Below are 288358 nucleotides of genomic sequence, written 5' to 3'. Positions count from 1 at the left end.
ATCAAAAACCTCCAAACTCCCCCCCCCCAAAAAAAAGCTCAGGACCAGATGGGTTTAGTGGAGAATTCTATCAGACTTTTATAGAAGATCTAATACCTATACTCTCCAAACTATTCCACAAAATAGAAACAGAAGAAACACTACCCAACTTGTTCTTTGAGGACACAATTATGCTCATACCTAAACTACACAAAGACCCTACAAAGAAAGAAAAATTCAGACAAATTTCTCTCATAAACATCAATTCAAAAATACTCAATAAAATTCTTGCAAACCGAATCCAAAAACATATCAAAACAATCATGCACCATGACCAAGTAGGCTTTATCTCAGGGATGCAGGAATGGTTCAACATACAGAAATCCATCAATGTAGTACACTATATAAACAAGCTTGAAGAAAAAAAAAAAAGAACACATGTTCCTCTCACTAGATGTTGATAAAGTATTCGACAAACTCCATCACCCTTTCATAATAAAAGTCTTTAAAAGATCAGGAATCCTAGGCCCATAGTAAAACATATTTAAAAGCAATATACAACAACCCAGTAGCCAGCATCAAACTAAATGAAGAGAAACATGAAGCAATCCCATTAAAATCAGGGACTAGACAAGGCTGCCCACTGTCTCCCTACCTACTCAGTATAGTACTGGAAGTCCTGGCCATAGCAATTAGACAACAACAACAAAAAATATCAAAGGGATTCACATTGGAAAGGAAGAAGTCAAAATATCACAATTTGCAGATGATATGATAATATACTAAAGTGACGCCAAAATTCCACCTGACAATTTTACAACTAATAAACAGCTTCAGCAATGTGGCAGGTTGTAAAATTAACTCAAATAAATCAAATACCTTCCTCTATGCTATGAATGAACAAGCTGAAAAACAAATTAGGAATTCCACACCTTTCACAATAGTCACAAATTCTATAAATTATATTGAAGTGACCCTAACCAAGTAAGTGAAGGACCTCTACAACAAGAACTTCACATCTCTGAAAAGGGAAATTGAAGAAGACCTCAGAAGATGGAAAGATCTCCTATGCTCATGGATTGGAAGGATCAACATTGTAAAAATTGCCATCTTGCCAAAAGCAATCTACAGATTCAATGCAATCAATCCCCATCAAAATTCCAACTTAATTCTTCATCGAGTTGGAAAAAGCAATTTGAAAATTTGTCTGGAATAACAAAAAAAAAAAAACCTAGAATAGCTAAATCTGTTCTCGATAATAAAAACATTTCTGGGGGAATCGCCATCCATGATCTTAATCTATATTACAAAGAAATGTTGATAAACACTGCATGGGATTGGTACAGAGATAGGCAGGTAGATCAATGGAGCAGAATTGAGGACCTAGAAATGAACACACACACTTATGGTCATTTGATCTTTGACAAAGGAGCTAAAAACTTTCAATGGAAAAGGACAGCCTCTTCAACAAATGGTGCTGGTCCAACTGGCACTCAACATGCAGAAGAATGCAAATAGATTCTTTCTTATCTCCTTTTACAAAGCTCAAATGCAAGTGGATCATAGATCTTCACACATAACCAGGTACAGTGAAACTATTAAAAGAGAAAGTGGGGGAAGAGCTTTGAACACAGGCACAAGGCAAATTTTTCTGAACAAAACACCAATGGCTTATGCTCTAAGATCAAGAATTGGCAAATGGTACCTGATGAAATTGCAAAGCTTCTGTAAGGATAAGGACACTGTTAAGAAGACAAAATGGCAGCCTACAGATTGCGAAAGGATCCTTACCAATTCTACATAGATAGAAGGTTAGTATCAAGTATATACAAAAAACTCAGAAAGCTAGACTATAGAGAATTAAATAATTCTATTAAAAAGGGGGCAAAGAGCTAAACAAAGAATTCTCAGCTGAGAAACATCGAATGGCTGAGAAGCACCTAAAGAAATGCTCAACATTTCTAATCATCAGGGAAATGAAAATCAAACAACCCTGAGATTCCACCTCACATCAGTTAGAATGGCTTAGATAAAAATAATTAGGTGACAGCAGATGCTGGTCAGGATGTGGAGAAAGAGGAACACTTCTCCACTGTTGGTGGGGTTGTAAACTGGTACAACCACTCTGGAAATCAATCTGGTGGTTCCTCAGAAAAATGGACAAAGTATTACCTGAAAAACAAGCTATTCCACTCCTGGGTATATACACCAAAGATGCTCCAACAAGGACACATGCTCCACCATGTTTATAGCAGCCTTATTTATAATAGCCAGAAGCTAGAAAGAACCCAGATGTCCATCAACAAATGAATGAATACAGAAAGTGTGGTACATTTACACAATGGAGTACTACTCAGCTATTAGAAACAATGACTCCATGAAATTCGTAGGCAAATGGATGGAACTAGAGACTATCATCCTGAGTGAAGTAGCCCAATCACAAAATAACACACATGGTATTCAATCACTGATAAGAGAATTCTAACCCCCAGAAAGCTGGGAATACCCAATACCCAAGAAACAATTCCCAGACATTATGAAGCTCAAAGAAAAAAAAAAAAGAAAGAAAGAAAAAAGAAAAAAAAAGGAAGGCCAAAATTGGGATGCCTCAGTCCTCCTTAGAAAAGAGAACAAAACTCTCATGGGAGGAATTGCAAGGTCAAATAGAGGAATAGGGACTGAAAAGATCACTCAGAAGATGCCTCACCTGGGGATCCATCACATACACAGTCACCAAATCCAAGCACTGTAGCTGATCCCAAAAATACTTACTTGCAGGAACCAGACAGAGATGCCTCCTCAAGGACTATGCTAGAGTCATGTAGATATAGCTGAGCATGCTTGCAGCTAACCATGGGTCTGACCTCAGGGATCCCAATGAGGTTGCAAAAGAAAGGACCTAAAAACTGAAAGGGGTTGCAACCTCATGGGAAGATAACAACATTATCAACCAACCAAACCCTCCAAAACTCTCATGGAGTAAAACACCAACCTCTGTGCACACTTTGAGAGACTTATTGATCCAGTTGAGTATGTAGCTGAAGATAGGAGTGTCTGGCATCAATGTGAGGAGAAGCTTTCGTTCCAAAGAGGGCACGTTTTCCCAATGTAAGGGAATGACTAGGCAATTAGGTAGAGGGGGAATCAGAAGGGAGTGCACCTTTGTGAAGACAACTGGAGGGGGAAGGGGAATAGGAGCATGGGGCAGGGTAAAGGGATAACATCTCAAATGTAAATACAGAGTATCTAGTTTAAAAAGAGAGAAAAAAGAAATGTATAGGTTCTCAAAATATAAGATGAACTTTTTCCATTGTGAAAAGATATCAACTCCAAATTAAATAAAACAAATAATAACTACCATGACTACCTATACCTCATCTCTACTATTTCAGGCACTATCCTTATGTAAGATTTCCAGTCCAGATTTTCCTTCTCAGGAGTCTATGGCTGTGTCTCCTGGTGTCCCAATAGTACCCAAATTTGACCTTCTATTTGGGCCTCTGATACTTAAGAGTGAAGAGCACTCTTGTACTTCTAGCAATGTTTCTCATCAACATATATTACCAATGATGAAAATATTCAAGATAGCCAGAGCGGCAGAGGCCTCAGGTCAAGTCAAGGATTGGTCTACATATGTCTTTATTTTATTCTAACTCTTGTTAATAAGACTTTTGTTGAGTAAATAATTCCAGAACTATATTTAGAAGACATTTGGAATTCTGGGAAGATTGGCATAAAAAGTAAGCGAAGGGTGGATAATATTCATTTTCTTTTTTAATACGTGAAGAGATTTCCTATGGAATAACAAAACTCTCTGTATTACCTTGTGGCATACAGCTAGTGCTACTATACCTTCCCCAGGGAATGGCTTCATGTTCACATAGAGAAGAACTGTCCGGCATTCAGAGCTGCTAAGAATGGTGTAGTCATTCTCAAAAGCATACTGAGTTCCACATATGTGGAAAGGTTTTTCAAATATAGAGAGAAAAATTAAAGGAAGCAAACACTTGGCAAAAACAGTATAGGGGAGAATGAAGCATCTAACGATTGTAGAACTTACTGGATTTCTGGGTTACAAACCTGAGAGTCATGTGAGTCTTCTGTCTCATATAGAGATTACTTCAAAAAAAAAGTCTGTGCATAAACAGTTCTGCAGTGTTTATTGGTTGAATGATAAAGGATCCAGACCCAAAAAGTCTCAATACCTTCTAACAGCAGGCATTGGCTTCTTCTGGCACACAGTCCATAAGAATTGCCAGTTGGCTGAGGCCTTGCCAAGATGTCCTGAAAACAGCCACATTTAGGAAGCTCCACCTATCTTTTCATTGTGCCATCCAGTGTATATGCTAATCTAAAAATAGAGGGAAGAAAGCAGAGAGGGTACAGAATGCAGAGCCAAATCATGGAAACACATAAGCCAATGCTTGGAAGCAGCCTGTGCCATTTATTCATATTCCAAAAAGCAATACAACCTACACAGGCAGTCTTGAAGTCAATGAAACAGGAAATCCTGTTCCCTCTATAGACAAAGCTTGATGTGGGCATCATGGGATACTAGAACCAGCTCATAAGGGCTTTCAATAGACAATTATTGTAAGTTCATGGAATGATCAGGCAGTCATTAAGCCAATAATATTATGAATTGGAAATCTACCATGGAAGTTGGCAAAGGACCATTCAAACCTCCCTGGCTTCTCCTCCCTCCCCAGAGTAGTTTTAACATTTACCAGCACACCACTAGAGGGAACCAGTAGCTGTAAACAAATATAACTAGATACCATCGTTTCCTTGGCAACCAGTACCTCAAGGAGCCCAACAATAATAATGGATCAATAGCACTTAAATAAGTAAATACATATACATATATACACATGTACAAGTATACACATATGCAAACATACATATATACACATATACATATGCATAAACACACACACACACACACACACACACACACATTCACATATATACTTCAAGATAAGTCTTTTCTCTGTACCCTAAAAGACTCTGCTTAGTTTCTTAGCTCAGAGGAAAGGATCAGCATCAGTAATACCTTCTTGACTCATTTCTGGCACAGCAAGAAGAAGTGAAACGAAGGAGGTAATGCTGTCATCCTCCCCTCTTACAAGAGCTCCGTATAGGGTCTCGTTTCCTTGGCAACACACCTGACACTAAAACTGCTTCCAGTTTTCACTCCTCCCAGCTACTTTGAGTGTATCAAGTAAAACATTCCCTCTTGGCACTCCACATGAGCCCATGGGATGGTTTCCAGACTAGGCCCCTACTTTAGCACCAAGTCCCTTTCTTAAACTGAGCTCTAATTGAGTCCAACATTTTCTTTCCTGCAGTGTGGGCTGGATAGTGCTAAGTGCTGTCATTTAAGGAACCCCAGGTGCAAAAGCTGGGCTCCCCCCAGCCCCATGCTGTCATCTGCCCACCTCCCACATTCGCCAATTGACCTCGACTGTCAAGATGTCCTCCTAAGCCAGCGCCTGAAGTCGGGGGTATTTGCAGATTCCTCCTGGACACCATCCCATTTGAAAGGATGATGAAAGGATTAAGAAGAAACCAACTTGAAAGGATACCAGTAGGTTTCTGTAGAATTGCTCTGGAAAGCACCAGAACTGTGTTGCTACAAAAAACCCATGGCCATTCCCACCCTTTGTCTTTCCCTTATTGCTACCAATTTCCCCCTCTCAATCTCCACTCCCAACCCCCACCCTCAACTCCCCATCCTGGCCCATGCTCAGATCCACCACTTTAGAGGGCTGGTTCCAATTGCAAGGCTATTCCTGCACCAATCTCTGGCAACCAGAGTGAAAGGTGCCGACAAAGAGGCCCTCTCCACAGCTCCCTTTTCACAAGAAGCATGTATCCAATTAAAGGATTTTAATTAAAATGCTTTCTGTAGCATCCTGTTTCTACTCACTATTATAAATTAAACTTGACATTCTCTGATTTAACAGGTGGGTGAGATTATTCTGAAAGCTGCCAGATGAGAGGAAATAGAAGCTAGGCTAAAGGAAGCTGTGTGTGTGTGTGTGTGTGTGTGTGTGTGTGTATGTGTGTGTGTGTGTGTGTGTGCGTGTGTGTGTGTGTGTGTGTGTGTGTGCATGCACGCACATATGCACTCACATGCTGATGTAAGTTCACTGTTATGTATGAATGCACATGTTTGTCTTTAAATTAGTTTTAAATCATTTGGCTTTAAACACAGAAGTCATGACATAGCCAAGAGACCGTAAGAAGAAACTGGAACTCTATTCTTTAAAAACTAGAATCTCATGTAAACTTTTAAAATAACTAAGCCCATAGCCTCTTTTCTTAAATTGTGCATACATGTGTATACCTCCTATTATAAATGTTCCTAAAGATATAAATACAACCTGATCACTCTGTGTAGTGTACGGAACTCGTAGGAGGCATAATGTAGAATTTCCCTGTGAATAACGTATGATGAATTTGTACCGAAAACATGAGCCTCAAAGCACAAGAAACTTGTACATTTATTAGTCCAGTTTTGTTTCTAAATATCAGCTGAAAAATATCTGAAACCCTCACTTTTCTATAAGGATATTTCACTTGTTATTTACACCGGGAATAAAGAAGAAAGAGGCTCAGTGTTGCTGATTCCAATCATCTGTGTCTTCAGTTCTGCAGAACTCAGACCATTTAACGTCCTGAGAGGTTTCATGGACTGTACCTTGGTGTATTTTTTATGTACCAAACATAATGCTGGAAATATGGTAGAAAGAGAAAGCAAATTGAGGTTGGCAGAGTCATTTGCATTTTATCTACTTCGATCATAATCTGAAATTGTATTGTTTATGCTTCTTTCCCTCATTTGGGCTGCTAGTCCCTGAGGGCAAGGGTTATGTCCAATACCTTAAGATAGTAATCAGATTTTAAAAGTGAATGCAGCAGAAGTACCGGTTAGGGAAAGCAGAACTCGTCGACCCTCACATTCCCGACTGGATATTACCTCTGCAAAACCACTATACCCTCCAGATTTCAAGGCTGCCCACTGTATTTTGATCTAGATGCTGATTTTACAAGACATTTTTCTCATAGTATACAAGAGTTACTCTAGTGGCCTGAGACCGTGAATTTCTTTCAGTTACCAAGTCTACTCTAACTTTAAAGAGTGCAAATGTATTCAGTTGCAAACCCGACATTTTCAGAGGCTGAGGCAGAAGAATCCACAGTTCAAAGTCATTCTCACCTAAAAGAGAGTTAAGGACCAATCTTGGTTATTTGCAATCTGTCTGGTTGAAGAGTATTGGGGAGGGAAAAAAGGGATGGGGAGGAGAAAATGGGTGAAGAGAAGAGAGAGTAGAAAGAGAGGAGAGAAGGGGAACAGAAAGAGAATGTGTGTGTGTGTGTGTGAGAGAGAGAGAGAGAGAGAGAGAGAGAGAGAGAGAGAGAGAGAGAGAGAGAGAGAGAGAATATCATTGAATATCATTAGGGTATTTTCATTTAAGACAGACAGACACCATGAAACATTAGGGTGAATGTTCTTCTCACTCCTAGCAACCCATCAGCTCTCTTATCCATATAGGAAAGACTACTGGACAAGCAAGCACTTTAGAAACTTATCTCTACTGGAAAGTCCTAGAGTTTAGCATAATTGTTTTATATTTTGAAGGAAAAGATAAAGAAAGTAAAAAACAAATTCATGATGGCAACCTACTCCTGATCTGCGCTCTCTGAACAACTGTTGTTTAGTCATGGTTAGCTGTTGGTATCTCTAATGTCCAATCCCACATGAGCACAGCATTCATCGTGTACAGACAGACATGCCTCACCTGCTTCGAAGCACCTTTTGTGGCATAAGTCATGCTACAAAGGCTTAGAGATCCACTTTTCTTTTTTTAATTGTGATGCTAAAAAAGGAATTTTCTGCTCATGTCTGCTAGGTTTTTTCCCCTTTTTCAATTTTATTGGACATTCTCTATATTCACATTTCAAATGTTATACCCTCACCCCCCCACTCTCCTCCCTCCTCCCCCACAACTTGCTTCCATAAAGGTGCTACTTCTCCCAGTTACATTCTCCACCTCAGTTCCTTGGCTATTGATGATGTTGTTCTTCCCATGAGGGTCCAAACCTTTCAGCTCATTCAGTGCTTTCTCTAGCTCTTTCATTGGAGTCCCTGTGTTCAGTCTGATGTTTCACTGCAAGCACCCTCATCTGTATCCGTATGACTCTGGGAGAGCCTCTGAGGAGACATCCATGTCTGGTTCCTGCCAGTAAACACTTCTTGGCATTATCAATAGTTGTTGGGTTTGGTGGCTGCATATTGGGTGATTCTCCAAGTGAGGCAGTCTTTATAGTTCTTTTCTTCAATCCTTGCTCCTCTATTTGACTTTGTACTTCCTTTCTTATTTTGTTCTCCCTTCTAAGAAGGACTTGAGCATCCGTATTCTGGTCTTCCTTCTTATTAAACTTCATAAGTTCTGTGGATGGTTTCTTGAGTATTACTAGCTTTGCAGGGGAGAGGCTAGTATCCACTTATAAGTGAGTGCATACCAAAAGTGCTCTTTTGTGACTGGGTTACATCACTCAGGATGATAGTTTCAAGTTTCATCCATTGACCTAGGAATTTCATGAGCTCATTTTTAATAGATGAGAAGTACTCCATTGTATATGTACCATAATTTCTGTATCCATTCCTCTGTTGAAGGACATCTGGGTTCCTTCCTCTTTCCAGCTTCTGGCTATTATAAATAAGGCTGCTATAAGCATAGTTGAGCATGTGTCCTTGTTAGACACTGGAGCAACTTTTGGGTATATGCCCAAGAGTGGTATAGCTGGGTCCTCAGGTAGCACTATGTACAATTTTCTGAGGAACCACCAGATTGATTTCCAGACTGGTTGTACTATTACAATCCCATCAACAGTGGAGGAATGTTCCTCTTTCTCCACATCCTAGTCAACATCTGCTGTCACCTGAGTTTTTTGATCTTAGCCGTTCTGACTGGTGTGAGGTGGAATCTCAGGATTGTTATGATTTGCATTTCCCTGATGACTATGGATATTGAGCATTTCTTTAGGTGCTTCTCAGCCATTTCTCCATTGAGATGTCTCTGTGTAGCTCTGTGCCACATTTTTAGTAGGAATATTTGATTCTCTAAGAGTCTAACTTCTTTAGTTCTTTGTATATATTAGATACTAGCCCTCTATTTATGTAGAATTGGTAAAGATCTTTTCCCAATCTGTCAGTTGCTGTTTTGTCATTTTAATAGTGTCCTTGGCCTTACAGAAGCTTTGAAATTTCATGAGGTCCCATTTGTCAATTCTTGATCTTAGAGCATAAGCCATTGGTGTTCTGTTCAGGAATTTTCCCCCATGCCTATTTGTTCTAAGTTCTTCCTCACTTTCTATTCTATTAGTTTCAGTGTATGTGGTTTTATGTAGAGGTCTTTGATCCACTTGGACTTGAGCTTTGTACAAGGAGATAAGAAGGGATCGATTTGCATTATTTTATGTGCTGACTGCCAGTTGAACCAACACCATTTGTTGAAGAGGCTGTCCTATTTCCATTGAATGTTTTTAGCTCCTTTGTCAAAGATCAAGTGAACAAAGGTGTGTGGGTTCACTTCTGGGTCTTCAATTCTATTCTATTGATCTACCTTCCAGTCTCTGTACCAATACCATGTAGTTGTACCACAATTGCTTTGTAATATTGCTTGACATCAGGGATGGTGATTCCCCCAATTTCTTTTATTATTGAGAATAGATTTTGTTATTCTAGGATTTTGTTATTCCAGATGAATTTGCAAATTGTTCTTTCCGACTCTATGAAGAATTGAGTTGGAATTTTGATGCAGATTGCATTGAATCTGGAGATTGTTTTTGGCAAGCAGGCCATTTTTACAATGTTGATCCTTCCAATCCATGAGCATGGGAGATCTTTCCATCTTCTGAGGTCTTCTTCAATTTCTTTTCTCAGAGACTTTAAATTCTTGTCATACAGACCCTTCACTTGCTTGGTTAGGGTCACACCAAGGTATTACGTATTCTTTGTGTCTATTGTGAAGGGTGTCAATTCTCTAATTTCTTTATTACCCTGTTTGTCCTTTGAGTAGAGGAAGGCTGCTGGTTTGTTTGAGTTAATTTTATAGCAGCCACTTTGCTGAATGTGTTTATCAGCTATAAAAGTTCTCTGGTCGAATTTTTGGGGTCACTTAAGTATACTATCATGTCATCTGCAAATAGTGATATTTTCACTTCTTCCTTTCCAATGTGTACCCCTTTGACCTCTTTTTGTTGTCTTATTGCTAAGGCTAGTACTTCAAGTACTATATTAAATAGATAGGGAGAGAGTGGTCAGCCTTGTCTAATCCCTGATTTTAATGGGATTGCTTCAAGTTTCTCACCGTTTTCTTTGATGCTGTCTACTAATTTGCTGTATATTGCTTTTACTATGTTTAAGTATGTGCCTTGAATACCTGACCTCTCCAAGACTTTTAACATGAAAGGGTGCTGAACTTTGTCAAATGCTTTCTCATCATAGATATCCACTTTTACATTCAACTCACCCTTCAGTGTTCGGGAAGGAGAAGGAGATACACCTCAAGTGCCAAAAGCATCTTCACGAACCTATCAGCCTCTTCAGGACATGAGTGTAAACTGCCCTCTCTTCTGAGTCTTTCCTTACTTTATTTCTCAGGCTCCACTCATCAATAGCACAATGTGAACTAGAAAACAAGAGAGAAGCCATCTACATGATTCAAATAACTAGCATATTGTGGGAGCTGGATAGTGGCTAATTCTCTAGGCAGACAGCAAGAAGCATGCTAGAAGCCTAGTGACCATCTAGCCCATCTGGGGACACATTCTTTCACTCAAAGACAGCTGCCTCAAGCTAAAAGAAACAAGCCTAGAATGAAGAAATAAGCATGCCATTTTTTTCAATATGAATTTCACAATGGTGGAATCAAGTGGAGTAATGCAGCCTGAAACTCTAAATGGTTGCAAGTCTGAGTAAGAACACATCAGAGAGCTCTTTAGATGATGGAAGAACATGTGAGGTGGAGTGTGAAAAATCAACATTCACTGAAATAACCATGGGTCAGGGCATGGGTTAGGTACAGATGGAAAGATGGAAAGGGAAGGATCTTAGTCCCAGACCTGCAGGATTTTACACAGCAGGAGGATGCAGATCACTCATAAGTGATGGGATAGAGAGTTAGAAGCTGATCATAGACAGCAGTAACATAAGCTGGAAAATGAAAGCCCTATACCATCTGTCTTCCTCGGCATCTGTCCTAAATGGTCTGTCTTCCTTGGCACTTTCAAGCTTCAAAAACTTGGGTAATGGGACCTAGAATCAAAACCATTGATAGGAGATATAGCCCCTGAGTGAAGAAGCTTGGGTTGAATATGGGTTTCTGGGCTCCATGTTTCCATCTCACCTACCGTACTATATAGGAACAGGGGAGGAGAAATAGTAGAAGAGTTAAATGAAGACACAAAATGTAAATGACATAAAGGTCATCTGTCTGTCAAAAAATTCAGGAAGGAAGTTACATGGTCGGACACCTAAAGTCTCTGCCGGCCCCAGAAATACCTTAATTTATACCTCACTCTGATCTGAATGGAGTCAGTGCCTGGTACAATTGCATGGCTGAGAGGTTTATGAGCCCACAAGTGGAATTAGCACAATGGGTAAGGGTTTCCCACACTGTTACACACACAGGAATAGACAGGATCCATGGGGAAAGTGAAGTCTGAAAATCAGGCAGATAAATCTCTGGTGGTCCAGGTGTGGGCGGGATGTTTCCAGGTTTATGTTTCCACATTCTTGGACTCTTGATCAAGCAATTTAAACTAAGTCTCCCACAACCTGCAGGAGTAATAAGGACACTCCTTAGAGCCAAGCAGTTGTTCTGGTGAGAAAGAAAACATACTGCCAAGATTGACAGCAGGCACAGGGATAAGGTTCCCCAAGGGCCTCATTTCCAGAGGAGGTCTTCCTTTCCAGAACTCAAGCAAAGGAGGAGTTTGGTTGTTAAGGAATGTAATACAAGTGGTTCTTGAATTTTGTACACAATTCTCCCTGTAAGACAACTCATGATATGGTTTGTCCTGTTATATATGCGCGCACACACACACACACACACACACACACACACACACACACACACACACACGTGCGCACACACACAAAACAACCCAAATTTCAGAGCAGATCACCCCCATTTCCCTTAGTTTTACAAACTAATCTAGAACATATTTGAGTAGAAATGGAATATTGTCAAGGGATTGCTAAGGGGAGTAACTTGTTCTCATTGATTAAATCAGATACACATGCAGCCTTATGCAGGATGATCTCAGATTGTTAGGTGCATGATTAGGGACATGTTTCAATAGCAATGGGGTACTGTCAGGATAACTTATTCTCATTGTTAGGCATACAGTCCCATGCAGGGAGATGCCAACAGGTTGCTAGGTGGGTTGTTGGAGAATGGATGCCTCCATAGCCCAAAACAAGAAGAGTCCTAAGTTGCTTGGCTATCCCCTATGCTTTTCTACCCCAGCCAAGTGTCTATGTCCAATTCAATTCTCAGGAAGAAATCATAGTACAATGAATGATAAAGGATAGTGGATGACATGAGTAACAGTTTCTCTCTGTTCCCAGACGAGCTCTAATTTTACCTTGAACATTGCAGTTGGTTTCTCAAATGATTTTCCAACTCTCAGCACTTCACTGTTAAAAAAATGCTGTGTGTGTGTGCGTACAATTTTTAAAAATATAAAAGAGGTAGGGAATATGTAGAAATGCAGCTTGGAAAACTATTGTAAAGCTGAAAACCAAATTTAAAAGCACAAATGGTCACTTGCTGTCTAAGCAGTTGCCCTTTATGTCCCTAGGGTAAAACCCATACATGGGTCAAATCATTTTCCTTCAAAACACCCAATGAAATAAACTTTCCCAAGAACTCTCCCCAGATTTAATGTGTTTTTTTTTTAAACAGCCTACTTATGAGAGTCTGTGTCTGCCCTGTTCGTAAGTGATGAATTTGCCAAGCCTTTTGGCATCGAATAAGAAGGCCATAAAATATGCCCATATTTCCTCTAGTGATTGAGTTATTACACATAGAATTCTTGCTATGAAAACATTGGCAGGCAAGGAACCTAGTTCCTGAGTATCAGCACCTAGCAGAAGAGTTAAAACCTCATCTGAAGCTTTTGCCCTGTTGCTCTGCCATTAAAATGCATACAGCATTGTGGGAAAGTCCTGAAATCAAAACAGAAAATGGGTAGTCATGACTTTCATACAGAGATACACTGAAAGTCTCTACCTTAGTCCTCGGTGAGAGAGAGGAGGTTCCATTCAGGGTTCTTATTTCCGAGTCTTGAGTTTCTCTGCCCAGAATCATAATGGAAAGCTCTCCTATGCTAGGGTACCTGGGAGAGGATCTGGGAAATGAAGGGGAGAATAGTATTTCTGGTGGTCTTCTTGGTTACTCTCGGGTACAGTGGCCGCCAGCCTCAGTTCTGACACAGACTTAGCACTAGAAACACCATACCTATGTGTGGGGCGCTGCCTGCACATTCTCCATTACAAGATGGCGCTGACATCCGGCTGGAGTTAGCAGTAAACAAGTCATGTGGGCACGTGCTGGGTAACTTTCCACTCCTTGATCTCTGCCTCTCCCGTGGCGTCATAGGGCCTGATGAGTTTCAACCAATCAGGGGGCTTCACGTCCAAGGCGAGGACTGATCCCTTTATAAGGGGATGGGCTAGATAGTTCGGGGTCTTCGTCTTCAATTGTTGCAAGCTTATGCTCTGCCTCTCGAGAGCATTAAAGCTTTACCGCAGAAAAATCCTATTTTGTGTGCCGAGTCGTTCTTGCTGGCGAGACGGTTGCTCGGGACACCTATGCAGACCCTTTATCCCAGATAGAACACAAACTTGGGTCCTAAGCAAGAAGTAGCCACATTAAACATCAAGTTACTGGGCAGACATCATGGACTGAGAGTGGCAATGAAGTGTATAGTAGAATAATCACTGGGCCAACATCAAAAATTATACAATGAAAACAATATCCAAATGTTTTCCAAATTTTCCACATAAATTAAAATGCTCTTAACAAGAAACTCTAAAACTAAGGACCCATGACATTTAGTTTGTTTGTTCCCAATAGTAAATGGCTGACTCAGGTGGTATCATATGCTTTTAGTTTAAAAATAAAACTTAGCAATTCACACATGGAAGTGGCGAAGGATGAGGCTTCCCAACCTCAGTCCCGCCACGTACTGGTCTGAGTGAACATGGAAATGATAATTTAGTACACTAGCTAGGGGATTATGATGTACAGTTAGAATTTTTAAAATGCTCATTTAGGTAATTAAAACTCAGCCTAAGCAAGCTTTCATGGTTTGTTCATCAGACTTCTCCAAAAGGCAGTAAGACTGAACAGTCAAGAGATAGTGTTATTCTGGGAGGGGAGGAAGGTTGGCATGTGTGTGTGTGTGTGTGTGTGTGTGTGTGTGTGTGTGTGTGTGTGTGAACATACACAATATGTACATGGTTGGTGGGCATGTTCATGTGTGCATGCCCATACACATATATGTATATGGAGGTCAAATGTTGTCATCCACCTTACTTTTTAAAACACCCTCTTGCTGAACCTGGAGCTCACAGATCTAGCTAGTATGGCTGGCTAGCAAGCTGCAAGTAAGTGTCTACCAGGTGCCATCACAGCCACATCTCTGAGACTGCAGGTGGGCTAGTGCGCACAGATGTCAAGCTGATTGGAACTCAGGCTCTCCTGCTTTCGTGGGAAGCACGTTTCTGGGCCTTCTCCTCACCCCAAGCAGATATCTACAATCAGGAAATAATACAGATTCTGTCTCTGTTCTGAAGAAAATGAACACTTGCTCTCTGTTTTTCCACGTGAAATGGAGCTCATCAAAGTAAGCTCCGAGAGTTGCTGTGAGGATTAAATAAATTCATATTGTGCTCTTAAAAAAATAGGCATGATGCATAGGTGCTCAGTACAGGGGCGTTGTCCTCACTAATGTTAAAGAACGAGCTGGAGAAAGGTCAGAATGTGACTTGATAATGATTCCATGTGCTTAAGAATGTGAGAAGGAGGCAGAAAGCCAAACCACTGCACTAACTCACAAAAAGCACAAAGTGGCCTCTTTAAGAAACTTCATTTTTACCACTATATAACTGAACATATTTTATTTAAATATTAATAACATTATATATAACTGCTACTCTATTTGTATACTTAATACAATTCTTAATAAATCTTTGCTATTGCCTGTGTATTTTAGATTTCTCTCTATGTAATGATTCTCCAACGTTACATGAGTTTATAGAAGCTCTCGGAGGAGAGAACTTTAAAATAAAAACAATAGTTCCTTTACCAAAACAAAAATTATTGAATTTGCATTCAGTAGTCTCATTCATTTGAAAATGCCACAAATGATTTTTATCTTGAAAATTATCTATTTATTTGTGTGTGTGCCATATAGATACATAGTATGTTACTCATATGGGGGTCAGAGGGCAACTTTTTGGAATGGGTTGTCTCTCTCTCTCTCTCTCTCTCTCTCTCTCTCACACACACACACACACACACACACACACACACACACACACACACACACATTACATAAATCTAAGAAGTGGAACTTAGGTTGGCAGGATGGGGCCCCAAGTGCCTTTACCTGCTAAGCTTCATTTCTTCTTTTTGGCTTAATTTTATTGAGCAAGTAAAATAATATCATCAAAACTATTGAATTTGTTTTGTAGATTTTTTTTGTTGTTGTTGCTGCTTTTGGAAATTTTTTCTTTAACTTACAAATTTTTCCTGCCAAAGAGTTGTGGATTATTGAGTTAATAATAAACAGGATCAAAAGAGAAACTTCATTTTTAAGAAATGGTGAGACTAAGACATTGTTGTGAGTACTCACTGGAAACAGTCGCTGTAATTTAGTGCATAATGCATGAGAATGTAAACAAGGTGGTTGTCACTGTTCCTTTTATGTCAGGGGAGGCTGCTCCCAACAGGCTTGAGGCTGTGATGAGGAGGAGCTCATGACCACAGTATATCAAGATGAACATGCTCAAAATAGGACACGTAGTTCTCTCCCATCCTACTTAACTTTATTTTACCCAATTCTCTCCATCTCAGAAGCAGAGGGACCATCCCTGTAGACACCTGGAGATCATAATAATTAGTCTCAGACAGACAGGCTTGCAGCAGACCAGACAAGTCTCATAAAAGTTGCCTCTAAAGAATACCTTAAATCTGTCCACCTGTCTTCAATAACCTTCTCCATCTAGAATCTCACTTTAACCTCTCCTAAATCCCTGTGGAGTGTTACCAACATGACAGTCATTGCAGTACTTTAGCTCAGTTCCATGCTACTCTCCAACAGTAAATAAACTACCATGATAGCGATTTTGTGAGTTAACATGATTGATCTTCTAGAAATCCAGATATTGCATTGCACACTATATTTTTTGGTACATCTCTCAGCGTCTCTGGATAAAACTGATATTTGAATGTGTATAACCATGTGTCTGCCTTATATGTTTTTAGCTGCTGTATGTAGTATAATAACATATACTACATACAAATGAGAGCTGGTTAAAAATAGAAAGTTAGAGGATAAGCTTAAATATTCAAGATAGAGGTAGCAGTATATTTAAATGGAACTCATTCTTCATAGATGTCCATTGGGTTTACTTTCTTTGTTGTTTGTTTGTTTAGTTGGTGGGGTTGTTGAGTTTTTCCCTATATTCTAAGTAGCTATAAAGACTCACAGTCTCCCTAGGTTCATTGTTAAAGGTGCTATGTTAATTGTTCTTCCTTTGTTGTTGTATGAACTTAAGATAACCTACTTAAGGAGAGAAGTTTTGTATTTCCTCGAATAGTTTCGTGGGTTCTAGTCCAACCTTGATGGTCTCCATTACTTTGGAGAAGTCACGAAACAACACACCATGTTTGGAACACATGACAAAACCAAATCAGTCACTGCATAAGGATGGAGGAAGAGAGAGTTCAAGGAAACTGGATTCTCACAAACTGCCTCATGGGAACACTCCAGTGTACTAAACACTCATCCCTGGGGTTGATGTTTGAAAGATTTCACCACCTTCTCATGTGGACCAACCCTTTTCGAAGTGAACTTTTGAGGAACAAAGTAATAACCCCAGCATGGTAGCATAAACCTGTGAGCCCAGATACTCGGGTAACTGAAGCTGAATTATTTAAGTACCTTAGTTGGAGTCTAGCCTAAGTAACATGACAAGAGCCTATATCAAAAAAGTAAAAAGATAAAATGTCTAACTCAAAAAACAAACTAGGAGGACCAATCCAAGATGGCAGCTGCTGCTGGAGCCTCTTGGACTCCAGAGCAGCTCAAGAAGCCTGAGAGCCCCAAGGAGAATTTCAGGGGAGCAGTGGCCGCAGAGAGTCTACAGAACCAACAGTGTTCCCAGAACAACTGAAATGATAGATCTTATGGTCTTATGGGAAGATGCTTTCAAAAAGTGAACTCATGAAATTGGAAAGGATAGTTATGGAGCAGATCCTCTTGAACATGCACAATGGAGCACAGTTCACAACAGTAGCAAAGTTAACAGTTATGCAGTAGCAACAAAGGTAATTTTATGGCTGGGGAGTCACCACAACATAAGAAAGCATATTAAAGGGAGCAGTAGAACAGTTTAGAATCTCTGTCATAGGGTGTGTTGGGAAGGAATGAGGGAGACCCACAGCAAGAAACAGGGCCGAATACAGTTCTGTATGGTCATCTGTATTGACTCCCATGGTCTTCCCCCTCCGGGTCTCTAGACTTTTTAGAGGATCACCCCATCCCCATCTCCAGCAGCTGCATACTTCTGATCATTCTCCTGGCCCTCTGGGACTCTCTCTTGTCTCTCCTCATACCTGATCCTGTCACTCTGTTCCCTTCTCTGCCATCCCCTCTCTCATCCAGATCACTCCCACTACCGTCCATGACTATTTTGTTTCCCCTTCTATGTGAGATTCAAGCATTCTCAACTGGACCTTCCTTCTCATATAACTTCTTTGGGTCTGTGGGGTATATCATGGGTATTCGGAACTTTTTTGGCTAATATCCACTTATCAGTGAGTACATGCCATGCATGCCTTTGGATCTGGGTTACCTCCCTCAAGATGATATTTTCTAGTTCTATCCATTTGCCTGCAAAATTCATCTGTCTTTGTTTTTAATGCTGAATAGTATTCCATTGTGTATATGTACAACATTTTCTGTATCTATTCTTTGGTTGAAGGATATCTGGGTTGTTTCCATTTTCTGGCTATTATGAATAAAAATGCTAGGAACAAAGTGGAGCAAGTATCCTTGTGATACGGTGGAGCATCTTTTGTGTATATGCCCAGGAGCAGTATAGCTGGGTTTTCAGATAGAACTATTTCCAGTTATCTGAAAAACTGCCAGATTGATTTCAAAAGTGGTTTTACAAGTATGCAATCCCACCAGCAAAGGAGGAGTGTTTCCCTTTCTCTAGATCCTCTCCAGCATGTGCTCTTGCTTGCTTGCTTTTGTGATCTTAGCCATTCTGATTGGTATAAGGTAGAATCTCAGACTTATTTTGATTTGCATTACCTAATGACTAAGAATGGAGATATGTGTTGTGGATTTGATTTAACATTTGTATTATGTTAATTGGGTACCCAAACAATTACCTGAGAATTTCGAATGTAAGACACTGTAGGTCCCTGCCCCTAGTTGATTTTGGTTAGTAAAGTTGCCAGTGGCCAATGACTAGGCAGTGAGTCAGAGGCAGGACGTTAGGTTTCCTGGACAAGGAAACCAAGGGAAGAGGGGGATTTAAAACCTCCATGATGGGGAAGCAGAAAGATCAAGCCTGAGAAGTTCAAGACAGAGAGACAACCAACATGAAAGAATAGGGGATTGTGGCCCATGAGGGCCACAGGCCAGGGTAGCCAGGATAAAATATAGGTTTTAGTAAGTAATAATACAGGAGTATCAGAAGGGAGAGTGTGCTAGCCACGTGGAAGTTTGGGAGTGAACTGCATAGGGCATATTAAATATAACACTGCATGTGTGTGTCTTTCATTTGAGAATCCACAATATTGGGACAGTAGTGAGGAACTTACACTGCTGCCAGGCAAGTAAAGAATTAATCACCAGCAACAGATATAGAACGCAAAGAGGTTACCTCCAGTAGCCAGAAGGGATCCCCTGTAGAGGGATGAGGACACTCACTCACCTACAGAACTTTTGGCTCCAAGTTGGTCCTGAGAGAAATGCAGGAACAGAGATGGAGCAGAGACTAAAGAAATGGCCAGCCAGTGACTATCCCATTTTGAGACCCATCCCACGGGCAGGCACCAATACCTCAGAGTTTTAATGATGCTATGTTGTGCTTGCAGACCGGAGCCTTGTAAAGCAAGTTTCTAAAAGGCTCTACTGTACTCAGCATACCTGCAGACAAACATTGGAAGGAGGTTGAGGACCACTATGGAAAAGTGAGGAGAAGGATTGAAGGCCCTCAAGGAGATGGCTACAACACAGGAAGAATAGCAATGTCAGCTAACCTGAACCCCTGGAAGCTCCCAAAGACCAGGCAACCAACCAAAATAACATACACAGCAGAGGGTTGGCATGTCTTTCCTCAGTAGGAGAGGATGCCCCTAATCCTGCAGAGACTTCATACTCCAGAGTTGAAGGATACTGGACTGGGGAATGGCTTCTCAGAGAAAAAGGACAGGAGAGATGGGGTAGGAGTTTTATGAGAGGGAACCAGGAAGAGGCATCATTTGGGATGTAAACAAACTAATAAACAACAAGTAAATAAATATTTTAAAGCCTCATATGCCAGAGATATATTTGCCTCGACTCTAGGTTTCTCCTTCCAACAAAACCTGTCCCAGAGTTTTTGGCCAGAAGCCAGAGGAGTAGATGAAACATTTACACCCAGTCATTTCTTCCTGTTAGGTCCCTAGGCAAAATGCTAATGCACATTCAAGAAGTCTGAAGATAATTAGGAGGTGGAGAAAAGGGGTATGGATTGTCCATAACCTGTATAGTCAGCCCCTAAAGATTTGGATTCACAGATTCACAAAATTCCCTTTCCACACAAGAGTGTGAAGGAAATTTGGAGGAGATGCTAAGATACCAGAAAATGAAACATGGCTCTTTTAGGAATCTGCAAGCATTGTTACAGCCTCTATTAAAAGTGCCTTTTGGAGGAACTGAGTACTTGTCAGTGTCTTTCTACCTGTGGGGTTTGTATATAGTTCATTTGATAATTAAACTAGGTTTCAGAGAAGTTTCTGAAAATCATTTCTGTTCATCCCTCTCATGGCTTTAGTTTGTGCAATTCCCCCACAGAGAAGTACTTGATCAATGTCAGATACAGGAAGAGTCAAAGTTGAATTCCCAAAAGTTACACACATTCCAATGTGTACAATCTGTGTATTTCTAAGCAACAAAATGACTTTGTTGAAGGTTAAATTGGGAAGAGGTGTGCAAATTCATAGTTATGTATTGGCCTCAGGGTATGAGAGAGTCATGCATGGATTTTGGAAACCAAATACATGAGGTTAAATCTAGGTATGCATCTTACCAGCTATGTTACCTTGGAAAAGTTAATATCTCTAAGCTTCATACCCTTCAGTTTTTAAATAGGAAGAGTTTGGATAAGATACTTGATACAGAAAAGACACATGACAGATGCCCATCAAATAATAGAAGATAGTGATGGGGTATTGCTGATAATGATTGACTTCTACTGAAATAGCCATGACTACATAAGAGAGTAATGGGTATCCAAAGGTTCCCATATTAAAGACCTCACCTAAATCCCAAAGGACTTAACTGTTGGGCCACTTTCATGGAAAGTAATTGAAAGCAAACTATACAGGACAATTTCTTCTTAGAAATATAAGGTGAATTGGTACAGCAAACGTTAAGTTTGTGTCTTAAATATATAATTGTTTTTAAGTTTAATAAAAACTTAAAGAGATCAGAGTGGTGGCATAATTTAGTTTCAGTACTCAGGCAGCAAAGATGGATTTCTAAGAGTTTAAGACCAGCCTGATCTACATAACAAATGTCAGACGACCCAGGTGGACATAGTAAGAGCCTGTCTCAAAAATAAGGCTATAGAAAAGGAGGGGTATACCTAAAGTTGAACTTTAAGATTGACCTGATAATAAATTTTAAATTATCTATACCTTCAGTGGCTTGAATAGGAATGGCCCTTATAGACTTGTGTTTGAATGTTCAGCCCATAGGTAGTGGCACTATTAGGAGGTGTAGCCTTGTTGGGGTCAGTGTGGATAGAAAAAGTGTGTCACTGAGGAGGCAGAGTTTAAAGTCTTATATGCTCAAGCTATGCACAGTGTGGCACACAGTCTCCTTCTGCTGCCTATGGCTCAAGATGTAGAATTGGCTCCTACAGCTCCATGTCTGCCTGTACACTGCCAGGCTTCATAGCTTGATAATAATGGATTAAACCTCTGAACTATAAATCATCCCGAATTAAATGTTTTCCTTTCTAAGAGTTGCCATCATCATGGTGTCTCTTAAGAGCTATAAAAGGCAATATCTCATCTATTAGAGAATCCTATATAAACCCAGAGACAATTTTAAAGAAAAGCTTACTGGACATGTAGAGTCAGAGAACAGAGTATGGCACAGATGCCCTCACTAAGAATTGGTATTACATAAAAATAATTCAAAAAGTTTATGTAGTCTTCGGAAAGCAAAAACTTGAGATGGTGAACTTCAATGACAGCCATGTCCTTGGTAACTGTTTTATTTCACAACCTAAACACCTTAAAAATCTATGACAGGTACTTCATGTCAGATCATGTGTTTATTTGTATGTCAAGTACTGCTGGGTGGCCTGGGAACCATTCAGCACTGAGAGTGAGGTGATGTTCTATGCAGGCTCTGGAATGTTCCAGGATGTGTGCATGCTACCATCACCCAGCTCCTCATAAAGCCTTTAATTGGAGGAGGTTTTTTAAGATCAGACTTAGAGGCAAAATCACCATCACTGGGTATCAGACACTATTATGTCCACTTGCTTCCTGAGAACAATGTTTATAGTCAAAACTGCAGGGGTCAGTTTCTCATACCTTGCCCAAAGCCTAGCTAAGAGTCTACATCAGACTCCCTTGGGAAATGGTAGCTCAATGCTTCAAAGCAAGGATAGATTGACCAGGAAGCTACAAGGAAAAATAGCAACCTGATCTGAGTGGCCAGATATGCCTACATACATGCACTGGGGATGGGAAGGGTTAAGAAAAATGAATGTTAAAAATGTAATCTAAATCTATGTAAAAGATAAATTAGATAAACTATTATTGTCAAAACAGATTTTTTACTATACAGAGCACAATCATTTTACGTGCACTAATCTCTGCTGTTAAGCCTAATTCACAAAATTTTTCACAAATTCACAAAACTAGTCACCGTTCATTGACAGTACATTTCACATGCATGTAGTCACTAAATTTAATAAATGAAGCATGAGTTTAATTCAAGTTCTGTTTGGGTAACACCAGTACAGTGCCTCAAGAAATCTCATATATGAATTCTAATTCAGACTGACTAGTTAGTAGTGTTTTCTTTTCTTTGATATGCTTTATATATGCTTTACTGGTTTCTTGTTATTGTTGTAAAAGAGACTTTACTGAAAATTACAAAAAAAATTATAATAATTTCTGTTTTAAGTTCTGCAACTTAGCCAGAGAGTCCTGATTTAAACACTAGCCTCCTGTATTTGTGTGTGTTGCAAATATGAATGTTTCCATATCAACCGTATGTGTGTATGCAAATATCAAATCTTGAAATTCCCCCATTCTTGTACCCTGTCATTAAGCTCTTAGTCTTTGGCTTTGGGACAGGAACTTGAATGACAGAAATGTTAGCTCTATAGGAGGAAGCATGGTTTTTTAGACCTGAATTGAGATGGAGAAAGGACTAGAATAATGTCTCAGACAGCTGTTTATATAATATGTATTGTTACTTTAAGAATTTTACACATATATACAATATATCTGATCATACTCACTCCCATCTGCAACCCATAGTACCTCTTAGATCAAGCCCCAAATCACCACACCCTCACAGTTTTATGTTCATATATATTTTTAATTTCCTACTGAAGTCATATACTTAAGGCATGTGACCACCCACTGAACCATACATTCTAGAATATACTACAATACCTTCCTTTGGTACAGGAAGATACTCTGCATGCTACCAAAAGGGAAACATCCTTGCCAACAAACTCTTTGATCTACAGTGATGCCCTTGCCTATATAAGATGCCAGGCCAATGGTGCCACAAAGCCACAAATATCTGATATGACTTAAAGTCAACTCTATGAGATAGAACCAACACTCAGCACTGCTTGGGTGACCCAAACCAGAGATTAGATAACCCAAAGACCTATAGTAAAACCAAATACTACTACTCTTTGAAAGAAAAAAGACTTCTAGTGGCAATCAATTAATTAGTAATGTTAACTGACTTGATTTTGTGCAGATCTTGTGCAGACAACCATAGCCCTTGTGAGTTCATGACTGCAGTTGTGAAGTTGTGACTTGCCTAGAAGACGCTCATTCATGATTTATAGATGTTTCTACCATGTCTTCTACGATGAATCCTAGGCCTTGGAGGAAGGGGTATGTGTGTTCTGTTTGTGACTGAGCACGCCACAGCCACTCCTTTCCTACACTTTGACCAGTTGTGAGTGTGTGCATTAGCTACCATCCTTTGTACGAGAACATTCTCTGATGAGGACTGGAAACTATACTAATCTATCAGTATAAAGATAAATCAGGGAATTCAGCTTCATTCTTTCTTGTCCAGTTACCTCTGGGACCAGGAGCACCACAACCATGAGTTCTTGGCCAGATTTAGAAGTGTTAGACATAAGTTTCCTCCTGTGAAAGAGATCTTAATCCAGTCAGAAAGTGGTTGGTTAGCCCTTTAACATTCTTACCACTAGTACATCTATGGGCACATGCAAGTAGTTAATAGAACTCACAAAGTTCACAGCCGTATAAGACTACTAATGACATAGGTTCCTATATCAACTTTGACAAGAGAATTTGTGGCAATGGCCCAATGGCCTGCATCAAATCAATTTGTTCGGCATTAGCAGTAACTTCCATCTTATTATCCAGGAACACTGAATAAGACCAATGTGTCTAGTCTCATAGAGTTGAGGTCCTTCACTTAAATATATACCTTTTAACCAATAATGATTTCTAGCAATAGGACAAGGTGAATAGTATATCTATTCAAATGTTTTAGTAAAGTTTGCTGTTATTATAGTTTTAAAAACTAGCCCTTCTGCACACATTTAACAATTGTTCAGCTGGGGCTTCATGTAGGACGCCTGAAAACAGAATCAGGGGCTGTCTCTGACTATATTGCCTGCCTTTGGATCCCTTTCCCTTTCTTGTAGCCCAAGACATACCTCAGGAAGAATCTTATAAAACAGGGTAGCATCAAGCCATTAGTCTGGGGACTTTTTAAATGACACATGGCAGAAACTGGGTGATGGATGAGGTCAGTCCTGTTGGCCTCGTCATGTTTCCAGAAACCTCCTCTCAATTGTTTCCCTATAGAGCTTCTGGGCAGAGATAGTCATTTAGTAGATATCAAAACAGGAACCAAAGATAGATTCTAGCAAATCTGGCCTCCAGCAAACGCGCTCTCGGGAGTTCCTACCTTAGCCAGCCAGGTTATTTGTGCAGATAAGATTATATTGCTTGTAATTCTTGCCTTCAAGAGTTAGTGTGTGATAAAGTATAGAGACAACATGAGCTGGTAAAAACTGTCCCCCTAACCTGCTAATCTGAGTTTGGATCCTGGATCTTCACAATGTGAAGAGGGTAGAGGATGAGGAAGAGAAGGAAGAGAAGAAAAAGAAAGGGAAAGAGAAATTAAATAACTCCCTCAAGTTCTTCCCTGACCTCCACATGCATGCTATTATGTGTGTGTGTGTGTGTGTGTGTGTGTGTGTGTGTGTGTACCCACACACACAAATAAAATAAATATAATAAAAACGTAATGACCCAGGGAGAGGAGTGACTTTAGCCTTGTAAATCACTCTGCAGGATTCACCCTATCAGAAGATACTCCCTAAGCCAAAACTCTGATGGGGGCATTTTTATTTTAGATTTAATACAAATGTTTCTATACTCCTTGTCTGAATAGTTCTAGTAATTAACATGTAGCTTAGATAAAGGAATTATTAATATTATCATTCCCACAAGCATCCTAAGTTCCTAATGCTAAGGGTCCAAAATACCTGTCTCCACTTTGCATGGCTGGAGTGTAGTGGATACCAGACAGGGGTTAAGGACACAGTGGCTAGAATTATATACTTTGGTTCAAGCTCACTCTCCACTGTGTGACTGTAGGCTTGGCTGTGCTCACTGGCAATGGAGAAAAATAATCTTTCTTACCTCATGTGATTGTTGCTGAGATTAAGCAAACCAATGCAGACACTGAGAACAGTGTCTGGCAGCCAGTGAGTGTTTAATAAGCCTTCACCATTCTTATCGACCTTGTCTTCTGGGGCACAAGTTTCTACTGCTACTTTTGTACATAACTTCTGATTATATTTAGCTCGGGACTTTTTCTCTCTCCCATCAGAAGCATTTATATCTCCAAAATCTCAAATTCTGACTATCCTCATCAAAACTACAATGATAAAGCCTTAAGACTGGTGGCTGTGAACCAAAACAAACAGGTTGGCACTTTGCACAGGAAAAGCAGTTATGTTTTCCAAGTCCATCCACCACCCCCTCGTCAAAACCAAACCACCTGAGACTCTGGTAAGTAGCCTTGAAGCCTTAAGTTTTTCTCTGGGTGTAATAGAAGTAAACTTGTTTTAAGGAACCGAGACATGCTTTATTATATATGCAGACAGGGATCTCTTGAGAATCAGGAAAAAACAGTTTCATTCATTCTAGTTAAAGAAAAAAATTGTGGCTCTTTTTTTCCATCCCGGCCCCTTAGCCAGCAGGGAGTGAATACCCATTTGCTGAACACTTACCTTATACAGTAAACTCTAGAGATTCCAAGGTAAGCAAGAGAGAATTCCTTACACCATAACCACAGGAAAATTCAAAAAGCATCTGCCCTCCAAATGGGTATGCGTTTGCTCCTGGAAGTTTGCTTGTTTGGGGTAAACTGACTTGGAAGAAATGTTTAAAAACAGTGGCCTGAACTCACATCCTATGGTGATTTCAGAAAGTGGTGGTGCCAAGAAGCCAACCAACCTGTGATGAAAAGTCCACTGCCAGTCAGTACCAGAGATGCAAGGACGACACCACAGGAAAGACAGAAAACATTCTGTATCAATTCTATCTCTAAAGTCATAGAACTGTGGAGAATTCTGGCAACTTTGTGTCCAGAATGCAAAGACTTTGCTAAGCGTGAAGCCGGTGAAACTGGCAGGATACCCTTGCAAGAGACGTCACAGCACAGCTCAGAAGCCTTGTTGGCAAAGTAGTTACTTCCTGCTTCAGGGTAAACAGGCTTAAAACTCTTATATAAATGCTCCTAAAGGTTGGTTGACTACCCTAAAAGGTGTTGATAGTTGTGGAAGACTCAGAAACATATGGATTAAGTTGCCCAGGAAAAAAAAACTGAATTTAGAAGTTAAGTACACACACACACACACACACACACACACACACACAGAGTGAGAGAGAGACAAAGAGAGAATGAGAGCGAGAGAGAGAGAGAGAGAGACAGACAGAGACAGACAGACAGACACACACACAGACACACACACACACACACAGAGAGAGAGAGAGAGAGAGAGAGACAGACAGACAGACACACACACAGAGAGAGACAGACAGAGAGAGAGACAGACAGACAGACAGACACACAGACACACACACACACACACAGAGACAGAGACAGAGAGAGAGAGAGACAGAGAGAGAGGGGGGGGGAATTATAAAGTACCAAGAAGGGAAAACAAATTTGGCAAGTGTCCAGCGTAGAACTCAGAAGAGTTCATGCTGCTCTGCCAGGACTTTGGCTTTCTACAGCTATGTATCCTTGAGTGGAATTAAGCTTGTATGCTCCCATATGCACCATGAACACCCCGAGTCCCCTTATCATGCAGGCTGCTCTCCTGTGTGTTCCCTAAGCACCACTGCCATGAGATGCAAGGCACACTGTTGCTTCTGAAGATGCTCGTGCCCATGAGCTTGGCCTCATTATCCTTTCTGCTGACAATGCTTCTTGCTACTGAAACAAACCATTCGAATCTACCCAAGGCCCACTTTCAGTGTTAATGTGTTTCTTGACCTTTTTTTAATCCAACCCCATCATGCCTGACAACTGCACTTCCAGTTCCATGGCTCCATGGCTGCTACAAAAGAAAAATCATAGTTGTCCACAAACCAAAGAACAGGCAATGTGGAATGAGAGCTGCTACTAAGTCTAAACTGAATTGTCTTTGTTACACAGCCATGGAGACATCATTAACATTGTGGTTTGTGAGAATGGCACCCTTGCCAACAGCTCACAAGGCACATAATGATTCCTGAGATCCTGTTTCACTGGTTCATGGTCCCACCTCCATATACTTTGCTGGGCAAGAACACCAAAGGTACAAAAACTGAGACTACAGTCTGAAACAGGAAAAAATCAGGACCTGGTGATTACCAGGGAGGAAACCAAGATGTACAATGCTTTGTCCTAGATTTGATGTAGGCCAATATGTACATTCTGTGGAAGGTTTGAGCTATTACCAAGAAACATGGTTGTCTGGCTAATTTGATTCAGGATTTCTTTATAATTTATTAGCATATGCAACGTTCTTGTCTGTGTTATGAACGTCTAAAGTGCAGGCGAGGAGAAAATAATCAGTGACCATGGATCCTAGACTCATTTCACCAAAGGACCTGTCTTCATGAAACATCAGCAGGACTTTCTGAGAGACACACAAAAGAAGAGGACGTTTTCCTGTCAATCTTCCTGCCTCAATTCTAACCCATAATGGTTTCTCTCCACTAACTGGTTATATAAGGCCTTCTGTGGGTACAAGGAGATTTGTGAGTATCTTTATATTGATGCAAAGTCCAAGTCTATTTACTTTCAGAAGAGGGGCTTTTACATATGAGGAGAAACTGAGGTATTCAAGGAAAGGCAAATTCTCAATCAAGCTTGTCCTCAAAACCTGGGTGCAGTTTCGAGGAAGGAGGAAAGGCTGACTTATTTGTCAGGTAAATGAGAATACAGAACCAAACTCAGGAACACACCATTTACCTTCATAGTACCTTCCACTTGCCCGTATCAAGGTGAGTGAGGGTAATTTAGACTCCAGCCTTTTCTAGGCAGGATGTTGGATTCTCATTTTGAAAGGTCTGGTTTGGCATTGAGCCTCATGATGAGAATTCTGGTTCCCAAGGCCTTTGCCTTCCTCCATCCCACTGGCAGGCTGGCTGGCAGGGGCATAGGTAGCAAATCCAATGGAGGGGCCCAGATGCCTTCAGGCACCACAGACATGGGTCCCATGGCACAGGAAAAGGATCCAAGATAAAACGAGAGAGTTCAAAAGATCAGGATGCCTTTTCATTGATCTTGGACTTGTAAGAGCTGCACCATCAATCATAGTCGCTCAGAAATTCCTATTAATGGCCTCGGGTGCCGGGGTTCCCATATGGTTTGTCTTTGTAACATTTGGTCTTGGGCATCTCTTTGGAAGCAACTTGAGAATCTGTCAGTGTCAGATCCAGACCCATATTGGCCACTTCACGCCCTGCCTCAGGGAAAGAGGAATATGTATCTATCATAAGCTGCAGTAGATGTGCATTGAGATCAGCTAAGGAGCCTGGAAACCGACAATCCCTTCCTTGTCCCTGCAAGAAAAGTAAACAAAGTGTTGGTCAAGCCAAGGTGCAAATCTGAAAGGCAATTCTATCCTATTCTTATCTTCCTCGGCTGCATGGGGGTGAGATTTGGATCTTTGGAAGAAAAATAATGAATATGGGAAGGGTATTTTGTTTACCACAAATAAATATACATTTAGAGAGGACAAGGGAAAGGGGGAAGGCCTTCCTTTTTGCTCTTTCTTTGACTTTCCTGAAGCCTTGAAAGTATGCCAACAAGACAAAGCAATAAAGAGCACCAGTTGATATTATCCAGTATTGAAGTTGCTTGTCATACATGACAGACAAGAACCCAAAATTTCTAAGAGATTCAAGAGGTACTCCACATGCAAAATACATACTGGATTCAAAGAATCAAGACAAAAAATGTATTATAAAACACAGTATTATTATCTTTACATGGATTACATATTAAAATGATGACATCTCATACTGGATAAAGTTAAGTATGTTCCTGAAATTGATATCATTTATAGTATAGCTACTAAAACATTCAAAATCACATCATATTTCTGTCGGAGAACACTGTTGCAAAGTATGGCTCCATCGCCTGGAGTGGTGCTGTTGTACTAAATCCTAAATGGCTTTAAAAAATATGGGTTGACTTGATTTCTTGAATTTCGGAAACACAAAGTCCATATTTAGGTGTCAGGGAGGTTGGATGCTTCCAAACCCTCTGGGGAATAATGTGCTCCATGCAATGTTCCCAGATGTTGGTGTTTGTCGGCAGAGCATGGAGCGTCATGACTTGTAAATACATCACGTCCGTCTCTGCCCCCATGCGCACAGCATCCTCCATGTGTCTGTGTATCTTTGGAAAGAGATGGGTCTGCTTTCTTTTTAATTATATGTTTGAGGGGGAGGGTGCATGCACGTTCCCGGGGGAGACAGAGGTACTGAATTCTGGATCTGAAGTTACAGGTGGTTATCCTCTATCAGATGTGAGTTCTGGAGACCAGCAGCAAAGCTCTTACCTGCCTTACCATCACTCTAGCACCACCTCATCTCTTTCCACAAAGGAGTGGTAATATTGGTTTAGAGCCTGGTCTTCTAATGCATCACCTTAACTAACTTAGCGAAGATCTGTTTCCAAAGTCAACTTGAGGTCCCAAAAAGGATACAGACTTGAAGATACTGTTGAGCCAATATATTGGCAAAATAGTCCTTTGAAAGAAACAGGACAGAGGCCTCCATTCTCGGAGATGGTACACTAGATCAGCTTTAAGTGGTAACATACCTCTGCAGTACTTCCTCAGATGGTGCAGTACAGTGCACACGTAACTTGAACTTCCAAAATGTTCTACCTGATGAGGAGCTTGCTGAGGTAAAATGCAGCCTGGAATGAAAATTAGAACCTGAGAACTTGCCTCTTTCTGCAGCAGAAATAAATCCCCTGAACTTTCAAACTTAGAAAATAGCTTTGGGATTCACATAGGATAATTACAAAAATGCTTTCAAACATAGGTCACTTTAATAGGATGCTATAAAACTCAGTGCCTACATGGTTGTTCATAGACTAACCTCCTCATTTACCAAACGACTATTTGTGACTGTAGACAAAAACACATTTGTGTCTAAGTAATTCACTTATCAAAGCATCACCCATAATACACCATGGCCACTGCGAATCATTTTGTTGCTGTTTTTTGTTGTTGTTTTCGGTTTTTTGTTTGTTTTTTTTTTTGTTTTGTTTTTTGTCTTGTCTTTTTTTTTCTTTTATGCTTCTTGAGATTATAATTTTTTGTTTTGTTTTTCTAAAAGGCCCTACTATGTAGCCCTGGGTGTTCTAGAACTCACTCCTGTATGTCACACTGGCCTCAAACTCACAGAGACAACCCACCTCTGCCTCCCAACTGCTGGGGATAAAGGCATGTGCCATCATGCGTGCTTTGAGATTATAGTTTGATTACAACATTTCTTCCTTTCTTTAATTCCTCCCAAACACCCCCAAATCTATCTTCATGCTCTTCTTCAAATCCATTGTCTCTTTTCTCTACAAATTGTTATTGTATGCAAATAAATATACATGAATACATGTATATTCCTAAATACAAGCTGTCATTTTATATACTGCCACCTGTATACATGTTCTCGGGTCTGGCTGTCTTCTAATAAATTTATTCACAGATTCTAAGAAAACAGCTTGAAAATGCTTCCTTGGAGTATAAAGAAGCGAACCCAGAGTATTACTTTTATCAGATCCCAGATTTCAGAGCCTTTCTCAATGAAGAATGATCAGCCTATTGCCCAAAACCCATCCTGAATTACCAGTATTGGTCAGAAAGAGATTTTGCTTGTTAAAAAAGACAAAATGGGTGAGTGAAATGGCTCAGTGGATAAGACCATTTGCTACCAAACCTGAGAAGCTGAGCTTCACCCCTGAATTACCGTGGTGAAAGGAGATAACTCCTGAAAGTTGTCCTCCAGCATCCACATACTTCCACATGTGTACTCTGACATTCCCATGAATGTACACATATGCACATACAACTAAATAAATGTAATTTTAAATCTTAAAAATAAACAATTAAAATATACAGATGCTGTGGTTGCATATAATGTTTGACCTGGTCTAAAACTGAGATGCAGTTTTTACATCAGCGTAGACTCAGCCAAACTCCAGTCTTCTGTATTCTTCTGTCCCTATTCTCCCTCATGATTGACCTAAGAGCAGACTTTCAGCACTTCACCAGAGGCTAGATGCTTGAGCAAATTGGATAACTTCTGTCTCCTAGAAGCATTTTAAAGAAAGAGAAGTTCATTGGCTCAACACACAATATGTACATGTCCAAAAGCTTAAAAAAATAAACACATAATTTAGAAAACAAATTCATTACAGAAACAAGATAGACAAGGACCTTCAGGGATGATAAAATGACCTCCGCAAAACTAACAAGTGTAAAACATTCCAACAGCACTTAGGAGTAAGAACAAATGGGGAACTGCTGAGAGATGGGGACAGAGCTAAACTGCCCAGAGGCACAAGAGTAGAAAGCCAAGGTCTTACTACTTAATAACTTCAAGATTCATGTCTGCTTTCTTCCAGGTTGTCACCTGCTTTCATGCCATGAAATGACAGAGCATCTCTTAGTCACTGTGTCAAAAGCTCAAAGTGCAAGGTCAGAGCTGAGCAAGGATGAGGATGGTGCTGATGAATTTCCCTGCCCAGTCTAAGAGGATCCGTATGCTCTCTGGAACTTAGCAGCACCTGGGGGCAGGAGGGGTATACATGCACCTCACTCATATTGCCTTACATGAGACTTACAAAGGATTTTCCAGACAAATAGATATTTGATCCAACCCTCAACAACCCCAGCTCTAGGAAGAATCATACTGGTCACTAATTCAGCTTAATATACCTTTACTATACCTCATCTAAGCAGCCTTGATGAGGGTAACTGGGATCAGAAGCCATTAAACAAAATGGGTGTCAGTTTGTGGGTTTCAGCTGGGCCAAAATCAGCGTTTCTACAAGCTTAAAAACAGAGCAAGCTGCCTGAAAATTTCAGTATCTAGCAATCTGAGCAGAAATCCCAGATGTTGCCTTTAACATAGGAGCTGGTAAGAAACTGATGTAGACACCCTCACTGCATGCTTTCTCAACAAGACTCTGGTTCCCAATAGCTCAAAGGTCACTTTTTGTAAGACACATGGCAATATCTGCAAAGCCAGACTAGCTTCTATGGCACCGAGTCCCACAAATATAGGCATTTCCTTCCTGTACTATTTCCTGAACAATCATTATTTTAATTTATTCTCCCAGAAAACTTTCTCCAAGTTCTATCTAATTGTCTGTGCACCAGTAATGCTGCTTTTCTCAAGGTTGGCTTCGTGAATCCTACACATAGGACCCTCGCTCTTGGTTTGATCCTGTGCTATTATTAATCCAAAAGTCTTGATACATTTTCATTTTACACTGGTCTCGATATTACATCATTTTTTTTCTGCAACAAACAACTATAATCTCTGGCTTTGAAGAAGTGTACTTCCATTTTCAATGTTGTTTTTTTTTTTTATTCATTCATGTATTTCATGTATATGAACACTCAATCTTCATGCCCATCAGAATGGGGAATCAGATCCCATTCCAGATGGCTGTGAAGCCCACCAAGTGGTTGCTGGGAATTGAACTCAGGGTCTTTGCAAGAGCAACCAGTGCTTTTAACCACTGAACCATCACTCCAGCCCCATGTTCTTACATTTTCCGTGAAAGTTCACATTTATTTTCATACTTGATGTTCATGAAAGAGCACTCAGAACTGGGAAGAGACTGAGAGAAAAGACAAAGTCCTCAAGTTAGAAAGACCTGCTTCCAGTTCAGGATCTACAGACATTATGTCACATTGTACTCCTTCTATAACTCCTTTGATTCCTCCCTCAGCCCATGGCAGGTATGAATATACCTCTGTTCCCTCCTTTTCTTCTGGCTCATCTTTCTGGTTTTCAGTTCATAAAGTATAAAGATTGAATACAAGAGGCAGAAAGTGTTTCCAGTCTTTAAAAGAAAAAACTTCTGGGTTTATCAAAAATCAAAAGTCAAGACATATGCTATGACTCATTAAAGATGACAGCTGCATAGGTAAATAAAATGAAAAAGGGAGAAGAATCATCCACCAAGGATGTCTGACCCTGACTGCGGACAAATAGAAAGCTGTGCAAAAGTGTCCTGGAATATTACATTATCTAAGAAAGGTTTGGAAAAGCCATTCAGGGAACCCATGAGCCAGCCAGAGCCATCTCTCTGAGGAATGCCACATCTCCCAGAATGCTCTTTCTTTAGTGTCTCAGCTGCATTGAGTCATTGATACTGGAGGACCTTCCTGGAGGTATAAACACTTAACAAAGACTGCAGTTTTCAAGGTGTGGCTCCTGGCTGCTTGCCCTGTCTTGCATGAATTTGCTGGTCTGTAGTATACATTTTCATGGCTACCACATCCAACTTCACGCAGAGCTCATGACAAAGACAGATCCAGCCTGTCTTCTCTTACTTGCAAGGAATTCATTTAGCCCAAGCAATTCTATAATGAAAAGAAAATTTCTCTTGACTGATTGCTTTGTTCAAGGGCAGAATGGAATTTGTTGAAACTGGCAATTTTACCTGGTCTGAGAGACAGAGAGTCTGTGCTGAACAGTCCTTCATCGTGTCTTTCTGAGGAAGTGAAAAAGTCCTGCGAATTCTGCTGTTGTGGCTCAGCTCTGGGGTGTAGGACATGAGTTGTTCCCTAACCTCCAGCTGTGAGACATTAAAGGTCCAAAGGAAGCTCTGAAAAGTTAAGTCTCCATTGCTTACCACGGTCTAGGAGATGTTTTTAAAGGAAACAAAAAAGAAAGGAAATAGTAAAGGAAGTGGGCCTGAGGAAGAAAGACGCTTTTTGGTAGCAATGAATTTTCACATACATTACAGTGCTGGCACACTGGGTGGGAAATGAGTGGAGATAAGGTAGCTGATTTTTATTGGCTGCTTGTCTTAAAAGGTAGAAGCTAAAGCACAGGAAATTTGAATCACTTTTCCTCATTTTTATAGTTTTAAGACAGGCAGAAGTGAGACTTGGGCCTGTACCCTCTGTCTTCTTCCAGAACACTGGGATTCCCAGGATGTCAACAGACTCCTAGTCCCAGAAAATGTTAGTCCGGGATCTGTTCCATCATGTGGAGGCTCGCTCTCGGCTCTCAACACATCTTCAGAAGCTTTTTCGGGGGCTCAGAAGTTCAGGCTATATCATCTCTGCTAGCATTTATGGGGATAGAGAAAGAGATAACAAGAAATCACAAAGTTTACTAACCAAGAGTAAGGAGATGTGAACAGAGAAAGAGGAGATGAGAAATAAACCCAAATAAGGGAATTTTTAAATAAGTGAACTTTGTTGTTATCATCCAAATAAGGTTATAGTGCTCGTTTCAGAAACAAAGATCATTTGTAAATATCTATATTTCAATAACTCAAATTTCCCTATTTCTGGGTTTTAATACTTAGAAGGAGACCTGAAAATTGACTTTTATTCTAACAGCAAACAAAGAAAGACAGACTAAACAGATTGCTAGTAGAATAATGGTATAAATACTATGGGAACTTTGTACTGTCCCACTTGAATGACAAACCAAAGCCATTTATACCATTTATAAGCACAGGTGTATTTGCAAAGCAAATGCCTTATACACAGTAGGTCAGGCCAAAGCAAATGCCTTATACACAGTAGGTCAGGCATACTCAATGAAAGTAGACCTGAAGAGGAAGTAAGGCTAATCTGGTTGAAAACAAAAGAATAAAATCCATTTTCTTCTTTTAACACATTGTTGTGATCATTCTTAAGTGCCAGGCCAGGCCATTTTTTCCCCATATTCTACTTCCTCTCCAGCACCCCCACAAATTCACACTTACACACCCTGCCCTGTTTAGACATTTTATAGTGTTTGCATGGGAAATGTTCAAAGTCCATTTCCATGGATGATGCCAAGTGAAAAAGATGAATGCCAATGACAAAAGAAGTTTAAAGGCACAATGTCTTTTTTATTTCCCATCCAAGAACCAAAAGTTTCTATCCAGCTGGAGTTCCCTCAACAACCAAACAACAAAAACTTAGACACAGATCCCTCTGCAATAGCTCCAACTTCCAGGAAATGATTTCATTATACCAAGTTTGAAACTCAACTCTTCAACAAAGTCAACCAAATTGTTAGAGCATGCACTCATCCTATGCTTACAAGATCATATACACTCTTATAGAAGCTTTTCTGTAAAGTTCCCATTTCATATACATAGAACATTTATAAAGTTCCCCTCTTTTTGAAGCATATATTTTGTTAGGATTATTTCTAAAGACACAGATTTGAACTATGCTTACATGCACCTGTTTCCCTTCAAACAAGAGTGAGCTGTATCATCAGCCTTGTAGATAGACATTAGAAATTTAACAAAATAACTTCGATTGAGAACTCTTCAAACACATGTCCTTCACCCATCCCCTTGGACACACGACTGGAGTAGATCTGACCTCTTGTCCTTAGAAAAAGCCACCGTGACTGAGCTGTAGGTAATGAGATATGATTGGGTGTGACACATACCACCTTCAGACTCTTCCTCCTCTCTCCAAAACGTCCTCATGTAAGAATCTCTATCTTGTTCCATCAGACTGTTTAATGAAACAGCACCAAAGACCTAGAGGGAAGAACCACAAAATAAAAGACTCTAGGTTTTGCATGGCTGCCTCCCTCTCTCCCTAATAGTCTCCACATCTATAGTGTATGCAAGATAGGCAATTAAAATTTGTACACATTACATTTTATAGATAGATAGATAGATGATAGATAATAGATAGATAGATAGATAGATAAATGATAGATAGATAGATAGATAGATGATAGATAGATAGATAGATAGATAGATAGATAGATAATACATACTTAATATTACATTAAGGTGCTAAGATTTGAAAATTGTCACAGCCACTCCCAACATGGCTGCACATTTTTGGTTGATATGAAAAGCATTGTGCCAAGCACAAAAAAAAAAAAAAAAACTGCTTGATGTCTGTTAGTGATCACAGCCCTAATAGTGACCCATCACTGCCAATAGCACAGTCTGAAGGAAGTCCACCTTAGCAATCTGAATTACTCTAGTCATTTCCAAATAGAACTGAACCCACTGTTTCAGGGCACACACACAAAAAAATTGACATTAAGTTGTTTGAATTCACACACATTGTGATTATCAAACCCCAGTCCAATTCATAATCTAAAAATACTTTGTCCCATTCTGAAAGTTGCCTTTCATTCTGTTGCTTCCTTCTTTGTACAGATTTTTAGTTTCATGCAATCTTATTAACCTGGCTTTGCTTCAGTCATCTACTATTAGGGCACACACATACAAAAACAATTCCAAGGCCTATGTTCTGAGGAATTTCTTCCAGTTTTTTCCTAGTAGTTTTATTCTTACACATAAGTGGTTAGTCAATTTTGACTGATATCTGTAACTTGGAAAAGACAGAGCTCTACATTCATTTTGCTGGAGTTTATGTTTTTCTCTGGCATTATTTATTAAGGAAATGGTCCTTTCACCACTGTTTGTTCAGGGTAAAACACACACACACACACACACACACACACACACACGAGTTGACTATGAATATCATGCTATTTCTAGGCACTCTGTTCTGTTTTATTGGTCTGTGCATCTGTTTTTATAACAGTACCATGTTGTTTTGTTTACTATAACTCTGTAGTATATTTTAAAGTCAGAATATGACTAGCATTTTTCTTTGGTGTTGTTGTTATTGTTTTTGTTTTTGTTAGAGATTGCATTGACTACTTCAATTTATTTATGATCCCATGTGAACTTAAATGTTGGGTTTTTTTATTTTTGTATCTGAAGAATGTAATGTAAAACAGAAGTATGTAAAAGTGGTGAAAGTCACTTTTAAGTTCTGGGGGCAACGAAGGAATGTAGAAATAGCCCATATGCTTTAAGAGACATGTGCCTCTTACTGGTTATTTTGTCAAATGGTGTGGGACTATTGCAGATACATTATCTCCCTTTCGATATAACTGCACACACACACACACAAACAAACACACACACACTTTAAAATAAGATCTAATATCTATAAAAGATAGGTTTCTCTGTGGGTTTTTCAGATATCCTTAGTGTTATCTACTACTTTGGCTCTCATTCCTACCCTTCCACATTCCTACACAGTTAAAGTTTCTTCCCCATTTTTATTATCTCCTTCATAGATCCTTACCTCATAATATCATCTTATCCTGTCCCAGGCTTCTCTATCCCTTTCTACTTTTCTGGTTTCTTCTGTCACCTCAGATCTTGTAGCTATATCTAAGTATCTGGTGCTAGAATCCTCACATACGAGGGAACACACAGTGCTTGCCCTTTCTGGTCTGGGTTACCTGACTCAACATAGTATTTTGAAGTTTCACCCTTTTATCTGAAGACTTCATGATTTCTGGTTATAACAGCTCTCTAGTGTTCCCTTGTGTATTGCTCCAATTGGAACTGACCCACAACCCTCCCTTCATGGTTTTGGAAAGTGCTATGTCAAAAGACAAAACCAATCGGTAGTCCTGCCCAGATATAAAGCCTGTGATCCACAATGTCTTGACTGGCCAGAGGCCACCACCAGTACAACAGTGGCACATTACTTCAGACATGAAGTGCGAAGACTCATCAGCAGTTCAACTACCAGATAGTCACCCTAGTTCAGAATTCAGTGTGCCAGGAAGGCTGACCCACATATAAGTGTCGCTCTCCCCCCTCATCAAAGAAGCTTCTTTTTGCAATAGTTGGAGACGATTGAAGGGATCCACAGATGATCAAAATGCAATGACTAAGATACCGTTTCGTGCCTAATTCCACAGGACACATCTACAGTAAATACATAAGGCTCAGGGAAAATCAAGGAAGAAGAAGCGGAAAGTTCTAAGAACCACAGAAGCAGGTTATGTATTGCTTGATGGTGTGCCCAAAACATGACTGGAATCAGGTATGAAGCCATAAAATTCCAACAATACGGCTGCCTGAAAGAAACACACCATATAATGACAGTGCTAGGTAACACTACAGAATGGATGCAGTAACTTTCTCAACATCTTACATCTAGGTGAAGAGATACAGTTGATTAATGACTGCTGAAAGAGGAAGAGTCTGTCACCATCAAGGATGAATTCCTTCACAGGTTGTCTAATCCCAAGTGCTCAGCCTGGGCACATGCACATAGGAAAAAATGCTAAGACTCAATAGGGTATGTGTGTGTGTGTGTGTGTGTGTGTGTTTGTGTGTGTGTGTGTGTGGATGTGTGTGTGTGGATGTGTGTGTGTACACACATGCATGCATGCATTTGTAGGTGTGCATGTTAGTGTGTGTACACATGTGTATGCATACATATGAGTGTAACTGTGAGTGAGTGTGTCTGTGTCTGTGTGTCTGTGTGTACCTGTGTATGCATGTTTGTATGTCTGTGTACTTGTGCACATGAGTGTCCATATGGGTAGATTGTGCATGTCTGTAAGTTTGTGTGTGTGCATGTGAGTGCATACATGTGTTAGTGTCTGTATGCATGTGTGTATGCTTTTGTGTATGCATGTATGTGGGTGCATGTGTGTGTGCATATATATGAGTAATAATAATTAAAGAAGAGGTTATGAAATTTTTAGGGAGGGTGGGAGTAATATAGATGCAGTGCTCACATATAATGTTCTTAAATTTCTTTTAGAAATTTCTTCTTCTAGTTCACTGAAGAACAACATGGGTATTTTGATGGATCCAGGTTTCTTTTAATCGGTATAAATATTAAATCTTTCTATCCACAAACATAGGATATCTTTTCAACTGTTTATATCATCTTTAATTTATTTCATCAAATTATTCTAGTTTTATTCCAAAAATCTTTTGCTTCCCTTGATATTCTACTTATGTATTTAAATTGTTTATAACTGTTGAATATCAAATTGTTCTATTGACCCTTTCAGTAACTCACTTCTTTTTACACATAGAAAAATTGTCAATTTTTTAACAACTTTATATTACAAAACAAAGATAAATGTACAGATTTTAAGCATTGTTTGCATAAAATTATACAATACATTTTGTCAGTACTTTTTTTTCAGATTTTAAAATAATTTTTACATAAAACTGTATGAATATATTTTTAGTCAGTAAGTGATTTTTTTAAAGGTTTGATAGTATGCATTGAAAACTTAATAGTTACAATGAGCATAAAGTACATGTAAAACAAAATGTAACATGGAAATAGTCAAAGTTTTCTTGTTGTATAGAGATTTTTTTGTTTTGTTTTCTTTATTTCTTGGACTTCATACAGTCTGTGAGTTGTTTTTGAGGCAGTGAGAGCCTCTGGGGTTAGCATCCCAATATCAGTGACTGCATATTATGTCTGTTCTTTTGTGACTGGGTTATCTCACTCAGGATGATATTCTCAAGATGCAGCCATTTTCTTAAGAATTTGGTCAAGTCATTGTTTCTGGTGGCTGAGTAGTATTTCATTGTGTAAATGTACCACAATTTTTGTATCCATTCATCTTCTGAAGGACATCTGGGTTCTTTCCAGCTTCTGGCTATTATAAATAGAGCTGCTATGAACATTGTGGTGCATGTATCTTTGTTGTATATTGGAGTGTCTCTGGGGTATATGCCCAGAAGTGGAATAGCTGGGTCTTCAGATAGTATTATGTCCAATTTTCTGAGGTATCGCCAGACAGATTTCCAGAGTGGTTGTATTAGTTTGCAACCCCACCAACAGTGGAGAAGTGTTCCTCTTTCTCCGCAACCTTGCCAGCATCTGTTGTTGTCTGAGTTTGGATCTTGGCCAATCTGACTGGTGTGAGGTGGAATCTCAGGGTTGTTTTGATTTGCATTTCCCTGATGGCTAAGGATGTCGAGCCTTAGATATTTCTCAGCCATTCGATATTCCTCAATTGAGAACGTTTTGTTTAGCTCTGTACCCCATTTTTAATAGGGTTATTTGATTATCTGGTGTCTAGCTTTTTGAGTTCTTTGTATACCTTAGATATTAGGCCTCTATCTGATGTGGAGTTGGTAAATATCTTTTCCCATTCTGTTGGTTGCTCTTTTGTTTTCTTGACAATGTCCTTAGCATTACAGAAACTTTGCAATCTCATTAAGTCCCATTTGTCAATCTTTGACCTTAGAGCACGAGCCATTGGTGTTTTGTTCAGAAAATTTTCTCCTGTGCCTATATGTTCTAAAGTTTTCCCTACTTTCTCATCTAATAGTTTCAGTGTATCTGGTTTAATGTGGAGATCTTTGATCCACTTACACTTGAGTTTTGTACAAGATGAGAAAGGGTCTATTTTCATTCTTTTGCATGTTGAGTGCCAGTTGGACCAGCACCATTTGTTGAATAGGCTGTCCTTTTTCCATTGAATGTTTACGGCTCCTTTGTCAAAAATCTGGTGACCATATACGTGAGGGCTCATTTCTGGATCTTCTATTCTATTCCATTGATCCACATGCCTATTTCTGTACCAGTACGATGCAGTTTTCAGCACAGTTGCCTTGTAATATAGCTTGAGGTCAGGGATAGTGATTCCCGCAGCTGTTTTCTTGTAGTTGAGGATGGATTTCGCTATTCTAGGTCTTTTGTTGTTCCATATGAAATTGCACATTGATCTTTCCAATTCCATAGAACTGTGTTGGAATTTTGATAGGGATTGCATTGAATCTGTAGATTGCTTTTGGTAGGATGGCCATTCTTAAAATGTTGATCTTTCCAATCCATGAGCATGGGAGATCTTTCCATTTTCTGAGATCCTCCTCAATTTCTTTCTTTAGAGGTTTGAAGTTCTTATCATACAGGTCCTTCACTTGCTTATTTAGAGTCACACCAAGGTATTTCAAAGTTTTTGTGACAATTGTGAAGGGTACCTTTTCCCTAATTTCTTTCTCCACATGTTTGTCCTTTGAGTATAGGAAGGCTACTGATTTGTTTGAGTTGATTTTGTATCCAGCCACTTTGCTGAACTTGTTTATCAGCTGTAGGAGTTCTCTGGTGGAGTTTTTGGGGTCACTTAAGTACACTTTCATGTCATCGGCAAAAAGTGATGTTTTTATCTCTTCCTTTCTGATTTGTGTCCCCTTGATCTCCTTTTGCTGTCTAATTGCTCCAGTTACTTCAGGACTTCCATTACTATTTTGAATAGGTAGGGGGAGAGTGGGCAGCCTTGTTGAGTCCCTGATTTCAGTGGCATTGCTTCAAGTTTCCCACCGTTAAGTTTGATGTTGGTTGTTGCTTTGCTGTATATTGCTTTTATTATGTTTAAGTATGGACCTTGGATTCCTGATCTTTCCAGGACTTTTAACATGAAGGGGTGTTGAATTTTGTCAGATGCTTTCTCAGCATCTAGTGAGATGACCATGTGATTTTGTTCTTTGAGTTTCTTTATATGGTGGATTACGTTGATGTATTTCCTTATATTAAACCATCCCTGCATCCCAGGGATGAAGTCTACTTGGTCATGATGAATGATCGTTTTGATGTGTTCTTGGATTCTGTTTGCAAAGATTTTGTTGAGTATTTTGACATCAATGTTCATAAGTGAAATTGGTCTGAAGTTCTCTTTCCTTATAGGGTCTTTGTGTGGTTTAGGTACGAGGGTTATTGTAGCCTCAAAAAAATGAGTTGGGTAGTATTCCATCTTATTCTATCTTTTGGAATAGTTTGGAGAGTATTGGTGTGATATCCACAATAAATGTCTGATAAAATTTTGCACTGAACCGGTCTGGACCTGGGCTTTTTTTGGTTGGGAGGCTTTTGATGACTTCTTCTATTTCATTAGGTGTTATAGGGTTATTTAGATGGTTTACTTGGTCCTGGTTTTACCTTGGGATCTTGCATCTGTCTAGGAATTCATCCATTTCCTCCAGAATTTCCAATTTTGTGGAGTATAAGTTTTTGTAGTAGGATCTGATGATTTCTTGAATTTCCTCAGTTTCAGTTGTTATGTCTCCACTTTCTTTTCTGATTTTGTTAATTTGTATACTCTCTCTTTGCCCTCTAGTTAGTCTGGCTATGGGTTTATCAATCTTGTTTATTTTCTCAATGAACCAACTCTTGGTTTTGTTGATTTTTTCAGTGGTTCTTTTTGTTTCTATTTGGTCTATTTCTGCCCTAATTTTGATTATTTCTTGCTGACTACTCTTTTTGAGTATATCTGCTTCCTTTTGTTCTAGGGCTTTTAGCTGTGCTGTCAGGTTGCTGATGTAAGCTCTCTCCAGTTTCTCTTTGGAAGCACTTAGGGCTATGAGTTTTCCTCTCAGTACTGCTTTCATTGCATCCCCTAGGTTTGGGTATGTTGTGTTTTCGTTTTCGTTGAATTCTAGAAAGTCTCTAATTTCTTTCTTTATTTCTTCTTTGACCCTGATATAGTTTAACAGAGCATTGTTTAGTTTCCATGTGTACATAGGCTTTAGTTGTCTTTGTTGTTGTTAAAGACCAGCCATAGACCATGGTGATCTGAGAGGATGCATGGGAGTATTTCAGTCTTCTTATATCGATTGAGGCTTGTTCTGTGTTCAATTATGTGGTCAATTTTCGAGAAGGTGCCATGGTGTGCTGAGAAGAAGGTGTATTCTTTTACTTTAGGATGATATGTTCTGTATATATCTATTAATTCTAGTTGGTTCAAAGTCTCTGCTAGTTTTGCAGTGTCCTTGTTCAGTTTCTGTTTCCATGATCTGTCCATTGGTGAGAGTTGGGTATTAAAGTCTCCCACTATTATTGTGTGGGGTAAAATGTATTTTTTGAGCTTTAGTAGGGTTTCTTTTATGAATGTAGGTGCTTTTTTATTTGGAGCATATATGTTAAGAATTGAGAGTTCCTCCTGACAGATTTCCCCGGTAATGAGTAAAAAGTGTCCTTCCTTATCTTTTTTGATAACTTTTGGTTGGAAATTTATGTTATTCGATATTAGAATAGCCACTCCAGCTTGCTTCTTGAGGCTATTTGCTTGGAAGCTTTTTTCCCACCCTTTTACTCTGAGATAGTGTCTGTCTTTGTCTCTGAGATGAGTTTCCTGTATGCAGCAAAAGGCTGAATTTTGTTTATGTATCCAGTCTGATAGTCTATGTCTCTTTATTGGGGAGTTGAGTCCATTTATGTTAATAGATATCAAGAAGTAGTTGTTTCTGTTTCCTGCCATTATTGCTTTTGTGGGTTGAGTTGTGTCTGTGTCTTTTTCTTCTTTTGGTTTTCTTGTTTAGGAGTTTTCTTGTTTTTACTAGGCTGTATTTTCCCTCATTTTATTGGGTTTTCCACCTATAATTCGTTGTAGTGCTCTGTTAGTGGTCAGATATTGTGTAAATTTTGATTTGTCTTGAAATATCTTCGTCTCTCCATCGATGGTGGTTGATAGTTTTGCTGGGTATAGCAGCTTGGGCTGGCACTTGTGCTCTCTTAGGGTCTGCATGATGTCTGTCCAGGCTCTTCTAGCTTTCATAGTCTCTGTTGAGAAATCGGGTGTGATTCTGATTGGTCTGCCTTTATATGTTACCTGACCTTTTTCCCTTACTGCTTTTAGTATTCTTTCTTTACTTTGGGCACTTGATGTTTTTACTATTATGTGTCGGGAGGTATTTCTTTTCTGGTCCAACCTATTTGGAGTTCTGAAGGCTTCTTTTATGCTCGTGGTCATCTCATTCTTGAGGGTAGGGAAGTTTTCTTCTACGATTTTGTTGAAGATATTTACTGTGCCTCTTAGTTGATACTCTTCTCCCTCTTCTATTCCTATTATCCTTAGGTTCGGTCTTCTCATTGTGTCTTGGATTTCCTGGACATTTTGGGTTAGGAACTTTTTGTTTTTTGCATCTTCTCTGGCTGTTTTGTCTATGTTTGCTATGTTGTCTTCTGCCCCCGAGATTCTCTCTTCGATCTCTTGTAATCTATTGGAAATGCTTGCTTCTGTGACTCCTGATTTCTTTTTTTGGTGTTCTGCCTCTAGGGTTATCTCTTTTAGTGTTTTCTTTATTGTGTGAATTTCCATTTTAATTTCCCTATTCCATTCCTTTATTTCTTTTGTTCTGTTTTCCTCTAGTTCTTTGAGTTCTTTGAGTGTTTTTCTTGTTTCCTCTTTAAAAGCTTCTGAATCTTTTTGCTTTTCCTCCTGTTCTTGTTTATGTATCTCTATCAGCAATTTGAGGTATGATTTCAGGTCTGCGTCTTCTTTTTCTGGAGTGTTTGGAATTCCGATGTTTGCTGTTATGGGAGGGCTGGGTTCTGGTGTTGCCAGGTAGTCTTGGTTTCCTTGGGATATACTCTTTCGCTTTCCTCTTGTCATTTTGTTGTCAGTGATATGTTCTTGCCTTTCCCTTGTATCTGGTCTGTGTTCCTGGATCTCCACTGGTCCAGGTAGCAGATGGGCCCAGCCCTGTTCTATGCCTCAGAGTCACCGGGTGGGAACAGAAGTTCCAAAGTTCTGTTCCTGGTCCCCGGATCAGGCAGGTCGGAGGGTGCGCCCTCTGTGCGCACTCCGCAGAGATCTCTCTGCTCCCCGGTCGCCCAGATCTCCCACTCACCAGTCTCTCAACCTTAGGAGCTGGTGGTCCGCGTGGCAGATGGTCCGGGCTCTGTTCTGCACACTGAAGTCACCGCCAGGTGGAAACAGAAGTTCCAAAATTCTGTTCCTGGTCCCAGTTTTTCAGCCCTAGGAGCTGGCGGTCTGAGCGGCAGATGGTCCGGGCTCTGTTCTGCCCACATTTTTTATTATACTATTTTATTAAATTTCTTTATTAGTTACAATGGGTTTCTGCAGGTTATATGGGATTTTCTAATATACTTTCATTGAATTTGCAAACAAATCAAGTTTTACTTTTTCTCTTTCAATATGTGAAATCTATTTAATTTCTTGTCTAATTTCTGTGGCTAAGATTACTCCTGGGGCTAAGATCAATAAAAGTGGTAAATGTGAACATCTCTCTTTTGGTTAGAGAAAAACTTTCAATACTTTGTCATTTGGTATTGGATGTAGGTATATATTACATGCTCTTAAATGTATTGGCCCTCAGTGATTTAGAATGGCCTATTCTATCAATATTTTGAGTTCTATAAGCTTTAATTGCATGGGTATCAAACCATGTGTGTTATGTGACTTTTCTTGGGGAGAAATGGGCAAATGTCTCTCTACCATAGATAAGAGTACTAATGGAAGACCAAAAAATTTATTCCAACCAAGGCTATGCTAGAAAAATACTGAGTTTTATTGAGTTTACTTATAGGAGTAATGGTGGGGATTTTTTGTAGGGTCATGAGAAACACAAAGCCCTGCTTCACCAAAACTCTACCTCGGCATGGCTGACAGCTTACAAAATCTGCTTCTTTGGAACTCCCTGTAGAAATTGCAGGTAGCTTTTGGCCAGTCAGAAAATTTTTCTTCCTAATATTGTGTACTGTTTTCATCATCTTGGAGAGGGGCTTTGTGGGTCCTATATTTTTCTGAAATTCCTGATCCCTGTATGTTTTACTTCCCTATGAGTCTCCATGGCTTCTGCAGGAGGAAATATTTCAATTTGGGGGAGATTGCTATAGAACATTACTCACTAATTTCTTCACAAAATTAATTGAAGTGTTACATTGTAAAATTAGCCAAGTCACAACATTCTCCTATTCAATTATAATTTAGTAATATTTAAGATAGGCTTTGGTACGTTACCTAGACTGCCCTCATCCTTGCTGTGTTGCCAAGGCTTGTCTCAAACTTTCAATCCTCCTGCCTTCACCACCTAAAACTGAGATTATATGCATGTAGCACCATATCTGCACATATAACAATTTTTAACAAGAGAAAAAAACAATGGTATTTTCTTGGAGCAACTTTTTCTGAAGAATCCTTTACTGACTCCTCAGTAATTATTTCTGTCTCCTTAAAAACATTCTCACATCTTGAGCATTAATGTATTCCAGATCATTCCGTGGATTTGACAAGTCTCCATTCTTTCTCCCAGCTCCTATTTTGAAATAATGGCATACGTCTACCCTAATTTTTCTGGCACCTATTAATATCTATCATTTCTTAATGCCATCAACAATTCCCTCATTTTATCTACAGATTTGTTTAAAATAAGAATCATCTTTTTTGTTTCTAATTTAGAGTCTGGAGAGGTGGCTCAGAGGTTAAGAATGCATGCATACTTCTCTTACAAAGGGCCTGGTTTTAATTCCTAGCACTCACATTGGATGGTTCATAACTACATATAACTACAGCTTGAGAGGGTCAAGCAATGTATCCTGGTTTCTATGGATATCTGTATTCACATAAACAAACCCCCACACAAACCCACACATAGACTTATAAAAATTAAAATAAAAAGATTTTAATTCAGTAAAATCTAAAGTCCTTCCCATTTAATACATATACCATTGTCAGCTACCAACAGCTGTAACCATGACCACCAGTAATTTTAACAATAGATCAGGAAAGTTTATTTTATTTATGAAAGTTGCATGCCCATACAGCTGTACAGTAAATGACTTCTGTGTCTAGGCACTTAATAATAGATATAAGACAATTAATTGTAATCAAATTCACACCAAAAAAAAAAAAAATAGAGAGAGAGAGGATCCAGAAAAGAAAACTGACCAAGGCTACACAGATAGTCAGGTGGAGGCAGGAGTCAACCCTAAAAGACGGATTCTTCTTGCTGAGTCAAATCTATCACACAGGTCACCACATGATCTTCTCACCCCTCCTGGACTTTGGTTTTCTTTTATATTATGTTTGTGCTACAGTTTTCAGCATTGAGATACTTCTTGATGAAGAAAAGGGAAAAGTCAGACACTGAGATGCTTACTCCACCTCTGTGTCCTTCAGACTAATGAATATTCATCAAAGAGTCAGGATGTTCCAGTAAATAGAATTTCTTATTTCTCACTAGCTTCAACCTATCTTGTATCTTTACCTTAACTTCACCTCCATCCCTTCTATTTAGCAAATAATCCCACTGGTCAGGCTACGATCTTTTGTCCTCCTGTGTGCCCAGGACACTCTCCCTGTTCCTCGTCTGGAGGGCATCTTTCTTCTATCCATATTGTTCTTTGAGTTTTTGAAATATGTAATATCTTTACTTTTGAAATTGTATTTTCATTAAATCATATCAGCTTCTCTTTCCTCCCTCCAACCTGATGTGGTGAGATAATGATTCCAGACACAACATAAGGAGAAAGATCACCTATAGCCAAATACTGACTCTACCACTAATGTCTTTAGCAAACTTGAGTAATTTACTTGACCTCTCTTGACATATATTTATTATTCTGTATGGCGGCTATTCAAAATCTGCTAGGAAAAATAATATTGGTACTGAAAGTTTTGTACTTTCTTAGATGGATCAGAAATGCTTAAGGGCTGAGGACCCTGAAGGTTCCACAAAATTCACATGGTACCTGTGTTTGCCTCTTCTGCTCAGCAATGTGCAGAGACAGATTTCCTGAGTGGTCAGCGTTATCACATCTAAACAGGAAGTTCTAAACTCACACACCAGTGATACCGCCCAAATGACAAAAGTCCAACAGGAAAGTCATTGACCTTCCAAAAAAGGAAAGACCCACCTGACTGTTTATAAAATTGAGGCTGCAGAATTGTACAAACCTGCTTTTTATATAAAAGATATTAGAAATTCAAACTGGAGGAATTCAAAATTATCTATCTTTAAATTTGGGCAAGTTATTTTCCAGTATATGGTATTTTATGTGTCTGAGGACAGACAATGTTATATCAGTCTTCCCCTTCTGGGTGGAAGCCTGAAGCCTGAAACTCTTCTCTCTGGTCATGAAACAGACATGTGCCATGATCATGTGGTGACCGTGGTTACAGATAATCTGAGATAGGTCGGGAAACTTTATCTTATTTATGGATCAATTCTAGGCTTGGAAAACTATGTGTCTACTCAGCTATGTGCCACAGTCACCGCTTTTTGCCACAGATATTGGTTTACCACAAGACTACTCTTGTGAGATCCCCCAGAATCTACAGGTCAAATTCCTGGCCCATCCCAAGATTGCAACCACTCACCAGTGATCTTAGTGATGGTGTCAATTACTAATGGTTTTGAGATTAAGAACTTGATGAAACAGATGCCAGGAAAGCTGCTGCTAAAATTGTCCATGTATGTAAGAGACAGAGAGCAGGCTGCCCCGGCCCTGTGCATCTGCAGAAGAAAAGGGGAAGTTATTGGAGGCAGCATCCAATTTGTTCATGGTCAAGTCAGCTGAAGTTCACATGATTACCCCTTTGTGGATGGTGGGGCTGCTAGCAGCTGTTGGGTGAGCCTTACTCATTCTAAGAGGGCAGAAGTCTTGATAAGTTGCTAAGAACTGTGTCTATCTATAGAATCCAAATTATTTTTCAGCAGCTTTTATCTATAATGAGCCAGAGCTAAGGCCAGTCTACAAGTAGTTAAAATGTATGTTTAAAATCTTTAACTTGGGAATGGTGATACAGACTTTATCATAATATCATCCATCATTTGGGAAGTAGAGGCAGGATGACCATGAGTTCAGTGCCCTCTTGTGCTGCATGAAGAGTTCTATGCAAGTCTTATTTATGTAGAAAGATATTCTCAAAAATTACTTTTATGAAAATGGAGAGATAGTCGAGTGGTTGTTGAACTTGCATAGGACTTGGGGTTGGCTACCAGCACCTAAATAGTGGCCGACAACCATCTCTAACTATGCTTTGGGGAAGTCTGACACCTCATTTTGAACTCTGAGTACAGCATACACAGCATGCATGGTGCCCATGCATGCATCCATGCAGGCAAAATGCTCACATACTGAAAATAGAACTGTATAAATCTTTTTTAAAATGATTTTCTATTGGAAAAATTGAACTAAAAAATATTAAATATCTCCAGAGAAAGATACAAAATCATAATAGGTCAGCAAATCATAGTTGTTCGTGCCTGAAGGAAGATGGCTATGAAACCTTTGAGGCTAGCCTAAGCTGTAGAATAAGACTCTGTCTCAAAAGACTCCCCCAAAATTATGTTTTATATCTGTTATAAATAGTATATAATTATCTGTGGAATAATAAAATTAATTTTAAAGGTTATTCATAAACTAATATGCATGCTGCTTTTTTTAAAAATAAAGGATGGATGGAAATTAATGAAAACCTTTATAAATGTACGATATCAGTTCTCCATGCCTGAGTGACAATCACTTCACCTGCTGATCCTCTGCCCAGGCTCCATGCGTCTTTTGAACCAGTATCTGATGTGATGTAGTTTTTTGCTACATGAAATGAACAGAAGGTGGGAGAAAGGTGGTCAAGCACACACACAAGCTGTACCTGCCACGTTCCTCTTGTGCCACTTCACACAGCTGAGGAATTTTGTTGCATGTGAACTCTATCCTTAACAATCTAGAAGGCAGATTATAACCCCTATTTTATTTTGAGAAAAGACTAATCCAAACACCTTTAAAAAATAGTTATAGGGATTTTTTTTCTATTTATACTGCTTTCTGTAATGTGGTTGAAAAAATTGAAAGAAAAAAAAAAAAGCACATTGGAATTTGTCCAAAGTTTGTAGCTTCTTCTGAAACAACATGCTAATAAAATGTCAGCTTCCAGGGAGACGCTGATAGGAATCAAGTAGGAGTACATTTCATTTTGTCCGCTCCAGGTCTGTAACACTGAGAAGACCGAACTCCTGGAGAGTCACTGCCCCGGGCCTTACAGGAAGCTGCTCATTTCTTGTTGTTCCACGTCTCTGGGTCTGGTCTTCAGCCCTGCTTCTTTGCCCCTAACCACAGAAGCTCTCAGCCCTGGGTTTACATAACCTGTGAAAGCAACATTCCTCTTTTGGAGCAAATAAATAATCCCAGGCTAAAAGGTTCTACAGCCGTTGTGTTTCTTGCAAGGGGGTATTTACAAAAGCTGAAGCAAACAATACATGTTCATTCAAGCTGGAGAAATGGATGAGCAATTAAGATAATGTACCACTCTCCCCAAGGACCCAATATTCAGTTCCCAGCGTCCTCGTGGGATAGCTGACAACCCCTTGTAAATCTACTTCCAGCAGATCTGATGCTTCTGGCTTCATTTGATAACACTTCTTTAAGCCCAGCTTCTAACTTCCTAAATAACTAAGCTGATTCTGTTAACTTCCAGCCTTATTTTTCTAATTTTTAAATTTTGGAGTTGCGGGAGGTTAATCCAGACACCCAAGCATTAGTATACTACCTCCAACGTACATTCACAGACCTCTTTCCAGGGGTAGGGAAGGCATGCTCTGTTAAATTGCCAAAGCTGACTTCTCTTGGTAGTCCAGATAGCCTCTAAAATTGTGAATCTCCTTGTCCCAACTTCAGTAGTAGCAGGAATGACAAAAATGATGTCACCAAGCTTAGCTCCATCTCCTTCTTAGCACCACCAACTTGAGAACAGGGTCTTAACACAGTGAAAGAAAAAATATAGTAAATATAGTGTGCTTGCATTAGGAAGTCCTGTTCAAATTGCACACCCACTATATAGTTTGTCTCACAGAAATATTACCCAAGAGATAACAGCTTGATGCATTCAACCCCTACTATTGGGTCTTCTTTAGTTATTATTCCAAACATAAAGCATTATGTCATTGGAAACATAAAATTAACCTTAAAAATATTGTACAGCAAAGCCAAGAGAATCAAGGTGTGACATCCCCGAGAACAGCCAAGTCACAAAAGGGCTAGTCATACAGAAAGCCAAGTTAAATAACCCATAATTTTGAATCTCTGGGTCCCTCTAGCAACCTCTCAAGTGCAAGCCTATGCAATGCTTGACAGCCCCTATTGAGTCTTGTATGACTTGGCCCTCACAGAGGTAGCTCTTCAGTGATTTGGCTTTCCCTGTGGATCTCACACCTTCCCAGAAGTGATCTTTGCACTCTACTTGAATTTTCTAGTGTAGGTTAAGTGTCTGCATACACTCACTTCATCAGGTTCCCTGAGTGAAGATGACCTAGCCACACATAAAATTGCTCTCAAGATAAAAAAAAAAAAAAAAAAAAAAGATCAAATTTCACCTCGGGATCCTGATAAAATTGTGATTCTGAGAATATTGCGAAAGGCTAAGGGTGCTTCTTGTGGTCTCTCGGGTTGTTTATTAATGGAACCTACACCTATTTTACAGTGGGTATTTGCTCAGACTGTCAACCTTAAATCATTGTTATTCTCTACGTTGTAGAAGTTATTTTTTTTAGATGTGAAATTCCCCAGTTTCAAAACACATACAGCATGGCATTGCCGTGAACTGCTACAAGTTCTTTAGAGTGTGACTTCTGATTCCGCTGTGTACAGTCATTGGCCTTCGGTTTATTATGTGTCAAATTAAGCAACCTTATTTCAACTACTCAGTATCACCTCCAGGTATCTTTATCTGAACTCTGACTTGACCCACAGGCATCTATAAAGTCTACATTTATTTCGATGGCGCCATTCCTCACGAATCTTTCCCATCTCTGTACTTCATCATGATTTCCAGAATATTTATTTATTTTTTTTTATTCACTTTACATCCCAGTCACAACCCCTCCCTCATCTCTTTCCAGTCTCACCCTTTCAAATCCCTCTCTCCATTGCCCTACCTTCTCCTTTTAGAAGGGGAGCTTCCATTGGGTACCATCCTAACCAGGGACATCTAGACCTAGCAGGACTAAGAACAGCCTCTCCCACCAAGGCCCAACCAGGAGGTTCGTGTAGAAGGATGGGGATCTAATCGCAGTTAACAGAAACTGAGATAGCCCTTGCTCCACTTGTTAAGTGAACTACATGAACACCAAGCTGCACATTTGCTACAAATATGTAGGCAGTCTAAGTCCAGCCTATTTGTGCTCTTTGGTTGGTGGTTCATTCTCTGTGAGCCCTACCATGGGCCCAGGTCAGTTGATTTTTTGGATCTTCTTGTAGTGTCCTTGACCCCTCCAACTTGCTCATTTCTATCTCCCAATTCTTCCACTAGACACCCTGGTCACACCTGATGTTTGTCTGTGGTTGTCTTAGTCAGGGTTTCTATTCCTGCACAAGACATCATGAGCAAGAAACAAGTTGGGGAGAAAAGGGTTTATTCAGCTTACACTTCCACATTGCTGTTTATCACCAGAGGAAGTCAGGACTGGAACTCAAGCAGGTCAGGATGCAGGAGTTGAAGCAGTATCCATGGATGGATGTCACTTACTGGCTTGCTTCCCCTGGCTTGCTCAGCTTGCTTTATGATAGAACCCAGGTCTACCAGTCCAGGGGTGGCACCACCCAAAATAAGCTGGGTCCTCCCTCCTTGATCACTAGTTAAAAAAATACCTTACAGCTGGATCTCATGAAGGCATTTTCTCAACTGAGGCTGCTTTCTCTTTGATAACTCCAGCTTGTTTTAAGTTGACACAAAATTAGCCAGTACAGTGGTTCTCTGCATCTGCCTTTATATGTTGCTAGATGAAACCTCGAAGAGACATGTTAACTTTCTGTCTGCAAGCATAGAAAATTATCATTAATAGTGTCAGGGACTGGCTCTCTATCATGGGATGAGTCTCAAATCAGCTATCCCACTTACATTTATGTTACCATCACTCAGTAATAAAGTCCTGTGTAAAATAGATGTTCAGTGCATGTAGATGAATTATATTGAAAGCTTAGCTTAAGGGGTTAAAGTAAAATTATTTCCAGGCCTGTGAATTAAAGATGTTCCAGAAACTCTTTCAATTGCCATGGAATATCAGTATAGCTAGTGTTGACACTTAGATAGAAGAATATGCTCCCAGATAGAAATGTCATTATAGAAATAAATTGTTCCTCAGAGGATAAATTTATTTAGCAAGCCTTGGGGATAGGGAAACTGACATACACAGCCTTGTTTTTTGGGGAGTTTTGTTTTTCTTGTAGCAAGGAAGAACTTAGCAGCCACTGGCTTGACCTTTATTTTGGTCTATGGCTCTATATACAGAACATCTTCCTTAAACTCACACAGATGACTGTGCTGGGCTTCATGAATATTATAAAAACCAACTGTCTTATATAACAGATGGATCATTCAACCCTAGATGCAAATTTCTAGTCACACATTCTGTGCTGGTTTCAATAAGCCTGACCATCATAGCTTATACATTTGAATGCTTGGTGTCCAGTTTGTGGAACTGTTTGGGAAGGATTAGGATGTGTGGCCTTATAGAGGGTATGTCACTGGGAGTGGGTATTGAGGCTTCCAAAGCCTCACCATTCACAGTTAGTGCTGTCTCTGATGTATGCTTGTGGAACAGATGTAAGATCTTAACTACTGTTCCATGTTCCCTGTCATGATAGCCATAGACTCTAAATCTCTGGAAGGAACCATGAGCCACAAATTAGCATTTTCTGTTATAAGTTGCTTTGGTCATGATAGGTTATCATGGCAATAGAAAAGTAAGTATGATACTACATGAAACCCCAAGCATTAGCCTGTCTTAGATGTAGAGAAAGCCCCAGAGATCAACTTTGCTAGTCTCAAATTGGCACTTTGTTGAGACAGCTCTGCTCAGTCACATAAGCAGAATGTCTTTAAGAAGAGTCTCGGGAGAATATTGAATCCTTGTGGTTTCAGAAACTTTAAACCTTCTATCCTTTCCATTTTTTTTTTATTTTACCAGGACCTTAGTCTAAATTGTGAAGGAAGGCCCTTCTCAAAGCATGATTAAGAATAATGGACCCTTTATTTGGGTGAGGTTTGGAGAACTTTGATGAGAAGGTTTTGTAAGTGAAATGTTGCAAAGATACAGAACCAGAATTTAGAAAAGGGAAGAACTGAAGAAGAATGAAACTCTCCTCACATAGCCATCTGTGGCTATAGAAAATGTGTTGTGGGTTAATGTACCTACCTGCTTTTGTAATCCCTTCGATGGAAAGGATGACTAATTTTCTTCTGGAAGACTAATTGATGGCACTCTGAAATGCTGGTTTGCAGTCAGATTCCTGACTCTGTGTGTTTCCTGGAGCACTGTCACAAGTTTGAGGAAACCCAATTCCAGAAACTCATTTCAGAAGATATTTAGAAATGTGACTACCAAACATATTGGATATTTGGGCAACGAAGAGAACATATGCATCTTTCCACACTGCTGCTTTTGAATATCAAGTGTCACCTAACACCAGATAAAATGAAACTGGGTATGCAGGGTGATCCTGGCATCACAGAGCTGACATCCACATGAGTTTCATCATTGGGCTATTTCTAGATGAAACTGAATGAGAGGTAATCCCTGCCACACTAAAAGACACATAATATAACACACCTTTAGTACTGCCATGGTTTTGCATAAGCAAAACAACCCCATCTTAACTAGCTGTGAGAGTTCTAAATCAAACCTTCAATAAGATTCATAGCCTCTCAGCACTGGTCTCCCTCAAACATAATGTAAATAAAATAGAATAATTAATAATAGTAATGATTATAATAATGATAATATCAAATTTGAGGCTAGAGAGATGAATGAAGAGTTGAGAGTCCTTGCTGTTCTTGCATAGGAACGAATTTCAGTTACCAGTACCCATATGGTAGCTTACAACCATCTATAATATCAGTTCCAAGGGATCTGATGCCATCTTCTTGTCTTGTGGGCACTGCATACATACATATATGCACGTATGCAGCCAACATCATACACTTAAAAAGAAATAAAACTAAAATTTAAAAATATTATCAATTTTATAACATGATTTACAAAATTAAAGGAAATGAGGCTTGTAAAGCACTCATTGGCATATGATAAGCATTTTTCATAGACTTTTTCTCCCTCTAATTTAAGAAAAATCAAAATCTACATCTTTGATACATTTTAGGAGACAAAGAAGAAACACCTATTGAGAGACAGAGCCTATGGGCCATCCGTTCTCAACCTGTGGATCACAAACTTTGGAAAACACATGTTTCTGATGCCCTAAGTTACCCACAACCAAAATTTATTTTTGTTGCCAATTCATAACTGAAAATTTGCTACTGAGCTCCAATAGAGCTCAAATTGATTTTTACAGATTATTTTACAAAGCAGCTGAGAATCTGACTATAGATGTTAGCCTTATCTTTATCTCTTAATGTGATAGGAATGCCAGATTAAGTTGACTCAGGAGGGATTGACTGAGGGTCTCCTAAACTCTCCCCGGTGTCTAACGTATCTTTCTTTTCTCCTGGACTTTCAGGTTACGTTTTTTCCTTTTTTTTTTCCAGTTGAGAGTGATCGTTAGAGTCTCAACCATTGGAACAGAGCAAGTCATGTACCCAATTATATCTGGCTTATAACATGACAACGGTTTTATAGAATATCGAACCATCTTCCTATAGTTAGTTTGTTACTAATATGAACAAATAGGAAAAGATTACTCTCATTATCAAACAAGGAAGTCATTCATTCTCTATCTGTTAGCTGAATGTTACCATTCACATCAATGGAACACATTACCACTGGGTTGAAGATAGTGGAGCTATGAAATGCAAGATGCCTGGCTTCCAGAATCACTCTGCTACCTAGGAACCCCATGATGGAGTGTCTCGGGAGTGACAAATTCAACAGTGAGAAATCATCACTTCCATGATAAGATCTGAAGGTTCATTCATTACAGAAAGTTTAAGAGAGTTGAGGACTGATGCACATTGGGGAAGAGGGAGAGAACGCCTTTAACTGTGTCATGGAGTACCAAACGCCCTCACTAAATGAGAACCATTCAAGGTTGCCATGGCAATCCTTTTCCAGTTAAATATCCAGTCTAGTTTCACGGGGTAAAAATAATACTGAAACGATTCACCCACCTTTGGTTTTCTGTGCCTGGGCGGGGCTTGAAGCAGAGACTATAAAAGCAAACGTGTGAGAAGGAAGCATCCGAAGTGGGAAAAACCCGCTGGGCTCGCCCATAAAAGATGAGTGCGATGGGTTGTAAAATGAGCTCAGAAGGAAAACATGATGAATGTTTTTTTGGCGTTCAGCAGCAAAGTCCCCTTTCACCAGGCCATGTGGCTGGGGAAAGCAAGGGGCCTGACTCAGGGAGTGTGGGGGCTGAACTCTCCCTGGGGCCCTGGTGAGGGGTATGGGTGGAGGTGTTAGAGACATGGCTTGACTCCTCCATCGCCTCCCAGACACCACAAGTCTTTTCAAGGTTGAGGTTTCCACTCAGACATGGAATAAAATTCTGAACTTCCCAAGTTGCACAGCCAAGAAACCTCATGTAGGGAAAGGGAACCCAGAGTCATGCAAAAGCAGGATGAACTTGATTAATTTTGACATGGGGGGTGGCCATCTTCCCCTCAATCAGAGCTTGTTCATCTGAGAAGTATCTGTCTTCTTTATGCTGCAGATCACCAGAAACACCTTTTCTCTCCAATCTTACCATTAATAAATTCTCTAAGTGAAAGTCAAGGTGCCTTTACGATAAAGCTATCTTTTTTATTTTATTTTGTTTTATTTTATCTTATTCCCTGTAACTCTTGGTTCAGGCCTAGGCTGGAATCCTGTCTTTGTTTCTTACAGATTTTGTCATTTGGTGTGAGTTTCAGTTTCCTCAACTATAAAATAGAGACAACTCTTACGGGGTGGTTACAAGGATTAGAGGATATTGCCTTGCATAAAGTACAGCATGTAATAAACACTCTATAAAAAATAGTTTCCTCCTGAAAGTCAGCAGCGTGCATGCTCTTCATCACTAACTTAACATGTCCTGTTCACTTTCATATGACGGCTCTACTCCTCGGCCAGACTGAAATCTTCCAAGGTAGGTCCTGGAAGATTTTTAGATACAATTCTGTATCCAAAGAGTACACAGAACAGTGTGCTCTTGAGAGCATTGTAGAATACCAAACCATCTTTCTATAGTTATTGTTTGTTATTAATATGAACAAATAGAAAAAAGTGATGCCCATTCTCTACCTAAATACATAAAATACAGCTTCATTGAGACAGTGTAGGTTATAGATTCATGAAAAATCCTAAAGGCTTTTTGAAGTAAGAATAACAGAAAGGAAGTACAGGGACCAAAACATCTGGCCTCATTTGTAGTAAGGTTATATGAGCACATCTTCCAATGAAGATGCCACTGCCCCAGATGAGTGCAAACAAACATACGTGACATCAGCGTTTGTGGTGCTTTAACTGGATGCCCCTTCACTCACTTCCTAACATCTCTCTTAGAGTCTTTATCCCAATCTGAAATTAAACCATTCAGCCAGGCATTGGCGAAGTCAATGCCAGTCTCTCTTCTGGTCCTAGGCTCCTTAAAGATGAGAAGCTATGTGATGGCCACATACCACAGTGTAGTGCCTAATGCAGCATTTGGAACAACAGTTCCTGAGTTGAACCAGATGATGATATGAGCTGGTCATGGATGTGAAGACCAAATCTCCAACAATTAATGACCATGTCCAAAAGAGGTTTGTATACCTGTGGCCAGGCTTCCTTGAAGAAATCATCTTCTAATGAAGGCAAATCGGTACTGCAAAACATCTCCTTCAGAGTCATCTTAGTACTAAGTAACTAGTCAAACACTGGAATTGGTCCAGTTGTTCTCTTGGTTGTCAGTTCTCAATACTCCACTAATGAGAAAGCCATTCATAGAAGAAGGTATTCATCAGCCTGAGGCTATAGCTTTGGGTATATGGGTATGCTTGTCTGACATGCTTGAGACTCTGCAGTTGATGGTGTTTGGGGGTTTAGTGAAAGGGAAGGTAGGGAAGTAGAGTGAAGGGAAGGAAAAGTAAAAAGTTTCAAAATGACTCTGCCTTAGTTAAATCACCCACTTTAGTTAAAATATTACATTTGTGATTCATAAGATAGTTTCTCTCCTTTTAAAGTCAATGTTTCACTCTTAAAGCCATTGTTCCCTTACATCCACAAAAACTCTGAGCATTTTTCTACGTTCGGTAACTCCAACTTCCTTAATGAAAAGAATCCAGACCTGATCCTCTTATTGTGGGCATGTTCTCTGAATTTTCAGAGCCTTCAGCAGCATTTGCCACATATGAATAGTTGACAAAAAAAGAGCCCTTTCCAGAAAGAAATCATGGAGGCTGGAGATACGGCTCAGTGGATAAGAGCTACAGCTAAACCAGATTCCAGCACCCACATAGCAGGCCAGGTGTGGTCTCTTGCTGACATCCCAGACACAAACCAAGAGGTCTTAAGTTCAGAATGATACTCTGACTCAAAGCGATAAGACACATAGAAATAAGCAGAGGGTCCCAACCTTCCTAATGCTGGAATTCTATAATATAGTTCTTCATGTTGTGGTGACCCCAACATAAAACTATTTTCATTGCTCTTCACAACTGCAACTTTTCTACTGTTATAAATTGTATCATAAATATCTGATATGCCAGTTATCTGATATGTGACCCCCCAAGGGGTCATGAGCTACAGGTTGAGAACTGCTATAATTGAGGAAAACATTTAATGTTATCTTCTGGACACATGATATCTCCATGGATACATATCGTGTGCACACCTAAAAACATATAGACACTAAATGAGTAATAGCACATTTTTTCTTGCTTTGCTGTTATTAAATACAATGGTGCTAGCTAGTATATAAATTAACTTTATAGTCACCTCTAACATAACACTCTATGAAAGAAAAGTGTATCTTAGCTGAACTCACCCCCTTATTGTGGCATGAATTCACTTTGTACTATATCTGAAGAAAATAAATTTGGTCAACAAATTCAGCAGTGAAAAATCTGATCCCAGGATCTGTCCTTGATGGAGAATTTAAAAATAAACAAAACAATGTTTCCTTTGGGGAAAATAATAGCCAAATGAACTATCTCAACCAATATCTTCTTGAGAAATGACACCCTTTTAAGAATGATTCTTTTACAAAACACTGTTTTGTACATGAGCAGAGTAAAAAATATAATGATGTTTTATGGTTTTATTAAAAAGTGTAAGAACGTTCTTTTTTTATTTTTGTGGTGATTTAATTATATCATTTATCCCTTCCCTTTCATTTGGCCCTTCCTTCTGTCCTTCAAACTCATTGTCTCTTTATTCACTGTTCTTACTTGTATTTATGTATGCATATATACATATATTCCTAAGTACAATCTGTTCAGCCTGTCTAATGTCATTTGTATGTGTGTTTTCAGGGATGACAGTTTGCTCCTGGTACTCTTCCATGGAGAGAACCACCTGTCTCCCTCCCAGATTTCTTCATTTGTCTATAATTCTTTGTGTAGGGTTGACACCTCATGAGCTTTTCTCCCTCTGGTTGGGCATAAGAACATATTCATAACAAATTCTTTTTAATTACATTCTTATTCATTTTATGTATGTTTTGACCGTGTTTAAGTATGTGCACCACATTCATGCAGAGTGCTCGAAGAAGTCAAAAGAGAGTATCGGATCTCCTTCAACTAGAGTTTCCAAATGGTTGTAGACTACCATGTGTGCACTTCGAATTGAACCTGGATCCTCTTTGCAGGAGCAAGTGCTCTTAACTGCCAAGCCATCTCCAGCACCCTCTTGAGCAGGTCTATACCCAGTGTGTGTTATCCTTTCCATTGTACTATCAGATGAGGATGAAACACATGCCACAATATGGGTACAAGTTATTCTAAAAGAACCAACATTTTACAAATACGTCTTATTCGATGCTCTAAAATTCAAAATCTAAATGATTGTTCTTTTTTTTCTGTGGGGTAAGGGGTTCAAGACAAGGTTTCTCTCTGTATAACTCTGGCTGGCCTGAAATTCACTCTGTAGACTAGGCTGAGATCTCAAATCAAGCTCAGAGATCTGCCTGCCTCTGCTTTCCCCTCCCAATTGCTGGGATTAAATGTGTACACCACCACTGCCTTTTTCCCCTCCATTATTATTCTTTCAAAATAAAAGCATGGAAATGTCTATATCACTCTTGTTCCATGACTTGTTATGATTACTTATTACCTTTGACCTCAGAGGACACTAAACCAACTAACAGTGCTTGGTCTACTAATTAATCAGAAAGAAATAACCAAATGCTTCCAAGGAGTTAGCTTTGTTCCTCTGTTCCTGCAGAGAAGTAACTTAAGACTTTCAAAAAGGAGTGTCTCTCATGTTTTGAGAAAAGCTGTGCTGAAACAGCCTCAAATTCATGGAGATGTCGAGTTGGCCATTGTCTCAAGTAGCTTCACAGCAATTTGACGGGTAATGAGATTAACAGACACATCACTTTCTGACTTATTTATTCAATCAAAGCAAGGATTAAGATTTTTTTCCTCCAACCTTTTCTCCTACTGGGTTGTCTCACAAAGCCCTAATAGGCGAGGAGATGCCTAGTCTTACTACACCTTCATATGCCATGGCTGGTTGATATTCATAGGAAGCCTGCCCTTTTCTGAAGAAAAATGGAAGGGGGGTGGAGAAGAGAGTAGAAGGGGGAGGGGAATTTGGAGGAGAAGAGAAAAGAGAAAACTGTCATCATGATTTTAAAATAGATAGGTAGATAGATAGATAGATAGATAGATAGATAGATAGATAGATGGATGATGGATGGGTGGATGGATGGATGATGGATAAATAGGTACATAGGTAGACAGATAGATGGATAGATAGATAGAAAGAGACAGGTGAATGATATAGAGAGATAGATGATAGAGAGAGACAGACATAGAGATAGATGATAAATATCGAGATAGATAGATAGATAGATAGATAGATAGATAGATAGATAGATAGACAGACAGACAGACAGGTGAATGATATAGAGAGATAGATGATTAATATAGAGATAGTTGGATAGATAGATGGATAGATGATAGATACATAGATAGATAGATAGATAGATAGATAGATAGATAGATAGATAAACTAACAAATGCAATGTTAGAAAAAAATTCTTTTAAAAAAACTTTAGTTTGCTGCACTGTTGCTGTATACTGCTGGGCATGCAGCCTACCCGTAAGTGTGATTTATGTACCCATTGAGAACCAATTGCAGAAGATGTATTTTTCCTTTAGGAGTTGTTTGTCAGCTGGAGATAGATTCTTGGTTAAGGATATCAGCTCCTCTTCTTCCTCTCAGCACTGACCCTGTCTGACTTGAGCAGGTCCTGTGCATGCTGGAACCATCTGTGTGAGTACATATGTGCATGTGACCTGTCTTGTCAGGAAAACATCACTTTCTATAGAAATTCACTAACTAAATTCATGTTCAAATGCAGTGAACATTCACTAAATAAACTCAAGTTCAAATACAACGCACATCCTGCAGAAAAAAAAAAATTGTCCCCCAAACCTAGCTCCAATTCCAGTGAGTTTGTGCCGTGTCCAATATCCTGAGCTGCCCACATACAATGCCAGTAAAGTGAGTCTGTGGGTGACCAGTGTGAATTTCCTCCAAGAGGACACCATGTGGTATAGGGATGAAAGTGAATTTTATGTTCCTACTGTGCTGTTTCCCAATACATAGGCAGAGCTGGGAGCACAATCCGTGGTCCTACTTCTCCACTTAGAAGCAAGATCTTTTCCCCATCCACCCTTTATAGGCATTGCTGGACTTGCCAGAAGTATAAGGAAGTGCTTCAAAATAGCATGGCCCTTAGTCTTCATTGGTGTGTATATAGTTAACTGATACATAACGGATCAAAACCACTCTTCCCATGCTTCACAGGGGGTATAAATTTATTATAAACACATAAGGCAAAATCCAGCCTTAGTCATTTGTGCCTCAAGCTTCCAGAATATACCTGTTTCTAATCCTCCAAATGATACAATGCTCTGACGTAAGGGCACAGTGCTAACTGCACAAACATTAGATTGGTTTACCAGTTCTATCACTAACTGACTGAGAATTTGACCTTCTGTAAAACTGCTTCCAGCTTTACAGATATTATTATGATACTCAAACCCGTCTCTCAGGACGGTAGGCTGATGAGTCATTAGAAATGGTCGGCTACTGGCACACAGCCACCTTAAAGGTTGTTATCAGATCCTATGTGTGCAGTTAATATGCAAGTGGACATCCTGCTAAATATGAAATCTAGTACCTGGTCTTAGTTCCTTCTAGGATGGTTTGTGTGGTCCTGGAAAAATCACCCAGCTTTTGAGTAGTTCAACTGCTATCATAAAACAGGGATAATACTGAATTTATGTTATCTGCATTAAATTCACACATGATAAGACACGTAAAAGTGTTTGAATTATTTAAAACAGAACACAATACTTAATTTTTCTATATGAACAAACACGCAGAAAACAATTGCAAAGATTTTATTTAGCGGCTTTCTGTGCTTGGCACTCAGAAACAGTTCCGTGCATAAGGGCAAATTTTTATACACCTTTTCTTCATACATATTTTACATACCCTTTTATTGCCCCCTTTTTAATATTCATAATATTGAATACCCCACTAGGAATATAAATACGTTTATCTACATCACCTCAAAACAAAAAAAAAATTCTTAATAATATCTGTATATCTTACTTGGCATTATCTCATCTTCCACACCATTTAAAATTTTGCTTGCACCAAGCTTCACTTGTTTTCTTATCATTAAAGAATTTGAAAAGAAAAGGAAAGAAAAAAAACAATCCCCAAACTTCAGAATGCAATGAACTAGTTAATCAAAATGGAGAGCTACAGGCAGATAGAAAAGGGGCAGAAGACCCATCTGCAGTTCTCTCCAGTGTGTCAGGGTTTCTCTGGCATGAGGAACTGGAACAGATTGTCCAGGTCAGCACTTTGGATCTGGCATGTGAGGCCAGGCCTGTCTTCCACGACTGTTTTTTGGTATCACCTGGGAGATAAAACCATTCTTCATTCTTGCCACCTATTTCCTGCACCCTGTTCAGCTGCCTACCACAGAACGGCACTCCCACAGAATGGCTCTCCCATGGAATGGCACTCCCACAGAAGGGCACCTCACTCCAGGGCCATTATGGTCAGAGCTATGGAATCAAGAAGCATTCCTTGCCCTAACCCTTCTCATTGGTACCCTTGACTCTAAGCGGGGTCCCAAAAAGGCTTACTCTTCACCACCACCAGCATTCTTTCTATAACTTTAGAGGCTAAACAAACCCAACCAATTCTCTTTGGTGGATTAAATCTCCTTTGTTCACATCTTCTCGGTCTTGCTGTCCACTCTCTCCTGCCCTCAATTTTCCTTCTCTCTCCCAGCTTTTCTCACCCTGTCCTTCCACGGGTACCACTCTAACCTCAAAGACAGCACACTGAATGAAGAAAGCCAGAGGTTATAAGGCAATCTTTCTCAGGAAGCCAAGTCCAGGTGTGGCACTGATGCCTTGCCACCTCTGTGACGAGGAGATGTTCTAGGTACACAGTTCATTCCAGAAACATGGTAAGCTGCAAGGGAGAAAAGCTAATGGCTAATGGTGGCCCAATCCATCTAGGATCGCACATGGGCAAATTTTTGGTGAAAGCACCCATTCTGGGTCTTTCTTCACAGAGTTCACCCAGTTCAGAGTCAGTGTGTACGATGTTTGTGTTTGTATTACTTTGTGTATGCATGTGCATACATGAATATGTTCATGTAAGGGGGGTGTGTGTGTGTGTGTGTGTGTGTGTGTGTGTGTAACTTTTCTTGACTGCTACATGCTAGCATTTCCTTCAACATTATTATCAAACGATTTTCAGTCTCTTCAAGGCCACTCAGTCCTACCTACACAATGCTTTTATAAAACTAAGATTTTGGAAGGCAGAAGAATGACCACTGAGATACGGATGATGGACTCCCAGGATCCTTCAGCAGAATTGTTGTCCTCTGTTTTCCTTATTCAAAAAAAAAAAACAAAAACAAAAACAAACGCACAATTCCTATTTTCCCAACACATGGGCCTCCCAAAGAGGAAAATCCACCCACAGAGATGCTGAAGTCTTGGCAGCCGTCAGCTCCATGGTGTTTGGATTGCTCTTTAAACCATGTGTACAGACATCTGAGAGGAGGAGCCTGGGACTGCCCCATACTGTCGGCCATCACAGGTGTTGGTAGCTTGCTGATTATTATTAGTTGAAGGGCTGATCATGTGCATGCTGTGCTCCATCCCTGTGGGCAGGTACTGCCTCTCTCCAAAGGCCCCGTTGGAAGGAGAAGAACAGAGTAAAGTGCTTTGAGATGCGCTCAGTTTCTCTGGGCTCGCAGCTAGCCTGGGGGAAGTGGGGAAATTGTATCCATACAGATTGTAGGGATTATGGAGGGAGAAGGCATTATAGGAGCTCTGCTGCATGTGGCTGCCACCAAACATGTGTGGCGATGAAGAACTAGAAGCTGCGTTGCCTGCCTGCATGACATATTGAAACTGGGAAGTGGGGAAGGACCCCAACTGGCCACCATAGGCTTCCATCTTACTGTTGCTGGGCAACGAGGGAGGTGTTGGTATTCCTGAGATCAGAGATGGAGTCCTCTGAGGCATGAAGGTTTCAGAGGGCTGAGTGGCTGAAGCTGTGCCACCCTGGAGCCTGTTGTAGCCACTGTCACTCAGCCCTGGATAGCTCTGTAAGGCAGCCATATTGCTTCGGGCACATGGTGGATAATCAGAGAGGTTTAGATTACACAGCTGGCTTTCTCGACAGCCCACATTGAACGTATTCGGGGCCAAATGAAAAGTTGGAGGAGAACAAGATGGAGATAAGAGATGAGAAGAAGCTGAAGGGGACGGTGTCCCAGTGCTGGAGGTGGTTGGAGAAGTACCTGTACTCCCTCCTGAAAAATAAAACATAAATACCACTGATTAATATTGAGTCTGTCTAGACCAAATATCCTACATTGTTACAGATCAATTCCTTCAGTTTACATCAGATGACATCACATGTTTGAGCACACATTACAAAAGAGAGGACAGGGATGACATGGGACCAGTAGTCTTTGCATAAGTAGTCTTAATCATACTTTGAAAAATTAGAACAAACCTCTGGTGTTCATTGTTTATATTGTCACCGTCAAAGTCACTTCCTAATAAGACATTTAGTGACCAGCAGTAGGAGCCACTAGCTCAGATCTTCCCACGCTCAGGGCAAATGCATAAAGTGTTTATTTTATCCAGTGACTTTTTCCTATTTTGAAATTTTTAATAGAATATTAAATCAGGAAACTAACCTTATGGAGACAGAGCAGGGTAACAAGCCAGAAATGGGACTTGAGAAGGCTTAGCAAAGGGGCCTGGGTGGTAAAACCTCGGACATTAATTTGGAATTCACGTATATCAAAGACACGTGATAATCATAAATTATAAGATGTAGACTGAAGTGAACCAGGACTAACTTGAAACAAAATGACTGTCCTGAGGGTCTGCTGATTTTTTTTACATGAGCCTGCCAAGTCTGAGACAATGGAGTAAGAGTTGTACTTGGAATACTTGAATATGTGTGTGTATAAAACCAAACTTGTCATAAGCTAACCTAATGAGAGAAGAATGGATTCTGCTCTCCACTCTGCACTCTAACTCAGCAAGCCCCACTCCCTCCATGTCCCTTCCCAGCATTCAATCATAGATGAGGAGTCCAATAAGAAAAGGCTGCTTTTCTTGGATTCAGCTTCAAACCAACTAAAGGAGAGTTTCTGGGCATGAGAATTTCGTGTCAGCATGTCAAAGCGCCTCTAATGTAAACCTGGGGCTAAAAACTAATGATACAATATAAGTTCCTACTTCCCTGCATCCAGACCAGTGATTCTGAAACTTAAGTGCTTGTGTGAGCCTATGAAAACAAACTGCTGACTCCGTTTGGTTTCTGAATCTGTGTATATAACACAGAGCTTGAGGACATACGTTTTAGGTGCAAAGACTACACTTGGCTATAGAAGATCTCCAAAATCCTATTTCCAAATAACACTGAATCCATCTTGCAATCGCTGATTATCAGCCATGTAGAGAGCAGGCTGGATGAATGGTTGAGATTCCCATAAACTGAGAGCCAGTTCAAGTCAACCTTCATCAAAGATGTTCTCCAAATAATAAGATCAAAAGTGACCTTTGTAAGAGCCATTTTTTCTCGGGGGCAGGAAGCATCCATTCCCCACCGCTTCCAATGGATTTTGAAGGCGTCACTCACTGGATTCTAGAATATTTGGTATCCTTATTGAGAGAATTCCCTTCCATGTATAAGTATGGCATTTCTCATAATTGTTGACAATCATGGTCTTTCAAGGAGCAATATGTCTTAGGTTACTGATTATTTTTGTTGAGCCTCCAAGAAACTAAGCATCATTAAGAGGTAAGTATTTTTCAGGTAAAACGGGGAAGAAATCCATTTTGTTTTGCTGTTTTAATCCACAAAAAAACTCAGGAACATTCCATAAATGTTGGGGAAAATATTTATAGTAGTGTAGGAAAGGAACGATGGGGTAGAGAAAACAGAAAACTCAGTCTAGATCTACAGGCAAGATAGTAGCATTTGTGGTAGAAGTAAAGATTTGGCTTTGTTAGTATTTTGTTCAGAGTTCAATTTTTATAGCTCAATCTATTTTATTATAGATTTTATAGCTAATATCTCTCCCATAGTCAAAGGAAATTTCCCCAGTGAACTTTCAGATTTGATTGGAATTTAAGATAACCTAATCAGCTGCTAATATCAGAAAATTCACCTCTGTTCATAATAAATTCCTATAAAAGAACAAAAGTAATTTTTTGTCTGTGATATGGCTGACATTATCAAAACCATCAGCAGCTGGTCACAATGGCTGACACGTCTCTGCAGTTTACAGCCACACACTGTGAAACTTACCTCTGAATTCTCTGCAGCTGTGGAAGGAAGGGCTTGAACCCATAAGCCTCAGTTTCTTTCATTTTCATATGATAGCTGTGTCTAACACTTAAAGGAAGTATGAATAACCAACTCCGAGTACCTTCCAAGAAATCATTTTAATATAACGAGAGAGTTCTGGAAGGGAAGATTCCAGAAACAAAGTGGACCATTTTATGCTTCCTGCCACTGTAGCTGCACAGCCTTCTCTTCCTCTTCATCCTACAGAAAGCTCAGGGATTTATTCTCTCCTCTTTAGAGCACCCTGTATCTTTTCTTTCCCATCCTAAATGTCATGAACTTTACTACAAAGTGCTGTGACAAAAAAAAAAAAAAAAAAAAAAAAAACTGGAGAAACTTGACTCCGGCTGTGAAGAAATTTGTCTTTTACAAGATATGAATACATTCTCCTGTCTTTGAAAGCTAGTCCCGCTCTCCCTAGTCTGGTGTTTATGTGGCCCTGGAGGAGACCACCTGTTCAGCACACTGTCTACCCTGTTATAGGTAGGCTCCATCAGGCCCTGGCCTCAGCCCTACAGCCGGAAGTGCATGATGGGGCAGATGACTTGCTACAACTCTAAACGGTTTTCTCAGATGGCCCAAGATGGAACAAATGGTACTGATTTAAGGCTCAATTGGTTTCACTACCAATGGGGGGGGGCAAAAGAAAGAAAGGAAGAAAGAAACGAAGAAGAAGGGAATTATTAACAAGTTTCAGGGGTGTCTGCTGAGCAGATGAGGGGCACATGTGAAAAAGTTTGTAGTCAGCTTGCTTGGGCTTTTAAATGGCAGTCATTGGAAATGAGACTTGGTGGTCTGCTGAGCTTCAGGGGGGCGGGAGAGTGCATGTGAGCTAGTGTTTGAAGGAGAGAGCAAACCCATCCAAAAGAGCATCACATCGCTTCCATAGGCTTTTAAAGAACCATTGCCGTACACTTAAAGTACTCAATACACATAGCAACTAGTTCTCAAAGTCCACATAGAGAGGATTGTGGTATTCATTTTTTAAAAATGCTAACTTAGATACTGAAAACTCTTTGTTCCCTTATGTCCTAATAGCTTGTCAAATATTAAACTAGATTGGGAGTGCCAGCCAGGTGCTAAATAAGCTTGAGGAGGCAGTCTTCATTCATTTCTACACTTGATGAAGCAGAGACTCTCATCATAAACATGACATGGCATCGTGGGAAGCCTGGCTGGGCTGATGAGGGCTGCCATTCAAAGTAAAGCTTGTCTCTTTCGTTCATTGCATCTGTTTTGCCCATGCAAGGTCATAGGTTCTCTGAGTATCTTCATATAGGTTTGCTTACTGGACAAATGTGGACTATAGACCTGAACAAACTTGGATTCAGTCCCTTGCTATCTTACAGTGGGACTTTAGTAAATTAGCCTCTCTGAGTTTGGAGCTCCATAAATAGGTAAGTAGGATTTCTAATGTCTACCTTTCTGGGGATGTTTTGGGAACTTACAAAGTGATCATATTTGGGCAAATAGGGAGGAAACATGCTCTTTCCTGAGAGAAGGTGTAAAGAATGGGGAAAACAGACCTTGAAGAATGTCCACTCCAATGAAAATGGCTCACATGTCTTGGTTCTTATCCAGGACAAGCAGGGCATCTTGGCCTCTATATACACTAATGAGCATAATGTCACAAGATGTATGTGATACATTGTTTCCAGCTAAAAGAACATCCATGGTTTGAATGATGGAAGATAGAGTTAATTGACAGCTCTGGGCCCATCTGAGCTATGTTCCCAGAGGAGCTACAGTTCCTCTTTGAATGGTCTATCCTTCCTCCCTCCCAGTGAGCCCAACAAGGAAATGAACTGTTCCATGGCTTGCTTTCTTCTCATCGAGCAGAACAGAACTGGTAAGATACACGCACAATGGTGCCTTCCACATCATACTCAGACATCCTAGTCCAATTTTGAGAGGGGATTAAAACATAACACCACTACTAACTTCATACTCTCAGGTGATCCAGAATTAATCTCCACCACTCCAGCTCCCTAACATTCTATTTTATTCAGCAACCAAAGTGAGGAGGCACACATTAAAATGCATATCCAACATTAACTTGTGCCAATATTCAAGGCTAAGAGCCAAAACAACCAAGAATGCATATTTTGCAGTGATCCCATATGAGGACAATAACCTAGAATACCCTTGTGTACCATGAAGACAAGTTAAATGTGTCCGTGAAAATCCTGAATACCAAACCTGCTGACTTTTGCATCTTTAAATTGATCACTTCCAGACTGTAATACTGTAATCTGGGGGGGGGGGGATCACATAAAGCTTCCTTTTGAATTTATTTTGTTGTACTCTTCTTCCTCCCCCATCTCTGATTCTCTTCCCCCTCCCTCTCTCTGTCTCTCTCTCTCTGTCTCTCTCTCTCTATCTATCTATCTATCTATCTATCTATCTATCTCTCTCTCTCTCAAAACCAATAATATTGCATCTAGATGAGTAAAGAATAAGTTTCCATGTACCATGTAATTACTTGTTCTAGTGGCTTGGCTCCCCTCGCCTTATAACTTGGGAGTTCCTGTCTCTGAAGAGAGCCGATTCCCAATGTATTCAGACTTGTAGGAAGTAAAACCTCAGCAGCCCATGAATTGGTCCCAGTGAAGAAGCTCATGGGCCATAAAGTTTAAGGCCTTCGGTAACTAGGATATTATCCTCAGCTGAGATGAGAACCTTTCTCATGATGCAAATGTGAGCATCATATTCCTAGCAGGAGTTGTAAAGTTCACATTGTAGGAAGATGGAAACCTCATTCATTGTTTTCCATAAAATGTGAAGCCCTGCATATCTTCAAATTTATTCTTCTTCAAACAGCCTCATCCAATCACACTGCTCTGAACCTGGTCCTATTTTGCTCTGTCCTCTAGGGGCACACCCCCACACACTTCTTAGTCTTTCTCCCTTAGTTTCCCTACTCATTTCAGCTTTCCTTGTAGCCACATTTAATCTGCTTCTCCTGCAGCAAAAATGTACCCACTGGAACACCACCCACCCACCCCACCACCCCTGCTTCCTTCTGCTTTTACACTTCACCTCCAGGAAAGGCTTAAGTACTTGGCCTGGAAAAGCAAGGCATCATATTTCCTCCAGCACTACAGTAATTGGTTCTGAGGGGACCCAATTAGAATCAATGAGAGTTGGTGAGACTTGGTAAAAGCCCTTGAGGGGAAGCACATGCCCTTTCCCCTTAGAGATGAAACAAAAATATCTAGGGCCAAGAATGCTTTCAATGCTACAACAGGGAACAATTGAGAATGAAGTCACCATGAAGGAAAGCCTGCATGTAAGGTAACAGGGCAGGTCCTAGCTGGGGTAATCTTGCTTAGACCCCTGACTTAGATTTACCTAAAGAAAACTATCTAATCCTGGCTGTTTTACAAACAGATGAATTGCTCTTTTAGTTTGCTTTGCTTTGATTCTTTTGTGCTTGCATAAATATCTTAATTGATACATGCCTCTGATTCTACAAGCATTTTGACTATGAATCTTGAGATCTGAGAATACTGGAAGAAATGTGAAAAAAAATAAAGAAATGAGTGAGTCATGGTCTATAGACCCTTTGTTAGGTGGAAACTGTGGCTGAAACCCCTGACTCTCAGTAACAAGGGATTTGAACTTTCTGGATACCTGACAGATACTTGACTCTGCTGAAAGAATATCTGAGGAGCTATTTGCCTTAAGTTCAAAATATACATTCTCTTAAATGGGGAAGCATGGGTTTATGATAAGGCAATACATGATTGGACAGTGGAGAGGTAGGTAGAAAAAGAGGCTGGAGGAGCAGAAGAGAAGGAGAGGAGGAGGAGATGAATGGAGGCAAGATGGAAACTGACTTGTGTTTCTCTTGGTACATCTCTAGCTTGAAGTCGTTATGATCATCTCTAAAGGTTTCTATGGGTCTAATTTATCTTTTCTGGATGGGCAGTTTATAACTTTGTACGTTGGTTGTAAGCTTATTGTGTAGAGGGTTTGTGGATTGAGAATTTAACATATAAACCTGTTTGATAAGTTGATGGTTATGGAGTCCTGTTTGTACAGGGATGTAGAGGAGAGTGTGTGGAAGCTATGGCTGAGATGGGCAGGTGAAATAAACAGTCTGGGAAGTGAACTGGGTGGAGGGGGCAGCTTGTGGATCTTGTGGTAGCGTCTGGGTGCCCAGCTCAGCACTAGGGCGCCTCTCTAGGAGTGAGACTGCATTGTGGTTGACAACAAATCTCACTTCTTAATATTTACCTCAACAGGGAAGTAAATCAGGGGTGCTCCTGATCTTCCCTGGTTCTCCTCAATGAGATCAAATTAAACAATTAGATACAAACTAAACAATTGGATACTAAGGCAGGAAGTTTTCACAAGGAGGACTTTTCATATGGATACATTTATGTCAATTAAAGAATGCAATGTGAGGATTAGAAAAACAGCTCTGGTGTAGAAAGATAGAGAAATAGATAGACTGATTGATGGGGGGGAGGGAGAGAGGGAGGGAGGGAGGGAGAAAGGGAGATGCATATTTCTAAGAGTTGGCAAGATGGCTCAGCAGCTAATGGCACTTACCACCAAGCCTGATGACATTGACCTGAGGTAGATTACCATGTCAAATGATGCAAGGAAAAGACTTGAAAGTTGGAGACAGACTCTGAAAGTTGTATTCTAAATGCATGATCTTTGCATGCATGATGTGGTTCATGATTATGGATGTGCACACACAAATACAATAAATATATCAATGTTTTAAAAAATATTTTAAGTCCATAGTAAAGACATATACACAATATATCAGTGCAATGATTACAACAGGAAAAGGATTCTGAAAACCAAGTGCAAACTCACAAATCACCAGAAGATATAAAGGAAAGAAAGACTGACAATTACCAAGGTGCTATATTCTGGTTTATGAAGCACAGTCAAATAGTTGGAAGATGTAAAGAAAGATATATTTCAAGAAATAGAAATAAAGAATGGCGGAGTCTGGATAGGGTGACTTGGGAAGCCCAGAGTTAAATGAGGTTTGTAGATTCCTGAGATGGTGGTATCCACCTTCTTCTTCTGGGCTAATACCCTGTAGACAAGCATGATCACTTTGCATTCTCATTCTTTATGTTCACTAATATGAGAATTATGTTTTGATGCATCTTTATATTGTATAATTTTAAAATCATGATTAAGATATATATATATATATATATATATATATATATATATATCACATATATATATATATATATATATATATATATGATATCCTCAAACATTTATTTTGTTTTGGTACTTTTTCTCTTATTGGGTTACGTTTGTTTGATTTTTTTTCCTTTGACTTTTGGGGCTTTGCAGGGAAGGGATTTTGTGAACAAGAGAGAAGGAGAGAGAAGATGAACTTAGATGGAAAGAAGATAGAGAAGACCTGGGAGGATTGGGGGAGGGAAAAGAGTATGATGAAAATATATAAAATTTTTAAATAAGGAACAATATTTATGAAATGAAGAATCCTTCTGTTTGATGTTTGGAATATAGAGTACATCACCATTTTTCTCATCTCCCCCCAGTGCCATGGGATACCTGGACTTTAATTCCATCTGATCTATCACTTGACTTTCCACAATTCTTCCCTCATGGATTGTTAATTATTTCTGTCTCACACTCATCTCCTTGTCCTTCAACTTTAATTGTAAAGTTTATGAATCCTTGCCAAGCACATTAACAATATTCCCCTACGACAGCATTCGATATTAGGTGTGCTCATTCAATCCCTATTTGAGCTTCAAATGTGAATTGGGTATCATGTCTGGACCTGAGAATTTAATCATAAGGGGGATAATGCTGAGAAAATAGTAAGGAATGATATTAAACAAAGAATAAAACCAATGGGAGGGGATACCCTAGAAACTTAGAAGACTTTAGCCTGCTATGAATGGCAGAGAAAATTCCCCAAGGAAGTGCTGCTTGAGCTGAGATTTCAGAAAGGGGCAGTTCTAAGTAAGCAAGTGAGTAAATATGAGCCTTCTAGGTAAGCAAACAGCATATGACAGGGAAGACACAGCATGTCTGGAAAAACAATGATAGAGGTGACCATGGTAGAAGGGAGGTAGGATAGAGGACATCCTAACCCATTATAGGGAACTACAGGGAACATTCTAACCTACTATAGGGAACTACAGGGAACATCTTAACCCACTACTGGGAACTACAAGAAACATCCTTGATTACTTAATAAATCCTGGATGCCTTTGTAAATAGCTTATCTTGAGGTACCAATTTATCAAATCCTCATGGTTATTATCTCACCTTAGGGACCTGTATGTTAAGGAAACAAACATAAATCATGGCCACTAAAGAATTTTAAGCAAGTTATGGCATAAAGCTAGTATGAGTGGATGCATACGTTGAAACACTAACCAGAACCCTGTGCAGAATGTTGGAGCAAAAAGAGAAGCTTTGGAGGACATCAGAAGCATCCAGTTGAGACATGATGAGGCATCAAAGCGAGAGGGAGGCATGGGAGAAGAGGGATGTGAACAGATTCAAAACATTAGTAATGGCAAGTAGATGTGGGATCCTTCTCTCAGGAGAGGGTATTATGTTCCTTGAGCATATTAAGTTAAGTGACTTTAGGGCAGTGGTTATCAACCTGTGAGTTGTAACTCCTTTGGATGTTGAAGGACCCTTTCACAGGAGTCACATATCGCATATCCTGCATATCAGATTGTGTGTGTATATATATATATATATATATATATATATATATATATATATATATATATATATATATATATATATATAATGATTTATAACGGTAGCAAAATTACATCTATGAGTAGCAACAAAATAATTTTATGGTTGGGGTCACCATAATATAAGGAACTGTATTAAAAGTGCTGGTGCATTAGGAAGGTTGAGAACAATTGTTTTAGAGAGTAAAAGTAAGACATGTTATCCATTACAAGTTGTGTATCTTTGATCTGAGATTATTGGAACTAGAAGTTTCCTGAATTTATAGATTTTTTTATATTTTTAAAATATTTATATATACCTCTGAGACATTCCAAGACTAGAACCCTAACCTCAAAATATGGAAGTGTGTTTTGTTTCACATATACCTATACATATAACCTAAAAATAGTTGTATGCAATATTTTTAAATAATTTTGTGCAAGGGGACTTGCATCATTGCCCTGCTTAGAGGGGTCTGTATAAATTAGCCATCTTTAAATCACTGTAACGACTTCACAATTCAAACATCACTCTGCCCTGAACTAGTCTCTCAATATTTTTTAATATTTTGTCTTTAATTATGTGTATATGTGGAGTAGGGTGTGTGCTTGCATGAGAGCATGTGCTATTGAAATCAGAGTCAGATCTCCCAGAGCTGGAATTATACACAGTTGTGGGCCACATGGCATGGTGCTGAGAGCCAAGCTCAGATCCTCTGCAAGAGGAGTATATGTTCTTAACTGGTAGGCCTTCTCTCCAGCCCTTCAATGTGTTATTCATATGACAACTCAAGTATATAGTCTCTTTCACTGGCCAGCTTCTAACTACAATTAAATTAATGAAAAGCCAGTCACCACTAGGGACTGTCCATAATTCTAATACTTTAATTGCCTGACTAACACAGAAACATCCAGTGGTGTTGAAATCTACAATGATGTCTGTTAGCCCTTGAGCGGAAAGCAGGCTTCTCAAGTGCTAGGTCCTCATTTCCATGAAAGAAGACAAAGTACAACTGTGGTGCAACTGGGATCCTTCCTTTCACCACAACAGCTCTCAAATCACTTGAATTACTGCACATAAAATTTCAGTTTTGTCATAAAAATATACTGCATATATTTGGAAACCAAGACACAATTTTTCTTTAAAACATCCATCAGAGAATGACAGGATCACATTATATTTGCCTATAACATACCTGTATTCTTAATTTTCTGTTTATATGGCCTTAATCACCTTCCTCAAGTGTGGTGGCCAAACTTAACTGTCAAGCTGATTGGACTGAAACACTCTAGAATAGTAGAGCCCAATTTTAGGTCTCTGTGAGGTTGTTTCCTTGCCCAATAGGCCATACTGTTTTTACCAAGTCAGTTATTTAATCTGTGGATAGATTCAAAATCTGAACAAACCATCGAAATGTGGTGGGACCATGGAAGAATAACAAGGGAAGCTGGTTTGCTTACTCAGACAGAATCCTGGTTAACAGTTATTGCCTAATTATGTTTCAAATACTTAATCATCAGAAAAACAATGGTTCCCATTCACATCATGTCAGACATCCTGATATGAAGGGTGTGGGAGGTCAGGGTGACAGTGATTGGGAAGGCATGACATCTACACTGTACTCTTTTAATATTTATGAGAATAAAGTACGTTCCTCCATAGCATACAGAAAGAAAAATTGAGTGGCAAGAAGGCTGAGAAACTCATGAGGTTCCCAACTCTAGGAAGTAATGGTAAGAACCTGATTCAAAGAACGCAAGTTGCTGGGCCTCATAATATGACTAGGCTGACAACTGGGTTGAAATACTATGGTCCTTCTGTATACCTCACTGAAGATTTTCAATCTGAGCTACAAGAGATGTGATATTAGAAATTTATTTTAAAAAAAATTCACAAAGAAATGGGCAAAACACACTTAACCCACCAATATGACAAGGCTGTAATTGTTTCAAAAAGGCAAAAACAAAACAAAACAAAAAGGTGAGGTGACATTTAGGGAGCTCTTAATGACTTGAAGCAGCCTCCTTCTCAATATGAGACCTTGTTCCACTCCATCAAAAACCAGAGCCTTTGTCGCTGAAATAAAACTATAAAAAAAGAAAAATGATGAAGTTTCCATGAGGAGAACATGAATACATTATGATGGTCTCTTCAAACGGCAAGGCCTATGTGTGTGATCAGAGTAGTCACGGTGATGCCATGGCAACCAGTGTCATGGATAAGTAGCCATTGGGCTGCAGATGTAGGTTACAAGAAAAGAAGAAAGGAGAAAGGGAGGGAGGGAGGGAGGAAGGGAGGGAGGGAGGGAGGAAGGAACCAACTAACCAACTATGAGTGGTGGTTTAGATGAAAAATATTTCCCATTGGCTCATACATGTTGACAGATGGTCCCCAGTTGGTAGTATTGTTTGAAGAAGTTGTGAAACCTTCAAGAGTAAAAGCCTTGGTGGAAAATATACGTCACTGGAATCCGGCCTTGCCCCTCTGCTTGCAATGCATCTCTCCTTCCCGAGTGCAATTGAGATATGATTTCTCACTTCTTGATCTCACCCATATGCCATGCCTTCCCTGCTATTATGGACTCAAGCCCCGTACTAGAACCATAAGCCAAAGTGAACTATTTTGTCCTGGAGGGTTTTTTTTTTTTTTTTTTTTTTTTTTTTGATTGTGGTATGTTATTGACAACAAAGGAAAGAAAATGTCACAGAAATCTATGGCTTTAGGAAAGAATTCTGAATGTAAATGATGTGCTGGTTCTAGGTCCAGTTCATTTGCAGAAATGCTGGTGCTTTTATCATTCATGGAGCTGCAAGTTATCTTTGTTCCCAAAGAATTGGTATAACCCTTGTATTGGCTTAGAGCCCCCTGTGTGCCGTGCTCAGTTCCCCAACCACTGCTGTGTGCAGAGCAAAGGCCTTGCCCAAAGCTTTACCTTGCTGCTTTTGCATGGTAGTGAAGTCCTCAAAAGTCAGTGTACGCACAGGAGGTCTCCAGAATGCATAAGTCTCCATGATGGCTTCAAGTCCAGTTCTGGAATCAGAAGAGCCAGAAAATCAATTTACAGCTAATCCCCAAATGTCACTGACATTTAAAGATGAAAGGTGAGCTGTCTGTTGAGGAGCATACACTGAGGGAAGTCAGCCTGGAAAAGTGCAAGTTCCAGATGCTGCTACATGGGTGGAGGAAAGACAGGGGAAACTAATTCGGATGGCTCGTAAGAAAGCCTTTTACCATGATGAAACTAAATGCTGATTTTCCTCCCTGAGAGGTTCAATGGGCATGATCATAAAGTGTCTGTAAGGTCAAGGGTATCATAAACACAGTTCAGAAGAAAGTAGAACTGGCCACTTCCCATGCCTCCACTATTCACCTTCACCCTCATCATGGCTGACACATCCTGTCCCAGAGCCAACCCCACCTCCAGAGAGGGTGAAGGTTCAATGAAGCTGTCAAGCTGATATGACTTCAAAGTTCTCTTAAGTCAACAGAGAAGAGTAAGGCAGAGAAATAAAGGAGCTTTAATGGTAGCTAGCTATATATGTATATATATATATATAATATATATATATATATATATATATATATATATATACACCCAAAAGAAAAAAGAACTATAAAATGGACCAAAAGAATACTCCACATCTCCAAAGGCATAATCTTCATTTGCAATCTAGAGTAAGTGGCCATTAAAAACCATAAACTGTCAGACTTTAGAAAATGTCAGTATTTTCAAATACATTTATTCACAGCTTCTGTTTTACTCATGTTATTCAATCTGTGAATTGGAATGTACACACATTGTTTCTTTAAATTGCCAGATAACTACCAGAATGTTGTTAATGATACATCCTCAAAACAAAACATTGGTTGGAGCGCTGCTGAAAACTTTGAGTAGAGCTTTTGAATATTTACTTCAAAACTGGCTCTCCTGTGTCAGGAAAGAGAGACTCGGGGACTGGGGCGGCAGGGGAAGAAGAGTAGGGAACTACAGTGGCATATGTCTCTCCATTATAAAGTCACACGAAGGGTGTGATATGCCTCGTAGGAGAAGACAGGTCTTTCCTACTGATAAAGTCTGCTCTCTGACCTTCTACCTGAGTAATTCACTTGCTCAGCTCTGTTACATGCCAAGAACAAAGTGAGAGGTTTTATTTTAAGGGAGAACAAATACCTTCTCCCTTTAACTGGTGATGACCCCCTGCATTCTTCTCAGATGACACACACACACACACACACACACACACACACACACACCACACACACACACACACACACACACACCACACACACACACACACACACACACACACACACACACACACACTGATCATCTCCTGGTGTTGGAAAATTTGCTTTCTGAATCAGCTTTAGTCACACACTTCACTTTCTGAAGTCTTCCCTAGATCTTGGAGGCTTTAAATACACTAATGCTGGCAAAGCGAGCTCTGTATTTTAAGAAGAGGTTCACAGGAGAAAGCAGTGCGTGGTGTTTAATAGCTGTTAATCTGTGAGAAGCGGGAATAGACAGTATCTCTACCATCGCTCTACATTGGTTCTGAATATAGTTCGTGAAACTATTTGTAGATAGAAAGAGCTCAGGCAATTAAGGGAGTTCAGAATAATAAGGGGATAGGCAGATAAAGCCATGCTGAGCCCGGGCGGATAGAAGAAACAGATAGGCCCAGCTTAGATCTGACTGCTTTGTCCTGGAATGTTGGCAGCCCACCAGAAAAACCTAGGATTCCCTTTAATGGCACAGGAGGCTCACTGCAGATGGCAAGGGCTTATTGTTCCACCTTCCAGCACATGTTTTTTAGGGACAAGTGTATGTCATAAGGACAAAAGCTAGCACAAGGACAAATAACAATTCTCGTTCTGGAAGAACATGCTAGCAAACTGAAGTTTCAGTAGCATTGTAGCATAATGCCTACTTCCCTATTAATGCTATTGATTGAGCAAGTAGAAATTGGTTTGGATTCTTTTCCATAATACTATTTCAAAATATTATGGCATGGCATGAGTTATTTCATAGATAGTTGACTCTAAAGTAATGAGCATGTATCAGCTATCAAATATAACTTTAAGAACAGTAATGGAGTAATATATTTAAGACTTAAGGTTTATAGATGCTGTGTATTCTGGCTCTTCTGGCATTCTCTTCAATAATTATCTAGCTTTGCTGATGCATTTCCTTGAGAAGATATTCTGAATTTTTGTTAGATCTGTTATTAAGCAACTTCTGACATTTGGCTGAAATCTCTGATGTAATTATTTTCATCCTCTGGTGAATGATGAAACTCTCATACAGTGCCCACTAGGCATCCTTCTTGAACATCCTCCTCAAGGAGACCTTTCTTAGCCTAAAACTACGGCATACCATACACGGACATATCCAGCCATCCAGGGGTTCTCATAACAAGGTCTTCTGTAGGCAAAGGGGGAGCAATAGCTTTTGAAGCCCACCCCCAAAATCAGTGGCAAAAATTATAACATTACTAGTCACACCTTATTATTTGACTATATCTTTCATAGTTCAATATTTATATTTTTCTTATAGGAAAAATATAATTTACCCTTTAATACACATGATAGAAATCGCATACATTTATATTATTTAGTCTTTTAATGGATTCTGAATGTTTCCCTTTTTAGAAAAAAAATCTTTATTTGTTATAGGCCTTTCATTTTGTCTCAAACTCAGTCAAGCTTCACTGATTATATCTGAGTGCTAGAAATCACTAGCATTGTATCTCAGAATGTAGGATAGGGTCATGGCATAATTTAATAATTTCCTCTTTCTATAACTAGCTCGTATGTGTTTTCAGGGACTTAGAGCTAATGTTTTCCTTTGCCCAACTGCCTAGAAAAATGCTTGCTGCATACACATATGTCTCCATTTATATTATTGAATTAACAAACAGGTGTCACTATTTCATAATTTTAACAATTGTCATTTTCTCAACTGATGGGTGTTGAGTTAACTAAGTAGTAGAACTATTCCATAAATTTCAGCTAGTATCAAACTTAAACTTTTAAAACCCAACTTAGTATAAAAATAAAATATCTGAAGATACAATGAGTCTGTTAGTGCCAGAGATTGGGACTTTTTTGTCTCTGTCTGATTGGGATTGTGTCTTTATTGACCTAGGTCTCAGCGAGGTTTCAGCTGTTTTCCTGCTTCTGTTGTCCTAGATTTAGGATTTCTGACCTTCCATTGAGCCTGGGTGTTCTAGCAGAGTCCACACATTTCTACCCTTCGCCTTCTATAAGAATGTTTGTCAATTACATATTAAAGTCTTCAGCCACTAGAGGTCTACACAAGGTGAATTATGCTAACCATTGTTTGTTTGCTCGCTGTTATCTTGCCTTGATTTTCTAAAATTGTATAACCGAGATTTACAAAATGGACTCCTTGTTTCACAGATTCGAAGAGCTGCAGTGTCTGATTAACACATTCCACATGGTTGGCCTCTGTGGGTTATGGCATGGCAGAGACCTGGCATCATCTCTGAAGTTTCCAATCAGAAACAGTCAAGCTGACAACGGTTCCCTCTTACTGACTTTTCCTCAATAGTCCAGTGATAACGGAGGCCACATCTAAACCCCCTTTGTTTGGTCTTTTGGCTGTTACTTCCTCTCTGGTTTCCAGGTTGCTTCTCTTTTGTCTTGGCCAAGCCAAAAAAATACGCTGAAGAAGAGGAAGGAGGCAGAGCTAGCCAGAGCTCCTTCAGAAATGAATAATGCTTCAAGATCAACTAATCTGGAATTGTGATCAGACTATAGAGAAGTACCCTTCCAACTGCACTTTTACAAAACAGAAAAAAGAAAAAAGAATACTTCTTTTGAAGTCTTCCAAATAAATTGTAATAACAATTATTAAAATGTCTGATCTGATTTAGGTATTACTGTGTGCAGTTTTTACATTATTCCTGTCTTCTTCACCATTATTATCTGTTTATTTTCTCTTTATCTCCAACTTCTTCACCCATTTAACTTCTCCCTATACTGTATACTGAGACTACCATGAATAGAGTACATGCAATAAGTTGATGTGGCCAATGGTCCTCTCTCAATAGAAGGAAGTCCACAGCTAAATCTATTCTAAGGTAGCAGGAATTTTGAAAACAAAAAAAAAAAATATTCAGACAAAGAAAAAACTTAAGAGATATAAAGACAAAAAAGACACAGGTTATTGACTTTAAGTAGTATCTTGTTCAATTAAAAATTGAAAACAATATAAAAAGAATTAATTTATGAAATGCATGGTATACTGGAGATATGTAATAGGTGCTATGAAGCACGGAGCAAGAAGTATTTAATATACCTCAAAAACTAAAGAAAGATTTCACAAAAGGCCATCTATAAAACTCAATATTAAATGACATTCTAAGCAATCTTCTACTAAGGACAAATGGTAGCTTCTGTGGCAGAGTCAACAGTATGTGCACAGACTTAACAGTGTGGAAGTAAAGGTATGCTCTGGGCTCTGTACATCAAAGCTCTGTGTCTGATGAAGGTGTGTACAATGGACATTGAGTCCAGATCTAATTACCATATCTCAAAATTCTTAATCTATCCCTGCTCCCTGGAGGCAAGGTCAAACCTTCCACCCTTCCCTCTTTTTTTATTACTTTGTGGAATCAGATCTAATCTCCACTTCCTTAAGTCATTTTCTGTTGTGATGCACTAAAGGACCACAGATCAGAAGCCTACACACTATTTAAACAAAAACCCATTATGTAAACTTTTACTTCACAGGGTGTAATAATTATATCTACACAATAAAGAAGCTTGCATCAATAAGCCTCCTTCACTGGTGTAGACAAATGAGAAATCGATGAAAACGTGTTTGGAATTGAATTAAAATTGTTCATCACCTAGTGGTCCCCAGGTTTTCCTTTTTTAACTATTTTTCTTAGAGTTTGGATAAGTTCTGTTGTCAGTTCCTGGGTATTTTCGATGTCTCATGAATAATAAAATTTGTAGCATTACTAAACAGGCTAACTAAAGCATTAAGTTCCTGTATATTTGACTAAATACTCTGGCTTTGGTACAATGAAAGTCACACAAAGGACAGATGAACACTCTAGTTAAGAATGTAGACTCTAAAGATAGTCTAGCTTCTAATTAAGACAACTTTTTCCAAGAAAAGGAAGACTTCCATGTCGAAGCCTCCATAATTATAAAATAGAGAACTCTGGATTATGTTACAATAATTGCAACTTAATAAACACAGCTTGATTGAAAACAAAGTTTATCAAGGCAAGTGATAGAGTAAGAGGAGAAATTATCATCATTGTTCCTATCCAAGCAAAAGAAATTCTGCTCAAGTTGCAGCTTGGTTTGGCAGATATAGCCTTACTTGCCTAGAACTCATAGCTCTCTTAGCCCTCTGGCTCTGGATAAAATGTAGAAGGAGCTCTATATTTCTTCATTCCATTTCTCATTTTCTCATCAGAAAACGAAAAGCGTGTCCCTCAAGCCCCTCTAGGCCTCATTATCTTGCAGATGGTTCAGACTCCAATATACTAGCCATTAAAAAGACGTCACTGTGTTCAATGACACTATCCTTGGGCGGGAGCCAAAGATAATAAAACAATTGCCAACATTCCCTGGCAAATCCATATGGCTAAGAGGACAATGGTGGAAACACATCATGACCAGGGAGGGAGAACAAATAATAAGGCAGAAAAAAGCATTAAGTCCTGGCTAAACAAACAGCTTGAATGAATAGGAGGATTACAACTACCAATAGGAGGAGGAGGAGGCCAAAATCTAGTACAGGGCCAGCTACCTTAAATGACAAATACAACAGTCCCTGAGAAGTCCGACACTGATTGCTACCATAGACCTTCTGAATGGCAGAAGTCACCCATGCCAGGGATAACAAGAAAATATGCAAAAATCTACAGAGGCTTGCAAGACTGCCAGGAAAGAGCAGGACGAGGTTAGCTAAGAAACTGCAGCCAATGGCTCTAGGGGGGACAAATGAAAACACAGCAATTGAGTTGGAGAGAGACACTTGGGATGTATTGATGGTTGAGAAAAGGCAAGTGGTCAACTCATTGGCTCTAAGCTTGCTACTTGAGACTCGTGAACAATGGGAAGCCAGAAGAGTTTAGAAACCAGGATTCTGCAGCCTAGCCAGCTATGCCTGCAGAGGATAGTGAAGTCATTCTCTGGATGCTGGGACAGGCTGAATCTACACATTCTGAAGCCAGTAGCTCAAAATTCAGATTTGCCATCAGCATAAAGGGAAGCTCTGTGAGGGTACCTCAGCTCTGAAGTAAAAATAGACAACTTTGACCTCAGTTAATATATGAAATAATTATTACCATTGTTTTAGACTTATATTTGAATAGCTAGAAATAACTATTAAATAGAATTGTACAAAGTTACTGGTGCTTTGTCCTTTAAACTTATAAATAGCCATTTCTTCTGTTTGGCTTTATAGATGAATAAGGATGCGGGCAGGATTTGAATTAATTGGGTCTGACAGAGCACTCTTTTACCAGATGTCAGATGAAGTCAATCTACTGGTACCTTCCTCCCAACTCTCCAATGAAAGTTATTTTAGATCTAAGCAAAGATGTATTAACCTGGGAGTCAATGAATAGCTGACTTCTCTTGGTCTTTCCATCCAGTTAATTAGGAAACTCCTCACTATACATGCCTCTTTCTGTTGAGCATTGTGGACCTGTACTGAGGGAGAACTCTTGTCTGAAACTCAGAAGAGTGGTTCTTCATTCCTTAGACATGACCTCGGGATAGCACCTGCTGAGAGTGGGTTTTAGTAACATTTTTATTCTCAAATATTTTTTTCTACCACCACTCAATAAATTTTTTTCCCTTTGGGAAAGTAGTGACTTTACTAAATATCCTTTTTAGAAATGTAAATTTATTCCTTCTCATGATACAGTACCTGTTATCTACTGAAATAGTATGTACATAAGAAGAAACTATATGAAAGACTTCTACCAGCCACACCCACAGCACACATACTGCTAGCTCAGCACATTGAACAGACCCAGAATTCCTCTTGTACTTCATGTGTTTCTGCAGGTCTTATGACAAAAAATGTCTTCCTTAAAAAGAAAAGTCTACTTTCATGTAGAAATCAGCTTCTACATGACCACTCTCTGACTACTCTTGAGTTTGGGATTAATGTGCCTGGATTCAAGCCTTCAAAGATGGACTCCATAAAGAATATACACTCCTAAAATACTGCATAACTTCAATGGCTAAAGAAGTGTCAGTTACCTGGGACCTGACATGGCACTATCAGCTGTAGCTTCTAGAATGCTGTATCAGCCAGAAATAGGTAGAGGAATCATGGGAACTTTCAGGTGCCATAGATAAAGGGGATCTGGGAGTAAAGATCAAATCCAAGCCTAAAGGCAGGCAGAAGAAAGGTTACCATAGGAAAGAAGACAGGCTGTCACTGTGTAGTATTTTTGAGAAAACTTTAAGAAGAACTCTTTGCCCCCAACCCCATGCAGATTCCAATTTTAATTCTTTCTTTTTTTATGGATGTGTTTGTTTCTGAGAAAGTATTTGGGAATTCCATAAAATTTCCCAAGCAAGACTTAAGCTTTCTGTGAACTCTTGGCAGCCACCTCTAAGAGACAAGGGTTTCACATCAGATGTGGCTCTCGTTTCCTTCATTCCCATGGTTCCTTAATATACAGGCAGCATCTATACAGTTGTCTTTCCCTCTGACTGAGCAACAAGGGCCCTAGAGGGAAGATGTATCTCCCAAGGCTACTTCTGGACTCTTCAGAAGCACCCCTTCTCTTCAGCTTCATGGCCCATTTCTTGCCTTTGCTTCATGCTTCCCAGTAGATATAATTTCACTTCTCAGTTCATTATTAGGTGACCTTGTTCAAACAAGCCTCATTTTGCCTTAGCTCTGCTTCTGAAAACTTTCTTTGTCAAACCCCAAGAAATCATGGGGTTGGGGGCAAAGAATTCTTCTTAAAGTTTTCTCAAAAATACTACACAGTGACAGCCTGTCTTCTTTCCTATGGTAACCTTTCTTCTGCCTGCCTTTAGGCTTGGATTTGATCTTTACTCCCAGATCCCCTTTATCTATGGCACCTGAAAGTTTCCATGATTCCTCTACCTATTTCTGGCTGATACAGCATTCTAGACACCACAGCCTTGCTGGTCTCCTCCAAGAATCTAGGAAGCACAAACGTGTATGATCTGCAGAGCAGATCACATGACCCCTTTGCTGTGTGGATCTGAATAACAATTCTGTCAAATCAGAGTCTGACAGGAGCAAGCAGGCTCAGATTTGCATCTGAATTGCCATCAGCTTTTCTAACTAAGCACAAACTCAGTCTTTGTTCAGTGTCCTTGTGAATTCAAACTTAGCCCTTAGTTTCTGGTCTTCTTCATTTACCACTGGTTAGAATGAGCCTTTCTTACTCTTTTACTTAATTAATTCCTTATTATTTCTTTTTAATTCATCTCCCACTCATCAGTATGGTTCTGCAACTAGTGAATGGTTTCCAATTGACTCTGTACACTTGGCACTGTGAGGAAAGGGATATCTAAGAGGATAAACTTTAAAAAGTACAGTTCTGACTCACTGACTCAATCATGAGAGTGACACAGGAACCTAACACAGTGGAGACCAAAATACCAATATCCTAGCTGGTAAGATTGCCTGGAGAATGCGGCACAAGTGTGGGGCTGAATGAGAGGATCAGAACTTCCATGAAAGAAGCTGATGCGCAACCCTACAAGCTTCCTCTGCTAGGCTTACCACCCAACAGGAAGCTGAGGTTTACACTCTGGATGCAAGCAGATCTTAGTGGATCCTCCTTCCAGATCCAGACATTCAATCAGCCACTGGATCTCATAAGAAGCAGGTGAGACGAAAAGAACAACAGGACAATTCTATGAGCTAGGATCCCTTATTTCTAGAAGGTTCTTTACAAAGAAAATGCACTAAGAATTGAAGCTAAAGTTCAGCCCTTGCTCTGTACTATGCTATTTATTTCAGAAAAAAACCTGTCATCTGGGCCACACTCTGATGGGACTCAGTGTGTGAGTCTCACAGGTCCAGGCACACTGCCCGAGGTATGAGTGGAGTGTACAGTGGGTGGTTGCATCCTTCCCATCTTTCCTCCCCTCCCTTCTCCAGCCTCTGGACTATGCTGGGATGGATTGAGATCGACAAACCTGAACATGTTTTGGTTTGAGGTTTGGCAACCTCTGTAACTCCAAAGTATTCCACAAATGTTTTGTGTTCTGCAAAACCAAAAAACATTGGCCAAGCACTTTCCCCTCTAATTTTTAAGCCCATGTGTTTTTAAAGGAAATGTAATCCGTATGTTTTAGTAACATTTATATGCAATTCATCAAGCTGTGCTCCTCCGCATGAGTCATTTGATGTCTAAAATGTATGTGGAAGAACAGGGGTTGGGAAGAGCCGTGTTCACATGAGAAAAGCCAGAGGAGAGGCTAGACAGAAGGTGATACACTCATCCTGATGCTAGCTCAGAACCACCAGGTCCAAGATGCACAAATCACTCTCCTTACACTCCCCCATACATCTTTCCCATACACATGATAACACAAAAAGTCCTTGCCCATATCAGATTCTATAGGTAGCTAGTGAGAATTAAATCACTAAGAGGCTACTGATAATCAGGTGATTTTTGAACTTTTGAAACAGGAAAATTGTTCAAAAAAACCTTTATAGCTACCTTAACAAGTCCATTGTTATGTAGTTTCCAAGAATGTTGGAGAAAGAAGCCATACACTCTTGTCCCCATTTTAAGTCACTGAGAATGTATCCCATCCTCAGCTGCCAGAAAGGCTCAGCTTGATTTTCTGTCCTCAGGTGGGGATCCTTGTTTATAGGAGATGTGAAGTGAATGGTGAAGACTACTATTGGCAGCAGTCTAGAAACACAGGTGCAGGCTCACAGGTGGCTTTATTTGAGACAGACACCAAATTTAGACAATGTATGCTTTGTAGACGAAGAATGCTAGTCTTGGGGTCTGTTGATGGTTAAGTCAGCCAAGGCAAGGATGCTGGCACAATGCATGGGATGCACATCTCTGAAGCTGGGCAGACGTGGCTGTTCACCAGCACTCCAGCTTTGCTCTGGGATGGTGACAAACCTGCTTAACTCCTTCATACCTCAAAACCTTTGAAAGAAGAAGGTTTCAAAATGAAGGATGAGTGTTCACTTGAAGAGAGCTGAGACAGTCACTAATAACCCTTAACTTTCAGAGGGTTTTATTTTAATTGACACGTAGCATGTAGTTTATATAGCTATCTATGTGTTGCAGGATGATAACCCAGCATGTGTGCATGATATGCAACAATCAAATCAGGGCAATATTTTTCTTCTCCTTAAACAAATCATTTCATCAACTCTGAAAGTTTTGAACTCTTTTATACCTTTATAAAATGTGTGATAAATTGTGAACTTCAGTTAACTTCAAATGCTGCTGCATGTCAGAGGGTACCTTCTTGTGACACTCTAATTTGGTATTTACCATTTTTCTTTCTTACATCTCTCCTTACATTCTTCCTCTGACTTCCAGGAAAAAAACCACTCTGTTCCTCATATCTACAGAAATCAACTGTTCTGACTTCTAGATATGGAATGTACTATGTGGCTTTTTGTGGTGACTTATTTCACTTATAGTCCTTTGGCTCTATTAATGCACAAATGACAGGATTTCATTCTTCTTAGTGTGACTTTCAGGGTTTGATATGACATAGGAAAGAATCCTCATATTATAGAGATAAGCGTTGACATGGGCTAAGCCTGATTTCCAAGCTCAGCATCCTGCATGATCATGCCTACCATCTGTACTTGATTTACCCATAGGTTTATTTTCAAGGAGTCTTAAAGATGAGAGTAACCCATCAAGCAGGAGGGAAAATCACCATCAACTCTGAGTAGCAAGACATTCCCTAGAATCCAGGAGGACCTCCTTTCAGCAGTTCGGCTAAGTGGTCCTCAAAACTTCCTGGCTAGTAGCCAATCCTTAAACACTAGGCACTTCTAGTCTCAAGGTGGAAGGAAGTGCATACAGCATAGGTTTAATGTTGGTCAGCACAAGCTACTTTGTCATACTTGGGTATCTCCCATCCCATGCTACTGAGACACAGTTATAAAAACGGCCTCACTGTAGCCACATATGCTCCCCAATATGCAAACACAGCAAACACATGTTTGCCCTTACACCATGTTTCTGGAAACACTCCCCTTCCACCTGATTCTTAGCACTGTACTATCTAACCTTGGCCATCCTATAAAAACAGGTTTCATTCCCACTTGACCTCCTGGTTGATTTTTATCAAAAAAATCTATGTATTTTCTTATTATCTATGCAACATGAACAAAAACAGTCTAGATGGTAACTTCCAAGTGTGTATACCTTCTCCTATAACTATCAAAAAGAAGCTCTAGTTGAGGAATTAAAATCAATTTTAGGACAGGTATTTGAACAAATACTACACATTGCAAGGACTCCAATGAAACACAATTCAAGGTTGTAGCAGGGGGAGAAGAGTGATATGATACATTTAACATCCATAAAAAAATAAACAAATACTAAATACTATTAGGAAGTTCCCCCCCAAAAAAGGACAGTTGAATAAATAACATGACCATGTTTGGCCCTGGAGACAGAAACTTAGGTATAGAGCAGTAATTTTTACCTTGGGAGGTAGACCTTTGAAAGTGTACAGAACACTATAGACTTATCAGAAAAAAATAATGTACAGCTGCTCATACACACAATTATAATTACATACTAGGGGCCCAGAGACCCTGAAAATCATCCATGAACTCCAAGCTACAGGTTTTGAATACCCTTGCTATACATAGCCTATCTGGGGAATGTCATTAGGCAGTTTAGTCATTGTGTAGACATGACAGAATGTCCTTCCTCACACCTAGACATATGCCCACTGTACACCTTGACCATAGGTAAATATTATCACATATGAGGTCTGTTCATGCTGAGACACTGGTGTGTCGTGCTTGATTGAATAATGTATCACATATTTTATGAAGTAGTTCTAAATATAAATTGTTGGTTTATCCGAAAACTGCTGTAGAGAGAATACCAGAGATAATTAGTGACAATCTGTTGTCCAGATGTAAAGCAGTCCTTGCAGATTATAAAAGAAGTCTGGTGTCTGCTGAAAGTCGATTGTGTCACCACGCCTGTGCTACACCAGGTGCTCACATCACACTTGGTCTCTACTGCCTGTATATGATGACACTGCCTAATTGGAAACCATGGGCATGTCTGGCTTCCCAACTTACCATAGCTTTTAATTTTATGTAGAAAATCATTTGGAAGAAAGGGTTGTCTCCGCATCTCCTCCTGTAAATATTTTGTTCCCCCTTCTGAGAAGGACTGAAGCATCATACTTTGTTCTTCCTTATTCTAGAGTTTCATGTGGTCTGTAAATTGTATCTTATCTTGGGTAATTCAAGCTTTTGGGCTAATACCCACTTATCAGTGAGTGCATACTGTGTGTGTGGTGAGGGGGGGTTGTGATTGGGTTACCTCACTCAGAATATATTTTCTAGTTCCGTTCCATTTGCCTAAGAATTTCATTATGTGGTTGTTTTTAACAGCTAAGTAGTACTACATTGTGTAAATGTACCACATTTTCTGTATCCATTCCTCCATCTGGGTTCTTTCCAGCTTCTGGCTATTACAAATAAGGCTGCTATGAACATAGCAGATCATGTGTTCTTGTTATATGTTCGAGCATCTTTTGGGTATATACCCACGAGTGGTATAGCTGGGTCCTCAGAAGGAAATACAGAGACAAAGTTTGGAGCAGAGACTGAAGAAAAGGCCATCCAGAGACTGCCCCACCTGGGATCCAGCCCATATACAAACACCAACTCAGACAATATTGCGGATGCCAAGAAGTGCATGCTGACAGGAGCCTGTTATAACTGTCTCTTGAGAGGCTCTGTCAGAGCCTGACAAATACAGAGGCAGATGCTCACAGCCAATCATTGAACTGAGAATGAGTCCCCAATGGGGGACTTAGAGAAAGGACTGAAGGAGCTAAAGGGGTTTGCAACCCCATAAGAATAACAATATCAACCAACCAGACACCCCCCTCAGAGCTCCCAAAGACTAAACCACCATCCAAAGAGTACAAATGGATGGACCCATGGCTCCAGCCTCATATGTAGCAGAGGATGGCCTTGTTGGGCATCAGTAGGTGGAGAAGCTCTTGGTCCTGTCAAGTTTCAGTGCCCCAGTATAGGGGATTGTCAGGGCAAGGAGGTGGGAGGGGGTGGGTGCGGAAGCACCCTTATAGAAGCAGGGGGAGGAGGGTGGGATAGGGGGTTTCTGGAGAGGAAACAGGGAAAGGGAATAATATTTGAAATGTAAATCAAAAGGTACCCAATAAGAAAAAAACAAAAAGAAGAAAAGCATTATCAGGCAGAAAATCAGCATAGTTTGAAAGACGTTTGACAACAGAAGATAATGATCCTGTGACCATCTGGCAACTCCTGGAACCAATGATGCAGGCATTCCTCCTCATCACCGGAACTTCTCTTTGCCCTAACAGATGGAGACTATTGCAGAAAACCACATCCAGCCAAAAACTAAAGGTGTGAAGCAAAGACTCCCACACCCAAAGCTCAAGTATCAGTTTGGGAAACGGGGAGAGAAAGATTCTTAGAGCCAGAAGAACAGTAAGGTTGTAGAAGAGTGTGTCTCCTAGATATATCAGAGAAGCTACACACATGAAGTCTGACCAACATGGCTACCTAACCATAACCTGAACAAAGACAACATATATAAGCCACCTAATGTGGAAAAAGAAAAGCTCACAACCCTCAATCAAGAACTACAGGCCACTAAGGAATGCTGAGAGACTCTACCTCCAATTGGTTATGTAATACCGAATGTCCGGCCATAAAATCATCTATACTGTACAGACTAAGAAGGTTGTGTTTGTACCTTTAGGAATATAAACATACACATTCGTACAACAACAAAGAAAAGGAGGCATGAATTTTAAAGGGAGCGAGGGCAGAATACATAGGATGATTTTGGAGGGCGAAAAAGAATAGGAGAAATGTTATAATTATATTATAATCTCAAAAAGTAGAAAAAATATTTCTAAAAAATGAAAAGAAAAAGGTGGTATTCTAGAAACACCCCCTTTATAAAGTCGGAAGTACATATGTCTCGGAAGTATTTCCCGGGAGTAATATTATTACACTTGTTTTTACAAATTCAGCTCATGAAGGTCATAACTTTCTGAAATCTATTTATCAGAAATGTTGAGCACATAAGACACCAATGTAGCCCTTACATCTACCTTCAGATAACAGAAAAATGCAGCCGTCTACTGATAGCAATAAGTGATCATGTGGCTTGCCCTTTACATGGACTGAGTCACCGAGCACAATGTAGAGGACAAAACAGCAGGAAAGATGTGTGATGGTATTTTAAGTTGTGTGACAAAAATCTGGAAGATGAGCCCTTTGTGGAAGGGGACTTGGGGATTCTTGGATATGCCATCCATTTCTGAGTCAGTGCCACTACAGAGTTACAGCATTCCTTGGGAATTGGGAGCCCAAGGGCCACCAATGATATCTGGGGGAAGGAATTTCATCAAGGAGTCAGTAAGTTTCTTATCCCAATATTCTTACCTGTTTCTGCCAGAATCTCTGAATCCTTTAGCAAAAGGGTTTCGGTCAATTTTTAATCTAGTGATCTGAAAATAAACAAATAAATATCAATTGTTTTTATATTAGATGATTTCCTTTTGTGTTACCCCTAGAAAATTAACACAAAAAAAACTCACTCTATTAATAACAGCTGTTGTTTTTATTCCACTTCCTTTTAGTTCGAGATTTAAATTTCAGCTTGACATTAGGCTCAGACCTGGCACCCAGATGTGTAGCTCACTTCTTTCTGACAACCAAGGTTTGCCCTGTGTGTGACTGATCTCACTTCTACTCCTTGCCCTTGCTCCAAACCAGTGACAAACTTTGTGTGTAGACAAACACAGAAAAGGGAAATTGAATGTTGTGGTCTATTGTTGGTGACACACAGGAGGCGCTTCACAGGTATTTGTTGAATGCACACTGTGTGCATGAATGAGTGATGGAGTGATGGAGAGATGGTTACATTCATCAGTTCAGTCCAGAAAAATACCAACAGAAAATCAGCTTCAGGCCATGGGAGCCAAATAATTGGCTGCATTTCTCATTCTGCATAAGATGTGCCTTTCCTGCCACCAGAAATTGCCCATTTAATGACCTGAAATTTTTGTAGAAGTGACGCAAAAAGCTACTCAGTTTTGATCCAATGTGGTGAGGTTCCTCAAATATAAAACTAAATGTAGCCACATGAAATGCATCTCATTCGGGCTCCAAGACTCATCAGCAAAGCAAAAGGAGCAACGGGGAAGCTTAGCAGGGTGGATAAAACCAGTGCATACACCTCTTTGCTGGGTCCTCAGAGGTCATTTATTTTTAACCTCCTCTTAGCACCTCAGACCCCATCCTATGTTAGTCCCAGTAAATCCTAACACCATTGAATATATCATCCTTATGCTTCTAGACTAGAAAATGTCTAAACAACATGTTCCATATGAGTCCTAGTGTTTCTGCTTCCAGCTTTGGTCACGGGAGACATTTTGATACCTTTGTGTCTGAACCAGATGTAAATGACTTGCTCTTCTGAAGCCATAGACCCTCAGGCTTCCAGACGACGACAGTTTAAAATTTTAATTATACGCATCCTTCATGATCTGGCTCTCCTGCAATCTTTAAGGTGAAGACATGAAGCCTTTCAACTTGCTGATTCCTCAAAGTTTTCAAGCTCATTTGAAAATTTTGAAGTTTCACGATAATATGAAATTTTTTTATGAAATTAATTTTCCCATCTCTAATTGGTGGCCCTTGGCTCCTAGTTCTCAGAAAATGCTTGCATACTCTGCCAATAGTGTTGATTCAAAGAGAGAAAAATAACTGATTTGTTCAAGAATTCCAAAGTCCCCTACAGCAAAAGGCACATCTTCCAAATGTGTTATGACACAACTTAAGGGCTGAGGTACAAACAAATAAAAGGCACTCTGTGTAAAACAAGTCTAGAAATACAGAAACCCTGCTGTTTAAGGGAAGACTCAGATTGCTGATAACAGCAAAAACTATTCTCGCTAAGACAATGAAAGTTGGTGCCTCTACTGCAGACATTTCCTGGTCCTTCTTCCTTCTCACCTTATGAGAGTGGAATTTCCCAAAGCCAGAGCCTTTAACATGTCTTTAAAATGCAATGTGAGATTCCCACAAACAGACTCTAACTTGAAAGCTCCATGCTGGCTTCAAGGTTATTTTGCTCCCTAAACATTCTTTGCCTCTAAAACAGTGCACTAATAATGTACCAAAGGCAATTTTACATCTATTTTATAGACCAGAGCAGGAGCCTAAAGGTTTGGCTTTCTGAAGTCCAGTGTCTGCCATGTGAATACTGTATTGAATTTAAAGAGTGTCACTGCCTTTCTGTGTTTGACTTAAAATCGGTTCTTTCTTCCCCCATAACCCACCACAATAAACCACACACCATATTTTCTTTTCAAGTTGGGGGTTATAATATTTTATTTTCTCTTTCAAGTTGGCTTATCCTGTCTAACTCATTTATGATAGCAGTTTCTGATATGCAGTTGCACTGCTGTGTTTGGGGTACCTCCACAGACCCCTATAAATATAACATTCTAGTCTATGGCCTGGGAGAAATAGCTGAGAATATGATTCCCACAGCCCATGCCACAGGACTTGTGTGAAAATTTAATAGAAAAAGCCAAAGAGGTTAGTAAAATGGCACTCCTGTGCCTGCTCTGAGAGTTTTAATGGGAGGTTTGTAGAGATTTATGAAGAATGTGGCTGTGACGATCATTAGTTATCAAGTATTTGTGTGTGTGTGTGTGTGTGTGTGTGTGTGTGTGTGCTAAAGGTGACAGGTGACACAGGTGACAGGCTTAGTGGGCACTCAGCATGGGGCTGTGTCACCTCTTTGCTCTCAAGAAGTTTATAATCTAGAACAGAAGGTAGACATGCGGAGTGGTAGCAACATAAAACAAATCATAGTTAGAATCACAACAGCTGCAACTTAGTCTGAAAACTCAGAAGAATCAGCAAGTAGGAAGACTGAATCTTTGCCTTGGAGAAGAGATATTAGGAAAGGTAGTCCTTGAAGAATGCGTACCGTTTAATTGTTAACATGGACCATGAAGCTTGCTGTCCTCTGGGGGACAAGAATGAGTAGAAGTTAAGAATCAGCTTTGTCTTTCCCAGTGGGGACAAAGAGTAAGCTAAGAGTTGGACTTCCCGTGCCTAGATCTTCCCATTCAAATTGAAACCTAAGTCATGGTCAGGAGACTCTACATGCATGTATATATGTATGTTGTATGTATGAGAGGTAGCAAACAATTGCACAGACATGGTACAGACTCATTAGGAGATGAATAGAGGATGTGAACGAGACCTGGAGGAATGCTGGGCCAACAAGGAGACCCAAGAGGCAAGAAAAAAATAGCCTCACTTCAACATCTTCCTCAATTTGTATCACACCAGAGACCCAACAACAGACCCATCAGATGCTTCACAACAGTACAATGAGCCCAGAAAACATATGAGAACCCACAAGCAGACATGAGAACATGTAAATCTTCCATATTCACCCCTGTGTGTACACCATAGAACCAGAGGCCTGAAGTCGAGTGAAGGAAAAGAAAACCAACCTGTGCACCCAAATCAAATCAAGTTATGCTAAGAGATATAAAGTCAAAATAGAAATGCAAAGGTATCTATTCCCCTGCCCTACTCCATTACAAACATGTCAAGGCCTTTTAGGGAAACCAGCTACACAAAATGTACGTGTGTGTGTGTGTGTGTGTGTGTGTGAGAGAGAGAGAGAGAGAGAGAGAGAGAGAGAGAGAGAGAGAGAGAGAGAGAGAGAGAAAGAGGCGGGGGGGGGGATGAGAGAACATTTGAGTGAATTCCAACTCCAGGTCATACTGTTTTACCAGTGAGACAAATATGCCTTCTCACCTCCCAGCCACAGACCAGTTTCTTGACTAAACTAACCTAAATGGTCTTAGAACTGACTTCCTTTCTTCTACCTCCTATTCACTCTACACAACTCCAATGATCTGCATGTACACATTCCTACATCATGCTGGTTTTTTCAATGACTACCCCTGTACAGATACAATCTACCCTCATTGATCAGTCTTGCAGGCCCAACAGGGTCTGACCCCAGCCCATGTTCCAATGCTAGCACATTTCTCTGCCCTTGTCCACGGGCTCCAGCCAAACTGAAATGCAGTCCATGCTGCTGTGTTTCAAACCCTTACCTTGAGAGGCGCTCATAGAGCTGACTTCATACTAAATCTCAGTCTAATGGTCTGTGTGCAGAAGACTACTCTCCTGCTTCTGTTGGTCTCTTCTATTTAAAATTCCCTCAGCCCATCTTTTCTCTTAATCCAACTCTGTTTCCTATTTCAATATTTACCATCTCTTCCTCTGTGTAACAGGTAGGATTCACACCAAATTTAAGTATTGTTTTATTAAGTAGAGCCTAGAATATCATGCCTTTGGCACCCAATGGGTTTTTATTAAATTAAGAATGAATATATAGATGATAATGTGGAAACCAAGATCACCAACCCAAAGCAAAGACAAGCTTGAGCAATTTTTCACCACTCCCTCCCTCGATTCTCAGATCTGCTTACATTCACTTCTGCATCACAAAGATTCTGAGTCTTTCCAGATAAGATAAGGTCAATTGGTAACTTCTTGTACTCTTGAAGCTGTTCAAGAGTAACCATGTTTAAACATACCCCATGGTAAGGAGAAGACATGGAAAATGTGAAGGCCATAAAAAAGTATCTATTTTCCTAACCTTCATATTTTTCAGTCAGAGGTATTGAAGATGGGAACAAAATGGAGTGTTTGTGGCTTGTCACTGTTTTGTTTGCCTGATAGTATAAAGGCGGTTAATAAATTCAGTCTACCTCCCAATACATAGTACCAACATGAGCAACACAGGCTTTGGAGATGAGTCCTGAAGATGGGTAAGACCAGATAGAACCCAGGCTAAACGACCCCCTTAGTACAGAGCTTGGTGTCATTTCTGTTTAATCATACAGATTAGAAAAATTTCAATGAAAAATGGGAAAGAAGGGTTGGAGAGATAGCTCAGTGGTTAAGAGGACTGGTTATTCTTCGAAAAGACCAGAGTTCATTTCCCAGCTCCCACATTGAAACTCACAAATCTATGTAACTCCTGTTCCAAGAGATCTAACATCCTCACACAGACACACATGTAGCTAAATCACCAATGTACATATAATAAAAATAAATTATCCTTAAAAACAAAGAATGGGGAAAAACAAACAAAAACTACTTGAAATATGTTTTAAAAAAAACTCTGCATTGGTGTAATTGCAAATTAAAGAAAAGCTGGCTGTGTAGTGTGGGTATAGGAAGTGGCTCAGAGTCCTGCTGGATTTGCTTCCACCAACCTGACAGTGCTGTCAGGCATCATTCCTGCTCCGTGTAGCTTAATCTCACCAAGAATAAGGCTGTTACATGGGAAAAGCATGGCTGTGTCTTTTTGGAATCTAGTTTTCTGCTTGGGAAAGAAAATTAAAGTTCATCAGTCTTTTCCCTCAGAGAAAGCAAAGACCACAATGGAAGCTTTCTGATAATTTCACGGACATCAGCATCTTCCAGGACAACAGAGAGAGTATTCAGTCACCTTCATTCCTAGTCTACCAACGTACCTCTGTGATGAGATTCTGGGTATGGTTTACTTTTCTCTCACAGACCTGACAAATTGGCATTCTGAGAGCAAATATTAGCAGTAAGTACTTGAGTGTGTTAGGAATTCTGAGAGTCTATAGATTGGGAAGACAGTATAAGGAAGGAAGGGAAAGATGGAAGAATACATAAATACTTCATGAACATAAGAATATTTAATTCACACTTCATCATGAAAGGAACAGGATCATGGGTGTAAAAGAAAATGGCAAAGTCATGATAGCTAATGCTTTCATGGATGTAGTCACTGGTGAAACACATGTCCAAAACCATGCCACCAGTCGGATGTAAATATTTTAAAATTATGGAAGCATTCTCATCCTAACTCATGGTTTATAGGCTTTAGACTTTCATAAGCTGGTCTAATACCTCCTCCAACATTTAAGAAACCAACATTTATGTCCCAATTTTTTATTATACCAACTATAAAAATTAATACCTATATTCTACTTATAGCAATATTTCATAAAATAAGTAACAGTTTACATCAAAACATAGAAAGGCCAAAATGGAAGAGTCCAAGTGAATGTTTGCAGCTGTGGTTGGTTTTTTGTTTGTTTGTTTGTTTGTTTGTTTCAATGAACTATGCAATGCTGATGCTGATTCAGACCCAGACATCAATTTTCAAATAAGAACACTGGGAAACAGTGATTTACCAAAGCAGGGCAGTCAATCAGCTGCAGAATTTAGAACTCACTCACACCTCTCAACGTCCAATTGGCAATTTCTACCACATCACATGCACTGTTTAACTGTTCTCAAAAAGTACCATCAAATATGGGGGAAATTAGATGTAGTTATACTAAGGCCCTACTATGGTGAAAAGCAATGAAAGCAGTACAGTGCCCCAGGAGGACCATAAAGGTTGTGCTCATTTGCATCTAGGAAAGCAGGCTACACAGGTGGAGGTTAATATTTTCACCTAACTTGAAAGGAATACAGACAGAGAAGGTGGAAGGAGGGGAACCTACCTGTAATAGCAAGGCAGTATGAGTTCAATGGTCAAACTTCAGTGAGATCCCTGTACTCCTGCAGGTATGTGATGGGAATAACAGGAAATGGGCCTAGAAAGGAAGCCAGTGATTGGCCATCAAAGGCCCTGAGGCATCACTAAGAACTGGTGACAGATAAATAATGGAGTCATCATTGTGCTTCATCAAGATCCTTCTAGTGATGCTGTGAAACAGCTGGGGAGACACTCAGATGTGGATCTAAGAAACCCCAGAGGAAGCTGCCTTCAGAGCCAGGGAGCAGGGAGGGCAAGACAGATCAAGGGCAGAAGCAATCAGATTAAAAGGGGGAAGTATGTTATTAGAAGCCACAGAGTGAAAAGGAATATTTGTGAGGAGATCCTGATGTCTAGTTGAGAGACCGAAAAACAAGTAACCAAGGACAATGCCTTAATGAACAGAAGAATAGAAGAATTTAGGATGTTTTGTTTGTTAAAAGCAAAATAAAATTTTTTACCACTCAAGAATGGACCTGCTTAAAAAAAAATATGGTCTAGAATATTACAAGAATTGTGTAAAATGTACCAAACATTAATGCTAGGCTGTCCCTGGTTAATAAGAGGATATTACCTTCAATACTCTTTGGAAGTAAATGGAGGAATAAACATTAATTTCAGATGATTTATTTTCTAGGAGAAATTGATGTCCAGACCGAGAAAGTTGTTTTCTCAAAGTGAATCAGATGCTCATAGAAATATAGGTCTAGTCCATCCTTCCAGATGTCTGGTCTGTACCTGTCTGTTCTACAGGACACAGCTCTTCAATGGAAAGACCTGCTAATACTTCAGCTAAGACCTATTCCTTTCACCAGGCCTCCTTCACTGTATTCCTGAGTACACAGAGGCTTACTACTGACTTTTCCTTCACACAGATCACCTAGCCATTTCCTTTAAAATATTCATGATAAACAGCTTCATCAGAAGATATCAATTTTTCTCATTTCAGAACATAGAGGGTATAAAAACACAGCAATGAAAAGATACATCTTACAAAAGAACAATTTCTGTTCCCCAGAATCTTTGGGAAATGCCTCAAAATTATTGCTATGTAACCAACTCGTCCTGATCTACAGGATACAAACTTCATGACACCCAATAGGGAAAACCTAAGGTTGTTTTATTTTATTAGAAGGTGCTGTATTATATTAAATCTCATCTACACAGCCAACGGGAGTATTAAACAACCATGCTGGTTGATTTATGCAGCACCTAGGGACTTGTTAAATAAGCAAAGGCTGTTACTTCAATGTCAAAACAAGCAGAACCGAGTGTGACCCATCCATTAGGAACATCATCACATCATGAATTCATCAGCTTTGCAGGAAGACAGAGATCAAAGTAGTAACCCTTTCACCATAATCCCTTCACAAGCAAATGTGCCTTGTCCAATTCCCAACAATGTACTTTTCCCTGATGAGCAATTTATTCTTTAAAATTTCTTCTATCCCCCACTTTCCTTCATATCTTTCCATGCACAGCCATATAGCAGTGTTGGTTGACTCATATATATTCTCACCCTACTCCAAACAACTTAATGAGACAGACATATTTGTGTATGCAGTAGGCACAAATAGAAAGTCATTCAGAAACCTGTTCAAGGTCTCGAAGATCTCTAGTGTTTCAGCCACGGTTAAACATGTGCACTTGCTATATGGAATCTGGAGCTTTTAATCATTTAATCTAGCCTAGCCCACATGCAGACAGAATATATATCTGACTGACATATAGGCAGACAGTGGACACAGCTACTGGAGAAAATGGAGTAATGAAAGAGATATCAAGTACTTGTGTTGAATTCCCCCTTCATTGCAAAGTAAATAGTGGCTTCTGGGTGGGTTACAGTAACTGCCTCTAAACTCAACCTGGATGAATTATGTTCATTGATCAGTATTCTGTATTTTTCAACCATGTATGTCCTAAATTCGAATGCTCATTACCACAGTGTTACCTTCAGAAGAAGAAAAAACTACTAATTAAAATAGTAATTAGGACCAAACACTCAGGCCATTTGCCACCAGGAGCAACAGAGATCCAGGGATGCAGGCCTGGTGAGACTGTGCTGCAAGTAGCTGAGGCAAAGAAAAGTCTGGGCCAAGCTCTCAGAAAGCACAGCCCCCCTGATTGGTTCATAAGGACTCTGCCATAAGGACTTTTTTCCTCCCGGGGGTCCCCAGCCCACGAACCAAACACTCAAGCAATTTGCCACCGGGAACAGCAGAGATCCAAGGATACAGGACAAGTACATGGGAGAGACAGAAGCCAATCACTGACAACAAGACAATGTATAATCACAGACAACAAGATAGCAAGAGGAAAGTGAAAGAATTTACCCTATGGAAACAAAGACAACCTGGAAACACCAGAACCCACCTCTCCCATTACAACAAACAGTGGAATGCCAAACACTCCAGAAAAAGTAGACTCAGACCTAAAATCATACCTCAAGATTATGATGGTGATTGTTAAATGAGAACGGGAGGAAAAGCATAAAGGAATAGAAGTTTTAAAGAAGAAAACAAGAAAAACACTCAAAGATATCAAAGAACTTGAGGAAAACAGAACCAAAAAGATGAAGGAATTGAAGAAGGAATTTAAAACGGAAATGGACACAATAAAGAAAACACTAAAAGAGACAACCCTAGAGGTAGAAAACATAACAAATGAAAGCATCTCCAAAAGACTACAAGAGATGGAAGAGAGAGTCTCAGGGGCTGAAGACAACATTGAAAACATTGACAAAAGAGTCAGAGAAGATACAAAAGCCAAAAAGCTCCTAACCCAAAATGTACAGAATATCCAGGAAACAATGAGAAGACCAAACCTAAGAATAATAGGAATAGAAGAGGGAGAAGAATATCAACCAAGAGGCACAGTAAATATCTTCAACAAAATCATAGAAGAAAACTTCCCTACTCTTAAGAATAAGATGACCATGAGCATAAAAGAAGCCTACAGAACTCCAAATAGAGTGGACCAGAAAAGAAATTCCTCCAGACATATAATAGACAAAGTGCCAAGTGCCCAAAGCAAAGAAAGAATACTAAAAGCAGTAAGGGGAAAAGGTCATGTAACATATAAAGGCAGACCAATCAGAATCACACCCGACTTCTCAACAAAGACTATGAAAGCTAGAAGATTCTGGACAGACACCTTGCAGACCCTAAGAGAACACAACTGTCAGCCCAAGCTGCTATACCCAGAAAAACTCTCAACCATCATAGATGGAGAGACCAAAATATTCCTTGACAAAACTAAATTTACACAATATCTGACCACAAACCCAGCACTGCAATGAATTAGAGGTGAAAAATCCAATACATGGAGGGAAATTATATCCTAGTAAAAACAAAACCAAAAGAAGAAAGACACATAGGCACAATTCTACCTCTAAAATCAAAAATAGCAGGAAGCAGCAACCTCTATTCCTAAATATCTGTTAACATAAATGGACTCAATTCCCCAATAAAAAGATATAGGCTATCAGAGTGGATACATAAACAAAATCGAGCATTTTGCTGCATACAGGAGACTCATCTAAGAGACAAAGACAGACACTATCTTAGAGTAAAAGGTTGGGGAAAAAAACCTTCCAAGCAAACAGCCCTAATGAACAAGCTGAAGTGCCCATTCTAATATCGAATAAAGTAGATTTTAAAACAAAAGTTATCAAAAAAGATAAGAAAGGACACTTTTTACTCATTACAGAGAAAATTTGTCAGGAGGAACTCTCAATCCTTAACATATATGCTACAAATACAAGAGCACCCATATTCATAAAAGAAACTCTACTAAAGCAAAAAAAAATGCATTGCACACCACACAATAATATTGGGAGACCCTAACACCCCACTCTTATCAATGAACAGATCATTAAGACAAAAACTGAACAAGGACGCAGTGAAATTAGCAGAGGTAATGAACCAATTGGAAGGAATAGATATCTACAGAACATTTCATCCTAAAACAAAAGGATACACCTTCTTCGCAGCACCGCACAGCACCTTCTCAAAAACTGACCATATAATCGGTCACAAAACAAGCCTCAATAGATATAAGAAGATTGAAATACTCTCATGTATCTTATCAGATCAACATGGTCTAAGACTGGTCTTTAATAACAACAAAGACAACAAAAAGCCCGTATACACATGGAAACTAAACAATGCTCTATTAAACAATAGAATGGTTAAAGAAGAAATAAAGACAGAAATTAAGGATTTTCTAGAATTTAATGAAAATGAACACAATATACCTATGGGATGCAATGAAAGCAGTAGTGAGAGGAAAACTCATAGCTCTGAGTGCTTCCAAAAAGAAACTGGGGAAAGCATAAACTAGCAACATGACAGCACAGTTGAAAACTCTAGAACAAAAGGAAGCAGATATACCCAAGAGAAATAGATGGCAAGAAATAATCAAACTCAGAGCAGATATAAACCAAATTGAGACCATTCACAGAATCAAATAAACCAAGAGCTGGTTCTTTGAGAAAATTAACAAGATTGATAACCCCTTAGCCAGACTAACTAGAGGGCAAAGAGAGAGTATCCAAATTAACAAAATCAAAAAGGAAAGTGGAGACATAACAACTGAAACTGAGGAAATTCAAGAAACCATCAGATCTTACTACAAAAGCCTATACTTAACAAAGCTGAAAAATCTGAGGGAAATGGACAAATTCCTAAAGAGATCCCATATACTAAAGTTAAACTAGGAATGGGTAAACTATCTAAATAATCACAAAACATCTAAAGAAACAGAAACAGTCATTAAAAATCTCCCAACCAAAAAAGGTTCAGGTCCAGATGGGTTCATTGCAGAATTTGATCCGACATTTATTGAAGACCTAATACCAATTCTCTCCAAACTATTCCACAAAATAGAGTCAAATAGAACACTACCTAACTTATTTTTTGAAGCCACAATAACCCTTGTTCCTAAACCACACAAAGATCCTACAAGGAAAGAGAACTTCAGACAAATCACACTTATGAACATTGATGCAAAAATACTCAACAAAATCCTTACAAACCAAATCCAAGAACCTATCAAAACGATCATTCACCATGATCAAGTAGGCTTCATCCCTGGGATGCATGGAAGGTTTAATATACAGAAATCCATGAACGAAATCCACCATATAAACAAACTCAAAGAAAAAAACACATGGTCATCTCACTAGATGCAGAGAAAGCATTTGACAAAATTCACCACCCCTTCATGTTAAAAGTCTTGGAAAGAACAGGAATCCAAGTCCCATACCTATACATAATAAAAGCAATATACAGCAAACCAATAGCCAACATCAAACTTAACGGAGGAAAACTTGAAGCAATCCCACTAAAATCAGGGACTAGACAAGGCTGCCCATTCTCCCCCTTCCAATTCAATATAGTACTGGAAGTCCTGGCCTGAGCAAGTAGACAGCAAAAGGAAATCAAAGGGTACAAATTGGAAAGAAAGAAGTAAAAAACAACCACTGTTTACAGATGACATGATAGTGTACTTAAGTGACCCCAAAAATTCCACCAGAGAACTTCTATAGCTGATAAACAAGTTCAGCAAAGTGGCTGGATACAAAATTAACTCAAACAAATCAGTAGCATTTCTCTACTCAAAGGACAAACATGCGGAGGAGGAAATTAGGGAAAAGATACCCTTCACAATTTTTACAAACAAAATTAAATACCTTGGTTTGACTCTATCTAAGCAAGTGAAGGACCTGTATGACAAGAACTTCAAATCTCTAAAGAAGGAAATCGAGGAAGATCTCAGAAAATGGAAAGATCTCCCATGCTCATGGATTAGAAGGATCAAAATTGTAAAAATGGCCATTATACCAAAAGCAACATACACATTCAATGCAATCCCCATCAAAATTCCAACCCAATTCTTAATAGCGTTTGAAAGAGCAATGTGCAATTTCATCTAGAATAGCGAAAGACCTAGAATAGCAAAATCCATCCTCAACAACAAGAAAATATCTGTGGAAATCACCATCCCTGACCTCAAGCTATATTACAAGGCAACTGTGTTAAAAACTGCATGGTACTGGTACAGAGATAGGCAAGTGGATCAATGGAATAGAATAGAAGATCCAGAAATGAGCCCTCACATATATGGTCACATGATTTTTGACAAAGGAGCTATAAAGATTCAATGGAAAAAGGACAGCCTCTTCAACAAACGGTGTTGGTCCAACTGGAACTCAGCATGTAGAAGAATGAAAATAAGCCCTTTCTTATCTCCTTGTACAAAGCTCAAGAGCAAGTGGATCAAAGATCTCTACATTAAACCAGGTACACTGAAACTATTAGATGAGAAAGTATGGGAAACCTTAGAACACATAGGCACAGGAAAAAATTTCCTGAACAGAACACCAATGGCTCGTGCTCTAAGGTCAAAGATTGACAAATGGGACTTAATGAGATTGCAAAGTTTCTATAAGGCCAAGAACACTCTCAAGAAAACAAAACTGTAGCCAAGAGAGTGGGAAAAGATCTTTACCAATCCCACATCAAATAGAGGCCTAATATCCAATGTATACAAAGAACTCAAGAAACTAGACATCAGAGAATCAAACAACCCTATTAAAAAATGGGGTACAGAGCTAAACAAAAAGTTCTCAACTAAGGAATATCGAATGGCTGAGAAACATCTAAGAAAGTGCTCGACTTCATTAGCCCTCAAGGTATGCAAATCAAAACAACTCTGAGATTCCACCTCACACCAGTCAGAAAGGCTAAGATCAAAATTTCAGATGACAGCAGATCCTGGCAAGGATTTGGAGAAAGAGGAATACTTCCCCACTGTTGGTGGGGTTGTAAACTGGTACAACTATTCTGGAAATCAGTCTGGCGGTTCCTCAGAAAATTAGACATAGTACTACCTGAAGAACCAGTTATTTCACTCCTGGGAATATACCCCAGAGACACTCCAACATACAACAAAGACATATGCACCACAATGTTTATAGAAGCCCTATTTATAATAGCCAGGAGCTGGAAAGAACACAGATGTCTTTCAGTAGATGAATGGATACAAAAATTGTTGTATATTTACACAATGGAGTACTCCTCAGCTATCAGATACAATAACTTTATGAAATTCTTAAGAAAATGGATGCATCTAAAGAATATCATCCTGAGTGAGGTAACCCAGTCACAAAAAAAAAAAAAAAAAAAAAAAAACTAGACTTAATATGCAGTCACTGATAATTGCATACTAACCCCAGAAAGCTCTGAACACCCCAGAAGCAACTCACAGACTGTGTGATGTTCAAGAAAAACAAAGGCCAAAAAATGATGAAAAATCATTATGCTTAATCATTACACACCAAGTAAACTTTGACTATTTCCAGGTTACACCCTGTTTTACTTTATGCTCATTGTAACTAGTAAGATTTTAATGCATACTATCAAACCTTTAAAAAAAAATCAAGTACTAACAAAAATGTGTTCATATACTTTTATACAAAAATGCTTTTAAAATATGTACATTTATCTTTGTTTTTTAAAATAAAGTTGTTCAACTAAACAAACCTTTAAAAAGCGTATACAAGTGTATATTAATGTACAAAACTAAATTTAATCCTTGAAATTGAATGTCCCAAATATATATATATACTTTTTATGAAACCTGTAAGATTCCTATTCAACAACAACAAAAAAAAAAAAAAAAAAAAAAAAAAAACAGTAATTTGACTCTTAGCTCCTCTCTGATGAAATACAGTGAACCTCAGGTCCCAGTGTCCAAAAGGCCATGTGCATATTGTTGCTATATCTCACATCAAATTTTGAAAAATTTACTGAAGTTTTTCCTTACAGCCCACTCTGGCCTCTGTACCTTCCTATGCAAGAGGCTTGGAAGGATTCAGTAATTTAAACAGTATGCAAAGCAAGCTCATGTTCTTTCCCTACCTTAAGTAAGACAGGGCATCTGCAAACAAAATCCAAACCTAAGAGCACTGTCCCATGTTGGAAAGGAAGGTCTGAGAGTCAGAGTATTTAATCTCCCCAGAAAGTAAAGAACCTCTAAGGAATATTACCCAGTAGACCAAGAAAGCGAGAGATAGCCTTTCCATATGAGACATAAATGCCAAAAACCTACCACCATCACTGGTACAAAGAAAAAAAAATGATAATTATCAAATATTTGTCTTAGTTGCTTTAAGCACAACATAGAGCATCTGGTTCAAAGGACATCAACACAGTGACATTGTAAGTTCTTTTTGCCTCCTGTCATTCCCAAATGAAAGGATGCTAATATACAGACTTGATAAACTGGAATCTTGTTTCAGCAAAACATCCACTCACTGCAAGTATTTTTCTCATTGGACAATTTGACAATATAAAATCTGATATAAAATTGGTTTGATATACATTTTAGAGAACTTCATTAAGATCACTTATATATTCATCTCATCACCCTCTTCAAAAAGCCAAAGCGAGTAATGTGGAGAATAAGACTGTAATGCCCTGTTGCTGGCTCTGTCCGTCTCTTTTCCAGTTATTGTTTATGTGAGTCTGACTGGTTCCTATGTGTGACTATCTCAGAAAATGGACCAACACTTCCAGGAAAGCTTTCTCATTCTGAAAATCAAGGAGTTCTCTTTCCCTGTGTTTGTGGTTGGATTATTGCACTCCTTTGTCATTGTGCATTTCTATGTTTTCTCCTAACTAAAGCTCTTTAGTTATCTTAGCTATTCCAGTAGCCAGTTCTATTTCTCACCAAGACTAGAATCTAACAACTTCCCAGTGCCTGCTTAGTAAATACATGTGTATATGCCAGAAACAAAATGTCAGTGATCTCTGCTGTAGCTGTTGATTGCATGAAGGGACACAGAGTCTGGGAATGAAGACATGTATCTCACAGTCTAGAGACCTGGTGGCTCTGAGATCACACAGAAGAGAGATATACACAGAAATCTTCAGATAATAGATAGAGCAAGAATCAAACCTGTACAATGAGACGTATTGGATGTGGAAAAGGTCACGAACACGGGGAGACGTAAAGACAACATAGGAGCTAGGTGCTCCTGGTGAAGGAGCTTGGTCCTGAACTAAATGTGGACTGTGCCAGCTGTCACTGGTTATTACTACACTGTCATCACCAATGTTTCATGTGTGTTGCAGACTATTGTCTCTCCCATGCGAATGTGACCCACAGAATCAACTAAAACCTCACAGGGGCTCACAGAGACCGAAGCAACTATCATGGCCCTTATGCATGACCCTAGGTCCTCTGCAGGTAAGTTATGGCTGTGCACTTTGGTGTTCTTGTGAGATTCCCAACAGTGGGGGTGAGAGGTGTGCCTTTATTTTTTTTTTTTTTTTTTTTTTTTTTTTTTTTTTTTTTTTTGCATGCTCTTAGGGGCCTTTTCTTCCTCCTGGGTTCATCCAGCCTTAATGTAAGGGTTTGTGTCGTTTTATTATAGCTTGTTATGACAAATTCAGTTGCTAACCCTGGAAACCCTGCTTTTTTTTTTTTAAGGGAAACTGAAGAGAGGAGGAGGGAAAGGGGATGGGGTAGTAAGTTTGCTGCAGTTGGGGTGTAATGTATAAAAAAAAATTTTTTTAACTGGTGTCTCTAAATTGGACTTTTCTGTGTCATTGAGAAGAACTGGCATTCATCATCAGAACCAAGATAAAGCATCTCTAAAAGCTGTGAGGCAGTAGGCTCATTAGTGTGGCCTCTTACCTGCTGGTTCTGATAGGCTGTGACTGTGGTAAACACGGTCTCAGGAAAGTTGAATGTTTTCACCCCATCCCCCACAGGCACAGGTTTGGTGGGGGAAAGGTCACTGCTGAAGTCCTTGCGGATCACGTGGACTCGAGGCTGGTACTTGTGCATGGAGTGCAGAATGATCTAAAAATGCAAAGAGGAAAGGTTTTGCTGGGCATGACTTGAAGGTTCCTGCATCTTTTCAAACTCATGCAAAATAAATCACAAAACAGAAGTGCTATAGGACTAGGACAGATTAAGGGTGGGAAGGACAAGAGCCTAGAAATCAGTGAAGTCACACAGAGTAAGAACTAAGCTGCTAGGTAGCATATGGAAACGTATGATCAGCCATACCCATTGCAGATGTTAGATGTGGTTCTAACCACCCATTCTCGCTGGCACTGACTGAAAACTCAGTATATGTTTTATTGCCAGAGATAAAATGATAATCTCAGGTGTCTCAATTACACAAGAAAGCTGAAGTCTTCTTTTATAAAATCACAACTTTCTTAACCAATCAGCCAAATCAGGATTGCATTATAAGGAGTTATTTTATTGAAAGTTGTGATTTCTTTTGCCAGTGTATAATCTTCCCTGTGTTTTTGTCTTACCTCTTTGACTGGACTGCGAGTCCCTGGAGGAAAAAGTATTTTGCCTGATAAGTGCAAGCTGATGCATACCAGATGTTTCCTAAATGTTAGATTTATAATAAACGAAATTTAAGTGAAAAAAATCATTTATGCTTAGTTACTTGAAATGGCAGACAGATTCTTATTTTACCTATTTGGAAAAAGCCTGGGGCTAATCAGCTCTACTGCAAAGATGGAAAGAGGGATGCAGGGAAGAAGGATGCAGGGATGAGAGATGGAGCGGTAAGGGATGCAGAGGTGAGTGGGGTTCTTTAACTCACATGTCCTTGATCATCCAATTCATTGTTGGTCAGCTTGAGTTTATCGAAACTAACCACCTGTCTCATCCAGGTGTCTCCAGAAGCTAGGGAATCCGGGTGTATATAAACCCTTGGAGGCACAGGGGAGTCAGCATTGCCAGCCACCATCCACTTGGAGCTATGATACACATATCTGAGACACAGAAGGAGGGGAGAGAATTTAGAGGCAGATGCTCAAAGGAATCGAGGCCCACAACACCAAGAAAGAAAGAGACAAGGAAAGATGGAGATGACAGTGAAGGAAATGGGGGGAAGACATGGAGAATATAAATGAGAAAAACAGAAAGTTGGGACAATCAGGGGAAATGAAATTGAGATGACACTGGACAATAGGATAGGATGGGGATGACAGAGCTGTTGTGGTGAATGATCAAAGCCACCGCTGTCATGAGGAAAACATTCTGAGTCACTCTCTGTGCTATGCACTCCTGTGTGCACACAGGCATCCTGAGTCCATGTGTCTAGCTAAAGAAAAGGTATTTTACTTCGACCTTTCACCTTTCAAATGCAAACCATATCATCTTCAGCCACTTTTCCAGCATTTTGTTCCTTATTAAAAATATCTTCCATATTGTCCTATGAACAGGAGCCACATGCAGGGACTCTCCAAGCCTCTCACTCATTAACTGTTTCTTTGCTAGCCATCCATATTCTACAAGGCACTTGTAACAAACTGGGTTTGGAAAGATTTCATCAATCCCACCATTTTCCCACAATGCCCCTGTACCCAAGATGCTGATGGTAGCAAAGAAATTCCCCTTTACAGAGTTCATCAATTTTTTTATGGTCCTCAAGACACATCCCATATATCTGGCACTTCCTTATGTTTCATTCTAAAGGACTACGTGGACCCTGAACTCTGGCAAACAGAAACATTCAGCCTGAATTATAGCATCCATGATTCTCTTCAACTTACTAGAAGCATTTTCTTTCCATTAAACCATCTCTCTCTCTCTCTCTCTCTCTCTCTCTGTGTGTGTGTGTGTGTGTGTGTGTGTGTGTGTGTGTGTGTGTACCCTACCATATATACAATGCCTTTCTTAGCAAGCTCTTTCTCCATACTATTATAGTCTTCTCCATCTATATTTCCCCTCTAAGATTACAAGCTGAGAGCAAAGTTCTCATCAGTTATACATCTTTTAAATGCACCACTGTTTGACTGGGGTCTCAAGAAACCAAGCAAGTCATCATTGTTTTATAACAATATATGTGCTATCAAAGAGATTGGCGGATACGCAGAGATAAATCTGTGATAAAGTTATTTATCAGACTCATCCACACCGGTATTAAGGACAGTTGTTCCCCTGATAAGATTCTCTTCTTACAATCTTTTCAATTCTCCTATTTGTTCCTATCCATCTTTTCAAGAGTTGTATATTAGATTTGAAACTGAAAAATATCAGACTGGTCTACTTCCTTCTAAAAAATATAAAAACTGAATTCCAACTCACTTATCATTGCACAGACAGATCATCCAATGTGTCTGTCGCTTTAACATGACCTCAGTTAATTTCAGATTCAAGAAAGAGCCATTTACTGTTTGCTCCTGTAGGGGACACTGTAAAAAAACAAATCCCATTCTATCCAGAAGCGAGTGGAAGACCTTAGAGCACACTAATGGTTTTCTATCTTTACTACTTCCTGCCTGGGACTCTACCACACAGACCTCTGGCGTATCCTCTGACCTTGTTCACCTACCAAGTCTAAAGCACTCCCTTGTGATACTCAGAGTCCATACCTGTATCGTTTATTGTCCACGGGCACAATGTCCATTGCTATATAGTATTGCTGATGTGGATCCAGGCCAGTGATTTTCACTCTCATGGCGGGAAACATCCTCCTGTGAAGACAAATAAGGTCATGAGCATGGAAAAAAGAAAAGTAAACTGGAGAATGAGCTTAGAGAGTCTTCTCCTTGAGTATGTTAAGCACATCAAAACCCAACATCCACTAATCCTCTGAGTTGATTAATTATCACTTTTTTGTAATGTTCACTGCAAACCATGATTGAGACTTCCATTGTTGCAATAGCATCTCTTCTTAGCTTAAATTTGACCTTGACTTGTGCACTCAGTTTATACATGACCCTACTTTATATTCTAATTAACCTTTTAGTATTATGCATAAAATACTTCACTAATTTTATTTGAAAAATATCACTAAAAATTTATTTCTCAAGAAGAAGAATAAAAAAAAATGAATATGGCCACTAGTTTCCAAACAAAGGTCCACCAAAGGTTTTTTTTTTTTTTCTTTTCAGTGCATAAAAATGAGCAAAAGTTTCTGCAGTTTCTCAGGCTGTCAACGTGTGTGTCAGAGGAAGGACCCTGTGGAATAAGGAGCAAATACCAAATGAAGTCTACTGGCCTCTGGGCAATACCTTGCTTCCACCACAATGGCTTGTTAAACTTGCCAAAACAAGTGAGGTCAGGATGTGGCACTTTACAGCTTCTCTCATAACTGAGGGGAGGAGAGGGCACAGCCCAAAAGAGGTATTGGATTTCAACTAGCCTAGAATAATGTTTGCCATGCTCCTTACAAACTCCAAGAAGAAAGGAGAGACACCAAGTTTGTTTGCATCAAACCAGACATTTAAAAAGTGCTCAGTTCAAAAATGTGGGTTGCCCTGAGTGTGCTCTAGGGTACTTGTACACAGAATGCTGCATTAAGCTTAACCATCTGGGGCTAGTTAATAGAGCAGAGTCGATCACGGTGCTAATGAGGTCAAGGTCACAAGCTTGATCCACATATGGCCTAATTGGCTTTGCTCCATTTCACGGCCATAGACCATGCCCTGACCTTAGACAGCCATCTTGCAAATGTGTGCAAGGCTCTCTGTACAAGTCATACATTCACTCCTTATCCAGGAAAGGTAACCCATAAAGTAACTATCTCTCTGGCAGCAATTTTTCATGAAAATCACATTGGAGAGACAAGAGACCTTTGATAGAAATGGTGATAAATTCTGAAATAGTTGCATCAAATGCATACCTGTTCCTCTTTTCACAATTTTTTCCAAGTTGTTTTATATTTTCTCATCTTATCCTCACAACTTTAATGAGGGGGGTTTGACTTTTAGTCTTCCCAATAAAATGTGATGATTGGCTACACTTAATAACATCCAGTATGAGCTACACACTTTGATCTACATTAATTCTTCCAAACATCTGAGACCTTTAGTCTATACTTTTAAACACAGATCAGTAATTGCCTTTTTAACAGCAATGAATTACAATCCTCCTCTATGTTTGAATTACCAGGAGGTATCTAGTAAGAGACAGAGAAAAAAACCCTCTTACTTACAAATGGAAAGATGTGCATCCTCTTGGCCACATACAGAGGCTAAGCTACATCCAAAGAAATAGGATTGGGTTTGCCGTAATAAAAAAAGGGCACTCAATATTTTTTATTTGATTATTTTCTATGGAACAGTTAGCTAAAGCTAAGTAGCTAAATTCTAAACTTATCTTTAAAAAAATCATTTCATTCCTATCATCCATAACACAGAGCAAAGGCACTAGACTAGCCCTGAACTGCCTACCTGCTTTAAAATTCTATGTGGGTTTTCTGGACTCTCCAGGTACCGCCTATTCTTTGTGTTGCTATGTTAGTACTTTACTTAACTTGATGAAAATTAAATTATGTTTCATATAGCATAAAGTGAGTTGTGTTTGCTATTAATTTTATGGTTAAATTTAGGTCAACTTTTCTGTCTTCTAAATCCATTAATCCCAACATGCACCTCTGTCCATGGTGCTGATTGCACAGATTGGTTGGTGTTCCCCAAATTAAGGGCTCTGTCCACTGCAATCACTCCAAATCAGCAGGAGGACAGCTTGGCGTACAGGAAGCTATATGTGGGAAATAAGACTTCCCTGGTTGCAATAAGACATATAATCCAACCTACCTATCATAACTTACTATGATCTTCATTATGACTAAAGAAGAAAATGCTAGGGAGTATGTTGCTATTGTCAATAATCAGGAGGATGCTGTGAAAATATATGCAAAGAAATCTCTAATTTAGACACTGAAAGGCTGGGGGATATACCAGTGTGCTGAATTTCAAAGTGGGAAGATGCAGGGGATGGTATCAGGAATAAGACTGTGTGGCAATCATAGACCCAATGACCATTAAAACCCAATCGTAAAAATGTTCTAGACAAACATTATTGTGATGTTTTACCTCTATATTCAGTCTCTCTACCAAAAGGCAATTCCTTTTATTGCCTTGTTTTCCTCCAACTTTCAACACCATAATACGTAAAAGAGGAGAAGAATAAAATCCAAGGAATAAGAGCAAGCATTGAAGATAATTCTCCTTCAAAGTTGCTCTATACAAAAAGCATTTCTATCACTACTAAGATTAAAGGGAAAGGAGGGGCTGGAGAGATGGCACTGTGGTAAAGAACACTGACTGCTCTTCCGAAGGTCCTGAGTTCAATTCCCAGCAACCACACGGTAGCTCACAACCATCTGTAATGAGATCTGTGTCTGAGGACAGCTACAGTATACTCATATAAATAAAATAAAACAAAATAAAAGGGTAAAGGGGGTACCATCAGGGAAACAAAACCAGCATGAATTTGGGTTCATTCAATCCACAGTTTTCAGATGTTTCATTGAATTTGTTGTTTTCTCTATATCCATAAAGATAAAAAACCTAATGAGTATTTCCATGAAACTAGTGTGCAAGCAGTGAGGTGGAACCTTTTCATCCCCATGACATAAATATAGATATAAATATAGATATAGATTAGAGATGTATAGATAAAGATCAAGGTATATGTATAATTTAAGGATAGATATATTTTTAAAACATAAAATAGTATAATCATGTTTAATTTCATTAGTTATACCTGTATACTTGAAGGCTTAATACAAATTAAATTTTATCAAAATAAGTTTTAGTTTGAGTCAGAGGCAAGAACTAAAAATACTAAAGTGCTTGATCAGTAAATAGATCATTCTCTTGGAGCCACCATATGTGTGAATTTTAGAGCTAAACCACTCAATAGTTTTTTCCTTTCTTCGTCAAGTGGCATAGTCTCTTTCCTCAAACCTGTATGGAATTTCATATCTCAACTCTGTGGGATGCTTTGAAAGTTTTAGTACCATGTATTTGTTCAGCATATACCACAAAATAGATACATAGCTATGGAGAACTGAAGATACTAGTTAAGTTATAGTTTTACTAAAGGTGCTTTTTTAAAGAGAAACAGTAGTTTCCAAATTTTATAATCTTAGGTAACTAGTTTCAAAGACACTTTCCTAATCATCATGAATTTTATATAATTTCAACAACAAAACCCTACAAATTGATAAGCCTGTCCCCACAGGGGCACCAAGGCATATTTTACGACAGTACAGGCATATGATTATTTTAGTCTTGGAAGATATGAGCTGTTGCTTTTAGAAAAGAATTCTTTAAAAGTTTTCTCTGGGGAGTAAGCACTTGCTTTGAACCTAACTTTTATCGATTATGTATCAAGAACTAGATGATGAAGAATACTTGAAGGTGGAAGATGCTCGTGAGAGTAGACATGATGGTGAATTTAAGCACTTAGAGGAAAGTACAGAGTAAAAGCACACACAGAAGGACCACATCCGCAAGTGCAAGCATGGGGACAAAAGTTGTTTTTTTTAACACAGGTAAATGGTGACGAGAGTAATGGAGCCCACTTCTGTAGTGTCTTTTGAGTTTGGACATCCTTACCTGCCTGCTTTGGTGATGATCATCTCTGTTCCGATATCATGGAACCTCTTCCAGAGGTCAGCACATTGTAACTCCACCTGGATCTCTTCCATGGAAGACATGGCAGCAGCTACGGGGCCTGCAGCACCAGCCGCCAGGTCAGTGTGAGTGCTGAAAGAGCAGGCAGTCCGCTCGGTGAGCACTTCGGAGTCAGACCCAGTGCTCTGCTCGGAATCTGCAATGTGAGCAATTAAGGTGGAGGTGAGAAACTACCCAGTTGCCTTCATGCCTGGCTGTAAAAGAATGAGGTGGGGAGACACGGGGAGCTTGGGAAAGGGGTGAACAAAGGGAGACCTGAGGCTGGGAAGCTCCAGAGCACATACTCGGGAACTTTATTCTTTATTTAATGGTTTATTTTTGGTTTTTTTTTTTTTTATTTACTACTTTCTTTTCAGGTTTCAGGTTTCCAACATGACATCTGGCATTTTAGTAAGTTTTAGCAACAGCTGAAGAAAATTAGACTGAGACAGTCAAAAACAAAGAATACTAATGTCACCATGTTGAAGGGAGGCAATGCTAATGTCACCAAGTTGAAGGAAGTCCATGCTAGAGTGACAAGATAAAGGGCACATGAAATGGGAATCATAAACACAAACTCCATCTCCAGGTCTTGTTGGCACCATTCCATTTATGGGTCCCTGCATTTTGTCCTCTAGCTCCCCAACACACCACAGGACTGCCAGTCCCTCCTTTATACCTTCTCCACCCATCTATTCTCCGGTCAACAACAGAATGAAGAAGCATGGCTTGGCATCTTTAGAAGCATCTGTCACACATTCAAGTAAATGGCTTTTCCTAAGACCCCAATCAGACCATTTTTAATGGAGGGGGAAAAAAACACCTGTGTGATGTAAGAACATAACCATATGGGAAAATTACTAGAGGAATCGGTAGAAACGATGGGATAAGTGGGGTCAGGAGACATCTCAAATGGTTTCTGATGTGTGGGTGAGGGAGGAGTGATCTGGGCAGAAAGGTGGGAGTCAGAGCAACCAAATACAAGCTGGAGATAATGTTCTTGCTGCTGTGGGCTTTTCTTGTGCTTTCTTTCAGGAGGTGGGCAAAAAGACCAGGCGGTGATAAGAGGGAGAAAGAGAAGGCTGAAATCAGACATTCTGAGGTCCAAAGCTTTACTTTTAGGAGCCTGATAACAAATTTCTAAATCCTAAGATTGTCCACATTTGGGTTATCTTATATACAAGTCAAATGATGCCAACCTGAAGGGATCTGTTTATCTAACCTTCCCCTTAACAGCATATAAAGCCATATATAAGACCCACAAACAAGAGAAATGTAAACTTCTTGGCTTTCTAAGCCTGGATTATTTACTTAATGTTATGATATTTTATTTTACATTATGATGATTATCTTTAGTGGCATCAATTTTCCAGCAGACAAAATGATTTCACTCTTCATTGTGGCTGATTAAACCTCATTGGATATATAGGCTACATATTCTCTGTTTAGTCATCTATTGATAAATAGAAATTAGGAAGCCCTTGCTTCTGCCTGCATGTTTGTGTCTTTCCTGTCTTTGCCTTAATAGTTTGAGACATGTGTGTCTTTGTTACACTTTGGACTGATTTTGTACAACTTGAAAGACATGAACCTAGTTTTATTCCTACATCTGTGTATCTATCCACTTTCTCAGTTGGTTCTGGAGGTCGTCTTTCCTCCCTTGTATGTTTTGGGCATCTTTATTGAAAATCAGTTTTTTGCTAGTTATGTCAGTTTAATTGCAGGTCTTCTCCTCTGTTTTGTTGGCCTGTGTGTGTGCTTCTGTGCATCATTGTGGCTTTGTCACTGTGGCTCAGTGGTACAATTTGAACACAGTATTATGACATATCCTGCATCGTTCTTTTGGCCCATGATCACTCTGACTATCCAGGGTCTTCTTTGCTTTCATATTAATTTTAGAATTTTTTCTATTTCTGCTTAGAATGTCTTTGGCATTCTTTTTTTTAATTAGCATTGATATTTTATGCAAATGATTGTTAGTCTTTGTATCAACAGATGAGTTTATGTTGCTTAATGAAATTTTTATAATGTTATTAAATACTCAATAAACACAAAGCATAATGAACTCCTGCTGTTTCGTACATCTTTTGTCATTTAAAAACTCAATAATGAAACACAATTGTTACTAATATTAACAGAACCTTTTTTCTTTTATCTTTGTTTTTTTTTAAATAAAGTTTAAAAAAAGAGAAAAAAAAGGTTCTGTTAATATTAGTAACAATTGTGTCTTTGGCATTCTTATCTGAGTTACAGTAAATCTTTAAATTGACTTTGGTAACATAGCAATTTTTCTAAGTATTAACTCTGTCAGTCCGAGAGCATACCATAATGTTTTTATACACTTACACACTGCACAGTGTTTAAACCAGACTGAACATGTTCTGGGGCACCAGTCACTTCTTTATGTCAAAAATTTTCAAGCTCTGCTTGTGGAAGTTTGTGTGTGTGTGTGTGTGTGTGTGTGTGTGTGTGTGTGTGTGTGTGTGTTGAATTATTATCTCTAATCACCCTGGCTATATATTAGAACATCAGAACAAGGGCTGAAAAGATAGTTCAGAGTGATTTTCCAGAGGACCTAAGTTCAGTTCCAAGCACCTGTATTAGGAAGGTCATAATCAGCTATAACCCCAGCTCCAGAAGATCCATCTCTTCCATCCTCCAACGAAGCTGTATACTCACAGAACACATTCATACAGGCACGTGCACGCCTGTGCACACACACACACACACACACATACACACACATTTTTAATATCTAGAACACCAGAATGTATTGTTTATACTGAGTGTAGCCTAGTAGCCATTGATGGAATTACTTTACTCCTGGTCTTATGAGCTTCAGATAACCACCATTTTATATTCGGTTTCAAAGACTTCAAGATTTTTGGATTCCACATATCAGTGATATTTTGCAGTACTTGTCTCTTGTATCTGGATTCTTTTAGTGAAACTAATGATCTCCATATCAATGTGTGTTGCTGCAAATGGCAGGATTTCATCCCTTTCATGGTGGTACAGTATTTCATTATGTAAATGTACCATATCCCCTTACTCATTTTTCAGTTGATGGACATATATGCTTTTTGTGTTTCTCTGCCACTGTGACTTAGTGCAGAAGTCTCTTTGACATGCTGACTTTATCTCTTTGGATCTATACCTAATAGTGAGACAAGTAGACCAAATGGTAATTCCATTTTAAAAGTTTTAAGACCTTCCATAGTGTTCTTCACAATGGCTGTACTAATTTTAATTTTCACTAACAAGTATTCAAAGGGTCTCTTTTCTTTGTGTCTTGGCTAGCACTTGTTATCTCTTATCTGTTTTAGAATAATCATTCTTGCTGATATAGATAATATGTCACTATAGTTTTGATCTCTAATTATTTAAAATATTGACCCTCCCTCCCCCCTGTTTTTATATACTCTTTGGTCATTTGTACCTCCTTTTGTGGATGTCTGCTTACAGCTATTGACAAATGACTTCTCAATGTCGTCAAGGGTCAGATCTTGGTACTGGTAAATGAGGAAAGGAAGAGACGGAAAACAAGATCATCTTGTCACCATCTGCATTTGCCTATGACTGATTTCTAGGCTTGTGAACAACACATCTCCTTTTCTCCAGCCCTGATCTTTCTTTTCCCAAATCCAGGCTTCACCTCTGGCAACATCCACAACTTTGCCATCATCAATAGGGAAGAAAGTACCCACAAGAAGCAAAGATCATTTCTATCTAATCACCCCAAGTTGTCATCTGTTGCTTCTGAATAGAACCAAACTCCTACAGGATCAACCTGTTTTCTACATAAAAAGTTGGTTCTGACCAAAAAGGTTAGTTTACCCGAAATCTTTAGTCCGGAAGCTATCTTTATTAAAAATCACTGCACTAACCAGGACTTTTTTTTTATTTCCTCCCAGCACAAGTGTAAGAGACGAGCTGCTGCTGAGTGACAAATGCCCATCCCATCTTGACTGAGATGTCCTTCAGCAACAAAGAGATTGTAATGTCACACGTCACATACCCAGTCACAGACAGAGATGGGTTTCCAAATCCCATTTGTCTCTGTAGTACCAAAAGTTCTTCGTTCTTCGTAATAGTGAGTGTAACATATTTAAAACCTTCTCAAAACAAGATGTTTCAGACACCTTTAACTTACCCAAGATCAAAGTGTTCACCACTGAATGCTATAATTACAAAATAAAATTCAAAGTAGAAAGTAGAATCCAGTCGAAGTTTTAGACATGAGATTTCATCACTGGCTGTTGGGAAAGAGGAAAAGGAGGGGAGGGCATCCCCACACTAAGCTGCAACAGTCAAGTTAAGGAATTGAAATAAAGTCCATGTCTGGGAATTAGGAAATAAGAGACTGCTCCCCCTGAATACACTGTCAGGAACAAGACAAGGACTCAAAATGTGATACCAAATGGATTAACACATAGATTTGGCCAAGTCACTTGACCACAAAGGATCTATTTTCCTGTCATGCCCTGGAAAGAGCCAAACTGAACACTTGTAGAATCTCTCCCATCTCTAATGATGTGGAGAATATAAGAATCCTCTCCAATGGGAGGGATACCCAGGAAGCCTCAATTAAGGGCAAGTACAAAAGTGACTTGAACAAACCAGGTTGGAAATTAATTAATTAGTTAATTAATTAATTAAGGCTCAGCTTTACATTACAAAAATTAAAAAGACCAAGCACAGATATTTAAGGTTTCAAACAGGCTGATCAAATTAGCAGCTATCAGCATGTAGCCCCAGTTTTCAGACCATGTAGATAATTAGAAACAGAATACAGACCATAAGAGTTTTCCAGTTAATGTTGATTAACTGTTCGTTCATGGAGTGGTTGGTGTGTGCCTTACATGGTTCTAGATTCTGAAAAGTGATGAGGAAAAAGTAAAACTCTCTCCAGTGTATTACAAGGCAGTTAAGATATTGGATGAATTCACAAATATTCAGAGACCCACACAGGTAACTACAAGACTGTTTTCCATTCTGTTACATAGATTCGTGTATGTCTGCTAAAAACCTAGAAGACAAAGGTTTGAGAGGGTGAGGAGAGAACTTTGGACAGCCCATCACTATTTAAAAAACAAAAGGCCAAGTTTATGGTGGCATAAGCAATGTTCACCTATGAAGAGAAACTTCAGAGACAACTATTTGTAACACTGGAAGTATTCTAAACTTCCAGGGTCCCGTGCTCCCACAAAACAGAAACATGAGCTTTTATCATGGACTCCAGACTCCAGCCTATGAGTGAAATTATTTGAATGTGCCCTTTAATGCTCAGCTTTTAGCTGTTTTGTAACCACCACAATTTGAATGTAAAAGAAATTATAAAAGAATAAAGGTCAACTGCTGTCAGATTAGCTACCGTTTAAGAACCTTAAAGTAGTCATCTCAAAGTCAAGAGCAATAGTCTGCAGGAAAGTAAAGTTTAACCCTTTGTAAAACAAAAATACTTCTAAGGCAGAGAAATGATGGTGCATGCCTTAAATCCCAGCATTCAGGAGGCAGAGGCAGGCGCATCTCCGTGAGTTCATAGCCAGCCTCAATCCATTTAAAAACATGACAACCCTCTGTAACTGCAGTCCCATAGAATCCAATGCTCCCCTCTGGCCTCTTGAGGCACTAGACATGCAAATGGGACATAGACATACATGAATGCAAAACATTCAAACAGATAAAACCAAAGTAAGAGGAAATTTAATGATTAATCCCTTAAAGATTTAAAACACCTCTGGCTTTTATTTTATTTGGGGATGAAAACCAGAGAAACAGATCACAGACTTCTGCCTCCTGATCCAGTAACCTGCTCTTCCAAGACCATGCTAGATTTGTCCCTGACCAAGTAAGCTGACATTTGTGAAATGTTTCTTACCTCTTTTAACTACCCCACAACTAAAATGGTTTCAACAAGCTAATCTTGGAAAAGACATAATAGCTCGGGTGCTCACTTGCTTTAATCTCCACAGCACAGCACACACACATTCCTCAGAGGACTCTGAAGACCTTTCTAACAATAAATATGAATTAGGAGTGCAGCTAAGAGAGCTCCAAGACTAAGGACAGAAAAATGCCACAATAATTTGTTTTGGTCACCATAGATACAAAATGCCTTGACTGCATGCACCTAATTTTTAAAGACACTTAATATCAAAATTGAGCAATTTTTAAATGTTTTATAGTCAGTGAGTTGATTTTCTTCTTGCATATATGATTATTGGATATATATGTTTGTGCATATAATTAATATATATACATACATGTGTGTGCATGCATATACATGCACGTGTGTGTGTGTGTGTGTGTGTGTGCACGCACGCACGTGTTCTGTATGTTTTGAGATATGACATGGCCTGGAATCCAGTAAAATAGCTTCATTTATCCTTGAACTCACAGCAATCCTCCTGCCTTACCCTCTCCAGTATTGTGGTTACAGACAAGAGCCACTACACCCGGCACTGACTAGTCAGACTCTGTTCATTAGACAGTGAACAAAGCATATTTACTCCTGTGACCCCCTATTCTCCAGCCATGAGAACTTCCTTCCAAAGAGCCTTTTGCTTCACTGGGCAAAGATAGATAAATCACTTTTCTAATTTCAAACCACTGAGAATCTGGTAAGAAGGACATACAAAGTGCTAAAGTCTGACTGCTAGATGCCCTAACAAATACAGGGAGAACATGCTAGGGAATTGTGAGCCAAAGACAAAACAAATCAATATCAAAAGACTTCACAAAATGACATTTGAGTGGTACACTCTTAAAATATCTGTTCGATAGCATGAAACAAAAGATGAGGCAGATTTTTTAGGTAATAGAAATAGCAGGAATAAGGACTTGGGTGATTTTAGAACACAAGAAGTGAACTGATATAACCAGACTTTAGCATGTGTACGGTAGATGGTTAATAACACGAGGGATAGAGGTGAAGAGTCAAGGCTCACCTGAACTAACCACCATTTACTGAACTTGTCCTATTCACTCATCATACTTCTAGACTCTCGAGATGAGCAGAATTATGCAGCCATGTGGAGCTTAGAACTTGTAATGAGCATGCGTGTCAGACTGTAGATTTCCACCCTTGTTCTCCATGTCCTCTACCTTGACTTTACATCACATGGTGGTTCCCTTTCACTTTCTGCCTATGCATCCTGATTTTACATCACATGATGGTTCTCTTTCACTTCCTGCCTATGGATCCCATAAGCCAACTTGAATTCTTTGTCCTGTCTCCTGTGTAAATGAAGAATGTAGGGTGGTCTGGTTTTAGTATAGAAGACTGGTTACAGAAGACAACCACAGAAGTAGAACTTCCTGAGATTCGATGAAAAATACCGCGTGCACAAGATTACCGATGAATTGTCATATTTCTCCTAAGAAAAACAAATTTGAAGTGACTACAGGAGAAAGATGCACTCAGATACTAATAAGCACTCAGTGAAGGTTTTTTCCTACCAAGTACTAACACATAATGACAGTGAGTGATATTTCCCACCTAACTTCTTTTTACTAAGTTCCAAGACTTCTAAAATCAAGACCCCTTGGCTAATCTCAGAAGTCCCCTTCCAACCAGAGCAGCTATCAGAATCTTATAACCCAGGTAATACTGTCTGTTCCAGGCACAATGAAATGATCCCAGAGTCCCTCTGGAGTGGAGATTGGTACTGGGCTACCAGATTTCAAGGCAGCTTAGAGAGAAAGCTAGTGATGAAACTTTTCATAGAGTAATTCTAAATATGGAAAAAGCACAGTATTTGGCATTAACCTGAGTACGGACTGAGCCCAAATTTGATACTCCACCCTGAGCTTCAAGGGACTGACCTGTAACCCAGGTTGGATTAAACTAAAATCATGATGATAGCAGACACTCAAACGAGCCTGTTAGATGGCTCTCGTAATGGAATGGTGTCCCTGAGCTCTCCATGCCCTCCAAGTTCTATTTGGGAGAAAGGGGAAGGTAACCTGAAGCCTGCAGTTCCTGTGCCAATAAGCCAATTAAGGAGGCTAAGAGCTCTTATCTTTTTAGCTGTTCAAAGCACTCTTCACCTAAGCAGCAGCTCTCCCTGTGATACACAGAGTCATGGTACATCAGAGTTACCCCTTGGGTGCAAGTCTTGTGAAACAGCAGTAGTCAGTATTTTCTAATCTATTTCTAGTTGAGCAAGCAAAGATTCAATGCCATGATAGTCCAACCTTCTGAGCCTCTCTGTGCTTCAAAGTGAAGGTGGTAATCCCAGATGCATAAATAGGTTGTTTCATTAATTTTCACAGAAATGCTATGAAGTGTGTGAGGGGAGGTTGTTTGTTTCTGTTGTTGTTCTGATTTTGGGTTTTTGGTTGTTGTTTTATAAGTAGAGACTGAGGTTTGTTTGTGAGCAAAGGCTTCTCCTGCATTACATAAGTGATGTTAGAATGGAACATGAGTTAGTGTGACGTTTGGGTTGCTGTTCTTTCCACTCTCTCACCCATGTGAAGATCAGGAACCATCTAAGCTGTTCAGTTCTCTGGAAACAAAACTGTTGCCAGTTCTTCTGGGAGCGAGGAAAGGAGCCAAAGTCACATGGGAATTTTTCTCCTCCAGCACCAAGATAGCCATAATCAGCAATAGTTAACATCTCTTCACCAATGTAAACATTATTATATAAGGAAGCACAGGTGTAAATGGTCTCTTGTTGGCTTTCACTTGCTATCCACAATCTGACTCAGTGAAGGGATTCAAATAAGGAAGACACTGAAGATCACTGTCAACATCAGATCCCCACTTTGCTTTAAGCTAGAGCAATAAGAACAGAATGTATGGTGGTTGAAAGATGTTTGGATTTGAAAAACAATTGAAAGCACTGAAAGATGTGGCAAGGAAATGGAATTGGTTGCTTTATGTGCAGATTTCAGTTTATTTAGATTTAATTCAGATCACATTCCAGGACCCAGAAGTTTCTGAGAGTCCTAAGTGGATAACTGTACTTGCAGAGGACTTAGCTGGTAATAACAACTGCTCAAGCATGTCATAGAAAAACAAGTGTCAGAAGAGCATGCAGGATTCACCAGGACCAGGAAGACCAAGAGAAAATAAGACATATGCATGGGGTCTTAAATTTTCTAAAGTGGCCTTAATTTCAGATTTGTTTTGCTACCCCTACAAAATTAAGTTTTGAGAGACAGATTTTTTTAGTTCAGACAATGTTCATGATGAATAATATACAAGTGAAATAATTAAAATTGGGCCACAAGCCACAGGACAATATCCAAGTTAAATAAATACCTTGCATCAAATGTCCTTTACACATTGATTCTAACCAACTGGGTACTCTTTAAAATTTTCAGCTAGCTGCAGTCAACATGGGCCCCTTCCTGGGGACGTTGGCCCTTGTCCAGACTAATGTGAAATATCAGTTCATACCCAAGCCAGGTACATCTTTGCTCTCTACACCCATGGCTTCTATCCTGTGACCAACACCCAAGTGCAGCCACCACTATTGCCCTGTGTCAGCCATCATTGCTTTACTTCCTGCACACTGGAAAACAGGCTTTCCTCAAAACCTGCCTGACAGCTTCAGAGAATGTTCTCACTAGGCATGCTGATGTGCTAAAAGGGAGAAACTAAGCACCTGATTTCTAACTTAACTGTGACTTCTGGGGACACTGTCCTTGGTGGTGCTAATTCTCAACACATGAATAAGAGGGACATTTGAGCACTCCCAGGAATACACAGAGCCCTTCAAGTGACACTCAGGAGACCTACAATGACATATCTAAACCCAACAGCTTCACCATGTAAACACAATAACCTCTTTAGTTCTCCAAACCTATCCATTCAATCATATATTTTTCTAGCAAAAAGTTATTAATTATATGTTTCTAGTGATATGCAAAAAGTTCATGATGATACATGAACTATGCTCCTAGATTTTCAGAAAATTGTTCAGAGAGGCAAGGTAAGTATAAAAATGAGAGTACCCCAAACTCAGCATAGCAATTAAGTTGTGGGATCCAAAAGCTGACATTTTAAGAGTTTTTTCTTCTCCTTCCAACTGTCTACCTTAAGCAAGAATTTCATCTCTTTGGAATTATTTTTATAACCTACATAATGCTCTATCATTAATAACCAATTTACAAGACATTTATAAACTGTAGAAAATGAGTGTATTTATGTGTTTCAGAATTACATTATCAATAGAAAACAGATTTGAATATAACACTAATTTTCATGTGTTCTCAACTGAAAAATAAAAGCATCAAAATGGGAATTTAGAGGCGAGAAGAACCTCTTTATTCAAGACATCTTTTAGAAGTAAAACCCACAAGAAATATATGGAAAACAGCAATTGGTGTCACCCATATCACAGCTGTGTTGTGCCTTTTGTACCTTTAGTCCCTGGAACCTTCTCCTGTATACTCAATGGAATACTACTTGTTGCTGGATAGATGCATGCATGGGTGAATGGATGGATGGATGGATGGATGGATGGATGGATGGATGGATGGATGGATAAAAATGCTATATTTTAGCAGAGCAAGATAAGATACATAGGTCAAAAAGAAGTAGAGTGTGGTCTGGTACAACATTAAAGGTTTCACTGTTGTTCTTCTAATCTTCTTCCTGAAAATAAATATATCCCTAATACTAAAGTGCCTTAATTCTTACAGCAAAATCACCATTAAATTCTAAGGTTGCTGCCTCCTGACTTCACCGCCTGAACTAGGCCTGTGAGTTATGTTAAACATATTGGCAAAGTCTAACTTGAAACATTCCAGGGGCTGTGAATGAAGCCAGTGAGTTCAGCAGCTTCTATAAAGTAGCAATCATAGGCAAGCACCTAGAAAACATTGTGATGTTGACTCTCTTCTGTAAGAACCTGATAGTAAATGATACCTATAGTCATACAGATAAAATGAACGAAGACTCAAGTCCTACATCATTACACAGAGTGGGGCTGACGGTGAAATACAACCTCCCCCGCTTCAAGAGGTGGATTTCTATACAGAAATAGTTTCTACACAGACAGCTGCTGAGCCCCCGTGTCTGCTTTGTAGCATTGTGCCTGCTGCCTTCAGCAAAACATGCTTGTAGAAGTGCTGTAACGTAAAGGAGGAGGCAATCAGACATCTCTAGAGTCACACAGATTCAAATATATGATTGTGTAAAAGGCATGCCCTTTCCAAATAGCATTTGTTTAAGTGGAACTAATCTAGAGTCACTAGAGCCACTAGATACAGCCTCTGGCACACAGTAGGACTACATCTATTCCTTTCTATCGTTTGGAAAGGTCTATGAGTTTTTGTGGTCACTTCCCTATCTTCTCTGTGTCCTTGCAAATGAAAAAAAAAGCATATCCTAACAAAGAGTGTGTAAAATACACAACAGAAAATGATCACACTTCAGAACCAAGAGAGAAAATAACTATCAAAACTGGATGGTGTTCGCATAAATGGGGAAAGAAAAAAAGGATGGAGCAAAAGCAAGAATAGAATATAGTCATTGATTAAGAAAAATTATTTCTGTGGGATCTACTTAAGTGCTACTCTTCTAGCCACACCTGGGTTTGGAGGGAAATAAAGACAAGAAAGAAGACCACAGAATTCCCATAGACTGCTCATAAAGAAGGGTCCAGGAAAGCAACACTAGCCTTGAGCAGCAGAAAAAGTAAAGACTGATGATAAGGCCTCACTCTAAGAAACAAGGAGAGAAATAGAAAATATGTAGGAGGCTGAAGAGAGCCCTGACTCCAGCTCAACAACCAAGTCAGGAGTGCTCACCGTCTGGTGCCAGATGAGGAAGTCCACACTATGGGGAAAAGGAACTATGTAAGTAAAAATCCTGTGGGGAGAGAGGGGAGGCCAAGATTGGACATTCTAGACCTTTGAAAAATGGACAAAGTAACATGCCTAATGGCCTTCACCCAGAAGTATTAAAGAAAAGAAGAGACTATGGAGTTCTTAATAAAAATATTAGATCATCTATCCTACTACACACAAACATCAGGAAGCCAGCTAGATGCAATAGTAGTGTAAGCCTGTAATCCCAGCATTGGGGAGTTGAGGCAGGTGCTCACGTGTTCTAGGAAAATCTGAGATCGACTACATAGCAAGACTGAGAAAGAAAGAAAGAAAGAAAGAAAGAAAGAAAGAAAGAAAGAAAGAAAGAAAGAAAGAAAGAAAGAAAGAAAGGAAGGAAGGAAGGAAGAGAGAGGGAGGAAATGAGAAAGAGAAGAAAGAAGGAAAAAAGGAAGAGGGAGAAAGAAAAAGAGTAAGAGAAAGTAAGGGATGAAAGGAGAGGACAGAAGGGAGGAAGAGAAAGAAGAGGAAAGGGGGAAGGGAGAGAGAGTAGAGATCAGATGTTTTGATAGCAGAAAAAAAAGTTTCTCTTTGTGGACACAAGGCAAATGCTGGAGGCAAGAGAAACATCCTGGATTCATGCATGGTTTGTCTTTTTCTTTATAACTTACTGACTGAGCTTAAAACACTTGCAAAACTTGAAGTCTACCCTCATACATCTCATGTTCCTGAGCCTCCAAGGAAAGCTTGAACCATTCCTGTCTTCCCCCTACCCTTCCCAAAAAGGAATGCATCAAAGGTCTCTAACCTGAGGATGGACATTAGATGGTAACCAAGAAAGGAATTGTCTATCTGCCATCTGTGTAGAAGACTAACTTGGGAATTCCAGAGTCAGTATGTTATTCCTAACCCCGACCCCGAACTCCTTGAGTAATCTGTACAAGGTCAGTTAATTCCACCTGCTCCTCACCCAAGAACTTGGCTACAGCATCCTCCATCTTTCCTCAGAACTACCTACCTTGAAGGGTCAGAATGACCTTTGAAGAGGCAGTGTCCTCCAAGTATGTCAGCAATTCAGAAGCTGACAGCTTCTAAAATAGCTGATGTGTTTGTGTCTATTGCTCTGAAGGAGTGACAGTGTCATTGGCCACTGCATGCTTTCCGTGCCAAAGTCACGCCTTCCCTTCTCCCCATAAGGCTCCGCACTGCCTCTTGCCTCCTGGCCTGGGAAGACTTGGAGCCCAGAAGCCATGGCATTTAAGCACTGTCAGGGCGCCCACTTCAATTCCCGTAACAGTGCCAGTTCAGCAACTGTCATGATGACCCAGCCCAAACTGTATTTAGAAGCTTCGGGCACAGCACCATGTTCCAACCCAACTCAGAGAAACAAGAGATTTCCTGAGCTCCTGGGCTTGTGATTCAAGCTCCCCTCCTCCAAGGGATTGGAGGGTTCAAGATGAATTTCTGCTGATCTGTTTTCCTCAGGAAAAGAACCCCAGTTTTCCATGAATGTTATCAGATAAGACTACTTTGAATATCCATATTTTTAAGTAAAATCTGGGAAAGATGACTACAGAGAGAGTGAATGAGAAAAATCACCCAGAACAAATTTAGTGCTGTTCACATGGAAAACTGATACAAAAATAAATTCCCCTGAAAATGCATTCTGAGGGTGTTCAGGATCCAGATATATTAAGGACTTTATGGGACTGTGGTAATAACTTGATTCATCTTTCTAGCAGCTTCTATGTCCCTTTTAAAAGTATTCTAGTAGAGTCCCATAATAGTTGCAAGATAGTTCTTTTAGTTATAAGAGACAGTCTTGCACACCTATACTTTAATGTAATGTCTTCCACCCAAAAAAGGCAATCTGATCAACTATTCCACTGACTGTACAGCCTATCAGTTTAGGAGCTTGCTGCACACAGAGGGGTCCAGGCTTTCGGTGCCAATGAGCCACAAGAGAAAAGAAGGCTGACCCCCAACTCTCCACCACTGTCTCTGACCAGAGTCCCTCAGAGATACCCTGCCATTTAAAAGGCAATAGTGTTTGGCCTTTCCCCATTTCTGGGCAAGGAACCAACATTCAGAGAATGTGGTTTTAGGATCATGGCATCTAATCCATTCAAGGATTACTTGCCCCAAGTACTGCCCAGATGGCTGGGTTACTCATCGTCTCCCTTTGTTCTATAATAAATCCAACCCTGGCTAATTCCAAGCCTCTATGCATCACTGGAGTTTAAAGATGGCATTTTGACAGGTCAGATATTTAGAACCAGTGGACCACCAACCACTCAAAAAATTTAAGTCATTTTAGAAACACGTGGAAATTGTTTTCCCCAAGAATTCACAAGTCTGGAAGATGACATCTTATTGATGGCATGTGAGCTGTTGTTTACATTAAATTTTTATTGTATGTAGTATATTCCTTGTATAATCTAAAGCGGCTTAACGGTGAAGGTGGGTTTTCCTTATTATATGAAGTACTACATGAGAGATATCCATACAAATACAGCACTCAGTGCTGAGCATGCTTATAATAGCAGCGATGAAAGAGTAAGGTAAGATGATAAATACATGAACAATGAGCATCTATTTAAAATTCAAATGTCATGGGTGAGGTTATTTCACAGAGATCATATATCCTACTCTACATTCGAGACAATATCACATGTAGCCCAGACTGGCCTTGAATTCTTGATCGCCCTGCCTCAGTCTCTCAAAATAACACAGGTAGTTTCTCTATTTGTGTCTTTCTTCCCCCTTCATCTTCATGGTGACCACATATGCATCTGACATACAAGCCTGACCCTTCATGGGACTCAGGGAGGTGCACCCTGTGCGGTCAGGGTTGGTTTTTTTTTTTTTTTTCCTTTTTGACTCTGTAGTTATAGTTTCTCACTCTCCTCAGTAGAGCATGAGTGGTACAGAAACCTTGCTACCTATTCTCATTGGCAAAATCCACACCAGCTTTGCTGCTGCAAAGATGGATGTACAGTTCCTTGTCCAGGAATATGCTCTCTGGACACTTTGTAGATGGCCCCACAACCTCAGAAACCCCTATTCTATATTCTCTGAGGCTGTGTGTGTGTGTGTGTGTGTTTGTCACTGGCATTGAAAAGCAGCAACTCCTGGGGAAAACTAGGCACAGCAGGTGCTGGGGCTGCCCATTCCATGGCTTTCCTAAAGGCTGTGGTGGCTGAGCCTGCCAGAGGAAAGAACACTGTGGTGAGCTCAGTTTGTTTGCTGCTGAGAACCTCCTTGCCCTAGAGGCTCTGGGTCTATTTTTACCACCTGGTGACACTGAAGACGCTTTGCTGTCATCAAAGTGAATGATAAATAGGGTCAACTCTAAATTATTCATCATTTTCCTGTAAAAAGGGACCTTGGATTTTTGAATCTGAAAGCAGAAGTCAGAAAGACGTCACCTGAGGGAAGCTACTATCCCTACCAGTGCTCTGCCACGCAGCTGTGGGGAGTGCCCACATTGCCACGTGCCCAATAATGATGAGTCACCAGGAAAGAACAATAATACACGTGAAAGCACTTTGTAAACTGTAAAGTACTCGCACATGCACATTATCAACATCGCAGCTAATCTCTTCATGCACAGCAATTTTGTGATGTGCTTCAAACGCTGTTAAAGCCAAGCACCATGCCCCTTGGAGATGAAGACATGGAGACTTTGGGAGCAGTGTGGCTCAGTGAGAAACCAGTGGAAAAAACATGGTGCAAAATGGCTCCATACTACAGTAAGTACATTTTGCTTTAATCTGACTTTCTACCCATCTGCATGTAAAGCAGCCATTTGCTGATAGGAAAAGAATCCCATTTCTCAATGGGGACAAGCTGGTTTCTCCTTTCAGTGGGAAGGCAAATGCTTTCCAAGGCACAAGTCATCTGATCACTGATAGTGGCATTTGGGGGCTCGGAATTGAAACCCATGAAGCCAAATTTAAGATCAGATGGAAGAATAACAGATTGATTAGTGATGTCTGTCAGGAACATAGGAGGACAGAACAGCAGCATTTGTGCCAGATGTTCACTACGGCAGTCTTCCTAAGGTCTCTACTGAAAACCTACCGAATTTCACACAATGTCTATTTTACCTGCTTTCAGAGAGTGAAGTCCACGATGCCATTGCCCATACCATGTGTTGCTCTTCCCAAGTGGTCCAGGTTTTCCAGGGACATCTGAAAGGCCACTAATCTTTCTCCTCTGGTGATAAGGTCAGCACGTTAACAAACGTCTGCTCTGGCACAGTTGTGGTTTTGATGGAGAACTAATGTCTTCGTCAGAATCTATGCTATTTCACAGGTCATTCCCTCCTCAGCTCTTGGATGGAAACCATCAGTCCTGATGATTTACTTTGTGGGAGTTTCCTTCAAGTGAGTTTCCTTCTCTGGGGATTGCCACGCAAGCATTCTCTGGGCTCCAGTTGGGGAGCACCCAGCCTTGAAACATCAGTGTGTGTTCAAGTCATTCAAGAAAGCCAAAGGTCTTGGCAGCCAACTGGCTGTAAGTCTCTTAGCCCAGGCCTTCAAGTGTGAGACTAACAGAAGCAACTGCTATGATTTCTGCCCTTCTATCAGTGCTGGCTTGGTGGCTCAAAGTGGTCCAGATTGCTAGGGCTGAGATGTGGAAGGAGATGGGAAGAAAATAGATGCTCTGAACTTGTGATCCATAATTCAGACTGTCTCCAGATCTCTCCATGAGTTTCTCAAAGTCTCTCTTAAATTTCATTCACTTGACTCACAGCCTACATATCATTCTGTCCAAATTCCCCAAGAAAGTTTTGACATCTATTTATCTGTGCCCAATATATATCTGCATTCAAAGTATCTGCTAACAACTAGCTTGAAATACCCTTAGAATGGGTGCACAATAAATACTCTGTATTTTACTTAATAAAATGCTAAATACATGGCACAACTTAGAGGAGTGGGTTGGGAGGGATGAATAGAAAATACTACAGGTCCAACCACAGCACTGAGCTCCTCTTCAGGGACAAGTGGTACCCTTTATGGTCACACCCCCATGTCATTGGGGTCTGTATATACTGGTTCTTTCTGTGACTTAAGACCTATGGCCTAATCACTGAAAGTTCATCATTGCAAGGGGACAGGATGAAGATTAAGGAGGAGGGACTCAAGATGACAACAGTTAATGTACATCCAAGTCTCATAGGCATGAAGATAACCCATTCTTTAGGCATCCTTGAGACAAAAGCTCTAACAATATGGTCACATCTGTGGTCTTCAACAAAGTGAACTAAGGACAAGAGATAAACTGCAACACTGAAGTGTTTACCAAGAACACTTCAAAAACAAGGTATAAGGACCTTGTCACAGAGGGAGCCCCAGATGCAGGCCTGAGAGGCAGCTCACCCAGAGAAGCATGTGTGAAGTGCTAGCCTGAGGTCTAGGACCCATGAGGTCCCTTTGTTCTTACTGCCATTGTTGTTTTAAATGAGCATCCGACATCCATTTCTTGATAAAAATGGACCTGTCTTCAGAACCTAAAGTTTCTCAGAACACCAGATACAACCCAAAGACCTCTGAGAGAAAAAAAAAAGCCAGGCAGGGTAGCCTATAACTCCAGATCAGGATGCTGGGACAAGAATACTGAGTCAGTTCCAGGTCACAGCTAGACAAGGAGACTGCCTCAAAAACAAAACAAAAAACCACACACACACACACACACACACACACACACACACACACACACACACACACACCAAAATCATGAGGCTGGGGATTTAGCTCAGTTGTGTAAAATGATACAGGTTAGCATGGGACACAAGAGCACAGCACCCGTAAAGCCCTGGGCTCAGTTCCCACATACACTGTCAATGGCAATGTTCCCTATAATCCTATAGCATTGCTGAAGTACACGAAGGAGGATAGGAAGTTCAATGTCATCCTCAGCTGCAGAGAGAGTCGAAGGACAACCTGGGATACACAAGACTGTCTCTAAAAAAGAACAAAGTGCAGGGTTGGGGTACAGCTCGATCGCACGGCACGGCATGAGACCCTGGATTTGAAGCAGAGCACTGGAAGAAAGCAGAAATGAAAGAAGCAGACGAGAGAAGGTGAGAGTGCTTTACTTTCCCCAAACTTGCTGGTACCCCAGCACAGTACCTCAATGTGTTCCCTATTTCTCAGAAGGAACAGCTGGGTCAGTCACTGTGTGATTCTGGCTCCTTGCCAATGAGACAGTGCGCAGAGAAAGGCCTAGCAGTTCATAATAGCACCCCAAAGGGCACTGGCACCAGCTACCCACTCCCAAACATGACATGTGGCATCCTTCACATTGTAATAAGTTTAAACTTGTTAGAACAGAGAGAAACACGAGTGACATCAGGAGCTCAGCAGTTGCAAGCAATGACAACAGCACACTCCATAAAACAAAGAACTAGGAATTACAATCTGATTACATCTGCAGTGTCGAAAGACACCTGGTTCGAAATACGTTTTCTCGGCAAGAAAAATAAATCAACAGTCACATGACCTAGTGATTTAAAATCAAACTCCAACAGTCTGGACGACAAAAATAAATAAATAAGAAAACTAGGAAAGACCTTTATCTTCCCAACAATGAGATTCCTCCTTCAGATGGCTAAATTCTTACAATAGTCCTACATTAGTTTCTGTAGAGTTCTGTGTAGGTGCCTTCTACTTGTGGGTCCCCCCAACGGGAAGCAGGGACAACCTTCTGCTGAGGAGTGTGAGTGAGTTGTGTGCCCAAGCTTCTCCCAGCTGGAGAAAGGCCACTGGAGGGGTTTGGGTAACAATAATAACAGCTCTTGGCTCCCTGCCCAGGGCAGGTCTATGGAATCCTAGGCCTGGCCCTCCCCCTCCTGCTGGCAAGGCCTCCACACTTTCCTTGGCAGGCATTAAAGTTCACCTGCTCAAGCCGAGCTGCAGGTGCTATTTTCTGCCTTGCTCATGGCCTGAGTTGAGTCGCACTGTGGTTCCTAAGCACAGGTAGAAAAACACACAAAGGTCAGCATGACCCTGGGCTCAACTGTGCTTCCCCGCTTGACAAACTGCACTGTACCATAAGTAGAGTTCCCTACTTTTCAAGTCAGTGCCCCCAGTCCCCATAAAAACCTGACTCATCCTCCATACCTATAGCCTTGACCTATAGCCTTGACCTATATAGCCTTGGCCTAGGTTATGACTATTGCTTTTTCCTTCTATCCTGTGAGTGTGAAAAGGCCCAGAATCACCCAGTGTTAGTAAGCTGAATATGACTCAGGACTTTGAGTTCACAGGAGTGTTTTCAGTGGGAAATAATACCAGTATACTACTAGGCTGTAGTTAAAAATATTAACTTTGTGTACTTAAAACCGACTGTGTCTTCAAAGCTGAAATCAAGACTCAATTCTTAAATCTTTGGGGTACAAGTTTCCATCCTACAAAGGACAACACTCTCCACCCATTCTTTTCCAGGGTCTTTTGGATTTCTAGGGCCAACTCATATCTGGAGGTGCCCCCCCACCCTCTTTCTCCTGAGCACATAGACACCAAGCTCACATGCAGGATAGCTGACCTTGGGGTTGGGGAGGGGCCTTAGCCATTGGAGCTTCAACATGTAGAAGCTCAGCAGCATCTCTCGTTTTCTCAGAAAGGTAAGAAGAGAAGAACCATTTCCTTGCAATGGGGCCCACAAACCATAGAGACAAAGTGGGTGATGGCTGCTTCTGCTGTTTTGCTTGAAAGTCTGTCCTCTAAGAAAATGAGGTACATAAAACCACTAGAAAAACAATGCTGGGAAGCAAAGACTTCCAGCAGCTAAAAAACCTGTGTTTCCATATTTAGAGCCTCCCTCAGCACGGGACTCTTACCAAAGTATATAAATAAGAAAAGCAGACAAAAACATGAGCTGGAAGAAAGGGAATCATTTCATTTATTTTAAATGAATAATTCGGCACTAGCATTTTTCCATGGTGCCAGGGACAGGTTTCTAGGTGAAACCTATGGCTGTAGCTATGAGACTTTCCACTGAGATTTGCTTCTGTCACTAACGTTACTGCAGATACTGATATCTTCTCCAGAACAGAAAATGGCCTTACTCTCATCAATAGATTGCTGAAGTTTAACTCATTCTAAAAGTTCCCCTTTGTTTTAACTCCTTGATTCAATTACCTAGCCAAATAGAAAGTGAAAGATATGACATTTGGAACAGAACAAAAATGAGGGGATAAAGGACTGGAGTTGTATCTTTGCTCATAGAGCACTTGTTTAGCATGTGAGAGGCCCTGCGCCATCCATGGGACCACAGATAAGCAAATTAAAAAAAAAAGCAGACATAAAACAGAGTCAGAATAAACTAACACCTACAGAGCCCTGACTGGAACACAGAGTCTTTCCTCTTCTCCTTTCTTCCTGACTCCCTGTCTCAGAGACATGTTTCAGCATCTCATACCAACTAGAAAGAAAAAGATGAGAGACTCAAATTTCTAATTATAAATGTGTTTTAATTAGTACAGTTAACACAACAAGATTTCAAGCAGTATTGGAAGGTAGTCAGGAGAAGACCATGTGCTGTAACTGGAGAGATTGCTCAGTGGCTAAGAGCATGCGTTACTCTTACAGAGGACCTGGGGTTCCATTCCCAGCACCCATGTGGTGGCTCACAACTCTCCAATTCCAGGTAATTCAACACCCTATCCTTAGCTCCATGAGCACCAGGTATGCAAAGGTGCACCTGCAGGTCTGCAGGCAAAACACTCATGCACATAAAATTAATCAATCATTTATTTATTTACTTACTTATTTTCCTGTGTATAAAATACTTCACCAACATGTATGCCTTCTGCAATCTGTGTACAATACAATCTGTGTACCTCCTGCATGCAGTGCCCAAGAAGGCCAGTAGAGGGCATCAGATCCCCTGGAAGGGAGTTACAGATGGTTGTGAACAACCATCTGTGTGCTAAGTATTGAGCCTGGGTTCTCAAAAAGAACAGTCATTGCACTTGCTTGTTGAGTCTTGTCTCCAGCTCCTCCATAAAATAAATAAATCTCTTGAAAATTAAGGTCATGTGCTTAAAATGTGTATAATATCACACATAAGGGAGTTATCTAAAATCCATGTCTTCCTAACACAGAACTAACAATTTTTTTCTCTCTTACAACTTTATTTTTAAAAAGAGGGATACATATACAGATTTTTAAAGGTATTTTGGCATAACAGTATATGAATATTTTTGTCACTGCTTAATTCTTTTAGAGGTTTGATAGCATGCATTGAAATCCCACTAGTTACCATAAGTTTGAGATACATGTAGGACAGAACGTAACATGGAAACAGTTTTCTTGGTGTGTATATATTAAGCATAATGATCTTTGAATACCAATAATTGCCACAAGGCTATATTCTTAGCTCATGGATTATTAATAATTTAAGGTCCAGGTGTACCACAATATGAGAGGGTGCTATACATTTAGTTTTTCCTCAGATGGACTGAGGCTTTCATTTTTTGGCCTTCGTTTTTCTTGAGCTTCATATGGCCTGTGAGTTGTTTCTGGGGTGTTCAGAGCTTTCTGGGGTTAGTATCCAAATATCAGTGACTGCATATTATGTCTGTTCTTTTGTGACTGAGATATCTCACTCAGGATGATATTCTCTAGATGCATCCATTTTCTTAGGAATTTCATAAAGTCATTGTTTCTGATAGCTGAGTAGTACTCCATTGTGTAAATGTACCACAATTTCTGTATCCATTCATCTACTGAAGGAATCTGGGTTCTTATACACGGGGTTCATTTCAAGATTGTTTTAAGTCAATTGACCTTCACTCAAGATCGTCAAACTTTTAAATGAATAGATGACTAATTTTTTCCATAAAAGGTATGCTTTATTTCAAAATATCCAAATTGGTTCTAAATAGGTATTCTAAAAGTAACAGAACTAAAGGGTTGCCGCTTTCAAAAGTGGAAGTAGATCTAACATGAGTACTGTAAGTTGTCTCCAACAACCTTTGCCTACCCCTGAATGGTTCCATAACCTGAAAGGCCAAACAAGGTCCAGATCCTAACTCTCAAAAATTGTCCCCAGCCAGGCAGTAGCTGAGGTCACTAATCTGCAAGTGGACAGCTGGGGGAGGGGGGAAATGTTCAGTCTGATCAGATACTTGGCAGTGGGTTTTCAAAGCCCCAACCTGCTATTGGGTCAAGTGGTAACAAGAAAACTAAATACCACAAGGTAACAAAGTCTGATCAACTCTTGGGACCAGGAAGTTACTTGGCTAGCCAAAGCAAGGATCAAAGAGTTTGAAGGAGATGCAATATCATAGTCCTGGAAGAGAGGTCTGCCATTTGGCCTTTTCCTGTCTTCCAGTGATATTGAATACAACAGATAAATTAAGATCAAGGTATAAGGCAGCTGTAAAAGCACCAGCTTGTCCCCAGGAGGTTTCATGGCCAGAACAATCATATACCATGAACCAGGTTGTATCCTCATTTGGAGAAATGCCTGTTAACATAGGGGTACACTACATACTGCAATGTCTAATCAAAATCCCCAGAGTATGGTCAGAGAAGAGAACAAACTCTTTAAGAGCATTCCCTTGGCCAAGCAAGATACTCTAATGCAGGGCAGGACAAAGTTGATGGGATTCACTGTGCCCTAGTTCCTGATTAAGCCTATGTGTGTGGAGAGATTGATCACCAGGAATAGCAAGAGAACTCATATGCTTTAAAGAAAAGTCTACCCATTACTTAAGGCAAGCATGCCTACCAGCTCAAAGAAATGGTGTGGGCACAAATGAGCACACAGAAGCATGCCCCAAATCAAGGACAATTAGAGAGAGAGAGAGAGAGAGAGAGAGAGAGAGAGAGAGAGAGAGAGGGAGGGAGGGAGGGAGGGAGGGAGGGAGGGAGGGAGGGAGGGAGGGAGGGAAAGAGAAGGAGAGAGAGAGATGAAAAAACAAAAAAATCTTTTCCTTGTAACATAAGTTAAATTTGAAGTAGAGACAAAAATGAGCAGAGAATACTAAAAGAGGTAAATGAAACTGTGATTAGGAGCAAGATATTTATGAGGTAATAAATGTCTCCTCAGATTTACTTGCAAAATAGTTTTACACAAAAGTAGAAGAAACATAGCTGGTACCAGTTGATCAAGTGATCGAAGTTAACATCCCCAATGGGATAAACCAACATCAGCAGCTTTTGCTACATAATACTTCACCTTTATCATGCTTCTATTTTAACCTCAACGTAAACACACGGGAACATCACACAGCCGTAGGCAGTGAGCAGAGCACAAAGTAGCTCATCCACACACTTCCTAAGTTAACAAGGTCAATAAATAGGGCTGAGCAAGAGTGACAGATTAAAGAGAATTAAAGAAACTTTCCACCACAGGATCCAGGTAGAACCCATGGGAGAACAAGAGAACAGGACGCCTTAGAATTGTGAGCAGGGCATCTCTTTCTCTAAGCTGCCCTCTTCAGGCCATTTTAGTCAGAGATGGAAATAAATAAGTCATTGATCCTGGATTAGATTTTTGGACGAGTAAAAGGAGTATGAGTAAGGAACATGTGATTGACGTCTACATGCAGGTGAGGGCGGGCACAAAATAGACAAGACCTGTGATTGGGCAGTGAAAAAGACAGAGGAGGGCAGAGTTTTGAAACGGTGGGGCAGATGGGGAAGAGGAAGAAGAAGATGGAGGATGAGGAGAACGACTCACCCTCGTGTAGCTTTAAATAGCCGCAAGTAGCTATCTTATAAGGGATAGATTGTTACAGGACAATTTGTCTTATCTAGGTGGGCAGTTTATAGCAATATCAGTTGGCTCTGAGTTTACTGGGTGGATGTTTTGTGGAGGGAGAATTTACCAATATAAATCTTATTAATAAATTACAAGCTTCAAAGAGTTTTGATTTTGTCAGGTTACCGGGAATTGTGACTTTAACCATAGGAGGAAGATGCTAGGAATGTGAGCAGAGCCCCCAACAGAGAGTTAAAAGAGGGCTGCTGCTTCCCCAGACAGAGAGTAGCAGGAGGTAGTGTGGTGTGATGCCTGGAACCATTTGCCATTGTCTAATATTTACCAATAGAAGAATGTTTGGACTGGGAGTAAAGTCTACAGAGTGTGGCAAGAGGACCAGTGGATACACGAGACCTGCATCTTACTAAGAATCTGGAAACTGTTTAAGTGTGATTAAGTGCACACATACTTACACAGAGTAATAAAAGGCAGGGGCTGACAGGAAGCAGGGCAGCATTTGGGATGTTAAATAAATAAATAAATAAGGTAATGATGAATATACAGCCAGTGTGTATTTATCACTTAGCAATGAACAAATACTGTGCTAGAAGTTCGGGATGATTCTCTCATATGCACTGCTGTTCTTCCAACAACAGGAATAAGCTTTCGTTATCCTAATTTAATCATCATGGAAAAGTAAAAAGTGCAAATGCAGTTGTGCACTTTAAATATGCTGATGGCTCAGATTTTCACATTACAGTGAAAACATTGCCTAGCAAAGCTGAAGATGTAGAAAGGGCTGCTGTTCCCAGATCATCCCAGAGAATTCTGAGGTTATACTGGGGTATAAACCATTGCGCTTAATTAATTATGTCATGTTTTAAAAAACTCACAACTGCTTAAAGAAGAACAGAAGTGTGTTTCAGATGCAACCATGTGCTCAAAGATAAGCAAGGAAGAAAAAAAGAATGTGGTAGATGATCAGTGTTGGCCCGATCCAGTGAGTGGCCAGCCCTCGTGCGTTCAACTCACAGTGATATCTTAGCCCACTGCCACTTCCCAAACATAGGGGTTTCAGTTTTTCCTAAAAGGAAGTCTAGGATATGAGTAAGGCCCTGGCCTAGAACATAACATTCTATGTTTGAGATAAATAATACTCCAGTACAACATTTCAAAAAAAAGTCAAAATAAAAACTTTTGAACAAAATTATCAAAGTTTTAAATAAGATAAAGACAGTATTCTAGGATTGTCTTTTTCTCAAATCTCATATTTGTAACGGGTCTTCAGGGAGATGCATGGGGTTAGATTAAAAACACAAGGGTGGGGCTGTGATCTGATTGAATTAGTGTCCTTAGTGTCCTTATACAGATGTCTGAGAGCCCGTGTTCTCTTTTTTACCATAGGACACAGGAAGAAGCTATGTATCTAAATGTCAGGAAGAGAGCAAATCTCCACAATTAAGTTGTAATGATTTAAACAATAGGAATTTATGTTCTCAGTTCAGGATACTGATCAGTGTATAGTAAGGTTGGTGTCTGGTGAGAGCTTTCTTTCTGGCTTTAGATATCTGCTTGCTTGCTGTGTCTCACGTGGTGTAAAGAGAACACAAGCTCTCCAGTGTGTTTTTGTACAAGGACATTTATTCCACCAAGCTAAGGCCCCATAGTTTTAACTTTAAGTCTCCCTGAGGTGCTAACCAACTCCCTAAAAGTTCTACCTGGCTTTCCCATCCTAGGAAAAGAAAACATCAATTGCAAGAGTAATAAAAAAGAAAGATTAGCAAAGCATTGCTGGAGAGTCATATTTACTGCTCCAATACTGTAAATATTAGTACAAAAACGTGAGCATAGATGCTTGAGCATTTGTCAAACAATTTAACAGCTTGCATTAGGTAGAAGATAGATAGGTAGGTAGTAGGAAGGTACTAAAAAACTCCTTGTAGGAGCAGGAGAGAGGTAATTTGGAACGTAAAGGAAGGCAGGGAGTTAAGAACTCCTCTGCACTGGGATCTTTGCTAGCTGCTTCTGTCACCTCACCATTTCACCCTATGTGGAGTGCTGGGTTATGTGGGATGTCTCTGCTCATATGCCAGAAAGGTTTCAGACAAATAATGTCTGTATTTAGACATCTGCAAGAGAACATCGGCTCTCCCTCGGAAGGCAGAAAGTTGTATTCTGCAGGTGTTCAGGGCTTCTGCATCTAAATGTGAAATGTCCAAGCTGTCACAGGCTGGCACTGGAGAGATGATGCTCCTTGATGTTTCCAGTCCCCACCCTCTGTCAGCACTGCTGGGGCGCCAGTCTTAGAGCTGGAAAAGAACACACCACCCTCGGCAAGCTGGGCTGAGCTCTCCCCGGAGTTACTCATGGGCAGCACCTGTTTCGTTACAACCGCCTTTATCCAGCCTCCTAAAATCACCTTCGTACTCATTCACTCTGCCAGCAGAGTGCACAGTTTTGTTTCCCAGAGCAATGTCAGTTTCACTACCGCCCCATAATTCATCATTACTAAATAGTGAATGAATTCAGTGACGTGAGAGCTGCCTAGAGACCGAATATGAAATTGATAGAAGGTGACTGCAAACCCAGAAGGAACACACATATCTGTAATAAAGTCAACACATCTTTAAAGAAAAAAAAATCTCTGATTGAAACTGGAGCTACGAGCCAGTTTCTCCTGCTTGCACAGATATCTGCAGAATGTTGCCTCTGAGTGCAATAAAGAGGTGTTTTCTGTAGCTTCCCTAGAAGGAGAAGCTCTCTGTAGAGGCCAGCTTCTCTTGCTCTCTCTCATACTCCAAAAAATGGTCCAGCAGCTTGGAGACTGGTAAGACAATTCTAGACCTGTATGGTGGCAAGAGGGTCCCTGGAGCCAGAGGAAGCTTAGAGTGAAAGAAACAAAGAGAAAGAAGAAAGCCTATGCAAGAGAAAGCGTCTGGCAGGAGCCAGTGATCTGAGAGAGGCAGGATGGGGGACCCCTAGTTATTTCTGCCTCTGCATTTGGCAGCCTCTCCATCTTGCCGTGTTTATGGCTTCAACGTGACTTTCTGCCCAAGCACACCCACTAGGCTTGCACTAAGAAACTTACCACCTTCTACTCAGTTCAAGTTTCATCGGACTCACACCCATGAAGCTCTGGTTTCAAGAGCTCTGAGCATTTTTTAGCAGCTGACTGGAAACAACTGGATACAAAACAGACCTAAAGAACACCTGCAGTGCATCATCCTTGACACCAGTTCTTGTTTCAACGTGTGTGTGTGTGTGTGTGTGTGTGTGTGTGTGTGTGTGTGTGTGTGTGTTATGAATGGGTGAATATAGATTACTGCTATGCATGCATATAGAAAAGGGTCACAGATCAGTTTTGGGTGTCTTCCTATTCTCTTCATACACTTTCTTGTTGGTCCTGGAGCTCACTAAATGGCCAGCAGGCCCCAGGGTGCCCCCTATCTCCACATTCCAGGATTGGAATTATGGGAGCTCACAACACATGCATGGGTGCTTGGGATATGAACTTGGGTCATTATACTTTCACAGAAAACACTTTATCCTCTGAGGCATCCCCCTAAACTCCCCCATCTTCTGTGTTTTGAAGAAAATGATGTGAGGGCCAAGACTTGGCGACCCACTTTCTTCGGGGTCCACCACTACCAGCTTCTCAGGATGCTAGAAAAGAAAGCTAATCCCAAGATGGTTCAAAGTTTGCACAGTGTGATAGGGAGACCAGGAGACCACGATGGAGAAAGCAGGGAAGGGCTTCTGAGAAGGTATGCCATGCAGACAGTAACTATAGAAGATAACACAGCCTCCCATGCAGGCTAATGGGTGGGCTGGCAGTTTCTCTTGGGGTTGTGGCTACATATTCTGAGGCTGAGGGGGTGTGAGGAACGAGGACAAGTGGTCACACCGGCTTCGTCAGTCCAAATGCTATTTGAAGGGAGGAGGGAAGGCACGATCTGAGGTCTGGTGTACACAGCAATGACTGGGAACACAATTTAATCATCCTGGACATCGCCCAACCCGTCCCCCTAGTGTGAGAGAGGAGCAATTTGTTACTTCTGCTGTCATCAACACCCAGAGGTCCCAGCCAGGGATCTGCAAGCAGCAGTAGCAAAAAAGGATGGAGGGAGGAGCAGGGATAAGCCAGCCGTTCCTCTGGACTGGACGGACAGTGGGACAATGGTGCCTCCCGAGTCCAGCTTCATCACTAATGTAGGGAACTGAGTAGGATTGAAGTGATGAAAAATTACACTTTGGCTCTGCTTGACTAAACCAGGCCATTCTCCTTGCTTCTGTTCACAACCCGACAGAATACTCACCACCTGATATTGTATTCATCTGGTTATGTGTTATCTTCTAAAAAAGCAAGGTCCATACTAGTTCATCCTTATCCCTTCCAGCACCTAGAATTCTGCTTGTTGAATGAGCAAAGGGGACACTGCTAGGATGACATGGGATTTATTTTCTCTGTTGGACCTGAAGAATATGACTGTCATAAGGATCAGTCTTCCTGTCTACACGGGCACTCGTTGTTTAGGATACGATGTCTGTCTTCTGTGGAACAAAGGATCTTTGTTTCAAGTATATGGGGAAAGGAGAGGTGTCAGAATAAAGTCCCATTCGATATTTAAAACTCTGATTCTTAGCTCTTCTCCTCACTGCCTCAAGGCGTGTTGAGGGCAGGTGTCTTTATCTGAGCTCTGTCAGAAGCATGAAAGAAAGGGGAAGACTGCATCTCTCTCCTTGATGAATGTCTAGTCCAAGTGGCCAGAAGCAAGTCCTGGTATTCTCATGTACTGAAATGGCAGTGTTTCTTTGTCCCAACGTCCTTGGTGTCATCTATCAGGTGGAAAAAAAGAATGGCTGGGGTTCTTCATGAGGCGTGAAATACATCCCAAGGGACGTTGAGAAAGGACTGTGTCGTGTGCTAAACTACAGTCTTCACAGTCCCATAAAATAGAAATTCCAAGCTGTAAGGCTCTTCTCTCTATGTCTCTGCCTGGTAGAGGCATGGTACACATTTATACATTGAAACAAATTTGTATGACCAATGCCAGGGATGATCTCCAGGGATCTATAAACATGTATATGTTATCTTTGTGAATTTAGCAATGGTTATTACAGTCAGGAGGATAGACCTTAGAAGCAGAACTGGTTTTCATTAGTCCTTTTGTTCCATTAAGACTAAAGCTTTCCAGAAAAGAGATAAGAGGAAGATGTGCCTAGTTAGCATACAATTGGAAAGTCTATGCCAACAGCATACAAAAACTACACAAAGAACAGAGGGCACCACCCAACACTGAGATGAGAGAGATACATCTGCAGTTACTGTCCAGTCACCCTTTACAGACACCACTGAGGAAGCTAGTGATACCTCAGAGCACAGGCAGACCATCCTGATACATCCTGGATGTCTTGCCACAGCATCAGGAGCAGACCGAGTGACCATTATGAGCTGGTGAGTGTTTCAAATCAGAAAGTTCCGGAATCAGTAACTAGATCAACAAGCAATAAGAACTCAAGGTAGCCCAGTACTAAGAGACCTGTGACCTCCCCATCTCCAATCTGTTCCCAACCTCGATCCCTGCTCTGGCATCTGACTCACTAGTGTTGCACGATACCAGCAATTTCACGTCACTGGCTGTGATGACTTCATGCAAAAAATTTTTGAGACAAAGTTGCTCTTCATAGCCCTGGCTACCCAGAAACTCAGTGTAGATCAGGCTGGCCTCCAGCTCACAACAATCTGATTCTTCCTGCTTCTGCCTCCCAGATGCACCACCCCCTGACTTCATGGACTCCTTAGAACAAATAAGGGCATTGAAGTTAAGAGGGAAAACAAGTGTCCATGTTTTGAGAACTCATAAGGGACAGAGTGACAATTCAAGTCCAACTGATGTTCTTACTTCTGTCATCAAAAACTCTCAGTAGCTCCAAGCAAGTACTGAATTATCTTGACATCCAAACTTTAAAGTCTTTAGAGAAGAGATTTCTGCTTACTCGGTTAACGCAGTAAAGGTCGGAAAATACTTATTGATTTTGACTGAACGGACTGCTTGTCTCTGCCCTCTTTATAGAAGGAGTGGATGCCTGCGTGTGTGGATCATGGGGAACTTAAGCACTAGGTCAGACACAGCATGGCTCATAACTTGTCCCAGCCATTCTTTGGAGTGGGGTGGCCGGAGCCGGTCGCAGTCATTGTCTGGGTTCCCCTCCAGGCTTTTCAGCAGTTGTGACTCTTTCCTAGTACAGGAAGGGATAAACACCCTTCATGTATTTCCTCTCACCCCCAACTGCAAGGAAAACAGTAACACTAATTAGTTGTAACGGGGTGTTCATTTCACACAGGTCTCTCAGCAGGCTGCCCTGCCGTCCTTTGAAATGGTCTGGAAACAGCCTTGATTTTAAACCTCTGAAGATAATTGAGCCCAAGTTGCACTCACTCAAACCCTCTGAGTGACATGCCTTTTATTCTCTCTCTTGCTAATAAGAAATGGTCGCTGCCACCTCCTATTTACTCAACACCTTGACAGCCTCTGGCAATGAAGACCAGCACCCCAGGATCCTAAAAGAATATGTTAAAGTCATGATTGGTAATAAATAGAGGAGCAGGGAAGCCTGGGTGACATTAAACACTTTAAAGGCAAGAAGAAATTGCCCTGGACATCTATAAACTTAAGCTCCATAGCTGGGGGAAAAAAATGGGAAGCTGGTAGAAGAACTGAAGGTCTATGATTTTTTTTTAAAAAAATCAATTTACAAAGAACTTTTGAAAGGCGAGAACATTAGCCAGCAAAGATTCGACATTTTTGAACACCATGTTGGCAGCAGGAGGGAGATACATTGCCGTACACAATGAGCAGAAGTGTAGATTATCACGCCACTCGGAAAGTGGTCTGGAATATCCATCAAAATGTTAAATGTCATAACTTCAACCGCACAATTCATCTTCTAGAATTTATTGCATGAATGCCAACACAAGAGTACCCAAAGGTAACTGTGGAGTTTTATTTAAAACACCCGAAAGGCTCATTAAAATAAGCTTGCAATGAGATACGGTCGGTCCATGGGACATAATGCCTTTGCAACTTTAAATTACAGGAAAGAGGGGAGCTGCCTGTGTGGCTCTCAACAATCTTGAGTGCAAGCACTCAAAGGCAAAGCCATGACATTTCAAGGACTATATGCCTCATGGCATGATCTTGTCTTGTGGGTTTGTAAATACCTCACACATGTGTGTATGCATATGGTCACTCACATGTGTTGTCAATGTGAGGACATATAAAGTCATCACTTTTTCTGAAGCCAAGAAAATGAAGCTAGTAGTAATTATTCTGAGATGATAAGGGAGGAGTCTTAGGATGGGAATTGGGTCTGTTGGAATTTGTGTGTGTGTGTGTGTGTGTGTGTGTGTGTGTGTGTATGTCCTTCTCTCTCTCTCTCTCTCTCTGTGTGTGTGTGTGTGTGTGTGTGTGTGTCCTCTGTGTGTGTGTATATATGTGTGTGTGTCCTCTCTCTCTCTCTCTCTCTCTCTCTCTCTCTCTCTCTCTTTGTGTGTGTGTGTGTGTGTGTGTGTGTGTGTGTAAAACCTTGGATGCTAACCCTTGCCTTCCACCTTGTTTGAGACAGGTCTCTCATTGCACACCATTGTGTACACCAGGTAGCTAGCCTATGAGCTCCAAGTATTCGCCTGTCTCCACTTACTATCCTCCCACAGGATTACTTGGATTCCAGTTATGTACTACTCCATCTCCTTTCCCTGGGCTTTAAGTATCTGAACTTGTTCTTCACACATTTGTGAAATTCTTTACCTAAATCTGAATTGTTATGTTTGTAATTAAAGCAGAGATATATATAGCCTGGGAGAAAGCTGATACTTAGAAGCCATGTAATCTATAGCACAGAGGCAGCACTAGTTCATTCAGAGAAAGGGGAATTATCATGTGATTCAAGGTTTTGACTGTCTTTCAGGGACATTCTATAAATGCATTTGCTACACATATATTGGTTCAGCAGATGTGGAGGCCAGCAGATGTCCCTCCTTAGAAGGAGATACCTTATGACCACTGTCACCATGTAAGGATTTGGTAAAAGATACGGAACAGATGCTCCTCAAACTACAGGCAGCAGCACCAAGAGAAACACGCAGGTAAATACTCCAGACTCAGACATACTGACTCTTTGAAAAGTCTAGAGAACACTGCCCCACTAGAGAACAACAACACTGTGAGACTAGCATTGGATCAGAGCCCATATAACTAAGGGAAATCTGCTGCACATTCAGAGGGCCTCAAGAAAAAAAGAATTGAAAAAAAAAGTATTCTAACTCCTGGAGCACAACCTTTGACCTCCCTCCCACCATAATCCAGAGTAAGGAAAGGAGATTGACAGTCTTAGGAAAGGAATGTGCCTGCCCATCCACCTGACTGTGACCTTGAACAAGTTGTCCTCATTTGTTTTCACATATCTAAGATAGTCTGACTAGTGTTTTCATTTTATATGGCCTTAAATGCAATTTTTAATGTGATTTTCCATTCTGGGACAGACAGTACTTTGGGAAAACAAGCTGCAACACAAAAATGAAATATGAGCAGTATTATACAAGTGATCTTTTTGAAAGAAAACCAAAAATGTGTCTTAATTCTCCAGGCAGTTGGATCAATAGAAATTGTTACTATGATAAGCAAAAGTCAAAATATGATGAACTCATTTCTTGCCACACGTATTTATTGAGCATTTATTACTATGCTCAATATGAAGACTAGAGACAGATGAATTAAATAAATTAATTAATAAATAAATAAACTCCTGATATAAAGGGAAGAAAAGGCTTAGTGACTGGTCTAGACATCAGTGTTCATGTTCTAATATCATCACTGTGGTATTCTATTCCAAGTGTAAACAAAGTACCACCCAGAAAGAACAGTTAATGCTACAATGCTTACAGTTTTGAACTTCACATCCAGTCATACTCAAGACCAAGGTACAAGGACTCACCACGCAGTACACTTAATTGTTAAGGAATGTGCATGCTATTAGAACTATTTTTTATAACGGGGTACTAATCAACATATTTGTTGGCATTGTTTTGAGTTAGTCAAGCATCTAATTAAATAATTGCAAAACCGGAGGACTCAAACAACTCAATTAATCTGTGGTTACCTCAGATTTCACAGTAGTAGGAACACTGTGTAAAAATTATAGATGTGACCTGTAAGTAGCAACATTATTAGGTAATACTTTTATGAAGACGTTCTTTTACATGTGTTTGCCATCACTGTCCAATGCATAATTAACATATCTCTAGTTCATCAAAATAATTAACTAGTCTATCCACTCAGCGAATCACTCGGTTACAAACCGAGTGACACACAGTGCATGTCACTCAGACAAAAGAAAAGGTGAATCAAGGATTGTTCTTAAATATGTGTGTTCCACTTGGTACCTCGATCAGAACTAAATAGCCTGAGAGTTTCATATATTGGGCAGAGCTTCCTGAGTTAATCTGCATAAAATTAAATTTATCTCTAATGCAATTTCACTTCCAGCATGGTATTCTGTTGTCAATATTAAGACCCTGAAGGAGTCTTGTTTTCCATGACCTCTGTAAAATAACAAGATGCATTTGTCACAAACAGAAAACAACACTCTGTGCTTAATCTGCCAAGGGATCCTGTAATCAGAAATCACACTCATGGTTCTATGTTGGATCTCAGCTATGACATCTGTTTGGATTGCCAGGAGAACTTCTACCATGGTCTTAGAAGTTTGGATCCCAGCGTACCAGCATTCTATCGAGATATGCATATTGTAGCCTGTGTCCTCATAGGCATTCCTCAGAAGCAGTTAGCATTCAACAGCAAATGAACTGAGCTTCCCAACAAGTTACCTAAGGACTGTCCTGAAATGCAGACTGCAGGCTTCATACTCCATTTGAACACCTTGGAAAGAGTATTTATGAGTAGGGTAACATACCCTCCTGCCACATCAAGTAATGAACTTAACAGAGACCCCTGCTGAATGTCATGTTGTGGGTTATAAAACTGTGTGGGCTGGTCAGAAGAGAACAGTTGTGGTCAATGGGAGTGTTGCAGTTTCTAAATAAACTAGAGAGCTCTGACTATGGACCAACTAAGATGATATCAAGATATTCATGTAAATTATATTGTATGTGATGATGATATTATGCTTTGGTAAGAAAAAAGAATTAAAGACTACGTGAGTCATGTTCTTAGTAGTGAAATGGCATGATGCCTCAGGATTATTTTCAATTGCTCCAAGACATAAGAAGACAGACAATACAGTCCATATACAGGGCACTGGAGGCAGACAACAGATGTCGTCCAGAGAGCCTGTGATATTTACATGATTAGAGTTTGATTTCAGCTTTTTCTAACTATTTGAAAGATGGTAATAAATAAACACTAGGGTCTCCTGCTGCCATGGAAGGCCACTTTTTCTACACCTCTGAAAGATAGCTCGTCATTGTTCTCTGTATTAAAGAGGACATTCTACTCAGATAAAGGAAGTAACTCCCATAACCACCAGATTTCTCCTCCTAGTAGATACCTAACATTTTTTATGAACTCCTTTCAATATTTTCCTCTGAAAATGGACGTGGATTTTTTTCCTTAATCATGACTTATGGGCTACTGTAGAAGATGATCTACAGCGTTTTAATTTCTCTTTAAGAAAACTCCTGAGAGGATTTGCCTAGTATTGCAGTAACTTGATGTGCGAGTGGCAGGGGTAGCAGGAGGATCTGCATGAGGGGGACTGGGAGGAAAAGGGGGGCTCATGTTGGGATGTAAAGTGAATAAATAAATAAATAAATAATTTTTAAAAGAACTCCAGGAAAAAAAAAATTTAATTCTCCTGAAATGAGGTGTTGTTAATTCAAGCAGAAATACACAGAATCTGAGGACTAAGCAAAATGGGAGGTAAAATTTAATCATGTGTACATAGTGGTCCAGCCTGAGCTAAAACATGTGACTCATTGTAGAAAGATGCAGCTTGTAGTACATTTAACAAATGATAATCGTTGTAATTATTAGTCTTCCTTTCATCACTGGAAATGTTTGTCATCTTGTCTCTCTAGAATGCCACCTAAAGGTAACATATGCTCCTATTGCATGGAAAATTACTTTGTCACCCAAAAAAATTATCTGTACACATTTGATAAAAACACATACTTTAAACAGTGAGCTCTGGCAGTATCTATAAATTCCATCATTAAAAATAAAATACAGTTATATGCATGGAAACTGCTCAGAATATCCGAAGAGTTGGTATAAACATATTTTGCACTTAAATCTTTAAAAGCTGCTTTGTTGAATTGTTGGGTGGAGGATAGGATTGGGCACTCTCAGCATGGAAGCTAGTCTGAGGTTCTGATTTGGGCTTTCAAACCAGAGTGTGGGTGTCATGTGGTCATTCATGGAAGTGCATATGGTATAGATGCTGACTTATAGTCCATGTTGACCACAACCCCTGGTGTAGGCGGGGCGGGGGGGTTGCCCATTTATTCAGACTTTGAACTCTCCTTTGTGTATCAAGCACAGTAAGCTTTGAAAACCATAAATGCCACTGGGACTAGGAGGTCAGTTTAGCAATTTCCTGGGATAGAACGGCTACAATGTGTTGTCAATACATGACATCTAGCATAGGTTATGAATGAGATTTTGATTAAAGAGACTCCCTCCTAGAAATTACAAAAGGCAATTGGCATGGCAGCCAGAGAATCTTTCAGGATGTAAAGTGAATAAATAAAAAACAAACAAAAACGACACAAGCAAAAAAAAGGGGGGGGGGAGAGAGAAAGAAGAAAAAGAAACTCCCAAAAAACTAACTATATCTCTACATGCAAGGGGCAGTTTGGGGTTACATAAATGCCTTGTTGATGGTACAATTAAATAATTGTTTTCTCCTTACTCAGATCCAGTGTTTTCATTCCCATTACAGTGGGAGACTCCAGAGTTCAGAGAGCTCTGTTGACTTGTCTGACAATATACTTAGAACTGACTGGCAGATATGTCATGTCAGACCATGGAGAAGCCATGATTAAAATGGATACAATGCTTACAAAACCCATCATCGAAGAGGGACAAGTGTTGACTCCATTTTGGGAATTTTGTTTATAAGAATGCAAAGATGAGTAAGACAGTGTTCTCCAGGGTTTTCCATTTACAATGGGACTTACAAAGTATTGATTTGGGGGCTGCAGAGATGGCTCAGTGGGTAAGAACACTAACTGCCTTTCCAGAGGTCTTGAGTTCAATTCCTAGCAACCACATCATGGCTCTCAACCATCTGTGATGAGATCAGGTTTTCTCTTCTGGAGTCTGAGGACAGTGACAGGGTACTGACATGCATAAAGTAAACAAACAAGTCTTCTTTTAAAACACTGATTTTGAGATTGTGTGGGAATGTTTGCTTGTTTGACTAATGCATTGATTTTTATTTTTCAGAGAAGGGTCTCACTATGTAACACAGACTGACTTTGAACTTGTAGTCCTCCTGCTTCAGTCTTGTTCTACTTTACTTGTTCTACATGACCAGTTCCACATTGTAGGTAAAGATCAAGGAAAAGTACTATGTGGGTGTGTATACGTATTTACATGTGTTCAAAATAGTTCACAGAGCAGAAAGACCACAAAGACTATCTCCTTGGGTACATAGATCAATTGTCCAAAGGACTGATGGCTTAGTAGGGCAAATATATGCATACATTATACATGTGTGTGTGTGTGTGTGTGTGTGTGTGTGTGTGTGTGTGTGTGTGTGTGTTGGCTAGCAATCTGCAATCTGAAAGTATTCCATAAAGACAAAATGCAGGATAGGAGCTTGTACAGAGATGCTTTCTTACAGCACAATAGGCAAAGGCAGACACCCACCTTCATAAGGTCTTAAGTATCCCTGTAAGAGCTGCAGATTGTTTAGCTGGAATTCCTTGTCACCACTAAGTCACAGAAGCACAATGGCATCATGCTGAGAGGAAATCATGCAGATGCCTCTAAGTGAGAGCGCCCTGCAGCAGACACCAAAGAAAGATAGATTAGTGGCATCCAAGTATGCCTCCTTCTATGGTAAGGACATGTGTGTGAGCTGTGTGTGACATATGTTTTAATCTGTCACGGGTCTGAGTTGTCCATCACATCTACTAACATCATAATCATAGCAACTGCCCTTTTCCAACCTGAAATGTCCCTGAATCTTGGGAGCTTAAGCTGAGACTTGGAAGTAGAATGAACTTTCTTCAAAAAGCACAATAAAGGAGAAATGCGCTCTAAACAGAAACAATAGCAGGAATGTCACCAGGAAGGGAAAGAAACAGCTGGTGAGGAGGAAGGAGTGTGCAGAGGGGTTAGGAAGAGGAGTTTGGAGCCTCCTGTGTCCAACGGTCTCCATCCACTTCCCCACAAAGACACTGAAGAGTTTCCAAGTTTTCTCCTTTACCAAAAGAAAAATATGGAGCAAGATGTGATTTATTTGGATCTTTCCCATGCACTGGGCACTACACCAAGCACTTGAAACCTATCTCATTTAATCGTTGCAACAGCCTCGAAGTGAGCACTCTTTTCACATGCCGGGAACTGAGACAGAGCAACTAAGTCACTTGCCCAAAGCCACAGAGGTGTGATCCAGTGCAAATACAAACCTCCTCACATCCAAACCCCCATTTCTACATAGTCCAGGGCTGTCTGCTTATTTCTGTGGGTTAGCTTTCTGTCACTGCTACAATTTAAAGAATAAAAAGTTAATTTGACTCCGAGTTTCAGGAGTCTCATGGCCCTGTCCTTTCTGAGCCTGTGCTGAAAAAGACCATCACTCAAGGGAGGCCATGACATACAGAAGCTGTTTACCTCATGACAAGCAGGAAGCAGAGAGAAAGAAAGAAGCCTAGACCCTCTAAACATACCCGCAATGGCCTAGCTTCCTCCATTTAGGCCCCAACTAACAAAGGTTCTACCTCCCAAGCAACACAGTCTGGCTCCCAAGGCATTAATGCATACCCTATGTGTCTAATGTATAACAGCCTGCAGTTATATCTTAGTTTCCCTCACTAGCCAGTGCTTGTAGAGTGTGAGAGCTTGTCTGCTTTCCGGAATGTTCTATATGCATCTCCCAGATGAGACTCCAAAATACTACAGAGCTGATATGATACACACACACACACACACACACACACACACACACATACACACACACACATATCCAGGAAAGAATTCAGGTGAAAACTCTAATATCTAACTATGTACATATCCCAAACTTACCTTTGTGAAAAAAATATAACTTCTATTCTCAATACTCACTAGCAGGGTTGGAGATTTGGCTCAATAGTAGAATGTCTGCCTCCAAGCACAAGGCCATGGGTTTGGTCCCAACCCAATGCCAGGAAAAAGAAATCTCAGTACTCACTAGCAATGAGCCCCACAGCTGTGGAGGCCGGACAATGTGGGTAGGAAAACAGACAGGCAAAGAAAAAGAAGAATGTAGTCAAGCCCCAAGGAAAAAATGTTAACATCCGGAACCAATTCACCCACACAGGCTGAGGAGCATTACACCCAGATCTCCATAACCCTCCTCATCACTGCAGCCTTAAACACACACACACACACACACACACACATACACACACACACACTCATGCATACTTAGTTTGCTATCTGCTCAGATTGGACTTACATATGCAGGTAGCCCCTTTCCAAAGTGCCTACCACCCAGTCAGAATATCACAGAGAGGTCTTAAATCTCTGTGATGTCACAATCTAATCTGGGTAATGGACAAATGTACCAGATGGCACCTAATGTTCCCTGGATTGAAACCAGCCATGCAGTTCTGAATGCTAGAGGAGAGATGGATTGGCCAAAGTCGGGCAAGTGACACATCTCATACAATCTCTGTTTCCACTTGGACACATCTCGAGGGCAGGAGCCAGAAAAGCACACGATTGCAGCATTCACTTCAGCATCTGCTCCTCAAGAATCTGTGCATTCCTCGGGAAAGGAAATGGACCTGAAGCGTCATAAGCTCCTGTTGCCCCAAGAATATATCAAATCCCATAGATGAGTTGCCGGCGTGGAGCAGGACTGGCAGGGGAAAAGAAAAGCTGTAAAACAGAGACATGCTTTTACATCTTGCTCATTTCAGTGTGTAAAGGCTCCTTTTCTATCCTTGGGCAGAGCAGACAGGGATGTAACAGACTGTACAGTTAAATAGCCAAGATCTGCATTGATGGTGGATATACATGGAAATCAGGGAGATAAATGGGTATAGATTTTCTCCAAATTCCTGTTGGAGACATCTGGCTCTCTAAGAGAGGAAGGTTACACAGAGTGGGAGGGAAGACTATGGAGAGACACTGAACAGGTGGACAAAAAGAAAAAGAAAAAAAGGAAGAAAGTAAAGAAACTCTTAGGTTTCTTTGACTGGCTGGATAGGGCGTCTCCTGCCTTACAGCCGGAGAGGAGGAACAGAACCATGAATGTTGCTGTTTATCTAGATGTCAGATTCGTGAGAGGAACAGACCTCACAGCAAACAAGGCTGCTCCAAATAGAGCTGTTACAAACAAACGAATCAGAGCAGCCACTGAGAGGTTAACGTTAAAGCCTACTGGAAGAGTGGGTGTACTCGCAGTGGGTCCGAAAGGCAGTTTCCTAATCCTCCTGCATTAAAAGGAAGCCACTGTGGAAATCAGAATCTCTTCCTTTGTAAATTCAATCCATGGCAAAGGGATTTCAGCTGTGATTGCTGACTTTGAGAAAATCAGCAGTACTTAGGAGCTCGGGAACTGCCTGTCGCTGCAACTGATTCTTTCCTAAGCTGTTCCATTTTGAATCAATTACCAATAAGACTCCATCCATCCCGTCATGAGAAGGGGAATGGGTAAAACAGAGCAGTTAGTTGTCCAGAACCTCACTGCAGGAGAGGATTTAGGATGAGGAGGCTTTAGGTCGAATTCAATATGTAGCCTCTACCCTTCAGACTTGAGATGTCCATTCTTTACAGTAAAAATAAATAAACAAATAAAAAAATCAGAGTACAGCAAGGGGGGAGACTGAACACGTCCCATTCCAAAGATCATGGGTTAGAAACTCTACTGAGACAGCTGTCACTGGAACTCTCAGAAGACAGGAAACTAACAATGAAAGGGCAGAGACCTAAAAGTATAAATAAGCCCTTGCTGTGATTGATGGTCAGTTTGGGGTATAGCAGGCAGCAAGCTCAAAATGTTCTCCCTAGAGCAGTTAGAAATCCTCTCAGCCAGACTGTGGTGGCACACACCTTTAATCCCAGCACTCCGGAGGCAGAGGCAGGAGGATCTCTGGACGTTCGAAGCCAGCCTGGTCTACAGAGAGAGTTCTAGGACAGCCAGGACTACACAGAGAAATGCTGTCTCAGGAAAAATAAATAAATAAAATAAATAAATGAAACGAAAACAAAACAGTGTCTCCAGAGGAAACAGTGGAGACCTGTGGATGCTGGCAATAGGTATAGCTAAGGTTCAGACTCCCGCCAGCTGAGCTGGAATAAACTGGAGTTTATCTTGTTGTCTCTTTTGAACCTCAATTTTCTGGTCTGCACAATGGAGAAACAATGTTATTTCTTTGAGGACTAGCTGGTAAGTGTGGGAAAAGAATGAGTAAGGGCCTGAGCAGGTGTCTCAGTTGTTAGGAACATGTGCTACTCTCTCAGAGGTCAGACGTTCCACAGCACACACATGCACACACACACACACACACATGCACACACACATACACACACATGCACACACACATACACACACACACACACACACACACACAAGGCCACTTACAACCCCTTGTAACTCCAGCTGCAGGTAATCTGGCCTCTGAAGGCACCTGCACATAACACACACGCACATACACACACACTCACACACACACATTTTAAAAAATAATTTTTGAAAAGGGTAAAAAAATGAACAGCTACCTGACTTGAAAAGGATTTCAAAGAATGAGGCCTGACTTGCTACAGAAATGGGCAGCTCCCTTCTCTGCAGGGTCAGGGCCTGAGACTTCATCCTGAAAGGCCCTAGGATGCCTGAAAGATGTTCAGAGGGGCATCGTTCCTCCGCTGCCAGGGAACAATGTGAAGAAGGTATAGGATACAGTACATTAAAAACAAAAAGGGCACTTGTATTTATATCTATAACGAAGTGAGTACTTTACCTCCTTCCGTTATAGTATGAGGATTCTTCTTTCCACACCACTGTAAGGCTTTTTGTGATCTGTTCTCCTGATGTTAATCATTCTAAAGGGTGCAATGGAGTCTCAAAGGATTTGTAATTTGCATTTAATTAATAGGTAAAAATGTTGAATGCTTTTCAAAAAAAAAAACCAAACAACAACAAAAATCAAAAACAGAAAATGAGCAATTTTTATCATCTGAAAGCAAGAAAAATGGGCATGCCAAAGCAGTCAAAAGCAGGCTCTAGTCCAGTCTGGTCCCAGACTGCTCTCCCTTAAGAGTCCCAAGCTCTTTTGCCCAGGTGTCCCTTTGAGTTAATCTCTTGGTGCTGGAGAGGTGGCTCATTTAAAAGCACTGGCTATCCTCCCAGAGGACTAGGGTTAGAATCCCAGCATTCACAAGGTGGCTCACATTGTAAGTCTGGTTCCGGGTGATCTAATGGTCTCTTCTGGCCCCCAGTCAGCACGGCCCACATGTGGTGCACAGACATGCATTCAGGCAAGACACCTGAACGCATTAAAAAAAAAAAGTCAATCTAAATTAGCCCTTAAACTTACCCTTTAATTCCTTCCTGACCTCCTCTTCTGCCTCTCATCCCTTTTCCTTCTCTCCCTCTCATCTCTCTCTCATACATGTGTGTGCACACATAGAAACACACCGAGAGACAGGCACATACACACGTAGAAACACACACACTTGTTGTAGCTCTAATCTTATAACTCAACAAAACAGCACAATAGTCCAAAATTACTGTGCCTCCAACTAATCTTTGTAATCCTGGGGTTCCGTGAGAACATGGTTTTCAGAGAAAAAACTCAATCTTCCTGATTCCTATTTGGCAAGAACTAGTTTTCTGAGGACTCTGGGTTTCAGGTAGAAAAGCTAACCAGAGAACTCTAGTGTTACTCTTTTTCCATGCCTCCAGACATCCCACTCTGTCTTCTCAGAGCCGAGTTCTTAGGGGAGTTGGTTAATCTGAATAGTGAAGCCCCACCTTCCACCTACTGAACTGCAGCCACGGGCCTCCATCCTTGGACACCCAAGTTTCTCCCTTTGAGCTCATCCTGTTCTGGCTTTTGTCTCCCTGGAATACTGAGTAGCAACAGCTCTTCTGCTCGGACCGTCAATGGGGTGAGAAGCCAACTCCTCGAGAAAAATATGGAAATGCACACTGGCTGCTCAAAGATTACAATGTTCAGCTATGGCATACTCATGCTAATCACTAAAGTTGCCAATTAGTGTCAACTCATGTAGAAGGAATGTCAAAGAGCTAAATCTTTTCTTCCTGTGTGGGTACCATCTCAGCTGATCCTAGTAACAACCACTGGTAATAAATGAACACACTTATTCTTACTACTCCCCCGAGGCAAACACTTGTGTTAAAGGACATTAAGTTGTCCAAGAGCATACAATTAAGAAGTGTTAGAACCAGAGCTCGGAAGCAAGCAATGTGACCCTAAGAATATGTGCTTTGAACCAGGATCCTACGATGCAGTCATTGCACCAAACAGAAATAACAACACAGGGCTGGAGAGATGACTTAACAGTTAGGAGCACTGGCTACTCCTCCAGAGATTTAGAATTCAATGCAAAACCACACGGTGGCTCACAAGCATTTATAATGAGATTCAATGTTCTTTAGCATGCAGGTGTACATGCAGATAGAGCATTCATATGCATGAGATAGATAGATAGATAGATAGATAGATAGATAGATAGATAGATAGATAGATGATAGATAGGTAGGTAGATAGATAGATAGATAGATAGATAGATAGATAGATAGATAGATAGATGATATAGGTAGGTAGGTAGGTAGGTAGATAGATAGATAGATAGATAGATAGATAGATAGATAGATAGATAGATAGATCTCTTTTGTTTTTGTTTTCCTAGACAGGATTTCTCTGCATAACCCTGGCTATTCTAGAACTCACTGTGTAGACTAGGTTAAAACTTACCTGTCTTAAACTCAGACAGAAATCTGCCTGCCTCTACCTCCTAAGTGCTGGGATTAAAGGTGTGCACCACCACACCTGGCAAGTCTTTTAAAAAGAAAGAAGGAAGGAATAAAGCAATAAGAGTAACTGTTTTCATATGTATACTTGCCGCATGTAAATAATTAGAAATATGTATATAAGTGTGCATATATATATATATATATATATATATATATATATATATATATATATATATACTTTATATATCAACGCAATGGCTGATATAGTTACATATCCACTGAATGTTACTATTTGTAATCATTTGTATTAAGCTATGATTGTCACTGCATTTTATTGTTTACTAAATGCTAAGCTGAAACTAAACAAAACAGAAACAATGAGAACAAGGTCCTTGGACAGCAGTCTCCAGAGTAATGGTGACTCACAGGAAAGTATAAAGTTTGCATAGCGCAGGCTTGCAGGACTCCCACATAGGATCTGCACAAAACAAGGTCATGTGTGAGGGTGGGAAGTCAGCACTGGGGTGAGAAAAGCCTGTAAGAAAGCAGGACCCCACAAGATAGGAGCAAGAGAAACACTACTAGGTATGTGCAGGGCCCAGTTTCTGCCTCTGACCCTGTCCCCAAGTTCAGCTGCTATGAATAGAGGTTTGAAGGCTAAGCTGCCTTCTGATCTATCTTGTTGACAAGCCTTTTGCCTGTTACTAAGTCATCCTTTTAGCATTCTCATTTCCTTGCCAGATCAGGTCTCAGCTTAGCAGGCTACACATGGAAAATAGTCCCCATTGCTTCCCATCAGGCTGAACCAGTGACGGAAGGCAGGGCGAGCGCTTTTCCCCCAACTCAGCTCACCACTGATGCATTACTTGGCTCAATCTTTATTTTTCAGATGCCTGATTTTTCTGATTATCCCTAGAAATTGAACAGAACATAGTCAAAGGATAAATCATTTGCATTTCCTTTCAGTTCGCTGGTGCCCCAGAGCTCTTGTTGGCCTTTTTCATTTAGGCATCAAACACATAGGACTGAAATCGCCGCTCTCTGATTTCTGAACATGTGATATTAATATAATATAATTTCAAGCGCTCCGTGAAAGCACCTAATTTTAGTTCTTTTTTTTTTTTTTTTTTTTTTTTTTTTTTTTTTTTTGACCTTAGATTGGTATTACTGCAACGTTCCACAAGTGCAGTAAAATTTCCCTCATTCCACTGGTATAAAAGGGTGGGTCAAGTATTGGCCAAGGTGCATTCAGAGAAAGTGTTAATATGTTCAAAACAAAAGCTCACAGGGGCAGTGGAATCTGGTGAGTATAAATGGGTTCATGTTTCACTTGAAAGTGGCTCTCTCTCATCTCACAAGCCAGAAGTCGAGGTCTCACTAGCTGCAATGAAACAATTTTAAAACTTTCTTTCAACATTAATATGTCTGCTTTTATATCCCTTTCCGACATTAATACCAAAGCCAGCAGTAGAATTTAAGCTTTCTGCTTTAAGTGAGTCCCACCATCTTCCTACCACAATACAGGGACAGAATAGAATAGAGAGAGGGTGCGGAAGTCTTTGTCCTAAGGCCTTTGTGAAGAATCACAGACAACATCCTTACTCTGCTTTCTCAACCTTCTTGTCCTTTTGAATTAGAGTCATACTCTGTATGTCTAAATGTTAAAGTAAACAGTTTTCTTTTTCCTTCTTCTACTAAATGGTGTATGGATACAGTCTTTCTGCTCTATACTAGATTTGTGGTTTGTGAGAACCACAAATCAAACGACTGATTAAGCTTCTGAACTGAAAAACACTGAATTCAGGGAAAGCTTGCTGTGGACACAGCCACTGACCCAAAATTTTTTGCCCCTTCCCACTGAGAAGACCAGTTGTGGGGCTTTGTTTTTGTTGTTTGTTGTTGTTTTGTGTTGTTTTAGACACACTCAAGCTACCTAATTTTAGGCTTGAGGGGGGGAATTCCGGTCTGGCACAGTGGGTGGCCTGAGGCAGGATTTCCCAGTTCCCACTAAGGCTGAGCTCACCAGAGAGGCCTTCCTGTTGAATTTGGTGATTTCTACTAGTCAATCCCCAGCCTACTTTGAAAGTTGAGTGGGTTCCTTTTTAAGAATGCTACCACTTCTGTGATCACAGTCTCCGGAGAAAGCTGAGTTATCTGTCCGCAGTGGGAACTGCAATGCAGAATTCTGACTCTACCTTAGGCAAGGTACCCAACAGTAAGGGTTTTCTTTCTTTTATACAGACTGCCTACAATATTTACTGACCCTAGAATTACCCATTTGGAAATGGTTAAGGATTAAAAGTTCTATAGGCCCAGGGATTCTTGCTTTCTAATTGCTAATGTTTGAAGTCAGTTTGATTCCTCGGAAATTTGTTCAGCCTGATGAAAGCAAAACTCAAACTCCCCTCGGGGCTCGAGGTGTAAGATCTTTGGGTTCCGTTGTTTTTCTTTCGTTGTTTGGGGGGGACTCTGATTGTTTTGAGGGATGGCTTCTCCCAGTACTTCCCGGGTTAGTCAGGAGACCTCTCACTTTTCCAGCATGTAATTAGAGAGACAAGGAGTGCGCAAGGCCCATTACTCTGAGATTCAAAACTACACACACACACACACACACACACACACACACACACACACACACACACACACACACACAAGATCAGCAGCTCTCCCTCCCGTCCCCCAGGTGCATGCTCTACAAAGCTGGGCCCAAAGTTGTTCAGGGGGACACTGCGATCTCCACCTTTCTGTGCTGCTGCTGCTGCCGCCGCCGCCGCCACCGTCCGCGGCCGCCGGCCCGCCGCCGCCACCACCACCACCACCACCACCACCACCACCACCACCGGGCCGGGCCTTCGCCGCCGCCGCTGAGGCCCAAGCGACTGGCCTGGCTTCTGTACACTTGTGAAGATCATCTGAATTCCCCCAGATATGGGTTCACAGGAAAGGATCCAATCTAGTTCCTTCCCGGGTGAAATGTCAACTGAAATTTCTTGAGAGACTGCAGGAAAAGCTACCCGGCAGCGAATTGAGGCAGGAAGAGCAGAAAGCAGGTTAACTGTCTCGATACTTGCTGGACTTTATCCATATGCGGTGGGAGGTGGGGAGCATCAGAGAAGGCCGCAGCTACCGGGATTTAGGGAATCTGTTCGTCTAATTAGATGTACACAAAAGTTCCCAGGCTCCCATTAGAGTTATAAGGATCTCTAATAAAAGGAAACTTTGCCCACCTTGGGGTTAGTTTGTCTTTGGGTTGTTGTTTGTTTGTTTTACTGAGACACTTTGTAGCCCTGGTTAGCCCAGAACGCCTTAAAGAGCTGCTGGGTTTGAACTCAAACCAATTCAACTGCCTCTGCTTACTGATTACTAGGATTAAAATCACTAGCCTCCACACCCGCTGCTATTTCCGTGAGTTTGTCTGTCTGTTGATTTTCTTTAGGTCTCATTCTATAAAGCACGCAGCAGCTCATCTTAACTTTGACAATTATGTGGGGGAATAAAAAAGAAAGAAAAGAAATAGAAGACAATTAGGGAATACATTTCTACATTATTTTGTATGTACCTAAATTAATTCTTTTCACTTTGCAATGATTATCTCAACTCTATAATATATAATTATTATCCAAATTTCTCTTAATCCACTTACTTCCTGGGGGAGGAATGACGTTACTTCCTAGAGTTGAAAGTAGCTCATTCTGTCCATACGAACCAAAAATGGCATTGTTCACAAAATGAAATAACTAATTAAGGGGGAAACCTTGCTGCCAGTGTCTCCTGTTGCTCTGAATCACATTTGTACAATTTCGTTTGCTGATGTTTCCCTTGGAATTTGTCCACGAGCATCAGTGGGTCTAAGCGATACATGGAAACACTCAGTATCTAGAAGTTTCCAGTCTGAAATTCTATAGAATTTAAAGTACACATAAAAACTCACAAGCTGGGTGATTGTGGCCCACACCTTTAGTTCCAGCAGAGGCAGACCTCAGATCTCTGAGATCAAGGCCAACCTGATCTACAAAGCAAGTTCTAGGGCAGCCAGGGCTACATAGAGAAACTCCTGTCTTGAAACACACACACATACACACACACACACACACACACACACACACAACTCACAAAGCTTTGACTTTCCTAATGTGTGTTCCTAATCTGTTAAACTGGACACAAGGAGGTTTGGAGGGCAGGGGAGGCAGCAACTTCTTGAGATAGTTCTAAGGTTTCCTGTGGACACTGTGTTAACATGCATAAACGTGTTCTTTTTTACACCTTTGTAGTGGACAAAGCTGGATACTAGTTTGTTTGTTCATTTTGTTTTAAATACGGAGTCCATGTAGAGATCGCCTGTTTTCACTTCTGATATGAAAAAGATCCTTAGCAGTTTGTATGCAACAAAACAGCCAACCTCTAACGGTGCCATTAATGTGCTGAATCCACGTTGATTAACCCTGTGCAGTTGCTTAAGTTCCCCACATCTTCCCCTTCACAGCAGGTTTTCCCTACCAAGCCTCATTTTTCCACCCACTTGCAGCAAGGGCCTCCCTTAAATTAAGTAATGATTATCCTTCCCCCCAAAGAAGTGTAAACAGACCTGATTTATAAATTTGCTAATTGCTGTTCCCAGTGCAAACCCAGGGAGTATCTCAATCACGTGCATATAAAATTCCATGGCTTAGCAAACACCAGAAAAGGCAAAGTCAGAATAAACCCCATGCACAGGAGAGAACAGGTATTCCACAGTCAACAGTCCCCTGTTAGAAAAAAAATAAAAATTGCAAAAATTCAAACCTTGAACCTTAGATGAGAGAGTGGTTTCAGTAATGACTATTCAACTGGTCTGGCTCTTGGGAGTGAGAAAGAAGCAACTATACTCCCAGGATCCTCATGAGCTAGATGTCTGCATTTCCAGGACGGAGAAAGGAAGTGGCATTCCAATCTTCCAATCTGCTTTTTAGCCCTGCAGAATTTGTACCCTTGCCCCCCACCCCACACGCACACACTGTGGCCCTTTCGGAATCAACCCACCCTTGCCCCCAACCCCCCACACGCACACACTTTTTCTACTCTGAGACCAAACCACCACACTGAAAGGAATTTATACATACATTTTTTTACAGTAACTATATTTGTCCTGAGTATGAGAACGGAGTTCTACTGGGGTCCATGATTAGAATCTCCAAAGAATTTGTCTCTCCTATGAATGTTGTAATTTTTGGCTGGCTAAGCCTCCTTGTGATGGATCTGGACTATTCTGCTTTTTAATGAGAGCAATGGATGTCATCGGGTAGAATTGAGTAAACAACTGTTAGGTCTTCTGAATCTGGCTGCATTTAACTTTCTGCATTTGTCTAGTCAGATATGATGAGGGATTGAAGATAAAGAGTGCACTTCCATTAGGGTGGGGTCCACATCCCCCCCCCAAAAAAAACTGTACAGAGAAACAGGGAACACACATTGCTATTCGGTTTTGTTGTTGTTGTTGGGTTGACGCTCAGGCTAAGGACTCTAGATCATTCTTCACTCACACCACACAGACTAAAAATATTTTGCATTAATAATTACCTTTCATAATTAAAAATGTACAGCCCTGGGGTTGTTGATATGTGGGTGCAGTTCATTTCTGTCTGAATTCCGCTCCACGCAATTTAATTCTTTCTCCCTGCACAAACATTATCTTAGGAACTTCATCTACAAAATCAGTCGGTGCAAAGTGCTAATGGACCGCAAAAGCATTGTTCAACGACTAATGTACGAAACGAAGAGATGGAGAATGGGGGGGGGAAAGAACTGAGAATTTCAAGGTCCCTAGATTGTGAGCAGATTTGCGTAGGGAAGCCTTTGTTGGGTGTGCGTGGGGTGCAACTGAGGAATCTGAGATCCCATAGACTGTAGACTAGAGGTGTTGGGGAGTCTCTGAACTCTGAACCTCAGTGAATGTATTGTGCAAACCAAGCCCCTTTGTCAGCCCCAGCAGCCTAGAGGTGTCCAGGATGGGGTTAAGTACCAAGAAGTAAACCGCAGCAAGGTCCACTTGGCTGCCCCTCTGAACTCTGGCCACCTACATTCCCCTCACTCCCTGATCTCCTAGTACTTCACCACTGTCATTTCTGTGAGGTGAACTGAGTTAGGATTACTCTCCTTTTCAACCACTGCCCTCAACCACCGCTGGGATTTCAGTCTCCACAACCAATGCCTACTGCGTAGCCACGAGTAATAGGACCCATTCTCTAAGACTTCTTTCTGCCTTGGACACTGACGCGCATTTGAAAAGACACCTTAGCCCTCGTTTTCCAGAGAATGGTCGAAGGTCTTTGGCTAGACCATCCTCTCCAACCAAAGCCAAATTTGATCCTTACCTCCTCCTCTGCTTCATCTTCACACAAGATCACTTACCAAAGAGGTAGCCTCTGAGGAAGGCCATTTTGAAGGCAAACTTCCAAGTCCCACTTAATAATCCTTTCTCTGGTGCCTGGTGCACCCCGGACGCCCCGCTTATGTGTCCGGGTAGTGCGAACCACACAGAGGAATAACAATCCTATGCTCAGGCCTCTATCCCAGGCAGACCCTAGGCAGCTGCTTGGGTTTCCACACACCTTACCCTGGCCATCCGAACCTGGTGCTTAACTGTAGTATTCTTTCCACTGACATCCAACTCATCCCTCTGTATCCGTTTCTTAAACATCAGCGGGAGTCACTTGGTCTCTTTCACCCCATTTCCCTATTAGGCATGGGGTGCGTATGATGTCAGGATTAAAAATCTCGGTTTTGCTCTGAACGAACAAACAATACACTGGAAGATTAATTAATGTGGCCAGTTGGTCTCGGCAAACTCGGCAGTAACTAGAAACAAAGCACTTTGGGGCTGCTGAGGTTTCTGCTTGGGCAGAAGTTTCTCCTGTCTCTTGAGGGTTTGAGCGCGCTCGCGGATACAAACGAAACCGTTAAGAAATTCTCCTTAGCCCGAGTGCGCTTGAGTGTGTGCCTGTCTGTACGTGCCCACCCGCGACTGATGCTACCTCCCTAGGCCGGTGGAACCCGGGGCTGGCCGAAAGGCCTTCGGCCAGCAGGAAAGGGGAAATCCCTCCCCAGAAGGTTTGAATTATTTTGCTCTGCGGGAGACCGGGCCTTGGCCATACTTCGCTGAAGATTCAGGGCGGGAAATGTCCAAACCAGAGACGGGGAAGGAAGCCTCCAGTGGAGCGTCGGAGGGGACGAGCGCAGAGGGCGCTGCCCGCGCTCGAAATATATTTTAAGGCCGCAGTCACAGCAGCTGCTCCGCCAATCCTGGGCGAAAAGTTTCTTCTGTTGGGCTTAGCCACGGGCCAGGGCCTTGATACTCCGGCTAGTGGCCTCTAAGTCCTAGAGACTTCTCCGAAAGACCAAAGTGCGAGAGCCAGGGCCATTGGGAGACTAGGGTAGCAGGAGTCTCTACCGAAGTCCCGCAGGCCTTGAGATTTGGGAGGCCACAAGGCTTCCAGGGAAGCTATTGAAATAGTACTGTGTCCTCTGACCTGTGAGTGGTCTCCAGAGTTGAGGTCTTTCTGGCTAGTCATCCCCCCCACACACCTATCTCGATCTCCTTCTACAGGTTGGCTCCCCAGGCTTCAGGTGCTCAGGCGCCAACGACAGCCAGCTTTGTCCAGACCTGGGAAGAAAATCAGGTCTTGAAAAGGGAAAGTGCCGGCCGGCCGGCAAGCCGAGTCTCTGAATTAAAGTCTGCTTGCTGCTCAACTTTACAATTTGGGCCCTGGCTGTCTGATGGTCTTGTTGGTTTCAGGCTCAGATAGGGCCGGCCGGAAAATAGTTGAATCGGTCAAAGAGAAGATGGTGAGAACCACAAAAGCAGCTACTTTGCCCCAGGGCCCCCAGACAGTTTTGGTTTTATTTTCTATTTATTTTCTTTTTTTGCCACCGACCCACACAGCAACTTCTCCCACCCTAGTAGAAGGCAAATGAGGAAACCTAGAAGGGGAAAGGTACTGCTCCGGGCAGGATAGGTCAGCCACCTAACCAATTCCTCCCTTATATGTCTGTATGTGGGGGTCAGGGAACTACACCAGAGGAGGAAGAAAAGCTACATGACCCCCCCCCCCCATTTCTGCTCACTAACTATGCAGTTGGGTCCAGAATGGGCAGCTTATGAGACCAGGGTTTGGCCTGTCTCCACACCAAGCTTCCCCTCCCCGCTTTTTTCCCTGAAGGATAATTTCTCATTTTAAGTTCAGAGTAGAAGAAAGAAAGTCTTTAAGAGCTCCTACCTGAGGTGCCCATCTGCCCAAAGTCATGATGGGTTACCTAGTGTTCTCAATTTTGAATCCCTTCTTCTGGAAACCTTGCTCATTAATTCATTTCGTTGCTTTCTAGTTCCAGTGTACCCTCTGCCTTTTTTAACAGCCAGTGAGATAATGAAACAGGGCGGCCGGGCTGTGTCGCTTAGCTTTATATTCCAACGAATCTTTGTCAGGCCTAGACTAGGGCTACTAAAAAATTCTGGAGACTGGCTCTCCACATTCTCCTGTCTGGAACTTTCTCTTTCCCAGATCCTCTCTCTCTTCGCTTCCCTCCCTGATGGCTGAGAAAGACAGAAGTAAAGAGCTGCGCACTACATCCATGTTTTCCACCACACACATGTTGGCCCTTTTGAGCAGAAGACACCAGACACACTCCCAGCGACCCAGATTCTCCCCCAGAGAAAGGCATCCTTGACCAGACATCAGTCTTGCTAAGTCGAATAATCTCTCCCTTCCCCACTGTCAGGAAAATAAAATAGCAGAATTTCCCAAAGCGAAACTTGCTGTAAGGCCTGCAAGACATTCCAATGACTGTCCAGATCCTGACCGAAATTCTGACAACACATAAACTTGGGGTGGGAATGGGCTCTGGCAGAAAAGAGAACACACGTTAGCTATCTATCGGTTCCTTCCTGAAGTGCCCACACAGCAGACCAATGGACCAGCCCTTGCTCCCAAAGAAAGTCGTGGATGGATGAAATAAATCTCCTTTTAATTTTCTTTTCATCGACTAATAAAAATAAGTCCCCAGCACTAAACCCAAATTCCATAACGGGCCGCAAGAACACGGAGAATTCATGAAACTCTGTCTCTGCAGGTCTTTGGCTAATCGAGTTATTATTAGCCTCCGGAGCGTGGAAACTGAACCGTCAGTGCTGGAAGAGAAAATGTAAGCGACAGCTGTCTCTCTTTGGGCTTTGGCTCGCTTTCAGGCCAGGATCCCCAAGCTCCCGAGCTTACCGCTGCTCCCATTTCTGTGCGAGCCGCTGCCCGACTCTCCCCCCCAACCCCCAAGTCACGGGACCAGGGGTCTAGTCTTGGATTCTAGATGGTCCGCGGGGACACCTTCTGCGGGTTTTAGAAATCTGGGCCGAAAATACTATTTGCTGAAAATACTCTGGAGACGCTAAAGCAAGCTATGAGTGTTGTGTTTGTGTGCGTGCTTACAGGATTTTGACAACAGCTGTTCCCCCGGGCTGTTTTGCACTGTTGAAATCTTGGCACTTAATACACAATGCGAAGTTTTTTTTTTTCCCCTCCTAGGGTTCTGTTAGAATACACACATTGACATCTGCCTTGAGTTTTAAGTGTTCTTTGCATATTAATTGTGTACAATATGAAGAGGTGAAAAAAATTAGTTGAACCGTGCATCCTCCCAAATACAGAGATATGGGCACAGATTAAAGACCTGGGCCTCAGGAAACAGTGTCTACCATGTCTCCAGTGAGGTAGAAATAGTTATACTCCACCATCTAAAGCTTCGTTGGGAGAGAAACTAAAAGAGAAAACCGGGATCTTTCCCACGGCTGCATTATAGGCTTTGCTAGGCAGCGCTCGGGAGCTCTCAGAAGCAAGTCTCAGATCCATTGGGCTCTTTCTCCAGGGTCTTTAACTGAGCTCTTCCGAACCTAGGGACCCGCAGCCCTTCAGAGTGAGCGCCCCACAGCGCAGCTAGGTCTCGGCCACAAGAGAAGGAAATGCACGCAAGTAGGCCTTGAAATTGGCGATTAAAATGCAAGGCTCGGGCCAGGCCCCCAAATTGGTTCCGGCGAATTTAGGGAGGCTCAAGGCATTTATGCCAAGGAAAAGGAACCCACGTCGGAGCGAGGCAGGGAGTCAGCGGGCAGGGCCTCCCTCCATTCGCCGGGATACCGGTCGGTGTTCCTTCTCCACCCGCCTCCCGTCGTCCGACCCCGACACACTCACCCGGGTGGGGCTCCAGGCCGTGTGTCGCCGGGTCCTCTGTGTCTCCGAGTGGGCCTGTGGGACTCAGCGCCTCCATGGACAGGTCCAGCCCCTTCTCCTCCCAGTCTCGCAGTTTCCGCTTTTTATTTGAGCCGATCAAGGCTTCAACGGAGAAGGCATGTGCTCGGGAGCTCAGGGCGACTGCAGATCTTCTCCTTTCGCTCATTTTAGCCGCCCGCACCCGGGGATCCTCCGCTCCGCGCTACTGAGCTGGCAGCCCCTCGGCCGCACGCTCGGAGCGCCCGCCGACTCGGCCCTGGAGAGGCGGCGGCGCCGCGGCCGGAGCTGGGGCGGCGGCTCTGCGGGTGATCTGCGCCCTCCCTCCGTGTCCTCCCCCGCCCTCGACCGCCGGATCAGGCCGGTGCCCCCAGCTGCCCCAGCCTCTAGGAACGAGCGCGGGGAACGCTGCCCGCCCGCTGCATGAGCGCTGAGTCCCGCTCCCCACCCACCCGGGCAGGCGCTCACAAACTCTGACGACTGAACTTCATCTTTCCTTTTTCTTTTCTTTTCTTTTCTTTCTTTCTTTTCTTTTCTTCTTTTTTTTTTTTAAAATCACTCCCTCTCTCTCCTCCCTCTTCCTTTCTCTCCTCCCTCTTCCCCTTCCCCTCTCGGTCTTCCCGTTCTTCCCTGATCCAAACTTCTGGGAAATTGTTCCCCCCTGAATTCCTCCCTTCTTGAGGAACAGGGGGTAGGCTGTGAGCTCCTGTCCGAGGGGTGAGGGAGAAGGGAGGGGGAGCAGAAAAAGGCAGAGGGGAGGAAAGCCAGCCCCTAACCAATGGCAAGAAAGGAACAGGAGAAAGCCCGAGAGCTCGGGCCAATGAGGAGAAGGGAGAGACTGAGGCTCGGGCCAAGGCTGCCGCTGGCCGTCCCCAGGTTGCTTCTCTGCCAACTTTAACCCCTGGCTTCCCGGCTCCCGACTTGTTTCTCTGGAGAAGGAGGGCAGTCCGGACAGCTCAAAGTCAAAATCTGATCTTTGCCCTTATAGATAGACTCTACAAGTTCAAGTACAAATCCGTACGTTTTTCTTCCAAATTCTCAGGAGCTAATAGACCTGGCTGCCCGTACTCAATTTAGATGCAGATCTGGGAAGTTGGTGCTGTGAGAAAAATGGTAACCTGTCCCCCTCCTCAAAAAAAAAAAAAAAAAAAAAAAAAAATAGGCAGAAGATAATTCTGATCAGGTCATCCATGCCCCCAGGGGGGTTGAGATCGGCCCAAATTTCTCTACACAGATTTTCTTCTCTGTTCCAGATCAATGGTTTTCTAACCGGGTCTGGTTAAGGCAAAACGAAACAAGCAAAATGTCCTGTTGCCATCCGGTCTTATAACTGAACATTTCAAGACTTCACCCTCCTTGTTCTACCTGTTGGAGGGAGGAGACAGGCCCGCTGAGAGACCAGCGTGGGCCGCTTAGTTCGCCGCTGGTTCTGCAAGCTTCCCCGGCTAGACTGGCCCCCCGCACCACACAAATAGTAACTTTTATTTCGCTGCAGACTCTGAGCTGCGCTTCGCCTGTTCCGGGCTCTTAGTCCAAAGAACCCACAGCGGGTGTCCCAGACAAAGCCAGCTAAGACTTCTGGTGGCTGGGAAGAAACTTTTTTACAATTCCTTCACATCCCCTCACCTCCAGAACTTGGCTCTCATCTCTTACTAATTATCTCTCTTTTCTACCACCTCTCCTCACTTTCAAAGCTCTCAGTACAGTTTATTCACCACAGATAACGTAGCAACTTAGAAACCAACGTTCCCCACCATTTTTCTAGCCACCAGCCAACCGGGTTATTTACCCAGACTAGGAATGCCATAAGGCCTCGGAGCACAGACTTATATGGGGGGGGGGGGGGAGAAAAGAAAAGAAAAGAAGAAAAATCTCATATTTCAGTGCAGAGGCCTAAAAGCCTCATTTCCCCATTCCAAAGTCCCTGGTCAAAATAATTCTATCCTGAGGTTAGGAAGCTGGAAAGGGAGAAAAACTTAGCACCAACCGAGAGGCCCAGCAATAAGTCTAGCCAGGCACTAAGCAAGGTCTGAGTAATTAAGTTTAGATGAAGGAGTGCAGAGCCTCTGAGTAGCTCCAGAGAACCAGTTGCTGAGGCAAGAAGGGAAGGAAGGTTGTGCCACCTCTGAAAGGCCACATTTTTAGTTCCTACCATTATCATTGGGAGCTCTCTGCTGCTGGAAGCCACAGCCACAAACTGAATGTTCATTGGCCTTTTGAGAGGAAGGATTGATGTTTGTCTCTTAATTTCCCTCAAATCGGGCTCCAGCCTGGACAAGAGACCCTTCCTTGATGGGTATGTGGCCCTCAGTCCTGGGTTCCAGGGTCTCCCTGGAGTCTTCTATGACTTGAAGGTCCTCGGGCAGCAAGAGTAAGAATTTCCCAGGGGCGTCTGTGGTCGTCCCTGTAGATTCTGGAAATGCATGAGTGTCAAGGTGCCTTTACCAACCAGCATTTCTTGCAGGAACTGTGACTGAGAGTGAACTAAGTTCCTACAAAAGTACTGGAGACAAGACAAATTTGAAGCCCTACAAATCCCTTCCCCAGCGGCTTTGGGCTTCTGGTCTCATAGGGATTCTCAGAACGCTGTGACTCGGAGCCAGCGGTATACCAGGGTGAGTAAGAAAGATACGGGTCACCTTATAGACTTTTTCATTTCTCTCCTCCATCCCAATGTCCTTTTGAAAGCCTCTTTCTTTCTATTCTCTGAAAGGCCTGGTGTGGACTGAGAAATGGATAAGCCATATAGGGCAGACACCCTCTGTGAGCTTACATTAGTCCTACCCTGCCCCTCCCACTACCTTGGGCCAAAGAGGCTTTGAACTGATGCTGGCTCAGCCTTTAGGGTGCTCACCACCATCAGGCCCACTGTGTTTGATCCCTGCAACACACAGCACAAAAGAAGAGTACGGATTTCTCCAGAGTTCTCCTCTGGCCTCCACATGTATGCCACTGCATGTGGATATATGAGTCCAAGTGTGCATGAGTACTTCTGTATACACACACACACACACACACACACACACACATGTAAGGGAGAGAACCCACATAAATATAATTAAGAACGTTTACCGGGCTCTTTTAATCATGTACCAATCCAAGCACTGGTCCAACAGCATGAGCCCACCCATGTGGCTAGCCAGAGACAAAATGTCCCAGAGAGAAAGAGGCAGCAACAGTGCCTTCAACGGAAGCATCTACACCCCTTCATCTACACCCCTTCATCTACACCCCTTCGAGAGCTTATGTCCAGCAGAGTCCTCTACTCGCCGTCACTGCTTGTCTTCTTCAAGTTGCAGCCATTCTGTCCCCTATTCACACGTACTCTAGAGTCACAAATTAAGCCACAAAAACCAACCCTGTTAAGGTGAAGACAAGACAAGCAGATTTGGAAGCAATGAGAAAATTGAAGTTTCCTCCAAGTGGGAGGGGCGATGACTGTGCCCCCCAATAGGAGTTAACCTAAGCCACCCCTTTATGGGTATGCACTCCTTAGTGTATACATTTATGTGGTGGGATAGGTGCGGGGATAATTAAACAATATGGTTTGGTATATTTGGCTTGGGTACACAGGACACAGCTGAAGGACTGGACAGGGGATTGTGGGTTAACTGAAATATAGGCATGGCTGTGTGCATGGTTTTTTCCTACTACTGATTACTCAGAGGGCCTCATAAATTACTGTTACCTTTGTTTCTTTCTCCTTTAGCTTGGAGGGTGTAGAGTGGGGCTCCCAGCTTGATACTCATGTCTAGGGTTTCCCAGCTACAGGCTCCACCTTGTGACCTGAGATGATTCTACAGGCCTGAAACTGACAGACAAAAACCGAGCCTCAGGAACTAGCCCAGCTCCTGCTTCAGTGCAAGATGGAAGATGTGTTAACGCTCTGGAAAGCCAGAGAAGATTCCCCAGGAGTCGCTGAACACCAGCAGGGACTTATGTCTAGGCACAGCCTGGACAGGGGCACATGGGGAAGAAAGGGGTAACACAAAGACTGTCCTCCTCAAACTGGCCCTGCCCAGTCAGCAAACTTTCAAAGGTGAAAACAGAGTTCCTAGCATCAGGACAAGAATAAAGAAAAATCGGACATCTCAGGAATGGAGCCCCCACTTACATTCTCAAGCACATTTCTCTCCCTCCAGCTCCAGCACACTAAATACCACCTTAAATCTCTCTCTGCTAATGCCTCCGTGCGGAGGTGACCCACCAGCCGGCTTTGATTTCAGAGCATTTTGAGTAAGTAATTGAAAACAAAGTTAGGAATAACTGGCCAGCAGGACGAGTTAGATTGCTCCTAAACACGTGGGAAGGACACTCTGTGCGGGCAAGGGGATTGTAATGAACTTGGCCATCAGGGGAGGTGTAAAATATTATGAGGCGACTATGGGGTGGGAAAACATCATGGAGACTCCAAGTTGAGGTGTGCGCCTGTTGATCAGGCCTACTTCGGACCCCAAACTGTGTGACCTTAGGCAAGTCGATTAACAGGCGAGGACCTCAGTTTCCCTTCTCCATACTGCGGCGACCTAAGCGATTTGCAGCTAAGAATAAGCAAGCTATTTTGGGGGTGGGGGTGAGCAGTAGGCCGGCAGACCTAAGGTTTGATTCTGGTTGCTATCAAATCTTCTGGGAAGCTGGAGTCATTGCTTAACCTCTTTCACTTCTGCTTTCAGACAGGCTTTCCAAAGTAAAAGAAGCTCGGGACTGGACGGAGTGCGTGGCCTGGAGCCCTAAGCTGAAGTGGGGGGAAAAGAATAGTAAATTAGGACAAGTCCTGCCCAAAACAGCACGGGCTTTCTTTTCTCCCGTAGTGTGCACCTACAGTCGCCTGGGCTGGCTTTGGTCCCCGACAGCTGAGACTCTGCCGCGAGTCCTTGGCTATCCAGTGCTCCCTCCCTGCCCCGCCCCCGGCCCAACACACAGAGATTTTTAAAAATAAAAGTCAGTGGGAGCAAAAGGTCTTTAATGATGTTTTTTTGTTTTCGTGAAATAAAAATCGTCTATTTTTATTTTAACTCAGCAGCGTGCCCACCTCTCGGTCCTTCCAGATGTTTGCAATAAAATCGCAGGTTTTGCCTTTGGGACTTGAAATAAAATTTAACGGCCTTCACCCCGTAATTATTCTCTTAGCTCGCCCTTCATAAATTTATCTGCTTTCTATCGGCGTTGGGGCAAGAGGCGAGCGAAGGGGGGAAAGCCCCGATTTTATATTTGTGACTATAAAAAAGCGCCACCCGGTTTCCTCGCCTTCGGCCGCCGCCGCAGTGTGGCCGGGCAGGCCGGGCAGGCGGGCCGCAACATTGAACTATTGTTTCTCTCAACTTGGGTCTGCTCTGGAGCTCGGCCCCTCCACAAAGGGGTCCTTGTGTGGCCCTGCCCGCTGCGGCCGCGCCCAGGAGGCGAGGAAACTCAGTTCCCTCAGGCTCAGCTCCTCTTTCCCTCCAGGATTGGAGCCACCCAGCCGCGGGGTTTACCCTTGGCCTCCCCTTCGCAGGAAGCGGAACTTCCATCCTGAGCAAATCCCTTCAGTGAAAGGGAGGAACCTGCCTGAGGGTCCCCAGGCAAGCTAACTTAACTTTCTGCGGGTTCTCACAGCTAGCGTCACCGTCACCGTAGAGGGGAGCACTGAGGCCTCAGATTTGTGGCAGTGTACGCGAAGCTGGCAACTATCTTGCCTCACAAAACATATGTTTGCACGTATATAGTCACCCTTTCTAGACTTAAACATAGATGGTACTTTGCTAGGCTACACAGCATCACACACAGGGGTGCTGCAAAACATCCTGACCTCACACTTCTTTCCCGAATTCCAGAGGTCATTTTGCCTCTGGCATCTCTTTACCCAAACCTCAGCCAAGGCTCTCCCTGATCTAAAACCTTTTGACCCCTTCTCCTACATGGGACACTATCATGTCCTACATGGTTCATATGGAAGGTGACAAACGGAAGAAATGAGCATTCTGCTTGTGAGAGTCACCAATTGCCTAGGGAAGGCTGTAGCTATACCAAGGACCAGCTGAGAACAGCAAAGCTTTGCTCGCCTTCAATCACGTGGGGTGGGTTCTCACTTGAGCCAGCAGGCCTGGGGCCAGAAAAGGCAAATCCAGGAGCCAGACGCATCTGAGGCAGAAATTTCTTTGGAGGGAGGGTGGTCTTTCTGGTCCCAGTTCACTTCCTAACGGTACCTTTATCTTCACCTCCTCACTGGTCATTTTGCAGGTGCTTAAAGAGTTCCTTTTAGGTCCTTCCCTCCTGCCCTCCCTCCTTCCTATTCTTTCTTTCTTTCTTTCTTTCTTTCTTTCTTTCTTTCTTCCTTCCTTCCTTCCTTCCTTCCTTTCTTCCTTCCTTCCTTCCTTCCTTCCTTTCTTTTTCTCTCTTTTCCTTTCTATCTTTCTTTTTTCATTTATATGAAGGAGGCGAAACATCTAAAGATTTATTAAATGAAAAGATAAACAAGTGTCAGGCTCTGCTGACTGCGGTGGCACAGGTTTTTAACCCCGGCACTTGGGAGGCAGAGGCAGGCAGATCACTGTGAGTTCAAGGACAGCCTGATCAACAAATCCAGTCCAGGACAGCCAGGGTTATTACACAGAGAAACCCTTTCTCAAAACAGAAGGAGAAGGAGGAGCAGGAAGAAGAGGAGGAAGAGGAAAAAGAAGAGGAGGAAGAGGAAAAAGAAGAGGAGGAAGAGGAAAAAGAAGAGGAGGAAGAGGAGGAGAAAAGGAGGAGGAAGATGAGGAGGAGGAAGTGGTGCCAGTCTCTGGATTCTTGCTCTGTAGAAAATTTGAGACATAATGAAGGTTTCTTGGGTGAAAATGAAATTGTCAGATATGAAGCAGTCCGGGGAGGGAGGCACAACTTGGGCATCTAATATTAAACCCATTGGAGCTCAAAGATGAGCAGCTGAACGTGAACACACACGTTGAGGCATTAACATGCAGATGTATTGGTGGACATGCACCCCACACTCCTCGCCAGAACTGCTTAGACTTTGTCATCAACAAAACAACCACCTAGAGGCAAAATGTTCTCCATGGAATTATGAGAGTCTACCCCACCCACAAAAGCTGGCTGGTGGACTCCTTTTGTGAGAACTTTCTGTCTTCCCCTGCCATCAGAGAATGACCTATTATTATTCAAGAGTGGATAAGAATTCTCCACAGTGGACAACTGTGCAGCTGCTGGAGAGGGGTTAGATCATCTTGCCTGTCAAGGTCAGTGAAGCCGGCATGGCTGGAGCTCTGCTTATATTGGAGGTGCAGGAGCTAGTTACTGTATAAGCTAAGTCACAGGGGTTCTGATTTTGTCTCAAATTCATGATCTGCTTTATGGCCTCAAAACCAAATCAAAGAAGGTGTGAAGGAATTCTATGCACAGCATCCCTGGTAATGCACACACTGGGTAGATTACTAGTGCGAAAAATCTGGTTGTCCATCCAGAAAAAAGCAAAGAGCCTTTAAAGTGGCTGGAACTTACTTTTATAATCCGATCAGCCTTTCAGAGTAGGCACACATATGTGGGTGTCTGCGGAGAGGCACCAAGGAGAGGGCCTGCTGCTGAGGAAAGGATGGGCTAAAACCATCCCTCCACTGAGAGCCTTTGCTTTCTAGCCCACAGCCAAATACCCAAGGCCTCCAGGAGTGAGGAAGGTTGTCTGTCCCTAATCAGGTACATTTGCTCAGTTCACATTCTTCCCAAGGTCTTCCTATGGACAACTGACTGGTTCAGACAGGTGAAGACGTCCAAATGGAACATGAATCCCTGTTCCTTACTCTCAATGGTGTCTGCCATATCAATAGATTAGGGAGATTGATGACTCTTTGAAGCAAGGGTTGGTGGCACTGGTGTGGGCCAGAACCAAATTGCTGTCAGTCATTAGTACTGCTCACTATTGGAAAGTCCGGACCTAACCCAGATGACAACCAAAAAAGGCAATGCTAAGCACAGACCACAGGGGCTTCCAGGACAGAAGGATGAGAAGTGTGTATTTCCACAGCTTTCTTCTCTTTCCACCCATCTCATCTCTATCTCTTCTTTCTGGTCTGCACCACTTGTAAAGAACTAATGTTTGTTGAGCCTTTTGGATCCTGTGCTAAGTGCTTAACATGGACCAACTCACTCCACCCACTTTAACATCTATGAGCCAAGAACTGGTATTACCAGCCACATTTTACACACAGGGAAACTGTGAGGTAAAGAGGAGTTATGTAACTTGGCAAGGATCTTACAGCTTTTAGTGCAGGTAATCTCACTCCAGAGCCAAAATTCTTAACCCCATATACCCCTAGCCTCTCTTCCTGTATGTATACTGAAGCAGCTTGCATACCTAGGTTCCTCCTGGCTTCAAGGATCCCAAGCAAAGAGGCTGGAAATGGGGAGGCACCGATGGAACTGTCTTATACGGAAAAAAGAATGCCTGCCCAGTTATAAATACACATTGGAGCCCTTTCCAGTTTCAGCATTCAGGAATCGATTTGAACACGGAGCAAAGAGGTGAGAGCTCACTAGCATCTTTTCCCAATGGGAGGTGCAGCCAGGTGCTAGCTAGCTTGAGTATGTATCATTGTGCAGGTATCAGAGGTTGCTAGCAGGAAGGTAATCCAAAGCACCCCTTCTCAGGCCGGGCTATTCAAGTGAGGTCATGCTGAAAAGCTTGCTTTTGGCTTCTTGGGCTCCAAGAAACTCAGTAACTAGGGCCTGGGCTTGAGCAAACTTTCATTCTTGTAGCAGTAACTCTTTAATGACCCAACCTCAAAGCCATCTATCTATTCTCTGCCTTCCACCCATCCAACCCCACTAGTTAGCAACTTTGGGGAATTCTATATACACTCACAGCTGAGGCACATGATTAGAAAGCAACAGTAACTCTTCCCATGGTCTACCTCAGCCTGAAGAATATGTCTATCTCAGAAGTGTGTACTCAATACCCAGCAGATTAGCTATGCTGCCAGAGAGGGCTATTTCTTGAAGACAGATTTGCTCATCAAGCTTGGGAGAGGGGCTATGCTTTGTAACTCTTTGTTCTCCAGAGAGCTGCTACTGACCTGGAGGAACCTTCAATGCTACCATTGTTTCTCCCTTGTGCCCTGATCCTGGCCCCCATACACACATATAGGGTTGAACTGGAAAATTATGGTACATATACCATGAAAACCATGCCTACAACCTAGATCGTCTTAAAATTCAAATGAAGAACAAGTCTTCTGGCTCTTCTAAGTATCAGTCATTTATATTTGAGTATCCAAAGCCTCAGAAATCAGATTTGGTATCAAAGGGAAGACCAAGGGGGGGGGGGAGGGGGGAGGGACAGAGGTTTGATTGCCCAAGGGACTCTGGTAAAGTCAGCTCATCCTAAGTAACCCATCCTTGAGGGCAGGAGCAGCCTGGAGGATGCTGCAGTCTCTCCCTGGTCTCTGAGCTGTGATACTTCAGTAGTAGATCATTTAGCTACATTCATGTCTAGTAGATCATTTAGCTACATTCATGTCTTTATCTGTTCCAAAGCCTACTTTTCCCTCTACCTCTAGCCTCCAGCAAGGGTGGGGAAATCAGTGAGTGAAATGAATCTAGTTCCTGGGACAGCCTGGGCTCTGTGACAACCAGCTTTGCCGGTGGGATCCAGAGTAGAGAAACGGGGGACTGGATGTAAGAGGAGTGCCCCATTCCCCACTCTCCCATTTTAGTTTTCCTGGTAGAATGTTGGCAACCTCACTTGTTGGGACATATTTTTCCCCCTCCTCTTGATTTGCAAATCCCATTTCACTGGAGAATCAGCTTTGTTTAATGTGATTAAAACATCACCTCTTATGATGTCTGTTCCTGATGGGAGGTCTCCTCACCTCTGCACCTTACTGCCTGGGATTTCTGTTTGCCCCCTTCCATCAAACGTGCCTGCATTTGAATGTATCACTGAAGCATGACAAGCCCAATTCCCACATACTCCTGGGACAGGAAAAAATGTGTCCCGGGAGGATGCCCCTGGGCTCCAGATGACACTTAAACCCTCAGCTTTGCTTTGCTGACTGTCCCCGCGTCCTCTGTAAGTTTTGTCTGGGTATAATGGTTTGAGTAAGCAGGATCATTAGTAACCTCCTCAAAGGCCACCCAAAGAAGGTAGCTTTGGGCTTTTAGGACTGAAGAAGGCTTGAGGAAAGTTAAAAGCTAGAGGAACATTAAAGGGACATGAGAACTTAATAGGAGAATACAAGGAAAAGGAGAAAGAAAAGGTGACAAAGTAAAAAAAAAAAAAAAAAAAAAAAAAAAAGATAAACCTGTTAGGGCTACAAGCCCAGCTCCACATAAAATACATATTTTCAATCTCCACCTATTTTTCCCCAAGAAGCTTCACACAATACAAATTTAGTGTGAATCTGTGAATCGGTCCAAAGAGTGTAGGAATCCTGAAGGAGTCTTCGTGAAAAGCACCAAATGTCAGAATGTCAACTATAGCAAAGCAGACCCGAAGCCTGATTGAAGGTGTACCACGGGTCGCTCCTAAGGCTGAAAGACTGCTGTTCCCGTGAGTCAACTGAAGGACCGGTAGGGTGGACCTCTTGCTCTTCTTCCCCAAGCACTGATGTACTGCATCCACGGAAAGACACAGCTACGGTGGGGGGCTGGGGCACGGAGGAGAAAAAGACTGAAGGACCGGAGGGTTCCTGGGAAATGGGAGCCAAGAAGCCAACCCTGGCAGCTGGTGAGTTTTGCCATTTTGGCCTTGTAGGAAAGGGAGAGACTGAGCTGCCTTGGTGAGAGGTGTTGGAGGGAAGCCAGGGTTGTTTGTTTTCTATGTCTGCCCCTCCCTATCTTTAATCCAATTTGGGGTTGGTAAACAAAGTGTAGAGAAACAAAGTGTAGAGAACGCTTTCACATCAGCTAACTTTTGGCAGCAATGGAATTGGATGAGAACTGGCTGACAGAGGCCGTCGTAACCCCTTGCCCTAGCTCTCCCCTCTGAGAAAAGTGCTTTTAATTCTGGGCGGCTCCTCAGTTTCTAATTCACCTCAGGAACTGGAGCCCCCGGCGGTGGTATTAGCCCTTCCTCAAGGTCCGCGCCCCAACTCACCCCCACACCTTCTCCAAATTTCACCGTCAAAGACAAATAAAGCCTGGGGGTGAATCACACCAACTGGTCCTCCTAAAGAGGAGACTGAAAAACCACTGGCAAGGAGAAATGAGAGCCAGGAAAACCCGGGTCAACACAGCAGCTTGGTGCCTGGGCCTGAAAGCTGTCCTCAGCCCTGCACCCGCGGGATTGCATTATTTTTTTCTAGTCCAATCTTTTTTTTTTTTAACAGAAAAAAAAATTAAAAATATATAAACTGCTGCTTTGAGGGGTCAACGTGTCTGTTTCTAGTACAGAAGCGAGAGTGGAGGGGGCATGGGGGGGATGAGGTGGTCACGATTGCCCAACTTCAAAGTATTCTGTACATAGAGTTTGAGCTACGGTATCTAAATTCTCTTTCTTTCTAACTTCGTGGGCTGCGCAGCAGAGTAGCTATTCACCGCGCCGGTTCTGGACACAGGAAGAAAAAAAAACCATCTCTCCAACTCACTTGGCTTTAGCCTCTAGGCTCAGAGCCCCCCCCCCGGGGGGGGGCCTGCACTTTCCCGGAGGCTGAGGGCGCAGGGGGCGTGGTGTGGCAGAGGAAGAGGGGTGGTGGATCTCAGACTGTGGAATTAACTAAATATACAAATAAATATTCGACCCCCCACCCCTTCCCCCCCAGGTCACCACGCCCCGGGCAGATTTAGTTGTTGGAGATCCCCCGTCAGCTTCCCGAGGTACAGCCGCTTGGCCCAAGGGCTGGGGAGAAACAGGTTAGGATTCGAGCGATTCGGACCACCCGGGTCAATTCCCGGCTGAGGTTGACTGGAGTCTCGCTGGTTGTTTTGCTTCTGTGTGACCAGACAGTTTGAGGTACTGACTACGCAGGACTGGTGGGTGAGGCCAGACTTTTCTGGGACCCCAGGACACTTTCTTCCATCCCCCCAATCCGCACGCCACGGACAGGACTAGGCAAGGTGGCAGGGTTGCCTGCACTGTGTGGGGAGCTCAGCTACTTCTCAAGACAATCAAGTTTGGGCGACAGAATAAGCTGACCGCAACTCAAGCTGCGGACCCGGGAGAAGTTGCTCACCTCTAGGTTTTCTTATGGGAAATTATCTGGGAGCCCGGGACAAAAGGCACAGAGGAGGGCTCTTTCTCGCACACGCTTTCGGCAAGACGCGCCGGCCAACACTGCTACATCCCCAAACTCCTAGCAACTTTTGGGACCAAGCCGCAAAGCTAGCCCTTGTTTCTGTTAGAGCGCTGCGTCCTTTCCCAGAGCGATCTCAGCCCCCGTGAGATTGACCTGAATGGCTCCAGGACGGGCCGCTTCTGATGTTTTAAATTTCAGAGTTTTGTTTTGTTGGTTCACCCCTCCCTCCACCTCCTACTAAAATAGGGTAGATTAATTGAAAGTGCTCCTTATCTTAGTCCCCCAAATCCCACAACCCCCCTCAACCGCCCACTAGATCTTTCCTTAGACCAGAGAGATTTGTCATCTCTTTGGGTGGGAAGAAACAATATGCTATTATTCTCAATAAGAAAAAAAAAACAAACGAAGTCTCTACAATTTTGTTGACTGGTCCTAAGATTCTGATCTACAAAGTTTGGACTGTCACCCGGGTCACCTAAATATTCTTGCCTTCCTACTCCAGTGGTGAATCCACCAGCCGATGTAATCCCCGTCTCCCGCCCGTCACTGGAGGTCATCGACCTCTGGCAGCCCAGCAGCTGGGCGCTGGCGGGTGGACACCACCCTTACCATGCCGGGCATCTCACCTCAGCCAGGCAGGTGCAGAGGTGGTGGGCCAGGCAGCCGCTGGTCCTCCGGCCGGGCCGAGGGGCAGGAGTAAGCTGGGTGCCTGCCTTCTTCTGCTGCCCGGTGGCTGAGGGGTGTGGGGGACGGGGCCGGAGAAACCGCCGTCAGCGGGTCCCGGCCCCGCCTCCTGAACATCAAGTCCAGGAAAACTCGGGAACTTTCCATTGTCTTTGGAGCTTCACAAAACAAATTGTCCCCACAGATAGAGGGCTGGCTGCTGCGAAGAGATGGAGGAAGCAAGCCTTTTTGCTCAGTACTGTGAGGATTGGGATTGGAAGCCCTCTGATATTCTCGCACACCGAGTGAGGCAGAAGCGCAGTCTCAGTACCTACTGACCCAAGGTCAGGAAATTGGATCCACGTCAAGGACTCAGGAAGAAGGATGAGGATGTCTGGACTGGGGTTGGGGGACCAAAAGGTGCAAAGGTCTTAGGCTGCGGCAGGGTCCCTAAGCTAAGGTGTCTGCCAGGGAATACCCAGGTTTCCCAGCTAGGTTTTAATTGTCACTGATGTTCAGTCCTAAACCAGCTACCACCATCTTAGACCACTTCTGGGTATGCACAACACATACAGAGTCTTTAAATCTCCTGCATCCCCTGCGGCTTAGGGCAGCACTTCCTACAATTCCTCATCCTCAACCCACTTAGAGGTATGGGGACTCGAGGAATCTGTTCTCCTACACCTTGGGAGGGACACCCAGCCACCTTCCTTCTGTAGTGAGAGTGAAGGCCAGATTCTCTAGGGCCACAGCGTCAGGGCTAACCTCACACACGTCTCCCCCTGACTGGAAGCACATTCCTCAGTTATAAACTGGAATGGGCAAGGCAGTTCATTGGTTTCCAGAACCTGTCAACGGTGGCCCCGAGTGTCACTGAGACTGTATGGCCTGTGTACAGTTCTACCTTTGAGCCCTGCCACCTGCGCACTGCACAGACACAGACCCCTTTCCTGTTTGCCGGTTCTGTTCCATGATTAACGACCCCAGATAGAGTAAGGAATTCGACTTCTCAAGCTCAGCATTTTCAATTTCTTAATTTGTCCCCAGGTAACCGTTAGCAATCGGGGGTGCAGGGTGGGGGCGGAGCCGTAGATCACATCGGGCCAGTCAGGCAGAGTGAGCAGCTGATTCAACACTGTAGAGTTGGGATTTGGTTTCCCTTTTTAAAAGGCTGTTGTGAAAAGTAGCCCCCGAAGTACATGGAGAAGGAGGCAGGCTGTAGCCTGCGGAGTCCCTGCCCCTGTACTAGAGCTTTGGGTTGTCGCCTCTCTCCTTCAGTACAAATAGCAAAACAGGAGCAAGTCCTGATGCTCCTCTGGGCCTCGGTCTCTGATATATAAGGCGGCGGGACAGGTGTCGGAGGAAGCACGGAGGCAGAGATTTCCAGCTCCTGGACTCACTGGGAGAGTCTCTCTGGATGGAGCATGTCTCCAGAGCCGCTTCTGGAATAGTGTCCAAGTGAGCTTCAAGGCTTGACCTTGACGTGACTGGTAATCGTTTGGGGTGAGAAATGAGAGGCTACTTCACTCTTTTGACTCCCCTTTCCCCAACTGGGTCCTGACCACTACTCCTTCTCATTGGATGGAGATAAATAGTCCTTTGTAAGTTCCAGGGTCATGGAGTCTGGAGCATTCTAGACTGATCCACTGGCTAAAACCTTTCCCTTGGCACTTCTGGCTTCAAAAATCCCCAATCCCCCTTTCTGGGTCCTGGCTCCATACAGAAGGCTTCCATCCAGAGTCACTGGATTTCCCAAATGCTAGGGAGGCAGGATGCTAGGGAAGGGAGGACAGAGGAGAGAGGAAAGGCTGTCTTCCTAGACACAGTAAAGAGCAGACCTTGCCTTGTTTCTTCCTTCCCATTGCTCCTTCCAGAAAGTCTAGGAGAGAAGGGAAGACCTTCTTTGGTACCCCTAGGATTGCAGCAGGCCTGGCAGAGGACCAGAGGATAATCTTTCACCTTTCTGGAGGGTAGTGGTGGGTGGTGCAGGAATAATGCTCCCCCCATCACTTTCCTGAGAACTTCAACCACGGGCAAAGCTGCCTGGAGTCTGGAGGTCAGGGACGAATAGAGTCAATCTGCTCATCTGTAGGGTGGCAAAGCCCAGGCAGAGTATCTCCTACAGAGCTGTGGGTATTAGAATATGGGTGAGTGTGCACAGGATGAAATCAGATGAAGAGCCTTTGTAGTGAGTGAGTGAGACCTAGGAGGGACATGGGAATGCCCTAAGTCATTTGCTATTTCTGGCCAGTTGACAGGTTTTGGTAGGGGTCTAGTGACTTCAAAGTGGCTACAGAGACCCAAGTTCCTTGCTGGGGCATAGAAGAATAAAGAGAAAAATAGTTTAGGAACTGTAACAAACTGTGCATCTCTCTCTCTCTCTCTCTCTCTCTCTCTCTCTCTCTCTCTCTCTCACACACACACACACACACACACACACACGCACACACTTCAAAAGCTTAGTCTATAAAAGTGTTTTAATCAGCATAAATGTGTTTCTATTGAATAGAATAACTTCTTTTATTCAATCTATTACTAGAAGGGCACCTAGCTACATTCTCCCTTACATACTTTCAGTGTGTGGAGCAGAGTGAGCGAGAGAGCACATTGCAAGCTGGCCTCTTGTGGGATTTTAAGACTCACAGCTCCAACTATCAGAATTATAGGGCTTGGATTTGAGGATGTTCACACTTCGGATCATTATGAAAAATAGCAAGAAGACTGTTGACACCCTAGGAGTTCATGGTTTTCCTCCCGTGTTGTGGAAATAGAAAAGAAACAGTCTTGTGGTCCCACCGGTTAGGTTAATGCTGAGGAGCCATTTAAATCGATCTAAAAGAAAGCCTTTTGTTCATTCCTCAAGGCCAGCCTCCCAGGAGTGTTCAAAAGGAGTTTGGAAATAATAAATCCTGAAATCAATGCTTTCCTTTTTCTTTCTTAGTACATATTACAGAGAGAAGGAAAGATCGACTCAGGACAATTCCTACAAGCACTTCGCCAGCATGTATGCACCCAGAAATGTGAACACACACACACATACACACCACAACTCAGCAGACCTATTCACAGGGTGTAATCATACTTAACAGGGGTTAAACAAGCATTTCTCAAATTCAAAACCTCCACAAATACACACAAAATCTCACTTAGCTTTCAAAAAGGTTTTGGAAAATAGCTCGTTGTTTTGTGGGGTTTATATATATAATTTGAAGTACTTATGTGTCACAAAATGGCTTAATTTATATAGTCATTAATTTACCTCATATACTTATTTGTGGTCGACATTTCCTAACACTTCTCAGGACTAGAATTCCAGTTGCTACACTGTATTATGCTCTCCTGAACTTTCTCCTCCTAGTTAAGGTTCTGTGTAACTTGACCAAACACCAGGTCTTGTTTCCCTTTCTTTCAGGTCTTTCTTTCTGCTTTTTTTAAAAAAATGTATTTTCTTCTTATTTATTTTTGAGACAGGATCTTACTTGAATTCTTCATCCTCCCCCTTTGGTCTCCAGAATGCTGGAATACAATGTTCATGGGGAAAAAGAAACTAAGCTAATTTTTGCTTGCCTTACGTATTTATTGTCTATTATTATATCACTATATAATCAGGACAGCAGACACAAGCCTGGAAAAGCAAATGACCCGTTATCCTGTGGCTCTGAGGAAAGCCTTAAAGGCTTTAGTGTAAGTATCTGCTAGTTCAAGCATATTCCTAGGTTGTGACATTGAATTCTACTATCCAGGCCAGGCACAAAGGTGGCCAGTCACAACCACAATGGAAAACATTGCCACTGGAAGAGTGGGATGTGGGTAGGGGAAGGGGCGGACAAAAGTGATGGTTTTGCCCAGATGCCTGTTTGGTTCAAAGACCGTGAGTTCCAGCCTAGTGCTAGATATAGTTCTCCTAAGGCGAAAGCAGCAGGGACTGTGCCATGCTAACTGGAAACTTGGCTGCCACAGATTCAGCGGACCTTCCAAAACACACACTACCCCTCATGGTTCCGGAGAAAACCATGCTTTGCCCTCAAACTGTAAGCAATCTCTTTCTCCTTTTTGGTAAATCAAGCAGGTTCACCCCTTCTAAGCCCAACTTTTCCTCTCCCACTTAATTTAGGACCATTTCTACCCGCAGAGGTTCGACAGGCGCATACTCTTTGTGGTATCGGGTCATTAAAGTTATTCAACCAGGCATCTACCACTTAAGGAGAGCTCTAACTGGGAGTTTTCTTTCTTGGCCTGAGTTCAGAAGCAGGGCCAAGATACTGGCTAGTGAGAGATGTGGGTTGTCCCAGAACGCTAGACCTAGGTAGGAAGTGGAGTCTAAACTCCTATCACTTCGAGGTAGGAATCAGTAATGCCCTGGTGCCGGCATCAGAATCCAGGATCCAGGATGCCTTGTGCACAGCCGGCAGCTCTGTTCCCAAAGCCGGTCTAGCATTCGTTCGCATGCAACGAATCCTAGAGCAGAGCAAGAAACTCTGGAGAGTCACTGAGAGTCAGACTCAGGCAGAAAGGAACTGCTTTTGTTCCCGGCAAGGAGCAGCTGCTTGGAGCTCCGACGGGGAGTGGGGGGGGGGGGGGGGGGGGACGAAAGAAAAAAAAAAAAAAGAAAAGAAAAAATGTTGAGGGCTGAATTTGTAGTCTGACCTTCCCTGCTGATGTCTGATCAAGCATCCTGTGAGGCTGAGTTCCCAGGCTCCTTGGGGTCCGAGGAACCCTGCGATTCTTCAAGCTTCAAGGAGGACAGGAACCTTGAGGCCGGTTTGGTTCATGGTGTGGACCTGCTCTGCTTCCCCTCCACAAATACGCCTTCCCTGAGTCCCAGCCATTGTTATGTTTAAGCTTTTTACAGGCGAAGAGGGGATGAGTCTCTTGCATGCTTCTCAGTTCTCTAGAGGGAGAAAAATGTCACATTAAACATTAACTATTTCTTTTTATTACATTTCCCTCAGAGTTTGCAAGACAATTGCCCTTTCCTTTCTAGAAGGGCCTAATCCTTCCAGCACAAGGATCTGAGCATAGTGTGAGTTTATGCGTTCATGAGTTCCCGACTCCGATTCCCCTGGACCTCCGAGCTGTGATCTCAGTTGTCCCTTGGACCTCATTTGTGTGGCAGGCTGGAAGTGACCTCCATGACACATAAGTACTGAAGTCTGAGACCAGGCCAAGGCAGAGCTGAGTTCTCACCCCGACCTTTTCCATTTTCCAGACTTTTGAGGGTGTATCTTATTTTGCCTGGTAGACCTGTGGGAGAAGAAGCCGGATGCTTTCTCCTCAGACACCAACGCTGGGATAGTCTCCACCACCATTCTGGAAAGCGAGGGTCTAGCTGTTTGCTCTTAGGGCTCTCAACTTTTACTTTCCATCTGAGATGCCCCAACACCCAAGTCCACAAACAAGCCAAGTCTCTCTGGTCTTGGGGTTCTGGGCCAGTGCTCCCAATTCATGGGTAATAGGAGAGGCCATATCTTGCTTCATGTGGATGGGTTTTAATCTCCTGGTTCACAAAGATCCTAGACATCAACCCTTTTGAATGTGAAACAAAATCATGATGAAAGCAACTTGGACTCTTTGGAGGTGTGTGGTCTGAGAGCTAGGCTCAGCTTCTTTCTCGCTACAGCATTCCTCACACTACCGACAATGGCCGCCTGGTCCAGCGAGCCTTGGGCATACCATTGAGCCTGCGCCTGCGCCTGTGCGTGCAGCAGGTCAGGAATGCGGAGAAGTCAGGATGCTCATATTCAGTCTGGAAAACCACCTCTGTGGCCGCAGCTAGGCTTTGAGGAGTTATAAGCAGGCCCCTAGGATTCACACTTTGCTCTCCTCTTCGCTAACCAGGTTCTACTAGTTCACAAGGGTCATAGACTTGACTCTGTGTCGCCAGGCAGGGAGACCCTGGCACATGTGCACCGTAATGCAGGTCCAACCGCGGTGTTCGTGCTGTGTGGTTCCTTCCCAGCTTTGGAAAATGTCCGTTTCCAAGACTGAAAGAAGCATTTGGTGACATTCACCTGGCTGACATAGTAGCGCATAAAGTTTACTTTCTAATTTGCCTTCTCCTTTGCCCTCCCCTCCCCCCCACTCATCATTCTCTGGCACAGAAACCGATTACAAGAAGAAAAGGCAACAGAATCTATCGGAGCAACACAGGAAATTTAACAGTCACAAGACTGCCCCCAAGTGATTGTTTTCAGAATGGCAAAGCCGGCTACTACAGGTTTATCTTTTGTAGCTAATAGCATCTTAGCTGGACAGTCATTGAAGCCACACGTTTTCATTAGTTGCACAAGGAAGGAGGAACGGCTCCAAGAAACCCGCTGTTTGAAGATAATTCGTCCAGTTTGTCTTTCAGCCTTACTACCGTTAGCCTTTTAAACTGCACATTCAACATCAAACTCCTCCCCAAGAGGCAGTGTTCCTCCACCCATCTCGCCTTCACCTTCTTTCTAGTTTCCTCTTTTCGAAACAATAGCGCGGGCTGCTGGAGTCGGTCTGATGATATAACCCTTAAGGTATTCACAAGCAGACCCGGGGCCAAGTTATCAAAGGCCCGAGCTTTTTCGTCTGCTTTTTTTTTTTTTTTTTTTTTAAAGCTGTTTACTATTCAGGAAATTTGGTAATTATTTTTTTCTCTCTCCAAGTAGTGGCATTGCCCTCTTCCTTTTGATATTAGATCCTCCACGGGCCCCTAGCTTCATGCAGTAGAAAAAGGAGAAAGATGAAGGGACCGGGTTCATTTTCCTTTACGTCATTATGTCTGCTAAGGACCAGCTGAGGGGTTCTGAGGCACAGGAAGCCTGGAGCTGGGAGAGTCCTCTGGCTCCCAGGGCTGGAGAGTTGTTACAGAGTGGAGGTCTCACTACAAGCTCGAAGATTTTGTATTCCCACCCCCACCCCCGAAGGGTACCTTCACTACTTCTATAATAGGACTGAAAAGAAGGGGGAGGGAAGTTAACGGACAGTTTTAAAAATTTGTTTGTTTAGGATGCTCCACACAGAGACATAAGAGGGATTTTCCCCCCAAGAGAGCGAGAGATGTGAAGGTTTCTGATTAGTCTTAATATCCATCGTGTTATTGTGGTTTCCCTATGACAGATACAGTGTCCTACATGTCACAGAGGACACTCATTAAATATTTGCTTGAGGAATTTGGGAAAAGAACAAAGCAAAGGAGCTCCCAAAGAATTGGATACCTAAATTAATTCAGTTTTTAAAAGTTCTTTATATATGCACTTTTAGCACACACACACACATTTTAACACACAGGCGTGCGCGCACGAGCGCGCGCGCGCACACACACACACACACACACACACACACACACACACATACACAGTTTCTCTGTGTAGCCTTGGCTGACTGGCCTGGAACTCAGAGGGATCCTCCGGCCTCTGTCTCCTGAGTGCTGGAATTAAAGGCATGCTCTGCCGCCATCACCTGATTCATTTCTTGGACTATTTTTGTTGTTGTTTATTTGTTTTTCAAGAGAGGCTTCTTTTTGTAGCCCTAGCTGTCCTGGAATTGGCTTTGTAGACCAGGCTGGCCTCGAAATCACAGAGATCCATCTGCCTCTGCCTTCCCAGTGCTGGGATTCAAGACATGTGCCAGCACTGCTTGGCATAGTGTGTTCTTCAAAGCAAGATTAAGTATGCTAGATAGTGGGAAACTGATTTCCTTTAATGAGGTAAAGTTTTTGTCTTTCCCACTAAACTGTAATATAGAGACCAGAGACTCAATGGTCATACTCTTGTTATAAATAACATCTTACATGTTATTGGACAATTGGTCATGTTGAAAAATCATAAAGATAAGACTCAGCTTAACATGGGACATATTTTTGAGTGGTAGTGGTCCACACCTTTAATCTCAGCACTCAGGAGGCAAAGGCAGGCAGATCTCTGAGTTCAAGACCAACCTGGTTTACAGAGTAAGCATGTAGATAGTCAGGGCTACACAGAGAAACTCTGTCTCGGGGTAGAAGGAAGGAGGGAGCATATTGTGAAATTTAACATGCAGGCATCCTCTTAGGAAGTCAGCTACCCTGGGAGATGGGTGATAGTGGTCCAGCGCTAAGGAAGTTTCAGTTAAGACTCCTTCAATTTAATTACAGCTTTTCCTACCCAAATTCTCTTCAGAGCCACCACTATTACACTCTTCTCTCGCAGTGCCACATTAGGGTATATAACTAGAGAGGAGGTGGGCTGAGGCAAGGGTGACTTCCCATCCCTGCAATGGCCTGGCTCCTTCTCTTCAGGCGTGATTTCCCTTCTGCGCTCTCCTTCCTGCTTTGAGTCAAGTACGCCCCTCTCTTTTAAGGCCTTCACATTTGCTGTTCCTCTGGCTGGCTGGGTTTTCTCCCAAATGTCACACGGCACTACTCGCAGCGTTTAGTCTTCCGCATACCTTTTAAAATAGTATTTGCAAGACTATATCATTTTTCCTTTTAAAAAATCAAAATAGATTCCCCCCCCCATGTAATACAGTTTGATTATGGGTTTCCCTCCACCTTCTCCCAGATCCTCCCCCAACTATCCACTCAGTGAAGTCCACATTGTTTCTTTCTCATTAGAAAACAAACAGGCATCTAAGAAAGAAAACACAGAAAAGAGCCAAAGAAAAGGTACAAGAAGCATACATTTGCACTCACGGCACAGAAATCGTATAAAACACAGAAGTGTCCATTGAGCGAGCTCCTCGGTTAGGGATCGGGGCTGAGTTCACGCCCTCTCTCTGTGCTAGGACCCCATCTTGCTAGGACCCGAGCAGGCTTCTGCGCACTCCGCTTCACCCCTGTGGGTTGTATGGATAACAGTCATGTTGTGTCTAAAAGGCCTTGTGTGCTCCGTGTCTTCCGTTCCCTCGGCTCTCACACTTTTCCTGCCTCCTGTTCTGCAGATGCCCTGCGCCCCAGGGAGGGATTTGATGGAGCATTCCATTTAAGACCGAGTATTCCAGAGTCGCTCACTCTCTGCACTGTGTCCAGCTGGGGGCCCTTGTACGTGTTCCAGTCTACAGCAGGAGGATGCTGATGATGGCCCAGCAAGACACGGACCTATGGCCCTAGGAGAACACAGTTCGAGTCACTTTATTTGCAGCTTTGTTTTATTTTTTAAAAGCATGCTCTGTTAGTTTGCCACGGCTGCCGTAACAAGGCACTATAGGCCAGGTGATTTGGCTGACATTGTCTTATGGTTGTGGATTCTAGAAGTTTCAGGTAACGGTATGGGCAGGTCTGGATTTTTCTAAGGACGCCTTCTACCTGTGTTCTCATGTTCCCCCTTTCCCAAGAGCACATTCCTGGTGACTCTCTGGGCATCTTATTTAAAAAAAACAAAACTCTTTTTATGAAGAAAGATACCGGTTAGGTTTAGTTGTAGTGCTAACAGACTCAGTTTTTAGGCTTTAAAATATATATAATTTTATGTGTGTGAGTAGTTTGCTTGCATTTATGTCTGTACACCAGGTGTGTGCCTGGTGCCCTTGAAGGCCAAAAGGGTGTATTGGATTTTCTGGAACTGGAGTCATAAATGGAGTTGTTAGCTGCCATGTGGGTTCTGGGAATCAAATCCAGGTCCTGCAGTAGAGCAAACAGTGCTTTTCATTGCTGACACGTCTCTCCAGCCCTAACACAGCGGACTCATTTTAAATGTAATTATCTCTTCAGAGTGTCAGTGTCCTCCAGATCGCCTCAGGAAAAGGAAGGCTTTCCTCTCCCTTTGTTCATTGCTGTACAGCCAGCACCTAGTATAGTGGCCCGCACACACGGCAGTGGTCAGCACACACGACAGTGACCCGCACACACGGCAGGCACTGAATAAACATGTAAAATGATGTAATGCATTTGTACACTTGTCTGCCCCCTTAAACCATTGGAGTGGACAACCTGTAACCTCTCTCCAGTCAGGGTTACTTTCAGTCAATAAGCCTCACTTTGGCTTCTATTCTATGTGCACTAGTGTGCCTCACACTAGAATAATTTAACAAACAAAAGCAACAGTAAAAAGAAACTGACAGGTTTTGTTTCATTTTTTTTTTTTTTTTTTTTTTTTTTTTTTGCAATGATTTATGCCGAAACATTCTTACACGTAAGTACTTATAAAAGGGTACAAAGAATAGTGTAGTGCAAACTTTAGCTGCAAGAAAAAGGATAAGTGGCAACATTGTAATTAGGGAATGATTATAGAAGGGGACGGGATTCTGATGTATTGTTTAAATGTTACAAGCAAATGACAGGAGCATATTTGAAAGTTATGAGAAAAAAGGGAGATCTCTGGAGGCCACACAAGGCCTCTTGTGGATGGATTTTGAGGATCAGGAAGGAGTTAATCTGCCTGGTAGTGCCCAGGGACTGTTGGTCCTGGCCAGCAAATGGAAGCAGATCGAGGATGTATTTCTTGTAACATGAGTGCTTGCTGGGGAGGAACAGGAGGGCTTGCTAGAGCCTAAGGAGGAGCCGCTCCAGTCTGCCCACCACATTCAGCTTACTCTCCATAAACATGCAATAAAAACCTCGCTTGCCTCCAGACTGGAATACTTTCTATTCCAAATTATTTGGAATAGAGATTGCAATTAATTATATTTTGAGGGAAGAACTTAGAGGAGGTTCATAAAAAGAAAAAGAAGCAGAGAAAGAGAAAGCAGCACCATCTTACCAGATGGATAGTAGTTTAGGGACACTGAGGAATTTTCAAAACATACAAGTCAGGATGAAGTGATTTAAAGAACTAAATGGCAGACATGTAGAGTGAGGTTGGAGCTTCTAATCGTGGATGGTGGAATCCAACATATGTGTGGTTCAGAAGGACACTGGGTAATGTTATCTGTCACCTCACCATTATCACAGTGAGAGTCACAGAATGCCCTCACGCTTGGCTAGTTTTTGATGCAGGAAACACTCCTTCTGCCCAGAGCCAGCTCTCCAGCTACTCTTCACTGAACATTCCTCCTACATGTTACTCTATTCACAGTGTAAAGATCCTGGGCAGCAGAAAGACAATAATTTTGCTTTGTATAGTAATAGCAGTATTTTATTGACTGATGAATTTGTTGGCTTTTCTGTTGCTGTAAGAAAACATCTGATATAATCAATGAATAAAGAGAGATGGCTGATTTTTGGCTCACAGCTTTGCAAATTTCAGCCTGTGGTCAGTTGAACCCATTCGGGTTAGGTCTATGGCCAGTCCATCATGGTAGAAATATGGAGAAAAACTGTTCGTCCCATGGCTGGGACACAAAAGCAGAGAAAGAAGGGACTGGGGTTACAGTGTCCCCTTCAAGAACACACTCCCTGATCTCCATTCAAGTTCTACCTTTCATATATTTATTTCAACAGTGATATGGGCTGAAACCAACCTAAACTTTTCAGGGTATAGATATCTAAACAAAAGCAGAATTATAGAATGCCTTCAATTATCTAGTTGTGTTCTGTTAATAAGAATAATGACACACTAAGTTTATTCTAAAATAGTGTGAATGCATCTACTATGTAAATCCTCCATCTTATCTAAAATTTGAAGGGGTTTTTACATGAAATATGCTAAGCACAGGAGTCTTTCTCTACCTTACCTAGCCTGCTTACTTTACCTCACCTGTCCTGTATCGATGTAGTCTGCTCTAGAGTTCTGAACACTGAATGTTACAGACCTTTCCCTCAGTGGTGTTCATGCCAGTCACTTTCAGAAATCATGTGAGCATTCCTAACTTGTGCTTAATACAGTTTTATGACTTTCTCACTCATAAATTTAATCCACGCTCAACTGTTTTTATTTCTAGACCGTATAACCCTTTACAGGCTAATAAGTACTGTAATTTTATTACCCACTGTGTAAATAACTACCTCTTCTCATTTGTCTCTCTTGGCTTCAGGAACTCTTCATTAATTTCAGCATTGGGGATCCAGGGTCTGTTCACTTTATCTACAACTGCAACTAATTATTTCCCCTTTTATGATCTGCATACACTCAAATGACCTTAGGTTTTAAGATTTCTGTAATCACTTCTACAAACAAAAACAATTCAATATTTTTTTCCCTGAGTGAATCTGATTATTTAAAAAACAAAAGACAGGAAATGACAGAGATCCGAGATAACAAGTGTTTTGATGACTGATTAACTCTCAGCACTGCAAACATGTTGAAGACAAAGACTGGTTTTTATTAATTTTTTTATGGCTGCATTCCTAGCACAGTGGCTCTTAATGTCTATACATTCATTTCACCTTTCTTGTAGCTAATCACCATTTCTAGTTTCTCATTCAGTAGCTATGAGATACAGACTGGATTTACCTATCTAACAAGTGCCCAGGAGACCATAGTACATCTGGTCTGGGTTTCATAGTTGCTAGACCTCTGCCTTAGCACACAGAGGGTAACCTGCACCAAGGTTAAATAAAGCAAGCTGTAGAGGAGCTCTTAAGCAAGAAACTAGTACAGTTAGTGCTTAGTATACTGTAACTCAGAGAGCCCAAGAGTGGCTTAAATGGGACAAAGGTTACTAATCATATAGTAGGGTAAGTGGTGGGTAAGCCAGGCAGATAGGCAGCAGGGCTTGCTAAGTCTAGGTGCCCAGGCTCCACTCCATCTTTGCCTTCAGAGTGAGTCAAATGCGCTGCTCCTGGAAGGGAGGAAAAGAAGAGCAGTTTCTTTTAAAAAAGATAACACTTGGAAGGTTGCACACCACTTCTAATTCTCTTGGCTATTGCCTAGAACAAACTCATTGTGCTGGATAGTTTTATGTCAACTTGACCCAAGCTAAAGTCATTTGGAGGAGGAGAGAACTTCAATTAAGAAGATGCCTCCTGAAGAACTTGTGGGAGTGGCCTACCAATGACTGCTCTAATTAGAGGCCCACACCACAAAAGGGAGCCTAAGCCTGCCATTGATTGGATGGTCTGGAACCAGAACCTGGATAGACCAGAATCCTAGGATAGAAAAATAATCAATAAAATGATTCCTAAAGATACTCTGCTACACTCACAGATCAGTGCCTAGCCCAATCTTCATCAGAGGGGCTTTCCCAGACAGCTGACAGACAGAACGATACATAGATAGATCCTAAATTGGAGATCTCTGTTGGGTCCTTCCCCTTGGAGCCTGGGGTAACTTGCAGAAGAGGAGGGGGAAAATCGTTAGAGCCAGAGGGGTCGAGGACAGCAGGAGAACATGGTGCACAGATTCATCTAAGCAGAACTCATAGGGGCTCACAGAGACCGAAGCAGCAAGCAGAGCCTGCAAGGGTCTGTGCCACGTCTTCTGTCTATGGTATAGTTGTGTACCTTGGTATTCTTATGGGACTCCTAAGAGAGAGGGTGGGGATGCTTCTGACTTCCCTGCTCTTAGGACCCTTTCCCTCAGAACGGATTGCCTTGTCCAGCCCTGATACGAGTATTTGTGCCTAGTCTCCCTGAAACCTGCTATTCTGGGTTCGGTTGATGTCCCTAGGAGAACTGCTCTTTTCTGAAGGAAAATGGAGGAGGAGTGGATCTGGAGGAAAGAACAGGAACTGGGAGAAGAGGAGGGAGAGGAAACTGCAGTTGGGATGTATCAAACTAGATATTAATTTTTTTAATGTCTCTATGAGACTGGGCTGTGGGCAAGCCTGTATTTTCCTAATTAGTGATTGATGCCGTCCTTTGTGGGTGGTGCCATCCCTGGGCTGGAAGTTCTGGGTCCTATAAGCAGGCTGAGCAAGCCATTAAGCAGCAAAAGCTCTCTTCTTCCACGTCTTTGTATAGGCTTCCAGCATAAGGCATGGGCTGGATTAGAGATGGGTTTTTCTACCTCAAAGGATTTGGATTAAAGACTTGTCTTCCCACCTCAAAGATCTGGGTGGGAAATAGATCTTCCCACTTCAAATTAGGTGCAAATTCCTCACAGGTGTGCCCCTCTATTTTTGGGTTTTAGTTAATTCCAGATGTAGTCAAGTTGAGAACCAAGAAGAGCCAACCTACTTACCTTACTGCACATTGGAAAATGTAGGGCCTACCTGGGGCTAAGAGACCTGCTGAAATTCAGTGATGGTTTTATTACTAACAAGGAAGAAGGAGAAGTAAATGCTGGAATAAAGCAGTTATTCGAAATCTATGACAAACCTATAAATAAAGCAGTGAGACCCTGAGCAGCAAACTCAATAATGTGTGTGTGTGTGTGTGTGTGTGTGTGTGTGTGTGTGTGTGTGTACATATGTATTACTTTCTAAAAGGAGGCAAAGGGGGCTGGAGAGAAGGCTCAGGGGTTAAGAGCACCGACTGCTCTTCCAGAGTTCCTGAGTTCAATTCCCAGCAGACACATGGTAGCTCACAACCCTCTGTAATGAAATCTGATGCCCTCTTCTGGTGTGTCTGATGACAGCTACAGTGTACTCATATAAATAAAACAAATAAATCTTTAAAAACAAGGAGACAGGGAATGAAATCATGCTTAATGTTGAGGTTGTTCAACCTCAGTGTTTCCAGCATATCACAGCCAGTCTGAGAGTTCTTTCCTCAATAGAGCGATGTGGAACACCAGATGGTCGGATGAATATCCAACTGTAGACTATGCCAGACATGGTGTGAAAATTAGGATAGTGTTACTCTAGACTGGTGGGAGGACACAGGAATTTAGATATACCATGGCTACACAGAGGCCATTTTGACCTCAGTGGTGCCAGGTATCAAGAAAGACAGTGAAAGAGAGTAATAAGCCTACAAAAATCTCAGGAAAGACCTTCCCTTCCTGACAGGTGGCAATGTGTGGGATATAAAGTCCTCAGCAGAAGGGTCGCTTGGCCTTGGGGATATGTTCGTTTGGTTTGTAGGTTAAAGAAAGCAGTGGGCAGCCAACAGAATGGGAAAAGATTTTTACCAATTCCACATCAGATAGAGGCCTAATATCTAAGGTATACAAAGAACTCAAAAAGCTAGACACCAGAGAATCAAATAACCCTATTAAAAAATGGGGTACAGAGCTAAACAAAACGTTCTCAGTTGAGGAATATCGAATGGCTGAGAAATATCTCAGGAAGTGCTCGACATCTTTAGCCATCAGGGAAATGCAAATCAAAACAACCCTGAGATTCCACCTCACACCAGTCAGATTGGCCAAGATCCAAAACTCAGACGACAACAGATGCTGGCGAGGTTGCGGAGAAAGAGGAACACTTCTCCACTGTTGGTGGGGTTGCAAACTAATACAACCATTCTGGAAATCAGTCTGGTGATACCTCAGAAAATTGGACATAATACTACCTGAAGACCCAGCTATTCCACTTCTGGGCATATACCCCAGAGACACCTTAGTACACAACAAAGATATATGCACCACAATGTTCATAGCAGCTCTATTTATAATAGCCAGAAGCTGGAAAGAACCCAGATGTCCTTCAGAAGATGAATGGATACAAAAATTGTGGTACATTTACACGATGGAATACTACTCAGCCACCAGAAACAATGACTTAACCAAATTCTTAAGAAAATGGCTGCATCTAGAGAATATCATCCTGAGTGAGATAACCCAGTCACAAAAGAACAGACATAATATGCAGTCACTGATAATGGGATGCTAACCCCAGAGGCTCGCACTGCCCCAGAAACAACTCACAGACTGTATGAAGTCCAAGAAATAAAGAAAACAAAACAAAACAAAACAAAAAAATCTCTATACAACAAGAAAACTTTGACTATTTCCATGTTACATTTTGTTTTACATGTACATTATGCTCATTGTAACTATTAAGTTTTCAATGCATACTATCAAACCTTTAAAAAAAAATCAAGTACTGACTAAAAAATATATTCATACAGTTTTATGTAAAAATTATTTTAAAATCTAAAAAAAAGTACTGACAAAAATGTATAATTTTATGCAAACAATGCTTAAAATCTGTACATTTATCTTTGTTTTGTTAAATAAAGTTGTTAAAAAAAAAAAGAAAGCAGTCGGCAAGAGAAGCAGTTTTTGAAAATCCAAGGAGGTCTCAGGACAACCCATTTATTTAAACTGACAATGGTCAAGCAGGGCTTTCCTGTGGGACACGCTAGTGTGGTGAGACTGAGCAGTAAGAACAGCACACATTTCTTCATTACGCTACCCATGCACATAAAACAGAACATGGCTTTCTTCCAAGGAAGAACTTACATTTTTTAAATGTTACTCAAAAAGGGGAAATCTCTTATATTGGAGTTCAAAATATAATCATAAATTACATCATCTGCCATTCAGAAATACCTTTTGAAATGATTACTGTAGTTCTGATTTATGTGTGGGTCAGGGTGAGGAGGTTATAGAAAAGAGTATATTCTAGAGTCAACAGTTATATTAGGTATTAAATATTTCCATTTATGTGAAGACCACTGAGTGTGACACCTTGCATGGTTTGAGAATGTTTTCCTTCTGAAACTTTTGGTGGGCTATAAGTTCAGTTGTGAGGTATTGTGACTATAGGAACACTGCTGAACAGATGGCTTAGCCGTTGAGAGTACTCTCTCATAGAGCATCTGGGCTGGATTCTCAGCACCCACGTGATGGCTCACAACCATCTATAACTCCAATTCCATTATATTCCCAGTCCTTACATTCCCTCTCTGTCCCCTCCTGCTCCTCCTGTCTACTGATTTCAGTATCCCTACAGTTAGTTCCTAACACTTTGTGCACACAGCACATCCTTAGCTTTTGTTTCCTGTCAAGTGGCCCGAGTCTGTTGTGAGTTAGCGGGAATGATTGTGCCATGTGGCAGTTCTCGGTCTCTTTAACAGGAGGACTCTGTCCTCATTAGCTATGCGTTATCCCCCTGTGATCATTCTCTTTTCATTCTGTCAACTCGGTGGCTCTTTTGAAATTTTTTTTTGCACGGGAAGAGTCAGTTCCTCCCTGAGATGGATCTAAAAACAGATTGGCTATCATTAGCAATTAGGATTTTTCCAGCACCCGGGGGCACAACACTAGGGAGGCTTCACAGCCAAACATTTTAAGCACGTCTGTGTTAACTCTAAGCAATTCTGTCCTGTTGGCTATGTGGGGATTGCTTCTTTTTCAAGGAGGTAGACTAGGGGTTCAGTGCATTACAAATGTATCCCCAGATATGGGGTTCAACACTGTGATCATGTGGTGATGGGTCTACCTTGTAAGAGCAAATGCAGTACACTTAGTATTTAGCAGAAGACATATAGAGATGCAAGCTAGCAAATGCTGGATAAGCTGCGTGAGCAATTATCATGAGTATCCAGGGGAAAGGTACCACAGATCAGGGATAGCAGAAAGGACATTTTAAAAATGTAGTTGTGTCATTTTATGTGTGTTTTGCATCCATGTATGTATGTGTCCACCGTATGCATGCTTGATAACCACAGGGGTCAGAAGAGGGCATCGGTCTTGGACTTGGGGGTCTTCCCTGGAAAAATTCTGTGCTGAATGTTGGATCTTGAATGTTCACCCCAAATGCATGTGATAAAGGCTTGGTCCCTGCCCACCATGGCACTGCTGAGAGGTAGTAGAAGAAGCACTGAGTTAGGGGACACTAGCATCCCATCCCCTTAACTTCTCTCCTTGCTGACTGACCACCATGAAGTAAGCAGTTTTGTTCTATTTGGGTGCACTGCTCTGAGGTAGGTAGAAAAGCAAACGGACCAACCAATCATGGACTTAATTCTCAAAATTGTATAAAAGTAGAAACAAATGGTTGCTGTTGCATACTTTATATAAGTGATGGATGCTAACACATACTCCCATCTTAAGACATTTAGCACAGTGCCCAACAGACAGCAAGAACCCAATAGTGCTGGGAGTTGTTTTCTTTCTTTCTTTTTTTTTAAAAAATATTTATTTATTATATATAAGTACACTGTAGCTGTCTTCAGACACACCAGAAGAGGGCATCAGATCTTGTTACAGGTGGTTGTGAGCCACCATGTGGTTGTGGGATTTGAACTCAGGACCTCTGGAAGAGCAGTTGGTGCTCTTAACCGCTGAGCCATATCTCCAGCCCGGGAGTTGTTTTCTGATAACCACACTTGTGGTGTGCATCAGGGTTAGTTTTTGTTTTTTTTTGGGGGGGGAGTACCATGGTGGGGAATCACACTTTATTAGAAGTTTCTAACGTGTTTCCTGGCAACTCACTTAAAACTGTTTATCATGGATTAAAAAGATAAAGCTATGAAGACAAACTTACTCATTGTGGAGAGGGTATAGCTGGACAAGGTGGTTTGAAGTGGGGTTTGTCAGGAGGCAGTTATAGAGTGCAGATCTGCCTGACTCTCATCACAGGACCATCTGAAATATTTTTACATTTCCACTCTCTATAAAGATAGTAGGAAATAACACAAACTTCCTTTTGAAGTCAATCATAGTTGCCAGTTGTTTGTGTTTCCAATTCTTTATTTATATAAAAAAAATTCTTTGGCCAGAATGGTGACACAAACCAACAATCTCAGCATTCAGAGGGCAGAGACAGGAGGATCTCTATCAGTTTAAAGCTAACCTGGTCTACACAGTAGACCAGAACAGCAGGGCTATGTAGAGACCCTGACTCAGGAATAAACTAATCGCTAGGCCTGTAAATGATGGGAAGGGATGTAAAAACACACTAGGCTGTATACAGGCTTTTGCTCTTCTGTCTTCTGAGGCCATAGGGTCTAACAGATCACTAGTGAAACGTTTTCTTTTTTAATTTGACTTTTTTGGGGGGTGTGTGCCTGAGGGTGTTTCTAGAAAAGATTGTAAACTGAGTCAGTAAATGAAGACTTACTCTTGTCAGTGTGGGCAGGTACTAACCAATCCATTGAGGGACCATTTAAAAAATGTGGGGAAGGTCAATTTGTTCTTTCCATGAGTTGACCCATCTTGGAACGTCATAGTTTATAATTCTTAGACTCTGGAACTTAACACAGGAGTCCCTGTGCAGTCTCTGGGTTCTGAGCACCTTGAACTGAGCATGCACCACTAATTATTCAGCCTTTAAATCGGGACTGGACTACACTGAGTCTCTAGATTGAAGACAGCAAACTATGTTCCCCCAGTCTTAGTAATAGTGTGACCCAATCCATATGTCAAATTGTTACCATGAAGTTTTTAAATTAAGTATGAGTGGGTATATGCACATGGGTGCAGGTGCATGCTAAAGCCAGAGAAATCTGACCTCTCAGAGCTGACGTTTACAAGCAGTTGTGAGCTGCCCAAGCGGGTGCTGGGAACCAATTTCAAGTCATTGGCAAGAAGTGTATGCCATTGGATACTGAGCCATTCTACAGCCCCCCAGGACACTCTCTTCTGGTTCTTTTCTCCTTCCTTCTTTCTTTTGAAGGATTTATTTATTTATTTATATAGGTGAATACACGTTCGCTGTCTTCAGACACACCAGAAGAGGGCATCGGATCCTATTACAGATGGTTGTGAGCCACCACATGCATGGTTGGTGGCAGTTGACCTCTGGAAGAGCAGTCAGTGCTCTTAACCCCTGAGCCATCTCTCCAGCCCCATATCTTCTGTTTCTATGTGTCCTGTTGGATTTGTTTCCCTAGGGAACTATAATACATTGAGCAAGAATCTTAATTATGCCAAATTTAGATTTTATTCAGTAAGAGTCTTACATAACAGGATGTATTGACTCTGCTCCTTAGAGGTTATTCTTTTCTAATGTTTCTTTCTTTCTCTCTTTCCTTTTCATTTTTTGGAGATCATTTCTAGTTGCCTTTAGTTCTTGCTAGACAGAAGCATTGTCGGGGGTAGAGAGCTCCTGCACTGTCCTCTGACTTCATATATGTTCTGTGGCATGCATGCGAGAACACACACAAATGTAAACAATGATTAAAATAAAAGGAAAGTAAAAAAAAAATCTTTATAAGAAATACACTCAGTGATGCCCTCAGACTACAGACATCTCCTGCTAAAATGCAAAAGATAAAACTTAAGGGCCAGTGAAATGGCTCAGAGGAAAAGTATGCCTGATGCCAAGCCTTATGACCTGAGTTTGATTCCTAAAACCCACACAGTAGAAGGAGAGAAGGGGATCCCATCATCCTCCAACCCTGACAGCCATGCATGATTTTACCCCGACAAACACACACACCAATAAATAAATGAATTAAAAACCCAACCTGCACTCACCAGTGTAAAGTGCATCCTCTTCTGAATCACGGTGGTGTTTTAATCTGGACTCTGGGGTACAGTGTCTCCCAGTTCCAGCTATCTAAATATCGTAAAATCAATCTTCTTTTTAAGAAAAGATTTATTACATATAGATACACTGTAGCTGTCTTCAGACACACTAGAAAAGGGCATCAGAACCCATTACAGATGGTTGTGAACCACCGTGTGGTTGCTGGGAATTGAACTCAGGACCTCTGGAAGAGCAGTCAGTGCTCTTAACTGTTGAGCCATCTCTCCAGCCCTGTAAAATCAATCTTAAAAATCCAAAAGTAAACATTTGTTTATTTTGTGTGTGGGTAGGTATGTGCATTTCATTGTGGTGTGTGTGTGTGTGTGTGTGTGTGTGTGTGTGTGTGTGTAAATCACAGTACAACTCTGAGGAATTGATTTTCTCCTTTTATCATGTGGATCTCAAGGATTGAACTAATAGTCAGACTTGTTTGACAGCAAGGGCCCTTTTCTGCTGAGCCATATTGCAAAACCAATCTTGATATTAGGCTTGGTTCACAAGCCAGGACTGCCAGTTCCGTTTTCAGCTATGAACACGTAAGTGCAGAGCTATACTGTTATTTCAGAGACCGAGGTAGGCTGAGAAGGGAAGCTCCCCTTCACTGGAAATATCTGAGGCTGTATTCTTCATTCCCACTGGAGTCTGGCAGAGACAAGCAGGCATTTTTAGCATGAATCTAGAAATGAGGCCTTGGGACCCATATTTTGAGGTTCTAAAAGGTAAATGTGACCAAAGTCAGCTGGGTTCAGGTTTAAAATAAACAACCATTAGCTGAGTTCACATAAACGAAAATCAGTATTTCAGGCTTTATCTTTTCAGTATGCAAACTGGACACTGGAATGTTTGGAGGTTCAAAACTTTGGTCCTTAGGGATTTGGGAGAGTTCTTAAAAAGCACTGGTCTTAGTAGTGGGGAGCTAGGGCTTCTTACTTAGTGACACTACGAGTTAACTCTATGTTCTGGCCCTCGGCTCCTTTGTGTTCCACAGAGGCCTTGGTGAGACGGAACTGAGATGAACGTGGAACTAGAAGTGCTGATTGAGAAGACAACCAGGAACGCAGGCCCTGCAGAACAGACGGAACTGAATCAACACAATGCTCTCCGACGATGACCTCCTGAATTGCTGAAGTTAAGAACGGACATTTGCTGAAAACAGTCAGTGTATGCCTCTTAGGAAACAAGTACATTACTGCATTTTTATTTAGGGGTGTGTGTGTGTGTGTGTGTGTGTGTGTGTGTGTGTGTGTGTGTGTGTGTATGCGCACACGCTCATACCATGGCAGACACTAGGTCAGAGGACAATCTACCTGTCAGTTTCTCCTTCCACGATGCTGGTCCTAGAGACTGAGCTCAGGCTGTTAAGTTTGGCAGCAGGTGCCTGAGTGTGAGCCACCTCGCTGGCACAAGTTAAGCCATTCAAATACATCAGGACAAACATCATCATAGTGACACAGGAGCTGTGAGAACCAAGCTCTCTTTATGAACTGCAGATCCCCGCTGGACTCAGGGTTATAGCACAGGGCCTGTGTGTACAGCACTCTGAACTACATCTGTCACAGCAAGCACTGCACAGACAAGCACACTTCATGCCTGTTATTGTTCAACTTTGGGGAAATTCTTCAGACCAAAATACGTGCCTCTTTTAACTGGAGTGGAAGGGCGGTGCCTGCCTCAGCTCTCCATTATTGCATCTGCCGATGGGACTGGGACATTGCTCAGCTGTCGGCATTCATCCAATGTCGCCGAGCATCAAACTGAATTAAATATAGACAGGCTAAAATCTGCGGCAGGGAAGCTCCTCGACTGGCTGCCGTTCCTACAGAATCCCCACCAACTTCTTCACCTCCTCTAACACCGGAGAGGCTAGTTCTTTGGCTTTTGCAGATCCAGCAAGTAAAACCTTTCTTAAATGGTCCTTATCCATCTTCAGTTTCTCAATTTCACTCCTGATTGGAGCAAATTTCTCAATCACAGTGTCGGCCACTAGCAGCTTGTAGCGTGCAGTGTCCATGCCTGCGCTGCTGCGCACCACCTCCTCCACGGAGCAGCCCGACACAGCTGCATGGATCGCCACCATGTTGGAGACTCCGGCTCTGCTCTCCGGCTCATAGGTGACCTCTGACGTGAAGTCCGTCACTGCTTTTCGGAATTTCCGTACGATCTCCTCAGGGCTGTCCGTTATTCGGACAGTGGCCAGTTTGTCAGGGTCCGATTTTGACATCTTGGCAGAAGGGTCTCGAAGAGATTTCACTTTCTTCATGGATGCTAGTAAAAACAAGGTAAGCCACCGAGAACGTTACAGTCTACACCTCGAAGACACCAGCCCCACCAGAGATCTTGAAGAATTTGTATAATTTATCAGCTATGGAAGCAGAGACATCAGAAACAGGTCTTGTTAGTGTGACCTCCACAGCAGGTACGGGCAATGACTGTCATGTTGCTTAAGCCATGCACACCTGTGTCCACAGATGCAACCCAGGTCGCAAGCCTTGCAAGGCAAGTGCCTTTATCCTCTGAGCCATCTCTTGGCTCTGTGCACACTTAATTAAAAAAAAATTTGTGTGTGGATATATGTGCTGCTATACATGTGCCACGGCAAGTCTGTGGCCAGAGAAGAACTTTAGGGAACTGGTTTTGAGGCAGGGTATCTCTTGTTCTTCCTGCCACCATGCAGCTGCCCTGTCTCCACATCCCTTGCTGTAGGAATGCTGCAACTTTAACCATCTGTGGCAATCCTTCCACATCTCTACACAGAATTATTAGCTTACAGACACGCCTGTACACACATACAAACAGTGATAGAAACACACACACACAAACGTTCTTGGTGACTGCTTAGTTTGTGGCTATCAGAGATGAAACTGAAGTAGGCTAAACAGCAATAGATGGGACACTGGCATTTTGCTTATTGCTACAAAGGAGGCTGAGTTCAATGCTTGGGATGCTCTAGCAGAGACTGTCAACAGCGGAGGATCATCAGCTCTCTCATTCTGTGTGGACCGTGCTGAGCAGCTCTCGTTCCCATGACACCTGTCTCACTGCGAATGTTGAGGTGCATGAGCTTTGGGATCAGAAGAACTGACAGGGCTCAGTTTTGTCATTAGCTTTGCACATGGCTTGGCCACAACCTTGCTGAGCCTTAGTTTGTGTATAAAGCCATGTGTAATTTGTTCTATCAAATAAAAGGTTATTTTATACATACAATCTATTGGCATATATCTTAGAAATGAAAATTATGATTTTTTTAAAGTTTCTCCAAATTTCAAAGATATATATACACAAATGCACTCTATCTGCATGTATGCCTACATTCGAGAAAAGGGCATCAGATCCCATTACAGATGGTTGTGAGCCACCATGTGGTTGCTGGGATTTGAACTCAGGACCTCTGGAAGAGCAGCCAGTGCTCTTAACGGCAGAGCCATCTCTCCAGTCTTTATAAAAACTTAAAAAAATATTTTCTAGATTCCAATTATCATCTCCTAGTCCCACGACCTAAAACAATAACGAGTCCAGTTATGAATCCTGAAGCCTGTCAGTGAGAGAGGCAAGTTCAGGGCCAGTGAAGTTCCAGGTCTGCAGCCCAGTCTTCAGGGTGTGCCTACTTATCATAATCATCTGGTTGTTACTTACTGAGGATGGACCTGGGCAATGGAAAGAACTCGCCATACTTTTGGTTGAAACTTCGAGCTAGATCCTGAACTAGTTCCATGTGCTGGACTTGATCTTCCCCAACAGGGACGTGTGTGGACCTTTAATAAAACACAGACAAGAAAACTCAGCGAGGCTCCTTGGCTGGAAACGGTATTGTGAGCAGCTGCATTTCCTGTGCCTACTTCACTGTTGGTGTTGAACAAATGTTCGCCAACTACAGAGAGAACACTGAGACCCGACCTTTATCTGTGTGCTGAAGGCATGTTTGTCTACGATGGTTCTGTTTCTCCCAGCTCAAAAGAGTAGAGCCATCAACACCAGCATGACAGGACCTTGCCAGGAGGGGGCCATGGCATCTTCAATAGCACACGCTCTGTGCATAATTGTGTTTAAAAGCCACTCCTCATCCCTCACCAGTCAGCAGATTACTCCAGCCTAGACCAGATGCCTTTACCTCGGAGCTGCGGCTCACACTTGAAAGACACCCCACCCATTCTTCAAATCAGAGGTGGCAGACAGCTCTTCCTCCCAGAGGTTTTTCTCCCTATCAAACGAGACATGGTTCAGGATCTTTCTGCAATATGCTTCTTCCTTTTCAAGTATTTGTAATTGGAGGGCAGTGAGTGTGCTGTGGGGAACTCAAATGAAGATCTCACACTGTGGTTGGGTCGTAAAGACAGTAGAGAGCGAAGAGCAAATAGCAGAGCGTATGAAGGACACACTGACGTCTAAGTTAAGAAAGGCTATGTTCAGGTGCTGTGTGCTTTTGGGATGCACAGATGTGGGATAATTATGGAAACATTGATAAAGGCCCTGGTTTGAATCCCCAGGACTGAAAGATGGACAAAAACATCGTTCGTAATGATAATGAGAGAAATAAAGAAAGTGAAGATATATCTAAACCACCTGCTTGAATTTATTCTATAACTGCTTTTAGAGATGAGAAATGATTTGAGAAAAGGAACAAAGCAGACTTGGATTTTATCTAATTTTTTTTTTTTTTTTTTAAAGAAATGAGGATGTGGAACAAACCACTCAGAATGGAAGAGAATCCATTTATGAGGATGTCACTCCCACATATGCAGTTCAAAACGTGGCCATCCACACTTTGGTACAAAACATACGTGAAAGTGATGGGTAGCCCCCACATATAAAGCATTTTATAGAAATTCTGGGAAGTCTGACAAAAAAAAAAAAAAAAAAAAAGAAAAGTTGAAGGTGTGGTCAAGGCTGTGGACTCAGAAGTGGTTCCTCTTCTGATTGTCTGAGGTCAGCAAGGTGGTGCTCGGAAGCTGCAGAGGGCCCAGGAGGGCAAAGCCCCGAGCAGGCCAGTGGTGGCTCTGTCAGTAGTAAAGGGCGTGGTTCCTCTGTACCCTCTGATCAGGACAGGGCTGCTGGGGCTCCTCTCTGGGGTTCACAAGCATATGCCCTGCTCTTGTCAATTTCTCTTTGACTGGTCTTTGCTACTCTTACGTGGTAATTATAGTGAGACCCATATGCAGAGGTCACCTTGACTCCCCCAGACCAAATTAGCCAATGGAGCAGGTTAAAAAGCAATTACAGTAGCCCATCGGAAATCACAATGGACAGCAACTAACACAGAAAAAACAATTACCATAATCAATACACTTTAAGCACATCAAAATGAATATTTCCACATGTCAAAATGGTTCCAGATTCCCAAAGCCACCCACTAAACAAAAAACACATTTAGTTTTCATAATGACGCTGTGTGTGACTCGCTTTTTTGTCGGATCCTTGACTCTTTTCTTACAAATCTGTGGGGTTTTGATTTTTTCATAAGAGGATTAAAACCATTTTAATTTTTTTCACCTGGTCCCGTTGCTCCACGTGGCGCCTGCATGTGCCTTTGGTTTGTTTGTTTCTGGCCCCTCCTCCTCCTGCCGCTTTCACCTCCTGTAATTTATCTTGGCCTTTGCTTCGCATCCGTGGAGTTCACACTTTACTTTATTCAGCCTGGCTTTGATTCCACTCACTTCTGGGCTTATTCTCTTCAAGTTTCCAACCTCTCTCCCCTTAGTCTGCCTTTCACTTCAAATAATTTAGGGTTGCCCTTTCAAAATTTATATCCGACATAATGATATCCATATTAATACTCCCACTTTTTCTCTCCCTCCCTTTATTCCCTCTCACCCTGGCTGCGCTTTCTCAGACACAACATAAAACAAAGTCTTTCACAATTTTGATTGTTATAACTTCTGTCACATAATAATGCCTCTGATCTTCTTCCTTGGTGACTGAGCATTTTTATTTTTTTATTTTTATTTTTTTTTTTACTTCTTCGATCCTTATTGCCTGAAGTTTCCTTGGGCTCCATCCCACCCCTTTGGCAGCATTAGTGTCCAGATGAATGATCATTGTCTGTGTGGATATTGCTTTTCCTGACTTGCTTGGCTGTGCCTGTGAGTTTTCAGAACTGCTGCCTTTACTTGGCAGGCTGGGAAAGGGGCTTGGGGCTGTCTTTTCTGTCACAAAGGACTGATTCCCCCTTACTGACTGCTTACTGGACATGATTCTCCCTTCTAGTAATGACTTATTAGGTATGGAGTTAAACTGTCTTTTGAGTAGTCCTCTCCTAGGGCTGCCTACCTCATTGCGGGGCGACACCATAATGGATGTGCATGGGATCTCCCTTCTACCCCACATCATGCTCTAGAGGTGCAGCGGCCTCCACCAGCACCAGCAGGCGCCCCTACTGTTCTCCTTAGGCCTTCCTCTGCACTGAACCAGTGTTCACTAGACAGCACCCCTGGCACCAACTCTCTTCAAATACATCTTTCTGCTCTTTGTGGGGTACATATTGGCTTATCTGATGACAGTCCCCGTTCACTCTCCTCTCTTCTAGCTCCCAGTTTCAGGGGCCAGAAGTCTGGAGATTCCATGCCTTAGCCTGCCTTGCCATGGAGTTTGTGTAATATAGCACCATGCCCTATAGATATTCCGGAAGGAACGAGAAGGCATGGCTGCGCAGGCCATGTGGTAGAATGAAGCTGGGGCAGCAGCTTTCAGGATCCTGGAAGACTCAGGACTTTGGGCTCACTGGATGAAGGTTTTCAAACTGCTGTAAAAAAGCATACTTCCTGTGGCAGCGCCTCCACCCTCAGACAACAGGAAGACTCTCCTCGAAGCTGAAACCACCAAACTGAAGTTCCAGGCCATTTAGTCTACTGTCCACATTGCTCCTTTTCTTCCTTTGCACTTTGTACCTTAAATGTCCCCCAGACACCATGTGCTAAAGGCTTGGTCCTAGGCTATGGTGTTACTGGAAGATATGGAACCACTCAGGAGCTGGACCTGCTAGAAATTAGGTCACTGGGGTGTAGACTTTGAAGGGGACTTGGGGACCCCAGCCTACCTCCTCCCTACACCTCTTTTTGTCACTGAAATAAAGCAGCTCTGTCCCACCATGTGTTTCTGCTATGACATCCTGTCTCACGCTAGACCTGAAGCAATGGGTTTAATCCATCATGTGTCGAAACCCTGAAATCTACGTGGAAATAAACCTTCGTCTGTTAACTTGACTCACCTCAGAGATTTTGTCATAGCAAAAGAGGTTTCAAAGGCTCATCTCATTCTCCTATATCATCTCAGACTTTCTTTGTTTACACATATTTACATGTGTGTGTGTGTGTGTGTGTGTGTGTGTGTGTGTGTGTGTGTGTGTGCATACATGCCCCTGTACGCGTGTGGTCAGAAAACAACTTGTGGGAGTTAATGCTCCCCTTTCATGTGGGTTCTGGCGCTGTACTCAGGTTGTCAGGCTTGGAGGCGAGGGACATGCCCTGCTGAGAAACCTCACCAGGCCCATTTCAACTTCTGATTTTCTAGTCCCAGCCTTTCCTCCTATTTGTCTGCTCAAATTCTTGAGAAACATCCGTTAGGGGATTCCTCTGTCTACACAAACCTATCAAAATTTCCCCAAGAAATTGTTTTTAAAAATTATTTTTAAAATTTAAATTATTCGTAGTATTTTAATTATTAATTAAATTACTAATAAGTAACTGAATATACATTATTAACATACATTTTTAGTGGTATTTCACATATACTAGGGACATACTCAGACACTACACTACCCCGTCCTGAAAGTTAACTGGAAATGGGAATGTCTTACAGAGAGCATCATGAGAGATTTGAATAACATTATCTATCAGCTGTTAGGATGCTTGAAGGATACGACTCAGCACCTGTCAGTCCTTCCTTCTCTCCCCTTCAAGGGCGTGCACAGTGGCACTGCCCGGAACTGCTGCATCACAGGTACTTAAAAACTGTGTTGAATATAAATACAGTGTGTATTTCTATATATGTACACATATATAGGAAGAGACAGAAATAAAGAAAAATATACGTTTACTTACTATATGGCCAACTAGTTTTTTTTTTTTTTTTTTGAGAATTTGCAGGTAGTGTATTTATATCATTTTTACTCTTCCTTCTCTCCACCTCCAACTCTTCCCATGTTCACCCAACTCTCCAAAATCCATGACCTTTTCTATAATTATTGTTACATGACACAGACATACAGATTCGGCACACAGACAGGCAGACAGACAGACACACACACACTACTGAGTCCATCCTACATATGAGCTTAAGACTGAGCGGTTGAGGCTGAATGACTCTCAGGGGCTTTCCCTGAAGCAGGGTGCTTTTCCTTCCTTGAGCAGCCACTAACTGCCTATAGCTCTTCATCATGGGTTGAAGCCATGTAAGATTTCTCCAATTCATGCTGGTGTTCATCTGGTCATTATGTGGAGATGTCACAGGCATAGCTGCACTGCCGAGCCTAGAAGATGTCATCTAGCAGCAGGCCTTTTGATCGTCTGATGGGCAGCTATTTAAAATTGGCATAATAAATAAAGGATAAATAAAGAGTGTAAATGAAAATTAAGAGAGCTTGCTGTTCTCACACTTTGTCTTTCTCCATCCGTCTGCTGTGACTGCTCTTATCTTGTTGGCTCATTCTAAAGAGCCTGGGGCCTCACGGACACTAGGCATGCTCTCTCTCCTGAGCTACGGCACCTAACCCTCTTTTTGCTTTTATTTTGGGACAGGGTCTCACCAGGTTACTCAAACTAGCCTTGAACTTATTCTGTAGCTCAGGCTGGTATTGAACTTGTGACCTTCCTGCTCAGCCTGATAAATAGCCAAGATCATAGACCTGCACCTCCAGACTTGGCTTAAATTTCTGTTATTTATCTTGCTCTCCAGATAAGATAATCTCAGCTCTCCAAGCCTGGGCTCCTTAAACAACTCCTATGGAAACAATTACACACATCTTTTCTAAGCCTAGCTGAAGCTGCTTCTCTGTTCATTTCCTAGCGTGTTCTCTGGCTTACCACAGCACTCATTCTAAAGCTGATCTTGACAGAAGCAAATACAAAATCTCTATCAGAGTTGTGTCAGTATTGTATAAAGGGCCACACAGAGTTTCATGTGGCTAGAAACCACAGATGATGTACCCGTCCTTCAATCTATCAATTTACCTGTGTTTATAATGTAAATATTCCTAGACATCCTGGCCGTGACTTTCCCCAAATACAGAAATACATGAAACAAAACAAAAACAAATAGAAAACCTCCAACTGCACAGGTGGTCTAGCCTGAGACTAGACAGAGGGGACTGCTGGGCTGTTTCTTTCAGGAAAGGGACATGCAGATGTCTATATCTGTAATCTAGTCATGGCTTTAGCTCCGACATATTATTTCTAGGCTAAGGAAGAAGACCCCATCTTGGAGTAGATGACTGTCTGGTTTTATAGAAAAACATTTTAACCTGTTCACCTGAACAGAGTCTCTATAAATCAGAAGGGAACAGAGGAGTTTTACCACAATGCCCACCCACCTTTCTGAGGCTCCGGAGAAGCACTGTTCTAACCACTGATGAGACCTGTAATAGTTAAGATGGAATTCTATAGAATGGGAAAGAAATGCCTACCCTGGAAACACTTAGGACTTTTGTGACTGAGTCCTGCTGACACTGGAGGTAGACTGAGACAGAGAAGAGTCAGCGGGATACTCACAGAGATACCTGCCATGTCTGAACCACTACAGTTTCGTGTATGATACCAGGACATTTGCAACTCCAGACTTGACTCTAAAAATGGTGGTGTAAAACATACTTTGAGATCTTAGAAATCTACTTCATTAATGTCAGCCTTCTAACAGTGTCCTCCTGTGTCTAAAAAACCATAACTGCCTATAGCACTTCGTGGGTTGAAGCCATGTAAGATTTCTCCTATTCAGCTGGTGTGACGTCCCATGTTGTCACTATGTAGCTCTTGTTTAGATGACCATATTGTTTCAACCATGTGCTATCAGTCCTATGTAATTTTCTCAATAACTCCCAGAGGTGTTCCGTGTTTAACTTGCAAATAAAAGAACTGCTATATGTATATGTACATATGTAAATATATATGCATATATTATCATTTTGCCAATTAGACTTTAGACAACTGATAAAAACATATCTCAATATCTCAGTAGCCTCTTATCATGGTCTTAGCTTTTACAGCTTCAGCTACCTAGAGCCAACTGTGGTCTAAAAACATACATGAAAAATCCCAGAAATAGGCAATGTTGTAATATGTGCATCACTGCTTTAAGATGCCCATCGCAGTGAGCAATGCACCGTCATCAGCCTCCAATCAGCACTTCCATGATGCGCATGCACCTTGCCGGGCGCAGGAGCTCTCATCAGTGGCTGCAGCCTCACAGGGGCTCACTGACACCATATTGGTGCCAAAACACACTCAGTGTTGCCGGCAATCAAATATGTGGGAGGGAAGCAGTGAAAAGATGAACATTTTCAACTTAAGGGAAAGGAAGCAGTTATGTGTGATTGCTGAAATCTATGACAATAACTGATCTGACAAATCAGGAAGAAGGAAAGAATTAAGTAGAGTTCGTGCTAACTCTACTAGGAAAGCATGGTAACCACTCCTCTCCTGCAGCTCGATGATGTCCTCTTACAGCAGGAGAAGCAAGGCGGGCACAGCCTAGTAAAATAAACTGGGTGTGGGGTCTGGGTATAGCCTCGAATTCCAGCTACCTAGAAGCCAAGGCAACGGGAACACATATTTGAAGGCTGTATGGATTCACACAGAGTGACAACTTAGCCGCACACCATCTCTGAAGCCAAAACACAAAAAGGGACTGTGAATGCTTCACAGTGGTAGGGTGCTTGCCGAGCAAGTGTGAGGTCTGGAGTTCAATCCCCAATACAGGAAACAAAACAGATTCCTGTAGAGAACGGCCACTCACATGAGTGCCACGCCAGATGAGCGCTGTACCTGCTCTTGCCTCCTGTCATCCTTTCCTCCTGTCTCTTCCCTCTCCCCCTTCCCTTCCCTTCTTCTCTCCTCTTTTGCTTCCTGGCCACAAGATGAACAGTTTGTGTTCTTAGCTATTTCTGGTCACCACCTCCATCACCCTTTAATAGACCCAAAACTACAAACTTTCCTGATCTCCGGATGGAAGCGCTTTCTGGACTCAGACCCTGGCTCCAAACCTCACTAGCTAGCATGACCCTGCATCTGCTGCTGAGCACCCTGAGACCCCGCTATATCTCTAAGCAACAGAGGTAACAATGATACATTTTACAAGGCTGCTCTCAGGTTAGCACACAGACACACACACACACACACACACACACACACACAGACACACAGACACACAGGTCTCTAACACAGAAGGCACTCTGCACTAGCTATGAATGGTACTCGTGAGTCACTGAAAGACACTCAGTGCCATCTGGTATATCTGATCCTTTTGTTCCCCTCTTCCACAAGTCAAACCTTTTCTTTAAGAATTAAAAACACTCTCATGTGGCACATGGCTGTGATTCCAGCACTCAGGAGCCTGAGGATTGCAAATTCACAGGGAGACCCTGCCATGAGCAAACAAACAGACATTCACACATGGCCTCCCTCTTGTCACCGAGAGTGCAGGTGCCTGGGCTGGCATCCCTCCTTACTTGTAGCACAGAATGTCTGCGGCCTGGAGCACAGGGTACGTGAGCAGGCCTACTGTCCCCTCATGCTTCTGCCTCGCAGCCTTCGCCTGTGGAAACGAGGAGAGAAGAGAAAGACATCTGACTTCAACCTCAATATTGCTCAATTAAGAAACTTTGAAAGCAAGCACAGTATGCTCTGGAGCCACCTGTAATAACATGTTTCTGTCCATTTCAGCAGCTCTAACATCATCTGGTTGCTTATCATGCTCATGTGCCTGGCTTCAGAAGTGAGAGGGATTTGTTTTACCGTTTCCGTGGTATTTTATTTTATTTTGGGAGCTGGGGCCTCCTTTGTGCAAAGCCCACCCAAGCTCTACCACTGAGCTACACACATGGTCCCTTGCCTCAGGTCTGATCTCATACCGCCTCAAGTTCTCATTCACTTCATTAAGGACAAAGGAGTTTTCTGGATTCTGAATCAGTTATGTTCAGAAATTATTACAAAATCAAGTTTCTCAAAAACACTTAGCACAAAGTTACTGGGTAAAGTTCATACAAGATTAATTTAGAGAGGAAAAATTGGGAAAAAGGAACATAAACCCATTTTTGAAAAGCAGCTACCAGGGTGAGCAAGACAGCTCATCGATTAAAAGTGCCTGACACAAAGCCTGATGACCCAAGTTCGATCCCCAGGACCCACATCTGGATACGGAGAACCGACTGCAGCAAGTCGTCCTTTGCTCTCCACACGCCACTGCTCGTCCGCCTCTGACACACGTAAATAAAAATGTCAGAGAGAGATTAGAAAATGAAAGCTGTGTTGCATTATTAAAATACATTGTTATATTTTTAATTTCATGTGCACTGGTGTTTGGCCTGCATGTATGTCTGGGTGAGGGTGTTGGATCCCCTGGAGTTATGGACAGTTGTGAGCTGCCAAGTGGCTGCTGGGAATTGAACCTGGGTCCTCTGGAAGAACAGCCAGTGCTCTTAACTACTGAGCCATCTCTCCAGCCCCAGCGTTTCATTAAACCCACAGGCAAATCCTATTTATTTATTTATTTATTTATTTATTTAGTGTGTGTGTGAGAGAGAGAGAGAGAGAGTGTGTGTGTGTGTGTCCTTGCACCTGTGCATGTGCTCAGGCAAAGACACATCAAGCTTGCACGTAGATGTCAGAGAGCAATTTTTGGAGAGTCAGTTTTCTCCTGCCACTGTGCATTTTGGGAATTTAATACGGGTCCTCAGGCCAGTGCTGAGTCATCCTGCTGTCTAATTTGTAAATTTATTATTATTATTACCATTACTATTTATGTGTACACGTGTGCCTGTGTGTGTGCAAGCCATATGTGTGTAGGAGCCTACACAGGTCAGAAGGGATCCTCGAAAGTTGATTTTCCAGGCTGTTGTGAGCAACCCAATGTAGGTGCTGGAAGCATAAGAAATATTTCTAACTCCTGAGCCACCCTCTCCAGTCCTGGGCTTTTATATCAGCAAGTGGTCTTGAGCTACACAGGAAGTGTGGTGAAGCAGAGAACACTAGTACTTACTGAGTGCTGTTAGCCTGCTCTGCTTTCCCCATCAGCCCTGCTGACCTCAGCAACCCTGACCTGCCTTTCACATCACTCCTGTTGTGTTTCCTGTCTCATCGGAAGTGATCTCAGCACATCTTCCCGGGACACTGAAATTCACTTCATTAGTCGGTTCCATCAGGAATTAGTGACATGTTATACTAAAACAATAAAGCTTCTCCTAAAATTAAAATATGTTAGGGAACATTATGAGATGTTGATTCCAATTCTGGACCATTGGTCAATCTGCAGCATCACCTTCAGTGTGCTATTTAATGTCAGGTCTTTGAATGTATACAAGACAGCCATTTCTGCTGTGAGCAACAGAACGGAAACAGAATCAGGGAATACAGGAGTGAGACAAAGACTGGAGCTAGGGAAGAGACTCCACTGCCTCCCCTGGACCCCAAGCTCACCTCCAAGAGGATGAATGGTGCTTCCTTTCGTGCCCTTACTGTGCGAAGTGAAGTGGCTTGTCGCATAAGAACAACAAGCCCTTTAGTGAGGGACCCACCCTTCTTATCTCAAAGGCCCAGCTGCTGGGGGTTGGGTTTGAAGGTAAGGATCTGAGAGACAGGCACATACTCAGACCACAACGTTCCAACACAATCACTTCACGGGGGCTTCTTTCTGCAGTTTAGGGGATGGCTTCTGAAGACCAATTTTTGAGGAAACTAATGGCTCTGAAAATATGCTCAAGAGAAGCTGACGCTGAAGTTAGTATTGACATGGTTGGGAATACCCACCTCTAAGTACCGACTTCGAAAGGAAACAGCAGGAAAGCACCCCCAATTGTCTCATTTACCCTTCTTAGTAAAACAGCTTACCAGAGAGACAGCCTTTTTCTTTTCCCCTGTAGGTCTGAACTGTTGCCTGGGCTCAATTTATTAAACGTTAAATGAAATATGTTGTCTCTTGTCCCCATGGTGAAAACATTAATTCCAGGGGGGAAATGGGAGGCAACACCAGGGACCTGTACCCCGGAGATTCTGATTGTTTGTAATTGTAATGCAGTGGGCTCAAAGTCATTACCAATCCTATCAAAATACAGATAAAACAAGTAACAGAAGAGTCCTGGTGGACCCTTCTATTTTCTACTTGATACTGACACAGAGCTGGAACGACACAGCTCTAGCCAACAGTGGGTGGCTAACCAGGGTGCTGAGTGACCTCAGGACCCCCAGCACCTGGCACAGCAGAATGAAAGCTTCCTTCCCATCATTGCTCATGTTCTGGCACTTACCTTCCACTGGTGTAAATGCTGTAACCGAGGCAGTCTCACCATGCACGTGAGGATCCAACTTAACTGGGTGTGTTCAGACACCTGCAAAAGAGAAAGAGAAAGGTGGCCATTGTCTTTTTGCAGCTAAGCAGTACTAACTGGACAACAGGGACAGGCTGAAATAGTTGAGAACAACCCAAGTCAAGGTTATTAAAAGAATACAGGTGAAGGGCTGGATATGATTCTGGCACCAGTAAGGATAATGAAGAAGTTACTAAAAAACAAAAGAAAACAAAAGACAACTAATACAATGTTTATTGTTTAAGTTCTTGGCATCCCCAGTGAGGAGGTGGCCAGAGCTCTTTCAGTACCTTCAGTATGAATTCCACTACACCCTAGAGCATCCACCCCCTTGATCTTGTTTGTTTGTTTGTTTTTCAAGACAAGGCTTCTCTGTGTAGCCCCGGCTGTCCTGTAACTAGCTTTGTAGATCAGGCTGGCCTAGAACTCAGATATCTGCCTCTGTCTCCTGAGTGCTGGAATTAAAGGTGTGCACCACCACTGCCCAGTTCATTCATCCCCTTGAAATGCCAGGCTAACCTATAAATCTATCAAGTTTCCTGTCCTCTCCTCCACCCTCTGCCCTCCCCCACACACATTCAAATTCCTCCCTGACCCTCAAATCCGTGATCATAACTACAGTACTTTTCACTTGCTAAAGGCATCCAGCTTCATCGGAACGACTTGGCCTTTTCAGATCTTCAGGGATAAGAAAGCTCCTGCCTACACCACCTGTCCTCCAGAGTCTTGAGACCCTAGTTCCTCCTCTCTTTTCTTCACCTTCATTGTGTTTTCTCTTGTTTTTCTGCCCCCTACCATTAATCAACAACAAAAAAATACAAACTCTCTTCAACCTAGTTTTGTTTGAATCAAATTTAATCAAGTACGCAAAACCTGGCAAGGATTGGGATGATTCTTGGGCCCAGGCCATATTCTAACTGATGACCTAGATTGTGAGCCCTAAGCATCCCTTTTCTGGGCCCTGGGGATTCTGAGTCTATTGATTGTGGCATTCTGTGTCCATATGATTCCCTTAAAAAGCAGAGACTCTTGCCAACTCTGCAAAGTGGCCCCAAATGTGTTCTCTGTGGGTTTTGCAAAGGGAACATAAAGGCCTGGGGATGAACCAGCCCAGGCCTGATTCACTAACAAGGATTCACAAGCACTCCAACATCTGGAGTAAGACAGTTTCTCTCTTTTTCTTCTCAAGTTATATAGAAAGAGAAGAGTTGTTTTTCACGTGCTTGACAAGGAACTGCTTTTAAAGTTTTGCAAGTTGCTGGATGGAGTCTGTCGTTTTTCTTCTAAGAGGTCTTTGGGTCTCAGTGAAGGCAGTGGCAATGACAGCACTGTCCTGGAAAACTGCTCACTGCTGCTGTAAACAAACAGCTATCTGACGCCAACACTAACCCAGAATGTAGTCACCAGAGAAAACACATTCCCATTTGAACACAGCCATCACACTAGCGTTAGGCATGAAAAGGGTGAGAGAAGCCTTTTCCCCTTTACTGAATGGAGGAAAGGCATGAAAATACAGCAAGTGACTGTGGATGTGTGGACAAGGCTAGACGTTTTTCCTTTCAATGCCGGTCCAACACTTAGCTTTGACATGACAAAAAACTTACAACGGTGTCCCCCCATGCTTCTGATCCACTGAGATGTGAGCATGCAACCTTGTGTCCCCATCGTCACAGAAGAAAGCCACCCTGCTATCCTGCTATCCCTGCCTAATCCTCCCCCTGTACCCACAAACTGTGAGTCATAATAACCCCTCTCTTCGCCGAGTTGCTTCTGTTCAAGCATTTGGTCACAGTAATGAGGAATGTAATGAGTACAGTGGTGTAATGATATTCTGAATCCATACATACAGATCATAGAATATGCCTTTCTGCCAGGCGTGATGGCACACGCCTTTACTCCCAGCTCTTGGGAAGCAGAGGCAGGTAGATCTCTGTGAGTTCCAGGCCAAAGAGTGCTACAGAGTGAGACCCTGTCACAAACAACTTCCCCCAATCCAAAAACTCCAGACCAAACCCAAACACACTGTTCTGTGAAAAACCTGTGAAAGATACCACAATATAGTATGTTCACATTTTTTTTTTTTTTTTTTTTTTTTTTTTTTTTTTTTTATAGCATGATATATCCCCAGAGAAGCACAAAATAGTTTGTGGAAAAATAGTACCAGTTATAAGCTACCTGACCATATGAAGTTCAGGATTGTGGCTGTCCATGGTAGAAGGAAATAGATGTGAGGAGGAGAGATGAAAGGGATATACAGGGAAGGATTTAAAAAGTTCGACTTTATCTACGACTGTAAAAGTTTATGGGACCGGAGAGATGAAGCATGGGCTGCTCTTCCAGAGGACCTGGGTTCAATTCCCAGGACCCACATGGTGACTAAATCCATCTGTCACTCCAGTTCCAGGAAATTCTACATCTTCTGGCATAAGACATGCAAGTGGTGCACAGACATACATGCAAGCTAAGCACACATACCCATAAAATAAAAACATTTATAGTGTGCACGTGTGTATGTGTGTTTTATGTATAAAACTTACATCCCAGTATTGATAAAAATTAACGTGTTATTGAGTATTTATAGTAACTCAATCAAAACACATTTCCCCCAAAACTTTCAAGTAGGATCTACCTATTAAGAAACTCAGGTAATATAGTGTAACACAAAGCAAAGCACTGAAAATGCTTAGACAGACACTTAACCAATAAAAATAAAGGTTTGGTCCTAGCCTTATAATTAGTTGGGGTGAGATTATACACTCAAATATCCATAAGCCAGTGTCAAATTCCTTTAAAAATTTCACAAACTTTACGGAGAGGGTATCAAGCACATTTACAATAGCTGTGTGTTTGTGTGTGCATGTATGAGTGTGTATGCATGCATGAAGTATGTGTGTGTATGAGTGCCTGTGCATGTATGTGTATGTGTGTGTGCACGTGCACAGGCGCACACTGGAGTTCTTTCCTCTGTTCATTTTTTGAGACTGAGTCTGTCACTGAATCTGGAAGTCACCAATTCGGCCAGACTGGCTGGTCAGTGGGCCCTTGCAAGGGTTACTCTGCCCACTTAGTGCCAGGGTTACAGAGTTGTAACTGGCTTTTATGTGGGTGACAAGGACTGAACCTGGGTCCTCATGCTTAAGGGCAGGCACCTTACCAACTGAATCATCTCACCAGCCTCATCATCCATAATTTTTTTAACTAAAAGGAATGGAAAGCAAATACGATACTAACGACATTCATTTTTGTGCTGAGGACATTAGTGTCCCTTAGGCCAATATCTGCATTTTTCTATATTTTTAAAATAATAAACGAAATTAAGGAAAAGAGCACAAGGAAGCTGATTTCAAAATATGTATTTGCTAGATATCAATCAGACCTAGTCAATTACCGGTTCAGTAATTCTTGGGTCAAATCTCTGACACACTCTTAGAGTTCCTTAGGTCTTCCCTACATCCTGTGCAAATGCTACCTTCCCACGAATCTCGTCCTGGAAGTTTTAGTAAAGACACTTATGGTCTATTCAGACTCGCAAATTCCCATTTATTGCTTCCTCTCGGAAACATGCAATTTCATGCTGAGTTATTTTTATTAGACTCTTATCATCCCCATGACAAATCCCTTTAACAAGAACCTTGTTTGGAGATCTGATTTTAATTAAAAGAACACACTATCAGTGATACTCTCTCCCTCTCTTCACTTGGGCTGCCTCCTGTCAGTACTCACACTGGCCGATGAGCACTGGGCTGTGCATATCAAGAGTTCACTAACTCTTTCCTGGTCTAGTATTCCCAAGCTACATAGTCTGACTCTATGTGCCAGCTTCAAAAGTCACCTCTATCTACGCCCTGTGACTCACTGTGTACATAAGGACCCCTGTGCATAGGTTTTCTTATTCTGAAGTATTTTATTTATCAACCTATTTTAGGATACACTGGGCAACAAATTGCTCTTGATTTTAAGAGACATTGTCTCTTTTTTATTTATAATATATTCTGATACCTGTAGATTTTCCTTGACTTTCTATCTTTTCATTCCGGAGTCTAGTCTGAAGGAGTAACCCCTTCTCAGGAACTCCCCATTCTCATCTCAAAGAAAAACAAAGAGAGCTAGGGCAAGCATGGGGTGCTTAAAGATTCCTCTTGGGTAAGTGAAAGAATCAAAGATTGATACTACAAAACACCCACCGACTCACAAAAGGGGCCAACTGAGGAAGAAAGGACAAGATAGGTGCAAAACAACCAGAACAAATCATGAGACAACATTAGGTTCTTCCCTATCTGTAAGCTGAATAAATGTTTAAAGTCACCAGTCAAAGTGTACAATGGTCAATTAGGTAAAAAAAACAACATCCAACTATATGGTGTCAATGGGAGACCCAGGCAACACATAAGCTAAAAATGAGAGTTTTCACACAAACAAAAGCCTGAAAGAACAAGGTGGCTTTATTTCTAGCTGGTAAAACAGCCTTTGAAGCACAGCAGTGGTGGTGCACGCTTTAATCCCAGCACTTAGGAGGCAGAGGCGGGTGGATCTCTATGAGTGAGAGGTCAGCCTGGTCTACAGAGTTCCTGGACAGCCAGGACTACACAGAGAGACCCTGAATTAGAAAGAAACATTAAAAAAAAAAACCCTCAAAAACCACTCTTGCTTGGCCATGATGTGTGCGATGTCCTCACCTTCCAGCAGCTAAGGTACATCAGTGGACACGTCAAGGAAATCCAAAGGGTGTGGCTCTTGGCAGGATGTCTGCTTTCTAGGGCAAATGTGAATTTTAGGAAACATGCACAGATTCCTAAGTTTCACATAACTCAGTCTTACATGCGAGAAACAAAACTTAAAAACCACTCTGTAGGTGATAAATAGCTCTCTAGCATTAAACCAGAGAAGAATTACTGAAAACACACATCATAAGAACTCAACCACAGGGAAATAAAGGCCTCTTTACACCTATAGCTATTTGCCTTGCTGCTGTGACAAAATGCCCAAGGAGAGTAACTGAAGGGTTTAGTCCCCCTCATCATGGCAGGAAAATGTGGCAGCCACAGCAGAAGGCAGTTGGCACACTGAGAACAGTCAGGACACAGAAGGAGTGGGGGACACTGAGAGCAGTCAGGACACAGAAGGAGTGGGGGACACTGAGCACAGTCACGACACAGAAGGCAGTGGGGGACAGTGAATGCACAGTCAGGACACAGAAGGCCGTGGGGGACACTGAGAGCAGTCAGGACAAGGAAGGCAGTTGGCACACTGAGAGCAGTCACGACACAGAAGGCCGTGGGGGACAGTGAATGCACAGTCAGGTGCAGAACTCAAGGACTCTTGTGCTCAGCTCCCTTTCCTTCTTTCACTAGGTTCAGGACACAGTGCGTTCAGTGATGGTACTCATATGTACGGCACGTCTTCCCATTTCAATTAACCCAATTACACACAGGCACACACTCACTGAGAAAGAACAGAGGGTTAGTATTCAGAACATGTAAAAGATTTTTTCAAATCAATAAAAAAACAAAACAAAACAAAACAAAAGAACACCTACAATTTAAAAACATGGACCAAAAATCAAAACAAATAAAAACAGACAAGAAAAAAAAAAAAAAAACAAAATAAAATAAAACAAAAACAAGCAAAAGAAAACCAGATAAAAACAGAAGGGTTGAGAAAAAGAATGTTTAATTTCAAGCAAAGATGCAAAGTGCAGCAAGCTAGCATAGTGTGCCGTGGGGCACACTAGTGACAATGACATAGCTGAGGACACTGGAGAGGGCTTAGTGTCTGCAGTGGGGATGTAAGTTAGATCAATCTGGCAGTGTGCGCAAGGTTTATGGAACACGCTCCTCATGATTCTGTTCTTGGTACACGCACTTAGAAAAGAATCTTCCAGTGCCAGAAAGGGGGCTCAAGCTTGACTACTTACTGAGCTGCGTCCCTAGGACCCACGTGGTGGAGGAAGCAAGCCAGTTCCTGATAACTGCCCTCTGACCTCCACACGCAGGTCACTGTGTACTCGTGGTCCCCTCCTCCTCAACACAAAGTATTTTAAGACAACAAAAACAAGAAAACCTTTCTCAAGTACACAAAGGGCATTTTCAAGCAGGACCACTGTACTGTTGTTTATAGTAAAAACAAAAAATAAGTCTGGAAAAAATATCTAAATATTCTTGCCAAGAAAATGGGTAAAAAAAAAAAAAATTGTGGAGCGCCAGAACTCTGTACAGCAATAAAACAAATGAACAAATCTCAGAACAAATCTCAGAAATGAAATAAAAGATGCAGAAAGATTTGCATCAGGATATCATTTACATAGTTTGAAAATGTGCAAGGAAATAATACAGCTTATTTATGGCCACATCACATGCAATAAAAATATAAAGGCATATGTGGGAACGAGAAATACCAAATAGATATATGGGCTGCATCGAGGGAGGCATGGAATGGATTTTTAGTGAGTTAAAAAGTTTCTGCTATATTTGCAATGTTTTATTTTGAAAAACAACACCCGTATGAAGGAAGTTAATATTTCAAAAGACAGCCATTCATCTTCACAGTTTTCTGAGTGATTTCTTTATTATCTCACAGCCTTGAGTATCCAAAATTTCCTTGCAAAAGAAAAAGTAAGCAAAAAGTTTCAGAAGATATTCTGCTAAACAAGACTAAAAAGAGACAGCCATTAGCTGGATGGCTGTCTGCCAATCCACTTCAGACAAAACCTTTGCGACATCAAGGAGCCTGTGGATAACAAGAGGCGCACAATGGCTGGTGACAGAAAGTTAGCTTTTGCCAATTGTGACACCTCATTTTCTTTAAGCCCCTACTGTAGACACTAACAGGTTTCAGAAAGAAAAAAAAACTGTCATTTGTCAGTTGTGGTACAAATGAGAAGAGACAACAGTGACATTCAGTCCAATGGAAGAAAAGTCTATACTTCTCCACTCTTGCTCTGAGTGTGAGGCAAGACCTCTTCCTGAAGTCACAGCCAACCAAGCTATGCTCCTGTCCCTTTGCATCAAGTCAGACAGTAGCCAGATGTAGGCCAGAAAGCAGTACCTGTGGTGCAGGTGGGAAGAAAACACGTGCAGAGTCTGGTTATATAATCATTTCTTCAACTTATGGTTTATTCCATAGGCCATCCAGAGCCTCATCTCCCCCAGGAACTCCAGAGGTATTGCCAATTTTACAAATACATTCCCAGAGTCCATTAGTCTACACAGATGTTTGTTCCTCTTCAGTTACAAGCTGAGCACACACTCCTTGTGGGTAGCTAACAACTTGGAGAGCTCAACAATCATAAATATATACTTAAATGCACTTGCAAAGGTACCAGGATACACAGCCCATGTGAACTCTGCCTAATTTTAGGATGTGGGTTTCTACCTCTTCGGGCAGAGAAGAGTCAAGTGTAACTAACTGTTTTGTGCATATACTGGAGCAAGGGCCACATAGTTAGTCCTTTTGGCCTTCACTCAGAAACTGATCCCTCCCCTAGTATTCTTTAATTTATTATTATTATTGATTTTAGTTTCCTGGGAAACAAAACATAAGGCCAGAGAATGAGGCTACATTCCAAAGGTTTGGATCCAACCTGCTCCCCTGACTTTCTGAACTGTTCTGGATCTTGAGTAATTTGATATTTGATACTCCAAGCCCTCCTTTTATCCTGACCTCTGCTGGCAGCCAGACCTGAAAGCTGTGTCTTCATTCCTATCTTCCATCCGCAGGGCGATTACATTGTGGGGAAGGTCACAGGGAGAGATGTGGAAACCTGTACTTCTGGAAACATCTATGGGACTCAGACTGGGTCTGTGCTCAGGTCTGCTGAAAACAAAGGACAATGGCTTTGGCTTCCACATGGAAACCTCTGCCAAATGCACACACAGGCATTCTCCCACTCCACCCTTCCCTAACACAGAAAGCACGTGTGAACATACTCATGTGCACATACACACTCGTGTATACTTTCAGATGAGAAGGTTAAAAGCTCCCCACATATGGCAAGCATATTTAGGGGAAGCCCCGTGAGTGCGGGCCAGTGGGAGAGGAAGAAAAGGAAAATAATGGGGAAAATCTTCAATATGCCTAAACTGTTCCAGTCAGGCTGCTGAGAAAGAATGCAAAGGACTGCAGATGAAAATTATTGAAAATCAGCATCATAACAGTCAAATTCTTTCACCATTTAAAATGATTACTGCGGCTTTTTCTAATACACAACCAGGGCACATGGGAAAATCACTGCCCAATGATTCTGGGGTAGAAAAAAAATTTTTTTATCTAGTTCACAATTTCAAAGACTATTAATTCTATTTGTGGATAACTGTGTGGGGGTATCAGGCATAAATTATCTTATTCGGGCCCAGTTCCCAAATCTTGATAATTATTTAATAAATTTATGTTCTTTCTGCTATAGGTTTGCCAATCAAATGTTTACAGCTACAAAAGGAAGCAACAACAGCCAAACCACCTGATAACTTAGACAAGTGATTAGTGCACTACACTGTATTAGGAATTGACTTAATTAAAAATGATTTTAGAATGTGCTTCTGACAGTTACTGTAAAAGTCAATCAGAGCAAGGCGCACAAAACAAACTGAAGTTAAGTCCTTGTCACTCTGGTACAAGTCAATGTCACTCTGTAGTGTGACAGAAAGGCTAGGCTGTGTCTTCCAAGGCTCACTGCTGAAAGCTTTTCTAGCTAATCTGGGGTAGGGCCTCAGGGGAGGCGAGAGACTGTGTTCACACCTAGTGGAAAGGTGGTTACAGCTTCTGAGTGGTGATGGACTAGCACTCTGAGAGGAGGGACAAAGCCTAGCTGAGTTTCCCTCTGAGGAGACAGCACGTGGAAAGTCAGCAGGCAGGGCAGGGGAAGGTCACCCCATCACCTGATACACATAACTCCACATCCGTCCCACAGACCTAACAAGATGGCTCTTCAGGTTACTTTTCACTTATTTTAGACTCATCACCTCAGATTGCTTTAATGACTACTACTGAAGAGTCAGAAGATTTACATGTGCTGGCGAAATTCTGGAAAAGGGAAATCATGAGCGAGAGTGGTGGGAAAGTACAGCCTTCTTGAAAACAGTAGGAGGTACCTAAAAGAGTGCACACAAGATAGCGGCATAACCCCGCGGTGGGTGCACCCCGAGGCTGTGAGGTCAGTATGTCAGCATGGCCCCACAGTGGGTGTACCCCGAGGCTGTGAGGTCAGTATGTCAGCATGGCCCCACAGTGGGTGTACCCCGAGGCTGTGAGGTCAGTATGTCAGCATGGCCCCGCAGTGGGTGTACCCCGAGGCTGTGAGGTCAGTATGTCAGCATGGCCCCACAGTGGGTGTACCCCGAGGCTGTAAGGTCAGTATGTCAGCATGGCCTCTACAGTGGGTGCACCCCGAGGCTGTGAGGTCAGTATGTCAGCATGGCCCCGCAGTGGGTGTACCCCGAGGCTGTGAGGTCAGTATGTCAGCATGGCCCCACAGTGGGTGTACCCCGAGGCTGTGAGGTCAGTATGTCAGCATGGCCCTGCAGTGGGTGTACCCCGAGGCTGTGAGGTCAGTATGTCAGCATGGCCCCACAGTGGGTGTACCCCGAGGCTATGAGGTCAGTATGTCAGCATGGCCCCGCAGTGGGTGTACCCCGAGGCTGTGAGGTCAGTATGTCAGCATGGCCCTGCAGTGGGTGTACCCCGAGGCTGTGAGGTCAGTATGTCAGCATGGCCCCGCAGTGGGTGTACCCCGAGGCTGTGAGGTCAGTATGTCAGCATGGCCTCTACAGTGGGTGCACCCTGAGGCTGTGAGGTCAGTATGTCAGCATGGCCCCGCAGTGGGTGTACCCCGAGGCTGTGAGGTCAGTATGTCAGCATGGCCTCTACAGTGGGTGCACCCCGAGGCTGTGAGGTCAGATGTCATGGGTTATGGGAGGTATCTGCCCTCCCTCCCATCACAGCACTTTTCATAAGCTGTGGGCCTACAGGTCAGGATGTGGAACTGGTTTGGATGTCCATCAACAGACTAAAAACTGCTACTATAACAGCTACTACAGAATATTATATTCTGTCTTAAGCAGAAGGAGGCCTGTCATCTGCAACAACATGGAGGGACTGGGAGAGCACATGCTAAGTAAAATAACCAGGCATAGAAAGACAAATGCCATGGGACCACATACAGAAGAGAAGACACTGAACTCTATCAGGGGACAGTAGTGGGGAACTGGGGAACTGTTAGTCAAAGGGACAGGCTGCACACTTATAGTTAGACATAAAGAACAACCTCAGGAGACCTGCTGCAGGGCTGGTGAGATGGTTCAGTAGGTAAAGACACATGTACAAACCTGACAGACTGAGTTCTATACCAGAACCCAAGGTGGAAGGAAACACACATGCACATTCCACACACACACACACACACACACACACACACACACACACACACACACACACCAACAAACGAAAACACCCAATGTGTGGACCTGGGCAGATTGCTCCAAAATCATTTTGGTATTCAATGTATGTTGTATTTATCATGTTTCATTAGGTGTAATGATAGTATGGTATTTCTATACAACATTTTCTTAATTTATACAGAGGTGCACAGAAATGTTTATTGCGACTATGTGCAATAGCTACTTAAGTTATGCATTAAAAGTAATGCTGAGAAGGGGAATAAAATGTCACTGGTGAGAGAGTACAGCACACCGCCCCGCTCTTCCCTGTCTGTGCAACATCTTAATATTTTCTTTCCCCTTTTCCTTGTTTGAAAGGCTTATTTACTTTTTTAAGTATGAGTGCTCTATCTGCATGTACATCTGCAGGCCAGAAGAGGGCATCAGATCTCATTACAGATGGCTGTGAGCCACCATGTGGGTGCTGGGAATTGAACTGAGGACCTCTGGAAAAGCAGCCAGTGCTCTTAAGCCATCTCTCCAGCCCCCAGTGATTTCTTTTTTAATAATAAAAATGAGGAGAAGGAGCCTGGGAGACCTGTCTCACCTGAAGAGTTGGAACAATTGCTTTTCTAAGTTAAAGCAGAAGGAAACTGCTAAGAGTAAGTATACCTTGTGGTTACAGGGATCCTAAGGAAGCTTGCACATGGGTTTTGAGGGGAGAACTCTGCAATCTACATACAAACAGTGTATTCCTCAAAGTTTACCAGAATAACTATTGAAACAGAGCCGAAGCCAAGCAGGGCAGAGCAGCGTGGCGGTGTTAGAGGTTGGACGCTGCGGCAGGTAGACTCGCTCATCGCTACCTCTCCCTAACCTGGATTACTAGCCTCCTGGGACCACCGCAGAGAAGGCAAACACTCTCATTTCTCGATCACGGGACAACGCACATACAGTCTGTTACACCATGGGTTACTTATAAATGTTATAGACGAAAGGAGTTCTCTCGGTTACTGCATATTTTATGTGCCTGTAGAGGCCACTGTCAAAAGTCTGTTACAGAGGAAGAAATATTCATAATATGCTAATGTGATGTTAAATATTATCATATGGTAATTATCCTTTGAGGAATGAGCTGAAAGTATAGTTGTTGGATGTGGCTTCAAAATAGCCTTTAATTTAAAGATTACTTCCAAAAGTAAGCAGGCCAGCAGTTGCTCTGGGGAGGGTAGACATAGTCACCTTTCCAGAAATATAGCAGTAGAAACTTGTGGCCGAGAATGTAATTTTTAGGAATGACATCAAATAAGGATCAGAGAAGAGGCTGTATAAAAACCAGCTTAGATGGAGTGAAGCCGACATGTTTTGAGAGGTGCATTTAAGTGACATCCTGAGGATGAGCAGCTCTGCAGTGTCAGACATGGGGGCAAGGGCTGGAGTGGGCTAGAACCACGGACCGCAAGCACTGAGGTCCTTAGGAAGAAGGTGATGTGCTTCTGAGCTTGGGTGACTGACAGCTCGGGAGGACTGGGTACCAGCATCCTGGAGACAGTGAGACTGGTGCAGGGGATGGGAAAGAGCACTGTCTGAACCGGGTTCTGTTCTCAGCACCCATGTGGCAGCTCACAGCCATCTGTACCCCAGTTCTAGCCAGTGCACAGAAAAACATGCAGACAAAAGATCCATACATATGAACTATAAGTAAAGCATGGCTTAAAAGTTAAACTATGGGATAAAGGTGGCACAAAGTAAATGTGTGCCAGTATTTGGTGAGCAGGTGTGCAGAGATACAGCTGACTTATTGAGAAGGCCAGATCGGCCCGATTTAGATAAATACTTTAGATTTGTCCAACAGTAAACTTGGAGAGTTGTAAGTGAAAGCCTCCTGGTCAACTGTAGAGAAGACCCAGGTAAGTTGCCTGTACTATCCTTTCAGTGATGACGTTATTTCACATATGCACACGTGCTGGGTCTTCTTTCACATATGAAGACTTTATTTCTATAATGCATCCTTCATTTCATGTGATGTGCTTGGCTTTGCTGGGGGTTCAACTCAGGACTCCGAGCATGCTAAGCAAGTATTCTACTCCTATGCTCTTCAGCTGGTTACTCTGTGATTCATTACAGTACATTCTGCATTAATAAAAAACATTAAAACATATATTCAATAGAAAGAAGCGTATGATCAGAAGAGGGAATCCAATGACTGAGGCTTTGCTTCAGGTTAATGCAGACATGTAACAAGGGTGTGATCTAGTAAGGGTTCTTAACTTCTTTGCTAACATGTCTCTAGATCTCTGTCCCTGAGCCAGGATCTCTTCCTGTCTAAGGATAAACTGACTCATCCATAGTAAAGGTACGAGTCAAATATTTTGGCTTTATTTATTTTGGCTTTCTGAAGATTTTGTTGGCTTATACACAAAACTCTGGGACTCTGACTTATTTCCTGGCTTGTTTCATCAAACCCTTTCAAAAGCGATTATTCAGAGAATGAACAATGGACATTATCCAATAAGCCTTCCAAATTCAGTACTCAATGAACTACCATTGCAATTACAAAAAAAAAAAAAAAAAAAAAAAAAAAAAAAAAAAAAAAAAAAATCATTGGTCACAATTCACTCCTGATCACAGGGAGCTTAGTCAACAGTGGAAGGTCATTAGACTGAATGCAATCCAGCAAAGAAAACGGTCCCAGGGTCCAAAGAACAGATGGGACATAACTTTGATAACTCTGGGGTGGATGAGAGACTGTGAAGTACTGTAGGAAAAAGCTGAAAATCAGTATTAAATACAAGGATACTTAATGATAAGAATGCACATAAATACCAAACTGGAAACATCACATAAAAATAGATTGTGAACAAGAACTTCAAACAATATAAAAACCCAAGTCCTCTAGGCTCTGGTCTGAGATACTGACCTGAGATTGCTGAAAAAGGATGCTTTTCTCTGGGTTTATGCCACAGGCAAGAAGCACAGCAGTCATGTCCAGGATGCTCTGCTGGAGAACGGTGGGGTCTTGGGGGACAGTGATGGAGTGGAGGTCCACGATGCTATATATCACAGTGTCATACTCCTCCTGTAACTTCACCCAGCTCTCGATGGCTCCAAGGTAATTTCCCAGGTGGGGGATTCCTGTAGGCTGAATGCCAGAGAACACTCGCTCCCCACTCTCCTTCTGTAACAAAGAAAAGAAATGCAAACCCAGTTGCTCTGTCACCATGCAGTCCTGTTGCACAGTGCGGTGTGATGGCCTCCACCTTGTACGGTTTTATGTGAACTCTGCAAATCACTGTGCTGGGCACTGCTAGATACAAAGGGGTATTAAAATTAGTTTTCCTTAATCCCGAAAATGTATGAGCACAGAGATGCTTAGGAAAGGTGAGATACAAGGTGGCAATACAGACGTGATGAGAATGAACCAGAAATGAGGAAAGTGGACAGGAGCTCCCAGGAGGAAAAGCGTGGTTTTGGTCCTAGTGGGCACCATGATGCTCGCACACTAGACTCTACCTCATTAGACATTAAACAACCCTTAGGATTTTGTGAGTGGCTTCACATTTTTAGTAAAAGAAAAAAAAAAGGCCACAACATTAGGCTAAACTATGCTGTCAGTTAGTTATTTCTTATTGTTGATACTATAATTCAATAGGTAGGATCTTGGGCTAGAATGAGAAGATATACAGTTCATTGCAATATTTTAAGGATAGTTATTTTCATCCTCACTTTTGTAATCATATTTAGGTTTTAATTTACAATAAAATTTTGGAAGTCTGCATAATTTTCCTAATTATACAAATATTCTTTTATCACAGTCATGTCTTCCCTTTGAGTAAGATTTTCTACTGTTGTTATTAAAAACAAGGAGAAAAAACTAAGAGTAAAATAACTTTTCTGGAGTGATTTACTATTATATAGTGACAACTCAGAAAGTTTTGAGTATGCATCAGAAAATAGAACACACAGGCACAGGGGAAAGTTTCCTGAACAGAACACCAATGGCTTATGCTCTAAGATCAAGAATAGACAAATGGGACCTCATGAAATTGCAAAGCTTCTATTAAGGCAAAGGACACTGTCAAAAGGGCAAAATGGCAACCAACAGATTGGGAAAAGATCTTTACCAATCCTACATCTGATTGAGGGCTAATATCAAATATGTACAAAGAACTCAAGAAGTTAAACTCTAGAGAGTCAAATAATCCTATTTTTAAAAAAATGGGGTACAGAGCTAAACAAAGAATTCTCAACTAAGGAATATACAATGGCTGAGAAGCACCTAAACAAATCCTCAACATCCCTAGTCATCAGGGAAATACAAATCAAAACCACCCTAAGATTCCACCTCACACCAGTCAGAATAGCTAAGATCAAAAACTCAGGTGACAGCAGATGCTGGTGAGGATGTGGAGAACACTCTTCCATTTTTGATGGGATTGTAAACTAGTACAATCACTCTGGAAACCAGTCTGGTGGTTCCTCAGAAAACTGGACATAGTACTATCTGAGGGCCCGGTTATACCACTCCCGGGCATATACCCAAAAGAAGCTCCAACATCTAACAAGAATACATGCTCCACCATATTCATAGCAGCCTTATTTATAATAGCCAGAAGCTGGAAAGAACGCAGATTTCCTTCAATAGAGGAATGGATACAAAACTGTAGTACATATACACAATGAAGTACTACTCAGCTATTAGAAACAATGACTTCATGAAATTCCTATGGCAATTGAATAGAGCGTGAAGCTATCATCCTGAGTGAGGTAACCCAGTCACAAAAGAACACTCATGGTGTGTACTCACTGATAAGCAGACACTAGCCTCCAAAGCTCAGAATAACCAATAAACAATTCACAAAACATATGAAGCTCAAAGAGAAAGGCAGCCAGAAGGTGGATACCTCAGTCCTTCTTAGAAGGGAGAACAAATGCTCATGGGAGGAAATAAAGGGACAAATAGAGGAGCAGGGATTGAAGAAAAAATCATCCAGAGATGGCCTTACCTGAGGATCCACCCCATATGCAGCCACTAAACCCAAGCACTATTGCTGATGCCAAGAAGTGCTTACTGCTGGAGCCTGATATGGATGCCGCCTCAGAGGCTCTACCAGAGCCATACTGATACAGTTGAGGATGATTGCAGCTAACACTCAGATTAAGCACAAGCACCCCCAATGAAGGAGCTAGAGAAAGGACTGAAGAAGCTGAAAGGGTCTGAAACCCCATGGGAAGAACAAAATGATCAACCAACCAAACCCACCACAGCTCCCAGAGACTAAAACACCAACCAATGAATTCTTATGGAGAGAACCATGGCTCCAGGTGCATATGCAGCAGAGGATAGCACTCTCTGGCCTCAATGGGAGGAGAGGCCTTTGGTATAGCAAAGGCTTGTTTTCCCATACAGGAATGCCAAGGCGCTGAGGTGGGAGAGGGTGGTTGGGAGAGGGAGCACCTTCATGGAGGCAATGGGAGTGGGAGGAAGGATGGTACTGGGGGAAGAGGATAACATCCAAAATGTAAATGCATAGAATTTCCAATAAAAAATATACTGGTAGCATGTATGCCCAGTTCTTCCCATATAGGATCACATCTAATTGAGTACCCAACGTAGTAGGCTTTACTACTTCCATTTGCAGAGGAAAACCTGAACCTCACAGATATCCATAGATTGCCCATGGTCATACAGCAAGAAAATGGCTGATGTGGGATTTCAACGTCAGTCTACTCTCGTGGTAGTTTGAATGATAAAGTCCCACATCTGCTAGATTTCTATTTGAACATTTGCTTCCCAGTTGGTGGCACTATTTGGGTGAGGTTTATGAAGTGAAGTCATGTTGGAGGAAGTATGTCACTGGGGGTGGGCTTTGAGATCACACAACCTCAGCTCACTTGAGGTTTGATCTCTCTGCTCTGTGCTTGTGGCTGAGATCTCAGGCTCCTCTCCTGCCATGGAGGACACTTAGCCCTCTGGAACAGCAAACCAAAGTGAACTCTGTTTTCTTCAAGTTTCCCTTATCTTGCTGTTTTACCATAGCAGCAGAAAAGTAACTACGCAGCCAGCTACCATGATCTCCTCACATCACTGATCAACACTTTATGGCTTTTGGTAAAATACGTCTGTCATTTTTTCTGGAGGTCTGAAAATTTGCAAGGTGGTTACAGAAGAATAAAAACTATTGTTACAAACATATCTCTACAGGCCACTTGCCAAGTTACTCTATATATAGGGGTGAAATCGCAAAATCATAAGGTATATACATACATCTTCAACCACACCAGAGCCTGGTGAGCTGTTCCCAGGTATGTGACAGTTCCTATGACTCTAGATTCCCATCAGTACTCGGCACTACTTATTCTAGTCTTTTCAGCTAACGAAACAAATACAGTTTAATTCATCTCCTTTACTATTAAAGCTATTGAGACTCATCCATAATTGTCCAATTTTACTTATAGTGTGAAAACCCTGGTCAAGCTAGTCTGTGCTTGATTTTGATAAGGCGTCTTCATTATTAGGAATTTGTTACGTTCTAGATGCTACAGATGATAACACATAGAGGAAGTACATTCTGAGAGCACGTGCTTATTTCTTCCTGTTCTCTTTTGATGAAGGGAAGCTCTTCAGTAGATAAATAAATAGGACGTTCCTAAATGCAGACTTGAACAGCAACAGAAGAGTAATCACTGCAGCCAGCCAGCATGTGCTCTTCACACCACTGCAGCCAGCATGTGTCCTTCACACCACTGCAGCCAGCCAGCATGTGTCCTTCACACCACTGCAGCCAGCATGTGTCCTTCACACCACTGCAGCCAGCATGTGCCCTTCACACCACTGCAGCCAGCATGTGCCCTTCACACCACTGCAGCCAGCCAGCATGTGTCCTTCACACCACTGCAGCCAGCCAGCATGTGCCCTTCACACCACTGCAGCCAGCATGTGTCCTTCACACCACTGCAGCCAGCATGTGCCCTTCACACCACTGCAGCCAGCCAGCATGTGTCCTTCACACCACTGCAGCCAGCATGTGCCCTTCACACCACTGCAGCCAGCATGTGTCCTTCACACCACTGCAGCCAGCCAGCATGTGTCCTTCACACCACTGCAGCCAGCATGTGCCCTTCACACCACTGCAGCCAGCATGTGCCCTTCACACCACTGCAGCCAGCCAGCATGTGTCCTTCACACCACTGCAGCCAGCCAGCATGTGTCCTTCACACCACTGCAGCCAGCATGTGTCCTTCACACCACTGCAGCCAGCCAGCATGTGCTCTTCACACCACTGCAGCCAGCATGTGCCCTTCACACCACTGCAGCCAGCCAGCATGTGTCCTTCACACCACTGCAGCCAGCATGTGTCCTTCACACCACTGCAGCCAGCATGTGTCCTTCACACCACTGCAGCCAGCCAGCATGTGTCGTTCACACCACTGCAGCCAGCATGTGTCCTTCACACCACTGCAGCCAGCCAGCATGTGTCCTTCACACCACTGCAGCCAGCATGTGTCCTTCACACCACTGCAGCCAGCCAGCATGTGTCCTTCACACCACTGCAGCCAGCATATGTCCTTCACACCACTGCAGCCAGCATGTGCCCTTCACACCACTGCAGCCAGCATGTGTCGTTCACACCACTGCAGCCAGCCAGCATGTGTCCTTCACACCACTGCAGCCAGCATGTGTCCTTCACACCACTGCAGCCAACATGTGCCCTTCACACCACTGCAGCCAGCATGTGTCCTTCACACCACTGCAGCCAACATGTGCCCTTCACACCAATGCAGCCAGCATGTGTCGTTCACACCACTGCAGCCAGCCAGCATGTGTCCTTCACACCACTGCAGCCAGCATGTGCCCTTCACACCACTGCAGCCAGCATGTGCCCTTCACACCACTGCAGCCAGCATGTGTCGTTCACACCACTGCAGCCAGCATGTGTCCTTCACACCACTGCAGCTAGCCAGCATGTGCCCTTCACACCACTGCAGCCAGCATGTGCTCTTCACACCACTGCAGCTAGCCAGCATGTGCCCTTCACACCACTGCAGCCAAGCCAGCATGTGTCCTTCACACCACTGCAGCCAAGCCAGCATGTGTCCTTCACACCACTGCAGCCAGCATGTGCCCTTCACACCACTGCAGCCAGCATGTGCCCTTCACACCACTGCAGCCAGCATGTGCCCTTCACACCACTGCAGCCAGCATGTGCCCTTCACACCACTGCAGCCAGCATGTGCCCTTCACACCACTGCAGCCAGCATGTGCCCTTCACACCACTGCAGCCAGCCAGCATGTGCCCTTCACACCACTGCAGCCAGCATGTGCTCTTCACACTACCGATTAAGACTTTGCTGCTTTTGGTAAAATACTTCTGTCACTTCTCAGTCTTTTGATACTATAAGGTCCTGAAGGCATGCACACATACACATATGCATGCATATTCATATAAACTGTACGTGTGCACTATACTCATCTTTCATGTCTAAGCCTGCATCCACTTGGACTATTTTTCTTTGTTTTACTTAACATATAAGGTAGGGATTAGATTTTCTTTGTATGAATATCTGGTTATTCCTGCACTATGTGTGGAAAAAGCCTGTTTCTTCTCTTTGCTCTGGAATGGCATCTCTGTCACACCAGAGTGTGAAGAATCTGGTTAACCTAAAGTGAGATTGGTTGGGGCAGAACGGACATCTCTATGACACCAGACTCTCCAATATGGGAGAGCATACACCATGCTACATCTGTAACTCTTTACCTAACAATGGGCCCTGCGAGCTAATCTACTTTAAATAAGTGAGTATCATACCAAGGCTACTTAAGTTTTCTTCTTCTCTTTCTCCAAGAACTCCAAATTCTACAAATACGGTTTGTGTTTTTCCCCGCTAACAAGATGACAGTGCCAAAATAGAGTGTTACATCATATTTCCACGGTCCAGCATTGACTCTGATCCAAGCAGTCAGCAGGGGGTCCAAAAGATTTGTAGCTCTGAGGAGATGAAAAATGCCATTCACATAACTATGAACAAATATAATCAAACAACCCACAATCTCATCCCCTTTCTCACACACATACCCTTTCAATGAACTCTTCAAATCATAATTTATAAGGAGTATTGAAAAATTTCTCAGTTGAGAACTGAGGGAGGTAAAGGGGGAGAAAGGAAAGAGACCGGAAGAAGAGCAAAGAGGGAAGAGGAGAACAGGGGCACACAGAGAGGAGGAGGGAGGACTGAAGAGGACGGAGAGGAAATGAACAGAGGAGCTCCATCCAGTACCCAGGGAAGCTCCTTCCTGTAACCAGGGACCTGAAGTAGCCCCGATATGGGAATAAGCGATCGGTTTTCAGAGCAGTGAAAGATGATTAATGGGCACCAGGGCTGATTGATGAAGAGGGAAAGTAAGGCAGGAAAACAAACTCTGAACTTAGTAAATGGAAGTGAAAACACCATCCAGAAATACTTGACCAGAAAGAAGAGCAGCTGTTTATGGTAATATAAAGAGAGATCAGGAATATTGAGCTGAAAAAAGGAATATGAATAATTCCACATAAATTCCTCTATGGTCAAACTCAGAAACTGTGCCCCAGGAGAACTGGAGAAAATAAATTCTTGAGAAGACTCAAAGAGAAAAGCACATGAGGATGGACTGTGGGAAAGAGGCCTCGTGAGCAGTGGGAACGGATTAGCCATGAGCTAATACATCTCTTCCATTCCCTGGCTTCTGAGATTCTGTACATCAGTGCAGAGGGAATGATGTTACCAAGAAGTAAGAGCAACAAGAAATGCTTTGTTCAGTTTTCAAGGGGCTATTAAACAAATACAGCCTCTAAATGAGATCTGGATCCCTGGTCTTAAAAATATACAGAGAGCACCCTGCTCTTCTGCACCAAGTTTATGTTGTAGTCCGTTCCTCAGCAAGAGCCAGCAGGCGGTCTGACGGCATGGCAGGGGAGATGTGCCTGGCACCATGAGATCACGGTGTTGGAATGTGGAGTTCGGGTGGTGGGAGGATGGGGGTCTCTGTGTTCAAAAGCAGTGTAGTCAGAGAAGAATGAAAATGAAAGGAACACGGACTCCCTAGTGGACAGAAGGCAAGCCACAAAGAAAACACCGTCAAGACTAGCCCACAGGCATGCACGCACTAGACGGGTGGATTCCACTGCAGTAGACAGAGTAAGGGGAACATTTTATACCGCCTTCATTTTTAATTTCAGGCATATTTCCTTAACAGAAGCTACCCCCAAACAAATTAACTAGCTCACTTTAGCACAAACACTGGCACTGGATAATGGAGAAGCCCAGAAAAGAGCATGGGGTATCCAATCAAAAGCACAGGTTTACCAATTTCACAACAGAGCTGAAACTCGCTTTGCATAACGTCCTGGGCATAACAAAACCTATACTTTATTAATGTTAGTGCCAGCACTCAGAAGTGATTGGAAAATCTCAAACAGTTAATTATTGCAAAAGATAGTAGTTGAGACCATTCCAGAGAAGTGAGCTTTTGCTGTTAATCCCAAGTGTGCAGGTTACATCAAGTGAGTTCTGTGAAATGGTTTCTTATTATGACTCTTTTACATGTATTTATTTACTGGGGGATGTGCATTTGAACACCTTGTGGGAATCAGTTCTCTCCCTCCAGCATGTCCCTGTGGGTTCTGGGAGTGAAACTCAAATGCTGAGTGCTGGCAGCTAGCACCTTAATCTGACTGATGATCCATGGCTCCAGCACCATGAGACACTCCGAAAACAGGGGTGGGGAACAAAGACTCAGCATTCCCTACAAAGGTCTGCCATGTCCAGGTAGAGCATCAGATGCCCCATCACCAGACTTCTAACCGTGGCCATAAAAGGCAGCCCAGACACTTAAATGAACAAACTCTAAGTCTGGCAGGTTATCTGAACGGCCATGAAGGGCCAGCATGGCAGCACACTCTAGGCCAGCCGGGCTACAGAGTAAAACCATGCTTCGGTATTTAAAAAAAAAAAAAAAGAGCATTAAAATCATTTATTTATTTATTTATTTACCTGTTTACTCATGCTGAGTAAGCACTGGCCACCCTGCTAGACCCTTGTAAGGAATTACAGTGGGTTTAACTTGGCCAAAGGTGATTTTTCATTTATTTATTTTTTAATATTCTCAAATTAACATATACAGTACTGGGCTTTGTTACTTACTGCCTTGCCAAACAAAATTAGCTTTTGTTAGTTCTTCCTTTCCTTCCCCACCTCCCCGGTTCGTTCCTTTTATGCTCATCCACCTTTCTCTCAGCCTCCTTTCCCCTCCCATGTCACAGGCCACCACTGCCCTCCTCACATCCTTAACTCTTTCTTCTGTCTGGGCAATCTTTTTGTGCACCAGGGTTCTCTTCATATTATTCAAATATTGATTTCTGTACAGCAGAGAACTGAGTACTGTCTAGTATTGCTATTCTTATAGCTCATCACTTGCATCGATAATTTTTGCCATACTTTTTGTTTTTTATTATTTTATTTATTTACATGTCAAACGATGCATCACTGTTTTGTAATAAAGATCTGATGGCCGTTAGCTGAGGCAGGAGAGGAAAGGAGGGACTTCTGGGCAGAGATAGGGATTATGAGAAGGATCCAGTACGGAGGATTCACCAGTGTGATGGGGACGTGGAAGGAACAGGTGCTGGGACTGAGCGAGAGGTGTTGGGCCATGTGGCAGAGGTGGAAGAGAACACCGGGGTTAAGTTAAGAAGGTAGCCCTGCTATAGCGACTAAGCTTCCATAAGTCTGTCAGGAGCTGGCAAGTCTGAGGCAGTCTATATCCAACTTTATACACACACACACACACACACACACACACACACACACACACACACACACACACACACACACACACACACACACACACACACACACACACACACACACAAGCAGGCTCCACATCTAAAAGAATATGTGATTTCTGTCTGAATCTGGGTTACCTTGCTTAATCTAATATTTTCCAGCTCTATCCATTTTCCTGCAAATTCTTTTAAGGATTGCATGATGCTTTCTCATCAATGGTACCCACATGGGAATTCCCAGGAAGAAGCAGAGCTTAATGTGAGTTACCCGAACAGAAGAGCAAATGATATGGGCATATGCATTTTGATTGTGGGTACTGGTACACTTTGGATTTCCCAGAAGTGGATAATCAGTCAGCCTGCAAATTCCAATGACTGGGCCTGACCTCCATTACGGACCAGATCAACACAAAAGATGACGTTCTGGCAAAGGATGCCACTTGACAAGAGTGGGATTCATGGCCAGAAGTCAGATTCCATCATCGGTGCTGTGCTGTTCTAACCTTGTGGCTATCCCACTAATGTCAAAAACCACATGGGACTTACTGCACTGTTCACACCACCCCTGAACCAGAATTCATGTTAGCATGAGACACACTCCAGCAAGACTTCCTCTGGTGAGCTGATCAGGAAAGCGGCGGAAGTCCTCTGGCCAGTACAATGTGTGTTCATCAGAGTTCTGAATGTTGCACAGTGCTTTCTCTTTCCCACAAGATTTCAGTTTTAAATCACAACTGTCAGAGCGCATGAGTACTGTTTTATGTAGTCACTTATGCTCAGGAGCAGCAACAACAGAATAACAAAGAAATCAAGGAAGAAATGATACACAGATGGGCAGTGCTTTCCACGGTCACTGCCTTGCAGTTGCCCAAAGGCCTAGGTGTATAGAGACATAGTCATTTACAAGTGCACTGATACCTCAAGGGGTTGATGTGTTCCATGAGCCCCTATGTATTCATGAACTTTGTGTCACTCCTGCTGGGGAGCAGAAGTGCCTACAGGGAGGGCCTTTTGTTGTACAAACTTTCCAGCTCTTATGGAGACCCTCCAGTTAGGTTTTGCACAATATAGCATTTCTGTAAGTGATGCCCTGCAGACAAGGCTTTTGACTTCATTAGATGCTGGCCTTTGCTATCTATTGGGTGCTGTTCTGTTAAATTGTTCCCAGAATTCTATAATTTTAATTTCTAGAACTTAGAACTCTGCTAACTCAGAATGTGGTATTTCCACTTTTGTTTTGAAGAGCTTTGTATTACTATCTATTTATCAATAATCATATATACATATGAAACACATAATTCATATATAGGTATGCATATATACCTATATATATAGGAATATATATACATATGAATGCTTAGGAAGTGCCTCGAGTCAAATAGAGTCTACTACTAAGGTTATTTATTTTTATTTTTATTTTTTTTACTACTAAGGTTATTAAAAACCAATTTCAAGTTCACACAGATTTGCCTTATTTTGTTTTTTTCTATTCTCAGAGGGGTCTTAAGTGTTCACTGAGGGAAGATACAATTTTATTATAACCTCTGATGGCCAATAAAAGGTTTAACCCACCAATTAAAATCATTGTTCATACATTAATGTCTGCCTGAAGTCCCTTCTTCAGCTACTTGTTGAGAACATTAACTTTTGCTAGTGTCTGAGAGTTGTCTACTTATATGAAAGCCCTTAGACACACTATGTGAAGAGTAGATTTACACTGATTTGTTTTAGTTTTTCCCTTTTCCTCTCTCCCTTTTTTTTTCATTGGATAATAGAAGAACCAACAGGTGTTTCATTTGCTTGTCCCAGCCAACATCAGAGGTCACTTCATGAAGTAACTAACCCTAATCTATTTGTCTCACGGTGTTTCCTAAGCATTCATATGTGTGTGAATCCCTATATGAATAAATGTGTGTATTTGTATATATATACACACACACACATACATACACACATACATATATATAATAACACAAGATTCTTCAAAAAGAAAGGTTGGGATAAAAGTAGAAATGCTAAGTTAACTCAGCTATTAGAAACAACGACTTTATGAAATTCCTAGGAAAATGGTTGCATCTAGAGAATATCATCCTGAGTGAGGTAACCCAGTCACAAAAGAGGAGACATAATATGCAGTCATTGATAATTGGATACTAGCCCAAGAAAGGTCTGAATACCCAGAAACAACTCACAGTCTATATGAGGATCAAGAAAAACAAAGGCCAAATAGTGAAAGCCTCAGTTCTTCTTAAGAAAAAAAAAAAAAGTGTACAGCACCCTCTCAAAGTGTGGTACACCTAGACCTTAAATCATTAATAATTCAAGAGCTAGGAATATAGCCTTGTGGCAATTTTTGGTATCCAAAGATCATTATGTTTAATCTATACACACCAAGAAAACTCTGACTGTTTCCATGTTACGTTCTGTTCGACATGTACTTTATGCTTATGGTAACTAGTGGGATTTCAATGCATGCTATCAAACCTCTAAAAGAATTGCCAAAATGCTTTTAAAAATCTGTACATGTATCTCTCTTCTTTAAATAAAGTTGTAAGAAAAAAAAAAAGAAATGCAAAAGTTTTCATTCCTTCTCTGGGCTGGGGCTCCAACACCATGTCAGTTCATACCATCCAATCACTATGCAGAGAGGACCATGGCAACTCCCCTCAGTGCACACTGTTTATCACTGTTCATACCTCCTTCCTTTTCTACCACGAGTATACTCCCTGTTCATCAAACAATAACAAACTTTCCCTAATTCTGTACCCATTAAAGACTCTCCCCCTCCCTCTCAGGCACACAGGCACGCACACACATACATCCCCGTGTGCAACTTTATTTGACACAGTATCCCTCTCACAAGCAGAACAGATCTCTTCATCAGTTTTCCACTATTGTTCATATCACACCAGAAACTTAGCAAGTACTTTGCTTAGTAAACATTTTCCTAGCTAGGATACCAGCTCCTCTGGGGTGGGGGCTGTCTTTCCCACCTTTACTTCCCTAGTAAACAGCACAGGACCAGGTGCATTAAGGGCTCCTAATACATGTTAGTTAAAGGCAGGACAATCACTTCTCTACCACTCTTGCTTTATATGAACCGGGAAAGATAACTGGAAACAGTTGAACCGAATGTTTCTGTTGCAAGGTTAAACAAGTTTAGTTGTAAGCGTTTGTGTAAAAGTTGCTTTTATGAAACCCAGAAATGTAATTCTCTAAATGGTGGTTCAGCCCCTGGGAGGCAGCTCATCAAAGGCCCTGAAGGATGGTTATAACAGTATGGTCGTCTTGGTTATACTCAAACATTCATGAAACTATTCTTGTGGGAAAATGAAATCCAAATCTTACACTGGGACACCAAACCCCATCTGGTGCTGTCTCCAGGCCTGCAGTAGAAGGACTTAGGGAGATCAGTGTTGTTCTAAGAGTCACTTGATTCTGCATAGTCAATTGTCTGTAATTAGGTTGGCTGCTTTTTGGATATGAGTGACATATTATGCCTCCTCTAGAATCCAGAACTTTTCCAACACTGATAATTTAAATGTGGACTGCTTGAGGCAGTTACCCTGAGCATCCCTGGTAGAGAAAACCAGAAGGAAAGTGGGAGGAAGAGGTGAGACCAGGGGCTCTCAGTGTAAATTGGATTCCTGGTGCCAAGAATACCATCATAATTTAGGCACCTAATAGACTCTCTTAGATTCTATGAGGAATTTTAACATGGTTACCACAGAAGAGGAAATGGAGAAAAATGACAGGATCCCAGTTTTGACACACCTCTAAGGTGATTCCGATACATGCTATAGTCTAAACAGTGCTTCTGAGCACTGTGATGTCTAGTATTCAGCTGAACACCTAGGAAGTTAGCCTCTGAGCACACACTCGTGGGGGTTATCTAGACCACAGTCAGCCTCTGAGAATGCTTTTGAGGAAGTGCCTTCATTACCTGACTGATGTGGGAAGACCCACTTCCCAGGCAGAGAATCTGTAGCCTACAAAGCTGCGTACAGCATGCATAGTTATGGCTCTTTCTAGTTTTGGAGGGCATGGGACCAACCCTCTTAACTGCTGCCACCATGATTCCCCACCGTTATGGGTTGTAACCTGGAACTGTGAGTCACAATCAATCCTACCTCTCTTAAGTGGCTTTGGTCAGGCTATTTCATCACAACAACATGACATTAAAGATAGCCACATGGTCTATTCTTTACCTTTATTTCAGCTTTACATTGTGTAGGGTTCTCAGTCCCACCTTAGAGCTTTAAAGGACGCTGGTGCCCAGATAAGCCAGATATTCTGATTAAATCAGTTTGAGATATGCCAAGAGCATTTCAAGTTTTAATAGCTCTCCAGATGACTCTAATGTGAGACCAATATGGAGCTGACAATAATTTCACAATTAATTACTACATAATTGTTCTCTGAAGATGCCAAACTGTTCAGAAACACACACACTCTTAAAGTGTGAAGAGCAAATCCATTTGTTTACAGTTACCTCACAATACAGTAAAACTTCGGAAACAATTCATCACTAATGGATGGTCAGAAGCAGCCATGTGGCAGCCATGATCAGCAGAGTTGGAAGGTGCTATTTCTAGTCTTATGATGGGAAGGAAAGACACCCTGACAAGCAAACCCACCACCTTCAGTAGCTGGTGGGTCTTACTCAGCAAAGTCCAGATCTATAAATCTTATGTGGCTTGGGGATTCTGAAAGCTCGAATGATTGGATTTCACAAAGAGATCGTTAAAAGATGCTTGGAATAAGCAGGAGATGAAATTCTCCATGGCCCGTGCTCTCTGTTCTATCCATGGCCCTGTTTGGCAATACTTCTTGGCTCCTATCTCTCACCAAAGTCTAGAACCAACACTTAAGATATTTTATAATTAAGTGATAGTGCAACACCAGATATCCTGCATCCTAGTATGAATATTTCTACATAAGTATTATGAAAATAAAGCCCTTGCATTTCTGGTCTCCAGGGGGTTAGGTAAATGCTCCAGGGTGTGGGGGCTGGGTCTTATGAGCATTACTTCAGTTGGTTGATCCAAGCTTGAGCTAGTAACAGGCAGCCTTAATCAAGTGAAGCTGAAAGGCCAAAGATTCTTACACAGAATGTATAAAAACCCAGCACTCGGGAGGCAGAGGCAGACTGAGCCTGAGTTCAAGGCCAGCCCAGTCTATACAGTGAGTTCCTGGATAGCCAGGGATACACAGAGAAACCTCTGCCCCAAACAAACAAACCCCCAAACCCTATGAGGTGATTGTGATTTTGTGACTCCTTCAGGGTCCTGAACCTTTCAAAGATATAAAGTGAATTTCATGCACAGAAACAAAGAGTATAGAGAAAAGAACTCCAAGAAACTCCAGTCCACCAGCAGGGGACGTTTTAAAGAAAGCATGAATAAAGACTTTGGGATTAAGAATTGAGAAATTGTGCCAGATTTCCTAGGGTTTTTTTTTTTTTTTTTTTTTTTTTTTTAATTTTTTGCTCATGTAGTGCTGAGCAAGTGAAGACAGCAGCAGTGCCTACCTAGGAGACTTTGGAGGGGTTTTAGGTTTGGAAACCTGTGCTACCTGGCTCATAGTAAGATCCCTTCATAAGTTACCTTTGGGGTCCAGAAATATGATTGCTTTCTTTTTATCCAATTGCTCATTCAAATAAGGACATCTATCCCACAGAAATATTCATCCAATAATATAGGATATCTAGTGTTACATTATCTCTTAGTTATGAAAGAACTCCCAGCAACTACTATCTACCAGCAGGGGAAATTTTAAAGAAATTGTAGTTTTCATTTTGTGCCACACAAAGAGATTATATAATAGATAAGAATGAAGATACCATGCATTTGTATGGAGGAGAGAATCTTTTTTTTTTTTTAAAAAAAAAAAAACAAAAAAAAAAACCAAAAAAAACCATGGTTCTGCCTAACTGTGACGTGGCTGCTCCCACCAAACAACACACATGGTGAGCAGGAAGATCGGAGTTTGTTTGCTGTTTTTCTTTTATTTATTTTTCACTGCAACTTCTAATGTCTTTTTTATTGTCATTTTTATTGGATATTTTCTACATTTATAATTCAGATGCTATCCCCCTCCTCCTCCCACTGCCTCCATGAAGGTGCTCCTTCTCCCAACCACCCTCTCCCACCTCAGCGCCCTGGCGTTCCCCTACACTGGGGAAATGAGCCTTTGCTGGACCAAAGGCCTCTCCTCCCATTGATGCCAGAGAACGCCATCCTCTGCTGCATATGCACCTTGGCCCATGGGTCTCTCCATGCAAACTCATTGGTTAGTATTTTGGTCCCTGGGAGCTGTGGTGGGTTTAGTTAGTTGGTCATTGCAACTCTTTCACCAGAACACAGAGCCCAGTGCCAGCTCTGTGGGTACTTGATGTACTACTACTTCCTGTGGGAATCGCAACATCTCTTCATGTATAAGGGCCAAGAACACTGCTTAACACACAGTCATTCTGTATCAACATGGGTTAATCAGATGAAGGAGGGAAGAGTCAAACACAGCTTACTAGTGGCTAGGAAAGGATTCGAGTAATTTACAACAGACTTTTTTATATTTTGTATTAGTTTTGATAATTTGTATTAGTTTTCTAAGGGCAGAATCATATTCTGTCAACAAATTTTAAAAAAGCATAAATCCAATCTGTAATCATATAGCTTAAGTGATTGGCATGTAACTGAGAGTCTCATACCAGTAACCATGTTCCTTTCATGTCCTGGGAAAGAAAAACATACTATCTAGTGGTTTATACAGTTTGCATATTTAAGTTATCAATGTCTGCAAACTATAAATACACTAGAGACAGTGCTGCAAAATCTAAAGACATGAGTTTTGGGGATCAGAAACTGCTAGGGCCAAATTCTTTCTATGTCTGCTAATTAATTCTTATATATCACTTAACCTGTCTGATGCTACTTTTTTATTTGAACAAGGGGGTCCAACACTAGCTAACACTTGGTGAGAACTTTCAGTAGGTAGCAATAAAACAAGGGTTATGAATGGTGTCTCAATCATTGCAAAAGCTCCTACGTAGTTATTTTACAGAAGAACAAACTGGGTCTCAGGAGGGTTGAATGAGTAGGGAAAGGACAGGAGATAGACAGGTCCAGAACCAGGTACATCAACTCTGGCTGCAAACATTCCTGAGGTGAACAAGAAAATTATTGGCTTTTTACCTCTCAGAGCTACTGATTATGTCAACCTTCTGAAATATATGACCTAAATCCTACTTTAATTTTGTTATAAAAACCATCTAAGGTATACATGTGACTCTCCTTCCCTGTTCCTATTCGAGATAACTGCTTGATGTACTTGTTTTCATTGAGGAGTGGTGGCCCATACCAAGGCAGGTGACAAGGACAGTGGTTCTCATTCATCTGGGCAGTCGCTTCGGTGCTAATTCTAAACACAGGTGGCGAGAGAGACAGCCAGCAGGAAGGGGAAAGGACTCGCCGCTGACATGAGCAGCTGGGAAGATTGATGGTTTCCCTCTCTCCTTTTCCCCAATGCGTCAGCCTGGGGGCAGAGATGGAGGAGCCGCTGTGCTGGGGACAGTAAAATACACAGCACAGTGTCTGCCTTGCTGCAATGCTGATTAATGAGACCAAAATGACACGGAAAACAGGCAGTGCTTCAGGAGGAGAATTCACAGGCCTTTCTTTCTTTAATGATTTTGACAAAGCAGTTCCCACAAACCCTCAGGTCTGAAGTGCAATAACCTGTGGTTAGAGCAATGCAGGGGGCGTTTGTAGGAAAGTGTAGAGCACAGGGTGAGTTCAGGGGGTTGTGACTAAACAGATTCACCCATTAGCCGGTTGGCTCCAAGTGTGTCACAAATTCCTCTTCTCCATTTGGCTGAAAAAAATCCCAGAAAGTTCTAAATATGGTATCAACTTCCTTAGCTTAAAAAGGACCCTAGAATATATATATATATTTATATATATTACTGTTTAAAGTACTGTGCCTTTTAGAAGACGGTATTATTTTTCATGTTTCCCTGTAGCTTTGAATATTATATTACTCAGAGCAGATGAATATTAACAGTAAATACTATTGCTAACCTGTTCCAGCCAGCCACCCATGTGGCATATCCATTTGCATTTCCAGCCAGCTGCCCATCAAGTACAACACTGTATCCCAAACCCATGACGTGGCTATCTCCCCCCAAACCTGCTCAGTCTAGGAGTCACATAAAATCACTCCTAATTCCTTCTCCTCCTTCACTACATCCTATAGTAGCAATCCCTGGTTCCTTTCTTCACTACCTGTGTGATTTTAGCGAGTATTTCTGGTTTCAGTTTCTTCTACTTCATGGGATTACTACATGGATCACACACAAGAGTATATCAAAAGTGCACTGGAAGCACTCAGTAAATATCAGCTAGCACCATGACCAGCTAAGCAGCTACAAAAGCAACAGGGATGGCTGTCATTTCCCCATTTTCTGATGTCTGCATTACTTTGGATTTTGTAGGACCAATACCATCAGCTGAGCTGTCTTTTCAAAACAGCGACTCCCAGTTGTTCTTTTCCCAGATTAAGCCCAAGCCCCTTGCTTTAATGTAGCATGGCAGAGGCAAGTGTCTCCATGAATTTTTATCTTAATTAAGCAAATGGAGAATCTCGTGAGAAATCTTGGGTTGGTGATTTGCCTTTAACACTTTGTTTTTAAATTAAACATCCTTGATCTAGAGTCAATATTGTGTTTAACTAGCATGGTAAGAATAGTCAGCAACCTTTAGGATCTGTAATTCAGTGTTCAGAACAGAAGAAATATTTATATAACAACTGAGCTTGCTTGTTTCTTGGTAAAATTAGATACACAGTAGTTCTACTGCTCACATACGTCCCCCTGACAATCCATGTCTGTGCGGAGCTCCATACTGTGACCATATCTGGAAGATGAGTCTTTGCAGATAGAAACTGTTAGAACGAGGCCATTCTTGACTCAAGTGAGACATAAACAGTTTTGTTATAAGAGATGAACAGTGGTGAAAAGGAAAGGCGGCCATGTTGGATGGAAGGAGAGGCTGGAGTGATACAGCTCCAAGGTGAGCAGATACCCACTTCCTTTAACTCCAGAGCGGTAAGAGATGCTCCTGTTGCACCAAGTGCAACTTCACAGGGCTGCAGCACTTTTATATAGAAGTCTGAGGAAACCAGTGAGCACAGCTAGTGCAACAAACAGACTGCAGACTTCTCAGATCTATAATCTGGCTGCCAACCCCTCTAGAGTGAGCCTGGCACGGAACCTCTTATCCAGAGCTGCAAGGGCCAGTGCTGCAGGCAAGGCAGATTAGGATAAAAACACTGAGCTGCCTATGGTGATTGGCCAAACCACAACTGTATATAGGTAGTGGTGCTGTGCTGCTAGCGGCATTATGGACAGACCACATCAAATAAACAGCACAGACCAACTAAGAGGGTGTAATCAGATGAAGTTGCTGTTATTTTGTTCTGGGATCGGTTCAAAGTTCTAGGGTCATATTTGCATTGATTCCTTAAAATTATTGCACATGGTTTTGACTTTAACTCCCCTTATTTCTTCCATTTTAAACAGCACCAGTGGAATTTCCATTATGGGTAATTACTCAGAAAAATGTAAATGTGAATTTAGCAATATATATATATATATATATATATATATATATATATATATATATATATATATATATATGAGTTTCTGGACACACATTACTTGAATGGCCATGATCTGCTGCTGTTCTCTAAAATAACTTTTGTTTCCTTTGATTTTTTTTCCAAGGTTTTGTTTTTGTATAACCACTATAGTACAAATGGTTTTGAGATACAGGTTTTCTTTAAAGAAAATAAGCAGTGAACTATGCCTTTAGCTTTTGAAAAACCAAGTACACATGTCTGATTTTTCTTTGAAGCTCTTTAGAAAGAATATTATAATTAGTAAAATGGGGGGAGGGAATTCAAATTTTCAGATCAGTGTCAGCTGATCATTACTCCGCCATTCCTCTTTATGTTCAAAAGCCCATGCCAATAATCTCTGGAATGCCTCAATGACAGCCCATAACGTTAGAGAACAAATAGCCCAATATATTTTTGACATGCCACATTGCTTCCTGCAGGTCCTATCTTTGGGTCTCTTATAAAACTTTGGAAGGAAGCTGGTAATGTGCATCCAGACACAGAGAGGTACTGGTCTCGAAAGCATTTCGGTTTTCAGTTGCACAGACTCACTAATCAGCTGTAGCTTTGCATGTGTGAGGACTTGCCTCTGCCTCTGAAAGTGCCTTCAAGGACAGTTTTCTGCTTGTGTTCAGTGGTGTCCTGACTGTAAACTCGCACTCTGTATTGTACATATGTGAAATACCTCAGCAGCCATACCTGTCTTCAAGCCTAACTAAATTCCGTATCCTGTAATTAAGAAAGCCTTTCTTTCTTGATCGTTTATAATTTCTCATTCTGTAAAGTCAGTGAATCACATAGTAGTGAACTAAAGCAAGCCCCCACTTGTGGAACAGCAGCACATGGTTTTGTTGCTCTCGTTCTAATAATCTGTTTAGAACGTGTGCATTCTCAAAGCAATCAAGGTGTGAGCATGTAGACCAAGACAGCTGTCCTACTTCATTTTGCTTTCCTAACAACGTCAGCAGGCTGCCTTTCCTCCCCGATGGTACTCCTCACACTGCTTTTGTAGCACAGGCTTTTACTCCAACGTACCTTCTACACAGAGGCGATTTCTATCTATTTTATGCTTTCTATATCGTCACATTCTATTTTTGTAAATATCCTTTGAGTCAAAACTGATCATTGTTCTTCAACAGCTTACCACAAAGTCATACTCCCTCCAACCATAACATTTTAGATGTCATTTGTGAGCTTCTGAGATTTCTTTCCAATCAGAAGTTTTATACTGTTCACAATTCACTACAGCTACATTTAAGTAGGTACAATAATTAGCATACATGATGCAATGTCCTTCTTATTCTTCACAGTGCCGCTTGCCAGGTTTGAAAGTGCATCTTGCAGGTGACAAATGGCTGTGCTGGGCAGTCACTGAGGGGACAATACTTGATGTCACAAGCAAAGGCACTGCTTGTCTCAGCCTCTAAACCATGGATAACTCTTGTAAAAGCAAGCAGATTCATGTGTTGATATTAGTGTTTCAAAATCACAATTACATGAAGGGTGCTGGAAAGACCTCCCTCCCTCCCCCTGGTGACGCAGGGAACAGGAAGGAAGCACACAAACGGAGGACGGGGTGGACCAGAGCTGTTTTATATGGATAGGCCTGGTGCAATCTGGGTAAAGATCTGACATGTTATCATCGGAGTTGTAAAGAAGAGAATTTTCTCTATTTTTCTATCCTGAGAAAACTTTAATTTTAAAACTGCCACACAGCCCAGTGACCTATCAGGTGATTTATGCAATGGAGAATTTCTCAAATCCTCAAGTTTCTAACAATCTCGGCTTCCCTGCTTCCCACGGGCGCCACTGCGTTAACAAGACTGCAGCTCCATCTGGCAACGTCTGCTTCCTTCCCTGGGAAAGCTGCAAGCTCTAAGCACTCTTCCTTTACACACACGGTACCCTCTCCCTGGCTTCCCTTTCTGCATCGAATGAATTCCAGGTTACTCTCTGAGATATCGCCCATTACTGGCCTCTTCTCTAGTTCCAGACAGGACAAGTTACTTATTTGGTCCCATAAGCACTCACTTACCATGCTCTAGCTAGACTACCCTGTCTCTCTCTTCTATCACCAGGCCGGAAGTATCCCTGGAGCTCTCACCCCCTGTCATACATGTAATCCAGTGTAACTCACTCACCCACACAACTCACCAACCAGTGCAATTCTGGTCCCTAATACCATCAGAGTGGGCACGTTTCAATGTATGTAACTGAATAAAATGAATGGAACAGAAACTAGGACTCTATGAGGCTTAGGGAATGTGCAGTGAGAAGTCTGGTCCTGTGATCTGAGGCATGTAGCAGGCCTAGGAGGACAGAATGAGCAGAGGGCATTTCCTGAGATCAGCATAGGGGATTTTCAAAAGATTTTTTTTTCAGGCTCCCTACACAAACGTGGAAATAGCAACAATTACTAGAACATCTTCCTACAGTCTTAATGTAATAAAATGTAATTGAATTTATAATAAAATACCCTCAGAATAATATGCACTTAATAACTACTTTTATAAGCCTTTATAAGTACTCAACCTGTATTACAGTGCAAGGGATCTCTTAAGGTTCAGCATAAGCTGTTTGTGATGCTTTCATATGTATTTCATCAAAGGAACACAGGGAGCTCAGCTCTGGGGATGAATTCAGCCACATTTGATGAGCTCTGCTTTTAGGTTGAGTGTGTGTCTAGTGTACAGCACAAGGCACTTCTGCTGCTATGGAGACAGGAACCAAGGACGGTCCTAATGCAGCAATGGGAGGGACACAGCAGGGTGTGTAGGGCAGGATGTTTTGAGTTGAGTTATGGGATGGGGTTCATGGGAAAACTGAGTGGAAATGTGTTTATGTTTTTAAAAACTGAATCTTTAAAAAGAACAAATTAAGAATTTCAAAATCAGAATCAGATGTTGGATGATGACTTCAATGCAACAAGTAACATCTGAAAAAAAATATTTTGAAAACTAGTTTGTTCTTTGTTCATCTGCTGCAGTGGTTCACAGGGTCAGGGCTTCTACTGAGAAGGTTCCTAAGGACCAAAGGACCAGGAGAAAGGCTCAGTCCTTTTCTCGTCCCCCAAGGGCAAATATCTAATGCTGACCACAGCGTCGAGGAACGCTTACTGAAGCATCATAATCATTTCAACTTTCTTCTTGAAATATTAGCAACCAATTTGAAATGTTAGTGTGTTCATTCGGACCAAAATAAGACACATACTATTTTTTAATGAAAGCTATTTAAAATGCAAACAAGCCATAGTTAATTAGCCTCACCTTATAAAATGTTCTCTGTCTTATAGTTGTTCAATATATCATTATTGTTTTAAGAATTAATCTTTGTATCTGTGTTTTTATTTGAGTTTAATCATTATTGTTTCTATAGCCATGACTGAATTTAGAACTTTATGCATGCTTAGCACATCCTGAAGCACTAGACACATAATGACTGGCTGAATGAGTAAATTACAGTCAATCACTTTCCCTTTTACTACGATAGAGACATTAAAGGCCAGAAGCAACTTTATTCTCCTTTTCAAACAGAATCTGTTTGCGTGCTGGATAGACAACTCAGAAGTTAAGAGCTTTTGCTGCTCTTCCAGAAGACCCAGGCTTGGTTCCCAGAGCCCACACTGTGGCTCAGAATCATCTCTAAGTTCAGTTCCACTGGATCCGATGCCCTCTTCTGGCTGCCCCAGGCACCAGGAATATATATGGGATGCAGATATACATGCAGTCAAAACACTCACACAAAAGATAAATAAATCAATTAAGAAACCTGTATTACCCATCTCTGTCCTTCCACTTCAAAACCTTTTACTAATAAAAAGCATATGCCAGGAGCTCTGACGTCCACTTGCCTAACACAGACTATAGACAGTAGGTCTAACACATGGGTGAGACTACTGTACAGCTTAAAACAGAGAGATGTGAATTATCTCAAGATCTCTAGGACATTCTGATGAGGAGGCAAGATCCAGAAGCCAGGTTCTTCAGGGGCCATAAAAATCTATAAATACTGTCTGTATGTATCTGACATCCCAACCAGGGCAGTTCAGAGCTCCAAGAAGCAGAATACATGCTAGATCTAAGTGCTTTTCCCTTTTTCTAGGACTACTCAACCCCCCCCCATTCTAAATTTTAATTAAGCAATTAACTTTTGAGACAGAGTTGTATATTGTAGCTCAAGCTGACCTGAAACTCACTGTGTAGTCCAGCCTGGCCTTAAAATCATGGCAACTTCTTGCCTCTGACTCCAGAGTGGAGGGACTATAGGCTTGTGCCACCACTCCTGGCTTCCTTTCCCTACCTGCTTCCCAGGCCCTTCCAGTGTTTCTTACTGTGTGGATACATAAAGAGACACAGCCCTACCCTGGCTATCTCTCCTTTCACACTATTTACACATTCTGATGTCAGCCACTCACCTTAACTTGGCCTACAATTTGGTTTCTCAGCCACAGAATTACTACACTCAATTAAAGTTGAGGCTGGACCTCACCACATAATCGGGTTGTCCTCTGACTCTCAGTCCTTTGCCTCCGTTTCCTGAGGCATCATGCTCAGCTCTCTGAAAGCATTTCTGAAACCACAAATGACCCCTTACCCTAATCCAAGGCCTGCCTTGCTCTGGTGCTGTTTTCTTCACAGATCTCTTTATATCTTTCAACGGACACTTTTGTCATCCTTTTTAATGTCTATAAAAATGTCATGATAAATCTATTATTTTATATGTTAACTAACAAATAATAACAATAAAAAGAACTGAAAAAATATCATAGAACAACAATCTGTTTATTCTCAGTAGCCTTGAGGGAAACACCCCTATAACAGTTTCCAGCTTTTTCCACTTGGCAGGTGATGTTCATAGAAAAGAAAACCTCCTCTCTTCATCTTCTCTTGTCGGGGCTCAGATGAAAGGACCGTGGAACTGTTCCATGGCCAGGCCATGCATACATTTACCAGGGGAGCTTAGCCTACAAGTCAACTCTAAGCCTGGCCCAGCTCTCTGCCTCTTCCCTCATTTAGTAGCTCAGGCTGGTCTCTTGTACTCTCTACCTAAGGTAGCTGGTAATCCACATTCCAAAATGTGAGTGGGTAGAGAGCCTTGGGTAAACCAAGAGCCACAGGGATACCAGAACACTCTTTCCAGTCTCACATGCTGCTGCTGTGTGTGTATCTCCATGGAACTTCCTGGGGAAACAAACTGGCTGTTACAGAAGCAGCCCTGGAACTTAGGTCAGACTGTCTCATTTTCTTCATTTCTTCATTAGATTAACACAGACCTGCATTACTTGCTTCTAATAACAAGCTAATTCCATAACCACATAAAAGAGCTTGAAAACTCCTCTTTCCTTCCTTATGTTTGATCTGGCTAACGCCACCAACATTAAGACGGAAGTGATGCTCCCTCACACCTTTACCAAAAAGTCAAGCAAAACTGTTCTCACAGACTACTTTGCACTTACTCCTGTGTGTGCTGACAACATGCCAAAGTAAGAAGAAGAAAAAGAGAGAGATTATTTTAAGAAGTGAAAGGCAAAAACAAACAGAGCAAGAATAAAGAGGCGGCCAGCCAGCATCCCTGGAGTGCAGCAATCCAGGGGAGAAGAGCCTGGAAGGGAAGAAGAAGAGCAGGACCAGCAGATGACTTGTCTTGGAACTTATGGCAAGGAGACAGGGAACGGATTCAATGACCTTAAGTAGGAGGGATATGATGAGATTTGCATCTTTTAAGGATTATTCTGGTCTCTAGATCAAGAAAGAAAGGAGGCAATCAACAGGAAAGCAGTGACAGTGGCTTTGAGTGGGGAACAATCAAGAAAACAGAAAGGTACAGGCAGAGTTCCTCTGTATTTGGTAAGGGTGGATTTGCTGGTGGAATGCGCAAAAGAGATGAGAGGGTAATGGAGATTGTAGTCACCAAGGATGAGCCTTACAAACTGCCCTGCAAAACCAGCGTCTGGGAACACTTTTTGTAGTAGGTTAGAAAAAAAAATCCACCAAAAGTCCTTTTGAATATTTTCTGTATTTTTTAAATATTTTTTCTTTCCCTATAAAAGCCCTTTCCCCACCTTGCCACTCAGAGGACCCAACCCAAACTCCCAAATCACTGTTTTATAAATTGCTGTTTGTAGAAATAAAATACTGGAGTAATGTTTAAAAGGTCCATTTCCAAAGATGAAAGTCTCAGTCTTCTACATGAAAATGCTTACTGGGTTGTTGATGGAAGCAAATTTGGTGCTCATGGAGAGCTGGGGCTAACTAGAATGAATGCATCAGCGTGTGCTGACACTTGAAAGGTTTACTTATTATTTATCCACTTATTTGTTTATTTATTCTTTATTTACTGTTTTTGTTTGTTTGTTTGTTTGTTTTTGAGACAAGGTTTCTTTTTGTAGTCTGGCTGTCCTGGAAGTAACTCTGTAGACAAGGCTGTCCTGGGACTAACTCTGTAGACTAGGCTGTCCTGTGACTTGATCTACCTGCCTCTGTGAGTGCTGGGACTAAAAGCATGTGCCACAAGGCATGTCCCACCACCACCTTCACCTAGCAATGTATTTTTAATTGTGTGTGTATTAGTGTATCCCCTATGTGTGTGATACCAGAGGAAAGCATTAGATGATGGCCTGCATTTGGTGTCACCACAAGTTATGAGCTACCTTGTAGGTGCTGGGAACTGAAGCTCTGGAAGAACAGCAAGTGCTCTTAATTACCAAGCTCGCTCTCCAGCCCAGACTCTGGCATTTAAGGCAAGGAAAGAAGATGTGACCAGTTAGGAAATCAATGTGGGAGAACTCAGGAGTAGCAGAGGACCTGTCAACAGGTTCTGTGGGGGCATGCTTTCACCTCATGAAGGTGCCCAGCTATGAAATAAATGTGACTGCTGAATGTATGATAAGAATATGCTAAGTTTTATAAGAAGCTGTCTTCCAAAGTATCTCCATTTTATCCAATAACAGCAGATTATATTCTCCTTTCAATTTCATTAGGAAAATTCATCAAGATCGATGTGGGACCTGGCACCAGAAATCCCACATACCTCTCTGGCTAAAGATAGGGGCGACTTCTGCCACCTCTGCTGTTGGGTCTGGCTGGCGCACGTGAGCTTGGGCGAACAGAAGGGAAAAAACAGGTTTGGTCGTCGCTTCGCTGCCGGGTCCTGGAGACTGGTCTGGCTGCCTCTGCTGCTGGGCTCGGCTTGCCCACATTTCCACCGCTGCCATGGGGTGCCAGGCCAGGCCAAAGCCAGTGAGAGGCTTCAGCGTGGGATGCAAGAAGCTTTGGGAGTGAAAATCTCTTCCCAATTGGAGGTGTTATCAGCTCTTTAGAACAAAGAATTTTTTTTTTAACTCTTGACCCAAACTCCTATATATGTGCAGTTTTGAAACAGTTTGAGTCTGACAACCAGTACTTCCTATTGGCTTCGCCTGAGAGCTTGGGAAGACTTTGTCTACATATTTGGGGCAGTCCTGCTTCTGCCTGGAGCTTCTGACTAGCTTATGTGACTGTGGGGAGGGACTTGAGGTGTAGCCAGTGCACGAAGTACCAGTGTGATGCCTATAGCAAGGATTCCTGATTTTCAGGATGCCAGGAAGCTACCTGCCGTCTCACTCATAGCTCTCAGGGCCTCTACCGAGAATCGGGGTTCCCATTATGGCCTGAATCCTACAGATAGACAGCATCCTGAATCATCAAACACCTCTTCACAAATTTAAAGATCAGAACCGTATACTGTCTGATCTTATAACACAATGGAACCAAACTAGAGATTAGTAACAGAAATGAAGTTAGAAAAAATTCCTGGTACATGGAAATTATACAACATTCTTCTAAGTAAGTAGTCAGAGAAAAAACACTCAAGAGAAAATTTTAAGTATTTTGAGTTGTCTAGGAATGGTGCTGCCACCTGCACTCCTGGTACTCAGGAGGCAGAGACAAGATTCCAAGTTCAAGACCATCTTGGGTAGCACACCATGGCTAGTCCAGTTTGGACTAATAGTGAGATTCTCTTTCAAAATAAGAGAAAACCACTGAATTAAAGGAAAATTAATCTGCATTTTATCAAAGCTTCATGATAGATGGGCAAAGCAGGGTTCAAAGAGAAACTTACAGTAATGTAGGCACATGTTAGAAAAGAATAAAGATTTAAAAATTAATCATTTAAGAGTCAGCCTTTGGAAACCAGAATAAAAATCAAGCAAAGTAAAAAGAAAACAAATATACAGTCAAACTGTCTTTTAAATAGTTTATGTGGGCAGACGGCGCTGCTCTCAGCTTTGATGAAGTGTCTCACTTTACAGGGTGATGGCTAATATACAGACTCATACACTAGTTAAAGCCCAAACAACAGTGACTGTTCAGTCTTCAGCCTTAAACCAGGACATTTATAAAACCCCTTCCAAATACCAGGAAACATGAAGGGAAAGGGGGTAGGAAGACTATAAGAGTTGGCAGTTAGGAAGAAGTCCTGTTAAATGTTGTTTTCTGGATGCAACAATCATGAACATATAGTAGCAGCAACTACTCACATATATCCTGCTTAAAGCTAATATGTGAGAGTAGGAGGGGACTGGCTGGAAGGAAGACAGGGATCATCAGAAGTAAGAGGGAATGAAAGGTGGAGATGAAGGTGATTATCATCACCATGCAAACAATGAAACCTTAATCAAGTAAGCAAAAGAAAACAAATGGTGCAAATTAGTTAAAATATCAATGTCATCAGGCTATGAGTATAACTCTATATGGCAGAGAACATACTTAGCATCTACGAGAACCTAAGCTCATTCAATCCCCAGCACCAGACAAAGGAAGGAAAAAAGACAATAAAATTGAAATTAGAAAGTGAGTAGACAAGACTTAAAAATAAAAGGTGATTCTTTGAAATGATCCTTAAAAAGAATCATTCTTGAATCCTGTGGAAATGGGGAGAAAGAATTGTAGGAGCACACACACACACACACACACACACACACACACACACACACACTTAACTAGCCTGGGCCTATAGGGGCTCACAAAGACTGAATTGCCAACCAGGGAGCCTGCATGGGGTGGACCTAGAACCTCTGCACATCTGTTACAGATGTGTAGCATGGTCTTCTTTCGGGACCTCTAAAAGTGGGAGCAGGAGCTGTCTCTGAATCTGCGGCCTGCCTTTAGGACCCTGTCCTCCTATTGGGTTGTCTTGTCTAATCTTAATAGGAAAAGAGGCACCTAGTCGTACTTCACCTTGGTATCTATGGGAAGTCTGCCCTTTTCTGAAGAGCAATAGAGCAGAATGGGATGGATTGGGTGGTGGGCAGAGGTGGGGAGGTGGGACTAGGAGGACAGGAGACAGGAGAAACTGGTGAGGATATAAAGCAAACAAACAAGCAAACAGGATCACCCTCAGTGAGGCCAACTTTAAAAAAAAAAAGGTCAGTTGTATTTTTAAAGCCTTTACATAAAATTAAATAGGTGAAGAAAAGGAGTGGGGATGTAATTAAAAAAATTAAAAGGTCAAGTATCAACGTTTATACATATGCATATGCATAAACATATAGAAATGTTATAAATGAAAAAGACACTAATCACTAATATAAAAATTAAGAGAAACATCACAATAATGGCCATCAAAAGGCTGAGAAAGAAATCTGAACACAGAATTCTATATCCACAAGATTATTAACATTGATCAAATGGATCAATTCCTTGAAATGTACAATTTATCAAAATGTATACAATAGAAAATGAACAACTTGAATTGGACCACAACTATTAAGGAGATTGAATGAATGATTAAGAACATCCCAACAGAAAACACCAGGCTCAGGGGATCTCACTAGTAAGTTCTAATAAATATCTAAGAAAGAAATTATACCAATTTTCTACAGTCCCTAAAGGACAGAAGCAGAGGAAATAATCCTTGACTCATTCTGGATGTCTAGTATGTCTCTGTACTAAATATAAATTAAAACATACAAGAAAATTATAGATTAATGAGCATAGATGTAAAAATTTTCAATAAAAACATTAGCAATTCAAACCGAATACTGTGTAAAAAGGATTACACACAAGGAAGAGAAATTTATCATGCACTTATTGGTTAGAAGAAAAGTTCTCACTAAAATAAGAAAGAAAAGAAAAATTCACCTCTCATCACCCCTTTTCAATATTACTACAAATCTGAGATAATTAGGTCAAGAAAATATTCTAATTTGAAAGGAAAAAATTATACTTATCTTTACTTACAAATAACATTATTGTCTTCACAGAACACTGAGAAGAACGAATAATAATAAATAATAAACAATTTGCCCCCTAGAGCACGTGCTGTCAGCTAGGAGGTGGGACACAAGTATAACATGCAAAGAGTAACAAGTAATGTCACTGTTGTAGCTAGCAAGAGCAGGGAAAACCTGAAATTAAAATACACCATTAGGCTGGTGAAACAGCACAGAGGGTATACTTGCCTGACAACCTGAGTTTGATACCTAGATAAAAGCCAGATGCTGTGGCACACACCTGCAATCCAGTACTCCAACTATGAGACATGAGGTAAAAACAGATCACCGACAAGGTCTCAGACCAGCTAGCCTGGGGTCTGCAATGCAGCAGAAATAAGAGCAACCTGCCTCCACAAGGCTAAAACAGAAAACCGACTCCCAAAGTTATCTTTCCACATCTACATACACATATTTGTGCATGAGCTCTCTCCCTCTCTCTCATCATATTTTGAAATAAAAGTATACATTAGTGCCTTCAAAAAGAAATGCCTATATATGAGTTTCAGAAGATATACATATGGTCTACCAGAGAAACACAGTAAAACTCTGGTGAAGACTATCACACAACTAAAAAGATAAAGACCTTCCAAGTTCATGGGTAAGTAACAGTATCAACTAAATTCTAATTCAAATTCCAGCAAATTATCTTATATATTTCTACAAATGGATTCTAAAGTTTATATGGAGAAAGAGAATAGCCAACTCAATTAAAAAATAGAAGAGTTGAAGCACCGCCCAAGGTTAAAACCCCATATTGCCACCACATTCAAAACAAAAGGGTATAAAAACCAGTACCAGTGGGCTAGGACTCCCATGACTGGAGTACCAGGACTCCCATGTCTGGAGGACTGGGGACTCCCATGTCTGGAAGACCAGGACTCCCATGTCTGGAGGACTGGGGACTCCCATGTCTGGAAGACCAGGACTCCCATGTCTGGAGGACTGGGGACTCCCATGTCTGGAGTACCAGGACTCCCATGTCTGGAAGACCAGGACTCCCATGTCTGGAGGACTGGCACTCCCATGTCTGGAGTACCAGGACTCCCATGTCTGGAGGACTGGGGACTCCCATGTCTGGAGGACCAGGACTCCCATGTCTGGAGGACTGGCACTCCCATGTCTGGAGGACTGGGGACTCCCATGTCTGGAGGACTGGCACTCCCATGTCTGGAGGACTGGGACTTTCATGTTTAAAGCATGCTGTACTAATCAAGACAGCAAGGCTGGTGAAAGGACAGAGCTAGAGGGATAACATCACCCTTGTTTAATGCAGTATAATGTTACAGTAATCAAGACAGTATGCATAGGAGAACAGATAAACAGATCCAGGGAACACAACAGAGAGCACCGTGTCAACTCATCTTTCTCATGTAGAAAGAAACAATTCAGCAAAGGAAAGAGTCTTTTCAACAACTAGGCCTCCATGTGCAAAACAGATACAGATATTAAACATTTTATAAGAATTAACTCAAAATGAATCCTAAGTCTAAATATAAAATGCAAAAATGTGAGACTCCTAAAATATGGAAAACATTACTGACAGTGGAGATGGTGATGATTTTTCAGATACAGCACCAAAGGCATAATCCACAAAGAAAAAATTGATAAACTGGATATAATTAAAATTATAAACTTCACCTCTACAAGATACATGTCAAAACAATGACAAGCCAAGCTACAAGTCTGGGGAAAAAAAGATTTAAGAAAGACATAGGGCCAGGGAGATGTCTCAGTCAGTACACACACTTGCCACCAAGCCTGAAAACTCAAGTTAGGAACCGAGAACACTCGTGGTAGAAAAAGAGATTCTTGCAAACTGTCCTGTGACCTTCACACACCTGCTGTGGCCGGCTCACCACCCACAAAGAAATAAATACATAAACAAACAAACAAGCAAATAGATAAACAGAAAATAAATGAGAAAGTATAACTAAGGTCTTGAAAATGGGACACATCTCTCAAAGGGTTACCAAAAATACACACACACACACACACACACACCTCTTAAATCTAAAATAAAGAAGAACAGAGGAAAAAGGGGGCAAAAGACATGATAAGACACCTCAAGAAGGATATGCAGACAGCAGGGAAATATATTAAAGAAACCATTCAACACTGAGTGTCATTAGAAAATTGCAAGTTAAGAGCAATAGGATATCAGTTCACATATCACAATGACCCAAATCAAGACATGGTATCAAATGATGGCAAGCACAGAGAATGACAAGAACCTCCCCACTAATGCAGGGACCCCAACGTGACACAAATATTTGGCAGTTCAGTGGTTCCACATTATTGTTCCACTTATTGTTAATTCTACATGAGAGCCTCCTCGGTTTCCAAAGCAGCAGAAGGGGTGGGTGGGTGTTGCTTCACACCAATGCTGAAGCCAAATTGGAGTTTATTGATACTAGGAAAGAGAACAGACAGATGTCTTTCTCAGGGTTTCTAGTGCTCTGATAGAAGGCTATGACCAAAACAACTTAGGGAGGAAGGTTTATTCTGCTTACATTTTCATATCACGATCCACCAATGGAAGGGAAGGAACTCAAGCAGCTCTGGAACCTTGATGCATGAACTGAAGCAGAAGCCATGGAGGAGTGCTGCTTTCTGGTTTGCTGTCCATGGTTTGCTTAGCCAGTTCTCCATAGCACCCGTGGTCACCAGCCTAGGGGTGGAACTGCCCACAGTGAGCTGGGTGGGCCTTCAATGTCACTCATCCATCAAGGAAACACACCACAGGTTAGTTTAGCCACACTACTGTGTTGGCACAGTACATCACAGTGAGAGAGCCTAGTTGAGGAGGCTGTTCCCCTCACATGGCTAGAAGAATAAGAGCCAAAGAGACAAGTCTCAGTACCCAATGAGGGAATGTCTCCATTGATCCAACTTCTTCCAACTAGGCCCTCCTTAAAATTCCTTCTACTTTTAACAGTGTCTCAGGATGGGGGTCAAAGGTTTTTCACTTGGGCCTCTGAGGGAATGCAAGAATCAGAGTCAAGCACTTGTTTATGTAAAAGCACATCAAATAAGCCAAATGACAACAGTGAATATACCTCGAGCATTTGGCTGCACCATGCTGTCTTCTTCACGTATGTTACTCATTTGTGGAGATTAGGCCATGTACCACAACCCAATCATCAAGTACACTGTCCTGAGGTGACCCAGGCACAGACAGGCTGGAGATGGTAGCACCAGGAAATAGCTTGTGCCTAGTGATCTAGGACTGTCTTAACATCTTAGCAACTCCTCTCCCCCCACCTTAAGTCTTTTCTTTCACCCATCTTTATTTGTTTGTTTGTCCCCCCCCACCCAAAAAAAGACAACCGAACAGTTAAACGATAGAAAGGAACAGAACTCGTCCAGAAAAGCTGTGTGTGCACAAAGCTTAAGAGCCAGGCCATGCTGCAGAGGCATAAGGACCTGTATTCAGATCACAGCATGCATGTAAAGTTGAAGAGTGTGCACAGCTCTAATTTCAGCCTGTGGTAAATGATGGGGTGGGGAGGAGGGGTAGGGATGGGGAAGACAGGAGGATCTTTGGGGGTCGCTGGCCAGCCAGTCTAGCCTAAAAACAATGAGCTCCAGATTCATATTGGGACAGTTACACTGTCCCCAAAAATAAAGGTTGCATCTAAGTATTTCGAAATATACATACAAACGAAGAAAAACAAGCCATGAATGTGACAGAACATGAGAGGGTACAAGGGGAGGGTTGAAAGGAGGAAAGGGAAAAGGGACATGATATCATTTTAATTTCAAAATGGAAAAAACAAATACTTAAAAAATAAAAATAAGATGGAGAATAACAGAGATGCACAACCAAAGTCCTAGTCAGTGCAGGGCATAAACTCCCCCATACACCCCACCCACACATGGACACACACACACACACACGCACACGCACACACGCACACACACAGGCTCTAAGAATCCTACAAGTCCATCATGACCACAGTTACAAGAGATTTTATTTGTTAGACTTAATCCTGGAGAATTGTTTCTTGTTCCCAGCATAGAAAAATCAAAAGGAAGAGAAGCACAGAGGATTCTGAGAGGAAGGTCCTCTGTGGTGAGGAGGTGGTGGCCGTGGACCTCCTCGAGAATATGGACAGAGTACAAAACCTAGAAGCACGGCACATGCCTTCTGATGACAGCCAGAATTCAGACAGTGACTCTAGCTTCCTAGGTCTAAGCAGACAATCTTCAACCTGCCATTTTGTTTGACATTCAGGCTGTGATCACCCTTGCCACAGGAAAATGATTTTGTCACAGTTTCAAGGTTTTCCTGTGATTTATTCTCACCATAAGAGACACAAAGGCAATCCTCTATAGTTCTTTTCTTTTTTTCCCTACTCCAAAATAAAGTTATGGCTGGATACATCCTGCAGAGATCCAAGGCAAAGCTGCTGTATCAGGATCTAGCATTAGATGGCTCCCTGTTAGCTTACAATGCAGGCATTTGCTCTCTGATGTTACAACTCCAAGTTTGCAAGTCTCATCATCTCAGGAAAGGACACAGGATCTGCTGCTGCCATTGCTTCTTATCCACATTCAGTTAATCAATCAATCAATCAATCAATCAATTCATAACCCAGCCACAATTAGCTCCAGTTGGTGTGAATAAGGAGATGGGTTGTCCGAGTCCTGGACAACTGCCAATCATTAGCTGGCCTGACAGCAGACTCCCTTAAAGACAATGAATACTAACCAATTTAAATACGGTCATTTTACGATTTTAGATTGGGAACTTGGGTATGAACTGAAACAGTCTACAAATTACGATCCTTCTTGCAGTAAGCAAGTGCTGTTCATAAGAGAGAAGGCAGATTGGAATGGAGAGAAATGAGCTCTGGAAATCAAGCTTTGCCCAATTAAAATGCAGCCCTTTGGGAGGACGTATATGATGGAGGAATCCTACCTTTGACAAGCTGGCAGTAATCCTTGTGATCTATTTTACTGCGATATAAATTGTCACTGCAAAAATGAAACATGCTACAAAACTGGAGCACAGACTCTGCCTGTGATCATTAGACAGAATGGACCAAGAGCCTCAAGCCTTTGATGCCCTGACATATTATTTTCTGGATGGTGTCCAGCAACCCACTGCAGAATAGCTTTTTCTCTACTGTATCCAGATGGCAAATGGAAGAGATCAAATTCAACAGTTTCAGGGCTGACCTTAATGGATGTGAAAGGCTGGCTCCTCCACTAGCTTTTCAGGGATCGACGATACAAAAAGGCCTTTGAACAAAGAGACAAATAATTGCCTTCCCCCCACACCCTTCTTTCTTCAAAACTAAGTCACAGAAGTGGTAATCTGGTTCAAATCCATCTTTCGGCTGAAAAAGACAGCCAAATATCTGATCAATTCTAATCACACATTCTCATGATGCTTTCTGTGAAGCTCTGATGGATGGTACTGCTAATAGTCTGAGAAGATTTTCATTCCTGTCAGGAAAATATTAACTTCTATTGCCATCAAAACTATAACCAAATGTGTGTGTGTATTCACGTGTGTGTATTTGTATGTGAATATTCATGTATATGTATGTGTGTGAATGTGTGTGTGTGTGTGTGTGTGTGTGTGTGTGTGTGTGTGTGCAGGCTCTAAATGTTCAGGCAGCATCATCTTATGTCACAGTAAGTAAGGCTGAATTTCAGAATCAGCTAGCAACCTTAGATATCCATGCTTCCATGTAAGCAGAATTCACTAACAGTCACGTGTAGAAGGCTTAAAGGTCTGGGCTCCTAAGCTCAGAGGATTTACTTACTGAAGTATCCGATACCTCATGCTCCACATAGTGTATGTGAAGGTCAGAACTACTCTTGGGACTTGGTTCTCTCCTTCCTTCATGTGCATCCAGTCAAACTCAGGTCCTCAGGCTTTTTTTCTTCTCTCTTCCCTATCCTCCTCCCTCCCTTCCCCATGCTTCCTAAACATACTGTGATCACACACCCAACCTCATGGTAACCTCATGCATGCCCTACTAAGAACTATTAAATGTTTATCTCCACCTATACTTCTGGTATACCTATAGCTGGTCTGAGGTATCAGACTGCCTGCCTGGCAGTTCCATGGAAGTGCACACCAGGCATTTCAAGTCAGCATACCTACACGAACTCAGACGCTCTCCCCATATCGTGTTCCTGTCATATACCGATGTTACCATCTCAGGGTGAATTACTTCTGTCCAGTTACTTACCCTGGATACAGTCCTTTGAACCACAGATGAGTCCTTCATTCTATTCCCAATTAGCCAGAAAATCTTTCTAACTTCGCTTCCATTTAAAGTATCCAGAATCCAATTACTCCATCTTTACCTCCCTGCTCAACTCAAGGCACTGTTATTGTTTACTTGAATCTCACAGTTGTCTAATAACTGATTTCCATCTGTGTATTGCTTTTCTGCATTAAACTTTATCAAAGCATCCACAGTGGAGGCTTTAATACCTGTGTCAGACATTACCAGGTTACTCAAGCCTTCTCATGGCTTTCCAACTCCATCTCCGTCTCTTCACAGTAACTCTGGATGGTGTTTATTCATTCTTTATCTCCAACCTCTATTCATACTTACTTTTATATCATGATCAGGTTGCCTCGATCCTAAAGACAACCCCAAAAGTTCCCTGAGAGTGACAACATTTACAGCTCACTTTACCCTCTAAGGAAGTTTGTGCTCAAGCAGGCTGTTTAAAGGACAGCCCTCACTTTCTCAGTTCTTGTCTGAGATGAATTTTCAGCCTCAAAACAAACAAACAAACAAACAAAAAAACCAAAAACTATAGTTAGTGATGCTATCATCCTTGGGTAAAAATCAATCATAAATTGTATATAAAAACTTCAGTCTTTATTTTACTATATTAATACCTTATCCTTAAGTTGGTTCTTGAAGTTCCAACCCCTTTGGAGTCCATAAATTGATCCTATAATGATTCTTCTCCTACCTAGTTTCTTTTTTACATTTTGCAACTTTTACCTCTAACTCCAAGTTTAAAAATTTGTTTTTCAATTCATATGCCTACATTCCTTCTTTCCATTTTCTCTCCCCCCTCTCTTCCCCTCCCTCCCTCCATTGCTCCTTTCCTCCTTTTCTTTCCTATGTACGTTATACTCATGTGTGTGCTCAGGTGCATGTATGTGAGTGTGAACACCTGAACTTGTCTGTGGAGGTCAGAAGCTGGCATCAGGAGTCTTCATCATTCTGTGCCTTATTTTCTAAGAAAGGGTCTCTCACTGATTGGCTTAGACTGCTTGGCCATTAAGCTCCTGGGATCTCTCAGTACTGGAATTAAAGAGACATAGTTGATCTGCCACTGAGAACAGCGGAGATTCATGGACACAAGTCTGGTGAAACTGCTCTGTGACTAGCCGGGGCACAGAGAGGTCTGGGCTGAGCACACAGAAAGCACCCCCCCCATTGGTTCAGGGGAGCTGGAACTCTGCCATAGGGGACTCGGTTTCCACCCAGAGGGCCCGTGCGTGTGGACCAAATGCTCAGGCCATCTGCCACCAAGAACAGCAAAGATCCAGAGACGCAGGCCTGGTGAGACTGCCCTGCAAGTAGCTGGAGTGCAGAGAGGTCTGGGCCAAGCGCACAGAAAGAGCCCCCACATTGGTCAAGGGGAGCAGGAACTCTGCCGTAGGTACTCAGTTTCCACCCGGAGGGCCAAAGAATGCGGACCAAATGGTTCGGCCATCTGCCACTGGGAACAGCAGAGATCCAGGGACAGAGGAAAGGTACACAGGAGGGACGGAAACTAATCACTAACAACAAGACCACTTATAATCACAGGCAACAATATGGCAAGAGGAAAGCAGAAGAACTTGCCCAATGGAAACCAAGACAACCTGGCAACACCAGAACCCAGCTCTCCCATCACAGCAAACAGCAGAATGTCAAACACTCCAAAAAAGAAGACTCAGACCCGAAATCATACCTCAAGATGATGACAGAGATCCTTAAACGAGAATGGGAGGAAAAGCATAAAGAAACAGAAGAGGGAACAAGATAAACACTCAAAGAAATCAAAGAACTAGAGGAAAACAGAACCAAAGAGATGAAGGAATTGAAGAAAGAATTTAAAATGGAAATAGAAACAATAAAGAAAACATTAAAAGAGACAACACTGGAGATAGAAAACCTAAAAAAGAAATCAGTAGTCACAGATCAAAGCATCTCCAACAGACTACAAGAGATGAAAGAGAGAATCTCTGGGGCCGAACACATCATGGAAAACATAGACAAAACAGTCAGAGAAGATGTAAAAGCCAAAACGCTCCTTACCCAAAATATTCAGGAGATCCAGGACACAATGAGAAGAACAAACCTAAGGATAATAGGAATAGAAGAAGGCAAAGAATATCAACTAAGAGGCACAGTAAATATCTTCAACAAAATCATAGAAGAAAACTTCCCTACCCTTAAGAATGAGATGACCATGAGCATAAAAGAAGCCTAAAGAACTCCAAATAGAGTGGACCAGAAAAGAAATTCTTCCAGACACACAATAGTCAAAACGCCAAGTACCCAAAGCAAAGAAAGACTACTAAAAGCAGTAAGGGGAAAAGGTCATGTAACATATAAAGGCAGACCAATCTGAATCACACCCGACTTCTCAATAGAGACTGTAAAAACTAGAAGATCCTGGACAGACATAACGCAGACCCTAAGAGAACACAAGTGTCAGCCCAAGATGCTATACCCAGAAAAACTCTCAATCACCATAGATGGAGAGACCAAGATATTGACACAATATCTGACCATAAAACCAGCACTACAATGAATTATTGAGAAAACCCAATACAAGGAGGGAAACTACATCCTAGTAAAAACAAGAAAATACCTAAGCAAGAAAAACAAAAGAAGAAAGACACACAGGCACAATTCTGCCTCTAAAAGCAAAAATAGCAGGAAACAGCAACCACTATTACTTAATATCTGCTAACATAAATGGACTCAATTCCCCAATAAAAAGACATAGGCAGTTAGGCTGGATACATAAACAGAATCCGGCATTTTGCTGCATACAGGAAACTGATCTCAGAGACAAAGACAGAACCAATCTCAGATTAAACGGTTGGGGAAAAACCTTTCAAGCAAATGGCCCCAATAGGCAAGCTGGAGTGGCCATTCAAATATCAAATAAAGTAAATTTTCAACCAAAAGTTATCAAAAAACATAAGAAAGGACACTTTTTACTCATTACAGGGGAAATTTGTCAGGAGGAACTTTTGATCCTTAACATATATGCTCCAAATACAAGAGCACCAATATTCATAAAAGAAATCCTACTAAAGCTCAAAAAATACATTTCACCCCACACAATAATAGTGGGAGACCTCAACACCCCACTCTAATCAATAGACAGATCATAGAAACAGAAACTGAACAAGAACGCAGGGAAACAAGCAGAGTTTATGAACCAATTGGAATTAATAGACATCTACAGAACATTTCATCCTAAAACAAAAGAATACACCTTCTTCTCAGCACCTCATGGTACCTTCTCCAAAATTGACCATATAATGGGTCACAAAACAAGCCTCAATAGATATAAGAAGATTGAAACACTCCCATGCATCCTATCAGATCACCATGGTCTAAGGCTGGTATTTAATAACAACAAAGACAACAAAAAGCCCATATGCACATGAAAACTAAACAATACTTTATTAAATGATAGCATGGTCAAACAAGAAATAAAAAGAGAAATTAAGAATTTTGTAGAATTTAATGAAAACGAAAACACAACATACCCAAACCTATGGTATGCAATGAAAGCAGCATTGAGAGGAAAACTCATTGCCCTAAGTGCTTCCAAAAAGAAACTGGAGAGAGCACACACTACCAACTTGACAGCACAGTTGAAAGCACTCGAACAAAAGGAAGCAGATATACCCAAGAGGAGTGGACGGCAAGAAATAATAAAACTCAGAGCAGAAACTGACCAAGTTGAAAAAAAAAGAACCATCCAAAGAATCAACAAAACCAAGAGCTGGTTCTTTGAGAAAATTAACAAGATTGATAAACTCTTAGCCAGACTAACTAGAGGGCAAAGAGAGAGTATCCAAATCAACAAAATCAGAAAGGAAAGTGGAGACATAACAACTGAAACTGAGGAAATTCAAGAAATCATACTACAAAAGCCTATACTCAACAAAGCTGGAAAATCTGGAGGAAATGGATGAATTCCTAGACAGATACCAGATACTAAAGTTAAAACAGGACAAGGTAAACCATCTAAATAATCTCATAACACCTAAAGAAATAGAAGCAGTCATCAAAAGCCTCCCAACCAAAAAAAGCTCAGGTCCAGATGGGTTCAGTGCAGAATTTTATCAGACATTTATTGACAACCTAACACCAATGTTCTCCAAACTATTGCACAAAATAGAGTCAGATGGAACACTACCTAACTCATTTTTTGAGGCCACAATAACCCTCATTTCTAAACTACACAAAGACCCTACAAGGAAAGAGAACTTCAGACCAATCTCACTTATGAACATTGATGCAAAAATACTCAACAAAATCCTTGCAAATTGAATCCAAGAATCCATCAAAACGATCATTCACCATGATCAAGTTGGCTTCATCCCTGGCATGCAGGGATGGTTTAATATACTGAAATCCATCAATGTAATCCACCATATAAACAAACTCAAAGAAAAAAACCACATGGTCATTTCACTAGATGCTGAGAAAGCATTTGACAAAATTCAAAATTAAAAGTCTTGAAAGAAAAGGATTCCAAGGCTCATACCTAAACATAATAAAAGCAATATACAGCAAACCAATAGCCAACATCAAACTTAACAGTGAAACCTTGAAGCAATCACACTAAAATCAGAGACTAGACAAGGGACACTCTCCCCCTACCTATTCAACATAGTACTGGAAGTCTTGGCTGGAGCAATTAGACAGCAAAAGGAAATCAAAGGGATACAAATTGGAAAGGAAGAAGTAAAAACATCACTGTTTGCAGATGACATGATAGTGTACTTAAGTGACCCCAAAAATTCCACCAGAGCACTTCTACAGCTGATAAAAAAGTTCAGTAAAGGGGCTGGATATAAAATTAAGTCAAACAAATCAGTAGCCTTCCTCTAATCAAAGGACAAACATATAGAGAAAGAAATTAGGGAAAAGATACCCTTCACAATAGTCACAAACTATATGAAATACCTTGGTTTGACTCTAAGCAAGTAAAGGACCTGTATGAGAAGAATTTCAAATCTCTGAAGAAGGAAACCAAAAAAGATCTCAGAAAATGAAAAGATCTCCCATGCTCATGGATTGGAAGGATCAACATTTTTTAAATGGCCATCTTACCAAAAGCAATCTACAGATTCAATGTAATACCCATCAAAATTCCAACCCAATTCTTCATAGAGTTGGAAAGTGCAATTTCATCTGGAATAACAAAAGACCTAGAACAGTGAAATCCATCCTCAACAAGAAAACATCTGCAGGAATAAACATCCCTGACCTCAAGCTATATTACAAGACAATTGTGTTAAAAACTGCATGGTACTGGTACAGAGATAGGCACATGGACCAATGGAATAGAATAGAAGATCCAGAAATGAGCCTTCACATATATGGTCACCTGATTTTTGACAAAGGAGCTATAAACATTCAATGAAAAAAGGACAGCCTCTTCAATAAATGGTGTTGGTCCAACTGGCACTCAGCATGTAGAAGAATGAAAATAGACCCTTTCTTGTCTCCTTGTACAAAGCTCAAGTGCAAGTGGATCAAAGATCTCTACATTAAACAAGGCACACTGAAACTATTAGAAGAGTAAGCAGGGAAAACCTTAGAACACATAGGCACAGGAGCAAATTTCCTAAACAGAGCACCAATGGCTCCTGCTCTAAGGTCAAATATCGACAAATGGGACTCAATGAGATTGCAAAGTTTCTGTAAGGCTAAGAACACTGTCAAGAAAACAAAATGGCAGCCAACAGATTGGGAAAAGATCTTAACAACCCCACATCCGATAGAGGCCTAATATCCAAGCTTTACAAAGAACTCAAGAAGCTAGACACCAGAGAATCAAACAACCTTATTAAAAAATGGGGTACAGAGCTAAACAAAAAGTTATCAATTGAGGAATATTGAATGGCTGAGAAGCATCTAAGGAAGTGCTCAACATCCTTAGCCATCAGAAAAATGCATATCAAAACATCCCTGAGATTTCACCTCACACCAGTTAGAATGACTAAGATCAAAAATTCAGATGACAGGAGATGCTGGTGAGGATGCGGAGAAAGAGGAACACTTCTCCATTGTTGGTGGGGTTGTAAACTGGTCAACCACTCTAGAAATCAGTCTGGTGATTCCTCAGAAAATTGGACATAGTACTACCTGAAGACCCAGTTATTCCATTTCTGGGCAAATACCCCAGAGATGTTCCAACATACAATAAGGACACATGCACCACAATGTTCATAGTAGCCCTATTTATAATAGCCAGAAGCTGGAAGGATCCCAGATGTCCTTCAGTAGATGAATGGATACAAAAGTTGTGGTACATTTACACAATGGAATACTACTCAACTATCAGAAACAATGACTTTATGAAATTCTTAAGAAAATGGATGCATCTAGAGAATATCATCCTGAGTGAGGTAACCCAGTCATAAAAGAACAGACATAATGTGCAGTCAGTGATAATTAGATTCTAAGCCCAGAAAGCTCTGAACACCCTTAGAAACGACTCACAGACTATATGAAGTTCAAGAAAAACAAAGGCCAAAAAAATAAATAAAAATAAAAAAATCATTATGCTTAATCTTTACAGACCAAGAAAACTTTTGTCTATTTGCAGGTTACATCTTGTTTTACATGTACTTTATGCTCATTGTAACTAGTAATATTTTAATACATACTATCAATCCTTTAAAAAAATCAAGTACTGACAAAAATGTATTCATATATTTTTATGCAAAAATGCTTTTAAATGTGTACATTTCTTTGTTTTTTAAAATAAAGTTGTGAAAAAAAGAAATAAAAATAACTAACCACGAAGAAGAAAAACAAGAGAGAGAGAGAGAGAGAGAGAGAGAGAGAGAGAGAGAGAGAGAGAGAGAGAGAGAGACAGTCACGACAGTCTCTGTACCTGGATGCTGAGGATTTGACTTAGTTCCTACCGCATGCACATGAGCTACTACGTCATCTCTCTACTCCACATGTGACATTCTTAATCATCTTCCTGTAGAAGACCAACCTTTAAGTGCCATTCGAGTAATAGTAAGTTCATTAATGATCACAGCCTTGTAACTTAATTTTTGCAGAGCCAGCCACTTCTGATGTCACCCTTCTATCTAGCATGTGAGCCAATGGAAGTGGCTAATATTGTATCCTGTATCCATATGATCTAAAGTGAACATGTAACTTTCAAAATGAAAAATATCACTGAAACCTGATCAAAAGACCCACTAGTTAGGGTAGAAAAAAAAAAAAAAAAAAAAAAAAAAAAAAAAAAAAAAAAAACGGAACAAGCTGTGTCTCTATTTAAGCCATAAATATGTTAATATATTCCCAATCAAAATTAAGGACACATGGTCAGCAAAAAAAATTCTGCTCCATTTTTGAATGTCAAAAACAGCTGGTTGATTTCATGTCAACTCTGAAACATTGGAACATCCAGCACATTTCAAAGATTTGTGAAAACCAGTCTTGAATTTATTAGATGTTTGGCCACTGAAATTATTTACTAAAATAGGCAATGCCTGTGAACCCCAAAACTTTATGTTGAATCTTCATTCCCAATGTGATGGCAGGGGGTGACTAGGTCAGCAGAGGGTAGTTCTCACCATGCAGTTCTTCTGAGAGATCCTAGGGAGGCTTCATGCTCTCCCCCAGTGACATGGCAGTTCCCTATGAACTATAAAGAAGACCCTCACCAGAAATAGAATCCAGTAGCACCTTGATCTTGGACTTCTCAGCCTCCAAAAGTATAAATTATATGTCTGTTGTTTATGCTACCTAGTCTAAATGATACTACCGAAGCAGCCTAAATAGGCCAAGGCACAGGAGATGTTACAATCAACCCTACTCTCTTTAAGAAACATGATATTTTCTGATTACTCTGTGATTACATGGATTGATTTAAGGCTTCTTAAACAAATACATGACAAATTAGTATGAGAGTATAACAATAAATCTTCTCTGAATAGATGTCAATGTACCATGAACAATCTGAATGAACACATACATTATTTGTAGTACTTGATCATATAAAAATCTAGCATTATGCTAATCCGCTCTTAACATGGCACAAGTAAAAGCAAGGGCACATTACATTAGAAGCTTTAATTCTGGCCGTACCCTGCCTACCATGTACTTGCAGTTAGAGGTACATTTCATTAGAAGCTTTACACCTGCAGTCTACTTGGACATTCCCCAAAGCACAATTGCCCTAACCTTCCAGTAACATACATGCCCGAGAAATAACTCTGCTCACCACCTGCATCAGATGTAATCAATTAAGCACAAAGTACATTAAAGATGAGTGGTGCCTATTCAACAACATGCTTGATATCAATACTATGAATGTTCTAATGTGCCATTGCATTGATTATGTTTTTCACTGACTTCATTCAATAAATAATCATTAGGGTTTTCTACCATAAGAATCACAATGACTCATTTATCATCCATATACTCATCCCAGCTAGGACCCAACAGGAAGGGCTCATCCTCATTTTCCTGGACAGGTTTGACCTCCCGGAATATAATGCCCTGGGAGCTCTACATGTTAAGTGAAGCCTATCACCTGTGAATTGTACACTGAACTGTTTCCTGATGAAGTGTTCAAAAATAGTCTACAGAACAAAGGATGATCTTCCATGTGTCTCAAGCAAATGTTTTTAAACAAAGGCAGACTATAAAGAGGCATGTGGTCATTTTTAGAGACAGGGATGAGGGCTCATCCAATTTCAAAATAGAAGATATAATTTGAAACTGGAAGTGATTACCTCCAGCTTCAGAATACAATTTTCTAGACTGTTTTAGTACAATTTTTTTCTTTTTTTGGTGCTGTTTTGTTTAAGCCACTCTGTGACTGACGTTCAAGAGCTGTACATAGTTTTGGAGGGTGGTGAGATAGCTAAGCACCATGATGCATGCCTGTAATCCCAGGGAAACAGAGGCAGGAGGACTCCAAGTTTGATACTAGTTAAGAGTTATAAAGTAAGACCTGTCATAAATCAAGTAATATAAAATGAAAAAGAATGGCAAGACACAGGCATATGAAGATGGAAGAAAGGCCGTTTTAAAAAACAATACACTATTAAGTAAAGGGTGGCTCTAAGCAAACGGGAATTTCAGGACACTCTGGGTCAGAATTAACTGTAATAGCAATGGTCTGCAGAAGACTAAATGTCACGAAGAGTACAGACTTTATGAAAAGTGACAGTCCACTTCTGCTTCTGGGTAATTAGTCCAGTTGGGTGTCAGGGGAAGGAAGGTCTGAGTGAAGATGAGGAAATACTATTAAGGCTCATAAAGTAGGAACAGTCCTCAAGAAAAGAGTAAGATCTCCTGAGTACTAACCATTAGCCAAGGGACTTTATCTCTGTGGTAGACTCTCCAATCCACATGATATTCCTACAATATAGGCATTATTATCATTTTTGCAAATGAGAAAACCAAGTTTGAGGAGTTCAGGTAAATTATGTGCCTGTGGGGGCAAATGGTCACTGTGATTCTGCATTAGCATACGTCCTTGTAACGAACAGCGTGGGAGAACACAGGAAGGATGGATGTGTTAAATTAACTTTCCCCATGTCCCAGGTAAGACTCACGTGAATGCTTATCTTTTATTAACTTCCTCCAGAGTCACAGGCCTGGCATGCTCCCGTCAGTGGCATGTGGTGGCTAGAGAACTGGCAGGTACGGGAAGCCAAGGTTGTTTATTCTTTTTAAACCAAAGACTTTATGCAGGAGAGTGCAGCGCCATGACAGTCTAGTCCTTACTACTTCCTTGTAACACACCCTCCTCTTTACTGCGCACTTGTCCCTCACCCAGGGGGCCTTTTCTATCTTGCGCTATTTTTTGGAACTACCTGTTAAAGATCAGATCAGAGAATTAAGGACACATCTCCATCTCCACTGCATCCTTCTGCTTCCCCAAAGGACTCCTGAGTGAGGATGAATGAATTAGAACAATGTCAGCAGTCCCGACTCAGAGAGTTAACAGAGAGCCCTTCATCTATTGTACAGTCAAGTCAGACCAACAGGGCTAATTTTAAAGCCTCATCCCAGCAAGTGTAATGAGGAGTAATCACTCAAACCCATGCTCTATAATTACTGAATTATTGACCTCTTTAAGAGCCCCACTAACAAGATTCCAGATCCTCTGCAGACAGGGCCAACAGCACTAACTACTTTCACCTGTCATGCCCTGCCACCGCCCACTCTTACTCCTTGAAGAGAGTATTCCCACTATAAATCACAGCTACAAGCCAGACAAAGATCCCCAGTCGGCCACAGATTTAGCACTGTCCACCTCTGTTCTGCCTGTGGGGCTCTGTCCAGGCTGACCTTTCCACTACAGGCAATATATAAATATAACTTCCTACATGCTCCTTGGGACTCATGTTTTAAAAGCTTTGTTTTATCTAAGGTAATCTTAGTGGCAGTGGCCAATGGAGACACTCAAAACATTTACAAGACAGCCTTGTTCCATATCCGTAATTCATGCAGCCAAACAAGACCACAAGAATGGCAACAGCAAAGGCTGACTCAGCAAAGTTTGACTCAAAGTGTCTACCCTTCATGTCATAGTGACAAGAAAAGTAGCATGAGATACTTACAAGTTTTCAAAGCAGTTATCAGCAAATTAGCATACGTTGTTTCTTGTAGATATTTCTGCCGTTTTACAGTTCATGTATAGGGTTTGAAATCAGGATACCTGGGCTCACATGTTGTTGGCTCCGACTCTTGACAATTACATTACCTTGAGTGACTTATTAAACTCTCCCAGAATACTGATTTGTGGACATAGTTGAATTGGGAGGACTGAATGAACTAGTGTGTATCTGGTGCCCTTACAAACTGCCCTTGGGAGCAAAGTGGGCATTCGATTCATGTTTGTTAGCACTACCCCCCCCCCCCACGTTATCATTAGCCTTAGCAATGACTGAAATTACCAGCCCTATCAGACTCGGGCCCCAAGATGAGTTAAGTATTGAACAGTTCTGACAGAAATAGGAAAATGATCACCAAGTTAAAACTTGAAAGAATGCTGATAATTTATTAGACTGATCATTATCACTGAATTGGTTTTTAAAAAAGGGGGTGGGAGAGAAGGCATAATGGAAGTTTACCAGTGAGTAGAAATTTTGCACAGCCAAATGATGAAATTCTGTATATTGTATACAAGATTAAATGGGGACATGTGAAATATTTTGGACAGTACAGAGTGCTGTGTTAGATATTATTTACGAGAACAGATTCCACTTGAAAATGTATCCAAGGTGAGAGTAGTTAAAGATCTACAACTAACATCCCAAGAAGTGAAACACTGAGGGCTGCACCCTCACGGCGGCCATCTTACCAGTGAGTCAGTGAGAACAGGCAACAGTAAGTGAAGGAATGCACATCCTGAAGGCTGGGTGCTGGCCTGGCACAGGGATAGAAGTGAACCAGTGAGGATCTTCATGGATAGACATCATGTTGACTTGACTCTCAGGAGGCAACGGAGCAGTCAAAAGACAGTCTGTTAGCCAATCAGAAGTCAACTCAACTGTTAATAGAGGGGCAGGTCAAGAGAAAAATAAACAGAGGAAAAAGTATAAAACAAAGGAAACAACCCATGGCTGTGTCGAGAGAAAAGAGAGCCATAGATGAATTTCAGTAAATGTTTAGAGGACCAAGAGAGCTTCAGGGAAGGAGCAACGCAATGGCCTAGACAAGGCCTTACTCTGCTGGTAAACAGGGAACTTGGGAAAACCTGTTACACTCCTAAAGGCAGTAAAAGACAAGTCTTCCTAAGAAATGACACAGAGAGACATCTGCTAATGTCCAGACCAGTTAAATTAACTCAAGCTGGAGTCAGTGTAGCATCCCTGCCTATAAATCATCTCTGCACCAGGGCATAGCAGCTTCAATCCCAAATGAGTAAATCTTTCCTGAGAAGCATGTAGGAGGAAGACTTGGGCTTGCACTGCAGTGTTTACGAGAGAGGCTCCCAAATGCTAGGACACAGCAACATCAGAGCACAACCAGGAAAAGAGTTCTTTATGAGATGTCTCCAGCACAAGCCTCCAGTGGTTCTTATGACCTGTTCCAGAGATACTTTTCAAAGACCTGAGATATTTGTATTTATACAAACTCAGTCTGCACAAGAGACTAACCTAAAGGGCATTTTCAACAAATCTGTTTACTTAAGATCACAAAAAGCCAAAGGGTGGGTGCACAAAGCCCACCCTCAACCCAAGGAAGCAGAGCTGAAACAGTCTGACAAACTGACACAGTTGTCAACTAACAAGACTCTGAGCTGGCTGTGGCAGTCCCAAAAGCTTTCTATGAGGATGAAGCAGGCAGACAGACCACACAGACAGAATTGGGAAAAGAACTAAGTAAAAAGTCACCGGGAACACCCCAATTTCATGGCATTATAACCACAGAATCCTAAACAACAATAATCATAAAATGCCAAGTGAAACACCCACAATCAATTTTACCATGCCAATTCCACCACTATTTAACCAGGAAAGTACTTAAACCAATCTTCTTTTCTAGTTCTTAAAGTGCCAACACCTGCCTCACCCTTCCGTGTATTCTTGCTAAAATCCATGACTCTGTTCTCATCCTGAGAAATCGCTAGGAGAGGTCATCCTGAGCTATCCCAGAAAACATCCCAGTCTGACTCTTAGTAGCAAAGATAGTACTTTCAAGAGTGAAAAAGAGAGAGTAATCCATGTTGGAGAACACCCAGCAATGAATCATGGGATCCTGCATGCGATTCAGGATGGAATGATATGACTGCTGGAAAAACTGGCCAAATTAGAATTTGGCTTACATCTACAGCAACAGCACTGCGCAGACATCAAGTTTAAGCTGCAATAATTGTGAGCATGTAAGACAAAGCGTAGCTCGGGACACATAGGAAGATCTTGAACTAATTCTGCAACTCTGAAAATCTTAAGTTATTTAAAAAGTTTTATCATGCAACCAGAAATTTAAGACAGTGGCTCTTTCGTGTTTTTGACACACATTTCCTCCATCTAATGCGGCGGTTCTCAACCTTCCTAATGCTGCAACCCTTTAATACAGTTCCTCATGTTGTGGGGCCTGCAAGCAAACAATGATCTTCATTGTTACTTCAGGAGTGTCATTTTGCTACTGTTACAAATTGTAATGTAAATATCTGATATACAGAGGGTCTTAGGCGGCCCCTGTGAAAGGACTGTTCAAGTCATGAGCTACAGGTTAAGAACCTCTGACCTAATGGCTTTGTTCTGACCATCAGCAAGAGAAATAGGGCAGTGTTGGCCAAATCTAAGTTGCCGAGGGGTAAAAATGAAATGAGGACTTTCTATGTGTGAACTGAATGATTATAAATAATCTTGGTATAATCTTCTAGCCAAGAATATTTCATTGTTTTCCGAATACAATCATGAATGAGTGCTTCAAGAAGGACAGATGCTGTGTTTAGTCAATGATGACAGGCTTAAATGTTCCTAATACCATCAGTCTTTAAACATCACGTCAGAGTTTCATTTCTCTGACTTCGTGATTGTGCTCCTCTCATCAGATTTCAACAGTCTTCTGTCAAGCAACACCTGACAAAATAAACCATTGCGGCCTAAATTGTAGACATGCAGAATGAATATGGTAGGATGTGCTCTGATTCATATTTTCTTCCTCTGTACCACTCTTTAACACACTGAAGATTAAACCCAGGACCGCTCCCATACCAGGCAAGCACTAGCCACACCTCCAGGCCCTTTCTTGCTACTTTGAAGTTACAGGTAGCCTTAGGAGTAAACACCCAGGCTTCTCACCAACATCATCACACTTCTTATCCAAGACGCTGTCTAAAAAAAAAACTCCCCACAGCATTAAAACAGCTTAAGGTTCACAATACATTCAGTCGGTTTCCAACAAAAATACACTGGCTCACCCGTGTCTGCTCCCACCTCAGGGAGCAAGTGCACAGCCCAAACCAATAACCAAATAACTGAACCACCTTTATGATGAATACGCCTTTCTTTCTATTATAATATGTTCTTACAAAATAATGTTTTGTTTTCTACAAAGGTTATGAGATGTCATAAAAATGTCCAGTGCATCTGGTTTGAGACTCCTATGCTTTCTTCACATATTTCTGCATCTGCTCACAAAATCCCTTTGACTTCAAAGGACGCTTTTCAATAGAAAAAGAAGACACACACAGGAAGAGTGGCCATAAATTTTTAGGAGTCTTTTTCCAAGGCCACTTTAATAATGGCCGTAGAGGACAGGTATCTCTTTCAGAAACCTAAAATGCCCAAACAGCATCGGTGACTATAGGTCTGCAGGGAGATTTATGGTTTCAAATTTTTCTGGTTATAAAAGTGATATATCTGCAATATGAAACAAAGGCTTCAAGCACACTTAAATTACTTTTAATCCACTATTTAGGATGAACAACGCCCATCAAAAATGGTTGTTTTCCTTCCAGTCTTTCTTCCCATGTGTACACACTTACCTACAAACACTACTGCAATTATATTCTGAATACAGTGTGTAACCTTTTCCATTGTCTTCCAGGAGAATGGTATTAGTACTTTTCCACCTGCATCATCAGGTGTATCGGGCCGGGTCTTAAACTTGTGACCTTCTCCCCTCCACTTCTGCCTCCAGAACATCTGGGATTACAGGCCTCTGCCATCAGGCTAGGCTTGCCTCAACCTACATGCTATCATTGTTTAACTGATATGCATTGTGACATGGCAGAAACTAACTTTAATATTTATTTTCATTTAAAGCTAAATCAAAGGTTTCTAAATGGCAATCTGTCATAGATAGTCTTGGTTGCATACACATTAATATACCTATCATATTCTGAAAAAATGAAATTTCCAAACCTCAAGGGAAACGTTTTATAATTAAAGCTGGAATCAATTCTTTACTAACACTGCTTCTTAAAATGTAAAGTATCATTTGAATAGTTGTTTGCTGAGTTTCCAGTATTGTGTCTTTTATTCTTATAGAACCTTGTGAGGTTTACATTAATAAAGAAACAAGTTCAGAGAATGAGTAACGTGTGGGATGATACAAAATAAAAATAGTACAGGTTAGTTTTCATCTACTCTCCCTGGCTATGTTTTCTTCATAGTCATGAACCTACAGGCTTTCCAGACTTGGAAGTATATTATTAACATGCCAATCAGTCCAATTCTTCCTCTATCCCATCTGCAAAAAAAAAAAAAAAAAAAAAAGATTGCTGGTTCTGTAACACAGCTAGCAAATGTCTGAAAAAGCCAGGAACTTTTAGGATCAGGCCAGTACGCTTTTCAATGACATCCTCATGCCATATCTGTGCATTAATGGCTATGAATATGCAATGTGTAAAAATGCCATCACAGAAGTTCACCAATTTCTTTCCCACTCTCAGAAATTACTTCTGTTGATCATCTATATCAAAATGCCATGTTCCGGGATGTTTTGTGCTTGTCTGAACGATTGAAAGCATATTCCCTGCCACCTTTTGGTTTTGAGGATAAAATGCAAATGTGGCGGGTCACGACAAAATGCATCATGCTCAGCAGCATAGATATGGTAACCGCAGTGTCGCCAGGCAAGCAGCAATGTGAAGCACCTTGGCAGCTCCCTGCTATTGTTTACAGGGCCTGGTAGACACCTAAGGATCGCGGAAGAGGCAGAGTGGTGCACCGGGGCTTGCTCTCCTTCCACACGCCGGCTACTGCACCAACGTGAACAACCCAATTCTAAGAAAACTTTTCTGATTTATCCGCTGCACCCGGGTTAGTTGTTAGAGGAAGGAGGCTAAAACCATAACCCAATGGTACGCAGGAGCAACCAGGTCTCTGAAAACCTTCTGCTCATTCAGGAGATGGCTTCAGGCGTTGCCTGGCAACGCTGGCCACGTGGCCCAGCGGTGGGTGCTTTTCAGCAGCAGCGCCTCCTGCGGTCACGTGTGTGCGCGCGCAACCTCGCTGCGCCCTGAGTCTAGTGGACCTCGGAAAGTGTGGAGGGCTCTTCACAGGAAGCAGGGAAGGAGAAATAGGTGGCGGAAGGGAAGGGAAGCGGGAAGGCGCTCGCAGGACCAGAGCCCTAAAGCAGAAGGCCGGCTCGGGTTACCTGAGGAGCCGGAGTAGCGGCGGGTCCTTTATGAAGTGCCCGGATGAAGCGCCAGCACTCTCGCGACTTCCGCAAGGAGAACAGCGCCATCTTGAGAAGGGCGGAGCTGCCGGCCCGGAATGACGTCTGCGGGCGAGCCGAAGTTGTGCTCACTGCGCATGCGCTTGTCTTCTGGGCTGCCGCGGGCTGTAGTAACTGGTCTTTAGGGTTGTTTCTCAAGTTTGCCGAGCAGGTGCGCCTTGGAATGAGGTGGTCCTAGGCTTTAGTGTTTTCCCGACCATCTTTCCCTTTGTGCCAGCTTCCTTGAGGGCGACTCTACCCCTTCAGGGAAAAGTTGTTGCTCTTTAGACGTGGAAGTAAAGGAAATCACCCCCTAAACCAAGGTTAAAAACAGACACAAGGCTCCTGGAATCCTGCCTCCCACAGATTTCCTTGGAGAAGGAAAGAAAATAGGCAATCTTCCACCCTGCAGTTTCGAAAAGCAGTCAAAGACTGGCGAAACCATGTCCCACCACCTGCTCTCTACTACAAAACTACACAGCTTGCTCTCCTGTGCCCAGTAATTCTGAACCTAAGGGCACCGATCTCTAAGACCGATAAAAGTCAGCTCTCAAGGTTTTGGTGTTGAACTAGGTTTATTTTCCCTCCTTTGACTTATTTCTTACAGGAAAAAGTCAAGTAGGTTGGCTTTTCTTTTTTAATCTAGCTAGCAGCTTTCCATTCGTGTCTCTTCAGAACGAAGCCTGATTCTCTTAGAGGACCATAAATGGCTTTTTGAGACCTACATGGTGGTCATCGGGTCTACAATGGACTGTAGTGCCCGGAGTGAAACACTGATGGATATGTGTGTAACTTGCCTTCCGGAAGTGTAGGGTCTAATGGGTAGCAGATAACGCATTTTGCATACCGACCAGGTGAAGCAATTATCAAGTTCGGAGTGGACAGTGCTTAGAACTGCAGTGCTTCACGGTGGTTTATTAACAACTTAACACCAATGATGCCTGACGGAAGATGTTTTGTGTAATGATGGTTGATTTCTCTCGGTGAACTGAAAACTCTCAGATTAAGCATCGGTAAAAATACATCGAGCAGATTTGGCACAATCACATGGCACTTGTTATATTAGTCTAAGAAGTGTATACTGGAAATTATCAAGGGGTCATGGGAGGTAAACTGTATATGAGATGCCCGTATTCCTGAGGAGCTGAAATCTAAAGATAAAACTCAAGTCGTACTATAAAATCTGTGAAGCGTGCAATTGTCCCGGAGTAATTGGAAGTGCGCAGGAAAGGATTTCTAGGTATAAGGTGGAGAAGCTGAAGAAGCCCTGGTTCCTCCCTCATCAGAACATCAATATGATTTGGTAGGTAGGTTAAAATTGAGGTGCATATATTTCCTGATGCAATGCATTTTGACTATAGACCTGAGTATGGAGCGGAGGAGACACTTTAGCTATGAAACATGGAAACATAGAAGCCAATAACTAAATAGAACTTATAATTCTATTTATAAGCAATAAACTAGATAGAGTTTAGAATAAAAAGGGATCAAGTAGTGGAAATAAAGTGGCCAGGAATTAGTAGAAAACGCAAAACACATAGCTGATGCTCAGGACAAAGCCAGTCAGGAGAAGACAAGGGCTATAAATGCCTTAGGTGTCTAGTCTTCAAATAGAAAGCAAAGTATTACTATTTGCAAAGCTATAGCATTAATCAGAGTATAACCATAGGAATTACCATTAGACTCTTCATATTCTTAATCATCCAGATTGCAGAATAAAAAACCCTGGCAGTGAGCCAGCGGTGCCAGAGTTTTTTCAGAGTGTTCTGCCCAGGTGCCTATGACTGGTAATATCTTCATAGGGAAATATCTCCAGGACACATTCCCAGTAAAGACAGTTTATCAATACTCTACTTCAATACCATAACCTTTGAATAAATCATTTGCTGTAGTTCTCATTATTAGGAAAACATCTCTCAGATTATTATGAAAATATCCCTTACAGCTAAGTTAACAATACACCTTGAAGTCAATAAAGATCGATATGCACCCAACTTGTTTAATCTGCCTTTAAGAGAACAAGGGAAGGAGGAAATGCTATAATTCCAAAGAGAGAGAGAGAGAGAGAGAGAGAGAGAGAGAGAGAGAGAGAGAGAGAACAATGTAATAGCCAACCTTAATTGCCTTGGATTTCCCTGGAAATCAGCTTTTATAACCTGAGCTAATGCTTTCCTGTAATCTTAAGATAAATACCCTTGTATGCCTCTGACCTAGAGAGCAAAACATGTATGTATGCGTGTTATAAGGTGGTCATTTGTTGAAAGGGACAAACCGGTTGAAAGCAACCCTATAAAAATTTTTCCGCAATGCTGGGAGCCGCTATACCTATTGCTTGAAGGATTTTGTTTCTAGCTGGGTCAACTGGAGTCAGTAAAGGTTCATCCTTTTAACTTTTTGTTAAAGATTCTGTTAAAGTATCCACTCCTTCCCCAGGAGATGCTTTTCTGTCTCAATAAAGGCAGAGCAAAAGCCCTTTGCTAGGGACCCACAGACACAGGGAAAGATTTGCATGACATCATCCAGAAGGGCACAGGTTCAGACTCATACAACAGATTACAAAAATGAGGCAACAGAAAACATGGAGAAATCTGGACTCCATCTTGGTAAAGATTTAGTTTTTGATAATGCACCATCAGTGCAATTTCAGTACTTTAAGGTTATTATTTGCAGACTGTAAGATGTTGTTAGAGTTTAATTTTTTTTTCTGCACCATAGTGGTAACTTTGTAACTTAAGTTGTCACTCAGCTGAGCTGAACTGTTGCAAGGACAAGGACTATACAATATTTACTATTTATTATACATCTTAAAAAACATCCTGAATCTTAACATTTCTCTAACCACTTAAGAAAGAATCTTGCACAGAGCAGTTATATGTTGTTTTCCTTCCCCTTGCCCTGAGCAGTTATATGTTCTAAATTTAAATTTTATTTTACCAAGTTATATGACTTATGGTTTTAAAAAAAATATGGATACTTTAACAGTCAGAAGCAACCACTGAAAGTAAAAGGATACAAGACCGATTACAGCCAGTTCTATTTAGTTTTTTTTTTTCTTACTTTGTTTTTATAACAGCATATTAGTATTGGAGCAAGAATGACCAAAAAAGCTGTCCCATTCTAAACCAGCTTCTAAAAGGAAAAGTATACTGGGATTGTTTTGTTTAACAAATATTTTTAATAACAGTAACTGTGAATCTTTAAAAGTTGTATAAGTCAGTTTAAAAGTGTCTCCATAAAAAATAGTCATACCTTTAAAAGGTTATAATGCTAAACTAGATCATACAGAAAATTGCCCCCAGTTGTTTAAGTGACACACTGTGTTTAATGACAATATTTTACTTCTGGGATCATTTGAGTAAGATGAAGTGTTTTCTTAAAATGAGAAATTAATTATTAAAGCAATCTTCAGACACCCTTGAAATATTAAACTTTTGTATTCTTAAACTTGTAGCACGTACCATGTGTGTCTACATATGTTCATGCTTAGGAGTTTGAACACTTGTTTAAAATTTGATTTCTCATCAACACTTTTATTTTATAGTAAGTTCTGGTAATTTTGCTCTCTTCCTAACATTCCCAGAAAATCCTCTCTTGCAAGAAACAACAGATTAAAACCAGACTGGCAGTTGAGGAGCTGTTTCTATTGCAACCATGTGTGTCAGAAAGAAGGATTGGGTTTCCTTGTCTGAGAACATCAAGGGAACCCCACCTCAGCAGACACACCTCTACACCCCAGTAATGGAGAGTTTATACCTAGTTAGATTTAAATGGGATAAGGGAAGAGTTTAAACCCATTCTTAGCTCTAGTAGTATAATCAGCCCCCAAGTCTCAAAGTATCCAGTTCTGTTTCTTTAATTTAATTCTAAGTGTCAGGTTAGAATTAGGTGCTGATCAAGGTAACGGAGAGTCACCCGACACCTTTATTCACTTAAAGAAGAATTTTGCAGACTGTAAAAATTAGATGGCAATTGTATTCAAAACTTTCTTTAAGCATCACCCACTCACCCCAACCCTTCAATGCATATCAATATGCCTTTTTCAAAGTAGAGGAGGAGATTCCACAATAGAAAAAAAAGTGAATAATTATGGGAGTACACCAACAGCTCTTCGACCATGCCATCATAATCCTGGACCAATTATATAAACAGAAATCAAAGCGACTGGTACGGTCCTACCCCTGCATAAGATAACCGCCATGCACATGAAAGCACATGCGAGTGACTTCCTTTTCAGCCGATTTAACCTTAGTTCTGTGAATCATTTCATAGAATATAAAACTGGTCCATAGATAACACTTGTCACAAACCATTCCATAGGAACACGTGCACACACACACACACACGCACACACACACACACACACACACACACACACACACACACCCCACAATTTTATTTTCATACTAGTGCCCTGCTTTTAAAAAAAATGAAGTTAAATCTATTCCAAGTGAGGAAAGGTTTCCCATGAAGCCACATTCTATGTGAGATTTTATGGTTAGAACAGCAAGTATCTAATTTTTAGAAAGGTGATGCTGGTCTCCTCATATTAGAAGACACTTTCTCTAGAGTTGTTTTTTTTTTTTTTTTTTTTTTTTTTTTTTTTTTTTTTTTTTTTTTTTAAGGGGGAGAGCAGATTGAAACAGATTGAAAATTATCTCATTAGGAAAACCTCATTATGTTTATGACGTGTTTCCGTGTTTATGATCGTATAAAGGACTTACCGTGTGCTTCAAGGACCATTTTGTACTGTTAAGGAAGAAATCGCTGTCTCTTCCAGACTCTACAATTCAGTAAGATCAATGGAGAAAGAAAGTGATATGAACAGCGAGAACCTTAAAGGTTTCTTCATTCCCACTCCAATATTCTCATTGAGGTTAACAGGAAGTGCCGGGAGGGTGCAAAGAGATGGAGCATGCGCAGTAAGCAATTTGGAGGCCGTCCTCTACAGAATATGGACTCCGTAGTCTTTAGTGTGTAGCAGCTGGATGAGAACCAGTTATCTAGCAGTGATGTAGGCCCAAAGGTGGCAGTTGGTTTTAGTATTCAGATTTTTCTAAAGCTGCAGTTTTAGATCGAGAGGACTGCTTGAAAGAAAGTAGAGAACGCAGTTCCTTAAATGTGGATCTCGGCGGGTTGGTGGTGGCACGTGCCTTTAGTTCCAGCACTTGGGAGGCAGAGGCAAGTGGATCTCTATAAGTTTGAGGCCAGCCTGGACTACAGAGCGAGTTCAAGGGCAGCCAAGGGCACACAGAGAAACCCCATCTCCGTTTAAAAATAAAATAAAATCTCAGAGAGAATCCCAAGAGACTGTCTGAAGACTTTCCAACCTGCACTGTTCATCTTTTGTCTTAGGACACACTCTCCATGGAAGAAATGGAACTTTAAAAGTAGCAAAATTAAACTATTAAAAAGGCATTTTATTTTGTTAACCATCTTTGAATGCTTTTTCCAGCTGGCACGGCATGGCAGACAAGATCTATACGTTCTCAGCACATGTTCTATTTTTAACCCATCCTTGGCTCTCAGTGACTTCATAACTGGGCTGGACAGGCTTCCTACTTCCAAACTGAGCCTCTATATAAGAAACTTCGGCAAGGTTCCCCCACCCCCGGAAATGTCTCCTGGAAGCCAAGCATAGTTGCCCTTACCTGCTAAGAATTCTACTCTGACTGTCTTAGGCAACCCCTGGGAAAAAGTCATTCCACCTCCACAGAGGTCACAGAGGTTCTCAGGTTGAGAACCCCTAATCTAGAGTCTCCTCTGTGTCTACTGAAACTCACGCAAATAGTTTTCATCTTCATTTTCCCAGAGTTAAAACCAAGAGATTTTTGATCGCTCTAAAAATAGTGTATCAACCTCATTCTGTTGCTGTCAAATTCCATTTCAGTGAATCCAACAGACTTTTCCCCAGCTCACTGACAATTATAACCAACTATGTCTATTGTTTTTACCTTTTCCCTTTAGTAAACACAATTGTATGGCATTTGAGAAAATTAGCAACACTGGCCATGTTACTGATCTCCTGGGGTGACTTAAACTCCACATGCCTTTTTATTCTTACATAAAAAATAAGTTGAAAAATTTGGATTGTTGGAAGATATATATTATAACATGTCAGTCTAGACAACTGGTTTCTGATGTCGTAAAATGGAGCTATTTATAAATTTTAAAAAGTAAGTATTAGAGCCAGCACTGACTCCATGTTCATGGGCAATACTAGGAGACAGATGGCTGAGAAGGACTTTCAGGTCTACTGCAGACTTGTGAAGCTGCTCTAGACCATCCCCATCCCAGCACAGCAGGTTTACAGATAGGAGAAAGCAGACTGAAGGGTTCTCAGCCATTGTGAACAAGGAGTAATGTTTTCACATGCGTCAAAGGGCTGATAAAATATCCCCGCCTCACTTTCCGAGGGTCCCTTAAGTTCTCAGCTGTTTTGCTGGGTATTGTTTGAAATGCACTTGAGATTTTCTTATTGGTGGTCACATGGCTTGAATGACAACTGCTAGCTTGAGAGAATGTTCTTGGAGGATGCCTCCCAATCACCATTTAGGAGGGAAATAGAGTCATCACTGGGTGCCAGAATAGGGTGTGTGCCTGTGTGCATGTGTGCATGTGCACATGACTGTTCTAAATCCCACTGTTTCTATCTCCTCTCACCTCTGCTACACACCTTCTGATGTGCTGCTTTCTCAATCTGTAAACCTCATGGCAATAAATAAATAAGATAAAGGATGAAAAGAATTATCTGGTCTACAAAGATTAGTTTCTCTGCCAAACCCAGAAATAGAGACCAGGATGGAGATGGTGGGAGGTAGATCTGGAGGGGCTAATGGAAACCTTCAGAACAGAGCTACTATCTGTTAACAGGATTAGAAACAAAATGGGGGGAACCCCTTAATCTTAGATTAGCTTTTAATGAGACATCAAAATTTCTGGAAATAAGACCTTTACTATATGGGATCAGTAAATGTTGTCAGGTTAATTAACTGAACAAATGTACCGTGTGTATGTGGGGTGGGGGTGGAGTAGGAGGCAGTCCTGTGGTGGGAGATTTTAAAGATCACAGTTTTAGGGAATTAGGGAGGTTATAAGTGTGTGTGTGTGTGTGTGTGTGTGAGAGAGAGAGAGAGATCTGTGTGTACACTAAACCTTGGAAACATTTTAAAATTGTACAACATATGCTTACTTTCTTGTGGTTTGCTCTTTTGGCTAAATCAGTGTATATAAAATATTCTGATTACTTGAAGGATATTACTTAGGTTCCAGCTAATGTTTTCTATATAAATCGAAATCATGGCTCTTTCTCCATTTTGTCTTTCTTTTTGTTTGGTCAAATCCCTGTGGGAAGAAATAGCATTCCTGTGGGTAAAATAATTTCTACGGAAACTATTCAAAATCCAGTTTCAGTAAATGCTGTCTGGAAATGTGATGCATTTCTGGACCCAGTCCTCCAGTTTGCATCATCTCCCCACTTACTGAGAAGTTCTGGCCAGCACTTCATTTCAAGCATACATCCCAATCAGTGGTATATCCACAGGGGGTGAATGTCCCTTAGGAGGCTTAAGACAATGGGAATCCTGAAATACTGTTCCCGGAGAGAGTGAATGCACTAATGTTAGTAAGTTAAAGTAAACAAGCACACAACGAACAGTGGATTTTCTTTCCAGCTGGGCTGCGCCATCACTAGTGAAGCCCTCCATAAAGACCTTCCCTACTGAGCCCGTTTTGTCATCTGAATAAATGGAGGCTGTGGGCCAAATGACTCCTGCACTTGCTCCCAGTCTTCAGTTTGCATTCCGGTCAGTGTCGCACTTGTAACCCAGTGATTGCTTTGGAAAAAACACCCTGCATGTCTAGCTGAAATGGTTCTCCAATTTTGATTAAACATGTTCATGGCAACATAGAATAATCCTTTGATGATTAAAGTTGTTTAAATTAGTACGAATCCACGTCCTACTCAAGGCTTTGGGGATGTGTGTGAGAAAAGGGGCGGAAAATTCTAAGAAACAGAGGTGGTGCGTGCCCCGCTGGACACAGCATTTTTCAGACACAACGGGGCAGATGCATGTATGAGCTCAGAGGCCGTGACAGCACAGGTGAGATCTTCACAAGCTCAAGGGAGACATAAGTCCCAGCATGGAGGACAGGAAGTGGTCCCAGAGTGCCACCCTTAAACAAATGAGGAGTGAGTCTGTCCACACAATGATGTACATGCATCTTTTGAGTTGAGGGGACCAACTAGGGAACTGGTGACTGAGGAGATTGTGGTAAGGAGAGATGGGAGAACCAGTTGACTCTCAAGGCTCTTGGGCAAGGGCATTAATGCTCATGTATAATGTTCACCCAAGCAAAAATTACTTAGTGTATGCTCCATTCATACCCTCAAAGATAAAAAACAAAGTGCCCTTCCTGTCATTGTCACAAGGTGGCTATTTGGTGATCACAGAGGCCAGAAGAGGGTGTTGGATAATGTGGAACTGGAGCTGTAGACAGTTGTGAGCCGTAATGTGGATGCCTGCAATCGAACCCCAAACCTGCTCTGGAAGAGCTACAAATATTCCTGTTTTGTTTGTTTTGGGGTGGGTTTGAGACAGGTTTTCTCTATGAATCCTTGGCTTTCTTAGAATTCCTTCTATAGACCATGCTGGCCTCAAACTCAGAATTTGCCTGTCTCCCTTGAGTGCTAGGATTAAACGTGTGGGCCACTACACCCACCCAATTAAGGCAACCAATGCTCTTAACAATGCTCCGTGAGGACTCTTAGGTTGGTGGTTTAGTCTCTGGGAGTTCTGGAGGCCCTTGGCTGATATTGTTGTTCTTCATATGGGATATAAAACCCCTTCAGATTTTTTAGTCTTTCTAGCACCTGCACTGTTGTTTTAAGCCACTGGATATTCTATTTGTTGCACATTAACAGAATAGCTGGGCAGGAAAGACCTTCCTTCCTGCTCCAGATACTGTGTTTGCAAGAAGAGATAAAGAACCGAATGCTTGCCCTCAAGCAGCTTACAAAAACTAGCACAGGTAGCCCAGGTGAATGGTTGCCAAATTCTAAATTCAAGCAGGTAGGATTTCTGCCTGAATAGAACCTGATACATGTGTTCCTAGGCAGATGTGTAGCGCATCCTCCATTGGGTGTTTTGAATATCCACATTTTTTCCCCCTGTCTCTGCATCCTCCACCCAGATAGCTGCATACTTGGGAAAAAGGCTTCCCACTATGGTTTATGGCCTACTCAAGAAAGTATCTCAATAAGGGAAGGGTTTGACAGCTCAGCAGGGCCTGGGG

At 41.6% G+C, this 288358-nt stretch overlaps 2 protein-coding genes across 2 annotated transcripts; both read right to left on the bottom strand.

Moving 5' to 3' along the window:
- Window positions 1-62600: 62600 nt before the first annotated feature.
- Window positions 62601-167765, bottom strand: TBX15 (T-box transcription factor 15). Its single transcript, XM_080915764.1, has 8 exons — window positions 167023-167765; window positions 114083-114296; window positions 110105-110206; window positions 108328-108499; window positions 107394-107561; window positions 91508-91572; window positions 76766-76863; window positions 62601-65065 (listed from the first exon to the last, which is right to left on the bottom strand). Exons 1-8 carry the CDS (start codon window positions 167225-167227, stop codon window positions 64278-64280), a joined length of 1812 nt encoding a protein of 603 aa, XP_080771890.1. The 5' UTR covers window positions 167228-167765; the 3' UTR covers window positions 62601-64277.
- Window positions 167766-201185: 33420 nt separating this feature from the next.
- Window positions 201186-279097, bottom strand: WARS2 (tryptophanyl tRNA synthetase 2, mitochondrial; the record flags this gene model as incomplete). Its single annotated transcript, XM_080916467.1, has 6 exons — window positions 201186-202322; window positions 203691-203809; window positions 211708-211793; window positions 214501-214581; window positions 227851-228108; window positions 279008-279097. 6 exons carry the CDS (start codon window positions 279095-279097, stop codon window positions 201874-201876), a joined length of 1083 nt encoding a protein of 360 aa, XP_080772593.1. The 3' UTR covers window positions 201186-201873.
- Between the last annotated feature and the right edge of the window lie 9261 nt (window positions 279098-288358).

The sequence above is a fragment of the Micromys minutus genome (genome assembly GCF_963924665.1).
Source record: "Micromys minutus genome assembly, chromosome: 4".
Classification (NCBI taxonomy): domain Eukaryota; kingdom Metazoa; phylum Chordata; class Mammalia; order Rodentia; family Muridae; genus Micromys; species Micromys minutus.
This window is presented reverse-complemented; position numbering and strand designations above follow the sequence as displayed.

What these genes read in the sequence shown, in the direction of transcription:
- TBX15 (XM_080915764.1), bottom strand. Translation starts at nt 167,227, where the DNA reads ATGAGCGAAAGGAGAAGATCTGCAGTCGCCCTGAGCTCCCGAGCACAT. An exon ending in CGGCCTGGAGCCCCACCCGG is followed by an intron (nt 114,297 to 167,022) that starts GTGAGTGTGTCG and finishes CTCACATTGCAG; the next exon opens with ATTCCGAGCAGAGCACTGGG. An exon ending in TACCATGCAAAAGCAGCAAG is followed by an intron (nt 65,066 to 76,765) that starts GTAAAGCTTTGG and finishes TTTATTTTTCAG; the next exon opens with GAGGGAGTACAGGTACTTCT.